General features: G+C 40.7%; 4 protein-coding genes across 11 annotated transcripts; 2 read left to right on the top strand and 2 right to left on the bottom strand.

Annotated features, from left to right (window-relative positions):
• Nucleotides 1-1939: 1939 nt before the first annotated feature.
• NDUFAF5 (NADH:ubiquinone oxidoreductase complex assembly factor 5) lies at nt 1940-11012 on the bottom strand. Its single transcript, XM_063153360.1, has 12 exons — nt 10657-11012; nt 9422-10166; nt 8168-8208; nt 7886-7949; nt 7187-7234; nt 6982-7085; nt 6148-6187; nt 5023-5220; nt 3944-4004; nt 2616-2699; nt 2195-2277; nt 1940-2080 (listed from the first exon to the last, which is right to left on the bottom strand). The coding sequence occupies exons 1-12, from the start codon at nt 11010-11012 to the stop codon at nt 1994-1996; spliced, it is 1911 nt and encodes a 636-aa protein (XP_063009430.1). The 3' UTR covers nt 1940-1993.
• Nucleotides 9747-40767, top strand: ESF1 (ESF1 nucleolar pre-rRNA processing protein homolog). 5 transcript variants are annotated; one of them, XM_063152540.1, is made up of 14 exons: nt 9747-9819; nt 12728-13406; nt 14144-14472; nt 15336-15449; nt 16119-16219; nt 17330-17482; nt 18884-18998; nt 20223-20361; nt 26002-26163; nt 32746-32867; nt 34039-34129; nt 38832-38899; nt 39567-39713; nt 39862-40767. In XM_063152540.1, exons 2-14 carry the CDS (start codon nt 12728-12730, stop codon nt 40159-40161), a joined length of 2520 nt encoding a protein of 839 aa, XP_063008610.1. In that variant the 5' UTR covers nt 9747-9819; the 3' UTR covers nt 40162-40767. The 5 variants fall into 5 exon arrangements, with proteins under 5 accessions (XP_063008610.1, XP_063008612.1, XP_063008611.1 ...); XM_063152542.1 differs by having other exon boundaries at nt 9778-9814; XM_063152541.1 differs by lacking the exon at nt 9747-9819 and adding an exon at nt 9860-9923.
• A 7678-nt stretch (nt 40768-48445) lies between these two features.
• On the top strand, nt 48446-127867 carry TASP1 (taspase 1). 3 transcript variants are annotated; one of them, XM_063152538.1, is made up of 14 exons: nt 48446-48515; nt 51050-51267; nt 52944-53011; nt 54475-54543; nt 63057-63177; nt 64381-64465; nt 70056-70135; nt 80512-80618; nt 87418-87537; nt 88512-88590; nt 103013-103123; nt 112598-112708; nt 116264-116337; nt 126383-127867. In XM_063152538.1, the coding sequence occupies exons 2-14, from the start codon at nt 51129-51131 to the stop codon at nt 126476-126478; spliced, it is 1260 nt and encodes a 419-aa protein (XP_063008608.1). In that variant the 5' UTR covers nt 48446-48515; nt 51050-51128; the 3' UTR covers nt 126479-127867. The 3 variants fall into 3 exon arrangements, with proteins under 3 accessions (XP_063008608.1, XP_063008609.1, XP_063008607.1); XM_063152539.1 differs by lacking the exon at nt 48446-48515 and adding an exon at nt 48836-48955 and having other exon boundaries at nt 70056-70120; XM_063152537.1 differs by lacking the exon at nt 48446-48515 and adding an exon at nt 48837-48955.
• Nucleotides 127868-154802: 26935 nt separating this feature from the next.
• Nucleotides 154803-196935, bottom strand: ISM1 (isthmin 1). 2 transcript variants are annotated; one of them, XM_063152536.1, is made up of 6 exons: nt 196789-196935; nt 174530-174766; nt 164524-164791; nt 161450-161593; nt 158920-159009; nt 154803-156981 (listed from the first exon to the last, which is right to left on the bottom strand). In XM_063152536.1, the coding sequence occupies exons 1-6, from the start codon at nt 196918-196920 to the stop codon at nt 156464-156466; spliced, it is 1389 nt and encodes a 462-aa protein (XP_063008606.1). In that variant the 5' UTR covers nt 196921-196935; the 3' UTR covers nt 154803-156463. The 2 variants fall into 2 exon arrangements, with proteins under 2 accessions (XP_063008606.1, XP_063008605.1); XM_063152535.1 differs by having other exon boundaries at nt 154803-157005; nt 196789-196920.
• Between the last annotated feature and the right edge of the window lie 29790 nt (nt 196936-226725).

Below are 226725 nucleotides of genomic sequence, written 5' to 3'. Positions count from 1 at the left end.
AAAGGAAACAGAAGCCTTGTGACAAAAATATCTCTTCATAGTAAATCAAGTGTTTGCAAAGTTACTTATTCAAGCAACTAGTAGAAACCACAAGTAACCTAGACCTCCAAGAAAAACCCCATAAATGCAGTTAACAAGCCCCACAAAAGGTAGGTATTCAAACACAGACAGGGAAATGAACACCTTGCCTGCCTGTTACATGTTCCCTAATTCCAACCCACATTCCACCAATGCCATATTTAATACTCCTTACTTGTATTACTCCCCAGTTTTTCAAATTAATAGGATATCTACACCTTTTTTCCCCCCAAAGTGCTAGGAGGAAAGCTACTTATCTTTTCTCCCTGTTCAGAAGATGTTCCCCCACTACCAAAACACTTTACTATTTATGTATGCCATCTATGAAACATGAAATCAAAGAACTGGAAATCCTTTCTTTTCACCATAACTCGAATACTTCAAAGGAGCACAGTAGGAGCACTTCTCCAATTAACATTTACCCAGCACATTCCACCTCCTCATTCCCTTAACACTTCTGAGTCACAACCACCAGCTCAAGTGACTGGAAATTAACCTACTAAAGCAATGATTTATAAAGTTACATTAATTTGGCACATAACTCCACAGAAACCTCTATCTGGGAAAACAGAGATTCCTCCAGAAACAAGGGGACTTTATTTAAGCCAGAGAGGACCTGTAGAGTGATGCAGTATCTTGTACTGAGCCCACTGATGGAGTATTAAAGAACAGAAGATTTCACAGAAACAAGCTCTTGTATTAGATTTCGTCTCTAGAGAGCTTTAAAGGTTATCAGACCATTTAGAGTCTCTCTCCCCCTTTTTTCAGCAGAATTATTGTTCTTTTCTAGGAAAAAAAAATGAACTCATTTCCCTCAAATACTTAGGGGTTAGGCTTGCAAGCAAAGACAGGACAGAATATTGCTGCCCTCTTTCTCATGATTTGTACCTTCTCTGCCCATTTCTTCTTCAAAGTCAAAGCTTGGTCAATAAAATCAACCCCCAAACCAAGACTTGGCAGATGGGAAGAGTTCTCACTACCTGGATGTTGGGTTTGTGCTACACAGAAGTTGCGTCAAACTCCACCTGGTGGATAATCTTAAAAAAGCCTAGGAAATAAAAAGGCTTTAGCTCCACCAGGATTGATACACCACTCAGATACTAGGATAAAACTTGTGGAACTCCATATTTGGTTGTATAGACTTCATCCTTTCCATTTCTCCCCAACGCCATGAGTGCTACAATCGAACAAAATCTCTGGGCAGGGATTTTTTCTAAATCTCTCATATTAATGGGTCATAGTTGCAATTAATATCAATTTCTGGCAACGCAGTTAAAGACAGGAAAAGTCATAGCTCCATGCACAGCTAAAGAGAAAATTACTCTTCTTGCTCTTTGCCTCTGACACAGAAAACTGGAAAGTGATGTGTAAATGTCATTTTCAACTAGCATTTAGATCAAGTATCACTTACTTCAAATTTCTTAAAGTAACTTTTTACCCATACTTCTCCAACACATAAAAACCATAATAATTAGTATATTTGTATTTGCTGATAGTTTCTCTTATAGGATGTCTCATAAATACACTTTTACAATACACTATTATTTATTATGATCTACTATCCTGGGGAAATAATTCAAAAACGCATTCAAGACATGTAAACCATACCTGGAGCAGCCTGTGATACTGAAAGGCTAAAAGAGGCATTATGTTTGAAAATAGTAAATTTAATAAAAAGTTGAGAGTTGAAAAGTCCTCTCAAAGACTTGAGAAAGCAAAATGCTCAGCTATTTACCTAGAAATAAAAAATTAACACCATTTCACACAGATAATGCTGTGGCACAGTACAAAAAGCTCTATAGTGGATACTTTATTATCATTTCAGGATGTCATCACTAAATAAGCACAAGTGAAGACTGTCTGCAATTAAAACTTTTACAGAAGTTTCAAGACCATTATTATTTCTGAAGAACAATTATTTTTTTCCTCTTTTAAGAAGTCCTTCTATTTTTGCCAGATCTCCAAATGAAACTGTTGCAGAACCTCGCTGGGCTGGTTTTGCCTAAGGGAAAAAAAATATAGGGCTAATTTTAAACAAAAATATTGTGTAAAAACCTTTTAAAACATCACTTACTTATATAGTACCTTCAAAGAGAAAATAAGAGCTTCACATTACCTGTGACTCGTGGTATTTCCAGCCAATCATGTAGTAGATCTGAAAGGTGGCAGGTACAGAGCCATTGCTGTTCCCATACATTTCTGTTAGGGCAGGAAGGGAGAGAGAGAAGGTACAGGATGTCAGCCCTAGGAAACACTCAGCTCTCAGAACATCATACTCATCATAATGACTCCTGGTGAAAGATTTGGGACAATAAAAATATCTCACACTGGTGCATCAATACAGTTCAAATCCTGGCATTATAATTAAGGTTAAAAATAGCTTATGATAATGGCATTTTTTCTCAAGTATTTGGGGTTTTTGGTTTTGCTTTGGGCTTGGTTAGATTTTTGGGTTTTTTTTACAAAAAGGTCATTAAAAAAGACAAAAAATGTTCTTAAAGTCATTTTAGATGAACTCATTAGTCTCAAATACTGACCTTGGTATATTGCAGCAGCTGCCAGCATTGTCTCCCTGTGCAGCAGAGGCTTTCTATTCCAAGAGCAATTACTCTCCCCCATACCTAAAAATATGTTTTAGCTTTAAGGAAAAGAAGATATTGCACATGCCATGAGTTAAGTGCCATGCACTAAGGACACATTCTTATAAAACCAAAGTACAGATTCCTCTGCTATTCACTGTAAGAGAGAACATACCACAGATCATTACATGAGTTTCTTATGTGTAAGAATCCAAAATTTTTAATTCCTATGCTTTGCAATTTACAGTTTGCATTGCTAGGAATCATTTCAAATTATTCCTTCATCAGCCTGAGTCTTGGAGCATTTAGGTTTTTAAGTATAACTGATTTTAGGAATGAGTACAAAGGGTTTATTCAGACACGACTATACTGTTTTAACAGATAATAATTAAAATTACTAGTCCAAGAAATTTAAAAAACAAAGTAAAGTAACCACAATTCTAATATTTTTAATCATTTAATGCATCTGAATGTTTCTGCCCCATAAAAGTTGCCTTTCCATTAAGGAATGGCTCCATACAGCAGTGGATCCAGATAAGAAATGCCCTGAGCTGCTGTCAGTAACAACAGACTGCATGTGAATGACTGCTTTACAATCCATGGCAAATGCAATCAGAGTATTAACAAAACCATTACTCAATTGTTGGCTGCTCCTCAGCATATTCCAAATTAAGGATGTATTTACTCTCATTCCAAAGCAGTTTGCTGATTGCCCTGCTAATTAGAAAGGCTCACAGGAAAAGTCAGTGTGTGGGATATGGACTTCTGTCTCTCTTTTAGGGCTTTTCTGCACCTGACACTGAACAGGCTCATGCAGAACAGAACTCCAGGGAAGCAGAACATTCACAGCAGAGCATGAAGTAGCAAATCTTTGACTTGTGCTTCCCAACACCAACCTCCTGACAGGCATAATCTTCTGACTCACTAGACAGCAGGAAAAAACCTTAATGCTTCCCCTACTGCATATAAAGTAAGATTTATTTTTTTAAGAAAGAAATTCTTTGTGATGAAGATGGTGAAACACTGGCTCAGGTTGCCAAGGGAAATGGTGGATGACCCACACCTGGAAACATCCAAGACCAGGTCAGATGGAGCTCTGAGCAGCCTGATCTAGTTCAAAATGTCCCTGCTCACTGCAGAGAGTTGGACTAGATGGCCTTTAAAGGTTCTTTCCAACCCACACTAGTTAGTCTATGATTTGGAGTTAAGAAACACACAGTAAAATAGTTCTGTGTCTGGTGCACTGACACAGAAAACATCTATGTTTCCACAAAGAATATACTTGCCTTGTAAGTCTTCCATAACCTCAAATAACCCTGGGTAGTTCACTTGGATTTCATCAGTATCCTGGAAGAATTGAGAAACTCAATTTTAGAGCACATCAAACTAAACCAACAGCATTATTTCAGCCTTGCTGTACTCCCAAACTATTCCCTGCCCATTATTGTACCTGCAGGGTTCCCAGACAAAGGAAGGAATGATGAATCTGACTTTATGTTCTCAGAAGGCTAATTTTATGATTTATATTTTATGATACTATATTATATTAAAAAATATTAAACTAAACTATACAGAAAGGATACTTATAGAAGGCTTAAAAGATACTAAAGAAAACTTGTGTCTCTTTCCAGAGCCCCGACACAGCCTGACTGTGATTGGTCAATAAGTCAAATAATTCACATGAAACGAATGAAACAACCACCTGTTGGCAAACAATGTCCAAACACATTCTAAACACAGCAAAACACAGGGGAAGCAAATCAGATCATTATTGTTTTCCTTTTTCTTTGAGGCTTCTCAGCTTCCCAGGAGAAGAATCCTGGGCAAAGGGATTTCTCTAGAAAATATGACTGACAGCCCATGGCAGGAGGGTTGGAACTGGATGATTTCTAACCCAAACCATTCTATAATTCTGTTCATCTGCCTCTTCTGCTCAAATCATATATTTCTAGGAAGCATGTACTATTTCAACATTTTTAAAAAGTTTTGCTTAGTAGCTCAAATGCAATCAAATTTTAATTTAAATGCCATTATTTTCTTCTTGTTTTTAGAAGAAAGAGCAAGTGTCTATAATTTTTTCAAGCAGGTCTAATACTCTCTGACATTTCTTCAAGAAAACCATCCAAATTCTACCGGGCTACGAGCCAAAGATACACTTCAGTGTACGCTACAGTTGGTTCCATTAATTACCACATAGCCAAAACCAGTGGCAGTCCAGGCTATTTCTGCAGCCTGTTCAGTGAGGTGCACCACATCCAGAAGGAAGCAGTTTGTCATTACTACATTAGCAAACAGTGATTTTCATACTCCAGCACCTCTGACGTTCCGGATTGTCCTCCCTGATGGCTCTCTTACTTATAATTACCACAGTGAGGGTGTTAAAGCCAGCCCTGGAGAGGAGATGTCCCAGATCAGCAACAGCAGTGAAGGGTGACACGTGAGGAGAGAAGCCCCCTTCCCTCTCCAGCTCAGCCAGCTGCAGGGAGCAGCGCAGCTCGTACAGGGTGTCCCCCCCAAACATGGCTCCAATGAACACTCCATCGGGCTTCAGCACCTGGTGGATCTGCAACACACAAACACACACAGGGCATGGCTGGGAGATCACATTCTCTGAGCCTGGGAGAAGCAAAGAGTGATGAAAACAATTCTTACTGCATTTACTGCTCCTGCATTGTTCACAAGTGGAATGGATCATGGAAGAAGACCTGAAGGGAATTGGCAATTGGATTCTGGTGTGTTTTGATTAATTGACCAATGGAATCCATTTTTTGTGTGTGTGTTTTGGGACTGTTGGCCAACAGTCACAAGATTCACATGCTCTGAACCTGGGAGAAGCAGTGAGAGAGGCAAAGAATCGTCAAAACAATTCCTATCTCATTTGCTGCTCCTATGTCATTCACAAGTGGAATGCATTCTGGAAGATTGTTTACCTGAAAGAAATTGGTAATTGGATTCTGGTGTGTTTTGATTCATTGACCAATTGAATCCATGTGTGTGTCTGCGTGTATATGTGTGTTTTTGTGTCAGGACTGTCAGCTGACAGTCACGAGATTCACATTCTCTGAACCTGGGAGAAGCAGAGAATGATCAAAACAATTCCTATCTAATTTATTGCTCCTGTGCTGTTCACAAGTGAAATGCATTGTGGAAGACTGTTTACCTGAAGGGAATTGGTAATTGGATTCTGGTGTGTTTTGATTCACTGACCAACTGAATCAATGTGTGTGTGTGTTGGGACTGTTGGCCAACAATCATGAGATTCTGTGCAGTTGAGTGCTTGGCAGATTCTATATTATATTACTTCCAAACTTGGCAATTTAGATGTAATATAGTAAAAAAAAAAATAGTTAAAAAATTTAGTTAGCTAAAAAAAATTTAGTTAGTGAAAAAAAAAAAAAATTCTGTCTTAAACAAGTATTTGCTTTATTCCAATACCAAAAAGTCTTCTTGGTCAATGCAAGTAATGGCAAGTGTTAACCTAGATTCTTACCTCTTTGAAAGCTTTAGGAAGGTCATTCACCCAATGCAAACTGAAATAAGAGAAGTGTACATTTTACAATTTCAGATTAAATCAAAATTAGGCAATGCTACCTAATTAGCTAAGTAAGTTTCAGGAGCCAAAGCCACAAACTGATTTCTGAAGGTGCAACCATGCTGAAACGCCTTGAAACTGATACCAAACAAGAAGAAAAGTTTAGCTACATAGCACTTCTTTTAGGTGAGAAAACACAAACCCTGGACACTAGTTTGCCACAAAGCAGGAAAGAGAGAAGCTGCAAGTGTTTTAAGGAAATCAAACAAACAAAACAGGAAGAACCACCAGGACAGCAGTTTTTTCTAGTGCATGCTTGCTGTTGTTATATTTCTAGAGTCCCAGCTCTCAGGTTGCCACAGCTCTCAGCTGTCCTATCTTCTTGCTATCATATTTCTAGAGTCCCATACCTTCTGGATGGTTTTCTCACAAGCAGCTCTTCACAGCAGTGCTGCTCCTGCTTCTTCATCAGAGCTCCTCCAAGGCTCTCCCTGACCAGCCAACCCACCCCCTTTTATCCCAGTTATCTTCATTAGCCACAGCTGCTGCCCAATTAAGGACAGCACAGCTGCAGCCCATTTAGAACAACTAGGATTGGGGCAAGGCCACTTATACAATAGATAGATTTTACTAGGACTCCTACTATACATGCTCATATTAACTATGCAAGTACTTTTCTTATTCCTTTTAACAGACTAGTAAACTTCGTTGGATTTATTTTCTTAAAGCTACTCTGAAAAGAACATTATTAACAACTTAACCAAACAAAATAAATAAATTATTAGTACATACCTTAAGCTGCTGACAACAAGATCAAATGTATCTTCTTTGAAAGGAAGGAATTCCTCATCAGCTACAACCTTGATCGTTGGGATTTCAGATTCTATAGCATTTTTCTAATGTTGGGTTGGAAGAAAAAGAGCTCATTAAAACCTCACTTCTTTTGCTTCCCTGTATTACAGAACTGAAGCACTTTAGCATTCAATAAGCTACTTACTAAAGCATTCTCTGCAATATCAACTTGAATAAGTTTTTCAACTGTTTCCTGAAATAAAAATTTAAAAGCCTATTAAGTATGTGAATCATTTTGTAAATGGACACGAGTTATTTTTTGGCACACCTATATGAATAAATTAGAAAGAATCCGTCCCACTCTTGATAGAAGCTTTATATAAAACACAAGGCCCTTTTCCCACCCAATGTGGCACCTGCTCCCAGGGAGACCAGCTGAGGCAGAAGTGGTTACAGAAAACACATTCTGTAGTTTTAGGCATAAGTTTAGTTAAACATAAACCATGGATTAAGGAAGCCAAGGAATCACTTTAACTTACGAAGTGGTTCATGAATGGTAAACTGTTAATGGCTTCAAAGCCTCCACAACGACACTAATCTTTAGCAACTAACTGTGGCCAAGAGTCACCAAAAAACCAGGCATATTCCTACCCAAAACTAAAAGTTCACTGTATCATAACAGGTAACTTCCCTCGCACGTTTGTCCAGTTTTCAGCAGCAATAAAGAACAACCTGTGCAACATTCAGCTTTGAGCTATAACTACAGGTATAGGGGTGGGGGAGAGGGGAACATTTACCAAATCAAGACTCAGACGATTGTTTTAAGTTGTGACAGAGCCCTAGTTGAAAGGGAGGCACACATATGAACTTCCTTTAAACACCTGTAAGTATGAAGACACAGTACCTTGGTTAAGTGCTGAGCTATGTAACCTCTTCCAGAGCCAACATCCAAAGCCAGAGGAAATGTTCTAAAAGATAAGATCAGCAACACAGAACAGAACCAAGTCTTAAAATACTTTTTAGACTGTATTAAGTTTCACCTGCTAATCTCTAAGGGCCTTATTGAACTCAGCCCACCAAGCATCCTTCAGTGGTACCTCGGGGAAAGGGCTCAGCATCCAGCAATATCCCCAGGGCTCCCGTCCCCTGGGGATGAGGGGAGGGCTGAGGACGAGGCGGGGCTCACCTGGTGATGTCAAACACCCGGTCCGCGATCCTGCCGCCGACCTGCGGGGAGAGGCGGGGTCAGAACCACAGGATCAATGAGGCTGGAAAAGACCTCTGAGACCACCAAGTACAATCTATTAGTAACCAGCACCTTGTCAGCTGTGAGAAATGATTACTTGCTTTTCATAATTTAGAAAGGTTCATTCAACCTTATCAAAAATACAACAGAAGACTGAATAGAGAAAAGGGTTACAGCGCTGGGAGCAAGGGATTTTCACCTCCATGTACTCACCCACACAATGGGGGTTTTGCCTTTTAACCCTTTAACCCCTCCTAAAGTTCTGTCCACCAAACCCTTCTTCGCTGCCCAGGGGTGGAGATCTTTTCCTCAAATCCTGATTGGAGCTCAGGTGTCGCCATAGTGACAAGCCAGCAATAGCAGATGTCCCAACCCGAGCTGTCTCTTGATAACCACGTGAGGGGTTCAAACGTAACTATAAACCTATAAAACTTTTCTTAACCTTTATGCATGCTGTTTGTCTGTTATTGTGTATAGTAGGAGTCCCAGTAAAATCTATCTATTGTATAAGTGGCTTTGGCCCAATCCTAATTGTTCTAAATGGGCTGCAGCTGTGCTGTCCTTAATTGGGCAGCAGCTGTGGCTAATGAAGATAACTGGGATAAAAGGGGGTGGGTTGGCTGGTCAGGGAGAGCCCTGATGAAGCAGGAGCAGCACTGCTGTGAAGGGCTGCTGTGAGAACACCACCCAGAAGGTATGGGACTCCAGAAATACGATAATACCAATATAACAATAATAATTGTGAGGGTCAATCATCGCATTACTCATCTATTACATCAACTAAACCACGGTACTGAGTGCCACGTCCAGCCTTTCCTTAAACACCTCCAGGGACCACCACCTCCCTAGGCAGCCCATTCCAATGTCTGATCACTGTTTTCTGTGAAGAAATTCCTTAAGTTCAACCGAAACTCCCCCTGAGAAAGCTTAAGACGATGTCTTCTTATCCTGCCGCTGGCAGCCTAGGAAAAGAGACCGACCTCCACCTGGCTACAAGCTCCATCCAGGGAGTTACAGAGATTGATAAGGTGACCCCTGATTCTTCTTTTCTCCAGGCTGAACACCCCAGCTCTCTCAGGGCCCTGTGCTCCAGCCCTGCTGCCCTCCTCTGGCCCCGCTCCAGCCTCTCAATATGGTCCCTGAGCTGCGGGCCCAGACCCGGCCCCAGCACTCGGGGTGACCCCGGCCCCGCACCTCCTCCCGCAGGTAATCGCACTTGGCGGGCTCGGCCTGCAGCGCCGCCCAGTTCTTTTGCTTCCGCTTCAGCCGCCGGTCGAACGGGTTCAACGCGCCCGGCGAGGCTCCGGCGAGAGGAGGAGGAGGCGAAGAAGCGGCGTTGGCGGCGGCCCTTGCCGGCAGCGCCCAGAGCGAGCGGCACCATCGCGCCCGCAGCGCCGGCCGCGCCAGGCCCCGCATCGGCCCGGCCTCCGCGCCCCTCCGCGCCTGCGCCCGGGGAGCCCCGTGTGTCCCGCCGCGGCCGCCGTAGCGCCGCCGGAAGGGGCCGTGCGGTGAGGGCGGCGTGCGAGCAGCGCCGGGCACGGCCGGTGTGAGCGGGGCGGCATCGGGGCTCCTCCCTGCGGGCGCCGGGCACGGTGGGTGTGAGCGGAGCGGACCCGGGGCTCCTCCCTGCCGGCGCCGGGCACGGTCGGTGTGAGCGGAGCGGACCCGGGGCTCCTCCCTGCGGGCGCCGGGCACGGTGGGTGTGAGCGGAGCGGACCCGGGGCTCCTCCCTGCCGGCGCCGGGCACGGTCGGTGTGAGACGAGCGAAGCCGGGGCTGCGTCGCTGGGATCGGGCACGGAGCGGGTGTGGGGGCCGAAGGCGTCCTGGCGGGTTGTAGCTGCGGTGCGCGCTTGGTTAATCTCGTGGAAGGTCTGGTGAGGAGTCACGGGGCGGGGGATGTGTCCGCACCGCAGGTGTATCGTAGGATCATAGAATAGCCTGGGCTGAAAGGGATTTTAAACATAGTTCGAAATTCCCTCCCATGGCTTGGGGCGCCTTTCACCAGGCCGGGTTGCTCAGAGTCCCATCCACCGTGGCCTTGAACACTTCCAGGGATAAGGTATCCGCAGCTTCTCCGAGCAGCCTGTGCCATTGCCTCGCCACCCTCACAGGGAAGAATTTTTTTTCCTGTCTAATCTAAACCTACCTTCTATTGGGTTGAAGCCATTCCCCTTTGTTCTGTTACTCCAGCCCCTTGTAAATAGGCTTTCTCCATCTTTCTTGTAGGCTCTCTTCAGATGGAAGGCCACAGTTAGGTGTCCTGAAGCCTTCTCTTCTCCAGGCTGAACTATGCTAAATTCTCTCAGTCTTTTCTCATAGGAGAGGAACTCCTGTTATCTTGGTGGTCTCTGCACTTGCTCCAACACCTCCATGTCCTTCCTGTGTTGGGATCTCAGGTTTGGATACAGCACTTTAGGTGGGCTCTCACCTGAGCAGAGGGGCAGAATTCCCTTCCTCACCTGCTGTTCCTGGAGCTTTGGACAGAGCCCAGGGCACAGGGGATTTCTGAGCTCCCGGTGCAGCTGGCAAAGCCAAGATTTGTGCCTGAGACCGTGGTAGGTACAGGATTATTTGTGGCTTGTTTAAATCTGCTGCTGTGTCAAAGCCAACAGGTTCCATCAGCCAGACATCACCAGCAGGGATAAAGAAGTCATTGTGCCAAATCGAGCTTGTCAGGTCACATCTGTGTTCAATTTCAGTTCCTGCTGTACAGAGAAGATGGACAGGCTGGAGAGGGTCTAGTGAAATGCCATGAGGATGGCCAAAGGACTGGGAAGCTGCCATGTGAGCAAAGGCAGAGAGAGCTGGGTGTGTTCCACCTTGAGGAAATAAGGCTCAGGGGAGACCTCATCCTCACCTTCCAGGGTTTAAAAGGTGGCTATAGAGAAGCTGAAGACTGTTTTTCTAAGAAGTCAAAAGCAAAAGATAAGGGGTAATAAGTACAGGTTATTGCTGGAGAGATTCCATTTAGATGGAAAATTTTCCTGAAGGAGAACATTCAACCGCTGGAAAAATCTCCCCAGAGAAGTGGTGGATTGTTGTATTTCATATTGTGGTTATCATATTTCTAGAGTCTCATACCTTCTGGGTGGTTTTCTCACACACAGCTCTTCCCAGCAGTGTTGTTTCTGCTTCTTCATCAGGGCTCCTCCAAGGCTCTCCCTGACCAGCCAACCCACCCCCTTTTACCCCAGTTATCTTCACTAGCCACAGCTGCTGCCCAATTAAGGCCATCACAGCTGCAGCCCATTTAGAACAACTAGGATTGGGGCAAGGCCACTTATACAGATATTTTACTAGGACTCCTACTGCAGTGGATTCCTGTGGAAACCCAGGGCACTGGGAATATTTCTCTGTCTGCTCTGGGGTGCCCTTGCTCTCAGGGGAGCACTGACTTTGACCCTCACTCATAGAGAAAGTTTCCCTGACTTCAAGGTAGACTGGAACCCACTAAGGTGTGAAATAGATTATAGAGAGCAGTGTAGGTGGATCACTTGGTGAGAAATTTAGGTTTGGGGATTTTTACTATGTTGTGGATGGAAGCCACAGGGTGTCTTCCTGAGTTTCTCCTTTGTGCTTTTTCTTCTTCCGTCTTCTTGGGTTTGGGTGGCATTTTGTAATTGGGCAGAAAAGTCCCCATTGCAGCTCTTTGGGATCAGTTATTGGGTTAAAAGGGAAAATAATCTGGGTGTCCTTTCTTAATAGGATAGTTTAGCTTTAAAAGACCTTGCAACAAGAGATTGTTGCCATTTTGTGCCTTGCTAATGAACTCATGGTTGTGAGACTGTGTTTCTGATAACAAATAATAAACACCTGAGTTTGAACACGAACTACCATCTCAAATGCCTTCAATCCAGACCCAGAGAAACCAACAGATTCCCATTTGCAAGATTTGGCAGGACAGGGTGCTGGGCCATCTTGTATACTCAATGCTTTTGCCAGGAAATGTTGGGCCAGGGAGTCCTTGAGGTCCCTTCCAACCAGGTGGCATGTTGTGGTGTTGTGAAGGGTCTTTAGGATGAGGTGAGAGATCAGAATTTGACTTGAAGTTTTCAGAAGGCTGATTTATTATTTTATGATCTCATACTAGAAGAAAATGATATATTGAATCTATACTAAAGAAGGAGAAAGGAGATATCAGAAGGCTAGATAAGAATGATAATAAAAACCTGTGACAAATCAGTCTTGACACAGCTGGACTGGAATTGGTCATTAAGTAAAAACAATTCACAGGGAACTAATCAAAGATGCTCTTGTTGGTAAACAACTTCTAAACCACATTCTAAGCAATCAGATAATTGTTTACATTTTTTTCTGAGGCTTTTCAGGAGAAAAATTCTGGCAAAGGGATTTTTCATAAAATATCACAGTAACAGTGGCGTGTGATGCCATGAAGTTGCCATACATGCTTTTGGTCAGAACTTCTTAGGTGTAGGTTAGAAATCCAGTTTTGTGAAGGTTTTTTTAAATCAGGAATGTTTGGTTTTTCCATACTGTAGATGTCCAAGTCTTCAAAAATGGCATCGAAGATGGAGGAGATCCTGAGCGATGGCCGCTTCAGCTGCGTCGCGAGGGACCCCAGGTTTTGGGAGATGCCTGAGAAGGAGCGCAAAGTCAAGATCGACAAGAGATTCCGAGCCATGTTCCATGACAAGAAGTTCAAGCTGAGGTACACAGTGGATAAAAGAGGGCGCCCTGTTAACTACAGCTCTGCAGAGAACCTCAGGAAGTTTTATGCCTTGTCAGAATCTGACTCTGACCTTTCAGAAAGGGAGAGTAAAGAAATTGCGGTAAAGAAAAAAAAGAAAAAGAAAGTTAAAGGTAAAGGAGAAGGAGATTCTGCAAAGGCCCCTGCTGGTGGCCTCCCAAAGGAGGAGAGCAAGAAAACTCAACAAGAGGTGGACCAAACATGTGAAGCAGTGACTAAACTAAATGACCTTAAAAAAGAAGGACAAAAAAGTAAATCTAAGTTCAGCTTGAAAGAGGACTCACAGAAACCTATTGTGGAAGGTGATCCCTCTCAGGGAAGCAAGGGCCTTCCACCCAAAGGGGAAAACAAGCAAGGAGGAAAACCCATTTCCATTCAAAACAAGGAAAAGTCTTCACAAAAAAGTGCTACCAAGTCAGTCAAAGCTCCCAGGAGGGACCACTCCCCAGGAGGGAAAATAAAAGAATCAGGTTAGTTGTTCAAATAACAAGGAGAATTCAGTTGTGTTCATTTGCACATTGATGCTTTTGTTTTATCCATGGAAGATATTTTGCAAGATTAGTTATAAAATAGCTGGCTGACTCAGATTCAGTGCTGCTGAAGGATTGGAGTTGGTCAGCTCTGTATAGAATCAGTTCTGATTCTTCAGTAAGATTGTGAACATCCCAGTCCTTTTAATTGTTGGAGCTGAAATTGTTGGTTAGTTAGGAAAGTAAAATTTGTAACAGCGTATACACTGCTGTGTTTATCAAACTGAACAGCAGATATATGAGCTGATACCATGAAGGCACATCACAGCTTGTGGACTGAAATTGTAAACATGGCAGCACTGAGCCATTAATATTAGGGGGATTAGAAAGAGCAGGCTTTAGAAGAAAAACTATTTATATTGCTTGTGCGTGTGTATAGTCTCCATTATTAAATTATTTCTAAATGTTGGTTCTGTAATATAAATAAAATAGCAGAATATTTAATTGCAGTGGTGATTGATAGTACGATTCTGGGCCTAAAGAGTAATTAAATTAGATTAGACCAGACAAACAAAAGAGGAAATGCTGATATTTTCCTCTTACTTGCTGCTGCATCATTACACCTTTCAGGAGTCCTCTAAAGAGGTATGAAAAAGCCCTGAAGTTTTCCTTTTTGTAAAGGGTCATGTGTAATTGTAATAAAAAAAGGTATCTAATGTTTATCTTTCTGTGCTCAGACATTTGTGACCAAAGTATAAAATGTAAAAGCCAGTTAGAGGAAGAAGCTTCTTCAAGTGAAGATGCAGAATTGGAAGAAGAGGAATCAGAAGATGGTGGAGAAACGGGCGAGGAAGAGGAGCCAGAAGATGATGAGGAAATGGGTGAAGATGACAGTGAATCAGAAGATGATGAAGAAAGTGACAGTGGGCCTGATCTAGCCAGAGGCATAGGGAACATTGACACGAGCTCAGAGGATGATGAGGATTTAAATGAGCTCTTTCCAAAGGAGCCAGAGATTGAGCACTCGTGGCGTGAGCTGGATAAAGATGCCCCTCGTGGAGATGAGGTATGTGGAAAGCAACTTTCAGAGTTACTTTTTACACACTTAGCATGTAAAAACCATACTTTGAGGTGTGTAGCAACTTTCCACTTTGCCTTGATAGGTTGCTCCATGACAAACTCAGAAATGTTATGAGTTCATTATAGACCATCATATATAGAACAGTTTGTGGAAGTATTTTTCATAAAGATTTTTCAGCCTTTTAGTGACAGAATGGAAGTGGTAATGAAATTATCTGACAATGAGAGACTTGCAGTTTTCACTGCTATCTCCTCTTCCCTAAACACACTTACCTACAGCTATGGGTAAGCTGTCTACTGGTAAAAGGACAAACAAAATGGAACCTTTCAGTAATTGCAGAATTTAAATACTACTGCTCATTACTTTTGCTCATTACTGATTTTTTTTCAGTTTTCAAAAATTTAGTTACTTAACTCACACTTAAAAAATTAGGCATCATGAGACAGTGAAATAGGAATTTGCAACTAGCACAGTCAGTGTGTAAAGAAATCACAGCACTCTAGTGCTGTCACAACAGTGGCAGTGGTTACTCCTGAGACTAACAATGTTCCATGTTAACAAAATCCTAAATGATGTTGTCACTGCAGTTTTAAATCTGTGATTGGTGCAGTCCATTCTATGGTGCTTCACTATTTGTCATTTTTATGTGCTCTGGTTATTGATGCTTCTCATCTTTGCTTCTTTAAGTGATAAAAAGTCACGATGACAATGCTGCTTTTAGTTTTTTCAGCAAAGTTTACTGCTGACTTTGATTTTTACCACTGAGTTCTGCTAGAGAATTGTGTATTCCCCACAACAGTCAACAACTAAACCTATAATTTTATGTTCTGAATTTTATGTTCTTTCAGATTACAAGTAGATTGGCTGTTTGTAATATGGATTGGGATAGGTTGAAGGCTAAGGATTTGCTGGCTCTATTCAATTCTTTCACACCCAAAGGAGGAACAGTGTTTTCTGTTAAGGTAAGAACTGGTTTCTGAAAGGAGTGCTGACTTTTACTGTTAAAACAAAAATAGACTACAAAATAAGCAGGACAGTACTGTGGAGAACCAGAAGAAATATTAATGTGTTTAAAGAGAAACTGTATTGCAGTTTAACTTGCTGTAACAGGCATGTGTTTGGCAGAGTTAGAGGTCAAAGCCATTGACTTCTTGTGTTTATGAGATTAGCCCTCAGTGCTGGTTTTCTCTAGTTGGAGGAGACTACATTTCCTTTAGTTTAATATTCAGTGCTCTGTATGGCAGATAACCCAACCTTAAACCCAGCCTTAAACCTTATTAATAAATTACTTGTATTCTGGCCAGTTAAGTTATATTTTTCCATTATTAGTGTCTGCCTCAGCTCTCTGAGGAAGATAATCAGATACCTCTTTCTGAAAAGGGCCACAATGTACAATGAACAAAGTCAGTTGTTCTTCATCTGCCTCAAAATTCCTAGCAGGCAGTTTGGTTATTCTGTTGCCTTTTCCATAAGTTAAAATTAGGAAGCAATAAAGTTTATGGAATTGATCCCTTTGCTGATCCTAATTAAAAACTGTGAAATGTAAAAGCCTGGAGAGATTTTTTTTTTTTTTTAGCTTGTGTACATTACACCACAGTTAAAAATTTAGTTTTGTGTGGTTGTATCTGTAGATTTATCCTTCAGAGTTTGGAAAAGAGAGATTGAAAGAGGAAGAACAAAAAGGACCTGTGGAGCTGTTTGATCTTCCAGAGAATACCACAGAGGATGATGGGTATTAAAATTAATTTTTGTCTTCAAATGAGAAATATAATATGTTTAATTCCTAGTGGAAATCCATATCAACTCCTGTTTCCAGGAGTTCTTATGTGGTAGTATCCTGTGGACACCTTATTTTGTAGTTTTTTTCAAAGGTTCTTTTACAACAGGCACTGGTTCATTATCAGTGCATTTAATAAATGCATGATGATGAAGCTTGAGAAGAACTGCGTTTTGATGTGAGTTCAAAATTTTATGATGTACCTCATTGGAATAATCAATGGAAAAAATACATGAGTAGGTTAAAAACCAGCATATCTCCTCTACAATTTGTCATTTGTGCAGTAAACTCCCTTTAGCCCTCACTGCCAAAATCCTTACCTGTGAATCAACAGGGACTTTAGTCCAAGAATTCCCAGACTGAGATTTCTTGTGTGGCATCAGCAGCAGCCCTGCCCTCCTAGGCTGAGTTCCTCACTCCTACCATTGGCCTGGCTTCTTCAGGCATGTCTTTTTTGCCTTTTTTTAGCTTTTGTTCAAGGTTTTGCTTTAATATTTTTCCAGAATTTCTAGATGTTTGGCAGCCTGGCTGGGGCCATATTTGAATAATCCATCCTGCTGGACTGCCCTGTTTTTAGAAAATGTAGATGCTTCTAAAATAAGGGCAGATCCCTTTGAAGACTTTCTGTGGTGCATCAGGAGAGTGTAAGGTGGATGTAGAGCATGTTCTGAGGTCACCTGCATTGTGGTCATCAAGGTGCATCCTGAAGCATTGGATTTACTACTCAGTGGGCTTGAGAGCATCTGGAATCCAACAGACAGAAGTTCAGGTATCCCAGAGGTACCTGAGTGATACCTGTGCCCCTCATATTCACTGAACCTCATCCCTGTGACCTTTCAGTGGAGTCATGTACAAATTTGACACTTAACAAAACTGTCTGAAATGTTCTTTTTTACTTGAAGAAAACTCAGTACTGGTGGAACTTTGTGCTGTTCAACATTTAATCTTACAAAATTAGGAGAGTTGTTTTTTGGTGCATATTTTGATGAGTTGAACTAAAAGATATTGTGAATGAAAAGCTGTTGAAGCCAGCTCACCTGCCTGGTGTTTTCTCCACTTTTGCAGGATTTATAGGGAAAAGCTGCGGGAGTACCAGTTCAAGCGACTGAAATACTTCTATGCAGTTGTGGAATGTGATTCTCCTGAAACAGCCAATAAAATTTATGAGGAATGTGATGGACTGGAATTTGAAAGTAGCTGTTCTTTCATAGACCTGAGGTAACTCCACTGATGATATTTTTGCACATTGGGCCAAGGAGGGTGAATTAAAGGCAGTTGATAATAATTCAGAGTAAATATTACTTTATTCTGTAACCAAAACAAGATATGAAGATAAATTTGGCATCCAGTGAGTTGTTGATTTCCCTTTGATTCCTCTTTCTTCTTTATAACCATTTTTATTGTAGTATGGCAAGTTGAAGAGGATCTCTGCATAGAGAGTCTGTTTTCAGAGAAGCCAGATAAAAAGTTCTGGTTCAAGCTTTTGGTACAATTAAGTAAAGTGATAGGATTCAGAAAACCAAACCTTTTTGTTTTTCTCTCCCCAAAGGTCCAGAAGTGGATCTTGTTCATGATTCCTTACCACAGGGCAAGATTATTGCTGCTGCTGTCACAAAGCTGCAATAGATATGTTAGTCCTTGTGAATGAGCTGGATGCTCTGACATTTCAAAAGTCACGTTTGGGAAAGAAAGGATTTAAAATTATGGTTTGGTTTATTGTTAGTATTTCCTTTTGTTGCAAAAGCCCCCTTTTATTCTAAGCAGAAAAGTTACTAAATCACAAAAAGTTGTGACAAAAGCCCTGTTGGTCTGCTGGGGCCTCTGTTATGGGCACCCGTGGAAGTCAGTGAAAGTTAAAGGTTTTTTGCTTTGAATCATATTCTAGAGAAACTCAGTTAATTTGCTTTGAACCATTTTGGAGGAGACGTCTTTGCTGAGGGAACATGTAATGTTTCATCATTTTAAACACTGGTAATATTTTACAACAAACTCAATTGTTTGAAAATCTCCAATGATTTTCCTGATCTTCTGCTTTGTTAAATTTTTATGTTGAATACTATTTCTCAGATTACATTTGCAAAGATTTAAATAAAATCACAAGTAATTTCTCAAGTAGTATAACAAAGGTTTTGGGATTTTTTAAGCTAAGTTCTTCCATTTTTACTTGTTAATTTTTTTTCCTTTCTAATTATAATTTTCAAGATGTACCAAGCTTTCCTAAAAGATTTGGAATTTCTTATTCATCTGTTTCCAAATCCTATTTTATTCACTTTTTTCTTTCTAATTTTTAATATTAAACTTTCTGAAAAGATTGATCATAAAACAAAACCGTCCAAAAAGGCACCTGTGACCCTTTTTATACCAGACTGAGAATTTAAATACTTCCCAAAGAGGGTGTTATACACTGAAAACCTGTGAAACAGATCTGCAGAAGCCAGGCAATAAATCTTACATGTGGGGAGTAGTTGTCCGTATCTTTTGTACCCTTTTCAGGCTTACCCCCTTTTATTTTAGTTAATTCTTTCATGCTGATGTACTGTACTCAGGAAAGCTTAGGCTGTTTATACTATGCAATTTCCCAGTGTATTTGAAGAATAACATGTTTTCTTTGCCTTCAAGATTTATTCCAGATAATGTTACATTTGATGATAAGCCAAAAGATGTAGCCTCAGAAGTGAACATAGCTGCTTATAAGCCAAAGTACTTCACATCTGCTGCTATGGGAACATCAAAGGTATCTTTACCATGTTTTTGTAATGCTTTTCTTACTTATTTAGTTTTGCTGTCAGCTTATGAATGATATATGTGCTGGGGAAAAGATTCCTGTTTATCTCCACCATTTCAAAATAAAGACATCAAACATATTAAAAGGTTTAAGCATGCTATGGACCTACAAGTTGCAACCCTGGTTTGGATTTTAAAGGGGGTTGTGCTGCTCTTTTACAAATTATATCCTGAATTTTGACCTCATTGTATCTCTGTGACAAGTTGCACATAAAATTAGTTTGTTATTTACAATCAAATCCTTTAATTTGCCTAAAATGGATGTTAGTGTATAAATCAATAAGAGCTTTTTTGGTAGTAGTGCCAGGCTTCAACAGTGGCTTCCCTTTCTTGTAGCAATTTATTCCTACCCTGTCCTGTTGAGAGCCAGAATTTCCATCTGGCCACGAAGTGGAGCAGATTGGAGAAGTGATTAGTTGGGAAAGGAGCACTTTGTGCTGGATCATGTTTGAGTCAGATCAGTTCCACGTTCTGCTCCAGGGCGCAGTTGCGCAAACGCTTCCATTGTGTCCATCACAATCCCTGTGTGATTCCATGTGTGATTCCTGCAGTCAATTGCTGCTGGAAGAGCAAAAGAGAGGGCTTGGTGGCTGCTTCAAATCCAGGATCTGTTGCCACAAAGGAAATTTGGCTCACAGAGCCAAATTTTTGTGTTGTGGGACCTGCTGTTACAGAACCTGCAGGTCTGTGGAATAAATTCCAAAATTTATAATTAAATTCGGGTTACTAAATGGTTATTATAGTGAGTTACTGTAGAGAGAATTTCTGTCACTATAGGACATGAAGGAACACGAGCACACCACCGTTCTCAAGGTGAAGGAAAAAAAGGGAAGCTTAATTCTCTGACTCCAATATTTATAGTTTTACAAAAGTGACAGTGGATTGGAAGGTGACAGTGACACCTCTCCAATGACACTGGTCAAACCAAGAGTCCATCAACTCTCTCCTCCTCCATAAATAAATGCAAAACAATGAGTTATTTACAGAAAGTGTGTGAGAAAGTTCACTACAAGAGTGTCAACATCAGAAGGCTTAGAAAATCTTAAAAAACCAGGGTGACAAATAACTAACATGTAATTGAATGAAAAGTATAAAATCATTTTCCCTGAAAGGACAGTGTTACAGTGTTTAGTTTCAGTGTTCAGCTTCTACAACTTGCATTCTTTCTTTTAAGGTAGATATCACATGGGATGAGACAGATCATGAGCGAGTAACATCCCTCAGCAGAACTTTTAACAAAGAGGAGCTGCTTGACATGGATTTTCAAGCTTATTTGGCTTCATCAAGTGAAGAAGAGGAGGAACAGCAGCAAGGTACTTTAGGAATAAGTATTGTGCACAAAGTCATTAGCTGCAGGGCTTTGAATGCAAATTATTTATGTATTTAAATGTCATATCTATAGAAAATGCTTTGAATATCATCTTTTACAAGGACAATATTTTATTTGTTGTATAATGATTGTGCCCTGAGCAGAATCTTTAAATAGTTCAGACTGGAAGGGACCTTAAAGACCATCCAGCTCCAACACCCTGCCAGCAGCAGGGACGCTTCCACTGGACCACAGTAGCTGCTTTCTGAATAGGAGCTTGCACCTCTGAGTGGAAAATAATTTTCTTGCTTTTTGTTTCTCCTCCTACTCCCTTTTTTCTCTTTTCAGCGTATTTTGACGTCTCTTTGTCAAGTTTGGCAATATCTGCTTTTAATCTGTTCATTTCTGAGATAAATTATAGGCCCATAGAACTTGAAGTGTTTCCTTTTCAGAGGAAAAGTCCTAGTTTGAAATGCAAGGTGGATAATGACTAAATGAACAGGAACATCTTTAAAGTACTTTTTGATTCACAGACTTCTTAAGAATGTAAAGATTATTTCATCTAACTTTGTAAGGTATATGAATCTTCTGCATATGGTGCAGCAATGTTGAAATTCCTGATTTAAATTGCTTGTTTTCATTCTAAAATTCATCCTGCTCTTAGTAACATATACAGCCTAGATCACAAGGCAAATAAAATTTCATTAAACCTTAATTAGGTCTTTCAAACAGATGTTAAAATTGATTTATACCGCATTAAAGCACGTTGCTGCAATCAGAGATGAGCTTGGAGCATGCAAAAAAATTTACAGATCCTTCTGGTTATAGAATTGGGAAATCTTGTGGCAGCAAACTCCTCTTGGCAGTGATAATGTCCTCTTGTTTTTCACCTTACGTGAAAACTCACAAACTGCACTGTAATGCACTTTAGTTTCTCTAGCAATACTTAGTGAAATCTGTAAAGGGGACCAAGGGATGCAGAATGAAGCACTTAAATCTTCTCTCAGGTACAAGGCTATCAATTTGCTAAAGATAAGCATCTGTGATAGGGTGGTGATGAAAGCAAATATTCATGTGAACAACACTTCAGGAATTTTAAAGATTAAAATTTCCATTGCTGGGAAGGAAAAAAAAATGACCTTAAATAATCTTACCACACTAATAAATTTTAAATCTGGAAATATCTAGGTTCAAATGATGTTTTGAAAAGTAAGTTGCTAATAGAGGAATTATGTTGTCATGTCTTTAATATGTTCCTGACATTTTATCCATTCAGTTATGTGATATAAAACAGGATTCCATCTGTCAGGGTTCCATCCAGCAGAATTATGTGGTGCTATGCACAAATGGGAAAAATCAATGTCAGCTGCTTGAATGGAAATGTAGGAGTCTGATAAGGAGGAAAAAATGTCCTGGAGTTCTATTTGTACTTTTCAAACTTATTAAAATGTTTTATTTTTAAAAGAGTTTTTGTTGGCCTGTTCTAACATGTTTTTCCATGGAATTTTTCAACTTAAAATATGTGCATCATGAATGTTAGTATTACTGTTAAACAACAGCTCTGTAACATCAAGGATTTCAGTGACCTGGAATGTTGTGGTTCATAGCACAAAATTTCTCCTTTACATTGCTCCTGAATTTTCTGTTACTTGGGTACATTTACCCCAGTTAGGAAGTGTTTGTGGCATTCATCAAATCCAGCCCATAATTGCTATTTTGACAATGTGGACCAGTGATTTAGTGTATGACACTTTAAATATGCTTCAAATTAAGCATTATGGGGTTTATGTCTAAGCTTTTAATCTGTTTTTTTTTTTTTTAATCTTTACAAGAGCAACATCTTTTCTGCTCTTCTGCTTTGCACAGCACACAAATAGTGAAACAGACTCTATGATAAATACTTTTACAGGACTTTTTAAAATTAGCTGGTCTTGATAGAATCATGTAATATCCTGAGTTGGAAGGGACCTATGAGGATCACTGGATCCAATGTGTGACTCCACAAAGGGAAACCTAAAAGTTAAACCCAAGAGTTGTCCAAACACTGAACCCCACCAGGCTTGTAGGAGCTCCATGTGGATCCCTTCTCTCCTCAGTGGGAATCTGAGCAGGAAGCCCAGTCTCCTGTGGTATTTCACTTCCAGTAAAAGACTCCACAGAGCCACAGGGTCTTTTGTTTTGTGCTGCTGTCCTGACACCAGAGGTGCACAAGTGCAGTGAAAGAAGGGAGAGAGGAGTTTTTGTTTAAATAATGCTGCTAAATCTTATTTTCAATAATTAAGGTTAGATAGAATCAGACTAGTTATCAAATCTTTTTACAGCTCTGAAATCTATTTGTTGCAATAACTCATGACTACGTATATAAATTTAAATGCATGTATAGCATTTTATTAGGTAAGGTACAGCTTTTTCTCTTAAAAATGAACAGTATCCACATGTCTTTATATTTGCTAAAGCTATTACAGAAGGCTAACAAATGGAGGGTGACAGATGTAGATCATGTGATTGTTTATTATTGTCTGTGGAAAGAAGCAGCAAGAGGGTTTAGCAGTTTGAGTTGGCCAAGCCTAGGTGGAATTTCATGAGAATTTCAGAATGCAAATACCACAACCTGGTTATTTTCTTTCTGTGAAACATCATAAACATGATACAACTGATGCAGATGTTGGATACTTTTCCAAAGCATGTTTGCAAGAGCTGTTGGGGTTGGTTTGTAATTAAAGGTGCTTGTAAGGCCAAGAAGGGTCATGTCAGCCTTCCCCCTGGGAAGTTGATATCAGCTGTTGGAGTGTCCAGTAACATGAAGAACACATCTCCCTGTGCCTTTGCAGGCCAGTGAGTCCCTGCTCAGGACTGACCCTGATTGCCAGAGTGTGTTAACCCTGCCTGAGGTCTGGCTGGCTCAGAGCTGTGTCTGCAGTGGTGCCAGCTCACCTCTGCACAGACAGCTCCTGGAAACAGCAGCTACCAAAACCTGGTTTGCAAGGGCACGTTTAAAAACTGCACCCAGTGCACGCCCCTCAGTAGTTAGACTACTCAGACCTGAAGGAAAATGCAACAAATTCTTTAAAAATGCCAGAATTCAATGTTTACCATTCATTTACTATTATCTGTTTGCATTCTCTTTTTCCATATCTTTTTCTCCCTGAAAAATCTTACAAAAAGGCACCAACTTTGGTAGGCTTTGAATAAACTTCTTCTTGTATTCTAAATTTTTCACTTTTTTTATTATCACTGGGATGAACTAATGGGATTTGCACAAATCCTTGTTAAACTCCAGTGTTTTCTTTCACATTATTTTCTGGCTCACAACTGACATCAACACATCTAATTTTTCATAGTATGCTCTAGTGCAAAAACCTCTACCTCAGACTTGATTCTTGAACACTGGAGTATAAAGTTTTTTGGTTTTAATTCTCTGGGTCTACATGCATTGTATGTATTTTGATTTTTATCGATCTGAATTTGAGTAACTACCCTGAATAAAATTGAGACGTTTAGGACAATTTTTATGGTATGGCCATCAGCATCCAAGTCAGTAGCTGAGTTTTCTGCTTTGCCATTACATCATGGAAAGAAAATTCCCTTCCACCTTTAAAATAATTCAGCTTTGCTGCAGACCTCTTGTCAGATGTTATATCTGCTAAAAGTTTTGTACTGTCTTTAGTTTCTAAGGCTGAGTTAAAAAAAAAAAGTCATCTACTCAGCTATTGCAAGATAATCTTCTTAAACCAAGAACATGATCTCTTCACAACCCTGTGATTACAACAACATGATCTCAGCTAACTCAGCTGCTGGTCTCTGATTTAATTTATTGAACCTCTGCATTTGGTTATATTTGGTATTAATGTCATCTTTTAAAAACAAATTGTTGTATTGGAATATTTCTGACCAGCCTTGCTATTTGAACCTTCTTATTTTTAAATATTTTAGTACTTCTATGACTACTTTCTTTTGAAAACAATAAGAATGTGTTTGTATTTTATACTCTAAATTTCATCAGTTTTTGCCTTTTTTCTCCTTCCCAGGTTGATTGTATTTCTCTTGCAGTGCAGCAGTTAATGCCCCAGAACTTTTTGGTTTGTGTTTTGTTCAGAAAGCCTTTGAACAAGCTGTTGGCAGAAAGCATTGCTCCCTTAATATCCATCAGAAAGTGGTTCCTGATGTTGTGCAATACAGCTTGATACTTGAAAGCCACTGACAAGGTTATTTGAACTCTGAACAAACTTTGAGAGCAAACTCAGCTCACTTTCATTTCTTGCAGCTGTTGTCAAATGTGCTTTATTTGCTTACAGAATTAAAAGCCCCTACAGTTCTTCTGAAGGCAATGTTGAACATTTGTTTTAAAACTGTCAGTTTTGACAGAAGAAATACAAGTTGTATCTAAATGAGAAAGAATGACAATATGCATTGCCACTTAAATTTCTCCTAGCAAAACAAGTGATAAATACAAACTGGTAGCCCCTTGCCTATCCAGGTTTTAGGGATCCTCTTTTAGCTTAAGGATTTTTTCAGTTCCCATGCAGTGCAGCCTCTTCTTTCTCAGGGCACTAGGAATAAGAAACAAGCAAATGTCTTCTTTTTCTACTTGTCTTCAAAACAGAGTTGCCTTTTGCTTTCTGGATGAGCAGATGGTTCCCTCTTAGATCTCAGCTTCTGATGAGAAAGTAGAAAAGCAGCTGCAGCTGACTTGTCCCCATGTGCCATGTGAAAGATGAGCCAGCAGGGAATGAGCCTGGCCTGGCTGAACAGAGCTTTGGCTGCAACTTAGGAAAGAAAGGAGGGTTTTATGAACTTTGGGAGAAGGGGCAGGCAATTCAGAGGGACTACAGAGGTGTTGGGAGGTTGTGCAGGGAGAAAATAAGAGTCACAGCCGAACTAGAACTTAACCTGATTGCTGCTGTGGAAGACAAAAATTGTCTGTATAAATACATTTGTACTAAGAGGAGAGCTAAGGAGGATCTCCATCCTTTACTGGATGTAGAGGGAAGCACTGTGACAAGGAATGAGTGAAAAACTGCAGTACTAATGCCTCCTTTGCTTCAGTCTTTAACAGTAATGCCCCTGTCTGGGTACCTGAGCTGGGAGCAGGAACAGGGAGCAGAAAGGAACCCCCTTAATCCCACGGGAAATGGTCAGTGATCTGCTACACCACATAGAGACACAAAGGTCTGTGGGGCCAGATGGGATCCACCCAAGGGTACTGAGGGAGCTGGCAGATACCACATGCTCTCAGCCACTTTCCATCATTTTTGAGCAGTCCTGGATAATCAGGGAACTCCCAGCTCACTGGAATTTAGCAGAGGTAGTGCCCATCTACACAAAGGGCTGGTTTTAGAGATTTACATTCTACTCTGCTGGAAGGGACTCTAAACGTAATAATTCTAAAATCCACTGAAGGATATGTGTCCTGTGAATGATTTCCTTTGCAGGACAAATTGTATTTTGTCTTTTCAGATCCTATTTTATTTCATCTAAATAAGGGAATTCTTAAACTGGCTGCTCTGTGGGGTAATAATAGATGAAAATATTTTGTATTATCTTCTGGAAATAATCTCTGTATTTTAGGTTCATTTCATAAAGATTAACTTCAGTTGCTCATTTTCTTGAGGCTCTCTGTGATATCTTTGCTCTCTCCTCCTAGATGGTGATGTAGCTCATGAAATGGAAGATGACAAACCAAAGAAAAGCCAAAAAGATGATGAAGAGCAAATTGCCAAGTACAGAGAACTTTTGCAAAGCATCCAAGAAAAAGAGAAAAAACAGGAAGAAAAGGATATAGGAATGGAGATTAAATGGGTTCCAGGTAGGGTTTATTTTTTGTTTTCTTTTCCTGCCTTGGCAGATATGCAGTATTGGTCTGCTCACAGGGATATAGTCCCTTTTTTCCCCATAAATTGCAATCCATATTGTTTACAGTGAGGGAAATAGAAGAAATAACATGACTAGACTCAGTTCCTCAGCTGTAAGTTTCTCTTCATAGATCATTTTTTGCCAGGATTTTTTGTACTTGCTTTTTCAGTTATCACTTCATAGATGTTTTTTAAGTAGAATTCAGGTGTTTGCTATAGAGTCATAAAACATACTTACATTTTTAAAAATGAAAATCAGTATGATTTGGATACATAGTGTATAATTAGACGAGAGTGGTTTGGAAGTGTTGCTTGCTTAATGCTCAAGATTTGGGGAGCAAAGAGGAAGAAATCTGACCTTCCAGTGAAACTGCTCTGGGAGAAAGCAAGGTACCAGGAATGGCTGAGGAACAGTGACATCCAGATTGACATCTGGAAATGAGTGAAAGGTGACTTAGCCATGTAGCATCCCAGCACAGCTCATCTGGAGAGCCCCACATGAGTGTTTAGTTCTCTTTTTGCTTTGTGACAAAAAGCCACTCAGACTGAATGCTTTCTGTGAGGTGCAGTGAGCCAGTTTAACAGCTCACTGCATCCACAGAGGGAAAGGTTTGCACTGGGGCATCACCTTGATCGTGGCCCAGAGCTCATTCTGACTGCCTGTACCAGCCCTGGCACTTGGTACATCTCTCTAAGCCTAATTTTGTTTGCTAAAGTAACAGAACTACTCTGGAAAAGAAGAAGTCTTGATATTTTCCACTGAGTTAGCTTTTCAGATAGGCAAATGTTCAGAGGGTTAAATGTGCAGCTGAAAGAGTAGGAAATGACATTCCCTTCTTGGGAGCAGCTGTGGCACTGCAGCCTCTGTCAGGACACAGCCCTGTTCTGTTCCTGCATGGATCAAGACCAGACACATGCCAGGGTCCAGGCCCTTCACTGCTGATGGGTTAATCCCAGCCAGGAATGCATATCTAATGATATGATTTATACACATATTATTCTGAGTTGTAACTCAGGTAACTGCTGCTGAATAGAAGTTCTGCTTGGTTTGAAATATTCTGGTTTCTGATGGTTCACTGAAATGGACTAAACTGTGCAGAACAATTTTATTCCTGTTTCTTTATCAGACCTGTGTTCAAAAGGATACATGGGCATTAAAAATTGTGTGCTTTCAAGCATGCTTCTATAATTCCAACAATTTCTGGCATGAATTCTGTCAAAACCTTTTTGGAAAAGCACGTATCATGCAGCCAGGACAAAAGCTCACTGACACAGTGTTGTACTCCATCTGTCCACAGCATGTCAGTACTTGCATTCACAATGTTGCTCACTCAGTAAATAATTCATTGTGTCACTGAGCATTCAAGGCCAAGGAGTTTTCATAGATAGACAGCTTTATAAGACTTCTACAGAGGTTGGTTGTAGCCACCTTTCAGAGTGAAGGTGGAAACCACAGGTGAATCAATTGCTGCTAGGAGTGTGTTTTGTATTTATATATGCTTGTATTTAGGTGTTGTTAAAGTAAACTATTTTTTTTGTGTTGGTTTTGGAAAACACGTTTGGAGGATATTTTGTTTATTATTCTTTCTGGTTTTTGAAGAATTTTGCGAATTGTATGAAAGAAATCCTGTAAACGTAAAAAAGTTTGAGCAACTTAATGTGGTAACATATTCAGGAATCTAGAGCAAACCATTCATTTTAGGAGATGGAAAATTGTTTTAAGGGAGATCAAAGGAAACTCTTCAGCCTTGCTTGCCTGAGAGAGCAAGAAGTTTTTTAAGAGGCTGTCCTTAAAGACTGTACCTTGCATGTTCTGAGGAAATTGCATTCACATTTAGTGGCAATGGAGTATTAACTGTAGTGGAGATGGAATCCAGTTCTGTGTTGCAAGGGCTCTTGTTTCTTTGCAATGGAACTTGATTTTAGAAAATTGGATTTGTTACATCCTTACACCTAGAGTAACCCCTTCCCTACTGCAGCTTCTTGTAGAACTCCTAGGACTTTTGCTATGTCCTTATCTCTTTTGAGGGAGAGATGGTAAAAAAACCCAAAAAACCAAACAAAACCCCCAATCTTGATAAATTTGACTGATTTTGTCTAAATTTAGCTGCATGTCCATGCACAGGGTCAGATTTGTTCATACAATTTTAGGTTCAATGTGCATGTGTGCACAATGAACTTTACATGGCTAGTTTATAGTATTTGATGTTAATGTAGCAACTATGATTTTACAGTATATGTTAACATTTACTCATTTCTTACCCTGAAAAATGAGTGGTTTATTGAAGAGCAGAGGTTCTGGAAATCACAGAAGTCACTTGCCTTTGTTAGATACTGTTCCCCTCCACAAGGGCAGCAGTGCCACTTCTGGCTGTTGACCCCTGCAATACAGTTTTGTCCAAAACACAAATAATAAAAGTGAAAATGGGTGTCTTAAATTTGCTTTTCAGTCAAAAATTCAGCCATTACTTATTTCAGGCAGCATTTGATGAAGAGGTCCTGCACACCTGAAGGGGTTACTCTTTTATATATTTATTTTTGTGTTGTGGGGCATAGGCTGCACATGCTGCACAGTAGTTTATAGCTCTGGCAATTTATACATGCTTGAGGCTGTGCTTCCTTATGGGAGGGAGGATAGTTAGTTATGTTATTTTTTCTTGAACAAATGTGCTCTTTTAAATTTCAAACTCATTTATGTTTAGTTGGAGCATTCTGGGCATTCACAAATAGTTTTTGTTGTATTCTCTGAAGACTCCTTAATTTTTTTCAGACCTAGTTTATGTCTGTTGAAATATTTTTATTATCAAGTTCTGCTTTAATGTGCTTGACTTATTGCAAAATCTTTTTCCTGTCCAAATGTTTAGTACATGGAAGAATTACAACAGTTAAATCTAGGAAGTTTTTCAGTTGAAAGGCAGATATTTGAATTCATTTAAAATTTTGAGTTTTGGCTGAGTTATTTACACATGGTTATAGAAAGCATACTTTGTCATTGATTCAGTTATTCTTGAATCATAATAGTTTTAAATAAACCACCGTGCCAGCAAAAATAAATTAGATGTGATTCCAACTCTCTTTGGTCTGTTTCTTCTAGGCACAAAATCAGTGTTATATTCAAGCATCCATCTGTTTTCTTAATCATATCTGATTTAAGTAACAATTACTATGAATCCTTATCCAGCTCCCAAAGCTCCCCTTAGAAAGTGAAAAGAGAGAAGACCACAACTGCATTTTCTTGATGATACTCAGCCAAGTTTTTGGGGGCATTTTTTGAACTTCAAAACTTTTCCTTTGGGAAGAACAAGATGTAAATATTTAGCTAGGCTTAGAGCAAAATTTCAAATTTGTTCTGGTCAGAAGTAGAACTGAAGGCTGTGGTGTCCTTAAAGTGCAGAGTAAAGTCCAAGTGTACAGTTAGAGATGATGTTGAGCCCAGAAAGGCTCGTAGGAAATATTTATTTAGACTCCATAGGAAATATTTCCATAGGAAATATTTATTAGACTCCATCTGGGTCACTGCTGAGTGTGTCCCTTCCTGGAGAGGCCTCAGCCCCTGCAGCACGTGCTGAGCTGTGAGGGGGCTCACACCTGACAGCTGCTACCTGTGGTGGGTTCTCACAGGCACTTTTACTGCTTAGGAAAATTTGGCTGACTTTAAATATTTAATCTTTGGAGGTGACAAAGTCTCATGTTATCAGAGTACTTCTGTTTGCTCTTCCTTTCAGCTCCCTGCAACAAGGTGTTTCATTTTTTGGTGAGGTATTACACACAAGATGAACTTGCTGTATAGATTTCCTGAGAACAGAAATGTGTCTTTCTAGCCTCTAATAGCAGTGACAGTTGCAGGCTGTTAAAGTTCCATAAGTTTTCACAACTGAGTTTTTTGGAGAAGTAAAAATTCTGCCTGCACCCATCCCTTGCTGTCCCACCAGTGTGAACAGAAGTAAGTTTAGGTTTGCTGTAGTATTTACCACACATTTAATCCTTTACCTGAAGTATGATTTTGTTGCATGCTAATACAGATGACCTTTTCCCCATCTTTTCTTGCCCTCTTTTGTGAAGATTAAATAAAACTATTGATTCATTAATTCTAAAAAAAAAAAGTATATCAATAAGGGTATATAAGTTAGACCTTTCTATGGCCAGCTAGTATTTCTACCTAAAGTAGGCAATTCCTTTCCCCTTCTGGAATCAAAATCCTGTTGACCACTTAAATACACTCTTATGCTCGGGAAGTGGTCTGGACAGTAGTTTCTAAGCCATTCTAATCTGTGGAGAAACTCTGATGCCTTTCATGAGACTGCCAAATACCACAACAAAGGGCTGGATTTTCCTCCAAGTTCTTCAGTGCCAGATGGATCAAATGATTCAATTTTCCAGGCAAATAAATCAGAAATATTGTAACTGCCTTTCAGATTTTGGGTCTCTCTTTTGCTGGAGTTGTGACACATATTTTTTTTAATTCTGTATTTACTATCTTCAAAGAGAATCTGCAAGGTTGTTACCTGACCAGTAATTTTTTCTATAAAAGTACTACAAAGTATTCAAAGTTACAGTGGTGGAGTTTCAAGGAAGCTGATGACTCTGCTTTCATGGGTTTTGAAGATAACTAAATATTTTTTCTTGTTGTATGAGAGTTTCTTACTGGCATGTTTTTAGTCAATCTATGCAAAATCTTTCCTTTATCATGGCTCTGATTTGTTTGCTGGTGAAGTACCCAGTTTTTGTGGTTGCGACAGTTTGCCGCTTACTGTTCATTCTGGCACCTTTCCAGAGTAGTAGAAGGATCCTTTATCTTGTTTTTGCTCCACTGTTTTCCTCCTACAATCCTATGGCTTAATATGATTTTAGATCTTGTCCACACTTCATATTTCAGACAAGGTGTAACCAGCTCCCCAGCTTTGGAATGATTTTTGGAGTGTCAATGAACTCAAAAACAGAGATTAGTGTTTGCAGTTTTTCAGAAGAAATGTTCAGCCTGCTCTTCTGGGGATGACTAGAGCTGTCCATGAAAGCTGCCCTGTTGATTCCACCACAGTCATTGCTTTCAGTGCCTCCATACTGAGGAGAGCTGTAAGGAATGATGAGGAATGGGGACTTGGCAACTGAGAAATCTGGGAGAAAGAATGGGATCTAGTCTAGTGATCTGGAGAGGTCTGAGTATGGTTTCCAAGCAATAAAACTGGGATGAGGTAAGTCAGGGCTGGACTGGTGTGGCAGAAGAGGATGCTGAAGGGAGACCACTGGAAGCAGGACTAGGGAAGAGACAACAAATATCAGGCTCGGAGAGTGAAACAGAAACAGGATTCCTACAACTCCCAAGAAAATTCAGTCACTCTGTGGGAGACAGTGTTACCTGTAGGATATCTGACTGATTTGTTACCAAAGCTTAAAAAAAAAATTTAGTGAATGAAACAAGGAATTGCAGGTAGGAGAAAAATACTTCATTGCCCAGGCTGTTACCTCCTACCTCCAATGAAGTCAATTTCATTTCTTCCAATGAATTGTGCTCCAGTGTATTGCAATTAAGTCACTTAATCTCCTTAGATCATGAGGTTTTGTTTTTGCAAGTGCCCATCTTCTGAAGAGTGGGCTGAATGTTCATGAGGTGCATCTGAAATATCTGAAATCAGTTTTCATCCTCATAACATCCAAGTGCTCTGTGATGCAATGAATTTTACAAAAGTATTCTTGATATGTATGGAACTTTTTGCCAAAACTACAAGATTGCTTTTAAATGAAGTGCATATTCTGGATTTAAGTGTTCTGCATGGGAATGCTTCAGATATTTAATGGATTTATTTTTAAGGTGATGTTCTTACATCAGTGAATACTCTAAATATGCATTCTTATAGAAAACTTCATTCTCTTCTGTTTACAAAAAGCTTAAAGGTTAGGACACACTTGTTTATGCAGATGAAAGTGTTGGGCAGGGAAACAGTGGATGTCTGTGCTAAATTACAGAATTTAATGTAAACCTAATTCACACATCCAGACTTAACTGTCTGATCCTGTTAGGCCAGAATTATGTGTTGCACTTCTATGGGGTTTACTTTTCTAGAATGAAAAATACCATGTTCAGCAGAGATCCTACAGCATTGTCAGAGCATTGTCACAGAGGCAAAGCTTCAGCAACGTTACTAATTCAGGATTTTAACTAATGATGGGGTGGTGCATTAAACACAAGGGCTCTGTGTATGTCTGTTGGTTTTGTTGTGCATCTGTAGGCTGCACAGCTGAATGTCTGGAGAAGAGACCTTTCTGAGGAGCAGCAGGAGTGTTGGGGATCAGATACCACATAGCAAACACTTCTTCTGACTCTTGTACAGTTCTTAATGAAGGAATGTTTTATTTGGAAAAATACATCCTGTAAAGCAGTCTTCTTTATGAAGATGGGCTTTTAAGCAATACTTATGTTGTTTGCAGAGACTTGTTGAATAAAAGCTAGATAGCTCTTTTGCAAAGGAGAAAACAGTTTATTAAAAAAAATTGAGATTCATCACATTTTTTAAAATTTACTGTGGCATTTTTCCTAGGGCTCAAAGAAAGTGCTGAAGAAATGGTCAAAAACAAGTTGGAGGGAAAAGATAACCTGACTCCATGGCAAAAATATCTAGAGAAGAAGAAAGAAAAAAGAATTCTTAAGAAAAAGAGAAAGGTAATGTTTATATTGGCCATTTGAGAGGGTGTTGTTGTTTGTTTTTTGTTGGTAATATTTGATTCAGATAAACAAAATAAATTTTTCAGCTGCCAGTGCTATTTTAAGGTTAGAATATGCAGTGGTCATTCATGTGGAAGTACTGGGAGTACTTCGTCAAACCTACAGATGAAAAGGATATTCAGCATACTGCTGATCATACATATGCTTACACAAAACATCTTTTATCTACTTATGTTGCTGTAAAGATAAGTTAGTCCTAATAATAATTGGCTTTAATTTGCATTTTTAATGCATTAAAGTGGTCTTTTTGTTACTGTGTGCATATCAATTCAAAGTTGTTATGACAATGATAATTGTAGTTGTTATGACAATAATTTGGAAATTTTGAGGCTAAAATAATTCAGACTTGTTTCCCAAACCTGTAATAACAAAGAATTAATAGCTGCAAAGAACTATTCGAATTTCAAATTGCAAGAGAAAAAAAAAAGCATGTGGCATGCAGAGTCTAGATTTTCTAAAGTCTCAAATTACTCCCACTGTAACTCCCATTGCTGAATGACACTTCTAAGAGTAAACTCTACACCTTGAGTTACTCTGTGCCTGTCAGTTAATTTTAATTGGCACTTGATTAGTAACTTCTTTAAGTTAATAAGTGCTCAAAATGGAGCAAGCAGCAATGCTCAGTAGCAGAGCAACTTTCTCTACTTTAACATGCTTGTACAGTTTGATAAATTAAGTCAAGGAGCAAGGTGTATGACACGCTACTGCCAATAAAAAAATTTGTTCTTTTACATCTGAATTCCAGCTTTTTGAAATCTGCAGCACAAAGTGAACTTTCTTACTCAAATTTGTCTCCATGCATAGCATTGGTGAAACACAAAGTAAGGACATAACAGTGCTGATCCAATTTTGTTGGAATGGTTGTCTGATATACAGTTTGGGGATGTGCCTAATAAAATGTATGAAAGAGGGTTGAAATTGTCAATTTGTCTTTACTATCAATTTTTACTGTGCTCTGGTTTTCTGATGTTCCATGTACAGTATTTTAGTTTTCATCTTCATAGCTACTAAAAACATCTCATTCCAGCTAAACTTAAATAGTTGATTGACTGAAATAGTGTTGAAATAATCAAATGTTGATTGAAATAATGTTTGTGCTTTGTTACAGGCTGCTGCTGAGAAGGAAGAGAGTGAAGATGAACTTCCACCTGATGTTGATCTCAATGACCCCTATTTTGCTGAAGAATTTGAGAAAACAGGTCAGTCAAGACAGGCAACTTCTAGAGTAAATCTGCCCTTTTGTTAAATATTGAATTTCCAAAACAAAGTCAGGCTGGACTGAACACAGAGATGGAATGTTCAGAATTAAATGAAGTAGGTGTTATTTGCCTAAAATTGTTATTCCTATAAAATGATGAGTATTGTAATACATGGAATGGTAAGGAATATTCTCTTGGTTTTCAACAGAGACCATGAGTGATCCAGTTTGTGGGTATGGTTAAAAACAAGCTGCTCCCCTAAGTATTCCAGAGAAGAGAACTCCATTGCTTTTGAAGTCCTTCTATTTAGGAAGAGCCATATATATATAGGGTCCTTTTGAAGCTCGGGTCAATTACAAAAATGTCAAATGTTTTTGCATCATAAACAAAGTTGTCTTTGAGAAGAAATCACTTTTCTGTTAGTCTGATACACGTTTTTACTGGAGTACTCTTGGCTGCTTAGAAACCCCAATAGTGAAATGTGATATTTTAAAAAATAACTTGCCCAGTTTAGATTTTTAGGATACCTTTTTTTACAAGCTTTTTATTCTGATGTTTAAATTAGCTTTTGCCATGGTAACAGCTAATTTATTTTGAGTGGTTTTACTGAGTAAAATCAATAAGGGTAAATTTCTGATGTTCCATACTTTTGGGAGCCAGATCCTAAGGGTGGCTCATATTACTGTATATTAAAAGAAGAAAAATGACATAAAAACAAAAGAAGAAAACAAACATAAAGAAGGTAGCAACTGGTTTACTCATTGCCAGTCTATTGTTTGGTTGGGGGTTTTTTGAGCATAGTAGTGCAGATCCAAGTTCCATTTGGAAAAGGTAAGTTACTTTTAATTTTATACTTGCCAGCACAGGCTTCTGTCCTGAATATTAAAATCTATCCTAAGACAAAATAAATAACCAACCCTCCCAACTCTGGATGATTTTGTACTTAATAATCTGAAATACAGAACTGTAGAGTGAGTCCTGTCTATGTTTTAGAAAAAAGCACCACAGTTGAAAGTGTCATGCAGTGCTGTTTTCTGCCATGCTTTCTGAGTGGCTTGTGTATAGGCTGAAGGAATTAATTGTAAAGATAACCATTCCTTCCACCAAATTGTTTAATTGTTCTTTAATGCCAAGATTACCTAGGTACTCTTATATGATATGTGATGTTCTCTGTGAAATATCTGAAAAAATATTTTGAGAAATTGAGAAAGTGAAGAGTTGTGTCCTAAAGGGGCTCAGCAGAGAATAAGCTTATCTGCACATAGGCAAACCTTGTCCATGATATGGAGAAGGGACTTTAAAGTTTGTGGAGTCTTTGAGGATAGTTAAATACACATAAAAGTTAAGAAAGTGAAGCTTTTGTCTTCAAGATTGCTGATAATTACTGAGATACAGGAGAAAAGCAGGACGTGGTTAGCCCTGGGGAAGTTCTAAAGGGGCAGTACAGTGGCTGGCTGGGAGCCAGTTTACATTTTAATGGTAATTACACAGCACAACTTTGGCATTCACCAAGTTTACCCAGAACAGCCTCTGTCTCATAGCTGGGGTTGCTTTTAAGCACAACTTATCCAGTGAGGGAAAATGAGTTACAGTCATCTTTGAACTTGGCTGTAATTCTGCCAACTTTGTACTTAGGGTACAGGCAACTTAAATGGCCATCATTTTTCACAAGCCTTCCACAATTCCCCTGGAAGACTGAAATTTCACCCTTAAATTGACTGTCAGATTATTTTAGATGATGCTGAAAAAGCATATGACAGGATTTATTTGCAGACTTATGTGGACCAGTGCAGAAACTGATGATGCAGTAGTGCTGGATTCTTTTGTTGACTGTAATATGCATGGGTCTTCTGTAGCTTGGTTTCTGTCAAGAGCTGAGGCAATTGCAGGGATGCAAGAGGTTAAGGAGATGCTAAACCAAGGGCCTAAAAGCTCTGAGTGCTGTGCAAGGAAAACTGGAATTTATGGGAAGTCCACTGAAGGATATGTTCCTCAGATATGTCTTTGTTCCTGATGAGCAGGAAATGATTCTTACACTCTGGGTGCTTCACTTGGGAGAGGCAAGGAAGAACAAATTCTTTGTGCCTGCTCTGCCCAAAAGCTGTGTGGGCTTCATGCTAGTACTTGCTTTGCACAGTTTTCATGTTACTTTTTAATAGTACCACAAAGTGAAATGTCAGATGCTGCAGGCACATGAGCCTTGATGATCCATTCTAGAAGCTTGACTTGAGTTTCATATTGTCAAGGAAAAAAAATTGTCACTTTCATTTTACACTGATGCCCATACTGTTTCAGAAAGCCTTCTAAGACTTGGGTTTTGCTTGGCCAGTTTCACTGTTACTGCATGAGCTTCTGTGGGGTCTTAGAAAAGGGAGACAAAATGACCCTTGTAGCTTAAACTGTTGAAAAATTAACGCCTAAATAGAATAATTGCTTATTAACATGAGAGCAAGGCCCTGTTTTTGGGGATCACTGAACAGTTTCAGAACACATTAGACCATTAAGCATAGTTTCTGTTGAACCTTTGAGGAATTCTCCATGCATTATTGTAACTCCTATTAGTTCCAAACCATTAGAGGCATTCTCATGATCTAATTTATGATGTATGTAGGAACTGATGGCTCTTTAAGGGAGCAGTATCAGTGCAAGGACCTAAGGGCTTAACAACAAAATCAGAGTATAGTTGTAGAACCTGTACTTGAAATATCAAGTAGATGAAAAGATTCATTTACCATGTGTCTTTGCAAGGCTTTTGAGACTGACTCAAGTTTCTGAATGAGGCAGAGGTCTTGTGAGAGGAGTTTTTGATTTGGGGTCAGTTTCTGTGTCTCAAGTCCCAAAGGTAAGGTTAGCTTTTACTGCCAGCTGGAAGTTGTTGATGTGCAAAGTTAATGTTGCAAACAAAATTCTTGAGCTGAGAAAGAGTCAAATGGCAGCTTGAGTGGGAATTAGAGCAGAAATTGGACACTCCTTACACTGCCTGGTGGCAGCTACCAATTTAGTTCTGTGTCACACTGAAGTATCTTCTGCTGTAGGTGGGACAAATCTGATTAAAAGATGGCAGTGGGGATGAAGTGTTAGGAAAAATCTGAGGGATTGCAGTCAGTTTGCCATAAGTGTGCAACAAGTGTGTGTGGTGGGACTACAGACTGTGTGTGGGAAGAGGAGGGACTGTAGCAGGAGTAAGTTAATAATACAAAAAAGGATGCATTTGTGAATTTTCAAGCAGAACCATTTTCAGTATGATGATACAGATTTTTGAATCCCAAGGGTGATTTTTAGGTCCCAAGCTGGTTTTACTAGCTGCAGAGTGTCAAAGTAAGAAATAAAGGGTTTACTAATTTATTTATTTTCATGGAGATGAGCTCAGATTGATACCAACTCCTTGTTCAGCCCCATCTGCGGCCACAGAATGCTCTGAAGGCATAAGGATCACTTCTGTGATTCCCCATAGAATGAAAGAGGAGGGAAGGTGACTTGAATGACTTTGCTTTGGGAGTTGTGTACAAAGAAAAGAAATTTATTGATCTAACTTCTCATATAATTGTCTCAAATTTTATCTCTGTGCTCCTTTTCTGTAGTTTAGCTATTTCTGAAAGTTAGAAAGCTTCCATAGTTGTTGGAGGCCTACAGAAGACATTTACTTCTCCCTTCTACACATCAACCTAAATAGTGTAGTTTAGGTAACAATATCATATCTGAATCTGCTTTTCCTGCACATTTTCTGGAACTACTGAACTAAATCAATAGTTCAGTTGTTCAGCTGATGACTTTGTGCATCAGGATAGTTTATTTTTTTTTGTGGTGGTGGTTTGTTTCTTCTGGAAATCCATTTCCAGTTTGGAATCCATGTAGAAATAGTCAAGGGAATAGTCAAGGCAGAAAAAAACCTTTCTCAAGAAATACATCCTCTTCCAGAGTATCCTTAGTGATGTAACTTGACATGTGTCTGGCATGTCTGTATTTCTAGTCTGAGTACAAACCTGTCCTAACAAAATGAACCCAAATATCTTCCCTAAGAGTACCCCCAGTGGACTGCAGAAAACTGCCTGGGAATGTCATTCCAAGCTTAAAGGTCAGAGTGTGTGGTTCAGGTCAGGAAACCTTCTGCTTTTCCTTGATCAAGATCTACAGGCATTCCAAAGAGAATAATTTGATATTGTAGGATTTCTAAACAAGTCTGTTTTCATTAGAAGTGAGGTTTGGCTAATGTCTTATGCTGTTACTGTTCATTATGTCTGTCATTATCAGCACTGTGTATCTGAATGCTAAGGGAGCGGGGGAGCTTCCTCAGAACAATATTCAGTCTAAGCAGAGTCAATCATATTTTAATTTCCACTAGAAAATGCCCTGGGAGTGGTGTGATGTCATGGGTTTGCCTGCACTATTGTGATACTTCTCTCTACTGCTGTATGAAAAAGACAGAAAGTATTTTTAAAACCATGGTTTTACTGTATTGAATGTTGCTGCCTCCTTAAACTGAACAACTATTCAAACCATTCAACGACTGAACAACTATTCAAACTATTTTATTGCTTTAAGTCTTCTTTGTTTTTCTTAACTTTGCAGCCTTTTTCCACATCTGACATTCAAATACTGAGTGCAAGAAAATGAGATTTACTTAGCAGCTCTAGCTATAGGTAAATGATGCCCTCATGCATAAGCTTGGATAAATCTGTTCATGCTCTGTATTTGCACTTAGGTTTAAAGAAGAAGCCAGAGTCAGTAGAAAGTACCTCAGAAGATGAAGATGAAGTTGAAAAACAGAAGGTAAAGTGATGTAAAATGTTGCATTGCATGAATTCTGCAAGTATTTGGTGTGTGTTTGTGAGTGGAACTGCAGAATTTCATAGGATTGCAGTAGAATAAAACTATACAATTTTAATAGTGAGAGCTTTTGGAACAAAAGCTTCCAAGAAGTTTGTGTGTTGGGCAGTGCCAAGTTTTTATTTTAACATCAGTATTCTATGAAACACTGGTGAGTTCAAACCTTGTCCCGTCTATTTTTGTCCTTGAAGATTGACTTATTTGCTAATTTGTTTCTTTTCATCCTTTCTCAGCACAAGTTAACTAAAGGAATTACTTAAATCCAGATTTGTTAATTTTTATTTTGCTATATGAATACCAGTATTAAATTGTATCCATTAGTTATTTCTAAGTACGGGTGTACAATTTTCAGATGAGATTATTACTGTGTTTCAAAATTGAATGTGCATATTTGCATTCATTTTATGTCTACTAAGAAGGAAATCAAATTATATTAATACTAAACCTCAAAATGTTAAAAGAATGTTTTTGGATGAAATAATACTGCCCTGATGACCCTATTTAAGCTTATTTAAATTAATGTAGACTCATACAGGCTTTATTAATGAGATAGTGAATTTTTTCACAGAAAAGCTTCATTGTATACATGGAGTTTTTTATTTTGTAACAGGCTGAAATGGCCCTACTGATGATGGATGATGAGGATGACACCAGAAAACATTTTAATTATAAAAAGATTGTAGAACAACACAATCTGAGCAAGAAGAAAAAGAAACTTCTTATGAAAAGGAAAGAATTACTAGAAGATGACTTCCAGGTAATTGTGTACTTCTTGACTTTGTGACTGGAGCAGTTCCTGGAATCTCATGAGCTGTGAATTCTGAAGTTCATGTTTTATTAGGTTTAAAAGCTTTGCTGTCATGGCAAAAGTTGACCTAAAATAAATGCTGCTTTATTCCCTTCAGGTGAATGTTGCTGATACAAGATTCCAAGCCATGTTTACTTCTCCCCTGTTTAATTTGGATCCTTCAGATCCAAATTTCAAAAAGACAAAAGCAGTAGAAAAGATCCTGGAAGAGAAAGCTCGCCGAAGAGAAGAAAAGGAGCAAGATCTGAAGGAGGCAAACAAGGGCCTGGAGAAGAAGGTGGCAAAGAAAGGAGAGGTTGCCAAGAAAGCCATAGATCCTGCCCTGTCAATGCTAATCAAGTCTGTCAAACATAAAACTGAGGAGTTTCAGGCACGGAAAAAGCAGAAATTCAAATAACTGAACTTTGATTTTCCTCAGCCTTTACTTTAGTCCCAAGCCCTGCTAACTGGAGACATCTGTTAAAGTTACTGTGAGCTGCTCTAATTCCTGTCCACCTAAAATGTCCTGAAAATTCATTAACTATGTTGGTGAATTGTGAAGTGTTCATAGTAATAATCATTCTTTTCCTATGCCACAACAAATACTGTTTTGCACATATGTAAGGAAATGATGGTTTTGGGCTGGTTTGGTTTGTATCATGTCATCTCTTACAAATAATGGAAGTGCTGAAAATGGCTAAAAACATCATAATTATGGGTTTATCTATAAATAATAAAACCAGTTCTGCAGAGGTTTATTGCTGAAACTAAGTGGTTTTCAAGTTTTTAATCCCACAGAAGTCTGTAAAACATACCTGTCTTGATAAAGAAGGTAATAATATAACTACAAATGGAAGAAATTTTGTATACAAATTTTTTGTAGATTTTTAAAATATTGCATAAATGCTTTATTCATTTCTCCTTTAAATACTTGAAGGTCATAGAACTAATTCATGGAAATATTTGCATTTAGAAGTATTTCATTAACATCTTTTTGAAATAAATATTTTAAATTGGCCCAAAAGAGTTTTGTGTACTGGTTGTGTTTTTTTTCTTTCACACCTAAATGACATTAGATCAGAATAAACTTTTTGCTATTGTTATTACATTCCCATCAATATAATACTTACACCAAGTCTTCCAGCGTTGCAAGTGTTAAAAAAGGGGAGGTGGGGAGGGGGAAAGGAAAAAAATCAAAGGCAGATCTAGATGATACAATTTTAGAAAACATGTTGTTTCACCCCACTACTATTTCTATAAACTATGCATTATGTACTTAAACTTAAAGATTTTGTTATACTGACAAACAGCTAAATAAAGATTATATCTGAATACTTATGGTCAGTGCAAAAACTAATATATATAATGCAAAAGCCAATATCCTGTTGCAGTCCTCTTTTTTTTTAACAACACCCTCCTTTTCTCTCAAATCAGTGTGTCCTATTTCAAATTGCCATCTGAGAAGAAAAGTACTTTGAGGAATCTCCTTGGTTCAGTTCAGTGCTGTCAAGAATATCAAGGGCTTGAAATAAATAAAAAAAAAAAAAAAAAACTTGGATTTGGACCTCAGGTTAAAATCTGTGAAAGAAAGCCAAAGATTTCCAGAGGGTTTGTGGAGTGCATGTTATTTCCTTGTAGTTTTGTCCAACAAAATAGGAAGCACCTGGTAATGTGGAAGACAAAAGCTGCTGTCCAAAAGCCACGTAGTTTTGCATGCCAAAAACTTGTGTTAAAAAGACTTGCATTTGTTCCTGACATATTTTGTGTTGTTAAAAAAATGTGAGGCTGATCTTTGAAAAAAGAAGTCAATGATGCAAAAGTGGAAGCACATTTTTATTGGGAAGAAAGCCATAGAAAGTTTTTCCGTGACTATTAGGCAGGAGCCTCCTGAGTTCCTGGGGGAGATCCTGTGTAGGGCAATGAGGATGTGGTGGAGATGGAATAAAGTCTGGGGGTGAAAAAGTTTAGTTTCCAGATGTCCCTATCCACAGCAGGAGGGTTTGGATTAGATGTTCTGTAAAAGCTCTATCCTGCACAAACCATTCCATGGTTCTATGATCCTTTAGTGGCTCTCAGCAGTGCCGTGCAAGTTCTTGCTAATGTTTAATACACAGTATAACCTGAGTTCACCACCAACAGGAAAGCAAATGACACTTCTCTTGGTGAAAGCAATCTGTTAAGAGTTATTATTTGCTACGAAATGGAATTTGGCTAGTGGATGAAACTAAGTGTTATTAGGAAGACCTATAAAAGCGCTGCATGTGAAAAAGGTGTATTTTATGATTGGCTTTTTGCAAATATTAAAATGAATATTATATGTGTTTTGTTATAAAGTTATTTTGTATTAATTTTATTAAGTAGTGTGTTAAATACAGTTTTAGATTATAACATAATGTTAAAAAAAAAGCTATGCTATGTAAGATACTTTTTTGAAAGAGAGGACTCGCAGTGAGATAGCAGCCACAGGATGCCTAAATCTTTCAGAGAAAAAAAATTTATTGCCCTCTTATCAGAAGAAATGAACTTCTTCCTGCCTCACTCAGCCCTGAGGACGCAGTCGGGACTCAGAGGAAGAAGCTGACCAGATGGAATCCTGTGTTTGAATGGAATTTATGCATCATGGATGAGGTGTATGAATATGCAACAGGCTGTTGCTTTTAAGGGCTGATCTTCTGTTAACGTGTGTCCCTGTATCCGTTTTTGGTCTTATTTTGCCCAGAAAGAGGTACCCAGACTGTCCACAACTCTTTGTTTTTATTGTCTGATTCTATTACTATTTTTTAACTTTTTTTTTTTTTGCTATTAAACTTTTAAAATTTTAAAAACAAGTTATTAGCGTTTTTCACACTCCAGAAATAGAATTTGTCAAAATTCCTTTTAAATTCTTAAGTCTGGTGGACGAGCTCCCGCTGGCTGCCGACTGGCAATGAAGCCGACAGCCCACGTGGCAGCTCAGTGCCCTGATGGCAGCACCATGAGGCAGTCACAGGGCACAGCAGGTGACATCATGGATCAGAATGAAACTGGTGCTACTAGAAAGTCCTATGGTAAGTGCTGCAGAAGTACATTTTGTCAAAATTCCCTTTAAAATCTTAAGTCTGGTGGGTGAGATCTTGCCAGCTGCCGGCTGGGAGCGAAGCCTAGGGCCCATGGGGCTGTTCAGTGCTCTGAGGGCAGCGCCATGAGACGGCCTCACACAGGCTCTCTGCGTGACGTCACAGGCTGCTGCGGGTGACATCACGGGCCAGAATGAGATTGCTGTTATTAGGAAGTCCTATTTAAATGCTGCAGAAATATAATTTGTCAAAATTCCCTTTGAAAACTCAAGTCTGGCCGGTGAGCTTTTGCTGGCTGGGAACGAAGCCCAGGGCCCACAGGGCAGCTCAGGGCCCTGAAGGCAGCACCATGAGGTGGCTGCAAGCAGGCTCTCCATGTGACCTCATGGAGCACTGCGGGTGACATCACGGGCTAGAATGAAATTGTTTTTATTAGGAAGTCCTATAGTAAGTGCTGCAGAAATATAATTTGTCAAAATTCTCTTAAAAAACTTAAATCTGGCAGGCAAGGTCCCGCTGGCTGCCGGCTGGGAAGGAAGCCCAGTGCCCACAGAGTAGCTCAGGGCCCTGACGGAAGCACCATGAGGCGGCTGCGTGCAAGCTCTTCAAGTGACGGGGCTCAGCAGGTGACGTCACGGGTCAGAATGAAACTGGTGTTATTAGGAAGTCCTATAGTAAGTGCTGCAGAAATATAATTTGTCAAAATTCCCTTTAAAATCTTGAGTCTGGTGAGTGAGCTCCCGCCAGCTGCCAGCTGGCAACAAAGCTGACAGCCCACAGGGCAGCTCAGGGCCCTGAGGGCAGCGCCATGAGGCGGCTGCACACAAGCTCTCTGCGTGACGTCATGGGCCACTGAGAGTGACGTCATGGGCCAATATGGAATTGGTGTTATTAGCAAGTCCTATAGTAAGTGCTGCAGAAATATAATTTTTCAAAATTTCCTTTAAAATCTTAAGTCTAGCAGGCAAGATCCTGACAGCTGCTGGCTGGGAATGAAGCCTGTGGCCCACGGCGCAGTGCCATGAGGCTGCCTAGGTGCAGGCTCTCCGCGTGACGTCACCGGCTGCTGCGGATGACGTCACGGGCCAGAATGAAACCAGCGTTATTAGGAAGTCCTATAGTAAGTGCTGCAGAAATATAATTTGTCAAAATTCCCTATAAAATCTTAAGCCTGGCGGGTGAGCTCCTGCTGGCTGCTGGCTGGGAACGAAACTGACATCCCACGGAGCAGCTCAAGGCCCTGGGCAGCGCCATGAGGCGGCCGCGCGCACGCTCTCCACGTGACGTCACGGAGCGCTGAGGGTGACGTCACGGTCCAGGCGGCGCCGCGGGGCTGCTCGGTCCGCCCGGGTCAGGGCTCGCTGTGGAACCTGAACCCGCTCGGGAGCAAACTGTGCCTTACTGCTGCTGCCATACGGACACCGGAGCGTCGGCGCTGTCCGCCCCTGCGTTCCGATCGCTCTGTGGCCGCGCCCTGCGGGGTCCCTCGAGCTGGAGCGGGCTGCGGGCGGCTGAGCGGCTCCTGCTGCCTCCGTGTGATCCTCGCGTGTGTTTGTGTTTCTCCCGGCGCCTGCCGAGCATTCAGATTTACTTTTGCAGTGCAGTCAGTGCTTCGGGCAGCTTCCAGGTTGAAGGAGACCAGGTTGCTCAGAGCTCCATCCAGCCTGGCCTTGAACGCTTCCAGGGATGGGGCATCCACAGCTTCGCTGGGCAACCTGTGCCAGTGCCTCCCCACCTTCACAGCTTGGAACGTTTTCCTAACATCTAATCTGAACTTATCCTCTTTCAGTTTGAAGCCATTCCCCCTTGTTCTGTCACTCCAGGCCCTTGTGAATAGTCCTTCTCCATCTTTCTTGTAGGCTCCCTTCAGGTACTGGAAGGCCACAGTTAGGTCACCCCTAAGCCTTCTGTTCTCCAGGCTGAGCAACACCAAATCTCTCAGCCTTTCCTCAAGGAAAGCTGCTCCATCCCTCTGATCATCTGCGTGGCTTCTTCTGGCCTCACTCCAACAGCTCCATGTCCTTCCTGTGCTAGATCCCAGATCTGCATGCAGCCCTGCAGGTGGGGTCACGCCAGAGGGGGGGCACAGGGGCAGAATCCCCTCCCTCCCCTGCTGCCCACAGGGCTTTGGATGCAGCCCAGAACCAGGTTGCCTTCTGGGCTGCCAGAGCACATTGCCACGTCACGTCCAGCCTCTCATACACCAGCACCCCCAAGTCCTTAAATAATTTTTGTTCATGTTCTTCAGGAGTCACATTACTGTGTATTCCTTCAATACTGTTTCATTAGCTACACAGATGTAGGGCACCAACCTGCATGACCTCCTTGACCCAAGGAGGGTCAATATCAGGATTGATGGAAGTATGATAGACAGGAAGGAGAACTGAGAAATACTAGAAGTTTGAAAGTGAAAGGATGGGTCCAATGGGATCTTCCAAAGTGGAAGCAGCAGTTTTCTAAGTGAAATGTAAGTGGACACTAATAATATTTTGAGATGGAAGTGGTTTGAGCAAATTAACCTGATGAGAAGGAAGTGTTATAAAACTATTAAGTCAACCATATGTAAAAATAAATATATTCTGTGACAAAATATGCAAAGGCCTAATTAGGATTCTCAGTCTGAAGTAACGCTCCCAATTAGTGTTTAACTGGCACCTCTATCTTAATTTTCATATACAAGGGCAGAGTGAGACAAAGCAGCCGCTCAGACCCTCTGGCCTGGCCTGGCCTTGACATTCCCAGCCTCTGGCTGCCAGGCAACAGCTCTGTGACATCGCAGCCGGTGCCAGCACCTGGCACGGAGCCCGTGGGCACAGCTCAGCTCGGGGTCAGGCCCAGCAGCTCCCGGGGCAGCTGTGCCATGCTCTGCCCGGGGCCCTCCCTGCTCCTGGGGCTCTGCGCGGCCTCGCTGCTCCCCAGCACGCCCAGAGCTCTCAGCCTTGCCCCCAGCAGCGCGGCCCGGCTGCCCGTGCCGGCCCAGGGAGCGCAGCTGCCGCGCCCTGGCACGGGCAGTGCCAGCCTGGGGCCCCTGCAGCGGCACTGCTGCACCCTGCTGGCCCTGGCCCTGCTGCTGGCCGCGCTCGGCCTCGGCTGCAGCCTGCGGAGAAAAGCCCGGAGGCAGCGGAGAGAGGTGAGGGATGGGCACCGGGCAGCTGGGATGGTGCCAGGGCAGCTGCAGCTGTAGGGTGAGGAGCAGTGCCAGCCCCTGGGCAGGCGAAAGCCTGGGCAGGCACCAAGGCTCCTCTGCCTCTTCCCCAGCCCCGTGCCCGAGCCCAGAAGCAGAGGTTGGGCTCAGCCCGCTCCCTCCCAGGAGGAAACAAGGACAGGCTGAGCCCCCAGAGCAAGACAGAACTTTCCTGACATCCTCCCCACCCAGCCTGCAGCCGGGGGCAGCCCAGCCAGGCCCCAGGAGAGCCCAAGGGGGCCCAGCCCCTGCAGCCCCTCTGCCCCCATCATCGTGCTCCCTGCCCCGTGTCTCCCAGGAGAAGAGCTGGACACGCTCAGCCTGGCCAAGGACCTGCTGCCTGGCTGAGCGCTCCCCCCTCCATGAGGAGCCCATCGGCCGCCAGAAGGAGAACTCCGCCTCCATCAAGGGCTTCCTGAGGCACCTGCGGCAGCGCTGCCTGCGGGGGGACGCGCTCCAGAGGGGAAGGAGCAACCACGTGTGGAAGGACTTGGACGAGGAGGCAGCGCTTTTCTCTGACTGAGAAACCAACACCTGCTAGGAACATGGAGCGATATACTGCAACGTTACTCATACAGATTTCATTGTTATTAAAATGGTTTATTTAGAAAGACACCCTTTATTAGAAATGAATGAGTTCATTGTCAGAGAGTACCATAGAAATTTTATTTTCAAAAATTGTAGTTTGGCTGAAGCAGGTGATTTTCTGACAGCTTGTTTGCAGAGAGTGAATGATATTGTTCACTGTTGCAAGAGCCAGTGTAATATAGTTAATATTACAAGCTACATACTGGGCTTACTCCTAGGAAAAAAAAACTGAGGAGTTAAAATCTACTTCATCTAGAGGGGTCAGGATAAGCTTTTGTATAATATATATCCTTCCACTTCTCATGTGCAACTTGAGCAAGAGGTTAAGTGAATTCTGCAAACAGAACAGCCTTGTCTTGATGTAATAAAAGCTTTAGAGTTTCGACTTCAAAAGGCTGAGCTTTTCAAAAGAGAATTTGAGGTGTCAGCTAAAATAAATTTACAATATAAGTAAATCTGTAAGGACATCTGGACTCATTTCATGGTTCTACAAAGAAGAGGAGCAACAGGCTGGAAGTGTGGAGGCACTTTGGGAACAGTGGACAGCATGGACTGGGATAATGAAGTGTCTCACACACACACAGCTAGTTCCCAGGACTGATGACAGTGACCATCAGAGAAGGTGTCATGGACATGGGATTCATGTACAGCTGTCCTTGATCCTGGGAAGGCAGCTTCAGTAAACAACATGTTCTCTACACCACCTCTGCAACAAAGTGGACAGAAATGAATAAAAACTCTCTAGCAGAACACAGTAGTTTAATGGTCATTGAAGCAGAATGATGTAAAATATCTGATTGCTGTGAGAATTTCCTAACAAGTCTATTATGAAATATAAGTATTTTTAATCAATGAGGTGAGTTTTGAGCAGCTGTCAGAAGTCACATGTGTAGCTATATATATCAATATGTGTATATTGTATATTGTATTATATAGTGCATACTGTGTTACATATATATGTAGTGATATAATACATATGTATATTGCAGATTAATATATGTATATTGCATATTGCATGATATATATCTACACTGATATAGAGATGTATTGCATATTGGATGATATATCAATATCTGTATATTGATAAACTGTATATGCATATTGATAGCAATATGTGTCTTGATATTATAGATGGATTTGTAGCATATTTATATATTTGTATATTAATATGATATATATATCATACATATATTGCATAATGTATGATGTATATCTACATTCTATGTTGATCTATAGATGTATTTCATATTGGATGATATATATGTATATTGATAAACTATATCTGCATATGGATAGAAATATGTATATTGATATATGGGTATGTAGCATGTTTTATATTTGTATATTTGTATGATATATATATCATACATATATTGCATATTGTATGATTTATAGATAATATATATATGATATATATATTGCATAGATATAGAGATACATTACATATTCTATGACATGTATATTGATTATATATCGATACGATATATGCGCACGTTGATATTATATATACATATATATGCACACATATATATACACACATACATACATACATACATATATATATACACAGATATATATGTATATACACACACACACACATATATATATGTATATATTGCCCTGGGGCTCACGGTAACAATACCGGAGGCTACTATCCCCGCCCTGAGACACAGATGGCCTCTGTGGGGCCGCGCTGCTTTGCCCGGAGCCGTGCCTGGCACCGATCGCACAGCGGCACCGGAGCGGGAGAGCTGTCCCGGCCCGGGACCCGCCATGCCCGCCCCGGGCAACGCCATTGGCCCTGCGGGACGCCAATCAACAGCGCCGCCACTTCCGGCCGCGGGGCGCGGCCCGGCCAATGGGCGCGGGCCGGGGGCGGGACGCCTCACGCTCACCGAGGCAACGGGCGGTCGAGCGGGCGGTCCCGGATGGCGGCGGTGCAGGGTGAGTGCGGCGCCGCCGCGGGGCTGCCCCGGCCCGCCTCTCCCGCCTCCCCCGGTACGGCCTCTGTGCCTGCGGGGCTGCGCGGGCCGGGAGCGGGCCTGGGCCGGGCCGCGCGTCCGCCGGTGGGGCTGCCCGCGTGACGTCACGGTCCCGCGTGACGTCACGGGCTGGGCGGCGGGAGCGGGATCGGGCTGGAGGCGCGGGAGGGGAGGATGCCCCGACCCGACCCCACCGGACCCTCGCGCGTGTCTGTGTTCTCCCAGCGCCCGTGCCGCAGTCCGAGTGCCTTCTGCAGTGCGCTCGGGGCTCTTGGGGTCAAATGGTTTCGGTTGCTGTTCTCCAGCAGTCACGCTGTTGTGTGTTCTCCCACCGATCCTGGCGCTGCACGGATGGGGAGCAGGAAATGGTAGCAGGGACGGATGGAGTCAAGAGTGATGGAAGTATGACAGCCCAGGACGGAGAGCTGATAAATCCTAGAGGAGGCTTGAAAGGGAAAAGTTGGGTCCAGTGGGAGCTTAACACGTGGAAGCAGCGGGTTTGTGAATGGAATGTGAAAGGAGTTGAAGATTGAGATCCCAGTTTGAGATGGGCGGTGTTGGAGAAAATTGAGTTGGTGTGGAGGAAGTGTTACAAACGGAAGCAAACGAGAGAGACGGGTTGTCTGCATGTTCTCTGTAGAAATAAACACATCCTTAGACCCAGCTCTGTGCAAAGGCCTAGTGAGGATTTTCAGCCTGCAGCTATACTGTTAGCAAGTCTTCAAGTGATATTTCCATCTTAATTTTAAAAAGCTATTTTGTCGTCATTATTGCTTTCCCTACTACCACGCTATTTCTTCCATTCCTGGAGAGTTTAAATTCCTTACTTGCTCCTCTTTCTCTTTACTGAAGTCTGTGCTGTGCCCTTGTTGTAGGAGTGACTTTCTGTAGGGTGTAGCAAAGAGGACCAATGGTTGCTGGAGCCATCTTTACTATTATTGATAAAAAGGAAGTAAATGCAGTGATGAGTGCTTTAATCTTAGCTCTGAAATTTTTTCAAGTGACAATTACAATTGGATGCAATCCATAAACACTTTCTGTGGACCCTATGTATTATAGTAGCCTTTCATTTTTTGTCAGGACATATATAATTATAACATTAAGTTAATATTTAATTTTGAAAAGTAAATTTATAATTGTATGCAGATTACTAGGTATGTTTAGTATTTGGGAAGAAATTATGGTGAATAACTTCCTCCAGAGCTGTGCTGATTTTTCTTATCAAAGGAATAGTTATGGCAAACCAGCTGGTTTGTTCTGTGGCAGTGCTGAATCTTGGTAAACATCATTTACATTGTTTGGGCCATTTAAATGGGGTGGTATTTAATTGCTGGAGTCAGCCATATAGCATTTCAAGAGTTAGTGGTTTAAGTCTTATGCATTAAACATCTCATTTTCCCACTTCTGGTCACCTTCCAGTGTTCCTGGGTTACAAAGTCCTTTTTGAGATGGTAGGAGTGATAGATGTTACATTGGAATATAGAGGTGGAGAGTCAGAGAATGGTTTGGATTGGAAGGGACCTTAAAATTAATCTAGTTCTTAATATATAAGCTATCTTAATATATTAGAGAGGTTTTCTCCATTAACATTACATGCTTTTCGCTTTCTTAAGTAATTCAGTGTGTGGAATACCTCTGTTTTATCTTCTGAAGTAGACAAATGTTTTTGTGTCAGGATTAATATGTAGTAAGCTGTGGATAAGAGCAGCAGTAAATACAGGCAGTTTGTTTGGCAACTCCTGATAAATACATCATTCTGCACTGTTGTTTTTGTTTCACATACTAGACAATACTGACAATATTTCCATTAGCTTTCTATAAACATTAATTTCCTTAGCATCTGAAGGGTAACCATCAAAACCAATAGTTACTAAATTATTTGAGCTTGACTTTAGCATGTTGAGGTTTACTAGTAATCATGGTAGCTCTCTTTACCCAGATAAACATTATTTGACTGTTTTAGGCTGGGTTTTGTTCTAGAAATAATTTGTCATTAAATAAAAGTTAATCTATTTTTTCTTTTCCTGCTGCAAATTAATGGGGAATTATAAGGAGATGGGATGAAACAATATAGAAGACTAGGAGTTCATTATAGGATCTTAAACAGGTGTTCCCTGCATAGAAAGGCAAAGGTGTTTTAAAAGGTTAGTCATGTGCCAGTTAGATGTGATGGCTGGAGAAATTAGTTGTATTGTTGGAAAACAGGCCACCATGGAAAGCAAAACTTATATTAACAGTTCCTTCCAGTGTCTGGCAAGATCATTACGTTCAAGTTATGTTGGAGTGAAAAGGCTGCTTTCAGCTTGCAGCATGAACTTTGATTATTTCAGGTCTCATTAATTCTAGGGAAGAGGCAGAACTTGGAAACCCTGCTTTGGAGAGGTGTGTTCCCCTTGGTTCAAACTTCTCTCCCAAAAATTCTTTGGGATTTGGTTCTTTGTGTGAAATTCATCTCTTGAAGTCAGTGTCTAACATATATATCTGATCTGGTTTTAGGATGATTTCTCTCCAGAGTTTATTTTTGAATGGAAGTGTGCTCCTTCCCAGTAGAAGATGGTGATCCCAATGTGTGACCATGGAGAAGGGGATAAGTTCAGTAGAAGTGTTACCTTCCAAATCATCTCAGGTTACAGCTGTAAAAGTGGTGGTCAAAGAGCCCGAAACAAAGCAAACCCAAAGAGGGAAACGAGTGGGATTTGTGCTTGTCCATGCAGGTAAGGTGTGGAAGCAGAACAGCTGCAATGGAAATAATGAATAGTTTGGTATCAAACTAGATAGCAACAAAAATTTTATAGTGGCTCTGGACTACTAGTGTGCTAATAAAGTGACATTAACTGTATGTTCAAATCTCAGAATGAGGAGTTTGATTGGAGGTTGCGCTGGAAACTCTTAATCAAAATGTAGCTCTTTGGTTGTTCTGGATGGTGTTTTTGTTCTCCTTGACAAAGAAAACCCCTAAATGTAAATGATTATAAAATGTGGTATTCTGTACTTGTCTGCTAAGCTTGGCAAACCTACAAAATGAGGGAGATATTTCAGTCTGTTTCTTTACCTATGGAAAGATCAAATACAGTCCTTTCACTGCTGATGGTTCCTTGTCAAGCTTGTCCATGAGGACAGTCCAGCTAAGACCTTCTGAAATCTGCTAGGGCTGTTTGTTGCAGAAATCTTTTTACCCTTCTGACATTTCTTCTGAGTCTGTTTTTCTGATCTTGTTCATATTTAAGTGAGTTACTCTTTTTTCTTTCCACATGTAATGAAGGACTTCTCTACTCAGATCTAATACAGAAATTATGTGTTTTGTGTGTCTTGCTCATAAATTATTTTTTCATAGATTCTTTATTAAATACTATGAATCATGAAGTAAACAATGCTTATATCTGGGTGTATATTTGTTTTGAGCATCTGTATGAGTACATGAGGTAAAATGGAGCAAAGTGGCCTGGTCATGCCTAAAATATTTGAAAAGCCAACATGTTACTTGCTTTATAAAATCATTAAGGTCAAAAAACCAGCTCCAAACCTTAAACAATTTATTCTGGATTGATGTTTGATGACCCTGGTATTCTATTTTAAGGGCAAATGAAATTGCTCAAGATAGTGTCATTTACTGGGTCACTTTGGTATTGGTGTTAAAGCTTATTTTATTAGAGTTCCTCAAAACTAATATTTCTAGAGGTGAGCAGAGGGAAGTTGAGATAAATGCAAGCATGTTTTTAAGTGCAAAACCTGGTAAAACGGAAGTAGATTTTAAATATATGCTCCACTCTTGTTTTTCTGAATCTGTATTTAGTGGAATGGTGGCATTAATAAACTTTTCAGCTATGCAAGTAGGGGCAGTGGCTTCAAAGTAGGGCAGAATGGTTCAATACAATGGGATAGATACAAAAGCTGAGAATAAGAAAAAGGTGAAAAATCTGAATGATCTTCATTTGAAGGAACTCCTTTTTCTAAGTCAAGAGTAACAAGCTCTAAAAACATAGCATAAACATGAGAAAATGAGCAGAATTGTGGAAAAAAGAAAATCAAGAGTTTGACTTAAAAATGAGGGTTTTGCCCAATAATGGACAGTAAAGAAAAAAGCTGTGCTGGAAATCCTCCAAGAATGAGTGAAACTGGAATCTCTTGGAAAGTTTTTATAGGAAAAGATTGATGCTGATATTTATACCTGCATGCTTCTGGATATATGATCTGTATCCTGTATTTTACTGAGTGTGTTTGATTCTGTGTTGGGAATGCATAAAGTTGTCAATCACTGATAGAAAAAGGAAATGCCAGTGTAATCCAGAATAAGGAACACTATATCTGCCTGTGTCTTAAATCTCTATGTGAAGTACAGGCTGGAGTTTGCCAGCTACTATAATAGATTTTCCTGTTGTTTCAATTGCAGGTGCAGGTTATCATTCTGAATCCAAAGCTAAAGAGTACAAGCATGTGTGCAAAAGAGCCTGCCAGAAGGTATGTGTAACCAGCTCTGCTGTCCTGTACTGGGGACACAGGAAATATCTGCACTTAGCTGCTTGGGCTCTGTGTGTTTATTGAGGGAAATGAGGGAAAACAGAGCAGAAACAGTTAAGATGATACAGAGCAGGACAGTGAGTGGCCATGAGATGCAGCAACATTCTCTTCAGTGCTGGCAAATAGCAGACACCAAATGAACAGTGGGAGAGCAAGAGAAGGTCACAGTGGTACCTTCAAGGAGTATTCCTACAGCTTTCTGTTTTCTGGAGCTAAGTATGGTGTCTGTATATTGATTTCTTCCATGTCCACTCTGGAGTTTAAATAAACTCTAGCATCCAGTTTGCTCTGTGAATGTAGGAGTTTCTATAATTATTTTATTCTTGATAGCTCTTACCCTCTTAATAGGAAGGGAGGTAGAAACAGGAAAAACAACAAAAAAATCAAATTTGGAAACAGAGAAATGGCAAGACTTTCATTTCCATTGAAATTAATATGTTTTCATCTCTTCCAAGAACTTTGCTTTGGAACTGGCAAGTCTTGTCTTTTAAGTATTGAATGAGTAGCTGGAAGACCTCTCTCTAAAATTGTTAATGTCGTTTTCTTTCTCCAGGGAGAAGGAGCTTGGGAGCTTGGCAGGATTTTTAGAGGAGCCTCAGAGTTGGTCTCTGATAATTATCACTTTGTGTTACAGTTTGTTGCTCAATCCTAATACCAATCTAATTTTGTAATGAGAGGCCTCACAAATCATCCAAACTTAGCACTGGCTTTTTTAGCCTTGGTGAAAGTCATTTTGCAGCTAGTTATGTGAGATCTGCTGTTGCATTGAAGTCCAATTTGAGATTCTGTGTAGCTACTCTTGAGCTCAGTAGCCAACATCAATAACTTCTGTGAAGAACAAACAATTTCAGGTTTGTCTTGCAGCCAGAGTTGTTTTCTGGGGTTCCCTGAGAAAGCTTGACTGTAAGGTCTTGTTCAGTATGAATCTAATAAATACTATTAGGCTCTACAATTTCACTGTTGTATATAATTTGAAGGTAACATTATTTTACATGATTTGTGTTGGCTTTAAATGAGTTTGTGAAGTTCTCTTCAATTTTATGGTAATTGCTATATGTGGTACTAGAAATTTTTGTTGAGTCTTGGAAGGAAAAATTGAAACTTGTTGACTGAAACATTTGGTGTTTGAGGATATAAAGTATAAAAAGTTATTTTGACAGAAATTTGACTATGCAGAAATCTGCTACTAAATGCAGTGTCACAATGTCATAGCAGTAAAATCATATCTTCAGATCTGCCCTCATATGGGTCATACTGACTTTTTCCAGTGCCTCTTGTTCTTACACCCTCTTATATTTTAAACTAATTTGGTGAAGATTTTATTTTATACAGGAATAGGAAAATGTAGGCCTCAGTCACTGAATAATAGAATTTCCTAATCAGCTAAAACTTGTGTTTTCCAGGCAATTGAAAAGCTACAGGCTGGTGCTCTTGCAACAGATGCAGTGACTGCAGCACTTATAGAATTAGAGGTACGAATTTCTGACTTGTAGTAAGTACACCTCTTGGGTAAATCTTGCCAAAACTTTCTGTAGGGGGATATTAAATGGGCAATCTCAGTGGAATTTTGTTTTTGTGGTACACTAATTTTATCTTTGCTTTTCCACTGTATTTTGGTGTAAATGTGTTTAAGTACTTTATAAAAATGCAAACTGAATAAAAGTTTCCTAGTTGGTGCAATTTGGTTGTCATTTTAGGTATGCCTTATCAGATAGTCTTTAACCTTTAAGAATAAATGCAGTGATTAAAGACTTATTGAACACTTTGTAAGGAACTTAATTTCTGGCTTGCTGAGTACAGACAGGTTGTTCTGGCTCTGCTTCTTGGAGAGGGAAAATATATCCTACTGGGTGTGATTATTATGACAAAATATATGCAGAGGAATGGGCCAGTAATGTTTTTATTTCAAAACAGTACTTGTTAATTAAGGTAGAACATCTTGATGAGCAGCTGCTGGTGAGGTTTTTGGAAAAGTGTCTTTAGAGTGATGAGATTTTTATAGCATCTGCCACAGTGAAGGTCCCCATGAAATAATGTAGAAGCGAGTAAAGCTAAATATTTCTGGGTGGTAAATGAAGCAGTTTGGTCATTATCCCAGATCCACTAATCACTCATGACAGTGATGATGGAAACAGGTATTCTTCTTCTCCTGTAAGTAGTAATTGCTTTTTCCCCTCCAACTTTATTAGTAAAAAAAAAAAAGGAAAGCAAGGTAAGTGTTGTGCTGTAAAAATAATTTCCTGCACTTGGAATTTATGGTAGTATTCCAAGAGGATTAGCAGTGGATTTTCTTATCCAGATGTTGGGAAAGTGTTCATTAATGTACGTGGTGGGGCTGGCGTAAGGCAGGCAGTCAGTGCATACTTCAGTGTGTGTTAGACATGCTGACTGGGAGCCAAGGCTTCAGTCACACTGTGAACTTGGCAAGTGCCTTGGCTTTCAGCCCTCCTGTGGGTCTCCCTGAGCTGTTCAAATATGCTTTCATGTGCTATCTTACACATTAGAGTATAGCTCACAGAAAGCAACAAGCATCTCTCTAATGGGATTATTTACCATGCACTTCCCTAAGCACATTGAGGCTGCTCTCACTCCATGAGACTGGTTTGTGTGTCAGCTCCCTCCTCAGCGGAAAACAAAAATAAAAATCTACTTTGGGTTGTGATTTTTATTGTGTTCCTGAGCTACAGAGAAAAACATACTTTGAGAAGCTTAACCGAACAGTTGCAGATCTCTTTGCAGCTGTGTCTGGACTAAATAGTCTGTATGTTTTTGTTATCCCCAAGAGACTTTTCTTTTTCTTTAGTAGATTTGAATACTCAGAAGTAGCTTCTGTAGAACAAGTTATGTCTTATAGTAGAGGTGGCCTTTGAGCCATAGTAAAATCTATGTATTGTATAAGTGGCCTTGCCCCAATCCTAGTTGTTCTAAATGGGCTGCAGCTGTGATGGCCTTAACTGGGCAGCAGCTGTGGCTAATGAAGATAACTGGGGTAAAAGGGGGTGGGTTGGCTAGTCAAGGTGAGCCTTGGAGGAGCCCTGATGAACTAGCAGGAGCAGCACTGCTGTGAAGAGCTGCTTGTGAGAAAACCATCCAGAAGGTATGGGACTCTAGAAATATGATAACAAGTGGTGACCCCGATGTGATAGAAGATAGGACAGCCAAGGGCTGTGGCAGCCTGAGAGCTGGGGCTCTAGAAATGTAACAAAAACAATGGAGGATAGGACAGCTGAGAGCTGTAGAAGAGCATGGCCTTTGAGTTGAGGAGCTGTGACAGCCAGGAGCTTTGAGAATATGGCCTTTGAGCAAGGAGCTGTGTGTGTTGTAAATGGCCTTTGAGTTATGGGAAAATGTATGTATTGTAATATGAGTTGTAAATGGCCTTTGAGTCATAAGCAAAATATATGTGTTGTGTTGGGGAAATACAGGTGGCCTTTGAGTCACAGTGAAAGGTATGTATTGTAGAATATGTAAATATGTCTATGTAAAATCTGTTCTTGTAAGTAAACGAAAAGGGGGAAATATAGTAGAGGTGGCCTTTGAGCCATAGTAAAATCTATGTATTGTATAAGTGGCCTTGCCCCAATCCTAGTTGTTCTAAATGGGCTGCAGCTGTGATGGCCTTAATTGGGCAGCAGCTGTGGCTGATGAAGATAACTGGGATAAAAGGGGGTGGGCTGGCTGGTCAGGGAGAGCCTTGGAGGAGCCCTGATGAAGAAGCAGGAACAACACTGCTGGGAAGAGATGCTCATGAGAATACTACCTAGAAGGTATGGGACTCTAGCAGTATAATAACAACAATGTCTCTAAGATGAAAAAGTTTTTTCCAATTACTCCAATCAGAAACCTTTTTCTCCTTATCTGTCTTGCTACTACTGTGCTGATGCCTGCCATCATTCCCCTTTCTGGTTTGGCAATTGTCTTAGGTAGTATTTTTATGTGTTCTGTTGCACAAAACCTTTTTTTTCCTTTTTCCTGTTTTTAATATAAAATGTTATTTTGCTCAGGTTGTAGTGCAGTCAATGTAATTAATGTAATTAAGTTAATGCAATTATTTGCTTTCATTTATTCATTAAGTGGTTTCTATAATCTCTTAGTTGAAGGTTCTGTCTGTTACTGGAAGTACTGAGTTTGGGATTTGGCCTTCTTGTAGTTTAAAGTAGTTATACAGTTACATTGTGGGAAAGTCAAATTTATACCCAAACCAGAAAACAATGTGGTTTGCAGTTTTTTGAATCTGGTATTAGAAACTCTCAAGTGTCAAACTGTCAGCTTCCAAAATATGGAACAGTTTGTGTCTGCTCATACCTCGTTCTGCGCACTACCTTCTGACATCTCTCTCATTGCTGGAGCTGTGTTTTCTGCTTTGGTACTGGTAGTTTTTCTGTTGCTCTGTGGAAAACAAACTGCATGTGGCAAGTTGACAAAGCAATCAGAATAGTTTTTCTCATTACTTGCATGATTTTATGAGTAAAAATATAGGTTTGTGTTGATGGTGTCTCTAGTGAGCTGTCACTCCCTTTTGTTTAAGGTTTAGCATGAACATTGTGTTTTAGCATTTGAAGTTGGCAAATAAATAACAAAAATCTTTGTGAAACTGTTTGTGTTCTTGTCTCCCTGTAACACAACTGAAGATACAGAACAACAGAATATTGTATTAAATGATAACAGATTTCATTGTAAAGTATACTGACCGTAACTTCTTGATATTTTGGGTTCTGTAGGAATCATTGCCATGAGTTTATCTGAAATATTTAATCACTTTTACTGTTCTCTCAGACTTTTAATGCTGTATTCCAAACATTTGTAATCTTTGCAAGGCACAAATCTTTTCATGGAAATCTCACAAAAGATTAATTTTTTCCTCAGTTCTGCTCAATTACAGAACTCCTGTTCAGAGGATTGCAGCTCATCCAAAAGGCATCACTTCAAAGAGTAGTTGAGGCACAAGAGTTGCTCTTGATCTTTTATGAGCAAGCTGACAGTTTGCTTGTGGTATGCTGTCTGTGTTTTATTTTTCCAGGCTCTAAGTGCAGAAAGAATATCCTTTCTTTGTTGGACTGTGCAACTCTCAAGTGAAATGCTGTTCTGTGAATACAATAATAATGGTAGTATTAACTAGAGGAAAAGGTGGATTTCTTTTGCAAAGGAACAAGACTGACACAGAATATATTGGTAAAACAGCTGTGCTGGTCTTCATATGCATCAGCTATATTTGATAAGGTCATTAAGGCAGGTATGTTTTGTAGTTTGAGAACTCTGGTATTGCAGAGAAACAAGTGCATGTGTTACCTCTGTCAGCCTTTGGTAATTAAATGCTCTGGACAAGGTATTTCATAAGACTCATTATTTGCTCTGTTTACTTTCACAGAGACATTATTGCAGTACTGTTAGTTTTTGCACTCTTGCTATCAGCCACCATGTGATGCCTGGATGTTTCTTGAAACACGATGAAATTATTAAACAGGTTTTTTTTGTTGGGTGAGGAGACCCCATACAACCCACTTAAAACGTGCTGTTGTCAGCAAAACCACATGTTGATTTGCATTTTTGTGTGGCTGTGAGAAAATTAGCAATTTCAAGCTTTTCTTTGACTAAAGAGCACTTAATGAAATCTACTGATCAGGTGCTAGGAATACACAGTGGATGTAAAGAATGATGAAGATTTCAAATTGTTTCTAAGTTTAGTGTAATCCTTTACTAATATGTATGTAGATTACTTGTTTCTTTATCTGACTTTAGTAGAACATTCTTTATGAACATCATTTGAATTGGGAGTCAATATGATTGATGGGGAAGCAGATGTCACATTTTGGGTTCCAATCTCCTTGCTACTGAAGTTGCTCAGTTTATTTTGCATGTTGTTATTGTGGATCCACGCAAAGAATGTTTTGGACCTATTACACTCAAGCAGTGTGCTTCTATGGTTGTCAGCAAAGTTTTGTAGTGAAAGAGCCTTTTTCTTGAAGAATTGTTTTATGTTTTTTTTTTTATTATTATTTTCCTAGTAGTTAGGACTTTTGAATATACAGTCTTAGTCCCAAGGATTTCTCTTTCAAGGAGAAGCATCCTTGTTGTATTAAGGCAGTCACCATAGATGAACTTCTAATGGGTAATGAACTGGAAGTTGTTAATTCCAATTAAAAGCATGACTAAGATGCTTTGCTGCAGAGTGAGCAACAGTAATTTGTGACAGAAGTGTTGTCTAACAACATTTTTGCTCATGTAATTGAAAGGGATGTGACTCATTCTCATAGATTATTGATTGTCATGAAATTCTCACGGAAAAATAACTTCTAAAATTACAGTCTGTGGAAAGAAGTGCCTGTAGACTTTGTGTTTGTTTTAGAAGTTGCAAATAAGCCATGGCCAAAACTGTATCAAAGATGGATGGAATGTTCTTTCATGTTCATTGAAAACCAAGCATTTTAACTGTTTGTCTAGATGTGTTACAGAGCTGAGTAACATCTTCAAGCATTTCAACTTTGACCACAGCTAGAAATTTCAGCATGCCTGTATTTTCTGCCAGAACATTTATAAATACATTTTGAAGTAAAAAGGATTCTGTAAATAAAAATGATGCCCTCAGAAGCTTGAGAGTTTTTGCAAGATGGGTAACTTGGGAAAACAAAACTCTTATTTCACGTCTTAAAGCTTTCTTACCTCTTTTGCTACAGGTTTGCATGGTAAGTTAGAGACACTTTGTGGAGTCCTTGCCATGAAGTCTAGTGTTTTGCACGTGACTGAAGAGTTACATTTTGTTAAAATGCTTTGAATAGCCATTTGTTTGTCTTTTCTCTCTTCTTCCTTAGTGTTCTATGGTGGCAATGCTTGTGTTAACTTGCAAAGCTCAGGCTTGGTTTGCTTACTTGTCTTTTTCAGTTTCCTTAGAAACACAAAGGCTGATGGCTGCTGTGGTTTTAAATAAAAGTATATTCCTGAAGATGCCTTTTTCTCTTTTCCTGTTCTCCCTTTTCCTGGGCACATTCTTTGGCTGGGTTCTTCCCCATTTTATGCTAGTCAGGTCTTGCAGTGCTGCACTTTTCTGTCTGAGGGTATGAAGAGACTTTCACTTAGGTCAGTTTGTTTCTTGCCTCTTTAAAGGCATTCATGCTTCTTCATGTTTAAATGTTTCTGCATTCCTTGTAAGTTTTGAATTTTCATTTCAAAATACACCTTAATGTTCATACATTATATTCTTCCACTTGCATATCAGACTCTTGAAATCTTCTGGTCAAACTTTGCAGAGATGCATGTTTTCAAGTAGAGATTGTATTTGTGTGGTGTATTTCATGTCTTTGCCTATTTATAGAAGTAGGTGTGAAGGTCTTGTTTCCATTTTTTTATAAATGGAAACAAGACCCCATATTGTTTCAAAGGCTTTTATCTCACCTCAGAGAAACTTAAGTAGATATCAAAAATTCCATGGGTTCACACCCAGTTTCTCTAAAGCTGTTTTTAGCTTGCCTTTCAGATGTGTGAAGTTAAACCATCTTCCTCTTAGGAATTCTAAGCCCGTTTTCTTAATTGAATGCAATCTGATTCTACAGCTAATTGAAACTCCACAGAAAGTTTGAACAGATGCTTGGAATTTGGTCTTTATTTCTTTTTACTGGAGAAGTTACTTGTGTGAGATTCCTTCTGTGTCCTAATGTGAGAGTTACCCCACCAAAAAAGACACCTGCAATTTTGTGTGGAGTTCTTATTTATCAAAATTTCTGTAGTATTCTAATAGATATTCTGTAGGGGGGAATAGGTGACATTCTCTTTGTTCTTAGATCCTCTGAGTAAATTATTATCTTGGTGCATCCTTGAGGTGGTGGCAGTGAAGGTGCTATGCCAAAGCATGTAGCACATACAGCTCCTTAGAAATAAAGTGAACTCTGTATCCTGTATTTTTTCCCTGGCCTCTTTTGATTATTACCTTTACCAGATAGCAGAGACCTTTGTACCTTGAGTGCAGAGGGATTCTGCACAGTGCTACCAGGACTTCTTTCTGGTGGATCCTTCTGACTCCCTGGATTTGGCCATGACATCTACTCTTAGGAAAACAGCTGCCTCTGCTTTGGCAGTGACAAATCTGTGGAGCACAACATTCTTGCTCTTTGCTAATTCTTTTAAGTGTAATGCCCTGAGTTTGGAACAGAACATGAGAGATTTGTCTCCACTCATATGTCTTTGCACTCTGATGACCCAGGGGCAGAGGGCTTGGACAGCACTAGGAGCAAGCATTGGTCATCCTAAGCATTCCTGGTTTTACTTCCAAGTACCTTTGTGTCCAAGTACCTTTGGTGTCTTCCAAGTACCTTTCACTGTTTGCTTTCAATTCCTTCCACTACTTATCTGCTCTCTTTTTTCCTAAACTTCACTGACTTAATTTTCTTCATATTTGTAGTGCCTGGGGAGCAATGAAGCCAGCTAAGCCAGCAGCTACTCTGAGTTTTCTGCCTTTTCAAGGCCGTCATCTGTTTCTAAACATATTTTCCCCCACCCATCCCCTTTCTACAGAAAATTGTTTGTGCACTCTAAACTCTAAAGGTTTCATTATCCTAAAATCTTTTCAAATTTACTTACTTGCTGTGAGGTTTTTCTGTCAAAATAAACAACAAAATGAATATACACCGTGAATTGCAAGTGTTGTGATATGGGATAAAATGGGATAAAATCTTGTGCTGCTTCAGAAGGAAAAAGCAGAAGATAAAGGCCAGTTTCATGATAGTGTATTATTCAGAAAGATAGTGTTTTGGTGGCTCAAACGCTGAGAACTCTTTGCGTGTCTCTGTAAATTTGAATCAACATCTTGCAGAACAGATTTTGAATTTACTCACTGCTTGCTGATTTGAAAGTTAATAAAAGCTAACTGACATCAGATTTGTTTTTCATTTCTATGTGCTCGCCTCTTTTATTTCTTCAAATTCATTGCAAATTTGAATGTTCAAAACCCATCCAGTTAATTTTAAATGTACGACAGAACTTTGAGCTGTTTCCAATAATTTGTTTCCTGGTTCAGCTTTTACTATTCATCAGTGAAATGAGATCTCATATTTCTACAGTACACAGGTGATTTAGACAAACATTGTTCTTTGTCACATCAGGTTGTTACACTGTTGTAATTTAAACATAGGAAACCCTAAAATCATGCAGCATCTCTCTGAAATTGGATTTAGCTATTATTTCTTTGTCCTATATTGCTTGGATATAGAAGAGGGATTGTATTGAGCTGGCAGTGAGACTGCTGAACTGTGCTACTTTGAAATTTTGTGGTTTTAAAGTGGGGATGGGGATGCTCTGATGAAATGGAAGGGTAAAAATGGGCTTCAGTTTTAGCATGCAGAACTTACTTTTGGGCAGACTTGGGTTTGTTAAAAGCCACAGAAGGTGTTAACAAAAAAACTTTATGATGTTGTTAAAATGTTGTTCCATGGTTTCTATGAAATAGGAATTGGTTTTTAGTCAAGAAGCTTCCAGACCACAGTCCCTGTGCTAATGGTCAGATGGGAATTTTACAAAGTGAGTTTTTAGTCATGGGCTTAGAATGTTCAGAAAAAGGACAGTTCTGTTTTGCTGTAGTGTCATACTTAGGAGTTCCAAAGGGAGACTGGTCTGTGCAGTGATTAGAAAATGTTATTTAAATGATACTTGATGGGTTAAATACCAAGCCAAGTGTACTTTGGGGGAGGGAGAGATTTCCACTTGTATTGTGAGACTTTTGCTTGCATAGAAGTGATCATCTTTAATTATGTGATTGGTTTTTATAGTAGTGCATTATTACAATTAAGATATATCACACCCTACAGAGGTGACAGCTGTCCATTGTAGTAATTTTAGATGTTCTGTTCAAATTTCCCTTGTCTTTGTTATGGAAGATTAAATTACTAAAATAAGAAATTGCATTGCACCAAGATCAGTGCCATCAGATCAGTTACACAGAGATTTAAATCTAGTCTCTTATGGATGTGGCCTTATAGTGTTCTATTCTTATTTTTAGGATTCTCCTTTTACAAATGCAGGATTGGGATCTAACCTAAACCTTCTGGGTGAGATAGAATGTGATGCCAGTATAATGGATGGAAAGTCATTGAATTTTGGAGCTGTTGGAGCACTGAGTGGTATGTTCATTATGTATTATAAAGCTAACTGCTGATTTAAGTGCCAAGATCAATTTTGGGGTTTTTGTTACTGATTTTAAGGGGGACACATTGTAAATTCTGCTGTGTTTAAATAAATTTTGCTCCTTTAAAAAAGGGGGGAGGCATTCCTGCTCCCTGAAATGCTGCTTTGTGTTAATTTCTTTGTGGAACATGTTGTCTTATTAGTTCACTGATAATCCTTTGATGTAGCACAATTGTGTGATACCACACCGTATTCACAGTGGGACTCAGTTTGCTGAGATGAATTTGAAGAATGGTAATTTTGTAATAAAATGCAGTTGTTAAAAAGTATTGCAAGTGTTTAAATTAGGTTTTTTATTTGGTTTTTTTTTTTTGCTCAGGCAATTTATTTGCATATGGGACTTGTTTAATATGAGAACTAATGTGTTTCTCTCTTTTTTCTAGTTTTAACTTTCACTGTAAAACAAATATAGATATAAAGTCCCAAAGAGGGATTGTTGAGGCTTCATTCTAAGTATATGAACAGCCTTAGCTGTTACTATTGAACAGCTTTTCTGACAAGATTTCAAGTTTTGTTCTTTATCCTACAGTAGTTCTAAACTGTAGTAATAGCTTCCTCATGTAGATATAAATCTAAAATAAATAGTAAAATTAAGTGTTTCAAGCCTTGTTTGTTACAAATGTATCCTTCCAACCATGGGGAAGGAGGAAATTGAGAATGAGAGACAGGTAAACCTGAGTCCTGTGATTTCTGTTCTGGCCAGATAGATCCGAATGAGAATTTCACCTGGAAAAATTAATGCTTATAAACATCTTTGACCCTTAGATACAATAGATTTTACATGAGATTTCTGTGGTAGGAGATCATTCCTCCTATTTCAATATGGTTTGTTCTTTCTTTTCAATAAAAAGTGGGGGAGCTGTTGACTGGAAGGATTTGTCACTACCAACAGCATGTGAAGGGAAAACTGAAAATGTTGTTGCTACATTGAAACATAAGGTGTCTCTTAATTACTTGACAAACCCTTGGAAATTAAAGGGATCTGAGAAATTAAAGGAATCCACTGCCAAAATGAACTCTATAGTGCTATGAGGGAAAATATTTTAATTTTAAATTTAACAAATTTAAATTTAGCATATTTAAATTTAACGTATTTAAAATGTTTTGTTCCCATTTTTTTGCTAATTTTTCTTTTTTAGGAATCAAGAATCCAGTTTCGGTTGCAAATAGGTTGTTGTGTGAAGGGCAGAAGGGGAAACTCTCTGCTGGCAGAATTCCACCTTGGTAATTGCTTTGTTCTGCTTGACTTTCCTTTGGTCTTTCATGTCTACTGCATATATGCAATGTTTGAAGGTTTTATCTCACCCAGGAAGGCTGGTGCTGTTTTACATACCAGTGATAGTGTGTCTTTAAAAAGAAGTTAAGCTTTGTTCTCTCATCTTGAGACTTCTTATGCACTGAGTGGAAAGAAGTATTAGATATAGATGGCAACATCATTTTGTGATAGTTTCTGTCTGTCTGATTATTTCCAGTTGTCATATTTAATGCTTATGTTTGTTACTGTAGCCTTTTGAAAAATACCCACAAACATCAAGATGAAATGGAAATCTACTGCCATTGCCTCTGTCTACCTTTAACTAAAAGCAACAGTTTTTAGTAACTACAGAAAAAAATTTCCTATTTTACTGCCTTTGTGGCTTTGTGGAAATGTGCAGCGTTTAGTAACTTCCTCTTATTTTAAGGATAAATTTAATAGTATTTACAACAAAATGAAAACAAGCAGTCCCTAAAACTTAAATGCAAGAGGTAAGTATTAAACACAGAATAACTCCAAATATTACTGCCTCACTTTGGAAAGAATCCAAGACATGTGTCAGAGTTGATTGCTCTTAAAACACCTTATTTTCATTAGCAGTTTAAATTGGCAGGTAGAGAACTTGAATAATTTATTCCTATTCATTGACTGCCATCATCAGTTGTCATACCTGTGGCAGAATTTGCTGCCCTTTGCCAACTAGTCGTCAGTATTTGCAAAAGTATTAAACCAGCATTTATGTAGTTTAAAAAGATGTAAGTATTAGATTTACACACTTTACTTTCCTGACTGTAGTGTTCTGTAAAGTCAGCCAAGCAGCCTATAGCTGGGTGGTGCAGTATTCCAATGCAAACAGTGAGGATTTCAGTGTTCTGTCATGTGCAAAAAAAGCTATAGATCAAAAAAAGCCACCTTGAAATCAAACCATCAACAGGCAGATTTTGCATTTTAAATACTTTTCTTTAATGGATAAAGAACAGAGTAATTGTGGAGAGGTTTACTAAAGAATAGGAATTTTATGTTCAATAGCTGTTAGCTGCTCATTTCTTTAGCTGTCAGGAGAAAATGAGCTACATTAGAATGTGAAATGAGTGTGAAATGTGTTTTTTGGTGTTCCAGAAGTTTTATTGAAGTCAGCTACAGGAGCAAGCTCTTGGGATTGCTTTACTTGTATCATCACTGTTGTTTAGAATTATTGTAAGGAAGAGCACTTGGATGTTATGCTGTGACTTTATGACCTAGTTTATGATGCTATTATTTTAAAAATACTGAGTGGAAAAGGAACTATATCCTCTTGCCCCCAAGGGCAAAACTAAATCTTTTGAGGACTGTGCAGGATTAGCAGATGCTTTTAAAGGCAGGGTAGCTCAGATCTCAAGGTGAGAGATGAGCTGTCTTTGGAACCAAGGCATGCAGTTTATTGTGCAAATATTGTGCACTTGGGTTACCTGACAAATTTTTTTTACTTTAATTTCCTCTTTTCCCCCTTCTGAATTTTGAATGCACATTTTATTATGGCAATTTTTTTACCCTGGAAACAGTCTGTACTAGTGGGATATGATGGTTTAGGCTTTGGGCTTGCTGTGGTGGATGCTTCTATACACACAGGGTGTGCCAAGGTCAGAATGATAAATTTCATGTGCATTGAAGGTGATGGAATGGAGGATTTCATGTCTTGCCTTTCTGGCTGGGGTTGGCATGACACATTGTTTTGGGACTGAAATGTATTCCTGCCAAAGCTGGGAATACTTAGAGTCAAATGAGAAGAGATCAACCATATTTTGGCATTCCTAGGAAGTGATTTTTAATTGTGAAGATCCACGATTTTCATCTTGGTTCTCATTGGCATGTAGTGTGTTGGGGCATCTTCCAGATACTGCTTGGCCTAAGAACCTGCTTAAAGAAACCTATGGAACAGACTGTTTCTATAGCATGATCTAAGCTAGCTTAATGTTTTCTGCCAAAAATGCTTGGCACATGACCAAACAGGAAAAATTCGGGAGCTGTGAGGTTAGTAAAAGTGGCATTAGGGAGAGTTCTTTCACTATAAAAGAAGAGTGGGGATAGTTTGCTTGGCCTGTTTACCCCTGTGCAGCATTTTCATAGTGGCAGTTCAAAACCAATTCAAAGTGGTATATTTCTGATTTTCCATAGGAGAAGTTTCAATGAGTATGAATTAAGTTATTCAGAGATGGTAAGCTTTTTGGGATGGAGGGATCAGGTGCCTGAACTGATGTATCTAAAGTGCTGTAAATTGCTCTGTAGAGTGTGTCCTTCTGGATCAATCTCTTGTTGTGTTATTTAAAACACAGAATCCCACTATCCAAATAGAATTTATAAAGTTTAGAGAAACCCTGAATGCATGGTGCAGTTGTTAAAACCTCTGAGGTCCTGACATCTTTCTGTCATACTTTATTCAGCTTGGTGTTGTCAGGACTTGCTCTGATGAAGGGACAGAAAATATTTAACTAATTGCATATTTAACTATGCAATATTATGTAATATTGCATAATCTCCTGTAACATATTCCTGTTCCTTGTGTAACTTTTACAAAAGAAAGTACTTTTGTAATTGCATGGTTACAAACTGGATGAACCTTTGGAAGTGGTGTTTGAGCACAGAGTAATGGATTAGATGTTTTGTAGTAAGAAGCTTGAAGATTTTCTGTTTACCACTGTGAAATCTTGACCTAAGGGAAAGAGGCTTCTTTACATCTGTCTGCTCTTAAATGTAAGATTTGCAGTACAGCACAAATGCACCTAAATATCTCCTTTCTTAGAACTCATTAGTAGTACTGCCATTAACTCCGTGTTCATATCCCTTTCTCAGTAATAACTACATGGGAAAGAATTCCTTCTTAAGTTTCCCCTTGGGATATACAAAGATTTGTAGTTTCTGCACAGCTTTACCCTGTTTATGTACAGGGTACAAACATTGTGTAACTAGTAGGGCAGTGCCTAGTCAGAGTTCCCAGGAGGAATGAAGGCACACCACCTTTTATCCCTGCTCTGTATTTCTTAACAATTTCTTCTTTGTAGCACTGATTTCAGAGTGATTGCTACATTTTATGATAAAATGTTACAAAGTGTATTTATTACCATGCAGATCACCTTGACCATCACCCAAACCTTCTGACATTTCTGTTTAGCTTGGAGCAGCCTGTTTCCCTACAGCCATATTAAATGGCCCTGTTTGGAGTATTCAGCACCAGCATAATCATGTTTTTGGAGAAAATTGCCTAAAAAGACTATTTTAGAGGCCTTTACTTATATTTTCTATTAATATGGCCTAGTGTGCCTGGAACTGGGAAGCACATTGAGCAGCACCTCCTTGCTGGGAGGGTGTTTTCATCTTCTGTTCTGAGCCTGTAAGAACTACAGAGTACTTTGTCTGATATATTTGCATGAAAGATCTTTATGTCCTGTTTATGCAGACCCAGCTTTCAGAATAGCAGAGAATAAACTCATTCATCCTTTGTTTATGTATTTGTTTTTCCCCTCCCTTTGGAAGGTTGTATTTTGAATTAGCCTGAAGGCTTTTGAAACTTGGGGTGGTTTTGACTGCTTTCTATAGTGCACTGGCTTTATTCCTTCTTCCCTCTCCCCCAATAAATCAAGCTTGGTGGTAGTTTGGTTTTTATGTGCAGACAACAAAGCATTGAGATCCTGATGCTGTTTGTCTTGTAAACAGTTTATTTCAACTTTTCTGTGGTTATGGTGTCCTTTAAAGATCCAAACTGAACTGCTTAAAAAAGGTGGATGATATGGAGCCTCAATTGGTTTTCTGCTCTGATTTAAAGACTCTTTGGAACTAAAACTGTATGTGTTCTGGGAGGGAAAGGAATCTAAGGATTAAGGAAATGTGAACAAACTAAAAGTCACATCACATGAGTTAGGAGACACTCTTGAGTGCTTTTTTTCACTCTTCATGAAATATTAGTGACATTCTCTGGTACTAAGTATTTAAAAAGGCAGCTGTGAAGCTCCTTGTAAAACACAGTATTTGTGACTGACCTATGCTTGAGTTACCATAAATCAACTCCCAGTGTTGAATTTGATGTTCTCCCATTTAACCTTTCTCTCTGTGTAAATTATTTTATTGAAAAGTACTTATTTACTTCCCAAAAATAAACACCAAACCCACATTCTTTTAGAAAATGAAGAATACTACTAAACTAGGTTTGGCTGCAGTTGGCATACCTTTTTCTGGTAATATTGAAAGTTTTTTTATGTTATGTGTCAGTGCCAGGTTGTTTCTTGAGCACTAACTTACGTAACAGTAGATGCTTGAGTTCTGCCAAAGTCCCCAACAACTTATCCTGCAGTATCTTGCAATGTTAACAATTCTTACCTGAAGCTGCACTAACAATGGTAAGAAATATGTATTTAACAATTCAAATTCTCATTTAAATCAACCTTTTTTGAGACTTCAGTAAAGAAAGACTGGGCATGCCTCTTGGATTGGTTAAATCATATAGAAGATAGAAAATACCACCACAAAATACTATATAATGAAAGCTTGATGTTGGATATAGCACTCTTAAGAAAACTTGCAGCAGCATTAATGCCAACAAATTTGCTATATCAGTAGTATTCTCAGAAACTGAGAACTGCATAGCCCCAGGGACCAGTTTGTAACTGGAATAGCTTCTTTAGACTCATCTTCTTAACTCTGGCATTTCAATTTGCTGAGAATTCTTAGTCTTTGCTTTTGGTCTCCATTAGGCAGTTGTGTTGTTCTTAACTTCATTGTCCAATTTGGAAATAAGATTGGAAGTAGTTGTCCTTTATTGTCTTGCACAGCAGCTTTATTAAAGTGTCTCATTTCTAGCTACTATATACACTTTTTGTTGGCAATAAGACTAATTTCTCTAAGGGGAAACAACATGAGGTTTGCTTTTTCTTCTATCCCCAGAAGTTCCATGTGTGTGTATATTTTTTGTTCTTGTTTGTTGTCACAGCAGTGTGTACTGTCTCACTATGGTGTAAAGTGTTCAGTACTGACTAGAAAACAACTTCTCAGATGGATGGAGTCTTTTTACAAGTCTATTTAATATTTAGTGGGCTAATCTCATTTGCAAATGATTGATAAAACTCCATGAAATAGACCTTAATCCTTCTAAATAAAGTTAGTTTTTAGCTTGTTTTGCTTCTCAAAATACTGCTTGGTATTCCTTTGGCACTGACTGGCTTTACTAGAAATACCATTCTCACCTTTCTCATCCCATGCTTTTGGTCTTCAGGATCTTGCTAAGTTGTTATAGACAGCAAGATTTGAGACAGCTGTGTCCTGTTTTAGCTGCAGTTGAAAGCTGATTTTGTATTGAATTTCAAATTTATTAGCACTTGGTTTTGTCCAGTAATAAATTTAATGTCAGAGCTGCATAATCTTTTAATGAAACTACATAAGCTTGCCAAATGTAATTAATAGCAGACAGTCCTGTGAAATATAGACAGCTTATGATTTAAAATTGACCAAACCAGGTAGAAAAAAATAATTGCAAGCAAAGGGGGATTTGTTATATGGTTTTGTTTAAACTCCCTCTTCTGTGTCTCCTAGCTTTTTAGTTGGTGAAGGAGCTTACAGATGGGCAGTTGATCACGGGATACCAGCATGTCCTCCAGGTATCATGGCTACAAGTGAGTAAACTGGTGGTGTCAGTAGGAAGAACAGGACAGAGTAACTTTAAATGGTGCCTCATCTTTTGAGGTGTGCATCATTTCATTGTTCTTAACGTTCAGCTAGCTTGTGGTGTTATGGTCTATAAGGGTTGTTTAAGTTTACTAATTTTCTGATAAGTATCTAAATAGAAAAAATTGTCAACTATTACTTTAGCTGCATTTTAGCAACATCTCATTTAAGTGATTCTGTGATTCTAGGACTAAATCCAATGATGGACTTCTTTTTAACTAAAATGTAGGCTCTTTAAAAGCTTAGTCCTGCAAGTCTCCAGTTGTGATCCATCTTGGATCCTAACAGCACCAACTAGCTGTGTATCAAAATTCAGCAGGTGCCAGTTTGTCTCTGAGATTGTGCAGTTACACCCATCTCTGGGTCTTTGTTCAGAACTGCTCTTGTCTAAAAAAGCTGTCAAAGTAATTTGCCTTTTATTTTAACCTGGGACTTCACCTGATCTGATAGAATAACCCAGTCTGGAAAACAGACTTGAACTATACTGTATATTAACCCTAGTTTCTTAGAAAAGCTTCTTGTCTTTAAAAAAAAGTGCTTGTTATATTGATACATCATCTATGAACTAGGCTAAAAATGAATGCACTTACCCATGGAAAGGAGGATGTGGTTCTCTTCCTTCTCTTCTTCAGCACTCTTCCCTTTTGCAAAGTGCCAAAACTACCAGTCTGTAGTTTGTTTTAGGTGAGAACATGCCCTGTGCTGCCTGTTGAGGTTGTGCAGGAAAAAAATCAGAAATTAGTGTCCAAAGAAGGAGAACACAGAAGATTAGGAATGTTTATTTTATGGTAAACTGTACTGCTCCTTCAAATACCTGACCCGTCCCTAGATCAGAGGTTGAAACCCAGGGCTCCCATTATTTATTGGGCCTTTTATTGGATCTAATTTTAAATGTAGATAAATAGCTAGCAACTGCAGCTCAGAATTGTTGATGCTCAGTGCTGAAGTGTAACCCCAGAAACAGTGGCAGTGTTTTATTTGATTGTACTGATTTTCACATGTATTCATGACACATTTAATTTCGAACAGAAAGTTTTGATCTCTAGCTCCACGTGACAAACTTTTGCTCTAGCTGCTTTCCAAAGCAGCATTTGCAGAACTACTCTAGTGTTGAGTTGAGCAGAACACCTTTATTTCTGTGGCTCTAGAAAGAGTAAAACCACTAAATGCTTTAAAGTTTTTTTGGGGGGGAGGAAGGTTGCCTTTTTTTTTTTTTTTTTTTTTTTCTTTCTTTTTTTTTTTTCTTTTTAGGGAAGCAGTTGCTACTTACATGCAGGAGATACTTCACAAAGAAGGTGCCTTGATTAATTCTGTTTGCATGCACAGATTTCAAGTGTTTCTAGTACCAGTGTGTTTTGATTGTGACATTAATTGCCAGATGATACATTTGCTAGCTACAATGTACCCAAGTCAGAACAAATATGCACATTACAGTTTAAAAATAAGGATGGCCACTGCTAGTTTGGTTGGCCTAATCCATACTATGAATTTATATTGGAAAAACATCAGAAAAATAATCCCAGCCAATGGATTTTCACAATCCTGCTCCAATAGACCACTACTTGCATTTTGTCTCTGCAGTATATTCAGCATACTTCTATTTAGTAAAACAATTTGCAATAAAACAGTTGAAGCAACCAGAACTGACAAGAGAATTTTGCAGTATAGTTATTAATGCTAGTACATCTGGGGTTTTTTTCCCTTTGTAAAAAACAATGCAAGAGTAAACAAGAACCTGAAGAATCAGTTCCAGAAAATGTTAAACTGATTGCTGTCCCAGTCCTTAGCTAAGTAAATCTTGTACTTCATTGACCTCTGGTCAGTGGGATTGGAAAATGGGATTGTTACAAGTGAAAAGAAATTGGCAACTCACAGGTAACATTTAAGAATCCAAAATAAATTTATCCAATGTTACCATGGAAAGGAAAGTTAGATATGCTTAAGAAACAATCAAATAGATGTTGTTTCCAAGCAGCCACAAAGAGATCTCATCTGAAGTCACCTGTTTTGTTAAATAATGTGCCAATCTTCAAAAAAAGAGAGACTTTTTTGATTGTGCTTGCTACCATTGCTTTGTGAAGTTTGCATGGAGAACTGGGGGTAAATTAAGTAAACATCACATATCTTCTGAATAGCTCTGTAAAAGAAAGAACTGCACTAATTGCCAAACATCAGGAAAATATCTTTAGTAACTTATTTCCAAAAAACCAAATCTCCTCCAAAAGCCTCTAATCCAAATTTAGATGTGTACTTGCAGTAAATATTGGCAGGGAGAACTGTGTGCATGTTTTGGCTTCTCTGTGCTGCACATGGAAAATATATTTTTGAAGTTGTCTTATTCTGTCTCCTTTTTCTTGGACCTGAGATGAGATGAGAATGTTCTAGCTGGTGTCAGTAAGGCTGGGGGATTGGTTTGCAGGGATGGAGCTGCCCTGGGATCAGTATCAAAGAAAGAGTCACAATCTGCTTTGTGGTCATACTCCAGATTTCTCTCAGAACTATCAAAGTGTCTAAGCACCAAACTGGAAGCATGTTCTAAACCATGTTACTTGCTGAATTACATTAAGGTTTTGTCAAGGCTCACATGCTTTGTCTTCTTTGGTTTGTCGAGTGTGTGAGGAAATGGGATTTGTACCATTTGTAGAAATCTGGTGACTTTGCAGTGTACGAAGTAGGTGCTTTTAAAAAAAACCAAACACCTGAAATGTGATCTGTCTGTATTGCCCACAGTCTGCAAGGAATCTGGATTTGTTAATCCCTGCCCAAACTAGAGGCTGCCAGTACAGAGCCCATGCAGGCTTATCCTAGAGAGACTGCTTTGACAGTGTAATCCAAGAGTTTAGGGGTAATTACAGTTTAGAAGTGCTGAATTACTGTACATTGGAGTCTCTTAAAAATATCCAAAGTACACTTAAAATATGCAACGTAAGTTTGAGGTCCATCCTCAACTGCCAATATCTGTGCCTGCACTAGGAATAACCAAACTTCTATTTGAAATTATCAAATCAGCCTATAATAGATGTAAATTATCTTTGACAAAGATAACATGGTGTAAGATGAGACAGCATCTTGCATTTGCTTGCAATGTTAAGTCTTCCAAGGGAAAGAGATGGAAGGCACCTCCTCATGCAGCAAACTTGTAACTCTGACCATGTGGAAGTGACTGTAAGCACCTCAGGGAATAATATAAGAACAAAAATATAATTTTGTTCTTATAAAAGAACAAAAATAGCAGCAGTGGATCCACATTACTTGTGAACTGCAGTTCAAGAGTAGCCATAAAGAAGATGCTTAAGGAAGAATGCAAGAAGAGAGCAAGTATTTGCTTTCCTTCCCCTATCCCTTACATTATTCCAGACTCTAAATTCTGGATATTTTAGTGACTCCTGCATACATGGAAAGTAAACAGTGACATTTTCTGACATGAAATGTTTGTTTCCTTTTGAACCCATATTAGTTTCCAGCACCTGCAAAAACCTTTACAACTATGAGTTACCTCATTGTCATTATTTTGAGACTTGCTGAATAAAAACTGCTACTTCATTGTCAGAATCCTACTCAGAATCCTTCTTCAGTCAAATTCTCAAATTACCTTGAATAACTTCATGTTATCAGTAAAATCACATCTTGTTCAATAGACTCAGGGCTGCTATGGGTTGGTTTGAAATTCTACTTGTAACAGACCATTTCTTTACTTGTACTTTATTTTTTTCAAACTGTATGCATGCATGGAAATTCCTGTTTTAGCTTATGGCTGCTTGGATTCTTTAATGAGGGAGAGTCTTTTCTGGATGAGTGTAAGGCAGACTGTTCTAGTGACACTGTGTGTCTCCCTGACCACCAGTATTGCCTGCCTCTCCTCCAAAACCCCAAATCTCACTCCCAGTTCTCTCATTACTTCATTATTATTGTATTGAGAAAAACACTTGCTGTATTGCTGGAACTGTGCTATGAATTTCAGGCAGTGGCTCAGGTCAGTGGCTCAGACCATGTTTCCTTTGTTTTTAAGGGGAGGATGAAAGATTTGGAGATCAACTCAAGTGTTCTGGACATTTGGTTAGGAAGCTTGGTAATCTGAATACATGATGTAAATCTTCCCTGGATTTGGAGACAGTAGGGTCACTTTTTGTTCTGAAATCTGAACAGCTGAGTGCAGCCAGGAGAATGGCTGTAAGTTACCCAGGAAAAAGATTGAGCCGAAGTGCCCAGAAGACACTTTGAATGAAAGTCTTCCAAAGCTGCTTGATGAAAAACAAGAATTCTTGCAGGAGGCAGTAAGAAATGCTGTGTCCAGCAGCAGTTTACCCTGAGTTTGTGTTGTAAAGAGCAGATCTATAGAGTAGTGCTCTGAGAGATAGGTGAATTTTAAATATGCTTTTAAATGCCTTTTCCCCCCCCATTCATTTTTCTGTTTCTGTCAGAGTATGGCAACATGGAAGTTATCTCTAGTAGTCTTTTAGTCCCAACACAAGCCTAAGTGGTGTTAATCTGTCATTTAAAATAGCTTTGTTAAGAAGAATTTTTCATCTTCCTGTTGGAATTTGTCATTTATTTTAGCAACTGCTCAACAGAATTCTTCACAAGATCATTTGAATTTCTGTGGGTTAACTCATTTGTTAATATAGTCCTTTTTAATTCTCTTCTTCAATAGTTGCATTCTCTTTTAATATGGAATAGAAAGATAAATTGCAGAGTTTCTGCCAGCTGACTCTAAGCACTGTCTGCCAGGGGGTGCTATATGATTGGTCAGAGCTCTATCTCTCCTTCAAAGATTTGAAAATATTCTTGGGGTTTTTGTAGTATTTTCAGTTTATAGTTTGATTTTAAGCAAGGATTGCTGAACACTTCCAGGTTGTGTAATATTTAGTTGCAGAATAATTTGCAATGTGTGTGATTGCAGGTTGGTATTTGGAGTTTGTGTTCCCAGCTTGCTGTTCCACCACTGTAACCAGGAAGGTTTGAATATTGTCCTGAACTTGATTTGTCATTTAGTGGTGCTAAAAATATGTATTTCCTTCCTCTGTTTGAAAATGTAGTTATTCACATAGCCATTTTCCAAATTTTCAGCCTTGCTGAAAATAAATAAGGGAATATACGTGGCTTATAAAAGCATGGGGATTTTAAGGAAACACGGACTTTGTAGTGAAAATGTTTTGCGTTAACTTTGGGCAAGAAATTAATTGTATTCTGATAAACAGCCTGTCATCTGAGGGCCTGTTTAGGGTACATAAGGGCTAGGATTAACATCTAGATAGAGGTGTATCAATTGTACCAATATTAAACAAATGAAAAGGTGCCCTTAGTGTTATATTTAAGTCTGTATGTACAATTCAGTAGTTTCAAGGACTCCATGTGTAGGACAACTCTGCTTTTCATATGCCTGTGTTCTCTGAACCATTTCTAATGGGCTGTGAAAGGTGACTAAGAGTAACTTCTGAAGAGCTGTGTAGAATGGGAAATACAGTTGTGTTTCATTTACTTAGTCATAGTATCGTTACCTTATAGAACTGCCAATATTTTTGATGAAATTTTTACCTGTACATAGTATAATGGTTAAAGGAGTTAAGGGAATGATCAGAGTACAGGATGTGGGTAAAGAATGTGGAAATCTTATGGCAAACAAGTGGCACAGATGAATGTCTTCATCATTAGCCAGAGATTAATAATCTCTTCCACTGACCTGCTTGCTGAAAATTACTTTCTCATCTCCTTGTTAGGTGGTGATAATGATGAAAAAAGTATGTAAAAAAGGTGTATTTGTTGTCTAGCAGTAATAGTTTAGGAGATTAATCTTGGGCTAATTAACTATGTAATGGAGATCCTGTGGCCTTTTCTCAGTGGGGTATCCAGGAACATCAGAACCTGTTGAACATCCACAGCAGTCTTAGCTTTGAGCAAATGAGCCTGTCAGACTTTTCTGCTGCACTTACAGATAAATATTATCAAGTGCATGTTCTGATACCACATCCACTAATGCCAACCTCTCCTGCAGGCCTGTGGTGTTGAGCAGGAGCTTCTTCTACTGTTCTGTGCTCAGCCACTGAACCTTGTCCCAGGCTAAGCCTCACTGAACCTTGTCCCAGGCCAACCCCCACACTTGTCTCAGCTCTGCTGTGACCAAATATTCTACCAGAGCTTCCCCTGTCTGGCACAGTTGCACCAAATTGCAGAGTCCATGTGGGCTGCTCATGTTGGTACCTTGGGGGCTGAAGGGAGAATGTGGATGATTAGGATGGTGTCTCCAGGTCCTTGAAGATCATTTGTTCCAGAAGAGCAGAGATGTGTGGTAAATGCTGTAAATGAGGTTGGATTTATTTATAATACTTTGGTACTGATGTGCTACAGTTGTCACTCATTGAGTCTTTAGTCTGGATGAGACCTGCTAAAATGACTTTTAAACAAGAACAGTAATTTTGTAAGCAGTGGGGCTTTAAATTTTTTTTTTTTTCCTTCCTCTCCCAGCAGCTCAGAGGCAGTTCTATTTATGCCAGTAGGTGCATAAATGAGGGAGCAGAAGAGATGGGCTGGTTGTACTCCCAAGACTCAATTCTTCTAGGCATGATGTGGAGTGCCCATGCTGTTACTGGGTAGGGTATTAATTGCCAGGGATTTTATCTGAAAGTACATTTTTGAATTACATCTAAACTTTTAAGTTCTTGAGCGAAATCAAAGGACATTTTACTAAATACCTTTCCATAGATTTCAACAACAGTACCAACAACCACCACCAAAACTTATTCAAGCTAATTCAGCTCCCTTACCCCTCTTCCTAGCTTTCTCCCCAGTCAGTAAACTTTGCTTCTCTTGCTCTTCTCTTCCTCCTTGACCCAGGCAACATCAGGCTGATGTAGCTATATTGCATTTGTTTTAGGAAAACATTCCTGTCTTCATCACTGTGTTGTGACCCTTTCCTTTTCTCAAGCTTGGAATGCACTGTCTGGTTGGAGAAGGTGAGAGTGGTTTTTATACTGTCATTAAGGACAAATGAAATTTTGTAGTGTCCTTGCACCACAAAGTTGAGGTTTTGTTTTAGATTTAATGTGAATTATGAACTCAAATTGTGTGTAGGTGTTTTCTTTCTGTCTGTAGCACTTATTTGCAAAAAAAATTTTTTGTGGGTTGTTTTTCCATGTTGTGTGTGTTGTTAACCAAGCATGCTTGAATCCTGGATTGTATTTTAGTTCATGGAATGTTTTAATTTGATGTTTTAGTGTGTTCTTTGTCAAGGACCAAACTTTGAGGGTGTTTTCAGGAAACTCTGGTTTCATCTTTCATGTGTGTAGTTTGGAGCTCGCTTGTGTTCCTCAGTTTCTTTTGTCCCTAGCAGACCAAGATGAAGCAGTGAGAGTACTGTTCATTTTAACGGCATTTGTAGTGGTTTTACATAGATAGAACATCATGAAGGCAGGAATAAACTGAGGGCAGGCAGCCTGTCACTTGCTTATTCTTTATTCCCTTATTCTGGGGAGAAAAAAAACCCCTAAATTTAAGATTAAAGTAAGAGTCAAGACTTCTTTTAAAATGAAGTTGGACATAAAACTATCAGAGGAAAAAATTGCCAGGTTTTGAGTTGTAACCTGGTCCTTTATTTCATGGCTATTTGGTCACTTTGGAGGTATTAGCTGGCTTGTCCTGCTAAGAAGAATTGATAATTACTGCTAGTAATTATTTTCCTTAAATAATGAAAGGCTGTTATTCATGAATCCTTGCTAAAACAAAACCTTCACCTTTGATGTAAAAATTAATCCTAATAACTGTTTTGAAGTTCAATGTAGCCTGAGCACAAGAATTTCCCTTCTTTGGATGTCTGACTAGACTGACTTTCCCTCACAGGTATGAAAGGTATGAGATTTCATGGTAAACTGAACAAAACTGAAGAGTATGAATTAATACCTTATTTATTTAAACCTGAGGTTGATCAAATAATGATGCAGAGGCCCAGAGGAGTTGTGAAATCTCCATTGTTGAAAATACTCAGAATCTGACAAATCCTTTTAAACTGGATTTGAGTTTTTTGGAGATTGGACTCCACAACCTCCTAATATCTCTTCCAAGCTACATCATTAAGTGCTGCTAGAAAGGTGTCTTCATCTGTCTGTCTGACATGGCCCAAGAGATGTATACTTTGTTCATAATGATGTTTTTTCTACCCCATATTTCTCAACTTACTGATACCACTTTGAATTAACAATGCAGATGAGAAGTTAGTGTTAACATTCAGATCACTCAGAATAAATCTTCAGATTTTTTTCCTGTTTTGAAAAGACAAACTATCTTAAGGCACAGGGTAACCTCTGAAAATTAGTTGCTTAGCTAGACATTGCAGTCTTAAGTGAATGAAACATCTCTCAAGCTTGGAGAATTTTGTGTGTTGTGGAAAAATGGCAGGATAAATATGCTACCAAGGTGGAGATCCTGAGAGGCCGTATAGCAGCACTCTGTGCAGCTGGCAGGGCAGCTTGGACCTAGTCCATGTGTTGTGTGAATTTGATGAGATTTTTGTGCCTGTGTTTGAGCTGGTGAAGATGCAAATACTGCAGGAGGTTTCAGGACACTGCTGGCATTGGGCTCTGAGGTACAAGGAACCTGTTCAAGTTTGCATGTGTGGGCTCCTGCACCCTTTTGCCTCTCTAGGTCCATGTTTTTCTAGCTTGGCAGGAGGCAGTGGCAGCAGCAGGTAACAGGTTTAGGCATATTTATCCTGCTTTTGAGGAATACCAAGGCCAGCACCATTCTTACTCACCCCAAATGGCTCTGCCCATAGGTATTTGCTGTGCTTGGTGAACTTGTGTCAACTTCCAAGTTCTCCTGTTTAAAAATTCTCTTTAAGAACAATCTGCTGGCTTAATTTCTTTTGGGGCACTTCTGTTTTCAAAGTTCTTGATCTGTGAGAGATTTTTAGTTTGTTTCTTCCTACTGCCAATTAGTATTTGACTAAAATGGTTCTTTGTCTGCTCCCTCTTATCAAGTATTCAGGTTTTACCTCTTTATCCTCATTTCAAACATAGAAATGTGTTGTCTGCATTAATCAGCCCTGTATAGTGGAATGAATTACTTTCTTGGTGATGGCTGATTAATATGAGTTTACATCTTTAAAGAACTGGTATTCATTAGGTTTTTGGGGAGAAATGCCAGCTTTCTCACTACTTTCTGAGTTATATACTTGAACTAACTATAACTAGCTGTGTGTACATTAAGGTCCAGTTTTATATACTTAAAATCATGATTAAAAGAGAGTTCACTAGGTGAATTTGACACCTGTGTGGAGAAGTTTCAAAGTAAAATGCTCACTGTCTGTGTACTTTGTGAGAATTGTAAATGAAAGCTCTGGGTTCCATTGGCTCTGCAATATTGAGCTTATTACTAGACTTCATGTAACTGTTCCAGTCTTCTGAATAATAGTGTTGTAACTAGGTTCAGAATTTCATTTAAAATGAAGTTTATAAAAAAAAAAAAAACCTGTGCTTTTTAGTTTTCATTGAATTTGTGACGTACTTGTATAAGTAAGATTCAAATTGCTCTGTTCTCCCAATAGCTTGATTTTGTGTGGTTAAACAAGTGACAAAAGACATTTTCTCCACACCTCTTCACATTTTACAGAGGATGTTAAAACAGCCTGGGGATGATATTGAGTCAAAACTAATTTAAACTAAATATGTCAATATCTGCAATTTTTTCATGAAATGAAACTTCTAAAATGGGAACATGTAATTTTGGTCTCTTAAGCATAACAATTTTATTTTTTAGTCCACTTTAGAGAGCACTTCCTTTCTGAATGTAGGGCTTAGATGAGGAAAGTAGATGTTTGTCTTCTTGAGACCTAGGTGGTCTTTAGACTGTGTTGGATTATGTAGCATAAACTACTGCTAGACTTGTGTGTGGCTTGAAATATGTGGGTAAACATACAGATATGTGATTAAGGTAATAAAATAGTAACCTAATTTCATGGCTATCAGAATGAGCTCACATGGTATCTATTTACTTGTCAGCAGTCAAAAACAATTTTAACACAAGGCACTTACTCTGTTCTCTTCTGTGCAGTGCTGCTTCATTGCCAAAGATATTTAGACCAGCTTCCATGTGTTCATGCTGTGTTTCTACCAGATATTTTACTCATCACTTTTGCTGAACAGTAGTAGAACTTCTAGGAAAAGATGTGAACAACTTGTACTGAAACTTGAATACTTAGTTTTTGGCTTTTTATTGATGCATTTTTGCATCAGTAAAGAAGTGGGGGATGTATCCTTCAAAATGTCAACTTATCAATATTTGCTTCAAATAAGTAAATTTTACTTAGTTACATGCTTTTGAACTATTTTTATAGGGTTTAGTTTAGCAGCTTTTAAGAGGAACAAGAGGAAGCTGGAGTTGGCCGAAAAGGTGGAAACAGATCTCATTCAACTAAAGAAAAGAAGACAATCAAATGAAAAGGTTAGCTCTTGTTTCAAATTCTTGTGTTGTCCTAAACTTACAGCTGACTGCTAATAAACTTGATGTCTTACAAGACTGATGTAGCCTCAGAAGCCTGTTCTCCTTGTCCATCCTAGTGTTTAGATGATATAATGAAAACTTAGTGCAGTTAAAACTTTCTGCCTTGCTATTTGGAAACCAAACCCTCACTTTATATCTTGCTTGTGCTAAGAAAAATATTTTGCTCATTTTGAACTGGAAATACAACAAATGTAAATACAAACAGATAATTATTTACCAAAACATTTTCTTTAGCTTGCGATCTCTGTCACTGTTTCCCACTTTTTAATGTCTCCTGAGCACACTGCATTATGGAACTGGAATTGGTGAAATTTGAAATATCAGGTAGGTAAACATGTGCATCTGTGCATGCATCTGGCATTGACCTGGCCCATATTACCTGTGCTACAAAACTACCAGGGATTCCCTCTGTTCCCCTCATTCTTAGTTTAAATGTAGAGCTTTGGTAAACTGTGAGAATGTCATTCACAGTATTTGTGTTTGATGTTGAGTATCAAAGTATGGGTCATTAAATTGAATGCCTGTGCTTTATTTGGGGCCTGTGGGCATTGCTGTCTGATCACTGCATAGTTACATATATTGATCTAAATAAGGTATAAATCCCAGAGAATTATTAGAAGAAGTGTATTCTCTGTAGTCTGCAAAGGCAAATAGTGATAAATTAGGCAATTTGCATCTGTGTTCGTAGATAAGATGTTTTCTTTAGCAAGGTGCTAATTTTAATTTTTTTTAAGAATTTAAGATTTGTGAAGAAACTAAGGATGGGGGAGCCATGGAAGTTAGTTATTCATTCTGGAACTTTTCCTGTTGCCAGGATTTCAGTTCCCTCCTTGAGAGCCTGGGAGTGTGAAAGTGTACCTGGGGAGAGGAGGGGTCCCTGTGCAGTTTTGCTGTTTATGTAATAAGGGGCGAGTCAATGCTTGAAACATATGCCAATGCATGAGCTTACCAACCTGCAGTTTGAAATTTCAAGGGCTCCAAAGTTCTGTGCAGAGCTTGTGGGAGATTCCCAGTGGTGGTAGGTAAAGGAGGTGATCACATAGAGCTCTTCTCCCTGGTGAGTAATCCAGTAACAACAGGTTTTGTCAGCTATCTGGGCACATCCTGTCCATGGAGCAGGGATGAAAACCAACCCATGCTCTCAATATGGGATTCTCCTGCTATCCAAGGAGTGTAGGGCAATTGCAGCCTTACAGGCAGAAGTAAGGTTTTCTAAGCAGTTTTTCCAAATGAAATAGAAATGAAAAATCAAATTCTAAAAGAAAAATAAAAGTAGAATATATCTCCCCAAACTAGTAGAAAAAAGTTATTTATCAAGGATGAGGCTTGTGATTTGTTGCCCTACAACTCACGCTGTCAAAGCTGTGCTCTCATCAATGGTTTTAAAATAACTGGTTTAAAACCCTTTAAATACTTGAGTAATTAGAAGTTAATGTTGTCAAAGTTATTTTAATTGATAAATACCCCTGTCACTTTTTTATCAGTTATGCTTCTCTGGAGTTGCAGACCATTCATTTCAGCAGGATTTCAGAGCTGGTTTATTTTCTGGTTTGACTCACCCACTTCAACTCTGTGCTGCACCTGAGCCTGTGTGCCTCTGTCAGTGCTGCAGGCTGTGGGGAGAGCAAGGTAGAAAAGATGTTCTAACCAGGGTGCAGTTGAATGGGATCAGAACTAATAGGCCAGTGTGAAGAGATAGTATTGTGACCAAAACAGACTGAAATTACTTGGAAGTTTGAGCTACTGATAAATATCACCAGCTAAAAAGAAAAATACAGGTTTAAAAATTAGTTTTCAATAAAAATGTGATGATGCCAACCTTAAAAAGAATGAGGCTGTTTAAATTTGTCCAAGTTTGTATGGAAAAACTTGGCAGTGTAACTTACTAAAGGAGTTTTTTTTTCCTGATAAATGGACTTTTTTCTGTGTTTCTTTGTTCACCCAGTGTAGCATTTGCAGAGGGTTATGCATTTGCATACAGGAAGATCCATTTATATAACTTCACCAAATTTCGAAGGTGTAAAACTTTTCTCTTTTTCAAGTTGCAGAATCTTACTGATTTACTTAGCTAAGAAATAACTCACACACAAACAAAAATTAACTAAACATTCTCATGGGGGGTGTCTATGATGTGTTCTTTCAGCCAGATGCCATTCTCAAATTCTTCCCTCAAGCACCAGTAAATATCAGAAGTAAATATTTGTCAGCTTACTGTTAGTCTGTCTTTTACCAGAGGAAATTGTTGTTGAAAATAGCTTAGAGTTATGCTAGAAACCCTAATTTTATTTGTCTTTTGCTATTGAAAAGAAAAATACAGGTTTAAAAATAAAAATACATGTTTAAAATTAGATCACTTTTACAAGTGATCTCAGCTTATCTGTAAAAAGTTGTCCTCTTCTTGGATTAAGTGACACTAAGAACCCCTAATAAACGTGATTTTTTTGGAACAAATAGGTGTTTGTAAGTTATTATTTTATAGCCTAGTTATTTAACTCTAGAAATGACATTATTTAGGTTGAGTTTTAATAAAACTGGCTTGGTTTTTATCTAGTTCAACATAGGTACTGACATATGTGTACACCAGTTGGAATTATGCAATACGCATGGAATCAACAGTTCCATGTGCTTCTGTTACTCTATTAAGACTGAACAGATTTAGAAAATATTTTTGTCTATGTGCAGGTAATTCTAAGTGTAGCAGTCAACTATGCCAATCCTAGTGTCTGTCTTATTTAGTCTGCAAGTTTGGGAATTTCCTTAAAAAAAAAGAAATGTTCCATCTCACATTTGTATGCAAATGATCGTTGATCATAAAACCTTACAGTTTTCAAAGGTATGCTTCAAAATCCATTTAATATGGCAAAAGGAACCTAAATAATTTTCACCCATTCTAGTTTAGTTTTTTTGTTTAGTTTTGGGTTTATCTGTGGAAATACAGTATAGTTTAATTTCCTTATCTTGCACATGAGAATCAAACAAAATGCTCTTTTTTTACACACCAAATAAGTGTTAAACTGGGAAGGCTGGGATTGTTCATCAGGCTTTGCATAATTAGATAGTTGGGTAATAGCATATAAATGTTAGTTGCTTCAATGTGGTTAATTTTGTGTTTTGTCAGTTTTACTCGGAGATGAGATTTAGTGGTAATTACTTTCCATGGCATTTCAAAACTAACTCAGGTGGAGAGGGAAAAGGCCTTGTCTGCAGAATCTTTCAGTGGGCACTGGGTAGAGCTCTCCTAATCTGCTAATTGCTTCCTTAGGGGCTTGTAGTGATGAATATTTAAAATTTTTTAATGTGCAGGAGGGAAGGAGGGTATTTTAAAAATGCTTGCTAGGACTCTGCATTTGTGCAGATGAGCATGTTTCAGTTTTGTGTGCATGTTCTTAGCAAATTCTGAGTATTTGGACCATGGTTTAATACATTAATTTCCTTTCCTGTTGGCAAGGTGCAAATTAAGTAATGTGAGGTTTGACTTCTAACACTGACTTTCAGTTTTTTCCATGCAAAATATTAACTACATAATAGATTATATTTAGGTTGCAATACTGCATTGTTAAAATCCCAAACCACTTTTGCAGCAGACAAGTATAATTTAGTACCTGAACTCAGATACAGAATTTGGTAACAGATATCACCAAGTTTCCTTTGGAACCTGCAAAATTTTAAAATTTAGGTGGCTAAGTAAATCAATCAATAGAAAGGTAAGGACAAGCAGGCTGGATCTTGTTTAGTCCCTATTGGACCTGTATAAAGTTTGGTCTTATTTTAGACTTTGTGAATTGTAGTATTTATCATACTTTTCTAAATCATTCTTTCTAATATTTTCTGAATATGTTTTTATTGTCCTGACCCTAGCTTGACAGGATTCTCTGCTTTTCAACATTGATGTGATGTGGAGAGATGAAATGTGTGACGCTGAAAGGCTTCTCAGCAGGTGCAGCCTTGCAGTGACTCCTCAGGCACACAATGCTTTTCCACAGGGACATGTACAGAAAGTTCCTTTGCTAAATTGTGATGAACTCTTAATTTTACTCCAGAAATCAGGGTTGCCAATACAGTTCATGAATGTAGAAGATGCTGACAATGTTTTTTCCCCATTGGATGGGGAATAGAACATGGCTGATTTTCAGTTTGCTGAATAAGGAAAATACAGCATCACCTATATATCAGTGACTTTTTTAAAATCACAAACCAGTCCTGTTCCCCCCCACCCCAAACCTATATTACTGAGAAGAAAAATACAGTATTCATTTGCTTCAGAGATACAGATTTCCTTCAGAAGGATATGTGGGCCAACTCAACCTTCCCTTAGCAATGCTTCCCTTAGAAAAGATGTCCAGCCTCAAAATTGCCTCATTTAAACAAACTTTGATAAGCTAGGTTTTTATATCTGTAGCTGTCTATTAATTAAGTTTTTTGTTGTGGGTATAATTTTATTTGACAAAAGAGGAAATTTTTTATGGATATATATATATTTTATAGAATATATACCAAATATACATCAAATATATATTTGGTATGTATTGTAACATATATAAACGTATATAATAGATAAATATTATATATATATATAAAATGTATAAACATATAATAGATAAATATGTTATAATATATAATCAATTATATGTATATTATGATATATAACAATAAATTATGTGTATATTATCAATCAATTATTATATATAATAAATTGTCTATAGAATTTATATATATAATTTATAATCAATGATATGCATATTATTAATATACATATATAATATAATATTTATATATATATAATGAATTATATGTATATTATTATCAAATTCTCTAATGTAAGAGGGCAGGGATGTAGATAGCAGCACCTGTATCATAGTACTGTACAGAGAAATCATAAGAGAATTCATGTTGGGAAGAGTTTTATGTGGTCTGGTCGTGGAGACCTCCAAGGATGGGAATCTGCACTTCCCATGAGCAGCCTGCTCTGCTGGTTAAGGACTTTTCAATCCCCTGAGTAGTATTGTTTGAGCTGGGTTTGTTTTAGCTCAGGCTGTGTCTGGGAGTCCTGGGAGCTGGAAAATACACTTGCACATGAGATGTTAAAAAAGGGTTCCTTAATTTTCTTTCATCTTTAGAACTTGGAAGGGAGCTGGCTCTTTTCTTATCCTCTTTGCTCCCATAATCCTTTTGTTTGTACTTTTCCTACCCTTCCTGATCCTTCCTTCCTCTGTTTTTCAGCTTACCCTTCTTCCCACTATCAGCTGCAACTGTGGATCTCTAGCTTCTCACCTCTGTCAGTCTTTAAGCAGTTACTGTGTTTTGTTGTTGGGACATAATTTGTTTTAATATTGAGTGTGGTCAATACCAGCATCTGAGTGCAGAACTTGCCAGGGAAGATCCAGGTGTAGGTGCAGAGAAGAATCTTCTTGTTTCTCTGGGTGAAATCCAAGGATGAAACTTCTGCCTATGAGTTCCAGTTGCTTGAAAAGTACTGTAGAACATATTTTTCCTTTTGAGACTGACTGTACTGCATATTTTCCTTTTGAGACTGACACAGAATTAACCCAAGTGTTTTCTCTTAAATTAAGTGTGGCCAGGGTATCATCAGCACTGCAGTACTAGAAACTATGCTTAAGTGACATAGTATGCCCAAGGGAATTTTAATTGATGATGGGAACTTGATAATTTGAAGTTGACTGGTGGGTTTTTTTTTCTTAACTCCTCCTTCTGCATTCTAGTCCAGAAAATTCATATTTATATGAAAAACTTAATAATCTTTGGCATTATTTCCCTGGGTAAGTCTGTGTAAGAGGCTTGAGGCTTGTGCAGCACCAATGTGCATCTTTGGAGTACATGATGGATGATGGATCAATTCTGTTTATTTGGTTTAATTTTTGTAGACTGCATGCTCTGTGTGTGGTGGAGCATGAGGTGTGAGTGCCTTGCCCTGGGTTCTGCAGAGAGGGGAAAACTGTTCCTTGTGTAAGAGGGACTTAGTGTGGTGCATTAAGGAGTGGGGGAAGGATATAAAGGAAAACCCCTGCTCCTGGGGGGAGTAAATCTACCTCAGGAGTCATGGAAGTAACTTTTCTAGTTACAGGAACAAAGGGTAAAATTGCTTTATTCACCGAAGATTCCTGAGCTGAGAACAAGTCTGGCAGAAGGAATCTGGCCTAGGGGAGATATTTTTCTTGAGGCTTCTTCCATTTATTGTCTTGCTCAGAACATCAGTATTTTCTCTTCACAGGGTAAACAGCTGCTTGGTTTTTTCTGGTGATGGTTTGGAGGTTTTTTGGGGGAGGGAGGTTGGTTGTTGTTGTTTTGATTTTTTTTTTTTTTTAATTGCATTTTTTTTTTGAAATCACACATCTTCAAAGATCAGAGCCTCTGAAAATGCTTTTTCAGGCCTTTTAGGAGAGGCCTTTTGATGTGGCATTAGTTGCTGAATCATTTCTTAGTGGACAAGTGGCAACCACTAAGAAAAAATGACTTCTGGCACTTCTGTGAGTAAAAGCAGGTGATCTAAGCATTGGATCAGTTCTGAGATGTGTATTACCTTCTTGCTACTGGAGAAATTTTATTAAGGTCCTGTCTGAGGCAAAGCAGCATTTTGGGAAGATTTTTGGCAGTGGGTACAGGCGCATGATAACAAATCCATTTGGTTGCTAGGCTCTCACTTGCACACTCCTAAGGAGTAAGATCTGACTTTAATATACTATTTTTGCTAGATTTTTTTTCCTGTTTGTGTGCCCTGCAGGAGAATGACTCAGGAACCTTGGATACAGTTGGTGCAGTTGTTGTTGACCAAGAAGGAAATGTGGCTGCTGCTGTCTCCAGTGGGGGTTTAGCACTGAAGCACCCTGGAAGAGTTGGTCAGGTGATCATTGTACATTTTTAAATTAATTTTTTTTGATTGGGAATGATTGTTCAGTGTCACAAACAGGTGTAGTGTAAAGCAAGAGCTGTGACAGCAAATTTCTGTTCTCTCTTCCTTCCTGTTAAATGCTGAAGGCATTTTCACTGCATTGATTTGCAAGTGGTTTTAGTGTCCTTCATCAGTGTAATAAAACTGTGATCGGGAAGATGTTCTGTAGTTAGTTACAATTTGACAGAGATATCACTAAGTTAATTTCTTGGGCGTAAATATATCCTTAAGTGGTCTCTTAAATGCTTAGAGTCTTGAAAAAAGATTTCTCTCAGTATTTAGGGAAGCTGTCCCAATTAATTTTTAAATTATCTTGTGAATTGGAGAAAATAACAAAAGTAATAAAAGAACATATCAGATATTTATGATGTGTTATATATAATTACGATTATAAATTATGTGTAGTTGTATTTATTGTTAATGTTAATAATAACAATAATAATAACAACAATGTTTCACCTTATTGTTGTTAGGGGGTTTTGAGGTGCGCCAGAAATTTTGTATTCCATTGCTGTACAGCTGTATTTTTTTGTTGACATTTTCCACTGTCCAAAAAGTAGTTCTCTATTGAAATGTAGTGAAGATTTTTTGTTTGTTTGTTTTTTGAATAGCAGAGTGAAAGAGACTTTATATGACCAGGGTTATATCTTTACCCTCATTTTCTGTTAAGCCAGGCTAGAATTTTGTATCTATGACAAACACTCAGATCTCAAGAACAGTAAAAGGATGTAGCAAAATGGAGTGGAATGACAATATGGTTATGATATTCTTATTAATCTTTTGTACTAATACTTGCATTTTTCTTGGGTTTCTTTTTTTGTTATTGTTGTTGGTTTGAGGTTATTTTTGTATTTTTTTTAAGGAAAGGGAATAAAGGAAAAATCTCACACACTTAAATTTTATGCACAATGTGCTTCTTTCCTTAGGCAGCTCTTTATGGTTGTGGCTGCTGGGCTGAAAACACAGGAGCTCATAACCCTTATTCCACTGCTGTGAGTACTTCAGGTATTTACTACTTTTATAAATATTTAATGAAGTTACTATCTTCCTCTGTAACTGGTTTGTAAATTCAAAATACCAACATAATTTCCAGACTATATTCTAAATTTGTATCATTTATTTGCTTCATTTAATTTGAATAATTTATTACTGTCAGTATTGTATTTAAATCTCTTGTTGGTTGCTTATATTGCCCTTTTTATTTAATTAGCAATCATGGGAATTTTTATCCTATTTTGTGTTGCACTGAAAGGATGTGCTGGATTTGTTAAGTATTAGGGAACCTGTTCTCCTGTGTAAAAGTGCTTATTAGCCCAATATTGTATTAAATGCAGAATACCTCTGGGAATGGAAGCCTTGTGTAAAGGACTGAGATAATCAGAGGGTCCTTTGATACAGAAATGCTACATGCAGCATTTTTTCCTCAAAAATATTTAATTACTATTTCAGATGAGTATTTAAGTGAATTTTTTCTTCATCTCTCTTTTCCTTCTGAAAGGAAAGGGAAAAGGCAAAACCAAAATACTGGAATAAGTGTATCAGGAAATATTTATTCAGCAATTGTCAAAGTGATGTAAGAATTAGGAGAACTTCTGTTGTCTTTGGAAAGCTCAGGGTCCTTGATACACAAAAATATTGTGTCTATTTGATGCCTTGCACAACACTAAAGTGTTTAGGTGAAATTATGTAGGAGTTGTTTTTACTTTTTTGTTCCTTCCACTTGTTTTGTCAACAGCCTCAATCAGAAAAACTACTTGTAACACTTGTTCATAAGTGCTTATGTCAGCTTGCAAAATTCGTGGTATTGCCGCTGCTCAGGGGTCAGAGTTATCAGCATCCAGTGTAGGGGCAGGTGAAGAAAATCTACAGAGTTCAGATTTGGGTAATGCCAGCTGTATCCCATGGGCAGTGCAGAGCTAGAGTCCTGCTACAGAAACAGTGGGGGGAGCAAGGTGACAGATTTAAAATTTGATAGAGGCATCAGGAATATCCTGTATTGCTTTTATTTCCTCTGTATTCATGTCTGCCTTGCACTGTTGAAAACTGGTGTAGATGCTCAGCCTTAAGTTTGATGTCAGTAAAAGCAGATGTCCTTTTTGGTGCCTACTCAGGGGATGGTTTTACTGAACCCAGCAATGTCAGAAGACATTTTTACTCAAGGGACACCACACTGATTTTAGTTTAATAGATGCTTACTGAGTAACCAAATATATTTAAGTATTTGGGGACCATGTTTTAATTAAGAAGTGAGCACAAGTCCAATACTGAGATTGTTTGTGGAAGAGCTGAAGTGGACAGCTTTATTAACTTTTTTAATGCTGTTCTTTACAAAGTCAGCTGGATTTGAAGTCCATGTGAGCACTGACAAGCATCCTGGTGCCCTCACAGGAGATGATTAGATTTAATGCTGGTCTGAAATATTAGCTTCCTCTTTTTTTGCTGGTACAACTTTTGTATAATCCTAAATAGTTCAATGTTATACTGTTTACAACTGTCACAAATACACATATATGGATTTATTTTGGTTCAAAACTTCTGGCTTCCATGACATTACCCTGATCCCAGTCCCAGTTAATTGGAGTGGCCTGCTGCTGGATTGTGAAGTGTGGCCATCTGTTCGTTCATGGATTTGAAATTCAGACTAGTGGTGTTGAATTAAACTCTTGTTTCTGGTTTTCCTTTAAAGTATGTGTATGTCTGTGAGAGAGAGTGAGATAGGAATGTTTACAGGAAGTGAGAACTCCTCTGTAATCAATACCATTCTTTTTTCCATTTCAGAAGCTCATAATGTTTTATTTTATAATGTACTTTATGTTTAGTGCAGTTCTAAAATGTATTGATGCCTGACTCTTGTTTAAAATATGAACATCCAACGATGTGAACCATGAATTTAATTAAGGAGTAAAGGGATGGAAAATTAAGTTGTAGGAAAAGTTGAAAGAATGAAACTTGCAGCTTGGCTGGATCTCAACAAGACATGGGAATGGGGGCATGAACATCTGCAGATATTCAGGTGAAACTGCCATGGCCAAGGAAGAGAATAATGCATTAAGATACATCATTGTTAAATATTTAGAAAATAAATGTACTGTCTGAATTCTAGAAGATGCCTTGGTTTAGAAAGCTCCAAAATTATATTCTTAACAGTATATCACCACTGTCCCTAAATGTAGATGTAACTAAACTCAGACTAGACTGCATTTGTGATAGTGATTTTACCCCCTTCTTGGAGGTTTCCAAACAGGTTTTGTCTTAACATGTTTTTTTTAAATCAGCAACAAATACAACTTTCATGTTATATATAAACTGTGTACATGGACATTCATTTTATGTTTCATTTTACATTCAGACGTTTACACCTGTACATAAAGGTATTTAAAAGATGTACATAAGAGAAACCTACAATCAGTTTAAATTTCTGTGGTTTTCCCAATATAGCATTTTGCTGTTTTAATTTCACGTGTCTATTTATTTTAATTTTTCTTTGAGTCATGAATTTGGCACAAATCTAATAGTTTTTACAGGGAATTTTTTCTGTTTTGTGGGGAGAAGAAAAAAAAGAATAAAATTAGACAGTGGTTGCTGTGGGCATTGAGTAATGTTTAATGTTTATTGTTACATGACTTCAGAAAATAGCTGACTCATCAAATCACATTTGGAATTAAAATAAAATTTGAATAAAAAGTTAAACTCTAATTCCCCACAAGCTTTATCAAAAGTATCCTCAAAATTATTTGGTATAAGTGTGTGTTAAACCAGGTAATTTTAGCTGAGTAATTCTTCGGGAAAGAAAAGGTTTCTCTTTTGTGCTGGTTTACACTTTTAAACTTCTTTTTAGTGATCACTGAGAATAGAATATTTTATATTTTATTTTAATAATATTTTAGTTTTGCTGGGAATAGTTTTATTCTGTGATTACCTTTGTAGAAACTTCCTTGGAAAAAGTTTTAGTTTAAGTTCCACAGTTAATAACGCAGCAGGCTTTATTCTTCAATTTTTATTAATTTTGTTCTAAAATCCTCCAATTGAAGCTTCAGTGTCTTGAAGTACCTGCCTCATTAGAAAAAAAGCAGGCTGGGGGAAGATGTCACCACACAAGTACTCAAAAGTAATCCCAAGTTCCTGCAGCTTTTTCTCAATGCTTGTGTATTATTTGAAGAAATTTTGGATCTTCTATTGGTCCTGTAGCTGCTGGGAGGCTTCCTGCTTTTGCCTCTTGAGGAAGCATTTGGTATTAGCTCTTATGCCTTTTAGCAAGTTGTTTCTTAATTATTTTTGGCTATTTTTGTCATCTTTTTATGCTGAGTGTGCCAAAGGTGGTGGTTCTGTTCTTGTTTGGGCATGACTTCAACTTTTTGCACGGTAATTTCATACCTCTAACAGTCACTTGACCATGTTGTTTGAACACAGTGTCTTTGGTGGTTTTGGGGTTTTTGGTTTTGTTTTTTTTTTTGGCTTTTCAAAAGTTACTTCAAGGTTTACAAAATACAGCATATTGTAAAACTCATATTTTATGGTTATAGTTTAACAGGGCCTGGGACAACTAAATCAAAAGATGGAGACTTTCTAAAAACACAGTGGGGGAGATGGGGAAACTTAGGAACGACTGTGAGTTTAATGGGCCCTAAATCCAAGGTTTATTCTGCAACTCTCAGTCTAAAATTCAGTTTCTGTGTAAACAAGTAAAGCCTTTCTGATTTTTTTTTCCCCATCAACTTTTTGAGACATTTTGATGTATAAACTCAATTATATTAAAATTAATATTTTGGTTGGGAAAAAATTGTTGTGGGACTTTATTGGCTGCTAAAGGATAAACATTGCAGGAATTTAAGTATCTCCAAAGCAGTATTAAAATTCAAAGAATGTTGCAGTTGTGTTGGAGACACACCCAGGATACCTGGGCAGTAACAGTGCAAGGGCCATTCTGTGCAGGAATGATGGTGGAGGTGGAGTGAAATTAAATGAGATGTTAAATGAGATGAGCATGACCAATGGCCTTTATTTAGTATAAATGTAATTAACAGCTGAACTTGGTTTTGGATCAGTGTAGAAGAAGCCAAATCTGTAGTGTTTAAAAGCTTTTCCATGCATGTGTGCACACAGACACAAACAAAACAGGCTCCCCTTTAAGCACCCCCACCACCTCCCCACAAAAAGAGGCCAGAACACTTTGTAAGGCTGCTTGGAACTCTTTAGTGGGTGTTTTTTGCTGGTATACAAATGTGAACACAGGAAGATGGGTATTATTTGGAGGGAAAACATTTGTGAACAAAACCCAGCCACAGAAGAAGCAATAGTCCATTTTTTGGCTGTACTTTAAGAAAAAACTTCCTGTTTTTCCTGAGCATAATAAGAATCAAAGACTTCTTGCATATTCTCATTCAAAGTAATGTCAAGTGTGACACTGAATTTCCTATTCAGTTGGAATATCTGTGATGATTGTGAATGTTCATTCACTAACTGTGCCAAAAGTAAAACTGCTGGTGTAAGGGGCAGGCTGTATCTTTCCTGGGAGAGAAATAGAGAAATACTAATTCTCTTTGGATTTGCAGAACCTTAACAATAAATATAAAGATAAATATAAAATTACAGTAACAGCTAATGCAGGACACGTTGAAAATTAAACGCAAGTGGAATTTTTGAGTGAAAGTGTAGAGACTGAAAATGTCTCACATTTCTTTCATCTTAACAAGAGCAGGAAATAGAAAGCATACAAAGGATGGGTGTGTGCTGTGTCTAGGTACCAGCCATTGAAGCCAGCAAACCTTTAATATTGCATTTCTGAAGATAGAAGGTCTTGCATTGTTTACAAAATGCAGGAATTCTGTGACAAAAAGTTGCAAAATCTCCAGCTTTTACTAAAATTTATTTGAAGGGACTATTTGATACAAGAAAGGCACATAGGTTATCCAAGGGAGATTTAAAATACAACCTAATTTATGATCCCAGAGAAGGGGTAGAAGCTTGACATATGTTGAAGTCATTCAGAAAATTTAAGGATGCTAACAAACAATTTGGTTTCAGGGCTGAGCCAGAGCTGTGTTTTGTTGAGAAGGTACAAGGAATGTCAGATTTCTGGAAATACCGCATTTATTTACGAGGTGTAGTTGAGGCTTTTGTCTGGGAGAAGTCTCCTGGTGATGTCTTGCTCTTGTCTCCTGCACAGAATCTTTTCTTGAATGGAATGAAAATCAGATTGGGAAAACAGCAGTGTTTTAGGGATGCATGTACAAACTGTATTTATTCTGTGTAAACTTCCTTGCCAGTTTCTTCTGTTGGTGAATTCACCAAGATCTAGAAAACTGCTAAGGTCTCATGACAAAAGCAGTGGCCTCTGTTCTTATAAAGGCATTTTAGAGATTAGATCACAATACTTTAAAAGCTGTGTTGGATATATATTTGTACCCATAATGCATCATTCCATGAAGGATAAATAGCACACTGTGTTTTGAAGAATCACAGAATTGTTTAATTTGAAAAGAACCTCAGGAAGTTTTGTCCAGCCAGGTTTCTCTTGTTTTTGAAATCAACATCAGTAAGGGAATTAATATATTCACTTTTCCTTGCCCCACCTTTTCCTGCTCAAATTGTGTTCACATCAGTCATTCTTTGCAGTCCATTGTGTCTCTTATGGCTGCTTTTGCAGGCAATGTGGGATAGGATGGAATAGGAACGACACCTGTGCAGAGATGGGCTGTGGTTGTTAAATTATTTGTTGAGTTATGCCCTCAGCCAGCATTTTGGTCTCCTTATGGCAGCCACTGGTCTGTAGATTCCTACTTGAAAACTCCTTTTGCAAACAAACCACAGTGATGTGCATATCTACAGAGTAAATGCTTTTCAGGGAAGCTTTAATAAATAAATTGACTTGTAGTGCATAACTTTGGCTTTGTGATTCCTTTCTGTTGAGGGCAGCATGGCTGTGTTAGGATCCTGTGGATGAATACCCGGCCAGCGCTGTTTTGTAGAATCATGGAGTAGTTTGGTTGGAAGGACCTTAATGGATGGAACCCCTCTGCCCTGGGTAGGGATTCCTTCTCCTCTAGACCAGAGCTCCATCCAGCCTGGCCTTGAACACTTGCAGCAATGGGGCATCCACAGTTTCTCTGAGCAGCTTGTGCCACTGAATTACATTTATAATGTGATAATAAAGCTTGCTTCAAACTTGCATGTGTTGTTAGCCCTTACATAACACACAAGTGCAGCATTGTCTGTCTGGCCAGTCCTTCTGAGTCCCAATGCCCAGAGGAATTTCACATGCAGATCTTGTATCCTGCACAGATTGTTTGAGCTACATTGTGTGGAATAGATATTGTGATACAATTAATCTCTTTGTAGACACATGTATTATCTCTCAAAATCAGTCTGGTCCTGTAAGATTTGGGGAATAAGAGGTCATTTAGTGCATCACAGATGAAGCAAATGGAGAAGAGTTCTGTTCATTGTTACTGTGAACCAGAGGGTGGGAAGGGGAGCTTTATCTCCAGACAGATCAGTATTTATCTATGAAGTGAATGTTTCTGTCAAGAGTTCATCCAGCCTGTGTGTCCAGATGCAGTTGGGAGGATTCAGTGCTGTATCAGGTGCTGTGTGAGCTGACTCAGCATCACCAAAGTCTGGGAGAAGAGAGAGGAAGCCCAAGGCAGAAATTATTCGTGGGGATGGTAGCATGGAGAATCTAATCAACTAAACACAGTTCTGCAGTGTTCACAGCTGAGGGGTTTGACCCCACAATGATCAGAATGATTGTTTGAATTGCCTTTGGAAGGCTTGCTGGGAAGCAGAAGTGGATGGATACAATAATCAGAGGGCTTATTAAAATTTTAATTGGGCTTGATGTTATAATATCTATGAGGCTTGAAGGATCACAGGCATGTGGAAGTTGTAGCTTCCTGCAGAAGGCTCAGTGCTTGCTGAGCAGCACTTTTGAAACCAGGGCCAGCAGCTGTGCAACACCAGCTTCTGCTTTGGACGCTTGATCCTGTCCCTGCTGCTGAGCCTTGTGCCAGTGCCTTGAAATAGGTGCAAGGATAGAAAGTGACTTGAAGATGGTGGCAGACTGAACTCTCTTTCTATGTCTTAAACACTTTTCTGGGATTTGAGAGTAAGTGGTTTTGTACCTTTAGTTAACAAACACATAAGCTACTGTCATACTTTCTTCCCTGTAAGTTTTATATGACAGAAGTGTAGTTTAGAGAGGTGTAGGGTTTTTACAGAGATGAGTAACAGCAAAACTTCTGAGGAAGGCCTGGGTAAAAGTGTTTGCTTCTTTCTTTACAGCTTAACTGAAATTAATCTTTAAAAATGTATTAAATGTAATGAAGAATGTAAAAAGCACATCCTCTTTAAGGGACCTACATTTTTTCTTCATTCTAACCTCTCTTAGAGACACATCTGAAATTTTTTTTGTTCATAGTAACTCAAACAAAAAGCTTTTAAGATAAATTATCTGCCATTTACCACTGTTTAGAACTTACAGTGCCAAATGAATGAATCCTTATCTCTCTAACCATTTTTTTCTTATCTGTAAAATTGTAGAAAAGCTGAACGAGTTGTTTTTTTTGGAGTGATTTTAGTTTATTTTTCCCATATTAAAAATGCAGAGATGTGTTTTCCTACCTTTCCTTAGGGAAGGTGCTTTAGACATGAGTGTGTCTGCATGTTGAATTTCTTTTGTTATCTTTGAAACCTGCCCAAATTTACTAAAGTTTCAACCTTTTGGAAAATTTCCATTGCATTTTCTTAGTAGGTAAATCACCTAAGGATATTCTGTCTGCAGCAGGAATGTGCTCCATTGAGCCCTCTAGGCTCAATGCTTTAGGAATTGGACAGGACTTTGTTTGCAGGTGTTTTTTCTGGCAGTTGGTCAGTAATTTAAAAACTTGCCCTGCTAGAATGAAGACAAGATACAGCAGCTGATAGGAGGAAGAAACCTAAAATTATGTCACTTTAATATAATACTGTAGTATTCATTTATTACATTCTATGTAGTGCATTCTGCTAGACTGCAGCATTTTGTCTTTTGAGAATTATGCATTATTTTTTTTCAATATGTATATACCTGTATCAGTGCCTTGCCAACTAAATATTTATATTGTACTGTATTTTGTTTTTGTAAAATCCCTGCCATGCAAGGTTTTACTCAAATCTTTCTAGAGATGCTGGAAATGATGAGCAGAGCTTACTGAAATACAGGTTTCACAGTGTTTCCATGAGGCATAACTAGGAGTTATCCAGGAAATAGAGCAGAAATAGGAGTTCTTTAGCTTGTTAGCTGATACTTCAGGGACTACTGTTGAACTGAAAATAACATCAAAGCTTGGCAGGACAGAAACAACAGGGCCAGGTTCAGACTCTGCTGCGTAGAATAGATGATAAAATACAGATAACCTGTAACTTCTGTCTTCAGCTTCTGTAAAGCAAAGAGTCATACTTTGGCAGTGGAGTAAACTAGATGAATTTTTCCATTCTTGACTGTACATGAGTAATGCAAGTTTCCATTCTGTACTCCTTTAAAACAAGTTCCAACACTTTTTGTTGAGGTACTGTGTGTTTCAGAGCTAGACAGGCTCCTGCAGCCTGTCAAAGCTGCACAAGCTCTCTGCTTGTGGCTCACAGAAAGCAAACTCGATTTTCATTTCTCCTTCCATTCAACAGGAGCCTCTTTCATGTCTGAAAATTGGAAACGCGTGTTTTTCAGTGTGCTGCATGGATGTGTGTGTGTGTATGTGTGTGCCCTCTGGCACACCTGTTTCTAATTTCCTGACTTGAAAGCATCTCCCATCAAAAGGAGCAGAAAAACAATTTCTCTCTGACATGCTGCTCCTTTCCTTTGCCATCTTGGTTCCATTGGAGGAGCCTTAAAAGATGCAGAGCACGCATTGAATGGGATGTTCAGCTTATATTGTGCTGGGTTCTTTCTCCTCTTGTTGTGGTTATTTCAAGCATTAGAAATTTTCTTGAGAAGTCACTGTGCTGAGGAAAAAACCCAGTGATTTAATCCTTATTTTCTTGCATGAAGCTCAAATGAAAGATCCAAGTCTGTAGCAAGTTAAAGTTTGTATAAGCTGTGAATCGTATGTTAGTTACTCTTTGGTACAGAAAGATTAGCATTTAAAATTTATTATATATTTTATATTATAAAATTATAAGCTTAGATTTCTTACCTTTTTCAGAATTGTATGCAGTGTAAGATAGTGTCTAATATAATACCTAAAAGTTAAACATGTTAACAATCTTAAAAAAATAAAAACAAAAACATAACAACCTCTCCTTCCCCCTAGTTGTTATGGAAGTTGTGCATAGGCTAACTAGCAAATTACTGCTGAAGTAGTAACTCCAGGGGACTACTGATACATCCAGAACAGGTAAATTATAGTAGGATAGCTTAAGAAAAAGAGACAAAGAAAAAAAAAGGTTGTAGATTCCTACACTGTTCTTGTGCAATTCTTGTAGTAATCAATGAGGAGTATTTGGATTGGAGGTAAAAGTGTATTATTATCAGAAATTACACATAGCCACAGAAAAGGGAAGTTCTGTTTCACTGTTGGTCTGCCTGGCACTTTGAAAGAAACACTGCATTGTGGCATAATCCAAGATACGTGTCTCTCAAAATCAGTGTTGGCGTTTCTGTATGATCTTCAAGTGATTTTGTAGATAATATTCAAGTAATTTTCAGGCAGGAATAGAAACTTCTGGTTGAAGACAGCTTTTCTGGGATCTTTTTGGATTTTGTTTAGGTTTGTAGTTTGTTTACAAAATAAAGGTGTTGTGGCTATTAAGCCTCATTCTTCTTTTCTTCCCTTGTCATACGAATCTGTTGCCATCAATGCCTGGAGCCTTTAGGAGTCTGTATATTCTCTCCCCTTAATCTAGGAGGCTAGAAACTTGCATCAAAATGTCTCTCTGTTTCTGTTTATTTTTTGTAGGATCTTCAAGTGGTTTGGGTTGGGAAGGACCTTAAATATCAGACTTTAAAGTTCCTGCAGTGGGCAGGAACACCTTCCAGTAGAACTGATTCCTCAGAGCTCCTTCCAGCTTGGCCATGAACACTTCCAGGGATGGCACATTCAGAACTTCCCTGGGCAGTTCCAGTATCTCACCACCCTCATAGTAATGCTGTAACCTCATTGTAGAGGTCACCAAATTTGTCAGGCACGATTTATCAAAATAGTCTCTATAAACTCTGTTTTCTGTAGAAGTGTTTTTGCCTTTGCCAGAAGCAATCCTAGAGGAAGGCAGTTAATTGTACTTAGCCCTGCAAACATGGACAACAGCAGTTCCAACAGGAGCTTTTTGTCAGCAGAGGAGTTACAAGTAGGCAACATGATGTTTGCAGAATATTACTGTGTTAGGAAAGTAATTTGTTTACTATATAAAAGTTATTTCAATGTGAAGCTGTAATTTAACCCAGTAAATTTTTCCAGCTAGTCGTCTGCATTTGAGTCACTCATGTGTGAAATCTTAGGGAAGCATTTGTCTGTCATTGCAAAATACTTATCTCTGAAAAGTAATGAGCTTCAGGATACTGAAGAAGTCATCATCATAACTAGGGAAGGATAATAGAATGATTTTAACTCTGTTTACAGGAAAGTTACTAAAACAAATGTATGTGAGACTTTAATATAGAATTGGGAAATTCTTAGTGGGAGTCCCTGTTGGTTTGGTTGTGCTTGGTAGTACTATTCAGTGAAAGAAATGCCAAATGTATTAACACTCCCAGTTAAATGTAGTATAGTGGGAGATAGTTATGCACATTAATCAGATTTACATTTTCATCAGCTTGTGTGCATGATTTGGAAATGAGTTGAAACAGCTTTCACTGGAGTTGCTCTCTCGAGTCATGTTAATACAACTTTCTTGGAAGTTGGCTGATGCTGGTGGTTAGACTAAAGTGACTGGAACTATAAATTTGAACCCTCAACTTTATATTGTGAGTTACAAATCAGTTTTGATTGCTCTAGTAATGTATACATTAATTTTGTGCCTAGTCCTAGTATTACCTACAGTCTGTCCCCAGCTTGAGGCTATACAGACATACAGATCTGCTAAACCTGCAAGAAATTTGGTTTGGATAATAGAAAGTGCAATTCTTTTTCTTAGCCTGTATCTGGTCAAAGTATGTGACATACTGCTTAGATTTTTTTTTCTTCTTCAAAAATAGATGTTCCTACATCAAAAACTACAGTAACAAATTTTTCTTTTGTAAATGGGGAAATTGTTTTCCTTAGTTATCTGTCCCTGCAGACTGCCAGCGAGTGATGTGCTGAAAGATTTTTACATACACTGCCAGCAGCAGGCTGTAAGTTTGTTGCCTTATAGGTTGACATAAATATGACAAAAAGAAATGACTCTGTCTGTGGGGATGTAGAGATGTGTGATGTGTTAGTAGAATTTCAAAGCTGCTTTCCTTGTGGTTGATCCTGGATGGGGATGTGGGCTGCAGCTGTTCTTTAGCTATATTAAGTTTTCTCTCTCTGAATTTTTTTTGGAGCAGACTTGATGTTATGGGAACTCTTCAATAAAGTCTTTCTCCTGGGGGGGGAAATAACATTATACGTCATGCTAAAAAATGGCCATTGTTGTTTTTTTTTTTAATTCCAGTTTAGGAAATTCTTGAAAATTGTGAAGTAGTAACATCTGGTTTTATTACTTGATGCACTGAAGGTACATAGGCTCACTCTGATTTCTGTGTCTCATTTGTTTGATTCCTCTTCTAAGTCCCCTGCTTCTTATATATATAGTTATATTTAAAGGTGTTACATGTTATACTTTAATGGTACTAACAGGTTTTTTCAAGAAAAAAACAGCTTTCTCAGGTTTTGCCAGAACATCTGCCTGTTTAATTTTATTTTTATTCTTTACAGCAAAACTTCATAGTGATTAAAGTTTCCTAGTTTTAAAAAAGTCCATGTTGTGATCTATGGGTAAAATGCATCTTGTGGGGTTTTTTTCATGTTCTTCATCCATCACTTTGGAATAAATAGTAGGTAACTCACAGTTCTATTGTGGACAGAAGCTTCAGAGTGTGAATATAATGAGGCAAATGAATAGATAGACCCTTCTGTAAGAAGATGATGAGATTGCTGTATTCCATGAGCCTCTTGAAGATTATCTCCTAACCAGGACACTTCTTTCATTAACTTGAGAACTTGTCAGTCTCAATGAAAACACTTTCTCCCTTGTGCTTTCAAGAACAACTTCCCTTGGCTGTGTAGTTGTTGTAGTATTTTGGCTCTTTCATTTTCCTCTAAATTTGTAACTGGATTTTACTCAGTCTGTTTGCTATGCAAAACATTTTTTGTGTTTCTCTTGTGCCAGTTGTATGTAGATTCAATGCCAAAGTGTCCCACTTCAAAGAACTCAGTTTAGCTGAATTGCATTAATTAGGAGACACTTCCCATTAGCAGGGACACAGAACTGAAGACCAAGGTATTTTTGTGAAGATTGAACATAGCAGGATTTTGGGACATGTGTACACAATTTTTGAGCAATCTGGTCTCTAGGCTGATTTTCTGACATCTAATCATCTAATGCATCCATAGTGTTCCAGAGGGTGTTGTTTGGTGTTTTTTCTTCGGTTTGGTTTTTGGTTGGTGGTTTTTTTTTTTTTTTTTTTTTGGGGGGGGGGTGGTGGGGTGGGGTTGAGGTTTTTCTCAATCGTGAAAATGAGGGGGGGTAATTTTTTTTCCCTTCTGTATTAGCAATCTTTGAAGAACAGTGGAAACTCGCTGTGCATTTAAGGGGAAGGGTATAATTGTGTGTCAAGCAGCCAGAGAGGGAGATTCTTTGAGTAGGTTGCCATGTTAGGGTTTAAAATGATGAGAAGAACTAGGAACCAGTCTGTGAGTCACTGCAACACACAGTGCCAGACCTGCCAACGTGTTTGTGCCCTGCTGTACCCACAGCAGCCAGTGCTCTAAACTCAGCATAGGCACAGGGATGAGAGACTCAGCAGGCTGCTCTGGAGCCACTTGGGGTTGGGTTTAATTATTAAACTTTCCTTTATGCCACATCTAGGCTGGCTTCAGCCAGTGTCTCTGTTCTGGGCTTGTCAGTGCTTCCAGTAAAGTGTGAGTTACTTGTGGAGACTGAGCTGCCTTTGTGTGAAGCCAGCCTAGGTCTGATGGCTTACCAGCTCCAGCTCCCTGCTACTTGGAAGCAACTAGTTTGTTTCCAGCCATAAATTTTTTTCAGGAGGCTGTGTAGGTGTATTTATGTAGCTCTGTACCTGAGCTAATAAGTCCAACTGTATTATAGCAGATTTTTTTTTTATTATTCCAGTGCTTGCATCATCTTGTATTTAATGAGAAATATGCTAAAAATATTTATATATAATTGTGAACAGATTGTGTTTGACTTCTCTCTATATATTCTGGTTCAAATGTAGTTTTAGGTCCTGATAAGTCACAAATCTGATCAAAATGCAGTCACTTAGATTTAGGTAATTTGAGATCGTTGTTATTTCACAACTCTCCATTAGTTGTGGTTTTTCCTTTCCTAACTGGATAACACAGTTCACCTGGCTCTTGGTTAAACCTCTTCTGGCTGCTTTGTCTGCTCCCCTGCCATTAAGGAAAAATGTCAAAAACAGGAGGCATAAGTAGTGTAATGACCTTGGCCTATATGGAGAAGGTATCAGCAGTGAATTTTCTGCCCAACAACCCCAGCTGGTCCAGTAAACATCCATGGTGCCATTTGGCTGCAGCTCTATGTCCCAAAGCACAGCACACAAAGGGCAAAGGGTGTAGGAGACAAAATAGCAGGTGTGAAAGTGTTCCTACAGAGCAAGAGTAGCAGTAATGACCTGCTTGTCTTCACCAAAAAGAGGTTCCAGGGGATAGGTACAGAAAACACTGAGGCAATAAGTGATTGTTTGCAGAAACTTTTTAATTTCTTAAGGACACACCTTTAAAAATTACAGGAATCTGTATTAGGAGTCCAGTGACCAGCCACTTTGGCAAAAAAAATGCCTGAATTTTTGTATTCCTTTGTTGATAAAGGCTGAATCAGATGGACTAAGGAGAATATTCTGTCATGCAAAAGGAGAGAGTTGCATGCAAGGATCGTTCCCAAGAGAATGATTAGTAAGAGGATTTTATCTGGATAGAGATGCTAAGTCAGAGACAGTGTTGCTGTTTCTTCTTTCTGTAATTTTTGTTTATTTTTTGTTTGGTTTATGACTTTGTGGAGTCAAAATTTCAGGAAAGTTGTGAGAAAACCACTGACTTACTTGAATTTTTGAGTGACTTCCTGTCAACCTTTTCAAAAAATAAAAATGTATGGCAGACACTTGTCATTTGCATCACTGTGAAGAAACTGTCATTATTTTGCATAATCACAGCCAAATTAATGTGATGATATAAATTAATTACAGGGTTTCTTCAAAGTCATATCTGTATTTTGACTATTCTTGATATTTCTTTAGGTTGTGGAGAGCACCTTGTGAGGACCATACTGGCCAGAGAATGTTCATGTGCTTTGCAAACAGAGGATGCCCACCAAGCTCTCCTAGAGACTATGCAAAACAAGTTTATTGGTGAGTATATGGCCCACATTGCCTAAGTGCAAGTAACTTTATCAGAGATATTTATTCTTGTGATTTCTGTTTAAGCCTTGTGTTGCAGTTGGCTTCAGATTTAGTCTTGTGTTACATCTGAAAAATGTTAAACTACAGAAGAATATATTAGGATATTTAAAGGAAAACCCTTGGAAATACCTCAATTGTTCTGTGAGTCATAGAATACCCAGAGAGGTTTGAAGAAAGAATTTCCTGTCTGAATCACGAGCTGTGGTGTACAATTGCATATTTTAGAATTGATGAGTTAGGAGCATTAGTAAAAATTATTCATCATGTTAACTCTTTTAAAAATAGTAGACTTCAAAACCATTTCTTGTTCTAATTAAATGCTTTGGACAGACAGATTCTGGTTTGCTATTTACATAGTAAAATTAATTTCTTGGAGAAGTGAAATATACTTTGTTAAAAAAACAATTTTTTATTTGATTTAAGAGAATTGTATAATATATCTTCAATTTCTTATAAATATATATATATTTTCTTTCCTCAAATCATAACCCAAAATATGAAGGTGGATTTTTAAATAACCATAAAATCTGCTTTTTTGAAAATTCCAGTGGAGCTTCTAGTGTATATGTTGACTTGCAGTGTTTTCATAACCCCTTAAAATTTTTCAAGCTTTAGAATCCACAGACAATTTTCATCTTGAAAATTCCTTATGGACAGCATAATACTTGTACACTGTGCTGCCAAAGCTTGTTGTGTGATACTTTAATTAGAACTGAAAGAGGGGCATTACACAGCTTTTGGGGTCCCAGGGACTAATGCACTTGGTCTTGGCAAGCAGTGCATTGCAGCTTCTTGATTTCTTTTTCTAGTGTTGAATCCATGTTAGATTTTGCTTCTGATATTTGACTGTTTGAAGGGAAGTCACCTTTCCATTGGAGACTGCACTTGATAATCTGCTGCTGTACTGTGGTCACTTCTAGGTATTGTAAGAGTGCAGAACACTCTTATGTGTTCCTCAAAAAGATTCTAATCTAAGCAGGAAAAATGTAGCTTTTTATATTTAATTGCTCATTCCAGTGCATGGTGGCACAAAATTAGGAGTTTGTGTACCCAAAAGAAGCCTTTAGGAAGGATGTTTGTGATAGCTTTGCTAATTTCTAACCTGCTTTGTAGATGTTGTATGGAAGTGACCTAACTTTAGGAAAGTCAAATTTTATTCCATGCTCTTAAAATTTATTCTGCTGTTTGTTCTAAGAGTGCTAAAAACAAGCCCAAATTGTACGTAGCCTTGTGCCATTTCATATTAGTGCATGTACATACACAAGATGGAAAGCTACTGATGAAGTAATTCATAGAGACTGGCTGATAAAAGCCCAAAATTTAAATTGTTTTAGTTCAAGGTGCCTTCTTTGAATTGCGTTGAGTTTTCTGGATTTTCTTAGGTTTGGTAATGGTTAGCTAAAAACACAATTCTCATTTTGCTGTTTAAAGCAAATGTATTTTGCCACCACTTTGCATATAAAATGTTTACTGGCTCCTCTCTGATACATCCATTGCGTTCTTTAGTGGAAATGTGAAAATGTTTCTGTTGGAGATAAGAGCCTATTAAATGTTGCTGAAGAATTTGTTACACCTGAGCTATCAATTGTAGAGAAAGAGGAGCTGCATAGATAGAGGTACCAGGATATCAGTGTAGTGTGTTATTGCCTTGGGAAAACACTAAACCCAGCTAAACAGCAGAAAGTGAAAAGAGTGAGAGACAGGATTAAATTGAAAAGAAGATTTGAAAAAAATTGTAGTATCTGCTCAGTTATACTCAGTAGTATCTCAGTTATATTCTGGGCAGTGCTGACATGGGGAAAAAAGATAACGCCACCTTTCTTTTTTGTAAAGATGAAGTGCTTGGATTAGAAAACGTAAAATCTAGTTTGTGCTCATCTGTCTTGTGAATGAAGACTGATGGAGGAAAACACCAAAATCCAGATACATCTTGCTGGTTACCTGTGACATAGTATTGAGGTTGTAGCTGGTAGAGAAATTTTGGCCATCTTGGCAATTCTGCAGATGGAATGTCAAGTTACACGTGGCAAATACAGTGCAACAGTTAAAAACATGCATGAAAAACAGTAGGTTTCTACTAATTAGGTTTTTTGCTGTGGCTTTTTATAAGTGATGTGCAAGTTGATAGCCCAGGATGTGTGCTATGGTGCAGAATTTCTTACAGTGAAACATGAGGATAAATGGGGTAATAGACTGCTTGCTGATGGCTTGGATGCTTCCCTTGCCTTCCTTAGAGCCCTGCTTTGTGGTCTTGTCAAACTGTCACCAGAATTATAATGGACCCAGGCATTATAAAGGACCCTGCATTTGACAAAGCTGAGCTAGAATGTTTTATCAGACGTCAAAATGTGTGTTAGTTGTATCACAGGGATGAACAGCTGATTTTGGCAGTTGCCATCAGATTGTTGCTTCCTGTTTACAGGACTCTGAGTCTCTGCAGAGCCCTGGGAATCCTTCCAGCTAGGGAATGCCTGGCTTAGACAGTGAGTGCTGTTTAAACAGCAGGTGATGAGCAAACTCGTGTCAGATGTGCTTCTCTCATCCTTTCTCAGAGCCAGCTTACTGTGGAGAATGCACAACTGCTGGTTGAGTCAGAGGTGAGAGAAATGAAATACAGACTTTCTGTAGATGGAATGGGCGCCATATCTTTAGTCAAAGAGTGCAGAAGGCTTGGTTCACAGTTAAAGAATGGTGTTCTGTAAACACAAATACCTTCCAGACAGAAGAAGGGAGGATTTTGTTACTCATCATTCCTTTCAAATACAGCCAACTTTGTGTTTGTAGACTCTAATGTAGACTTAGAGTAAATATTTGTGTCATCTCATTGGCTGGAAATCTGGGCTTTTAACAGTGGCAGCATTACCAATGGTACTTTAGAACTTCTTATGAAGTATTAGAAAATAATGAGCTGAAAGACATAGTTGGAATGTGATATTTGTTCTTTCCTTAGCAGAGATCTGTTTGTCTATTCTTGCATTTTTAAACTGCACTTCAGTTGAGCCAAGTCTGCAGCAAGGTAATAGCAGAAGAATAATGCTGACACTTTCCCTTCTAAAAATGTAGTGTCAAAATCCTCTCTTCTGAGCAAGACTTTGGACAGCTAAGAATCATAGAAAATTAATTTCCTGATTATTAGTTATGCTTGTAGGGGAGGAAAAAGCCTCATACTTCAACAGTTACAAGACTGTGACTGGCACTGCACAGTGTTGTAGTTACTTTATAGTAGATTAGTTTCCTTTGGTGCTGGATCGCTCTAAGTGTTGTAGTATCCTTTGTGGTTTTCTAGCAGAGGAAACAAACTATGGAAGCATTATTATGCTTCTCCATGACACAGAGAAAAGGATTTCAGAAGAGAATGAAGTGATCCTGAAGTTTCATAAACACAATGTGGTGATGTTCCACAAGGATTTTTTTATAGGTCCTCTCTATGCTTCTTCATGTCAAAAGCATTGGGATTTTATTAGTCTGTTGTATCCTCAGTTATTTAATTTCTTAAAACCTTATCTGTAAGTTTTAAAGTGCAAATGTTTTCTCTTGCAGCTTCTTTAAAAATTCAATATAGATGTTGTAACTTGATGTATCATGAAATATAAAGACCTCTGATTGAGACAGCTTGTGCTTAAACATTCACCAAATAATGGTGCATGAAATTAAAAGCAGGCTTCATTTAGTGCTTGTTATATTTGGAGTTTACTGGGATACACAGCAGAAATGGCGGCAAACAGCTTCACTTCCACCACACTCTGTGCACAAGCTGACAGTCCAGTGGCCAAGGTGATCTGTACCTGTTGATCTGAAAGAGCCAGAATTTCCCTCACACAGTGCCCAAGAAGGTTTAGAATTGTTTAACTGCCCTCTGTTAAAACTGGGGGATGCTGAAGCACTTAATTGATTACATCACACCACAGCCAGTGTTTAGACCCAAGTTCTAAGCCTTTGAAAGCTGATGTAAACAATGAAGCTGGTAATGGTTTCTCTGCAATGGAAGAGTGTGAATGTAGCACATCTGATGAGCAGCTGGGTAAGTGTAAATAAAACACTTCATTTACAGCTTGGTGTTGAATCTGTGCTAGAGTGGTTCTGTGCAGTAACTACAAAGGGGGAAAAAGGTGCAATATGAGAAGTGAACAGCTTCATTCCCATGATCTGGAGGGACCAATCTTCATCACAGCAGAGCTTTAATTTACAAAAGATGCTAAAGACAAAGTGTTCTTCACCTGTAACTGTAGCTCCTGCAGAGCAAGGCTGAATGCTGAGGCCATTATTTGCTTTAACACTTGCAAAACTCTCAGTTCTGTTCCTGATCAGCAGCTGAACCTGGGTCATGGTGTTCAGTTCTGGCTGCTCTTGCAGAACTTGATGGGATCGGGGAATGTGGAGTAGCTGTGATGACCTGCTTGCTTGTTTTTGAGAGACCATTGCTACAGATTAATAACCTACAAAAATACATAAATAAAAATGTAGTGATGCTTTCTCTATGTCACATAGTAATAACAGAGTAGTTGAGCTTTGAAGGAAAGAAAAGTGTTTTGTAAAATATAATTTTGTGACTAGGGAAGGTAAGGATTTGACCAAAACTAATGAAATACAGGGTTTGTTTGGTTTTGTCTTACCCCTTTTCTCTGCTGTGGCCAGTCAGTGTTAACATTATTAGTTAATGCTGCAGTTGGAATTTTACTTTGGATCTTTCATCCCACATTCCTCAGTGGTTCTGCCAGCGTAACTGGGAAAGGAACACTGGGCTTCATGAGACTTAAAATGGTATTTAAAGTCCCAGCTTTTTGTAATTTTGTCATTAGCAAGCTATTAGATCAAAGATTTATCCAGCAATTCTGTTTTATTGCAGTGGAAAACAATATTTTTGGTGTATTTTAACTAAATTTTGAATTTCTACAGGAAAACCTATTTTTCTGAAAAGTACAGAGTGGCTAGGTTCCAAATAAGGAAATGTGGGCATGGCTGAATCCCAGATAAGGACATGTGGGTGGAGCTATGCCAAATAAGGACATGTGGGAGGGGTTTAATTCCAAATAAGGAAATGTGGGCATGGCTAAATGCAAATAAGGAAATGTGGGCAGGGCTGTGCCAAATAAGGAGATGTGGGTGTGGCTAAATACAAATAAGGACATGTGGGCGGGGCTAAGACCAAATAAGGACACGTGGGTGTGGCTAAATTCCAAATAAGGAAATGTGCATGTGGCTGAATTTCAAATAAGGACTTGTGCATGGGCTATGACCAAATAAGGACTTGTGGGAGGGGCTATGCCCAAATAAGGAACTATGGGAGTGGCTGAAGTCCAAATATGGTCATGTGGGCTGGGTTATGCCCAAATAAGGAAATATGGAAGTGGCTGAATTCCAAATATGGGCATGTGGGCGGGGCTGTGCCCAAAGAAGGAAATGTGGGTGTGGCTGAATTCCAAAAATTGTGTAGGAGGTGGGAGCCAGATCACTGTTTCTTTCTGATGAGAAACCATTCTGCCTCTAATGTACATGGCAGTATTTCAGTTCCACTTTTTCTCCTCCTCTTGAAATACTAATTAAATGTGTATAGAAAAAAGTCATTAGCTATATTGTTATTTTTTACAAAAGTCTGCTCTGTTATTGTTTTTCTCAATGGATTGGCTGTAATGAATGAATTTCAGAACTAAATTAATGAAATATGTTCCTAACCTTTGAATTCAGTGTTTTGAGAACAGTCAAATTAACTTGTGTGTATGGTACATGGATTCTCATTAGAAATAAAGTATAATAATGTACCAAAAAAAGTATAATAGTTTTCTACCATTATTTTTACAGATCCAGTGATGGATGCATAGCATTCAGCTGTGTGGAATTTTGCTTGCTGTAGACCTACTCATTTGCACTGTCTAGTTTGATAAAATACACTCTTTAGCATAATTATAATCATCAGTAGGTCCACATATCTAGAAAGATCTTTGTTTTAAAAAAGTATTATATTTTAATCCCTCTTTTAACATTTTTGAAAAATTGCTTTAATTGAAAAATAAGTAACTTTTAAACAATATGCATTTCAGCATGTATTTAATTTGGCTTAGGGTCTGGTTTTTAAGAGCAGAGGAACAGCCTGAATTTACTGTAACATAGAATATTGTAATGTTATTGTAGGCAGCTCATTTTTGACGCTTCTTAGAGATTGATTCTTTACAACTTAGGCAGTGAATTGGAGACATAAACTGTATTGTCGCTGATTTTGCAGAGATGATTTAGCTGAACTTGCTGCTGAAGGTATCTGGGACGGGAGAGGGTGGAGTCACTCAATTTCCTTCTGATGTCTGGGAATGGAGGCCTTGAACAGAAACAGGGAGGCAGGGTGGCCGTGGGTGGGAAGATCCTGGATCTTTGCAGGGTAGTAGTGCAAGTGACTGTGTCCTCATTTGCTGCTTGTGTTTGGAGATGGAAACAAGGGGGATGTTCTTTTTTAGACTTCTGCCACCATTCCAGGATAATGTTCATTCTGCAGGTAATGATGAAATGGTGTAGAAGATCAAAAAGGCAAGCAAGGCTATGTTTTTGTGTGTAGGAGAGATAATGTCTCCCGCCATTCTTGCTTTGTTTGCATAACACAATTTTTAAAGACATTTGGTTCAGTGTTTCATTCAAATTACCTGCTAAAAATCACTTTAAGTAATTTTATTCATCTCACACCAGTAGACCTTACAAAGTTAGTGCAGTGTGACCTGGTTTCATGTGGCATAAATAACATTTCTTCTTAGTCCAAGGGCCCAACCTGTGTTATTCTTAAAGAAGTCAATGTCTTGCCCATCTATTGTGTTTTGTGGGTGCTGAAATTAAGACTTTTATCACACTTTTATCAGGAGCACTGCTGTTAAGTAAATCCTCTTCTGGAGTTTTCTAGTTGCAGTAGGGTGGCAGTGTACTTCAGCAAAGGCTGAATTAATACAGTCAGTTTTCCAACTTTTGAGTGGTCTTCAAAGCCTTTGAGTTTTGTGGACTGGTAATAAAGTTTCCATGGTGCATTATCATTGAAGGAAGTAATTTGTTCAGAAAACAATTGTGTGCATACTTAGGGCGGTATAATGGACACCATGTTGAATGTCAATAAATAAATGCTATTTATGCTGACAGAATTGGGGCTCTCAGTTCTTCATGTAGAGGTTAAGCATCTTTTTGGATTAAGTTGTAAGCTGAAGACTGTCTTATGTGCTTGAAGCTCCAATTTAAATTACTTATTTAAACCCTTTTTCAAAAAAAACCACTTACTTTGAGTGATTTGTTTTTTTTATTCTGTGTTTCACTGAAGATGAATATTTTGTTCCTGCAAAGAAATCCCTGTAAAAATGGAAGTTTTTTGATGGAAGTGCAGTGTTACTGTTCTGCTGCAGAGTCTCTGCAATGAAAGAAATATACCGCTAAGCCTTGTGAAATTTCAGAAGACCATATCCAAGTTACTCAGATTGCTGACAGTTTGGTCAGTCATGATGGCACATTTGACAAAAATACTGGGAAAATGATGAAATATATAATTAGCTTATTTACAGACTGCTCTTTCATCTCTTTTTTTCAGAGTGCGGGAGAAACAAAATCCCTAAAATAAGTGATTAAACTAATGGAAGCATTTCTAGAACAAGACTTCAGTGGAACCAACTCTATAAACTATAATCAGTAGTTGCTGTCTGGTATTATGTGCTCTCATACAGTCCCAGTGTTTTACTGTGTGTGCCCTTGAACACGCTGTCTGCTGTGAATGCTGTTTGCTGGCTGTGTTCTGATGAAGTAGAACATTTTTAGCCATTCTAATTAAAGAAATAATTAATATTTTTCACTAGAACCGTGGAAGAATCTTTCACAGCTCTTGAAAGGGAAGGAGAAACTGCTTATTAAAAAAAGAAACCCGAGCTTCTCTGTCTCTTTGCAATGACTTTTCACCACAGCTTAGAGAGCTTGGACTTTTCACCATGGCTTAGAGCCTAAATAATTTGTGCAGTTTAGTGTAAGATTAGGTCTGCAGACCGAGTTCAGGTAGAAGCCTTGTCTTTGAAGTGCCTCATTTTGACTTGGGTGGTAAAACCCTTCACAACTTTCCAAGCCTTGTGTTTCTATTTTAACCAAACATATTTTCCTGTTTTATCTTCTACCTTATCATGGGCTGGATTCTTGTTTCACAGGGACTTGGTCACAGTCAGTGAGTAATACAGGAGGTGTATTACTAGGTGTAAGTAGTAATAGTTCTTTTACAAAGCAAGTGGCACTTTAAAGATAATAATCTGTTTGCATTAAATTAACTAAGATATTATTGTTTATTAAGCACACTGCATTTATTATCTTCCTGCAATGTGGGCTTCTATTGCAGTGGCCACCTTGTATCATTTTTCAAGGTGGCTGCTCTAATGTTTAGAGAAAACACAATGAAGCTTTTAGTTTTCCTTATGGTAATGCTCAAAGTTGTTTTTTATTGGGCAGTTTTGTTGTTATTTGCATTAAAGGAGTAATTTTAATCATACAGATAGTTGTGGGCAAGTTAAAGGAGACTAATGAATAGATCTGCTCTTAAGTTCTAGTGGCTGGCAAATTACAGTGCCCGTACACTAATTTATTTAAAAGAAAGAATTGAAAAGAATTACATTATATGGCTGTTGCAATTGTATGTTCAGTTTTAAAAGGCATTATAATGCAGATGTGTAACTAGCATGTCCATGGGCCTAAGTGCAAGAACTTGATTAATTTTGTGGCTCAAGACATTTTAAATTGTACGTAAATTATACCATTGTTTCTACATTTAAAGCAATAGGAATCTTATTTCAAATTGCAAACCAGAGAAAAAATACTTAGACTTGGTTCAGCTACCTTTAAAGCTTTTCCAGCTTCTGATAGAAGACTCTTGTGTCCTATGTTGTAAATTAACAACACAGGAGCCACTGTAAAAAGGACAGCAAGGCAGACAGTATAGCAGTTCCATGATGCCTCTGTACAAAGGGCTTGAAGTTGGCAAAAAGGAATAAACTGTAAAAATCACCTAAATTTGCTTGATTTTTTTTAGATCTGTCTTTATATAATCTATAGAACAGAAAGAGCTAAATATTGAGCCACAACTGTTTTTCAACTTGACACACCGTTTTTCATTATTATATTTTCCTTGGTCCATCCAAATTACATTTGAGGTTTGCACTCACAAATATAATTTTTAATGTTTTTGTTGTGTTCCATGTAGCTCTTCATTTTTTTGATTGCTGGTGAATTAGTAGATTAACATTCCAGAAAATTATTCTTTTGAAACAGTAGGAAAAAGAGAACTGATGCTTTTGTAAAAGCACTGTTTGAGCTGTCATTTTCAACCCTTAGTGACAAGATTAAAGGGAAAAGGCAGAAAGTCAAATTAAGAAAAAAATGCCCAAGAAATTGTTTCTCTTGCAAGTAATTCTCCCCCATGATTTTGGCCAGGTTCACCTTTCCTAGCCAATGAAGATGGTGTGCTCGGAGGTGTGATCGTTCTCCGCTCCTGCAGGTGTTCAGCAGAGCCTGAATCCTCACAGGAAAAGCCAACTTTACTAGGTAAGGAATTATTGCTCATTTTAATTTAAAATGAAGGGTGAAGTGAAATCTCTGTGTGTGTTTGAAAGCCACAGAGAAAACAAAATGGAATTGACATTGAAATAATAAAAATCTATAAAGTGAAAGAGGGAACAAACAAGGCTAATATTAACAAAACTCCAGAAAAGAGCATTCTTTCTGACTCATCATTTCTAAGCAGAATTGCCATTCAGAGGATTGTGTGGGATCCTTCTAAACCTATGGCATAGATACAACAGTTGCTTGTGGTGAGGTGGGATGTGTTCCTCATAGGAAAAATTGCATTTATAGCTGGGAGTAATGCATGTAGCTGTTTGCTGCTTCTCAGTAGCTTAATTTTAAAAAATGCTTTCTAAAAAGTTCTTTATCCCTCCTTTTTGCATAAGAAAATATGTGAATTTGGAGAATGCACTGAGAATTTATAAGGAAAGTTGTTTATTCTTGGTAATTGCCAGGAAAATCAGTTTAAATAAATCACAGTTACTATTTGCATTTGCACCAAACAGAACTTTCTGCTGCTCATACTGAAATCACCTGGACTTTGCCTCTCCCAGTAGCTGTCTGGTTCCAAAAAGGTTTTACAACCCTTCATCCCTCTTTCTGTCGTGGAAACACAATCCCTCTTGCTGCTTTATGGCAAAAAAGTGTATTATGGAAAACTGTCCTGTGGTTTGTGTGGGAGGAACAGATGGGAACTGAAGGCTGTAGATATGAGCAGAACAAGGTGGAAATACAGCCCTGAGACAGTAAGGTCTCTCTAAGGGAAGGAATTTGGGATTGGGGGCATATGAATTACTTCAGGATGACACTTGTGCCATCTCCTTTCCTGTGGTGCTCCTCAGATGTGCAGCTATGTGTGCATTTATTGGGTCACATTGACCTATCTAATGTTACCAGAGTTAAAGTGTTTTTCCTTTGTGTAATACTCTGCTTTATTATTATTTACCCATTTGTGACATTACCTAGTGCAACAGCATCCTGCAACATAAATTTTATCCTTAAAAAAAGAGTTAAGAAAATGAAAATATAAGTCTGATTAAGTAAGAACAAACAAGATCAATCTAACCTCCAATTCCTGAGATCTGGAAGTGAGAGAATTTTTTTCTATTCATGTAATGCTTGTCACTCATGTAAGAGAACATATTCTATTCATGAAGATTTGGCACATTTTCCTCAAAAATTAATTTATAAAATCCCCACATAATGTACATCATAAGTAAAGACTATTTGTCCATTGATTTTTGGTTTTCTTTCCACTGAACTAGCAGAGATTAATTGTAATACAGTGCTTTTTCTGTACCATGGAAATTTCCTATCTTATAATGAATGCAGAGATAATACACGATTAAACATATGTAGTATTTTTGTTTGTTTGGACTGAAAATAAATTGGTTAATACTGAAAAACTTCATGTATAGAATAAAGAACTCATGTCTTTGTTACAGGAATAATCTTTATTTATTTTTAATATTGAAAAAATGGCAAGGAAGTGACTTATTAAATGGTTGAAAATATACTTATCTGAAGATATTTCATATGTAATTTAGAATTTTCAGTATAGTTCACTACCTATAATGGCTAACAATAAGGTTTCTGCTAGTACAAGCTGCTTTTGGTAGTTTTCAAAGGCAAAGATACAATATTTTGAGGGTATTTATTCTGAACTGTTTCTCAGCTTCTCAAAATTGAAAGATAGGAATTAAAATGAAATTAAATTAAAAATTAATTTAAATTAAATTTAAATTTATTAAATCTAAATACAAATTTTAAATTTGTCTTTAAAAAATATGCTTTCACTGGCAGTGGAGCATTTGAGGTGCCATGGAGAGGTTGGGCACCTCCAACACACATTGATTGTGCTGGATATGTTTCACTCTGTGAAAGCTTTTGATTCACCTGTGGTGGTATCTGTCACAAATCTGTTGTGGGGGAGCAGAGTACACACCTCCATGAAGTTAATTTTTCTTTTATGATTATATCTGCATATCTGTCAGAATCTTCAAGTCTTGCTGGGATCACCTAACATTTGATCTCCTGCTCTGGTTTAATTGCAATGCAAGGAGATGTGGTTCAAAGGATAAGTGTGCTCAGCAGGCTGTGACCTTCATCCTAAAGGAATGTGAGGAATAGGAATGAGTAAAAGTTTTAAACCCATCCAGGGATGCTTTTTTTGCAATATGTGAAAATCACTCTCAAAAGAAATCTGTGGAAATGTCTGTTCAAGGCATCTTGTGTAATTCATGTAAGACACCTCCCATAATCCAGAGAAAGAATTTGTGCCTCAGTGCATTTTTTTAAAGCCTTTTACAAAATTCTGTGAAATGCCTTAAATTCTGATCAGCTGGTTTTTTTCTTTCTCCCCTTCCAAATTATGGACTTCATGAATACAAAGAAAAATGACCATGACAGAGAGCAGGAAGAAAACAGTGTGGCAATTTATAAAGCTCCACTAAGAGAGAACTGAACATTTGAATGCTGTGCTCTTTGTCTGAATTTTGTGTTGCAGCTGAGTAGGAGTGTGTTTGTGTACATAAAGATACCTGCATATGTATCAGGCAATTAGAGATTACTGGAACAGGCTGTTAAACAGCTGATAAATCAGAACACTTTCGGACTTCAGGACAGCTCCTTACTGGATTAACAGGCATTAATAAAACTTGTGAGCACTGATTAGTTTTCTTAATCATTATCCCTGCAATCCATGGCAGTGCTTTAGGATATCTAACCCTGATATCCTAAATTAGCTGTGAGTGCAGTACCAGAGAGCTGCTGTTGTTTATCTGGTGCTGGAAGTCCAGGTAATCAGACCTGGGAGTGCTTTGCTAGGGGTTTCTTCTTCATCTTTCTTTCCTCTCTCACCTTTAGTGCTCCTTACACTCTCCACGAAGAAAGGGTGTGTAATTCAGCATACTATTGAATCCAGGACTTCCTCTGATTTTGCTAGAAATCTCTCTTACTGTGCATGTTACTCTGTTTCCATCATACTTCTCTCCTTTTTCTGCTGGATAATTTTGCTTTTACCAGATGTCTTTCCTGCCTGATCCATATCTTCAATTCCCCTATTGCAGATTTGAATTGTTTTGCATGTGTGCCTGTGTCCTGCTTGGGATACAGGCTAACAGCTGAGTCTTTACCTGCTGATACTGGGTCACCTGGCTTTATGCTTTTGTCTGGGTTTGAGGCAGGCAAATAGAAATTCTGTCAGCTTTTTCTGATGGGTGGAAAAGGCCACTGCATTAGAAGCTGGTCCATTTTTTAACTGCAATTGGAGTTGATGTATTTTTCATCTTGGATGCTCCATGTCATCCAAGTAACATTCTCATTGTGGTTCATAGTTCTGCAGTGTGTGACTGTGAATACTCAGGAAAATTTTGTTTGGTAGCTGTTTCTTTTGAGATTTAATTGCTCTGTTAAGTAGTTTTTGGTCTTTGTTTTTTATCCTTGCTGTATTTGTTCCTCAAGTCACAGTCTGGTTCAATTGCATCTTGTATGTTAAACCAATGCCTTTTTTGTAACTTCTTGCATTTTCCTTTCTAGTGGAATTTCTGTGGAGCCATACAACAGAGAGCATGTGTGTTGGATATATGTCTGCACAGGATGGCAAAGCTAAGGTAAGCCATGAGGAACAGGCTGTAATACAGTAGGATGACTGCAGAAGCTAAGGAGAATTTGAATTAATGATAATGAAATATATAAGAAATTTCTTTCTCTAAGAGAACAGAAGTAATGGTTGCATAAGCAATTAAATGTGTCAATTGATTAGGCATTTCTAATTTCTTTTTTTAATTGCAGCAATTGGCAACCTTATACTAACATATGTTCTATGTCAGGCTAAGGTGCCGCAAACACGTCCATTCCCTCTGCTGACAGTATTTGTACTTAAATAGCTTTATTCATCTTGATTCAGTTATGCTGGTACCATATTTTTCTGAGGGCATGTCTTCCTTTGGATAAAGTAATCGCATCACCCAGGAAGATATAAAACAAACTTCAAGCAAGTTCCTAGAGTACCCTCTGTGATAAATAATTACAACATTACCATCCATGTTTTCAGTTTCTTGGGGCCTTATAATTGATTTTTAATGAGAGAAATATTACAATAAATTTGAGTTTAACAGTGAAAACTGGAGAATTCTGTCATATCATGATCAAGGAGTAGGGATTAATCAAGTGGATGAACCATCCATTCTTAGGAAAAGAGCATGCAAGGGAGAAAGAGTATTTGGAGAACAGGAATGAACATGGGAGAAGCTACAAGCAGAGACTGCAATGGTTTCTTGTAGACATTCATGCAGAGGGGATGTGACCAAGGTAATACAAGAATATATATATATATATAAGAATATGCATATATAAAGAAGAAAATCAACGTCAGGTATTTTACCCAGCAACACTGATAAAACACTCTGTTTAAAGTACTGGAATGGATGAGTTCATCTTCAGCATGTAAAATGGGCAGGAAAAAAAAGACAAGAATGCCCCAGAAAGACAAGATAACAAGCAGCTGATGAAGGAAGTGCTGGTAGAGGTGTAAGTGAAGTATTTGCTTCATTTTTGAATAACTTAGGTACAGTTCTTCCCAGATATCTATATATGGATGAAAGTGTGGTTTTACTTCTTTTCTTAATATTTGTTTCAGATTTAGTTGAAAAAAAGTCCAAACTGAAGTTAAAAGCTCAGATTGAACTGAGTGGAACTAAAGCAAGTTCAGGCACAGATGTTCTAGTATTTGCTAGTTAGCTTTAAAATTGTTGTCTTGTGTTTGCAGTGAAAGAATAACTGAGAATAAAGGATGTTAAATGTTTCCAGTGTGCACACCTGCCTGTGACTTACAATGTGAAGCTCAAAATGTTATTGTTTCTTCCTGGTAGTGTCTAATTAATAAATAAATGCTAAATATGAAATCTGTCTGGCAATGAGTATTAGCATGACAGTGCCGTGCCCAGAGTTGCTTTCCTACTCACAGTTGCAATGTTTGACATCTGGTGTGCATTGTTTTCATACTGCTGGTAAATTCTCCAGCTGGTAATCCTGATTGTGCTGACAGACACAGCTGCTCTTCTTGGATCACTTTTAAATTATGTTTTTGACCTTCGCTGAAGAGTTAATCCCCCTCCCTTTCTTCCTTCTTTGAGTCTGTGGCCACAAATGCTTTCCAGAGAAAAACCACAAACGCTTTTGCTGCTGACTTCTATTGATCAAAAAAAGTCTTCTGTCATAAAAGCTGGAATTTTGTTCTGCTACAACTAGGACTAAGTTATAGATGGAAAACTGGGCTTGAAATAGAACACAATGTATTGCAAGTGAAAAAAAAAATCTCTGTTCTTTAATAGAGTGACTGTTTTGCTACAGTTAATTTTGAGTGCTTGCCATGAAAGAATAATGGGATAAGAGTTCATAAAAGTATAAAATATCACTTGTTTATGAGGACCATAGCAAAATGATTAGGCAGCAGCTTGTAAGGAAATATTTGCTTTCCTGTTTTTCTAGGGTGGTAAAGACATTCAGGTTTTATTTCTTTCATCAGTCTAAGACTTGAGTTTTGTTCTTAAACTGAGGGGTTGTCACAGTGCCTGATTTTGAACTGGTTCAGTTTTTTACTAGACTAATATTAGAATCATAATGGGGTAGATACTAAAGATAAAAGGAACCTGCTTTACTATCTTAGTGTGATTCTTTGGGCATGGGAGATTAATACAGTTCATAGTAGGAACTAACAAATGGTGGTTCTGAACACCAGCTGGAAACTGTGGAGGTACAGGATGTCTTTATGACAAAGGCAAACAGGGTTGGTGCAGCTCACCTGCAGACGCTGGTGTGCTCAAGACAGAGCACAGTTATCTGTCAGCAGCTCCTTAAAAGAGGAGTGGGACAGAAAAGTGGAATCAGAGACTTGAAATGGTTTGTACACTCTGACCTGCTGGTGCTTCTGGCTTCTACAGCATGAGCTCTCCAAGCACTGTTTTGGAAGTACCCTGGCACCAGGGGTTTGTTTGCTCCCTGTTTAGTCAGGACTGGGTTCTGCAGCTGGCCTCTCACCTTGCCTGAATGTTGGCTCACCAGCACCAAATGGCTGAGCCTGCAAGAGCTGTGCAGTAATAGTGGCTTGATTTTAACATACTTTCTGGAAAGGTGTCCAGATTTTTTTTTTTTTTTTTTTTGCCTAGAAAAGTCATAATTTCCTGTTGGATTAAAGTGTTTGGGTGAATGTTGCTTTAAGAATCCTGCACAGTCTTGCCAGATGAACTAAGTTCACACCTCATTGCTGACACAATCACCTCTGTTTGTGTGTCCTATCAGCTCTTTCTGGATGCTGGAACTATTTCAGCTCCTCCACTGCTTGTAACTCTGGAAGTGTCATCTCCAGCACCTGCACAGTGGGTGTCCCAGTGGCTTCCCTCAGATTCTGAGGCTACAAACAGCTAGTCAAGGCACATCTTAGCGGGTTCAGCTGTGCTTTTCTTTTTTTCTTGTCATCCTTCTAAACACAAGAAGCTTCAAAATCACTTGGTGCCAGCATTTGTCATAAATTGGATGTGACAGATCTTTTCATCTCAGTATTTTGGCTCTTTCCTATACTTCTTGAACTACCCTGCACCAGCCTACTAACCCAAGCTGGTGCTTGGGAGCCTCAGTTATCATGAGCTTAAGGGGCAGACACACTCTGTTTTAGGAGTTTCTGGAACCAAACCTTCCTGAGAAAATACTGTGACAGGTTGTTTCAACATCAGCCCTGTTCTTTGGAAGATGAATGGGCGTCCCAAAATCTCTTGAAGCAGAGGTCTTGTATTGCCACCTCTGTGATGGTAGAATTGTCACAGTAGCTGATGCTCAACTCTTTCTATCCATTCCTGAGGCTGTTGGAATATTCTGGGCTGCAGCAGAAGTTTCTGGCTGCAGCTATGAGAATGCATAGAAGCAGATAGAAAATATTAGTTTGTGGGTTCCCTCTGTGTTCACACAGCTCCTCTTGTAGCAGTAACTGCTGCATCCAAAAGGTTCTGACTTCCAGAGTGAAGGACTGGGGGGTTAAATAACTGCAAGAACTGAGGAGATTTTTTTTTTTGTGATTGTGTTGTTGACTCATGGATTACTTGATATGAATTTAAGCAGTTATTTTTTTTTTTTCCCTGTCCAAATTTTCTTCTCTTTCTGAGATGCTAGTTGGTCTTCAGAACAACCTTCCAGATGCTTTGGTTTTTTTGCAGATCCATAACAGATCTAACAACTGTTCATAGCATCAGCTAAAAAGGTCACACTCTTACCAGGGCTCTCCCTTCTCTAACATTATTCTGGAGGGTTCAGTTATCATTTCCTATTCTCCTGAACTGACTGGGTTATGTTCTGAGAGCTGATGCATTTTTGTTGTCACCACTGGGGTGGTAGCTCTCCTCTAAGGTGTTGCTTCTTGCAGCTCTGTCCATCCTGTCATGGATGATGTGCAGTACTTTAGGTCTTAACAGTTTATGTAGCAGTTGGTAGAGCAATTTGAGTGTCAGTTTGCACAAAGGGCTTGCAGACCCTCTCCCATGTAATCTGGGGTGGGAAGAAATAATTCCTCAATTCACCCATAATGTGATTTTAGATTAAAATGATGAATGGGAAGGAAGGGTGATAATGGTTCGGTTGCACAAGTTAATTGACTCTTCTTGGTTACAAAGACTTCATATCTTCTTGTTCCATGTCTGCTTGCTCAATGGAGGATGCTTCAAAGGAAAATAAATTAATTCTTCAATCTCAAATGAGAGTGCAGTGTATGCCTGCAATGTGAGTTCTCATACAGCGACATCTCTTGAAGGTTCTGGCTATGGGTAGGCAGCCTTTCCTTGATTCCATGTTGTGTATCTGTGCAAAGTCAGACAGGGACCCTTTCATCTCAGTCAGGGTCTGCAGAGTATTTGTTTACTCAAGCCCTGCAGCATTCTGTATGCAGAAAGTGTAAGTGGCTGAGATACTTTTTCCTGAATCTGAGCAGTGTCTTGTCGTGGTGATTGAGAGTAGTTGCTGGTGGCTGATTTTTCTGCTTGAAGATAGGTAATTCCTCACTTTGTTGTCAATAGTATTTGAAGTCAAAGTCCTTTTTTCCTAGTGCAGGATCCAGTCTCAATACCACCAAAATGCACTTCTGGTAATTTATTTAAGTATTTAAAATCACTTATCAGCTTACTATGTTTCTTAGTATTTATAAATCAGCTATATGATCTTTATAAGCATTGCAGACTGTAAATGTTGCAATATTTTTGAGTAGTAGTTCAGACTCATAGATTTTAGTTCTTCTAACAGCTGGATGACTAAGACAGCAAATTTAAAAAGCCCAGTTGCAATATTGAATATAATCCAATTCAGTTGCCAGTTTAAATCTCTTTTTGGCAGCTGTTCAGTTAGTATAACATGAACTGCTAAGCTTTATGTTATGGCAGGTTTTAATAATGCAAAGCTACATAGGCTGTTCTTTCCATTCTAAAATGAACCAAATTCCCAAAGCTTTGCAAGACACAGTGCAGCATTAGAGGGGAGTGTTGCATATTGCTGTGTTTGCAGCAGCTCCTGTCCACACCAAATGTTGTGGTTGCAATGTTCAAACAGAAATTTTTATCTTGACAGTTAATTTCATCTGTCACTATGAGCAAACATAAACATGGTGGACAGGGAGACCATCTCCAGTTCACTTTTCCTGTGGAGCTGTAAGCTGTCATCATCAGATTTACTCGCCTTTACTGATGTTGTAAAATGTAGCAAAAGTCCTTCCCTCTGTGTTTGAAGTGATACATGTGACAAACACTGATTGTAGTGATTGCTGTTGGTTTTCTCAGGGTGAGCTTCTGTATTTGACTTTGTGAGTGAAAGGTCTGTGAAAGCCCTTTGTCAGGAGAAGGGCAGCTTTCCAGTGCTCATGGGGTGAAGAAACATATCTTGGAAGAATCCTAATTCTAATTTGAAAATTAGTGGAAAAATTTACCAAGCCTGTTTAGTGAGCAGAAATATAAAGTCCAATAATTCAGTCATTCATTTCAGACTACAGAGACACTCTTGTAACTTCATGAGGCAGGAGAAGTATATGTCACTGTTCTTATTCCTTTAATCTTCATGCTTGTCTGGAGACTGGGGAAATCAGTCAGAAATTTTCATTTGAAAACTACTCTTTGCATCCAGTTCTCTCATAAAAAGGTTTTTCTGTTTGTTGGAAACAAATAGAAACCTATTTGTGCTAAGATACCAGTTAAAATGTTTGGATCATAGACCTTCATGGAAGTTAACTGGCTGTGATATGAGAAGAGAAATTCACTTTTTGGGTTGGGTTCTTGCATAAAGCCAGCAGTTCTGGAACTCTCCCTGGATTTGGCTGAGAGAGGGAAAAAGGGAAGATGGGACTGTGTGTGCAGCTATGCAGATATAAATGCAATAACCTTAGCCCTGCAATTCACAGTGATACAAATCACATTTGAAGATTCATGACAGAGTTTTAGAATACCTCTACAAAACTCTGGCATGCTGAGCTGATTAGATGATTTGTTGGTATGTGTCTTTAGGCTGTCTTGATATAGGTATGATTTAATTAAATACATAAATAGTTAATAGTGATATACTTACCCACAGAATGAATTTGAGCTTGGAAAACTCTTAACTTCCTGATCAACCTGTATGTAAAATAATTCTTTTCAGTGTAGTGAGACCAGAATTACCCCATCACTGTGTCTTTCTGTTGTTTCCCAGCAAGGACAATATTCTGGATCCTCTCTTTCTATTTGTTCCCCATTTTTTTCTTTTTTATGATTTCACCAAACAAGATTCACATGGATTTTCTGATAACAGCAGTTGCCAGTATTTAGTGGGGCACCTTCCCCTGCTGTACTACAGGTGTGCATACAAGCCATGGTGGAGGAGAGATTACCGGGAGACAGAGCAGCAGAGTTGCTGCCAAAATGGGCTCTTAACTGCTTAGAAAATAAATTCAGAATGTGTGGTCAGATGGTTCTCATGGTGGAAGTGTGTACCCAGCTAGAAGGCTCCAAATTTCCAAAGAATATGTGAGTTTGGTGGTACTTTTTTTTTCAGGGAGCAAAGCTGTAGAAAGCAATTTCCTTAAGGATATTGTACCTTTGGTCTTTCATTATATTTCATCTCTATAGTGTAATGAATGGAAAAAAATTGTTTTATAAATTATTCTGTCTAAAGCACATCCTGAGTGTGTAATAAGAGTGCTAAACACATGAAGTACTCTCTAGATTTGCTTAAGAACTGAATGTGCTGCCATCTGGTAGTTGTACTCTGTCCTCTTGGCAGTGTTTGATTTCAGCTTTCTCATGCAGCACTGTCTCTTGGCTGAAATTTTATATATTCATTTTATATTGTATTTATGTTTTTAATGACAGAAAAAATCTCTAAGTGGTTGTGACAAACTGATACTTTTATGTGAATAGATGGAGGAGACTAATTCTTTAAAAGAAAATAGTTTTCATATTCCTTGGTCTCAAGGTTGTTTCAGAATCCTTGTCTACAAGACGTGAAGTAATAGAAGTCAAAAAGATGAAACCATATATTGTTCCTGTGGTGTTGTATTCCATGAATTCCAGAAAGAGCTATTAGTTTTTTAGGCAGGGAACTTTGCAGTGTGCATCAGAAAGCACTGGGGGAGAGTAACATTCCAGTGTCTGCAGCACTGGGGTTGGGGTCAGTAGTTTCATGAAGTTGATTTGGTTAGGAGGGAAAGAGGGAAACACTGAGTGTTTGGGTAGCAAGAACACAGAGAATCAGCATCAGAAGGTTGGTTGGCTCTTTTGGGCTTTATAGAGGATTAGGAAGCAAAAGATCAAATGTTTCTTCTAGCATTTACCTTTTTTCCTGTGGAACTGTGGACAAGAGGTTCCTCCTCAAAGCTGCAGTGAAAATCTCTGGTGACTGACTGGTGTCCCAGATGTTGGTACCTCATCTCCTGCTGGACCCTCACCAACCTTGCTTTTCTCTGGGAAGGCAAAGCAAATCAGAATATTCTTGGGACTGTAAAATGCCTATATATGAAGCTGAACATGTGGATAACTCATCATTTCTAATCTACCATTCTTTGACATGCACTTTCCTCAAAGAGAGTCTTCTGTGGAGTTAAGTGGAGGATTAATTCAGGAAAAATATTTCTTTTCTTTTTTTTTTTGTGGTCCCAGGCACAATTTCTTCCAGGTGTGGGTTCATTCAACTTGTAAAGCTCACAGACTGATTGAGTTCAATTAAAACCTTGCCCGTGTTCTTCTTTTTTGTTTGCTTTTTTATTTTTAAGTTTCTAGACTCTCAACCTAATTGACTATACAATCTGGACTTAATGTAAAATATGATGTTGGGATATAAAAATGTAACGAATTTACAAATAAGTACTGTGGTTAATTTAAAAATATTCTGTGTTCTTTGATGTTTCTTTTTATTTACTGGAGTTTGTTCTTATGGTTAAGAACAAGGGAGATACAAATGTAAGAATTCATTTGGGAGTTTTCTACAGTTGTCTTGACGTGGCAATGTTACCCTTTCAAATTATTTATTAAGGAACATCTTAAACATTATCATCTTAGATCTGTCTCAGTTTTGTTCTACACAAGGCAGCCATTGGTGAAAGTAATAACAAGTAGTCAGTGTGAACCAGATCTGTATTTACTCCATCATAGAAAGTATGCAAATAAACAGGATGCAAGTAAAGGCTTTAAGAAATGCTTTGTTATAAGTGGTTTCAGTCTTTCTGCAAATGGAAATCTTCAGATGATGGTGTACAGTGGTTTGGGGTCTTGTGTATGGGAAGTGTGTTCCTCCTGACATAGGAAATGAGGTTTTCTATAGGAAATGTGGTTTGGGTGGCTATTTAAGCATGGATACTTGCTAATGTATTAATAGATAGTGACCACCTGCTTATCCTCTCTTGTACATTTTCCTTCCCTTGCTCAAAAACTCATTAGGATTAATTTACTGGTTTGCTCTGATTGCAGTACCTCACTTAACCAATGGCATTCTTCCTATGAGGAAGCAAATTTGCTACCAAGCCCATCAAACAATGCTTCTTTTTATACTGTCATCCTTTTCATTTAGAAATTTTTACAGACCCGGGAAAATATCATTGATCTGTCAGTCATAGAATAAAAAAATATCTTTTTTCCACTTGATTTTGTTACTTTAATTTTTTTTAATTTATGAAATGACATCTACAGAAAAATTGCCAGTTACATTTTGAGGGAAACTGTAACAGATTTGAACAGATTATTTTGTTCTTGGAGTGGTAAATCACAGTTGTAACTGAAATTGTTCTGAAAGCAGGAACATGTTCATATATCAAGCACAGAATATGTTCATATATCAAGCAGGAAAGACAGAGATCAAGTTTTAGCAATAAAATGAAAACATTGAAATGTTGTAAATTTAATCTTATTCTGTGGTTTAACTGAAAATAAGGCCACCTAAGTGCAGGCAGCAGGATGCCCACCCCCCGCCCTTATCAATAAAGGAATTTTTAAAAGCTGCTCAAGACACAAAATGTTTCTTCAATGTAATGAGCTGAGTTTAGAGTCTCAAATCACTTTCTGCTCAATTGATGCAAATTTTTCTTACTGAACTTTTACATTTGGACTTTTGTGACAGCCCCTTAACAGTGTTAACAAACATTGCCTTATTGCAAGTTATACATTTTGCAACTGATCAATCTTTTAAATGAGATAATGTAAGTACAATCAAATATGTGCTGGGCTGCACTTAGAGGAAGCTGTAGTTTCTAAATGCCAGCAATGTTATGTTGTGAGCTTTTTACCATAGTAGGAATAATTTCTAGTTCCTAATTTAATACAACATGAGCAGTTTTCACAGTGTAAAAACATGTGCAAAGGGAAATAAAATGTCATTGCTCTTAACAGTAAGTCAGAATATCTTTTCATAAGCAGATGCTTTTGCCCATCAGTAATAAAACATACCCCAGTATATAAAGGATCATTAACAGATTTTTAGGGTCACTGAGTTACAATTCAGTTATAAACTGGAGTCTTGTGTACACAGACAAATGTACCCACTTCCTGGCTGAAATGTTCCAGTGCCTTCTCAAAGGCTTTTCAAATTTTCTGTGAAAAAGATGCCTATTGGCAGAAACACAATTGTGTTTTGGGTTGATTTTTTTTTTGGTAGGTGGCAACAGGAAGTCATTGGAGTTTTTAGGTGGATGTGTAGGTATTTTATGCAGCAAAATTGCTTATTTGCATCCTGATCACTGCAGTTGCCTTATCCTCTGAAGTGTTAGTTTGTCAAGTATTTAATTCTGTCTGAGGTTTCTCAAAGGTGTATTTCTGTATGTGGTAGTAAAGACTTCTGAATCACCCTAAGAAATAGATCTATAAACCATGAAATGCCATAAGTATTTTCTTTTTCTCTTCACTCTGGATATTTCTTTCTACTTTCAGTACATTGATTCATCCAGTTTGCCTTTTCTATGCATCTGTCCTGGTCTTTCTCTTCATGTGTTAAACATTAATGCAAACAAAATAGAAACAGAATCTCAGTTGCTTTTCAAGTTGCTTTGTAGTTTGTCCTCAGACTTCAGTGAGGGAAGAGCTTAATTGTTCAATACTTAAAAGCTTACACTGTCCTGCATAATTTTGCCTTTTCTCAGTCCATAATATTCTCTTGACTTCTCCACAGACTCACATTTCAAGACTTCCTCCTGGAGCTGTGGCAGGACAGTCCGTGGCAATAGAAGGAGGGGTTTGCAGGCTGGAGAGTCCAGAAAGCAGCTGATTCTTCACTTCATTGCAGAGAATGTGAATGACTTTGTACAATAAGGGTTTTTTTTGTGTTTTAACAGATGTTGGAAATTCTGCTTTGGTTTTATACTCCGTATTGCAACCATGTGCATCACAACTTGAGACAAGTGCTGCTGTAGTTTATGTTCTCACTCTGTGAATGGGGGTTGTGTGCATGTTCATTTTGTCCCACAAATAAAATAGGAACACTCCCCAGTTGTGCAAAGATCATGTATAATTAATGATTGCATTTTCATTTTTCTGTGTTGAAAGATAACCAAAAGTTAAGAAAAAATAATTTAAAGATACGGTCACAATTGTCATTCATATTCTAAATTTAAAAGTAACAGGCCTTTGAAGTGGCTTTATAATTATGCAAAAAATTATTATGGTTTTTAAGTTTCTTAGTGGTTTAAGGAAATCCAGAGGTGATTTAAACATGAGTTGTTTTTTTTCCTCTCCAGTAAGGAGGATTCTTTTTTTGTTCAAAGAATGGTTTCAGTGAAACAAACTAGAGCAAAATTAAGGCTCAATTTTTTTAAAATAGTCTTATAGGTCATATCTGTGTTCCCAAACCAAGATGTTAATAGCTCCAAGCTGTATGTATTGCAAAAAGCTATATGAAGATAATGTATCGTTCCGCAGTCTTTATGTATAATGGAATATTACAGTGTAAATAAGAAAACAAAGTTTATGGAAAGATTCAATATTATTCTTCACTTCTGCTTTAAATCTATTTTTAAGAGAGGTACAGAAATGAACATATTACTGGATGGGAAGTGCAATGTGTATCAAGTGGCTGGTGGGAGGTCTGATACTGAGCTTTGGTGTTGATAAAGCAACTTCCTGGTGTCCAGCTGCAGCATGGGTATTTATAACTGTGTGTAATATGTATGTACTGTGCAGAAATTTACTGTAACTCTTTTGATACCTTGAACAAACCTGCAGTGTAAAACAATGTAATCCTTGTCTGCCTCGTGAAGCGTTGGCAGATGAACTGCCATTTGTCACCAGTTTGGCTATGTGAGCCAGGTTGCCCAAGTCCTAAAAGCGAGTTCTGACGTGAAACCTTCCACTCAGTCCTTTTTCCTTCACAGCACTGGCAGCAATAGAAGACTTTTGTAATTGATTCATTGTCCTGATAAGTATGCCAAAGAGAAACTAAAATAGTTCATCCTTTTCCCTGGTGGATATTTGATAATTCTGTTTTCAGAAATAGTGGATGAATAGATATTCAGACTGTATTTGCTTAATCAGGCATTGTACTTGCCTGTTTTGTAATATTGTGCCTGCCTATAACAGACATACTTGACTGATGAAATGGTTATATTGATTGTAGTACCAATCTTTCATTGAAAAGAATAAAAATTTTTTAATGGCCTCAGTTAATTTTCACTATTACACTACAGCATACATTGAAAAGTTGTCATCTTTATATGGTTTTTTAATTGTGACCTCAGCGTAGCCCTGTAGTTGAAGATATTTCAATACAGTTCTGTAAAAAATATAAATCAGCAGCTTTCCAGATTGCACAACAACAGCATGGAATGTGCCTGTCCTGAAATAGTTTGTGCTGAAATACAATGCTTGAGGTTGGATCCTCAGTGGTGCTTTCATGGTCTGAGGAAGTGAAGGACCCTTCACTGTGTAGTGAGTGAAAAATTGAAGATCAAGTATATGGGTTTGTAATAGCCAGATTTGAAAATGGTCTTGTTGTTAAAAAAGCTAAAGGAACAGTATTAGCCTGCTTTTATTCTAAAAGTGCTTTTCTCTACTGACATCATATAGAAATTTTGGCATAAATTCACTCTTTCATGCCATTGTAAAATGTAAATTCATAAATGCTTTATTCCTCTTACGTGCTTAATCTTTTTTTTTTGGAGGTTTGGATTCCAGCATAGGATTTCTGTAGTTTGTTTTTATTTGTTTTTGTATCTATACAAGACTCCAGTCAATTTCTTTTCTTCTTTTTGGTGCAGAGTTTTCTACCTAAGGTACATATGAGAAGAAAACCATCTTATGTATGAATTTGGTACCAGTAATTATGAAGACTGATAGGAGCAGAATTTACTATCAAACTCCACTTAAACCAATGTAATATCTTATACAACTTTAATTATGATCTACTTGTGCTACTAGTTCTATTTTGAGCTTAAAAGAAGCTTATGGAATATAAGTGGTGAGGAGGGACACTGCAATGATGTGTTCTGTAAACCCTGTGTGTGGTGAGTAACCATTGCCACTGGCACAAGCAGGTACAGCCCAAGAGGAAATGACACAGTGGACAGCAATAGCTGCTGAAATTATAAAGGAAGGGTGAGCAAGTGAAATACACAGAAATAAAATTTGAATGCTGTCAATTTTATACTCAAAGACACAATTACATGTCCTAAAGGATCAGCAGACAGGTAGGTGCCAGAGTAGTCCTGTTCAGTCTTCAGCCATAATAAATTTTCTTGCCTAAAGTTTCTAATAGGCTAAACCAAACCTGACAGATAACCCATTTTTGTCTTACTTTGCTCCTGAGCCTTAACAGCACAAGCCTGCAATGAGCGATTTCAAAGGGCTCCACCTGAACAAGTTATGGAAGACAGGCTTGTTACACTAAAAAAAACAAGAGGTGATTTGAATTCGAGTTGTGGGGATTTTTTGTTTTGGTTGATTGGTTGGGTTGGGTTTTTTTAATTAAAAACTCTTTACAGTTCTGTAGAAATGAACACTATGCTTTTCTGCTTGTGAATTGACCTCTGGAAATGCTGTGGCATTTGAGAGATTTGACTGAGGTGGAGGCTGAGAGGACTTGGTTTAGGGGAACTGCAGCCATTCACCTGTGAAGGACAATACAGAAAGTGCTGTGAAAAGAAAGAAGCCTAAAAGAAAACAAAGCTGGTAACAAATCTAGGGTTACTAGCAAGGTTGGGGTAACTGCTGTTGTTGCTTAAAATGTAAATTAAAAGCAGAATATAGAAAAAGTAGCCAAAGGAATTGGTGGTTATGGCATTACAGGTACAATGTTTCACAGTGGTAATTGTGCAGCTGGACAGTCTTTGCAACCCAGTTTTGAGCAGAATGATGCAGGATTAGATGGGAAGCTCTCAAGTGTTATGAGACTTTAACATGCTTGTTAATGCAATTTAATGATTTCTTTTTCTTCCAGTTGTTATGTGAATCGTTTACTTTGAGTCAGTGAGATATATCAAGAGTTCTGTCCTTCAGTGGTAACAGGATTTATCTGTTGATTGGCCAGTTACAGCTTTATGTGCACAAATAACTAAGCACCATCTCCTCAGTTTTTACAGTGTTATGTGTACAAATAACTGAGCACCATCTCCTCAGTTTTTACAGTGTTATGTGTACAAATAACTGAGCACCATCTCCTCAGTTTTTACAGTGCTGTGTGTGCAAATAACTGAGCACCATCTCCTCAGTTTTTGGAGCTTTGTGTGTGCAAATAACTGAACACCATCTCCTCATTCTCAGAAGGTTTGCCACTCTAACAGAATTGGGGTAAGTGTAATTCTGGGTGGCTGACATCCATCCTCTTAGTAGAGAGTCACTTTTTCATATTAAAATATGACTTAGGTATAGAACCTGGTTATCAGCTTGGTTGATAAGAGAAGGTTTAGGAGAAAATTGAAAAGTTGAAGGGAAGGTTTATACTGTAGCTGGGTAGGGAAATAAAGGCTCTGTTAGCAGAGTATATAAAATAAATTTGCCAACAGGGGAGAGAAGAAATCAGTGAAAAGTGGTAGGGGGAAAACAAAATTATTTTGAAGGAAAAAAAGAATAAGAGACAGTAACCAGGAAAACTGGGTTTTCAAAGAATTTGTATATCCTTCACATGCTATTAGGGCTTGTCTTCCTAGGGATATTTGAAGAAACAAAGTATGAACTGCTGCCTTACACTTGGTTTTCCTGTGAAAGATTTGTTTTGGTTTACAGCAAAGGGAAGGCAAACAGAATTTCCGTGGCTTTTAGCCTCCATGTAGCGTCAGCAGAGGTTTTGTAGATTCCTTGCAGGAGGGTTGGGACAGGGCCAGTGCCTCATACCAGAGCCAGATCAGCCAAGAAATGCTGAGAACCTGTAACTTGCAGGAAATTGTGCTGAGATTTTATATGGAAGCTTGTGGCAAAGGACTCAGGTAGTGGCTCTAAGGACAGATTTTTATTACTGATTAATTAAACTTACTTCTTTTCTTTTTGCTCATTTTTTATAGGAAAGCTTGTGGGAGATTTTGCTACTGTAAGAGCCCCCTGCTTGATTATTTACTCTGTTGGGTGATAACACAGAGATAAGAAGGACTTGTACAGTGACTTTTACTGGTTTAGATTTTACAGTGACACAGATTAGATTGTACACATTCCACATAACCTGGGGCATAAATCCCCATAAAGACCATTAGCATCACTTGACAGGGATTTAAACACAACAGATGTGTCTTGTTACCCACTCCTGTGTGCCTAATGAAGCAAATAAATTGTGTTAGCATGAGTGGCAGGTAAGGTGGGACCTGCTTTCCCTTGGCCTTGTGCCTAAACCATCCTACCCTCCCTTACCTCTGAGGTCTCAGTGATAATATTGTATTGCTGCAAATAGCCACTGAGGCATAGGGATAGAGACCAGCAAATTTCATCTTTCTGAAACAAAACGCCTTTCAAAGTGAAATGCCATTTTCAGAAAGTGTCACTTTGGAGTTCAGCCATCAGCTTCAGTGGAGCCAGGATGTCATGCTTGAAGGTATTTGTCTTAGAGGACTCCAACTTTATGAGTCCCTTAATGCCAATGCTGAAGGCTTCAAAAATGAGGTTGTGTGAGATGTTTTTTATGACTCATTTTTTGGATTATCTGGGAATATCTATTTGGGTGTGTAGGGCTCCAGCAAGCCAAATGGAAGAACCAAAGCACAGGCTCCTCTGGGCTAATAATCTGCTCTAGCTGAGCAATGACTGCACACACAGTGCTCTCAGCACTGTTTCATAATTTACAAGTTTTTCTAAAGATGATAATTTCTGCAGCCCTGGTTTCATTTCAGGTACGTGTGTGTGAGTGGTATCAACAACCACCTATTAGAGCACAGCCTTGGGCAAGGATTCCCATGGTACAACTCACCTGTGGCAAAGCAGTGTCCCAGGTAAGTGTGATAAGGCAGGAAACTAGCCTGGATTGGAACATCTTCTGTATGTACTGGACCTGTGACAGAAATCCTACTGAAAATAGCTTTTAGAATTTTTTTCCTTAAAATGTGAGTTGTGACTGATAACAGCCACACAATGCAATTCTGTGTTGGAGATCTCCCAGTCCTGCTCCCTGTCAGCTTGAGATTTGACATCAAATTGTCCGTGCTTGAAAATACTGCTGCTTTTTGCAGCTAAGAGTAAACTCTTTTGTCCCTGGTAGTCTACTGTGGACAACTGTAAAGGCCCTGGTGAGAAGCAGGATGGGTAGCAAGGAGTGAGAAAAAAATATAAGAAACAGCCCCACAAGCCCTTCTTGCAGGAGAGGGTACAGGATTTATGGATGAGGGAGTAACATTGAGCCTGGGAAAGAGACTATGAGGGAAGGTGGTGTTTTAATTTGTCTGTTGCTATCCAAACCTATTTTAATTAGCCGTGCATAAATTGATTTCCCCCTAGTTGAGTTTGTTTTACCCATGATGGCACCAATATCAATTATATCTGCAGCCATGATTCTCTTCAGGATTATATCCAAAGGGTAAAATTTTGCAGGAAATATTCTTGTGGTAGGTTAATTTTTGCTTGGGCCAGGGGCTGATGTTTTTGGGCCCTGCAGCTTCATGACTTTATAAAGGAAACACAGGAATGCATGGCTGGAAGAGGGATGGGGAAGACAAACAGACTTGCCTTTTGCTGATGTTAAATTGGGTATAAAATGAAACTGCTCCCATCATCCCACTCACTGTTGATTCTTCTTTGTGTTGGATGTTGCTCTTACTGCTTCCAGTCCATCCCGGGAAGTAACTGCTACAATGCACCATGGATCTTGTTGGGAAAATATTGCCATGTTTATAAAAATTGAATTTGTGGCTGATTTTGTGGGAATCAATCCTAGTGAAGTACAATTGTTGATCCGATGAAGAAACAGTTTCTAAAATTTGGAGGCAGTGAACTCCTCTGGGGAGATAAGAACAGGCTGAGGCTTGAGGTAATTAATGATCAGTGTTGTGCCATGAGGGCCTTTGAAACTAATTGTGTGTCTGTGGAGGGGAGGGATATTGTTTCAAACCCCATTTTATTGTATAACATGTCACCTAATGTCCATGAAAGGAAATGTATCCAACCAAAAGACAATGCCATGGCACAGCAGAGAATGCTGTATGATAAATGATTTGCAATCTGTTGCAATTAGATGATTGCAGTTCCATTAATTCCTCAGGAAAAAGGTTTAATGGATAGAAAAAACATTATTTAGAGTATTCTATTTGCACATCAAAAGAACAGTTATTTCCAGATAAGTTTCAAGAATCTTAACCAGCATTAGGGAGGTACCTGAATTATGAAAGAACTCACAAATAAGGAAACACCCAACTAAAAATGAGGAACAGAAACTAGGCAAAAAGTTCACTGTTAATACACAAGGGGCAGAAGGCAAACTGTTTTCCAAAGTGTGACAGAGTTTTAAGTTCAGGCATGAGCTAATGCTGTTTTCTTCTTTTGGTACTTTTCTGTTTTACTTGTTTTCAGTTTTGAAACTAAGATGCCTTTGCTTTTACCTTGCTAAAGCATTTTCACTTTAGGTATCTCTAAAGTCATACAATAAATTTAAAACAAAGATGCTTTTACTTTTATGGGGATGCCAAGCCCAGGTCAGGTAGTCAATAGGAGCTAACCCTGCAGAGAATGGCACCCAAAGGCATTCAGGTGTCTGAAGAAATGGGTAAGCCTTCAACACTCCCCTGTGCTTTGGCTTCAAACTAGTTCCAATTCCAGCCCTCCATCCATTTCCCTGCAGTAGAACCAGCCCATGTTAGCTGATCTCACAAATGGCACACACAGGGTTTTAAAAACCTTCCTTTGACCCCTGCTGGAGAGGTCATGAAAAAAACAAGACCTGTTGATTTTGTTTTCCTCCCAGACTGAGCTGTACCTCTCACCTTGCCCAAGCCCTGCCCCCAGGACATGTCACACTGTCTTTGGGATGCTCCCTGAGTGCCACAGTTTGGAGATTTGCTCTCAGGGCACTGGGAGTGCTAAAGCCTGTGTCCATCACTCTGATGCTATTGTCCCTTCTGCATCGCTGCCAAGAATCAGCAGAATAATTTGCTGGGAAAATTCTTGAAGTCTCCACTTAAAAAAAGTCAGAGGCTCCAAAAACTACATTTTAATGGTTTTTTTAGTAATAATGGTGGCCAGGCTGGCTAGTGAGCATGATTAACTATTCATTTGGAAATGCTAGGTGCCGGTTCTTTCAGGCCAGTGGTGTCCTGAATTGTATGTGCATGTGTCATCTTTATTCATGTCCACTTTGTCCTGTTCTCTCCACTTTTCTCATCTTTATTTTCTCTTTCTCCAGCACCATCACTTGTTTCACTTGAGTACTATGCTGGTGAGCTCTGGATTCTTGTTGTGCTTGTGGCCTCGGGTTAGGCAAGAGGGCTCAGCTGGGAACTTTGATCCATCTCCAAGGAGATGATGGGTGGAAGCTCTGTGCCATGCCCTTGTGTCCAGGCTTTGAAGTCTGGGATTAGGCTGGGGAAGGAAGAAGTCCTGCATGATATATCCTTTTGATGTGAAGTTCTGGTGGGTGATGCTGTGAGTTCAGCTCAGGACTTCGAGGCTGCAGCTGAAGGGCTGTGATGAGCCTTTCCTCTCTCCTGGGACAGAACATCCTCACATGAAGGGATGGAGAAATCCTGGGATTCCCCCATTCTGGGCTATAGCTTTGTTGACAGACTTATTTTTCACTTGAGCATAGTAAATAAAGCTTGTCTCTTGCTTGGAGATGATTCATCTCTCATTATGTTCAATAATTCGAATTCCATGCTCGGCTGCTGCTTCCCCTGTGCTCTGCCAAAGTGAGCTGTCTCTGCTTTGCACAGCTCCATCTGTTGGCACTGCTTTGCCATATCAGAAAAAGGCTAAAACATAATAATCCTTCCCGTCCTTCCCCCACTTCAGCAGGAAGAGCAGCCTTTTTGCTGGGAATGTGAAGGAGATGATAGACAGGGGGCATGGGGCACTATTTGCTGGGATCAGGAAAGTTCCTGCATCTCTGGGCTCCCCTGCATCTTCAGCATCCTTCAAAATCAGGAGTCCCCAGTGTCTGCTGAGCATGCTGCAGATCTGGGCAGTCGTGAGGTGCCCCACACCATTTCCTTTGGTTTTCCAGCCCAAACTTGCCACAGGAGACTCAGCAGCAGCTGCTTGCCAAGGGCTGACAGGGGCTGTGCTTGCTGGGAGCAGAGACAGTGGTGGTGGCTGGTGGTGTGGAATGGCTGGGGGAGCTCTGAGCCCTGCCCATGCACACAGACCATAAGTTCATAAGAGAAAAGAGGCAGGAGCCATCCCTACACAGTGCCTGGCTGGGAGCTATGGAAAGGACAGCTCCAGTCCTCTGGGCAGCCTCCAGTGAGCAGCAGAGGCAGGAGCTGCTGAGCCTTGTGCCAGACCCTTGGGTGCTCCCTGCTCACAGAGGACTCTGCTCCAAAACCAGGGGCCAAAAGCCAAGCTGGTGTGGGGATTGTTGGGGAGGAGGCAGAGCTGTGGGTGGCTTGGATGAACACAAGGGATGGTGGTCACCAGGGGTGAGGTATTGCAGGGCAGTCATGTGGATGAAGGTTTGTGCTGAAACACTGGCACAGGTTGCCCAGGCAGGTGGTGGGTTCCCCATCCCTGGAAACACTCGTGGTGAGGCTGGATGGGGCTCTGAGCAGCCTGGTCTGGTTGAGATGTCCCTGGTCATTGCAGGGGGCTTGGATCAGACCTTCCTGAAGGGTGGTTGTAGTCAGGTGGGATTGGTTTCTTTCTCCAGGCAGCAGTGACAGAATGAGAGGATACAGTCTAAAGGGAAATAGAGGCTGGATATTAGGAAAAAGTTTTTTACAGAAGGGGTGATAAAGTTCTGGAATGGTTTGCCCAGGGAGGTGGTGGAGTCACCATCCCTGGATGTGTTTAACAAAGCCTGGATGTGGCACTCAGTGCCATGGTTTAGTTGAGGTGTCAGGAAACGGGTTGGACTCGATGATCTTGAAGGTCTCTCCCAACCTTGTGATTCTGACCTGTAAAGCTCCCTTCCAAGCCATTCCCGATTCCCCGGTCGGAGCGCAGGTGTCCGGCTGCTGCTATGTCAGACCTGGCCACAGGAGGGTACCACAGGCAGGGACACGCTTCCTGCAGTGCCATGACACGCGTAGCGTGTTAGTAACTAACACGTAGTGCGTTAACATCGCATCCTGCCGCTCCATCCCTCTCCTGCCCTCCGCTGCACCTTTGGGAGCGAAGCTGTGAGCAGGGCTCCTGTCCTGGGCAGAGCATCAGCCTGATGTGTCTCCATACATGAATCCCAAAAGAGTTTTCTCCCAGAGGTTTTGGGAATCTGCCAGATTAAGCCATCAGTTTTGGGGTGCTGGAGCTGGGACTGCCTGACTTCTTCCCACCTTGCTCTGGCTGGGAAGAACGGAGAGTAAGGTGGGCTATGCAAAACCCGTGTTGCTCGGGGAGGGTGAAATTCAGCACATCCTCCTTTCTGTTTTCCAGCACCTAGAGTCCAATGTTGGGTGCCAGCACATTCAGTGCCCTCTCCGGTAGCTGGGCGTGAGCACGTGCACGGATGGCACCAGGCAGGATTGAGACTGGCATCAACCAGGGCGGCTTCAGTTGCCTGAAATTGTCCAAAAGCTGGAGCAATTTAAAAAATGAGGGTTACAAGGATGCTCACAAGCAAATAGTTTTGTCTTGTATGGTTTATATGAATTTCTGCTTAAAAAAAAAAATATATATCTACCTTCCTGGAAGTGTTGTCCTCTTCCAGCTACCAGTGATGTAGGTATGAAGTTGACATCAAATACTGAATGTTTTCAATATTGATGCCTAATATGTGGCAGGTCTCACATATATATCATAATATAGAAATAAGAATGGGGCTTTATTAATTTTATTATACATATTTGTATGTATAATATATAAAAAATATATATTATATCTAATATCGTATATATATTTGTATGTATAATATGTATAACATATTATATATAACATAGATATTTATTATATATATTTATATACATGCATATTATATATATGTATATAAAGTATGTGTGTTTTATATCTATTCTCTCTATATTTTATGTAAATATTCATTTATCCTTTAATGATGCTTGTTATTTGATTTTATAAGGATCATCTTCTTTAAAGTGCATCAGATGTTTGGAATAGCAGAAATCAGTATTCTTTATGATGAGAGTAAATATTCTGATTTTTTGATAGAGGCTTTTTTCCCTTCCATAAAAGGAGAAAGAAATCTACCAGCTAAATAAATGCAAATATTTTGTTTCTCATGCTATCAAAATCAGCATGCAATATGATCCAGCCTCATTTGTGAAGGAACCTCTTTTACACAGAGAAGGGAGGGAGAGAAACCTCAGAATGTCAACAGAAAATTGGTAGGTCATTGCTTTTTTCCTACCTTTAGATCATAACTTAAAAAACCTAAAATGCATGGCATACTCTTTGTCCTTGTTGCCTGTGTGAGAATGTCAGTTCTGTAGGTCATTCAGAGAGGTTTTTTGGTAACAATAGGCAAGTGAAAGCAGTTATTGCTTTTGACAGATATGTTTAACACAATGATGTTTTTGCGCTTTAAAAAATGAGAAGAAAACTTTAAGTAAGCACAAAAAGCAAAGTGAAAGCATGTTTAAGGTGTTACCTTTTCTTAACAGAACTATCTTAGCCAAGGAGAGGAAGCAGGACTTGAGTCAGTAAGGCTTCAAAGTAAATCGACAGCTTTGGATTCATGGTGAAGATGGAGTAAGAATATGTGGAGTACTGTGTAAATGTGAAAACAAAATTGTAGCAGAAGCACAACTACCATAAATCTATCTGTAAGATTGCCCAGAGAGGAACTTACCCTGGCTGGGCTGTACTAATCCCACACAGAAACCAAGGGTGGTGTTTGCCAAGTCTGTGTACATCGTGTTTTTCTCAGTCTCCTTTCTTTTCCTCCTCTATGCATGAGTAAGATTTTAATTTTAGCAGAAACTCTGCTTGGCTTTTGTGGGCAGGTTGGGGAAAGGAAGTGAAGGATGATATTTTTATTTCTTCACATGAATGCAGGGAAGTTCATCTGAGCTCAGCTGGCAAGGCCACCATCAGAGAGGTGTCACAAGGCTGGTTAGCATTGGATTTCCCAGGGAAGTTATTGAGAAGAGAATATTTGGGAATGTTTGAAGTCACTATGCAGGGGCAGGCACCGAGGACAGAGCTCAAACCATTCATACAGAGTGGTCTGCATGTCAATTTTTACACTCACCCAGGTTTGTCTGACCATGCACAGGAGGGTTCCCAGGCCCAGCTCCTGCTGGGGTGCTGCTCCATGCAAGCAATGCATGTTAAGAAATATAAAACTCAGCCCATACATTCTGCAGCTCTCATGGGCTGGCATCTGCCTGGTTTGTAAAGCAATCTCACTGACCAGATTCATTCATCCAGAGGCTGAATTTCCTCCATGTTGTGCTTCTCCAACAGCAAGGGGCTCCTCCTTGAGTGGAATGATGCTTCAATGGGTTTAACCACAGGGAAACAGGAAACTGAGCTGATCTCACCAATCCAGATGGGGACCCCAGGCACCCCTACCAGTGTCTGGTGTGGAAGCAGAGAGAAAATAGCTCAGGGTTTCTCTTCACTCCCACTCCACTGACCTGTGCTGGAGGCCAAAAAGCCACCCTTGCCTGCTCTGTTTATTTGTTTGTTCAGCCCTTGTTTATTCACCAGCACAGGGGACACTGGCTCATTTGGCAGCCTCTAATGACAGCTTAGGGTTCACCACCCTGCACTAATTCTGTGTTGTTAAAAATACACTTCTTTTCCAAATGAGTAAGGCAGCAAGCAAACACAGGGGATGGCTCTTCTCTAGCTCACAGTGTGTTTGTTTTGTCCCACACCTTTGTTTTGGGGGATGCTGTTTTTTGTAGAAAATGAGTGCAGAGCTGGGTAAGTCTAACTCAGCTCTTTCTAAGCATGTTTTCTGGGGATTATCATGCTGGCTGAAACGCAAGCTACTTCTCACAGCCAAAAATGTGAACTGAAAATGAGCTCAAGAGCCATTGATTGTGAGATAAGCAGAAGCCTTTCAACTGAGACTGGCTGCAGGATTGCTCTAGGATGACTGTTACTGGTTGGACACTTCCTGAAATGTAGTGGTGTCAGGAGCAACCAACAAACCAAGATTTCTGTGGGGTTTTGAAAGTATTTCTTATTCTGTTCCACCAGTCACTGGTGGGGGAATATTTTTCCCTACATATATTGGTCACAATAGTGGTGACCAATTTTTTTCCCTACAGTAGTACAAGGGGAAATAACCAGAAGAACAGTCAACAAGTTATTTATAAAGATGTAATGCAGTGCACACTCATCTGCTTCTGATGAGTAGGTCTGGCCATCAGCAAATCCATGAGGGATTAGAGGATAAAGGGATTTTGTGTTTCTTCCTGTACTTTTTACTGTTCATCTGCAGCATTTGATGTGATGCTGTTCCAACATCTGAGCCTCAAAGCATTTGTGAGGTGAGACTCTCCTTGGTGGCTCTCACCTGACTGCTGAGCTGGAATGAATGGATGGAAAGGTCCTGCATGACACATTGAATAATCACATTCCCCATGTCCATTCACAAGCAAAATATCTTTTATTTAACAAAGGATTTTGTGTGCCATTCCCTTTATCATCCCTGCAACTGAACAGGATTGATTTTCTGTGGGCTGCTGAAATTGTGATCATTAATCAGTAATCTCACATTTTCAGTCAAGGTCTGCTCTATTGGTTTGGTGGTCTTGAAAAAGCTTGGGGATATTTAGTAAGTTTTTGTAAAAAATGGAAATAAGTGTTGACTTCAGTGGGAATAGACAACAAAAGATGATAACCCTTTTCTTTGCTAAACAGTATTTGAACTCTTCTCTCTGGTTTATCTAAGACCGTAATTTCATATTGTATCCATGTTAGATAGTTCAATCTGCATCCATCTGTAAAAGGAACTCTTTTATCCATTCAGGTAGTAATTGGTTAAACCAGGTAGATGTTGGTGATAAAGAAGCAGTGGAGATTTGCCTCGTGAGGGCCCTGCTGTGCTCTCATGTTTATGCACACTCAGATTTATCAAAGAACAAATCAAAGTGTCCCTTGGCCTTCATGTAGAGCCTTTCTCATGTTGAGATGGAGAGGCCTGGATGATGACCATAATCGTCACTGTATGTAGAACAAAGAATAATCTTGTGTCTGTAACCAGGGCACAACCAGGACTGCCTGTTACCTCTGTTCTTAGGGAATGCAGGCTCACCCAAAGCAGCTGTGACTGACACCCTAAAGTAGAGTGAACCCTAAACTGACACCCTAAACCTCTGTCTCACTCCCTCTTCCTCAGCTGGGACATGGGGCTTTCCACAGCCCAGCGTGAGCACAAACTGCTGCTCTGTGAGGCCACTGAGCCTCATGTATGCACACATGTCAATTCTCTGGTGATCCAGATGCCCTCCTCCAGACAGCTTTCTGAAAAAAATGACTTCATATAGGAAAGATGTGTTTTTCACGTCTGGCTCTTGAACATTGTTTGTCAGTTACGTGGTATTTTCTGTAATTAGCAACAAAAATTCAGGCACAGGAATATAGTGTGTGTTTGTTCCATGAAGAGCTGGGCCCATTTTGATATTTTGCAACCAGAAAAAAAAAAAAAAAAAAAAAAAAGCTCATTTAATACCAGCCCAGCTATTTATACCTCTTGCACAAACTTAAACATAACAAAAAGTGCAACATAACTCATGAAGCAAAAGAGTGTCTCTGCCAAGTGTAATATTTGTATTTGGAAACATGGTCTATATTGTACGAAGCAGTAGCCTTCTAACTGCCTCCAAGGTTTCTTTTGGCTGATATTTGTCCAAACAGTCTTGCTCTTCACTCATTTTAATGGCTGAAAGGGAGCTGAGTGTTTTTACTTGGTGGGACTGGCACGGCTCAGCCTCTGCTCCCTCTGGTGCCCCCTCTGAGCCCCTGTGCTGCCCCTGCTCCTTCACACATCAGCAAAGTCTCTTCTCCTGCCTTTGGTTTAGCCCTGTGTTTCCTGCAGATCTGTCAGGATGGGAATGAGTCAGGAGCATCCCTGTTTAAAGGAGACACTGCCCTTTGCTGTCATGGCCATGGGGGACTTGGGCAAACCCACTGCATGTGGGACAAGCTCTTGCACCGGCGCCATCGGGGAGTCTGGAACTGGGGAGTATCCATGGGGTCCTGCTCTGGAGATGACAGTGCTCAGGTAGAAAGTAGGAGCTGTGTTCTCCTTGTGTTTTAAGTACCCTCCTTGTGTTTTAAATGTGTTTTGTGAAATGTGGGTGCTGCCTTATCTCACATGCAAGGCTGATGTCCTTGTCATTCTTTCCCCTTTGGAAGAGGTTCACAGATTCACAAAATTTTCTGAGTTGGAAGGGACCCACAAGGATCATCAGGTTCTTAAGTGGGATTGAACTCACAACCCTGGTGTGATGAGCACCATGCTCCAACCAACTGAGCTAATCTCAGGCTAAGAAATAGTCCTGAGCTCTTTATTCCCCCCTTTGAGCTCTCTTTCAAAAAAATAAGAACAATAAAAATAAAAACAACAACAATAGTAGTAATACCAATAACAATAATAATTCATCATTATCATCATCATTACAATACAATTGTCTGGACTACCAGGCTGCACTTAAGCCATACCCTTTGGGTAAGCTGAATTAATTTAGGGACATATAGATTAAGTTTATACCTAAATGATTTGGAAAGCATGAGCTTTAAAAATCCATGCCCTGAAGAGCCCAAGACATCAGCATTCATTAGAGGAATATTCTTAAACACAAAGTAATAAAACTCCTTAGAATGGTAGGAGTTTAAGGAGTAGGATAGGAATAAGGTACAGTTGCTCCACAAAGCAGCAGGAGCAGGGAGTAGGGAAGATGCAGTCATTTAAATGTGAGTCCAAGGGGCATATTAATAATGGAATATTAGGACTAAACAAAGACCAAGCCTTGTTTTTCCCTCTACTTTTCCCATCTGTCAGTTATGTAGCACATTACCATTGCCTCTGTTCAGGACACTATCACAGCAGCCATTTTTTCATGTGGATGAGTTGTTCCTGAAAAATGCAGTTGGCACAGACCACTCTTATTTTTCACGCAAGGAATGTAGGTCTTCCTGTTCCACATATTTTTCTTCAATGAGCGTAGTTATTGTTGTCACTGGGAGGAAAATCCTCTGTCTGTCTGCTAAAACACTTGAGAGGGGGAGATAAAGCATGAAACCTCTTTGTTGTGGCTGAGGATTTCCTCTGCAAGGCTCCACTTCAGTGATTCACAGCTCTTCTCCAAAAGAAATGCAAAGCTGGGATAGGTATGAATTATGATTTGCAGTCTGGGGCTACATCCATGGTGCCACTCAAATATCCACTGGCACCCATGGAGGAGATTTAGGCTGGGTTGGTGATCACAGCTGGAGTAAGTGTCACCTCCTTACTCTGCTCTGGCTCAGGGATGTGCCCTCATGGTGCCTTCGGAGCACTACTGGATGCTGTTGGTGCCCAGGGGCATTGCCAGGTATGGGGCACACTTTGGAACTTCCCTTTCAGGGTTTCCAGGGCAAAGCTCAAGCCATTACCTGGAAAATTCTCTTCAAAAGTCACCCCCCAATCCATATCACAGCATGGAGTCTGCAAGAAAAGATGCACTTTTTCCTCTGATGGAATAACAACAACAACAACAATAATAATAATAGATTTTGGCAGTTTTGAAACAAAACAAAAAAAAAAAAAACAAAGGGCACACATTCTGATTTTTCTCTCAAGTTAGAGCTATTGTTCGTCTGGGCAATTTTTGTGTATGAAATGAGGGCAGAGATCTGTGTTTTGGGGGAGAGCCACACTGTGGATAAGTGCAAAGGAATTCTGCCACAGCTTTGCCATGAATTATATGTTGTCTGAGGGATTTAACAATATCATGAAGTTCATTGAGAACAGGAACAATCATTTTCCTATCTTTTCCTGCCAGCAAAATGAACAAGTGATTGAGCTTCCTTAAAGAAATTCCACCCAGTAGCTGTGCCAGCTCTGTCATCCTCATGTTAGTGTGCTTTTGCTTTGTTCCTGAGTCCCAGATGGGTTTCTGAAAATGGCATGGGGTTGCCAAAAGGCATCTGAAGACACATATTATCAGTATGCACAAACTGTAAAGAATGCAGCCCCTGGAGCGATGGGTGATTTCATTAAAAGTGACTTTCCAGCTACGCTGAAACCTTTCATGTCTCTTGTGCAACCTGCAGTGCTAAAGCAAACAATTCCAGTGCCAGATTGTCATAAGGATATGAATGCTTCAGCTTATTAAAGGGCCACAGTCTTATCAAATCAGAGAGTAAATGACCTCTCAAAGGAGGTTAAGCTGCTATAAATACTACCAGGTAGATGTAATTGATTTCTCTCCCTGCAGATAAAATTCCCAAACCCACTTTTAAACCTCTTAAGGATTTTTAGTCAAAGCACCAAGACCTATTTGCAAAACCTTTGGTTGTCTGGATCCCTTGAGCCACATTTTTGGTGCAGTGCTGTGCTTATCATCAGGGGAGTTTTCAGGGTCTTACCTGGGAAAGAGTGGGGAGATTTGGGATTTTTGAGAGACCAGTATTGTGTTTGATTTTTTAAAAATATTTTTATTGGTTTTGGATATTTTAAAAATGTTTTTTGAATATTTTTGTTGGTTTTTGGATATGTAAGTCTGTATAGTTTTTAGGTTATGACAATAATAACAGAGGCAAATGGATTCTGAGTGAGTTGTGGATAGTTTTCCAAAGCTGACATGAACTGAACCTGAAACACGTGCAGGGGTGTGTTGGGCCTGTGATGCACTGGGACAAAAACTTGTCCACAAAACTGTACCCTGGCAGAGAAAGCCCCAATGGGTTTGGGCTCCACATTTTGTGGAAAGGGAATAAAAATGGGGAAGTGAGAAGAGAGCAGGAGAGAAAGTGCAAGGAACTATAAGGTTAAGGGTGTGGGACAGTGACAGACTCCAGCAGGGCATGGAGAGAGGGAAGGTGCTGCTCACTGCGTCTGTCACCTGCAGAAAAGGGTGGAGGTTTCTGCAAAAAACTTAGTGGTGTGGAAGATGGCTTGCTCACGTGTGGAGTAAAATCTCCATCAGTGGAGGCTTCTCAAGATATATGTAACAAATCTCTGCTAGAACAGCTTTAAGTTAGGATGATGACTGGATCCCCTTGTGAGGGCCACTGGAGCCCAGTTTTCCCCTCCCAAGCAGCATTGCTGCTGCAGCCACTGACTCCTGCAGTGTCTGAAAGAAGGCAGCATCTCAGCTCAGGGGTTTGGATATAGTGCCTGCACTCCCCCCTTCTCTCATTTTCCAGGCTTTGGGAACAAATTTTAAATGCTCATCAACTTTCAGGACAACAAATTAAGTAGGTCACGTCACAACTTTGCCAGCTGATTTATTTTAAAAGAGTGAACCAGTGATGAATTCCATACAGCCTCTTTTGGTAAAGGCATCATCTCCTCTACAACTCAATTTATGGTGTTAGAAGGTTGGTATTTTTATGGCACTTCTCTTCAACATAAAAGGAAATTTTTATGAAGACACTTCAATCACTTTCTTCTATTTTTTTAAAAACAAATTAGGAAGGTTTTCTTGTGTGTGTGTTCAAAGGCAGTGCTTATATTCTGGTTGGAAGCTTCTTTTTCTTTCCTCGCTGAGGATTTCAGCTGGATCAGCTTCCTGAATTGAATTGCTGAATGAACACCAGGGTGAAGGCAAAAGCTGGCAGGAGAGAGGCACTGAGCACATCTGGCTGGAGGCAGGGGGTAAGGAAAAGAGACAGTCTGAGTGAGGAGAACAAAGGGGATCCAACCCCTGGCTGGTTTTCTGAGGGTCTACCTCCATCGTGAAAGGCAGTCACAGCTGTGGGATGGAAAACTGCGAGCAAAGGTGATGTAAGGGAACAGCTGGCCCTGGAAGCTGATTTTAAGGTTTTATTCCCTTCCAGACCCTGTGGGGATAAAGCAGGTTTCTCTCTGAGGTCAAGACACCTCTGCCACAGCAGCAGAAGCAGCACCTGCAGGTGTTTGCTCCTCCTTTTCTCTGCCCTGTGCTGCTCCATGGGTATTGTGAAATGCAGGAACCAAGGAAATGACTGGCATCTGACTCCATTGATTCAGGAGGCTGAACAATTTCTTTAATAAACTATAATTTATTACATTATTGAAGAGATACTACACTGTACTATAACAAATTACATACTGAAGAAAACGTGACTGTCTCCAGACAGCCAGGACACAGCTTTGACCCAATTGGCCAAGGAATCAAAACAATCCTCAGCAGAATCCAACTGACAAATCACTTCAGGTAAACAATCTTCCTAACACATTCCACATGTGCAAAACGAAGGAGTAGAGAATACAGATAAGAATTGTTTTCTCTTTCTTCTCCCGGTGCTTCTCCAGGAAAAAATCCCTGAGACAGAGAATTATGTCTCTCTCTGTCCAGAGAATGTGACTGCCACACATGGCCATCCTTGTTTTTCCCAAGCACAAGCCAGCGGATCAGCCCAGTGCAGGGGAGAGGCAGGAACCTGTCCTGGCCAGGAGCCCCCTGTCCTGCTGTGGCTCCCATGGTCAGGCAGGTGTTCAATCCCAGGGAAGGCTTTGCAGCCTGCTGAGCAGAGGGGTCAGGAGAACACTGCCCAGCTGGAGCCAGGACGTGCTGCAGCCCTTGCTGCTGTGAGCTCTGCATCCCACAGACAGCACTGTTTGCAGGCTGTGCGCTGCAAGGTGTCCTGTGCCTGCAGCTGCTCTTGAGGGAGCTTCACAAGCACTCATCCCCCTTCCCCTCTCTTTCCCATTTCCTAATTTATCTTTTAGAAGGGGCTGGAGGACAGACTGACTGCCTGAGCGCTGCCTGGCACCAGGGGGGAGGTGATGGCTGTGTCCCAACGTGTGCCCATCCAAAGGGACCCAAGCAATCCCCTGTGAGGGAATTCATGTCCGGTGTGCTTCCATCATGTGTGTGCTCACACAACTGGCTTTGTGCCTCACCCTTTCAGCTTCTGCAATTGCATTGAACAAATTGAAGGCTGAGGTTTCACCCCAGAGAGAACAAAGCCCTCCTGGATGCAGGACAAGGTGTCATCAGTGAGTGGCACATTGCAAGGAGGCAAACCCTGCACCGTGTGCACTGCCTGCAACCACCCATTCCCAGTTCTTTGAAGGACTTGTCTGTGTGCTGCTTTGAGGTGTGGACAGTGTTCAACGTTGCACAAATTGGATTTTGCCTGGCACGCCCTGGTGGTGCTCAGTTTCTGTCTAAACCACTGGTGGACATGAGACTCAGTTACTGGAATCTTCAGAAATGTCAGCATTAATATAATTTGTGTTTCAGTGATATTTCATAGTAGTGCTTATGCTTTTGGAAGTAAATATGGACCTCTATGGGAAAAGGGATTTGCAATCAGGTCCCAGTTTTGCCACAGCCCTTCCTCTCTGACTTCAGCAAGGTTCATTCTCTTGACATCTTGAATTTTCCTAATATTACTATCATGCTTTAAAAGCTATGGGGACATTAGGTAATGAATATTTGTTGGGTTGAGATTCCCAAGAGGGACTTAAAGATGTTTTTTAATAGTGGCATAGAAACATAAGTAGGGAGAAGCACACCAAGGTATGGTTGTGATCCTGCTGCTTAAGCCCGGCGTATCCCCCTGTGTAGGGGCTGACTGTGGCTCATAAAAAGCCTTGGTACATCACTGATTCTGGCTTTAACATACTGAGAAAGTCTGTGTCAGTAGAAAGGCCTCAACTCCTTCCCCATTTTGACCAGAGATTGTGCCAATGGTGGAGGATATGGTTTGGTGGACACAGAGATATTCAGTTGAAGATTGGACTTGATAATCTTGGAGGTCTTTTCCAACCTTAACAATTCCAGGATTCTGTGAATTATCTCAAGAAAGGCTCTGCACTAGGCATATAGTTAAGCTTACAGCTTAACCCTGAAAATATTTGGTTATGTGCTGATAATCTAAAGAATCTGAGAAACCATGGCCTATGGCTACAAGCAATTTCCTCTGCATGGAGGTACAAAAATACTCCCCCATATGTGTGTGGGATCCCCCAAACCAGCCCAGTCTCCTGTCTGCTCAGGCTTTGAGCCCTTTGTCCGCAGTGCTGGTTACAATTGGCTTTTGCATCTTATCCAGAGGAATTGAACTGGGACCCTCAAATGGTTCCACTGAGCTGTGGCCTGCTCAGGAGGCAGTGGACACTGTTTTCTTCCCAGGAAGAATCTGGAATACTGCAAAATGTGCAGTGTTTCACTTCCTATGTTTTCCTCCCTCCATGAACCCATCTCACCCTTCTTTCCTCATTTCTTCCATTGCTGGGATGCAGTGCAGCCAGGACATGCATGTGAGGAGCTCCAGCTCCAGGTGAGGAGGTCTGGGATGCTGTCAGCAGACACCTGCCCAAGGAGGGCATGAGATCAGGGAGCCCAAATATTGGGATGAAGCTTTGTTTTTGTTTTTCCTTTTTTTTTTTAAGGCTCCTCTGTGACCACCAACAGCTCTGGAAACTGCCCTTTATTTCCAGTTCACTGCTTCCTAAACCATTGGTTTTGCAAAAGTATTGCAGAGGTTGATTCACAAAAGTGCTCTGAGACCTTGGGTGTGAAATATTGTGACAAAAGAAGGCATTCCAGCCCTTTATTGCATCGCACATTTTAAATCATGGAAAATTGGACTAAAATACAGTAAATTTAGCATAAAAAGGACTGTTTTCCAATTGCCTGTCAGGATCCCTTCAGCCTCATAATTGTTTTCGTGTGAAGCAATGAGTGTAATGCCTGTTGAAAGTTGTTTGTTCCCTTGTTGTCTCGAAGTTGCTGGAAGCAATTTACAAGTTACTCTTGCTTAATGTCTAGGAAGAGAAGAGGATGGAAAATGTTTACTTGTTTCTTCTTGGTAAAGAGTTGATTCCTGAAAAAACAGACTGGGCTAGGGATGGTTTGGGCCTTGCTGTTGGCTTTGGGGGTCAAAGGCTCTGCCCTTTGTGTGCCCACTGCTTCTGCCATGAGCAGAAACGTGGGTGTCAGGCTCGAGTTCCCTTCGCCGTGCCTGTGTGTTTCAATGCCATTTGTGCCACTCCCACTACATAAAAAGGTTGTTGTTGAAAGAAACATTACCTGAAGGACAGAATCACTTACTCTTTGATGCTATATGTCAGTACAGAGTGTTTTCCCTCCAGTGTTTGGTACAGTCCCACTCACTGGATCTGCTCTCCTGCTGGTTGTGCCGCTGTCCCTTTAGTGCCAAACACAAATGCTCACCTTGTGCAAATTTGAAGATGATGTTCAAACACTCTTTGACTAGTCAGGGTTTGTTCTCACACCTTGTCTTCCTGCATTGATTGGCCAGGGTGGATGGCTCTCTCGGGTTGCTGTTGTTAATTGCTGCCCTGAGATGTGCAGGATGTCTCTGCTTCGGCCTGAGCAACTGAGGAACGAGTCTGGACTCTTCACTTTTCAGTCTTGAGGTTGTTTATTAATTCTTATCTATAAAATTTTCTTTCTGCCCAGCGGAGATCTGCTCAGCAAAGCAGCCACAGGCACTCTGACCACCCCTGAGGTGGTGTTGCCCTTTTATACTACAAACTACATATAACATATTTACACTTAATTCCTAATATCTATCACCTATGTTAGACAGTGCACTTCTACTCTAAACCAAGCCCAAAGTGCCAACATCACTGCAGAAAATGGAGACCAAGAAGAAGAAGAAGAAAGGCTAGACATGCCAAATTTCCTCCACCTTGTCTCCATAACCCCCATACCAAAAATCCTAAAATCTACATTTTCACCCTATGATAATTTTATTATTATACTATTCAAACCTGTGTGACTTTCATGTCCTCATACAAAGCTGGTAACTTGCTCCAAGGGTGAAAATCAAATCCCCAGGTGCTCTGGGCTGTGTGCCAGGGTCTCCAAGCCCCCTGACAGGGTCCTCGGCAACTCTGGACACCTGGAGGGATGTGCTGAGTTCCAACAGATGGGGGCCAGAGCAACCTGTTCTGGGGGTGATATTCCTGCCCATGGCAGAGGGAGTGGAACTGGGTCATCTCTAATTCCCTTCCAATCCCAATCACTCTGGGATTCTGTGACTGAGGAATGGCATTTGGAACTGCAATGCAGTTCAAGACCTTCTGAGGGTCTTCTAAACCACAGCCTCCCTTCACAACCTGTTCAGGGATGACAGCTAATGCTGTGGGGAAGGTGTGACCATCTCCTGGGGACTGCACGGCTCCCACAACACTGAAACATCGCCATTTGCTTTGTTTGACTACCAGCAGACAGTCTAATTATAAAAAGCATTGCTCTCCATTTGGTCAGAAGATGTATTCTGAGCTAAGACTACCTAATGCTTTCCTGATTTGTGTGGTTTTTTCTCTTTTTTCTCCCTCCCTTGAGCTGGACAACAATGTGGTCTTAGTCCAACAGTCAAACATGAAAGCGAGCCCATATGTATAAAGTACACTCCTCTTGTTGGAACTCACCCAGAAGAGACAAATTGTCTTCATACAGGGGGTCTGGATTTGTCTCTCTTCCCATTAAAAAAAGATAAAAATCTGGCATGAGAAGTATCTTGGAATAGGGGCCATGCAGTGGCCAGTGGTGGGCAATGCCAGTGGTGCTGCCAGACCTGAGAGCTCAGGGATGCAGTGAGGCCTTTGGAAAGCCAGCACAGGGCAAGTTTGTGCTAGGAGAGGGGCTGTCACTTGTCCCCTGTGCCCCAGGGTTGGCAGCAAGCATATTGGATGAGTGTCTCCCAGAGAAGGCCTTCAAGCCTTTATTTGAAGACCACACCTGGCCTGACCTGAAAACCTCAGCCAGTGAGCAGGAAAGCTGGGATGGATGGTTCAGAAGGGGCTGCTGCTGTTTCCTTCTAGGTTTTGCTGCCAATGAACCTTTCAAGGCTGGGTTAGATGGAGCTGTGAGCAATCTGGTGCAGTGGAAGCTGTGGGTGGGCAGAACTAGATGAGCTTTAAGCTCCCTTCCAACCCAAACCATGATTCTCTCTGGAGGACTCTGGGTTTGAAGATGTTGGAGAGCAGCTCTACATCTGCTGGAAGAATTGGGAAGTTTTGCAGAAGGCAATCTGTGGGAGAAATAGGTGGATCTTCATGGGAAGAAAAAAACCTCACAGTTTTATTCAATTTGGTCTACCCTATTCAAACTTTGTTCAAGAGCTCATGGTAGAATTGCCAGCCTGGAAGTGTCAGATGGAGCAGATAATCCTGTGGGATTCCCTGGCATTGCAGATTCCTCTTCTAAAGCTGGAATTGTCTGGCCTCACCTCCTTTCAAATGCAGACCAAACACATCCTGACAATGACTTAGACATCAAAGCTGGGCTCTCCTTCCATATGTTCCTTTGGGCCCAGCTCCCTGTGCGGCTCTCTGGGTGCTGCCTCCACACCAGGACTGAGATTCAGACTGGCAGTGCTGGCTCTGGCACACAGCTGGATCTAAAAGTGCACAGCTCTGGGGCTCCCCACCAGTGCTGCACACTCAGCTCCCTGCCTTTCCTCTGGCTCACAGAGGGAATCCATGGGGCAATCCTGGCCTTTCCAGCCAGGCCACCCACCCTAGCAGGGATGGATGCGGTTGTGTTTGAGGTTGAGTCAGCTTCCTCCCCACCTCCAGCCTGTGCTGCTCCAGTGGCTGGGAGCCTCCTGTCTGTGTGCTGGGAAGAGGAGGCCAGGTCCCCCTTTTCCTGTGGGAAGGGAGACCCAAGCCAGTGCCCCCTTGTGCTGCCAGTGGTGCTGGGAGGGGGCAAACCCCCCGGCCTGGGGGTCAGAGCGAGGGGCTTGGCCTTGTGAGCAAAGCCACACTAAATTACAGGAGTACTGAGAGCTGTGCCGCTATGGGCAAGGGCAAAACACAGTTATGTGTCAAGGTTAACCACTGCCATGGGGCTGCAGCGGGCAGCTGGGAGCTGTGGTGCAGCCACCACTGACACCGCGGCCTCTCTGAGTGTGTGATCATGGGCATTGTCACTCAGGAAAACAGCTCAGGAATGTTTCCTTCCCCCACACCTACCAGCTGCACCTTCTATTGGGCTTTTCTGGGATTGTGTACCTAGTGGTGATTTAACACATGGTGAAATATTTGGGGAATGGCTCCATTGTGGACAGCCAGGCAAGGGAAATCCTGCTTTGGACATAGACGCTGAGTTTTCTTTGCTCAGCTCCTTTTCAAGTCTTGCTTTGTTCCTTTTGACTTGCCCCTCTCTGAGAGCAACCTCCTTCAGGATATCATCATCCACAGGCTGATTTAAATTGGGATCACCCTTAATGAGGCCATGCTGTAATTCAATGCACTGTTCTTTCCTCCCCACACTGGCCAGAGGTTCTTCCCATTCCTGTCACTGCATCCTCTCAACCCAGAGACTCCTCCTGTTTCCACACTCTTTCTTGGTTTTTCCCAGGCAGGCTGTAAGAGGAGAGATGTGTAGGTCAACTGATGCACTGAATTCAGGATATTCAGATGTGGTTACTGCTGCAGGGCAGTAGTGGCAGACCTTGCTGTTTCTCCAAGTTGTCATTTGCTGGTTGTACTGGAATAGCTGGGACATTTGCACATGAGATGGAGCTGTGCTTCTGCTTCCTGGTGGGAGCTGGCTCCTGGATGGAGATATCATGCCAGGCTGGATCCCCTGTCCTTTTTGGGGTAACAGGAGCTGCAGCAGTGCTGCAAGGCTGCTCAAGGTTTGCCCTCATTTTTGGCAGGCAGGAGGTGTATTAATCCTGGCTGCACTGTGATTAGAAGGTGCTCCCCTTTGAGTGCTTGATGGTAAGCTCTGCCAGAAGCAGCGGGATACAGGAATCCCTGTGTCTGCATGGCGCAGCTCATTTGCACTTCTCCCATTTCCCTGCCCGGCTCAGGGAGCCCTACCAGGCAGATGGGGCTTTTCCAAGTCCAGCTGTGTCCCAGTTCTGTGTTTCATGGCTCAGCAGCGTCCCCTCAAGAGCTGCCCCTGGGAAGTGTGGAAAGGGGAATGGCTGCAGCTTGGATTTGGGGACAAGGGAATGGGCTAAGCACAGCAAATGGGTTAAGCACAGCTGTGCAGAGGCAGGAACCAGCCTGGAATATGGTGCCTGGGCTGGGAACTGGTTCCTAAGCCTTCTCTGGTCCCCAAACCTTCTGACTCACATCCTGTATCCACCACCATGGTGTGCACATGCTGTCTCTTGCTCCAGGCATGTTTCAGAGTCTTACCAGAGTCCTCCTGAAATCCATAAGTGAAGCACTGTTCCACTGTAAGCAAAGCATTGGTCAGACCCATAATAAACAGCAAGCTCTGACATTTAACACATGTAATGCTGTTTGCCCAGTTTTAAAAAGGAAATATTATCTAAGCACTTCTCTGAAGACCAGAGCCACCCACGCTTAGCTGTGCTGTTTGGCCACTCTGACCTGTGCAATACTGCTATCACTTCCAGAATATAACATTCTGAACCCCTTGTAAAATGTGCAATGTACTGAATGAAAAGTTTCTCTGTATGCTTAAAAATCCCCCTCCACTCCCAGATCCTTTTTGTGATAGAGAATAAATAAAGAAAAACTTTATAACTCCCTGAACTGATAGAAAATTAGCACGGTCGTAAAAGGCCTCTGTGGCTTTAGCAGAGCAGCTGAAAAGGAAAAATGAATAAACCTGCCACTCGTAAGGGGCAGAGCTGAAGAATGACTGCTGCCATTTTAGCCTCCTGGCCCTTCTACCCCCTGTGCAAGTGCAAAAATAGCCTCATGCCCTGTGCAGGAGGCAAGGAAGTGCTCTGCTCTGGGACCCTTCCTGCAGGCACTGCTGCACAGCACATGACTAGAGGATATCCTAAATTAATTTACATAGACATATAAATATAAGCATGTGTGTGTTTTCTGTATGAAATATGAAACCAGCGATTTCTTAGCCAACCCCTTAATTTGTCTGAAACAGCACAGGCGTAATGGAAACTGCCCACACATTTTTCCATTGCAAGTTACAAAGGTAAAGAAGCGGGAAATTGGTGACAGAAAAACACACGCTCCTTCAGCTGGCACAGAAATGCCACGGGGCCAGGTGGCAACACACACTCCCTCCAGTTTGCTGGGAAAAGTGTCATGTTCATTTTGGTGGTCTTCCTGCTGATGCTCTCCCTCCTCACTGCCTTCCCTCCTGACCACAAATGAGACACCGTGGCATCAAGGCCCTGCCATTCAAGCAGGGCAGATTCCTCAAGAGGAAAAGGTAGATTTCCCCCTTTCCTGCCTTCAGCTGGCTCCACTCAGATGTGTCAGGTGCATCAGCAGCTCATTGCAGCCAGCCCCACAACCTCAGTGTGATGGCTGTATCTGGAACAGCCCCACGAGCTCACCAGCATTTTTCCAAAGAATGTCTTGTGTTGACAGTGCTAACCAGTCTGCACAGCAGGAGGGGGGAAAAGCAGCTGGTAACTAATGCAGGGCTGTGGGGATTCATCGATGTGTGCATGGTTCTGGTTTTCTCTATATTGTCCTATAACCCATATGCATCACTGTGGGTTATGTTAGTGGAATTTTGCTGCTCAGCAGCTGTCCGGGCAATGTGAAGCCAGGCCCACTCATCCTTTTAACCATCAAAGGTACAATTCAATCCATTTATGGCTGCCTCGGGGCACTGCTCCACACATCTTTCACAGCAGCTGTGCCAGCTTGATTCATTCCCACCAACTTGACTCAGAAGCCATGCTCTAATCTGTATCTGCTGATTGATCGGGGGTTAAAAATAAGTTGGATGACTTGACTGGTTCCTTGTTTCAGTTTCCCTGCTCAGTTATGCTTGTTTCAATCCCCCCCCCCCATGTCTTTGGTTGAGTGTTCCAATATGTCTTTTCTGTGGCAACGTAAGAAACATAACAACATCTTCTCCTCACCACCGCCCTGTGCCTGGGAATGGGAGCCACAATCCCTTCCTTGGGCCTTGCTCTAATAGGAAGAGTTCTGTACTTAAAAGATGGAGCTGAATTTGGCCATGGTACCCTCCATCTCCTAGCTAAAGTCTACTACACAAAGGTTTTTGATGTACAGTTTTGGTCACTGGAAAGGAGATAAAGAAAACAGAAAATAAAATGGATCATAATTTATTATGAAGTAGGACAGACTTTGCTTTTAATAAAGACTGTTACTTATCTCAATCTGCTCTCCAGGACTCATCCTATGAAACACCTGGTAGGTCCTATCAGAAGCTATTTGGCTCCCTCAGAGTTTCCAGCCTTGGCAAATTACGAGCGAAACTTTGTGCGTCATTTCATTTATTAGAATAATTTTTCCTCTTCCCCAACACTTTATGTGCTATGTTCTGTATTAATAGTGTAGTAGCATTTCTCAATAGCACCATAATTTACTAATCCAACAAAGGGCAGGGATGTGTTTTATATTTCATGAATTGTGACCAATGCTCTCATCTCTCTCCCAGAGAAACCTGAGAATATTGTTCCCTCCCCACATTGTGAAGTAAGAAGCAGAGCTTTCTCCCTGAAAATACCTGTCTTCCCTGTGAAATGATCCTGGAGTTCCTTGTGCCTTTCATCCATCTGCTGTCAATTTAACTGGCTCCACGAGCTAGTGGCGCCTTCATATGACCTTGCAAGCATTTACAAAATCTGGTTTCTATAAAAAAAATAAGGGGTGATCCCTCTGTTTACCCTCTTTCTCAACTAACCATGTTTTGTTACTACCAGCTTGTGCTAGAACACATCCACATCCTCCCCACCAGCTCAGGCCTGGATGTGGGATGCTCGGATGCCTTGGCCAAGTTCTCCAGCTGCCGAGGTGACCTCAGCGGAGCCGTCGCTGGCGCAGATGTGCGGTGGCTCTGCCCGGACCGCCGCGTTCCTGGAGACCTGGAGCAGCCCAGCAGAGCTGGCAGAGCCTCCAGCAGGGCCCAGACTGGGTGTGCACGGCCCAGACTGGCTCTGAACCCCCGGCTGGCACCACCTGAGCCGGCCAACACAGAGCTGGCCCTGCCCGGGGGCACCACGCGCGTGTCCGTCTGTGAGCTCGCAATCAACCTCACCCCAGAGGCCAACAGAGACACAGAAAGGATTTACAGGAAGCCATAGAAGGGTTTGGGTTGGAAGGGACCTTAAATGTCATCTATGTGTGCCTGTATATAAGCAGAGGGAATTGCCTTTTATGTCTGTCTTGAATCTTTGAGCTCAGGCTGACGGCGATGCCGGTCGGCTGTAACTCTGTGTGAGGTTCCATAAATGTGTGTCAGACCACATAACCCCAAAATAGGCATTTCTCTAGTGACATTTAGCCTTGGTTTTCCAAATGAACACACCGACTTGCAGCAAGGCTGTCTTTCAAAGGATGGAACTGTAAGTATTTATTTACCCAGGGTGTAACTTTAATCTTTCGTCAGAATGCAGATATGAGCTGCTTTATGACAGTTTGTAAACTTGCACTTTATAAAAATTTGGAAATAAAATCTTTGCCTAACAACAGTTGTGTTCTTGGAAATCAAGTTCCATCTACAGAAAACTTTTATGTTAGAGATACATCCCACATGTGAGTCATTCTTACAATTCAATAAATACTTTACAAAAATAATGCTAGCTTTTTTTAAAAAATTAAGACACTTTAAGACACCAGTAGTTCCTCCCAGGAAGCTTCCCTTAAAGAACAGCTTCTGCTGTAGGACACTGCATTCAGCATGAGAAAAATGGGGAAAAAGGGCTTGTTGCATCTTTCATCCCAGGGAACTTGTGGATTCCAGTTTTACTGTTCTCTAAAATAATAAACTTCCTTTTCTTAAAAGAAAGAAACAAGCAGATCCAAACATTCTCCATATTAAAAAACTGGGAAGGAACTGTGATCTTTTTGGTCCTTTGATATGGATTCCTTCTCTGCCCTCACTCCTCCAAAGACTTAAATGCTCAGTTCACAGGTTCACAGCTGCTCTGGAAGCCCCAGCAGCTGCAGCTCTGTATCAGAGTTGTCTCCAGGAGGGGGCTGCTTGGAACTCTTGCAGAACCACTGCACCAGGACATTTTCTGGCCCATAGGAAAACCACAGCTGCATCTTCCTGCAAGCCTACACCAGGTGGACTGCAAATACCTGATCTAGAAGGTAACAGGAAGAATTCCAAGAGGAAAAATCGGTAGGGATTTTCTATATTCACTTTTGACTATTACCCTTCCAAAAAAAAATTCTTCCCTCCTTAGATATGACTGGTCATGAAACCAATTATAGAGAAAACTGATGCTGTAGGTGCATTAATCTTGTAAACCATTCCCATATGGAAGAGTACATTCTTCAATCCTATTGTTTATAACAACTTTTAAGTATGTGCCTCCTCAGCTGGGGCCTTGGGGCCTGATGGTGATGGCAGCTACCCCCCACCCCCTTCATTAGGTTACAGATGGGAAATAAAATGAAATGCACATTATTACACGAACGTTACTGCAGTATAAAATCCTATCAGGACAAGACTTACGTATGTCTGTATGCAAAAATAGGTGTGTGTGAGACAGAGAGATATGTGCTTATAAATTACACACACTGTGAAAAATACTCATGTATTATTATATTACAGCTATATACATTCATTAGAAAGGAACTGACCGGCCCCTGTCGAGGAGCCAGTGCAGCAGCCACCACCAGTTCTTTGGCATCCAGGAAACGAATGCTATTTAGCATCTGAAGAAAAGGAAAATCTTCTCAGTATTCCCTTGCTTCTTGAAACTGCTTGTAGAAGTCCTCGTCTGAGGGGTTTTCCGTACACTTCTGCCCGTTGTTGGGAGGCCGCGCTTCATTGTAGCGGCTCCAGTCCCCCTTGCATATGATCCAAGGCAGGATGTCCACTTTGTAGTGCAGCTCTGCTGAGAATTCGATGCTGATCAGGTTGGGTGTCCCTGCCCCTTTGCCCCTGGTGATCAGCTGCATGTTGTCGTCGTAGCAGCAGTGCTGCGCCGCCAGCGTGGTGCTCTCCAGGGACAGCATGGAGCGGATGCAGTACCGCGCCGTGGGCTTGTAGATCTCCAGCTTCTCCTTCGGACCACTCGCATCCTTCCAGCGGAAGTTCTTCCTCTTGAGCCGGTCAAAGATCTCAGCAGTGCTGTAGGCAACTTCTCTGGGGTAGGAGCAAGGGCAGCTGGGCAGGTCGTTGACCACTTTGTGCATGTATTTCTTCAGGAACTCGCTCTTGCAGCTCATCCATCTCTCACAGCTATCAGTATCTGTTTCAGGGCAGGAAATGGAAACTTAAGATGCATTAAGCAGCATCCCAGTTGGTGTGATCAGTGATAGCAGCTGAGTCAAGTGGAGCTGTTCAGCACTGTTGCCCTGATTTTTAAAGTTTTTCTGAGCCTTCTGATGTTTACGTTCTTGTAATGAACTTTCTCACACAATTTACGTAAATAACTTACTGTTTTGCATTCTTTTATGGAAGGAGAGAAATTTAATAGATTGTTGGTTTGTCCAGTGTCATTGGAGAGGTGGCACTGTCACCCTCCAATCCACTGTCACTTTTAGAAATCTATAAGAAATAAAAGTTCTCTTTTTACCATCAGAAAGATGCGTGTCTAAGTTGTGTTATTTCGTGTCCTATGGCGACACAGCATCAGTGCTCTGCTGCAGAAAGAAAGGGCAGTCACAGTTTGCTGCCCTGCCCACAGTGTACCACTGTGCTGTCCTGTCAGATAAAGAAATCACCTGTGACTGACTTCAGGGCTAGTCTGAGTTACAGGGCAGAACCGAGCCAGTAAGAATCTGTGACACTTTTTCTACCTGGCAAATTCTCACTAAGCTACTGATATCCCCATGAGGCACAAGAGACACTACCATGGGCTGGTAAGCAGCAGAAAAAGGGGAAATCACAGTGATTTGGTGCCAGTCTCCAGTTAGAAACCTTAGTCAGAACACACTCAACAGGAAAAATGGCAGTCAGATGATGAAGGATTAAGTTTCAAATGATGCTAGAGATTCCAAGATGGCAAGCAAGGCCTGTATTACTCTTTCTGAAGTACATTTTAGACCCTAATTCAGTCTTTCTTTAAAGAACAAATACTTTTTTCTATTTGATATTCACTTTTCAAGCATCAGTATCTCAAACATGGAGACTGACATCTTATCAGGCAAATGCAGCCAAAAGTGACTCAGGATCTTAAAGGACATATGTGACAAAAGATCAGAGGGGCTGTACATCAGCAGGAGTTTATGGTGCCAGAGGCAAGACGTATAGCCAGGATTAAAGAGATTTGTAGACCAGCAGCAAATTTAATACCAGCACTTCATTATTTTGCAAGACTCTTGGGAGAATCCAGGTAAACATCTCCTGCCTAAAACATTATTTAAGGTGTCTATATCATCCTGTGGGCTGTCAAAAACCACCTGCATATCTTGCTCCACTCTTACTTGAAGATGACTATGCAGGAGAGAAACTAACTGGGACCTAAAACTCTTACAGCACACATTCTTGCAGAATATTTACTTAGTGATCTGTTTCCTGTTTTTCTATCTCCTTAAAGAGTGTCATCCTGGCTGTCATTAACTATTGTGCTCTGCTCTCCCACAGTAGGGAGGTGCTGGGTTACACTGTTTATTCAATTAATCCAGCATCCAGTGTCTATGAGTGGCCACACTGTGGTTTCATTGAAGGGACGAAATCAGGACATTGCAGATGTTGGACTGAATTTGAGATAGTTCAGAATCAAGCCATGCCCTATAAATTTGCTTTGGCTACTACCACTGCAGCACACAGAGCTATAAAAGCAATGCATGCTCATAAAAGTCATTGTCTTTTTTTTTTCAATTTTTCTGATGTGACAGCTGTACTCTTTTACATGAAATGAAAATGCTTTTATAGGGTCTTCCATTCGAGGCTATTTAATCAAAATAATAAAGAGTGTTTGATTTTCCTCCCCATCCATTACTGTGGAGTCTTACAGCTCTTTTCTGAATTAGGACAACAAATAACCCTTTTATGATGAAACAAGCACAGAACTTAAGAGGAGAAAGATTCTTTGACCAAAGCAAATTTTCAAATCACAAATGTGAGCAAGATAACAAATGGCTGTTACTAAATGCTAAAACTCAGTGTCTTGATCCCACTAAGGACTAAGAAAATCCTAAGGAAGTCTCTTATCTGTTACTGAAGGATTGATGAGGCTGCTTACCAACTTCAAACAGTTTGGTTGCATTGAAGTCTTCGCTCCCTGCCAGCAAGCTCACTTCTGTGGCAGCGGTCCGGAAGGTGTCTTCGATCCCTAGGACAAACACGAGTTAGTGCTGCTGCTGCTTCCCCACTCAAACACAATGGAACCAGCTGCCAACTCACCTCCCCTTCCTCCCCAGCCTCTGCAAGGTGCGTTGTTTGGGCAGAAAACCATTCTGAAGCTGCTGCTGGACTGTTCTTTTAAAACCATAATGACCAAGGGAACCTGTGACGTTTGTGACGGTGTTCACGGGGGTTTTCAGGTGAGGGAAGAGACGAGAATGTTGGTTTCATGTTCAGAAGGTTTGATTTGTTGTGTTATGATATATATTACATTAAAACTATACTAAAAAGAATAGAAGGAAAAGTTTCATCTTAGAAGGCCAGCTAAGCTAAGAATAGAAAGGAATGAATAATAAAGGTTTGTGTCTCAGACAGAGTCCAAGATAACTGGGCTGTCATTGGCCATTAATTACAAACATCCAACATGGGCCAATCACAGATGCACCTGTTGCATTCCACAGCAGCAGATAAACAATGTTTACATTTTGTTCCTGAAGCCTCTCAGCTTCTCAGCAGGAAAAAATCCTGATGAAAAGATTTTCATGAAAAGATGTCTGTGACAGATGTTAATAAGGTAAAACAGGGTGACAGGGCTGAAGTCAGGTGAGGAAGCTCATCCCTGCATGTGGGCAATCATTTCTCAAGGAAGAATGATGCTGGTACAATAAGACTGATGCCTGTTGGTCTCTCCCAGTGCCAGGCAGTTAAAAGGTGTGAGTAGGTAAGAGATAAGCAACCTCTCCAAGCAATTCCATCCCCATCACCTACAGCTGCCAAAACAAAATATCAGGATCTCAACATATCAGGATTTACCAGCAGCCTCCAGTCAATTGCTTGCTACCAGCTGAGAGACACAGGCATTGCCAGAAAAATGATCTTGCCAAAGTAAACATCCTTTTGTTGCTGCTTTAGTTCAGCCTATTGAGGTGCCTAGCATTTTTAGGCCTAGCATTGTGCAGGCCTAACACAAGTAGGTTTTTTTTTCCTTCCTCTCCATTGAATTAAAGGCCTTTAAAGAGAACTGAAAGATCTTTAGTATGTGATAACTATATGGTTAATAATGAAGTCTATTCACCACCCATCTTCTTGCCAATGAACTTTCTCCTGATCTCCTGAACTGGGGCATAATAGTGGCTTGCAAAGCTTCAAAACAGCCTCAGGCCAATTTTCAACAAAATTATCATAGAGTTTTGCCTTAACTCCAGCACTAGATGTAGAATAATAGATACCCAAGAACCCATTACAAGGCAGTAATTCACTGCTGGAATTATAAACAGCAGAAGCTGAGCTTTGACCTTGTAATTTCGAAAATGTCAGCACAGCATCAAAGAGTGAATATATTTTGCTTGCTGATCATTGGAGGTCTGTTGTATGACATAATATACTCTTTCAAGTTTGCCACTTTTTGGTGCTAGCTGGTAATAAATACTAGAGAATATAACTGGGGGTTACTTGCTTTCTTCTGGAATTACTCCTTATTATTGAGGTTTTAGGATGCATGAGAGCATGCAGAAACATTTTCCCCTCAACTGCCTTGCAGTTGTTGCTTTGCAATGGAGACATGGATCTATCTGCTAGTCAGAAACTTCTCTCCAACTCTTTCACCAAGTCTTCTAAGTCTCCTCTCCAGCACTGCTGACATTTTATTTCCCATTAAAAAAAGCCTGACCTCTAGCTTAGAAATTTCTGCCTTTCTGAGTCATTAAGTAAACTGAGAGTAATGCATACCACCACGACTTGTGTTTTCACTTCTCTCTGATCTTGGGAAGTAATGAACTTGCACCTATCCCCTGCATTGTGGCAGCTTCTGCATGACAAATTGGTCTAAATTTGAACACACAGCAACATTTAAAAACCAGTTTTCCATAGCAGCTTCAAATTTTCATGATGTAGGCTTGAGTGCTCAGCCCTGATTTTGCCAAAGTGAAGATGGTAAGTGAGTGATGGTGAGGACACTTCAAAATGTCAAATCCTGTGAATGGGTAGGAGCTAAGGCAAGGCTCCTTGGCCATATTTTCTGAATATATTCAAGCCAAAACTATACATCTCTTCATCCCTGTTCACAATGCAAGCAATGCCATCCCCTTCACAGCAAAACAGGAGCTCACTGAGGTAACAGCACAGCCAGTTGGAAATCCTAAAACAGCTCAAAATTTGTTTCAAGGGAGTAGATCACACCCTTTAGAATATAAAACACCCGTGCACAAAAATGACTGCCACGACCTAGAGAAAGCCTGTACTTGTCTTTTAAGTCCCAGGGGATGGAGGACTGCATCTAGCAGTGCATCATTACTACGAATAAACGGCGTTGAAAATCTCTTACCTTGCCACGGCGCACACAGCCCCCAGGCTCAGTGTGCAGAGAGCCCTCTCCACCCCTGCCCACCCATCCCTGCTCCCCTGGCAGCAGTTCCAGGGGCAATTCCCACCTGGGCAGCTGGGCCTGTCGCAGGTGCGGGACTCGGTGGCGGTGCAGGCGTAGCCGCAGGAGCGGGTGCGCTTCTGGCTGCCGCTGCCGCAGGTGACGCTGCACGGGGACCAGGGGCTCCACTCGCCCTCACCGTCCATGTAATCTGCTCACAGGACAAATGAGAGGGAGGAAATGAGGAAACAAAACTCCTGCTGCCCAAAAACTACTGTGTGGTGGTTTCTATTTAGCAGGCAAAGCACGAATGGAATCCAGATGTCTCTACCTGGAGCCGGGGCCGAGTGCCAGGCGCGAGGCTGCTGCTTAAATGGTTTTCACACTTGGTGCTCCTCAGGGAAATGCACGCAACATTATTTGAAAAAATATTTCCTTTCTCTTTTGACCTTTTGGCTGCTGAGGATCCTCAGCTGCAAAGCTCGGTCGTGAACTAACAGCACACATCTATTCACGTCATTTCCCTGCATACAGGAATGTGTTTGCGGACCACAGACTCATCAGGCAAAGAATAAACTGAGTTTTCTTTTTCATCTTTTCAAAGCACACAACAGTACTCAGTTTTTGGGCAAGATGCGTGTTGTGGGAAGCTAAGGGTCATGAGTGAAAATCACAATTTTGTTTTTCAGTCCCTTGAACAGGGAATATTGCTATGAGAGCAGGGAAGTGCATGCTTTTCTTGCACCAAGAACAACATGCAGTATTTAGTGTTTTATGTGAATTATTAAATAACATCAAATCTGACTATTTACTAGAAGGAAATGAAGGAAAAAGAAACATGATTTTGTTTTCTTCTGGCAGACTGCCAAAGGCACTGGACACCAAAACAAAAAGCTGATGCGCTGTGAGTACCTAAACCCTTCAGAACCAGCTTCCTTTGTGTGCTGTGTAAACTATTGCACATCCCACCATGTGAAGGCCACCAAACAAAGCCCATGAACCTGTCCCAGCTTTCTTGCCTCCCCACTGGCCTCCCTAGCTGAGGGAACATTTGTCTTAATGGTTTTCCCTGCAACCTACAGGAGATATTTTACTGTGATCACAACTTGCAGCTGCAGCTCCTTTGGGTTACACCACCACTGACAGCAAAGCAAAATCTGGTTCAGTGGCTCAGAGACAGCCCTGCTCTATAGCTCTAGGGGAGAGTACCTGAGCTAGAGCAGAGCCAGGGAGGATCCCTGCCTTGCCTGGCCTCTGTGCTACACACTTTCCCCCAGGGCCATGCTGTCTGTGGGCTTCCTGAGCTGGTTAGCAGAACACGTAACTTGATTTGTTCCATATGCAGCGACTGACAACAGCTCTGTGGGGTGCTATTAAACATTTATTGCCAGGAGTATGGGGAGGTTATAGATCTCACTCAGAGCAAGCTTCCTAGATGTGAGTTCCTCGTGCAAGGACCTTATGTGTTCCTCCTCCTTTTCTGACAGGGCTGATGATGGGGAAGCCACCACACTGGAATCAGGTATCTGTGGTGGGATGTGGGTGTGAACATGGCTAATGTCAGTGTGCAAGACCTGTGGTTCTGGGATTTGCCAGCAGGCAGGCACCACAACAGCACAAAAAAGGCATCAGATGTCTCAGGAAAATGTGATCTGCCCACTGTGCCTGGTCCTGCTCTTCTTCCCAGCTCCTTTCCAGCTCTTTTATCTCCATACAGCTGGTGAGGAGGAAGGGCAGGTGAGCAGGCACAATGCCAGTCTAACAGATGCCCAGGAAGGGCAGGGAGAGCCCTTGGCAGTGGCAGGAGGGGAGAGAGACACCCACAGGAAAGGTAAGAACATGTCAGTGGGTGGAACATCTACACCCTTCATGGGCAGGATCTGCTGCTGCATCCTCCTGGAGAGCATTTCAGGTTAGACAAGAGGCCAGGAGTTGCTTCCAGCTAGCTGGATGCTCTGCTGTGCAGCAGGGAGCTCTAGGATAATTTTTAGACCTACCTACCTCATGTTTACAGTGCACTATGAAGCACAGTATTGAAAATACCATGTTGGATTTTCAGCTGCAGCTCAACCTGTTCTTCCTATATTCATACTTGTAATTCTTACTATGATTTTTCTATCACAATTAACTTATATGAATAACTACCTAAGATATGAATTCTTGGCAATAAACCCTGCCCACAAATAAATATAGGTGCAAAAAGAAGGGATAGATTTAATCTTCTGGCTGAAAAATTTAATACATATGTATGTGTTTAAACACACTTTTATTCCACAGCTTTTATTCCATAAAAAACTCTCTCTTGATTTTTAAGGTTCTAGTACTTCAAGTCAGTCAAACCATGGAAGAATAAGTTTGTTTTACTTTGTTTTACTGCACTCTGCAGCATCTGGGGAATAACAACAGAAATGCCAGGGTAAAAGTAGCATGACACCTTGTTCTGACTAAAAGTAATCTGTATTTACACACAAGTTCAAGGGGCTTTTTCTGTGAGCACAGTTTAGCTCACCTCCCTTGGGCCATTCCCATGTGGATAGTCACAGCCTGCCAGGGCAGTGAAGAGCTGTAGCTCTGTTTCTAGTTTCTGCAACTATTTCATACAACAAGCTGAAAACAATTGTATTCCCCATGACACATCTGGAAGAATATTACACACAAAAATACACAATGTTCCTGCTGCACACGCCACTCCCCACACATGCACCAACATAACTCATCTTATTTGTGTATCCACCAAACGCTACCACGTTTCAGATCTTGCTTATTTATCCAATAATTATATTCTGGTCCCCAAACCACCGCACGATTCTAAATTTGTACTTACCCTTACTCTAAAAATAAATATGAAACCTTGTTTCCTCCACTTTTTTTAAAAAAAGCACACGTTGGACTAAAAAAGGCCCTCTTCTGGGATAACTGGTATGATTTTCAAGATTATAGACTTACTAGTGGAATGCAGCTACCACAGTGCAAGCTTGTCCATTTGCACAGATTTGTATTTGAAAGCTGATGAACAAAAGCCACATGTTGAAAAACTCTATTTTGCTTGAATCTCAGCCATGCCTCACCATTCTCCTTCTCCCCCACGCTTGTTTTTGAGAATCCCAGGATGCCCGCGGGAGGCCTGGAACGCAAACCCACCGTACTCTGGCTGCTCCTTGGACTGGAACGCCCGGTGACTGGGTGCATGGCTCTCCCACCCGCCCAGGGGATTCAGGAAGTTGCTGTCCTCGGTGGTGCTGTCGTATTTGTAGTCCTGGTCACCACTGCTCATGCGAGTCAGCGTGGAGGACCTGTGCCACCAGCTCCTCCAGTCGGGCGACGGGGCTGGCCAGCTGGGCCTGCTGCCCTCCTTCTGCAGCTCCTTGTCTGGCTCTGGGTCAGGGCTGTCCACCACCTCAATGGTAACCTGTGGGATTCAGAGCAGAGCAGCCTGTCAGTGCCTCCTCTCTGTCAGGGGGAAAACTTCCCACACAGCAAAGACAACGTGTGGTGTTGGTGAGGGTCCCCAGGATGAGGGAAGAGATGAATCTGACTCCATGTTCTCAGAAGGCTGATATATTATATTGTATTGTATTGTATTGTATTGTATTGTATTGTGTTGTATTGTATCGTATTGTACTGTATTGTATTATATTGCATGGTATTGCATTATATATATTATATTATATTATATTATATTATATTATATTATATTATATTATATTATATTATATTATATTATATTATATTATATTATATTATATTATATTATATTATATTATATTATATTATATTATATTATATTATATTATATTATATTATATTATATTATATTATATTATATTATATTATATCATATCATATCATATCATATCACATCATATCATATCATATTATATCATATCATATATCATATGGTATCACATTACATTACGTTACATTATATTATATTATACTATATCATATCATATCATATTAAGAATACTATACTAAAACTATTCTAAATAAATAGAGAAAGGATGCAGACAGGAGCTTTAACAAGAATGAATAACAAAAACTCGTGACTCCTCAGAGTCTGACACAGCTGGATCGTGACTGGCCATTAAGTTAAAACAATTCACAAGAAACCAATCAAACATGCACCTGTTGGTAAACAGTGTCTAAGCCACATTCCAAAGCAGCAAAGACAGGGAGAAGCTGAGACTTCTCAGCTTCCCAGGAGAAAATCCTGGGCAAAGAGGAATTTTCAGAAAATATCATGGTGACAGACAAGGTGCTGCCTGGCAAGGGGGCTGTGCAATACCATGGGTTTGGCATGTTGTAATCCATATGTGGATTACTGAGCCCAGAGACATGCAGAGGCTGAGGGATTCCTTCTGCTACCTCTGCTGAATCAGACCTCAGAACCAAGGCTAGGAAAATTCCTGCACAAAATAATAACCCACGCTGTGCCTAAAACCCTTGCAGCAGAATTCTCTGCCCTATGGGGAAAATGTGTTCAGAGCCTAACATATATGACCAGGAAAAAGAAAACCAAAGCTGTGCTCTATGCTGAGGCTGAATTCGAGGCAAGCACGGAGCACACCAGTGTGCAGATGCTGTTCCAAGGACTTGGGCTGACTCAGGATAAGCAAGGCCATATGTGAGAAGGTCAAGGTGCAGAGCCCAGGTATTGCTGGGTTTGCATCTGTCTCGCCCCTCTGGCAGCAGCTCAGCTGTTCCTGCTGCATGAAACCACACTTTGTGGCAGTGATGGGAGCCAGCAGCTCCTCTGACCATTGCTGAGTGAGCCACTTGCTGCAAAGCCCTTTAAAGTTGGTTCTTTTGTCGTGCTGGGAGAGCATAATGACCTGTTATGGTCAACCTGTTTATGGTTTCTAACAGAAGCCCAGAACCAAAATTCAGAGTTTGCTGCCCAGTTCCCTCTCAGACATCATAAATGCAGTATCATTCTGCATAGGAGCAACCTTTGATTATTGCTTTCTGTGCTGAACAATGTGTAATTGTAAAACTCTTGGATAAATACTGTGTGTGCATATAGGTGGCCATTTAGGTAGAAGCAGAGACTCTCCACCAGAAACCTTGGCTCTGTGAGTCATGCAAGCATTGCCTGGCCACAGATAGATCATAAAATGCTCTGATGTTTCAGGGTAATATGGTTCAGTGATTACACTGGACTGGCTAAACAACCACAAGTGATTGTCAGATGTATCTATAATGTTTAATAGGTACAGAGGCATTTTCAGCCTTTCAAGATGGTACACAATGAAAATCAGGTTGCATAAAACAGAAACAATACACTGTTATGCTAAAAGTAATTTACACAGCTCTGTGGATGTGCATTGTACATAAAAGATTAGTTTTATACAATTGGTATTAGTAAAATCACAAGACACATACAAGGAAAAGAAAGAAAAGGTCACAGCTATCTGTGATCCAGGCTGTGACATGGGAAGCAAAGCAGAACTGTTGTATCTTCAGAGCTGCAAACACAAACAGTGCCCACACATCCTTTCTTTGGAGACAGGAGATTTTGGATCTATTATTTCATGCTTTGCATTTTACCATAGACCAGGCCATTGAAATGAAAAAACTTGGAGGCTACTAGGAAGCTCCACTGGGAAAAGAGCAAGAGCAAGGGAAAGTACAGCTGTCAGCCTAATGGCTCCTTTATACAAAGGGTATTTCACTCCCAGCCTAAATATGGAATTGGAATGGGTACTTCATTAAACCTCAGTTTCTACAGACCGAGAATGAAAATGGATTTCATAAGCTTGAAAACATCAGAGTCAGTTCAGGGATTCAAAATTGTTACCTCTGTCCAAGCAAAACAAGTTTTCACAATAAATGAAAGGAATTGGCCTTACTGAGCAGCAGACACTGCCAGTGGTGGGGCTTTAGTACTCCCCACCTGGAAGTCAGTACAATTCTAGTACTTCAGCAGCAAGTATTTTTAGGACCACACTAACTCTCTGAGCAATGACTCAGCAAAGTGGAAAAAAAAACCCCCTCTGATTTAAAAAAATGATAATTGCTCCATATGCTTTGATAATCTGTAGCTGTATGAAAGTCAATCAGCATGAACTGGCATTATTTCAGCCAAGGACAATCTGAAGAACCACAAGGACTTGATTTTAAATAATGATTGATGATGCCAAGTCATCTTAAGGAAAAGAAGGTTTGCAGGGACAGAGAAACGTCTGCTGAGCTTGGTGAGGAAAGGCAGGTGGAACACACACACTTCCAGTGGAACACACACACTTTCATACAGCTACTTACTTCCAAGACTGGAATATCTGTGCAACCAGCCACTTCAGTCTGTTTTTATCTCTGAGGAACCTTATTAGAAAGGCCTCTAAAATGAGTTTCCCGACACACAGCCAATTTAAAAACCAAAAACACCAAAAGCAAAATCCAGTGTGGTAGTCTGATACATATCTATGTTCCCCTCCGCACTGCTTTAAGATTTAATTACCAAGGTGTTTATTGTTGAATAAAAATCATACAGTGAAAGAAATTCTGTAAAGAATCCTGGGATTGTCTGAACTGCCACTCTTGGAAATCAGAAGCCAACTTCAATTGACTTTGGTGTTTTCAGGGACTTGGCTTAATGGACCTTCCAGAGGCACAATCCTAGTAATCCTTCCTCCACTCTATGACCCAGAAGTTAGGGCAGAATTGTGAGAAGAATTGTGTGCTGTTTCAGTGAGAAATTGCTCCCTTATTCCATTCTAAAATTTTGAAAAATGAGCTTTCACTGTGTTCTTCCCAGTGCTCACAGATAGACTTACAGTGTTAGCCCATGACTGCACTTACACATATGCTTGTACACATACATGGCACTGAAATATGTCACTTGTGTGATCAGTTTCTATATTGGGGGCTGTTTATAAAAAGGAATAAAGGAATCAGGAATTAGAGAATAAAGATCAAGAACTAGAGTAATACAAACCAGGCGTTTAGAGAAGCTCTGGAAAAGTTTTCATACTGTGTAAGTATTCCAACAAAAACATGTTCTCTTAAAAATTAAAAAACAGATCTGGTTTAGCAGTTCTATCTTGGAGCCCATTTTAGAGGCTGATTTCTTCTTCCAGTGATTATCAAAACTGTAAAGATTTTTCTCAAACTTCCCAAAATGTCTGTGGTAACATAGTCCTTGTATAAATCCACAGTCATCCCCAGAAGTATTCAAACCTAAAATAAAGCCACTTCTTTTATGGTTGTATGAGCTAGGAATAAGGGCATTCATCTGAAAACTGTTAAAAACAATTGGCGTAGGCACATTAAAACAACAGATTTGCAGGCAATTTCTAATGAAACAAGTGTATCATGCACAGATGTCTCCAGACACCAACATCCAATTTTCTCCTGGCCAAAAATATACAGAAGATAAATATTATCCCAGCCTGCTAGAGTGCACAAAAAGTTCTGTGTTCTTTGTCCTGTTTACTGAGACAATGTTTCTGAATTCACTTTACTGGTGTAAACATTGCCCTAAGTGACCAGAAGATTATGTTTCAGGAAGAAGTATGTTTGCGATGTTGTGCAAGCAGCAGATCCTACAGCCTTTCTATCCTGTTTTTTTTCAAGCAATCGATGCAAATTTTCAATAGAGAACTTGCCATTCTGGGTAAGACAGCAATGAGGTAAATATATCAGGAGAACAGGAACAAGTTCAGTACGAGATTGAAATGGTACATCTGGCTTTACATCACATAATTTTAATTAAAATGCTATCAGCAGTGGCAATAATTTAGTTCTGGTTGTGTCATGTCACTTAGAACAGTTTTCTGGACTTGAAAAGTGAGGGTCCCTGAAGATTTGTTGGGAGCAAAGAAGACAATGTGCCTTGAGACCTGAAACTTCTATTTGATGTTGTAAATCCAATTTGGAATCTCTGATGAACCCCAGATATAAAAATGTGTTCCAGCCCTGAATTCTGCATTCTGCAGTGAGCTCTTGTTACAGCATGACACAAGGAAACCTGCACAGTTCTGGTGTTGGCAGGGGTTTAACCTTGGCACCCTGGACTTTCTGCCCACACAAGGCTCTGCAGCTGGAACACCCTGCAAGCTCCTGCAAGGCTCCACTGTGCTTCCAGGGCTGCACCTGGCAGCAAATGCTTTGCTACTACCTCAAGGCCTTAAACCTTACAGGCATTACAAGAAACAAGCACTACTGGAGCCCTCTGCCTCTTCCTGTGCTAAATTGGAGATGAGACTGGTAGGGCTGGTCAGACACTGTTGAGTCTTTTGTGACAACACCAAAAGGGTGCTGCTTTCCAATGCACTGAAACCAGCAGCTTCAAAGGATAAATATAAATGATAGCTAAAAAGTTCATCTAATAAAATACATGAAAAGTGACATTGTGATGCAGGTGGAGGTGAGGGAAATGGCCATGGGTGAACCTGGAGAGGAGCTGAGGCCTGCAGCTCTTTTTTCAAAGCAGATCACACAGCCTTGTTTCTCTGTAGTTGTGTATGTTTGTGTAGATGTGTTTCTAAGAGAAGGCAGTAACCCAGTAGGTATCAAAGAGAGAAAATAGGTAACGAGTAGATAACACAGCAAACACAGCAGCACAGGAGTGGTGTGGCTGGTGAATATGGCCACAGGCCTCATGGCAAATGGCAAAGACCAAGCAGGCACTAACTTTTTCTGCTTTAAAACCACTCCTGTCAATTAACATGGTTATCAACATGGTTTTAAACAGGAATCCTACCTGTTTCTGTGCAGTGTTCATCTAGAACACATCACCTCATCAAAAGTTTGACACATACATTACAACTGGAGCTCACTCAACTGGGCTTCAGCTCTATTGGTCATGAAGCTTGACCAAGACCTAAGTTCAGTGAGGAACATTATTATTAACAAAATGCCCTTATTGCCCTGCAGCTGTGACAAGGCTGGATAGGGCTCTGAACAACCTGATCTAGTGGAAGGTGTCCCTGCCCATGGCAGGGGGACTTAAAATGACTGGATGATCTTGAAGGTTCTACCCAACCCACACTTCATGGTTCTGTGAGTTTTCCCTTTTCTGCTCATTTTTCATGGTGTCAAGCACTGCTGGGGAAGCAGCAAAGCAGTGCCACAACAGAGGAGAACACTCCCTGACCCTGTTTCAGCACACAAACCTGGGAAGCCACTAATAAAAAGAAAAGGTGAGGGACAAGAGCAAGAGTTCAACTGCAGGTTGAAACATCTGGCTCCAAACAGAGGGTTGGCTGCTGAGAGGTTGTAGAGGCTGTTTGGAACAGACAAGAAAAACCCATCAGAAATGGAAAACAGACAGGTTCCTGTACACCTCCCATGTGACTTCATTCTGCTGCTCAGGGGAAAGAACAATTCTGACTTTGAGTAACCTGACCAATTACAGGGTCTGCATAGGCATCCCTTGGCTGGTCTGTCAGACAAGTGCAAACCTAGACAGCAGGGATTTTCCATTTGTGAAAGGAACTAAAAAATAGTGTAATCAGTTTTTGTAATCACCTTCTCATCTAGAAGTCTTCCAGGCATTGACAGAATCGTTAAAATGACAAAAAAGAAAACAAAATACCCCAAACCAAGCAGCCATTCTGTGCCCACTGTGGTTACTCTCAACAACTAGTGTGGAAGCACAGCTGAAGCATAAAATGCCACTTTAAATGACGGGAAATTTTACAAGGCTACAACACCACAGGAAGGCCAGCAAGGGTTGTCCTGGTCATGTATGCAAAGAGTCACTTGGATTACTGCAGCTCTGCCTGTTGGTTCTGAGGGTTTTCTAGAGACAGTCTGCTGTACTTACATTAGCATCTAATAAATATGGCAGTACCTGGGGTAGTCTGAATTCCTCTGATGGTGTTCTGATACTCATTTTTAGTTCATCATTAAAACAACACATACCAGGGCATGATACAGCAAGCACCACCTTACAGGACCCAGAGAAGAAATGGCCCTAAAGAGAACTCACTCTTTCCACCTCCATTTTTCAAAGAATTTTATGCCTCTTTCTTGGATTTCTAATTCCCAGGTATAATTTCCATTAAAAAATGTTATTTTTGGTTTATGCAGTAGAAGGAAAAAGAGGTTTTGAGTCTTTGAGAAGAAAATGTGGCCATTGTGCTATCTTAAAACAGAGGCTGTTTTCTCCTATCAAGCCTCTCAGTCCTAGGCGGACTCTTTAAATCAACACTCCCAGAATTGTAACTTACAGATCTGGGAGGCATTGTGCAAAAAGAAAAATAAGCATCAATTCTGTTTTCACCTGCCAAACAGCCGATGAGAAATTTACAAGTCAACAAGTGTCTCTATTTCTGTTCAGGTCAGTATAGTACTGTTTAACAAGGAAGAATTCACTATAATCCTGTTTTTTCATAAAAGAGTAGGCCAACTTTTACAACCTTTAGGCAAAAAAATAAACTTTCTCTGACTCTGTAAGGAATTAATGGGAGTTTTATGTCCATGAGGCTTGACCAGCTGTAAGGGTGTCAAACAAGAACTTAAAGAAGCTTTGTGTACTCACTATTTACTCACCTAAATAAGCAGAGTAAATTCAGAGCAAATAAAATGCAGAACTTAGGGAGCCTCTTTCTGAAAGGGCTCAACCTTGTGCATAGGGATCTGGGATCAGTGTTGCCCCTTTCCAGTTTACAGGACCAGTCTTCCCAGTTCTCAGAGTCCAGCAAAACTGCTGACAGAGCTGCTGACATATTTCCAAGATTGGATGGTGGAAAAAGAGGTCTTAGCAGCACCAGCAGTTACCATGAAAACAAGCCAGGGAACTGTTTCCATCTCTTTTATCCCTGTGTCTGAACTTTGTATGCTGTCACTGCTCAGGAAAGGTTTTTGTTTCCTCCTGTCCTCCTCTGCAGTTTACATACTGTTCAAATAGTGATGTTGCATCATTTGCCTCACGCCACAATCTGGGGTCCCTTCAGCTTCCAATCTTCCCTTCTGTCTTAGGTCACAAGATGTGAGTGGGGGTGTGTATTCTACTGCCATCTGTTAGGGGTGGGGCAGTTCTCTTCTGTTCATTGGGCAGTTTTCTTTATCTCTCCCACAGCCAATCCTCCCACCTGTTGTTAATGGGCCATTGAGTGTCACTGCATGGCTGATAAAATCCCATCATCCCATTGGGAGATGCTCCGCCCAGAGGGAGGAGCCAAGCATTCCTACCTGGATATAATCTGAGGTTTGGAACACCACACCAGCCTTTTCCACTGCATTCCCAGAGGAGCAGCCCTTTCCCACTGCATTCCCAGAGGAAGACCAGGCCTACCTACACCTCCACTGGACCTTCAGAGGAAAACTCCACCCTTCTCCAGGATCCCTACTCCAACAGAACCACACCTGGAACATTAGGAGGGCTGCAGCCACCATTTAATGGGACTGCTAACACCACCCTGACCCATAAGCTGTCAGGTCATATTCTGACTCTGTCAGTGTTGATTTTTTTTTGTACTATTGCACTTGTATTTTAATTTCCCTAGTAAACAATTGTTATTCCTATTCCCCTATCTTTGCCTGAGAGCCCCTTAATTTCAAAATGATAATAACTTGGAGGAAAGGGATTTACATTTTCCATTTCAAGGAAGGTTCCTGCCTTCATTAGCAGACTTCTGACTTTTCAAGCCAAGATACTTTCCTAAAGCTTTCTGGAATGGTTCTCCTAGCACAAGAGATATGTTCCATCACCACATGTTGAACATGTTTACTCCCTCAGCCTGTCAAGTATTAGACCTGCCTTTGAACCCAAATCTGTGAGACTTCTTAATGGCCCAACTCATCTATGGTGAATGCAAGGGAGTGATGCTGTGGAGGCAGATTCTCCTCACCCAGTTATGGGTAAGAATCATGCACTGGTTTGGGTTGGAAGGGGTATTAAGGATCATCTAATTCCACCCCCCTGCCATGGTCAGGGATACCTTCCACCAGACCAGGTTGTTCAGAGCCCCATCCAGCCTAGCCCTGAACATTTTCGGAGATGGGGCAGCCCAGCTTCTCTGAGCCAGGGCCCCACCACCCTGAGAGTAAAGAATTTCTTCCTGAAACTACTAGCTAAAACTACTAAACTTATCCTCTGCCAGTTTAAAGCCATTCTCTCCTGCCCTATCACTCCATGCCCTTGTGAAAAGTCCCTCTCCAGCCTTCTTGGAGGCCCTTTAGCACTCGAAGGTGCTCTAAGGTCTCCCTTGAGCCTTCTTTTCTCCAGGGTGAACATCCCCAGCCCTTTCAGCCTGTCTCTAGAGCAGAGGTGCTCCAGCCCTCTGGAGCATGCTGGCCTCTCACCAGCAGATCTATTACATCTTTATATACATACTTCTTAGACATATCAAAAGGATGGTAATTTTGTGGGCTGGGGGACTCTAAGAAGCCAGGAATTAATTTAACCAGAAAACCAGATCTATTAGGGCATTGTTTTTATAAGCACATCTTAGGCAGAAGAACATTTGAATTTATTGTTTTGGTTAAAAAAGACTGCTTATTAATGCCAATTTTGCTTTAATGCTCTGAATTAAAAACAAATCACTCATTTTTTCCTCTTTCCAATCCTTGAAGTTTCAAGATGCAAGTGGCTTGTAAGAGACCGTTCCAAACCCAAGAACTGTTTGAGGAATAACATATAACAAAGTTTTTTGCAGACAACTTTTTTTATACTACAAGCAGCTGCTACGGAAATTAAGTCTCACTTCCATACAGAAGAATGCATTTTGAGCTGAAACTGAAATACTTGTTCTCTGTTAGCCTTTGGTGACAGTTGCATTTTATAATAGTATACAAAATGCAAATCTGTTCAAAAATTTTACAACAGTAAATTGAAGGCAGAAATTAAAACACCCATTTATTTTCAGTGAAGGCAATATGCTCCAAAATGGCAATCACAAAGATGGGTTTAGTATCACAAGCAGGTCTACATTGATCTCCATACTTATGCAATCAACAGTATCCAAGAAGAAATTCAGAAAAAAATTGCAATATGTGCATTAACTTAGAGAGAAAAAGTATGCATTATATATATTTAATATATAATACTGTATTACATTATATTGTACTATATAGATTCTCTGTTGGTAGAGACGGATTGTTCTGGCTGTGCATCATGGAAACCAGGCTGAAAGTTGTCTTGGCTCAGTAAAATAACTTTGTGTAAGTTATAAAATGGTCAGATATTAACATAAATTTGTACCTGAATGTTGGGATTCTGCCCATTGATATCTGCTTTGGACAGGTCAGGGAAGTTTGGGAGGTCCAGGAGAAAAGATCTGGGTCCATCTCTCTGCAAGGCCGTATGCCCGCTCTCCTGCCGGAACTGCTCCTTGGGAAAGGGCCGGTGGGCAGCCTGGAGATTGGGGTATTCTCCTTGCTCCGCGGGGTTCAGGGTGAAACTGTCTTCAGGAGAATGGTCCTCTGCACTCAGTGTGCTCTGGGGAAGAAAAGCAAGGCCCAATAATGACAACTGAGAGTGTGCAGTCCTGCCAGAGCCCCCATCCCTCCAGCCTTACAGCACCCAGACCCACAGCTCACTTCTGAAACACAGATCTGTAACCAGCTGACACAAGATAAAACTGAGTCACACTTGGAGACTTCAGTTCTTCCAGGCTCCTGAACCGTTCCAGCCTTGTGATGAGCACCTACACGTGGACACAAGCATCAGACTTAAACCTAGAAACATGAGGCTCTGAAGTAACCTCTGGGAAATCAAATTGTACCACATTAAACATGTCCCTAAAAATGCTGAAAGGCATCCATCTTAAATCATTTGAGTTTGCTTTGTTCCAAAGCTAAGCAAAAACACTGACTGTTAAGGCCATGTTGAAATTTATGGTATTAAAAGATCCTACCGCTGAGCTGGCAACATCCCCTTCTCTCCCCTCAGTCTGCAACAACTTCCATCTCGTCTCTGTGTTCCTCACCCAATTCCTCTGGTCTTGAACATCTGAACCTTCCTTCCTCTGGGATCTCATTTTCATGTTTGCCTAATGGTGGGATTGAATTTCACCAAGCTGTGGGTCAGCGGTTAATGCCTTTGTTATTGTTGAGCGTACTTCTGGGTTTTGTAGTACATTGCAGCAGGCTGCCTCTGAACCAGTAGCACTGCTGCCACTGCCTTTGACCTCACCAAGGAGACACATTTAGTACCAAAACACTGGCTCCCTGGGTTAGGACTGGCCTGGGGGACTTGGGGGAAAAAACAGCACAGCAGTCCAATCTTCTTATGGCTACAAAAAAAAAAAAAAAAAAAAAGAAAAAGAAAAAAAAAAATCATGGGGTAGATTCCGCACAGGTTTTGGGTTTGACTCAGCTGAAAAAATTTTAGCTTGAGGTCTTAGTATGACTGCCTGGGGAGTTTTTATTTTCAGTTCATAAAGAGACAGCAAGCATGGAGAGGGTAAATGTTAAAGACCTATCTTTTAAAACAAGCACAATTAAAGTGGAATGGCCACATGTGGTTCTGGCTCTACTGAAGCATATTTTTGCCAGCGTTTCTGGTTAAACGCAATCTCTATCCAGCTCCCCTGGTTCAAATTAAGCCCCAGCATACCTTTAGCTGAGCTTTCAGATAGATAACAGCTCCAATGCTTTTTCTTTTATTTTGTGTTTATTTGCTTAGAATGTTCTAAATTGACCTTTAAAGGGATGTTAGAATAAAACCTGTGCACATTACAGAAAATTGTTCACTGAGTTAAACTAAGCTTGAAGAATTAATCTTGGACTAAGTGAAATTGCCTCAAGTAAAAATGAAGGTAGTTCTCCTCTACCCTCCTCACTGCACGCTATTTGTAAAGAGCAAAAGCAATTTATCAGAATTAATATTGTTGTTGTATTGTCATTCCCAGAATAGTTACACTCTGAAAGTGCCAAGAGAGTAATTTTATACATTTATCTACAGCACAGATGTAGAAAAATTCTAATCTGTGAGATGTAGATAAATTCTAATTCACCAAATTCTGAATTTAGTGTATGTGTGCAGTGCTAAAAATGTGTGTGCTCCTGACAGTCTGCTCTGCTTGAAGGCTAAATCAGGCTCTTCTCTTTGCTGGAGACCAGGAAGGACTCTCAGATGCCTTTGGTGGCCCACCCATTATTCAATACAAAGTAGAAAGCAGATCACACAGCAGGAAGCTCTAGGAAATTAAACTGACGGCCACTTAGCTAACTTTAGGTTCCTCACTCATATGCTGCTGCTTTAACTTAACACTTTTCAGTTAGAATTTAACATGCTTGGTGCATGAGGATTAAATGGCTTTTCAGTTATGTCTGACTAACAACAGGGCGTAATAGTGCTGTGATTAAATTGCTTCAGTTAGGAGGAACAGGAAAAATGTGGTACTCAACTATTTTTAGTGGGGTATCATGCCCATAATCTTACCTTTATTAAAAATAAAGTAAGATTTTATTAAAAACTTAAAAAAATCTCACATAGAATTCCATCCTTTCCCTATCTGCCTGCTCCTTCAGGAGCATCCTGCTTCTCTCCACATTAACATACCACGCAGCTAGAGCTGGCCAAGGCCTTTGGAGACCCAGATTTAAGTCTCTGGCCAGACTTGGTGTGTGATCCTGACAGGTCACGCTCTGCTGGTGCCTTGGTGGGGATAACAGCACTTCCCCTCCTCACTGTGATGTTTGCGGGGAGCTCAGCAACTACAATAATAAGGGCCATATAAAAAGTTTTTAATAGTGTCAAGCAGATGGAATATCACATGGAGTTGGTTAGGAAATTGTCATGGTGAAGTAATGACATCAGGCTGATCGGGCCCACTACCAAGCTGCTTGGGGCAGGGGCTGTCCTTAATTACAGACCCAGCAAGATGGAGCTGCTCCACATTGCAAAGGGAAACAGAGAGGGGACAAGATAACTGCTCCATCTCAGGGGTTGCTGCAGGCAAGGGAGCAGGATGGACCCCTCTGCTTGCCCAGGGCAGACCCAGAGACCCCAGTGGCACATCAGGGACACATTTCTGATGGCAGCGACTGCTGAGCCCCCAAGGTGGGATGTGGAGCTTGACTTCAAGGGCAGGGCTGGATAATGCCTGGCAGGAATTACCCAGGTTAAACAGTGCTCTGCCCAGAGGCAGGGCTGTCCCTCACAGCCCCTTCTGCACTGGGAAAGGACTTTAGGAGCTCTTGGGCCTCTGTGTTGTACTGCAAGTGGAAATGCTCAGTGTGTGTGATCGTTCCAGTTATCTGCTCGTGGTACGATGAGTGAGCGGACATTTGTTTCCAGTTAATAAAATGAAGAGATTGTCCATTTTTTTAGGAAGATACTTCTTGGTGTCATGTCTCAGCTGACCTGCAGTATTATTAGAAATGTGCATTTCTGGTAAAAAGATCAAAGAGGCTGCCAAAAATAAAAGTGAGCTTGAACTGCATGTGAAGAGAAGACTGTGCTCACCCTGTGCTACTGCATTAGCTCTGCTAAGGCTCTTCCAAGACCCATCTAGCAGGAAAAAGTTTGTCCTTATTGCAATGCCAGCATCCTTTCTGAAGAAAGTAGGGTTTGTGTTCCAAAGCTAATAGATGAAATTTGATTTTTTTTTCAAGGGGGATATTCTTCTTTCCTTACTTTTACGTTATTTCCCATGTTTATATTTCACACTGTTTATTTTTAGGTGTACACAATTTTATTAGTGATGCTTTTGGGAAAGCAGTGTTGTTTGCCTTCCTTTAAAAGCTATGTCACTTCATTCAGAACTACTGACTCAGTTTCTCTGAAGTTATGACATTTCTAATTCAGGCACACTGGTTTCTTACTCAAATGATGCATCTGCTCTAAATATTTTAAGATAAAACACTTTTACCCTCTTAATTTAAAAGGATTATTCACAATGTTTGGACTTTCCATTAAGATGATTTTGAGAGGTTACTCATACTGTCTGTAAGCTACAGTTCTGCAGGCCCCATGGGATCACATAATTATAAAAATTCCTAATACAAAAACAGCTTAGGATTTTTGAGGGTTCCAAGTGTGGACAGTATATGAAGGCAGGAAGATATAGCCCATTCTTATGGGTTGTGTGACAAAGCAATGAAATAAACCCTTGAGAGAGGATCTGACACATTTTTTGCATTACAGAATAACACACCTTGCAATACCCATCTCTGAAAAAGGGAGGGCAATAGGTCAGCATATATCAAAATGTTTGTGTCCATCTATAAACCACAAAAGAAGAGCAATTCACAGGATTTTGTGAGGATAATTTTCAGTGATCTATGTGGGACTTGCACTATGGCAGGGTTTAAGGCTCCAAGGGAAAGCCCTGCACACAGGAAAAATGTTCTGCCTGATATTGCAGGTTAACTCTCCAATAATCAGAGTTGTATTTTAACACCCTCCTAGGCCTTCCCATCATGTTTCTCCCTCTGTCAGAACAGACATGAGAGCAGGGAAATGTACTGTTTCTCTTCCCCACAGAGAAGCTAAATAGAAATGGGAACTTGTAAAAATACCAAACTAGGGGAAAAGGGAATTTCTCTGCAATTTTGGCAAGTAAGGAGTCCATCTCTCTCCCCTCTTCCTTATTTTAATACCATTTCCAGTTCTGGAAAAAACAACCAAGACAGAGAGTAAGTGAGGAATGACTGTAAATATAGAAAATATTCTGAAGCAGTTGCTCTTTCTCTGCCCTTCATATTTATTACTTTCCTTCACTCCCTGCTTGCCAAAGCATAAGCACACTTGCAAGCACTGCTAATTATGGAGTTGAGAGGATTTTAGAAAACTGATACAATTTATATTCTAATAGCTCCCAGCCAGTAAGGGAATCTCTTACTAAATCCCTGCTGCAGCTACATTGCTTTCTTATTTCTTGTATACTCCTTTGAAATATCTTGTAAAATGATCTTGACAAGAGGTCCTGAATTGAAAACCGAGGGTCTGTCACTGCACTTTCATGATGCACCTGTACAGCATCTTCAATCACCAGCAACAAAGAACTTTTATTTATTAGGAAACTTCACAGATGCTGTATTGCTATCAGAGACAAAATGAGGCCTGAGGCCTTCACAGAAAACCATTATGGCCATTAGGAGTGGTTTCATTTCCCACCTGCCCAAACAGATTGTTTTCATTTTGAAGGCTGTTGTGGGTTTTCAGGTTAGTGCTAAATGATCACTTTAAAATTAACCAGTCTTGGGAGGCTGAGTAACACACCAGGATACTACATGAGACTCTTACAGGCACAGATCCAAGATGTGTAACAAACCTGGGTGATCTAATTCCTGGAGTTTATTTATGTTTTTCATCTATCAAGAGTACAAACAGCACCTATTCAGGCACGTTAAAGGAGCAGGCAGTGAGGGTAACAGCTGAGAAACATTATCAGAGACACACAGAGAAAGATTTCTTTTATGATTAATGCCACATACAGTCCAGGCAGTCAGACAGGAAGTCAGAGCAGAGGGGTGTTACATCAACCACTCTAAGACATTTTAATTTTTCCTTAAAATGAGCTAGCCCCTCACTCACATATACCAGTAAAGGGAAAAACTTTATCTTGAGAAAACTGCACAAACTAATTGTTCCAATAACAGAGTGCATTTTAGATAATCACTGCTAATAAATAACTTGAAACAGATGGTATTGGCTTGTATATACACAATTGTTTTCACTAAGCAGGTCCAAAATACAGAATCTGCTTTAAACATCATGCAAATAAAAGATGAATCACTGATAACAGTTATAATAGAAGGATAATAACACTGATAATAGAAGAATAATGACAACAATAATAAAGTTCTGTTAATCATGGTCTGTGTTTTAACAGTTCTCTATTATTCTCCAGGAAAATTGGTAAAATGACAGTGTAAGCAGTTCTAACTTGCACTACACCTGCCTGTGTGACTATGAGGCCGTGGACAGACTAAATCCAGCCACCACACAGTGCTTTGCTCTGAGACACTGGAACTTCAGGGGCTGTATGGCTCTGGAAGAGATTCTGTCTCTGTGGAGAACAGGATGGAGTCACAAATACTGCTGCAAGTCAGAGGCTCAGGGCAGACATCAATCCACAGTCACTGTTGAAGGAATGGTCTTTGTACATGCTGGCGCCAGTGGCAAAGTGAGGTGCTTGGGGTGCCCCAGCACACACCCAGCCCATCCCAGCTGGTTGTCTGCCTTATGCTGAAACAGCTCTCAGGAGCATCTCAAAGCATCTGGGCACATTCATCACAGAACCACAGCTTTTGAATTTTAGGCTTTCTACACTATAAACTTGTCTGCGCAGCCCTCATGGCTACACAGAAAGTCCTGATGACTGAATGTGAGGCCAGGACATGTGTTATGGCTGCAGAGATCCTCAGGCTGCAGGGTTGAGGGCCCCTTCACATCTAGGAGGTACCAGAGAGCTCTTTTGAGGCACATGGCTAACACTACATCAGTACCCTCTGCAGTGGAGGAAAAGTCTGTTGTTGCCTTGTTGAACCTTGTGAACTGAAACCTCCTGAGTGCCAGAGCAGCTCTAACACCATTCCTTCCCTACTGAGGCAGTTTATTCACTTATAATCATGAAGCTTTGGTCCATCCTAACACCATTCCTCCCCTACTGAACCAGTTTATTCACTTGCAGTTATGAAGCTTTGGTCCATCCTTCACTCAGATTCTGCTTGGGAGTTTTTCTGTCCCCTCCACACCACTGGCAAACAGTGGCTCCACATCTGAATGGCTGTGGCAGACAAGATTTTTAACTCTGGGCTTAAGGAGAAAACCAACCATGTTATACTCAGATCTTTTTGCTACATGTTGTGGACACACATTTCACATCACAGCTATTTTTTGTGCTCTGTTGTTTGGTTGTGTTTCATGCTTTCATTCAGCTGGAAAATACAAACAGCATGGTTCAGCTTGGAGGTGAAGAACTGCCAGTTTGTATAAACACTTTGATAATAGAAACTTGGTGGTGATTACAGCTCAATGTCTGCTGGAAAAAAAACCAGAGGCCCTTCAGCAAATTTTCTAATGTAGTGCAACACTGGTGCTTTGTTCTTCAGCATATCTGCTCAGCCATCCAGGGGACAGCCAAGCACACAGAATTGAATTGTGTAGGGTTTTGACAGATGCTCAGTGCCAAATTTTGCTTCTAGTTAACAGGTATTTTCAGTTGCCTAAGCTGCTGATGAACATTAAGCTATTCTTCATGACTCTAAAGATCTTCCCTGTAATCCCTGCCTGGCTGAGCTCTCCACACAGGACTAAATCAGGGTTTAGTGGCTGAAGAGGCAAAGGTACAGCTGAAGAGTGGCCCAAGTATTCTACACGAATGACCTGTGGTGCCAAAATGCAAATTCTTTGAAATTTCTAATTCTTTTTAGGCCTTATTAAAGACTTGCATCAAATCAGCAGTGAAATAAAGCTATAAAATAGAATTTACTTATACCTTTGCTAAATTCAATTAAACTAGTTTAATCTCACCCATCATCTGAAATCTGCATCATAATTTACACATTAGGTTCCAACAGAATGGGAAAAGTTGCCTTAAGCTGCAATTAAAACTGCAAAGGAAATTCAGAATATTAATACTTTTTGTACACAACCCTTTTTTCAGGCTTTGCAGGTCAGCACACAAAACATCAGTGTAAATGAAAGAGAACAAACATACATCTTAAGTTATTTTCCTGGGTTTTAAACTATGTCCTTTTGCAAGTTTATTCTACTAAATCCCTATGGCTAGGATTTCACTAGGTGAACCAGCTTTAATAAGTGAAGTTTTTATCTCTCCCTAGCTAAAAGAGTAACCTTGCTTGAAGCCTTTTCAATTTCCAAAGTTGCCTTCAGCTGTTAGTGTCCAAGAAACAGCTATTCCCAGCCTCCATGTCTCCCTCTCTTCTGCCACTGAATATACACCCTATGCTTTCAAAAGTGTCTCTGACTCTGGCTGTGTTAACTGGCAGATGTTTTTAGAGACTAGAAAGTGTTTAGTCCCTGTGGACTGAAAGTTACATGATGACTTCATCACATAAGCAAAAGCTAATAACGGGAAAGCAAGAAAGCAGACGAGTGTTATATTCCAAAAACATGATGTTTCCTGTGCTTCTGGCAAAGCTACTCCTGTGCCTGAAAAAAGGCAAATCACTTTAGTCTTGGTGCTCAAAACACACACACACACACCATCAAATGGCTGCTAGATAATTTATGTGCCTCTCCTTTAGCTGCCTTCCCCGCTAATGCTCACTTTCCTTTGGGTGGAAGTGAGAGGGTGGAGGCAGAGGAAAGGCAGGATTTGTTCACCTTCAATACCTCACAACACTCTCTGGAAGGGGTTACTGCGCCCAGGAGTTTACAGCAAAACAGCAGCAGAAATCTGAGCAGCTGCCTCAGGACCAGCACCTCAGCTCCTGCAGGGAAATGCTCTTTCAAGCGCACAGCTTAGAAAACTCTGGAGACTGATACAGGAGCAACTGCAAGTCATTAGCATCCATGGCATTTGCACACAGAGGCAACACTTGCTGTGGTTTCCTATCAAGCCATCAGCAGTGGACATCTGTGGAAACCCAGGGCACAGGGAATATTTCTCTGTCTGCTCTGGGGTGCCCTGACCCCCAGGGCAGCACTGACTTTGACCCTCATTCATGGAGAAAGTTTCCCAGACTTCAAGATAGACCAGAATCCACAAAAGTGTGAAATAGGTTATAGAGAGCAGTGTAGGTGTATCATGACTTGGTGAGAAATTTAGATTTTGGGATTTTTAGTCTGTTGTGGATGGAAGCAAGATGGAGGGCACAGGGTGTCATCCAGGGTTTCTTCTTCATGCTTCTTCGTCCTTCTTCTTCAGGGGTTTGGGTGGCATTTCGTAATTGGGCAGAAAAGTCCACATTGCAGCTCTTTGGGATCAGTTATTGGGTTAAAAAGGGAAACTAATCTACATGTCAGTTCTTAATTGGACAATTTAGCTTTAAAAGACCTTGTAACAAGAGATTGTTGGCCATTTTTGTGGTGCTTTTCCAGTACACTGAGCCTGATATGGACAGCGTGCAAAACTCTAGATAAGATAACAATAAACAAGAACTTGAAGACTGAAAACATCCAGTGAGTGTCTCTTTCCTGACACAAGACCACTCCAGGAGGGTCTCCCCTGACAGGGGAGGGCCCAGCCAGAGTCCCAGAATTTGGGAAATCGGCAGCAGGTACCTGACAGACATCCTGCTCTCTCTCTGCACCTCCCTGAGCTGCCTGAGTGACAGATCAAGAAACCAGGGGATGTGGATTCACAGGAGAAAGGCCTCCCTGCAGTGCCACGATGGGGAAGAAGAGCCAGTGAGTGGATAGGTGGCACACCATGGCAAGACACTGAGAAGACCCTGCTCTGTCTAAGAGGGGAGAAAGGATGCGCCCTGGAGAGAAGGGCAGGTTTTCTGCATCATAAATTCAGTGCGTGTATATATAAATTTTCCTAGAACAGTTAGGGATGGGGGCTATTTCCTAGAGCTGATTAAAGAAGCATGACTTGATTTTCAATTTCTAACGACTCGGGGGGCATTCCAATCGACTGCAGACAGGAAATGAATTCCATACATGCACTGAGCAAGGCAGATGCTTTTGAATCTGACACTTACATGAAATGAAAATATCTTCATTTCTGTCTCCCTCCCACCCCACGATCACTAGTTAGTTCTGAGCTATTTTTAGGGTAAATGGTTTTATTTTTTAAAGTTGTTATAGCCTTAGCATGTGCCTGAAGCCACCCAGACGCCACTAACAATAAAGTGTAAGGGAGCAGGCAAAAGGCATCTTTAGATTAGTCCCAGCAGCCCAACACAGCACAAAGGTAAGAGAGGAAAGATAAGAAGCTCAGTTTTGTGTGTCCTCACCTCCTCTGGCAAGGAACAGAGATGGGACCCTTGTGGAGAAGCCACAGCTCTATACAAAGAGAGATCCCAAAGCAAAACCAGCAGAGACACTGAAGGCTATGGCTCAGAACTCACTTCCAGCTACTTAACTCTGCTAAAGAAATAAATATATATATTTTCTCCTCATCCAGCTCTCCCAAGCAAACTGCAATAATTGTCATGGTAGTATTATGGGGTTTATAACCCAATATAACAATGTAATTGCTGCTCCTTTTATCAATGGCAGCAGTGCATTTCAGAGAATTGGCACATGCATCTCTTTTCCCCCACTCAGTCCATATGTGTGCAAACACATGATTTCAGCTGCACACCCCCCTTGTATTTTATTATACGAATAGCACAAAGGAAGAAAAAAAGAAATCAGAGAGGTGGTATTAATCTGGCCCTTACTCTGATGTTATGCAAATAATGAGTTTGTTTTATCTTGATGTTCAGACAGCCAAAGCTGTATTCCTAAGAACATGAAAAAATGATCCTCACAGGAGACAGAAGAAGAAAAAGGGATGGGTAGGTGAGAAAGGCAGCTTTGATTTACATTATTCAAAGGGCCATGAATGCCAGATCAAAGAAGAGCAGGGATCAAATTCACATCCACTGGAGGATTTCAGCAGCTTTTTCAGAGCTATTGATCTCTCAAGGGCCAACCCTTTCAAACACTAGTGATGCCTCTAACTAGCCAGAACTCACCCTATACTGGCTGAGCCTCATGTAGTTTGCTCTCAGCAGCTGAGGAAAACAGCAACAGCCAAGACAACACTATATCTGGGCTGGATGTAGGACACACAGAACTGAGCACAGAAATGGACGGTGAGCATTTTCTGCACCTGATGCTGCCTGGCTACATCTGCTGCAGAAAATGGCCATCATGGTAGATGTTCACTAAAAATCAGATTCCCCACTGACAAGCCATGTCCTTGGTCTGAGGACAGGCTGCTGTCACCCTGATGAGAGTTCTGAGCCGGTTTTGTTTGCTCAGTGCTGATTCACTAAAAATTTAAATTCACCTTCTATTTTGTGCAGGATGAAGGGGGAATAAGACATCTAAGGAGCTACTGCAGCTCAGCTGGCAAGCAGTAGCTTGTTCATGAATTTGGACTCACAGGTCTAATCTGAACCCATAGAAGGCACAGGATTCATCACTAAATCAAGTGCTGAACTGTCAAATGCATCACGGATCGGCATCTTCCCCTCACCCCTTCCCTTCCTTGGGACAGGTGTCTTTGCAGTCTGGCAGACAAACTTCTTGGTGTTTTGCCTTGTCAGTGGGCTTCAGGATCATGCCTTGAGCAGGAGCCACTGGGATTTGGTGCAGCAAAGCAATTTAACCTGATCTAGCCCCAGATCATTTCCTAAGAGCTGCCTTTGGATGCCCTTGCCGCAGGCTCATTGCTGCTGCCATCATCACAGCCCTGGAACACTCCCTTCATGCTGCCTTCCACTTTATTTGTCTCTCTCCAAGCTCTGCTCACATTTTGAGGCCTATCTGCTCCCACCAGCACTCTTGGTACCTTGAACAGTTTCAGGCAGTGGATGACCCTGTTCCTCCTGCATGTTTGGACTGAGAGCTGGTGCTGCTACCATTCCAACACATCAAAATTCTCCAGGACTCTACCAGGCTAAACAGCTCATTTAAAACCTCTGCCACTATTCTTTTGATACACCTGAAGTTACAGGCAGCATGCCTCAGAAATATCCCCTCTGAGATACAAATTCACAAATGTTAGACACACACATATCAAGTCCCCCATTCTTTCCCAATAAAAGCCTGGACTTTAAAGCACAAGGTGAGGAATAGATACTCTACTGGCCAGCTGCAGTGAGCCTTTCATAAATCATGTGACTCTCAACCCCCAAAATGGAAAATGATACTCCAGAAGCTCTGTCCTGCCTGACAAACATCTGCTTTCCTCTTGTAGAAAGGAATAACATGATAGAAAAAGTCAAATGCTGAATGCCTAAACAAACTGAATTAAGAAGAGATGGTAGGAGTAATGATGGATGAATTGTAAACCACCTGCAAATGTTAAAGTTGCTGTACTCTTCTGCAGAACATTAAGCCTATAGTGCAAACCTCCAATAGACAGGGACTGTGCTCCATAAAAATCATGATGAATGCAGGCTTGTTTTTATATTATGGAGGTCCTAATCCTCCTCCTCCTCTGCCTTTGCTCTATTGTTACAACATCAAAGACCAACTGCTGGCCAAGATACAGTCAATATGAAAAGGGCGACCAGCAAATTTACTGCTTGACTTCATTCCCTTTAAATGGAATAGGCACCATGGCCCTTTTTCAAAGTCCAATCACAGACATATATCTTTTTTATTGGACATCATGTACAATAAAGTGAAGCTGTAACTTGGAAAAAAAATAGAACACCTTTAAAAAATCCCATGAGGTGAACATTCCTTTATAAAAATATCACTGTGGTTACATGTTTTGAAAAAACTCCGGGCACTCCACAGGGCAAAAGGCATGGGCTGGCTGGGTTGTAGTTTAGCTAAGATGCATACCCAGGCCTGATATTGAGTTGGTTTCAAAAAAATACCTCAACCAACTAATAAAAAGTGATATATTTAAGATAGAATGCCAGCATCATTCAAATAAACTGTAATGGCAGCATTCATGCCATGAGAATCATTAACTGCTTTGTTATAGCCTGCTCTGTGCAGCGAGCCTTTACAGACTGCTTCTGACCAGAGAATCTTAAAATCAGGAGCACAAAATGCTGATATACAGATTGCATCTTAAACAACTCCAGTCTGATTACTGAGGTAACTTCCAGAGGCACTTTCAGATGAGAGTTGAATCAGCAGACATTAAAGACAGAGGCAGTTTTATTGCTCTCATGTTGCTAAATAGAGAGAAGTAATTTCTGGCCATGAAATTAAATAGTGCATAAACAATTTACATGATGTAGGAGGCAAGCAGAGGGGGGTGTTACAGAATCTATGTTGGACAGCTACGGTTCTCATTTTCTGTTTGAAACGATTAATCATGTTTGTTTCTTTGGGTAGCTTGTGCAAACAGACATTAGTAAATATCTGGTTATTAATGTTATATTGAGACCAATCTCATTCTAAAATCCTGCACTGATGCATATGGCAGGTAAAACTAAGCAAATTTATATTTTATCTTTATGAACTTCAGCAGCTGCTTCCAGTGGAGTAATGATGGTTTCTTCTGAGGCTGCTGGGTTACTTCTAAGGCAATAAAGATACTAAAGCTGTGTAAATAATTTTTGAAGCACTAGCTTAAAAAATAGCTGTATTATCACTCGGTCCTCTTGCCTGTTATTTCTGTTACTCTTTCTCTGCTGTCAACTCCTGCCATCACAGCCTGCAGCACATCTCTCTCAGTGCAAGGACTTCACCTCCTGCTTGTCACAGACATCTTTTCATGAAAATCCTTTCCTTAGGATTTTTCTTCCTGAGAAGCTGAGAAGCCTCAGAAACAAAATGTAAACATTGATTATCTGCTGCTGTGGAATGCAACAGGTGCATCTGTGATTGGCCCATGTTGGATGTTTGTAATTAATGGCCAATCACAACCCAGCTGGCTCAGATAGAGAGCCGACCCACAAACCTTTGTTATCATTCCTTCCTACTCTATTCTTAGCCGGCCTTCTGAGAAAATCCTTTCTTCTATTCTTTTAGTATAGTCTTAATGTAATATATATAATAAAATAAATCAAATCTTCTGAAACACGGAGTCAGATCCTCATCTCTTCCCTCATCCTAAGACCCCTGTGAACACGGTCACACCTGCTCAGCATTCCTGGGCATTCCTCTATTTGAGGAAGTGTTTTGACTGAGTGCCCAACCCAGTACCTGAGCACCCAACTCAATGAGAATGCAAAGGCAAGATGCCTGAAAGGAGCATTCAGGAAGTTGTACCTGTCCCATGGATGACATGGACCCAGTGACAGCTCCTTAGAAGAGGAGAAATCCACTTTTCTTAGAGTGGCTCCAGTGGCAGAAACAGATGGGCCCTATCTGGCTTTTATAGGTACTTACAGAGAACTCACTGGTTCTGTCATGAGAACTGATCTCAACAGCCATGCTGGCAAAGAGGAAATGTTCATTTTCCCAAGGATGAAGAACTACTGTGGAACAAACAAACACCTGGATTTTTCACTGCACAAAAACACAACAGATGGAAATGAATTCATGTAACATGAAGAAAGCCACACTCCAGGGCCCAGCTCATCCTTATGGGTCCTGATGACATTTGCTGTGTGCTTATCAGCTCTGTGGGAAAACTGAGCTATGAAAGATTCATATTCAAGAGGATCTTGGCTCTGCAGCTGACACAAACCATTGACTTGCCTTGCTTTGTGGAAGTCAGTGGAAGGAGGTCAATTTAAACACACTGAGAAGGCAGATCTAGCACAGAAGTATAAAAGCCAAGGGATGTTTGCACTCCTCCTGCCTTTCAATGTGCACTGACTCCACCAAGAGTGTGAGAGAAAGTTTTCATTCCCTGATTTCCCCCTCTCATCTTCAGGAGTACTTCCCTACATTAAAGGCTTAGAGATGAACAACTCCAGGCCTGCTTTTGTCCAGCCAGACTGCTGGAAGAGAGGAATAAAAAAGATATGACCCATGGCTATGAGTTCTCTGAGCACTTGAAAAACAAGGACAAAAGGATAAAGGAGCTGCTTACCAGTAACGCCCACACCAGCTCCTCTAACCAAGCATTCTGGTGCCACAGAAGTGACCGCTGTGGCAAGCCATCCCTTATTACAATAATAAGTTACATTTCACTTTGTTTTCTTTCTTCTTCTGGTATTTCAAATCAAAAGTTCATGGAAATACCAACACTGGAAATATTCTGCTCTTGCTGATGTACCAGTGAGCTCACTACGCTGTTTCTTGGAAATGTTATTCATCTCTATGCTTTGGACTATGAATTTAGCCTGGCATTTACTGTCTTTAAAACTTGTAAAATATACACAATGGTCTTAAAGTGCAGCAGTAACCACTGCATCACTGAGTGCTGCCTTCTGCCTTTTACTGAAGCACTTTGTATTTTTCACTTTAAAGTTAACACTTCATTATTAATCTCTGACAGTGTCTCTATTCAGGCTGGAGACCCACTGCACTGCACGTTGCTCACAAGCTGCACCACAATGCTGAAACCTCAACCTCCACAAGCTTGGGTTGACATTTGAAAAGTAAAATAAGGGGGGGAAAAAAGACACCACTGAGAAATAATACCTTTAAAAAGTCAGCTTTCTGATAACTGAACATTATTCAGCCACATCAAAGGGCTTTTATGTAGTGTCGTCTTAGAGCAGACAGCAAGGTAAGAGTGGTATTAAAAAAAGGACCAAATAAGCACTAACCAACACCATGAAGAGAACAAATGAGGCACAACTGGGTACTACCACATCTGTTTGTAAGGAACACTGGCAAAACACCCAGAAGAGCATAAAACAACCAGTGCTCACAGTTAAACCTGCCAAAGCTGCTAAGTCAGGATGTAAGCACCAAGTAAAATTACATGGCTTCAATATTTTAGGTTTACACTTGTGTAAGGAAACATCTCAATTGTCTATCTATATATTCAAAATAGGAGTGTATTTCAAGATTTTAAAGTAATGCAGAAGAATGTAAGCATAAGAGAAGGATGGCAAAACAATTTCCTAGCATTACTTGCACTCTGTGCACTTTTACATAATAAAGCCAAACAGAGGGAAAATTCTTAAGCATGAATGTGCACAAACCAGTGCATCTTAGAAAACATTAGATATCTGCAAACTGATCTTTTCTTCCCACTAGAATACCTACCAATGACTGGGGTTTCAGAAGTCACACTGATTTCAGAAAGTTTTCAAACATACACATTATGTTGGCAGGCCAATCTTGCACTGTCTGCATCATTATCAATACTACTATCAATGAAGCCTTCTGGATTTCACTTTCTGTGAAGTTCTGAGATACTGTGACATAACACAGCATCTGAGAGCTTAACACAAGTGTTTCCACCTTATCAACAATTCTTTCATTGTTTTCTTTGACGGAGTTTCCCACCACTTTGGAACAATTCAGCATTGATTACTGACACAGAGATGTTGCAGATATGAGCAGAGACAAAAGAACAGTGCTGGATTCAAGCCACAGTTCCCAATTTACATCCAGCAGAACCTGTACTGGTTAAGCAGATGTCTCCTCAGCAAAGGAATTCCACAGCAGAGCCAGGTGTCGAACAGCTCAGTGCGCTGAACCTCTGAGTACTGGGAACCTCTGAGTACCTGCAGGCCATAGCAGTGATGTTACAAACCACAGGGCACTACACACTGAGCAGCACCACACAGCACAGTGATGAAGAAATTGCTGAGGCCACCAGCAGAGCTGCAGCCTCCTCTTTCTGTGGGCAGCTGGCACTGGGAAAGGACAGAACAGGGAAATGTGACTGAACCTAAGGGCTGGCAACCAAAGCAGGAGAAGCAAAGGAGAGAGTTTTGTACCAGTCAGGCAAGAGCAAAGGGTCAGGAGCAGAGTGGTTGTATCACTGTTATAGCTGCCGTGACCAAAATTAGCAAACTATGCCTCTTCCAAACATCTTGGTAAAATTTAACTCAGGAAGTTACATTTCCACCTGCCTAACATTGCTCCTTGCAGCCATAACTAAAATATTCTTGGATAACTGTTCTGAATGATTGCAGTAGTCTAAGATACTAAAAACCTTGCCACATCCTACCCTGAAGGGGCAGTAGCACTTTTCCACCAAGGATCCTTTGGTTTGCCATGAAATTAATCCAAGTGATAGGTATGGAGAAAAGTTTAATTAATGCTTTCTTAAGATTACTGGAGTTTGGTCTTCCTGTGTAGAACAAACTTCTCTACACAACCAACAGGAGTTAAAAATAAAAGCTACTCCAGAATTTGTGCTGGCTGTCCAGGTAAGATGAGACAAAGTGGAAAGCACCAATGCAGCTGCACCATGTCACTGCACCTCTCCCTGTAGTAGCCACTGTGTTTTTTGTTTGGCTCCAGGACCATGGGAATGAACATGAGAACACTGTGATGGCCCAGGATGAATTCAGAACACACACTCTGCTTTTTTCTTACAAATAGCCCAATACTATAAAGAACTGGAAAAAATCCTAAATCTGGCTATAAACAGAAATAAATAACTCAAAGAGATTCTTCAGCATGAGGCACTCGGAAAAACTGCTCTGATCTGTAGTTACAGAGACAAAATAGAGAGGCACCTTGTGATTTAATGCCAGGTACTTATCAGTGATGATCCAAGATAAGCTGTACAGTAACTGTTAGCTGTTGGGCTTAAGAGATGTTTGCAAAATATGCCTCATCCAAACATCCTGGTAAAATTTAACTCAGGAAGTTACATTCACACTTGCCTAACATTGATCCTTGCAGCCAGAACTAAAATATTCTTGGATAACTGTTCTGAATTATTGCAGCAGTCTAAGATACTAAAAACCTTGCCACATCCTACCCTGAAGGTGCAGTAGCACTTTTCCACCAAGGATACTTTAGTTTGCTGTGAAATTAGTCAAAGTGATAGGTATGAAGAGAAGTTTAATTAATGCTTTCTGGAGATTTCTGGGAGCCGGGTTTGAAAGGAGAAAGGATGCCAGAAAATGGTCCTCTGCTCAGTGCAGCAACCTTATTCCTTCACTTTGTTTCCCATTTTACCCTTTGCTTCCTTGCCTGCAGCAGCATCACACGTAAAGCTGATGACCCTTCCTTCCCCCTGGATCCTGGAACAAGCCACAGCCCCAGAGCCAAACCACTAAAGAGCACACACAGTTCCCTCCCTTGGGAGAGGAGAGAATGAGCTGCACATGGCCTAAGCCATTGCTGAATCTCAGTACATGGCTGTGGGAACACATGGCAAAGGTGAGCCCTTGGCTAAGAATCTACACAGCAAAGCTGAGAACAGGTTCCACTGTCACTGCCAAAAAGCACAAAAACCAGCATCCCCTGTGATGAGGAACCTCCTCACCAGAAGAGATTCTGGGTTACATAGAATCAGCCTGCCCAGTTCACAAGCCACGTGCTCTGGAAGCTGTTCATGTAATGTATAGACATCTCTTAAGGCAGGGAAGGATTTAGGGTCCACATTAAATGTACATCCACTTACTGGCACCTTATACAGGCTAAAGGCAGTCTGGAAAACAAGAAGGCAGAATGTGGAATGGACAGGTTTTCAAAGATGATGTAGACATCATTTCCTAACAGAGCAAACCAAATGTAAAGCTCCACAGCTCAAATTTACTTTAAAAAAATGAGTCTAAAACGCTCCCAAAGTAAACAGTTTGAGTCCTTCTTAGCTGAAGAAGCCTGAAAGCTGAAAACTGGAGATAGTTTTACAAATTGCCTGAATGCAGTACGAGGGTCAGCAAGAACTCACAAGCCCTGAAGAGACTGAAATGCACCCCACCAAAGGTAGCAGACAGCAGACCACTGCTAAACCACTCATGGCACTGAACTGGGGATCCTGGGAGAAAATTACAAGCTCATCCCTGTAAAGGGATACTCACACAGCTTGGAGAGTGACTCTTGTGCAACCATGTATAAGGAGCAGAATTATGGAAACCCAGAGCACTGGGAATATTCCTCTGTCTGCTCTGGGGTGCCCTGACCGCCAGGGGAGCACTGACTTTGACCCTCACTTATGGAGAAAGTTTCCTAAACTCCAGAATGGACCAGAATCCACAAAAGTGTGAAATGGATTATATAACATAGTGTAGGTGTATCACTTGGGGAGAAATTTAGATTTGGGGATTTTTAGTGTGTTGTGGATGGAAGCAAGATGGAGGGCACAGGGTGCTGTCCTGGGTTTCTTCTTCACGCTTCTTCTTCCTCCATCTCCATGGGTTTGGGTGGCATTTTGTAATTGGACAGAAAAATCCACATTGCAGCTCTTTGGGATCAATTATTGGGTTAAAAAGGGAAAATAATCTCGGTGTCAGCTCTTAATTGGATAGTTTATTCTTGAAAGACCTTGGAACAAGAGATTGTTGGCCATTTTGTGCCTTCTAATGAAAAGTTGCTGAACCTAAAGTAATAAGACTGCTTTACTCATAAGAAATAATAAAAATTTGAGTCCAAACATGAAACACCATCTCAAGTGCCTTCAATGCAGACCCAGAGAAACCCACAACTGGTAGCCCCACAGAGAATGCGTTTTTTCTGGTAGGGCTCAGAGAGCATTTCCAACAGGGTGCAATTGCTTTGCATGCTTATTGAAGGGGGGGACAAGGGCAGGAGCAGGGGAATTAAAAGGAAAAAAAAAAATCTGTTTACAGCATTGTGCTGCTTTTCAAATGATGTTTTCTTACTCGGCTCCAGTTTTAGGCACAACCACCGAGTTTCAGGCTAATGTAATACGGCTGCAAGTATTGCAGTGGAGAATCTGACTTCATGTGCTATGGCATATATTGTTGGTGGCTCTGCTACTGCATTTTACAAGGTCATTTTTCTTGGTGTGGGAACACTGTTATTCTTGGTGTGCAAGGCTTGCTATGGAAAAATTAGAAGGGAAGAGGATAAACTTCATGATGAAATATTTTCTCTCAGAATGAAAGCACAGATTTTAGAGCATCGTAAAGTATTAAAAATGTCTTCCAAAATTTATGTTCAAGCCTTCCCTTGGTTTTAGAACTATGTAAAAAGATAGAAACATACCCAAGCTGCTTTTTTCCATCTCTTAATATAGCTTCATTTGCTCTTCTTCAGAAAAGAAAGTGTGTAGTTCTTTATTTCATAAATATGCTCCAGAACAGCTTCTGGATGATAATTAAATTAGACCTAGTAGAATTCTCAGCAGAAAAAAATCTCCTCCTTCCTCAATTATCCATTTTTTTCCCATTTGGAAGAGATGGAAGGAAGGGAATGAAATCTGACTGAGAAACACAAGGCTGATTCCCTCTCATAACTCAAGACTGTGAGCTGCTTTACAACTCCAGCATGGATTTCCCATTTTGTGCTCATTTGCCCTGCCACAGCCCAGTTCTAACAGCAGCAAGAGCAAGGAAAACATAACTTACTTAATTTTAGGATGGAAGGGTATTTTTTTGTATATTTCTTTCATCTCTCAGTCCAATTAATTGCAGGGCTTAACCCAACTGAAAGACCAAAGGAAATCAAAACCTACCCTGCAAAATCCTTCCTTCATTTGAAGGACCAAGGATGGGAGAAAGAGAAGCTCTTCCTTCTCTTACTGAATCAGACTTCAAATGCTTACAGGTGTTTTAGACTATTTAAATCTCCAACAATATTTTAAGATTACGAAGGATTCTTTCTGAATTCATTTTAAGTAAAAAGGACCCAATTCTGACTACCTCATTTGTGCAAACAGACTGCCTAAGCCCTAATAGACCACATCCTCTATTTGATAATTGCCAGGGACTTTTGATACAAATTTGCCATGTTGAAAGACATCTATAAACATCTTTGTTGCAAAGATTACTCTTTCCTGGATTTGCAACACTTCTTCAAGAGAAATTTCACCAAATGCAACACCGATCTCACTCACTTCTCACAATCACTCCTCTCCACAGATGTACCAGGACAGAAAAGCCCTGAGAGATATCTAAGTGCTCATATCAACAAGTCTGGGTTTGTGCAGTATTTTCCACACTGATTCTCTGCCTGTGAGTGCAGTGCACTAAGATTTTGCATTTACTTCAGCACGTGCCATGATACAGCCCAAAATCTGCCAAAATGAGAAGACCCTAGTGCAAACTTCTCATTGAGCATCTGCCTGCTTAAGTGCAACTTTCTAAAGCCAGCAATAGGATCCCTGGAAGTTATAAAACCAGAAAATTGATAGATTTCCATGTTTAACCAATTGCTCTAATCAATATCCTTTCCCCCAGTAATGTTTTGTACAGACACTGTCTCTCAAATACATAACTGCAGAATCAATGGAGTTGGGAAGTATGTAAGGATTTCAACTCTACAAATGGCAAAACATTATGAAAATATGAACTGCTAAAACTATCACGGTGCTTAAAGGCACAGAGTTTATTAAGGTAATCTGTAAAACATCACTGCAGAAAAAATTCTTGAAGCCAACAATCTACAGGTTTTCGTGAGATAGCCAACTGCAATGATAATAATCCAAGATAGTTATCTGAAGATGATTTTCCTCGTTTCACCCTAACCTTACAAGAGTGCTCTAAAAGGAGCTCCTCAGGGAAATGGCATCACCCAGAGTTCCCACTTGCCCAGATGTTTCTCTCATTATGTTACAAGCCTGTCAAGAAAAGGCAAATTCAGGGTTATTCTAATGATAGCAAACACCTCATAAAAAACCTCTCCAAATTTACTTTTCCAAGGAATATCATTTAAAAAAGCATTCCCAGTGCCCATGAGAAAAGAAAGCATCATTTATAAAACACTATTACCAAAAATCTTGCAGATATTAAAAAAAATCATCCTGGAGTGTCAAGCCGGTGATAAAAGAGCAGCGAGAGCTTGGTGGGGCCTGACCCACAGTGCAGGGCTCAGCACTCCCCAGCAGCACTCCCACCAAGTCCAGCAGGAGGTTTTCTGAGCTAGGGGGGACCTGGCTCCAGGCTGTGCTGGGATGTTGAGCCTGCAGCTCTGGGTTCCCTCCCGTGGCCAGGGGGTTCATTTTGTGGACCACCAGCATGGAGTGACCAGCACAGCCTGCACTCTCCTGACTTCTCCTTGGCTTCTATCCTCTGCTGGTGCTGTGATTCTTACCCAGATGATGGATGGTTTACATAAATTTATGGTGATAATAATTATGACCTTTTTTTGTCAGTTTATCCCACGACTTGGTAGCTGATTTTATTTTACCACTTGGATGGAGAAGAGAGCTGGCCAGGGCACACGCAACTGACCAGAGATTTACAAGTTTTGTCTGCAGATGTTGGTGATGCTGCAGCTTTGATCACTGTCTCCAACCATTATAAATGAATGGCAACATGAATAAAAAGAACGACCTGAAAGAATACCGAAACAGAACAAAAAAATTCCTTCACTTCTGTTGGACATAATACACAGTGGAGTTTCATGGGAGAAGTCTTTTAAAAGCCTGGAATGGGCTAGCTGGGTCACAAGCACTGTCCTTCACATCACAAGCACTTTAGACCCTAAGTTTGCTGCCTGTTTCAGGACTGAATGTCAGCCCGTCTCTTGGAGCTCTCCAAGGAAAGCCATACACTTAGTTCCAGCTCTTCCCGAGACCATACACCCATCAGTTCCCCCTCACTCCGTGGAACCCTGTGCCCCACGAAGGGAGGATGCCCTGGGTGGGACACGCCGTGCCTGACACGGCTGCTTCCATCCCTTCCCTGCCCCACAGGCTGCCCAGGTGCCCTGCGGGAACACGCGTGGGAGCCGCCCCGACGCCTCTGCCTTTGCCACCGCTGCCCCGACAGCCTAAAGCCGAGGAGGGCGGGGGACACCCCGTAAAAAAAGCCCCGGGGGAAGCCCTCGGGCGGGGGAGCCCTCGGGGCCGGGCCGGGCGTGAGGAGGAGGAGGAGGAGGAGGATGCGGCCGGGGCAGGTGCAGGGCGCCGGCTCCCCCGGCTCGGCCAGCCCCGCGCTGCCCCGCGGGCCGCGGGAGGGTGCGGGGGAGGCGGCGGCACTCACCTGCCGCTGGCTGTGGTTGCCGGCAGCCGAGGGGGCGTGCGGCTCCCCGCCGCCGCCGCGCAGCACGGTGATGTGCAAGGTGAGCAGGAGCAGCCCCAGCAGCAGCAGCAGCTCGGCCGCCAGCCGCACCATCCTCTTGAGCCGGGCGGCTTTAGGGCCCCGCGGCGGCGGCGGCGGGCGCGGAGGAGGCGGAGGAGGAGGAGGAGCCGCGGCGGCCGCCGCCACCGGGACCGCCACCGGAGCGGCCCCGGCCCCGGCCCCGGGAGCCGCAGGACGGGCGGCGGGGAGCGCGGCGCTCTCGGCGTCGGCGGGGCGGGCGGCGGGCGCGGGGCAGCGGCGGCAGCAGCAGCAGCAGCAGCAGCGGGGGCCGCCGCACCACGGCGGAGCCACGTCGGGGCGGGATGCGGCCAGAGTCCCGGCGCTGCCCGGCGGCGGGCGGCAGGTACCCGAGGCCGGCGGCGTCTCTGCGGGCAGCCCTGCAAGCCAGAGGCACCGCGGGCCGTCGGAAGGAGGGAGCGGGCGGCCGAAGCTCCTCGGGGAGCCGCGGCCGGCGGAGAGCAGCGGCTTTCGGCGGCCGGCGGGGACACGCTGCGAGCACGGGGGGAGCCGGCAGTGCGTGTGCGAGGGAGAGGGAGGAGGGAGGAGAGCCAGGCGGGGGGGGCCGGGGACGAGTCTCACATGGCGGGGAAGCCGGGACGCTCCGAGGGGAGGAGAGAGCTCGGGGCTATCGCCTCCCTCCGTGCGCGGGGATGGGGGTGGCCCCCGCACCAGCTTCCCCCGCCGCCGCCGTGTCCTCGCCCGCCCCGCCGCTCCCCCCTCCCCTCCCGACGGCCGTCGAGGCGTCTCCCTGCCCTGCCCGGCCCTGCCCTGCTCTGCCCGGCCCCCGCTGTCCCGGCCCCTCGCCGTGCGGGGAGAACGGAGCGGGGCACGCCGCCACCCCCGCCGGCTCCCAGCTCCCCTCGAGCTGCGACCTCCCCGGGGAAAAAGAGGGGCAGATTGCAGCTTCCCTCTCCCGTGCCCCTTCCTCTTCCTCCCCTGGCTCAGCCGTGGGCAATGGGATAGGGGGCAGATCTGGGTGGAGGGGATGCGCAAAGCTTCAGCTGCCCGCTGCCCTCCTGGGGAGCTGGATACCTGGCTCCATCTCTCCTCTCTGTTCCCTCCAGTGCCCTGGGGCTGGCAGGGGTAGCGCCGCACTCGCTCCTGCCACCGTGCGTGCGTGTTTGCGAGCGGCTGCCGCTGCTGCTGCTGCTGCTGCTGCTGCTGCTGCTGCTGCTGCTTCCAGCCCCACTTTCTCGCCCCCTCGCTCTGTGTCGGGAGAGGTACGTGTCGGATGCTTTTATACCGCCCTGCCTCCTTCCCCTGCTCCCCCCCTTTTCCTTCGCCCTCTCTGCAGCTCCTGCTCCAGCCTGGCGTGTCCCCCCCCTCCTCCCCGTGCCGAGCTGCTCCTCTCCGTGCCCTGCTTTGCCAGGACACCCCAGTGCTGCTCCCGCACCCCTCCCCACACACACACGGCTGCACCTTGCGTCCCCACTGCCATCCCTGCTCGGCTGGGATGGATCTGCCCTGCAGGGACACGTCCCTGTCAGCCGGTCTGTGTGGCCCCAGTGGGACTCCACCAGGGTTTGACACTCCTTACTCTTCCTCTGGGTAGCTGACCTGTGTCAGTGCTGTGGAAAAACCTTTCTCTCTCAGATGGGAGGCCCTCAAACTTAAAAGTAGCGTGGGCTTGAGAGTATGTGAAAATGAGGGTCGGATTATCACTTGCTGTAAGTCAATATCTCAGCGCCCAGTCTGAGGGAGCTGGGCTGCTTTGTGGGTGCTCAAGGTGCAGCTCAGTGTAACAAGAACAAATACAGCTCAAATCAACTTGAAGCATAAATAAAGCCTCCTAACAAAAAATGGGAGTTTTGGAATCTTTGTTGTCGTTCTTGCGCAATTGGGAATGTTGTGTGTAAAAACGAGGATACGAACAATCTGTGAGTATGTGACAGCTGAGAGGCTGAATTGGTCTAAAACGTCTAAATTGGGGAAAAAGTATCCCCCAATCTGAAACATTTTCATCTGGAGACCAGTGTCCTCAGCAGGGTTTCCTGCAAGGTAAAGGTGAGATGTTCTTCCAGTGTGTGGTGCCAGCTGGGACAAGGCACATCGTGGGAACCTTAGCCCTCACTGTGCCCTGGAAAAGTGGCACTTTTGGGGCATGAGGAGAATCAGAGCTCCCCAGAGGTTCCTTGCAGGTCTTGGAGCATCTGAAAGCTTTGGCCATGAGTGAGTCAGGATGATGTCCAGTGATAACCACTGTCAATGACTGCGCAGGAATCAGGCAAGAATATAGTTAATATGATTGCACTGGGGTATCATTAAAGATGTGACCAAAAGCCACAAACCCCAAACCTTCAGATTTAAGGATTTTTAAATCCACAAACATGCTCCATGTTAGCACTGCAGTAGGAATGATCAGCACAGATGACTGTGCAGGGCAGGGACTGCCATGGGTCTGCCCTGAGTGTGTCAGAGGTGCAGCTCCCATCCCGTGACAGCACTTGTTGAAAATTACCCGGTATGGCACCGATGCTCTTGGATCATCCAGAGCTATTCAATACTGCATAAAGCCATAACAGCCTGTGGGACTGTCACATGGGACTGTCACATGGCTTTTAAAATATGTGATGCCTTTTTTTTTTTTTTTAACCCAAACATTCCTTGGGCTAATCAAGAAGATAAAAACACTGATTATACTTTGGATGTCATCGCTCGGCCTTGGCTCTCCTCCTGCCACCCTTGCTGCCATCCTGGTGGCAGTGAGCAGAAGCAGGGCAGCTACAGGAGGCAGGCTTGGCAGCCAAGAGGCACAAATGTCCTCCAAGTTTGCCAAAGTCTGACCATACCTAGTGGCTGTTGAAGAAAAGTGGAAACTTGGCGCATGAGTTCTGCATTTCAGAGCTCCATAGCACCAGTCGACAGCCCTCAGAGCAAGGCTGAAGGCTCCTAATGCGAAACAGTCTGAGTGACAGCCTGGTTTAAAACACACATGGATCTGCCCCAGCCAAGCTCTGGGTAATGCAAGCTCTCCATTGCCTTATGAAACTGAACCCAAAGACATCTTTAATCCAGATGAGATGGGCCCTGGTGAGCATCTCCTCGTGGCACATCAACGCTCTGAGCTGTTGTGCAAAGCGAGGCAGGGACAGAGCAGGGCTGCTTGCAGCAGCAGGCGGGTGGCAGTGAGGAAACAAAGCCTCTTCCCACTGGAAAAAGTTGGTGTAGAGGTGGCACTTGGGAATGGCACTGCTGCCTGTGAGGCTGTCTGGGGCAGCGAGGCAGGAGTGGGCACACACATGCTCTGGAGATCCCCCTCTAAATTCACAAACGCTCTTCAGTCAGCGGATGACTTCATCGATGAGTCCAGATGGCTAAATCAAGACCTGCAGGGGAGATGGATTTAAAAGCAGAGGGGAAAGTTCTCTTTTCCCAGCTGGGTGGACACTTGCTCAAGCAGCCACCGTTTAGTCCCTGGAAGATGAAGTTCACCAGGAGGAGGAGACCATAGCTAGCCTGGGGGGGATGCTGCTCCGGGGATGTGGTTATGGGCACTCCACAGGGAGCTGGATCAGCAAGTGGGTCTGGCAGTGGTGCTGGGATAAGAGAGGTGTGTTCCTGTGATAGCTCCCTGTAAATGTTCACAGCTCACACCTCACCCCTCCACCTCCAGCTTTTACCTTTCATTTCTCTTCCCTCCAGTGATAAAGGCAGGCTCAGCTCCTGTGTGCTCCCAGCTTCTTGCCAGTGCCAGGGAAGTAGCAAGAGCCATTGGGAAAAGAGCCCAGGCTCTTTGATGAGCGCCACAGTGTCCAGTCAGGTGGTGCAGCCCAGCTCAGGTATGGCAGTCAGGAAGCTGTGGGAGGTCCTTGACACCCTGCCTGTCACACACCTCACATGTTCCTTCTTGTGCAGCTTCAAGAGTGAGTAGTGGCTGCCCACGTTGCAGAGTGAGGGCTCTTTCCTGGGAGGTGTTTCAGGAGCCTGCTGGCTGCAGCTGTGACACTGCCAGAGGAAGGGGCCAGGGTCTCCCTTACACCAGCCTGCCAACAAAAATGTCACTGTGCCACCTTCAGTGCTCCAAGCCAGCAAACTTTGTCCGGGGCTGAATTTGTCGTGTCCTTGCTGACATGTCCTGATGGGAATGCTCCTGTCTCCTGCTGTAGCCATCACAGGTTATCACCCATGTACTGTCCCCCACACTGCCTGGGGCCAGCCCCTCTGCATCACTGTGCACTTGGTGTTGAGTCCTGGAAACCAAAGTATTGCCTGAGACACAGCACACTGCAGAGGCTGGGTGCTCCTAGGGACTGAAATGAGCATTTTGCTTTGTTTAATTGATTGTACCTGGTCAAGTGTGAAAAATCCTCACTTTGGATGAGTGCCACCAGGTGAAAACCTTCAAGGCCAACATGAAAATCACTGAATAAGAAGGGGAGAGAAAAAAAATCAGTATGATATAATATAAACCAACATAACTCACTTTATATGGTTTATCTCAGAAGTGAGAAGGACCACTGCGCTTTATGTCACAGTATCGAGACTTCCTATAATGAAGCAGTCCCAGCAGTTAAAAGTTATTGGTGTTTACCTGATTGTCCACTTTACCCCTTCCCTGTCCACCCTGGCATTGCTCCAGGACTGTGAAGGCATCCTGTCTGTGAGATCTGACAGCTTTTCAGAGCAGCATTGCTGCTCCTCAGCCTGCACCCACTCCCAGGATGCCGTCGTTTCATCTTTAAGCCTGGGGGTTGCTTTAAATTTATCAGGGATGAAAACCTGGCTCCACTGAAGTCGTTGGCAAAGCTCCCATTGACTTCAGAGGAGCCAGGATTTCACCCTAAGATGCTTTGTAGATTATTGGTGAATAGAAAGCATACGTCTGACTTCTCCAGGGTTATTATTGTTGGTGGTGACCTCTGCTCTGGCAAGCATTGAGCAAGGCTGGGTTGAGACAGATGCTCAAAGCTTTCCCTACCTCTTCCCCTGCTTCCTCACAGGGGCTTTGCTTTATGGCTCATCATCTTGGATGCTGCTTATCAAGGAATACCTTCCCGTCGCCTGCCAGTGGAATTTAATGCCTGTTTGCCCACATTCCCCTTCCCCCAAGGCCAGCAGATCAGCAGATAGGAGACAGAATGGCTGATTAGCTTTCTAGCCCCAACCTCTTAGCTATAAGCTGCAAATGCACACACAAGTGTCTTCTCTCAGAAAAAAAAAAAAAAAAAAAAAAAAAAAAAAAAAAAAAAAAAAAGAAAGAAAAAAGAATAACATTCCCTTGCAGGCAAACTAAGTCTTTCTGTGACTCATGGCTCCTTTATCTCAATAAATTACTACTTGAATAGTAACCACCCTCTTTTAAAAGAGCTGATTAGCTTAGGGTTCTCAGTTTTCCTGCTTCTCCTAGACTGGTGCTTTTCTTCCCATCTACATGTTTTGCCACCAGCTGGGGTCAAGATTTCTGAGTTCTGCAGTGCCTGTGTGACAGGCTGGAAATTCAGCAGCCACTTTATTAAAACTTGAAGCCAAACCGGAAATGTATAACAAGTCTGGATTATGGAATATGGAAATGGAGAAAACAGAAACAACAGTCCAGTCCACTTTCCCAACAGCTAGGCTGGGGTTTTTTAATACCAAATTCTCTTTATTTTATGCCCTGCCACATTTTCACTTTTCAATATGCTGCACATTTTTGTGCTGTGGCAGTATGGGGCTGTGGGAACCAGCACGCCAGGCTGGGCTTTCCAGAAGTGCCCAAAGACTCTAAATTCTGCTGACTTTCATGAGAGCTTGCCACAAGAAAAATTTGCCTCTTTGGAGAAATGCAGTGAAACCAGCAAATGCCTTTCCTCTAAAGAGAGTTTTAGCACTGCAGAAGTGCCTGGGTTGGTGCAGTGGAGCTGAGTGTTTCAAACAGAGTAAAGGCTCCCACTCTGGATTGATTTACCCTCATTCCCAATGGTTTTCTGGCAGCAGTGAGCCTTTAGATTGGCTCATCCACTAACTTGACTCAGCCAAATTTATCACTAAATTCAAATTATTACATGAAATAAATCAGGCTGCAGCTCACCCTGTGTATACATAGGCTGTCTGTGGGTGCACAGCAGCACCCAAACAGGTCTGGTGGGTGCTAAATACAGAGCAAGGAGGTGATCCTGGCATAGCTGACGGCTAAAAAAGATGTAAATTACCCTAAGGTAGTGTTTGACTAAGGCTTGAATTTCTTGATTGTTTCTGACAGGTCTTATCCTATGTCCAGCAGTGTAGCTGCCAACATTTTTGAGAGTTAAAAAAATAGAAATAAACAGAGCAATTTATACCTTCTGCACCTATGGTTTTCAACTCTTCACTTCTGCAGGAAAAATACCACATTATTGTCTTGCAATTGGCTTTTTTCAAGACTACTTTTGTGACTGGAGATCAGAAACATAATAACAATAACATTATATTATATTATATTATATTATATTATATTATATTATATTATATTATATTATATTATATTATATTATATTATATTATATTATATTATATTATATTATATCATATTATATCATATTATATCATATTATATCATATTATATCATATATTACTATAATATAATATAATATAATATAATATAATATAATATAATATAATATAATATAATATAATATAATATAATATAATATAATATAATATAATATAATATAATATAATATAATATAATATAATATAATATAATATAATATATAATAATAGTAATAGTAGTAGTAGTAGTAGTAATAATAATAATAATAATAATAATAATAATAATAATAATAATAATAGTAGTAGCATAAGGCCAATTCAGGCTGAAGGACAGCAGGACAGCTCTGCAGCAGGAAAGGGAAAGGAGGATTTCACAGCGAATCCTGTGGTGGTGGGTGAGATGAAAGCCTGTCTCCTAAAAGAAGTGTTTACCTGTGTCCATTGCAGGAAGGCCTTCATTCCCAGAGGTGAAGAAAATGGAGCTCATTTCTGAATGACTTCATGTTTAAAGTGCCACCTGGCCTCATCTGGGTGATTTAACACTCCTGTGGCACAGCCTGTACAGAGGGACTTGAACTCCTCTTGGTGAGTTGCAGCACTGGCACAGGTAAGGATCTGCCTGGTCTAGTTACAGGTCCTGGAAAGGAAATCAGGGGGGTTCATTTTATTGGTTTTGCTCAGTCAGTTCCTCTGCTTGGTAGCCAACACTTGTGTTTCCCAATGTCTTTGTGCAGTGCTTTGTCAAGTCAAAATGATGCCACATCAGTGAAACGTTTGGTTTTGAAACCTGCATATTTTAATACTCCATTAATTAAATACTGAAGTGCTGAATTTACAGTAAAGTTTCTCAGCCCAATTTTGAGCCAGTGCTTTAGCAGTGCTAATGATAAACACTCTCTTCTGTAAAGCAAAGGTTTCCAGATAAGCACTGCACACCACAAGCTGATGTAGTAGGAAAAATGCCACAATCCTGTTTCAACAAATGTGGCAGAACCATGGAGAGTGAGGGCAGGTTCTTTCCCTGCTATTTGCCTCTTTCTCTGAGGGCCATTGGGGCACCAAATCAGAGCCTGATAAGAAATGCTGTATTCCCTGCAGAGACATCTGAATGATCTGTGACTGGTCCTTTAAAACACACATTTTTCTGAAATGCAAGGAAAAAGCTTTTATGGGAAGTAAATCTTTGTTCTGTAGAGATTGTGACAAGGTGCCCAGTAAAGGTGTTTGGCTGTAAGGAAACACCAAGGACAGGCTCAGATTTACTACAGCAGGTGAAGAAATAATTTAAACTAGTAAATGTGTTTAATGCTTTTTATTAAGTTGCTGAGGTGCCAAATGAATTCTTCTTGGACAAAGGATGGGCATTTGGGTTAGATGCTCCTCCTAGCAGGGTTGAAGTGCAGCTGTCTCTGTGCCCTCCCTTAGTGCAGTGTTGCTCACAGCAGTGCCCATGTCTGTGACACCTCAGTACCCAAAATAATAACCCCATTACTAAACAGTGAGGGATTCCCTGGGGAATGTCCCAGCTGGCACAGGACAGGAATAACTGGGGAATGTGGAGGATGACTTTATGTCAAATAAGGCAACAGAGAAAGAAAACAGAGTCTGGGACCTCTCCTGTAAAGTATTTAATTCTAAGAAAACCATTCTCTGCTACCCAGCTTCCAGTGTGCTGTCTGGCAAACAAATGTGCACATTGCTGGTGCTCTCAGGCCCAGTTTGGATAGCAACAGCTTCACCTGCTGTCCACAGTGCAATGCTGGGAGTCTGTGTGGGTCTGGATGAGATGGTCAGAGCACAGAGAGAAGCTGCAGAAAGCTCCAGGGAGCCAAACCTGATTGCTGCATGCCAGTAAACAGCAGGCAGGGAGCACAGACACTCACCAGGCACTGGGGAAATCACACAAACATCTCACCTGGTCCTGCCAGAGCAGATGTTCTTGGATGGAGACGCCGCTGTGGGCTGGCTGGAGGCTCCTTGGAGAGACAGAGGGAAAATGGTTTGAATGTGCAGCACTTTGGTACCTGCACTGAGGCAATCACTGCAGATCAAAGCAGGTGTTTATTCAAGGCAGCTGCCCTGTCTGTAGGAGATTTTCACTCCTCTGGTGCCCTGAAGACAGCAGCAAATGTGAAACACAGCATGGGAGAAGCAATACCTGGAGCTCCACCTTGCTGACAGAGACAGGCACTTGCTGCTAATGAGCAACCAAGATTTTTCTTCTCTATGCATTAGTGACATCCTTGTGCAGTTGGAATTGGCTTCAGCAGGTGATGCAATGCTACACAAATCCTCATGGGAGGATTTGGTACAGAAAAGGGGCACACATCACTGCAAACAGCACAGCCCCCTCTGATCAGGCCTTTATAAAGTTGCTCATTTTGTGCAGTTATATCAGATAACACTTTATGCATTTTCTTATACATAATCTCATTCTTTCACAATGTGACATGTGTGGGTTTGTTGTTGCTGCTGAAGCTGCTGGTGTTTTTTTTTCTGGATAGCCAACCAGTCTGTCCAGCTGGCAGGGCAGCTGGGCCAGCTTCTTGCAGTTTTAGTTCCAGAGTCACCTTTTCACAAGATTGAAAACTCCGAGGCAGTTTCTAGCCCTCGATCCACAAAGCAGGTTGTTGATAAGATTGTTGGCTCAAGAAAATAGGAAATTTGTAGCTGGGCCCACTAAAAAAAGAAATTCTTTTCCATGATTTACAAATAAATGAACTTCAGTGCAGGCAGGATCAGACCCTGTGTATGAAGAATCTTTTTACTTTATATGGAGATAAATACAGTATGAGACATATAAGTAGAGAGATCTTTTTTAAACAAGAAACTACTTGAAACAGAATGAGAAAGGGAAAGCAAATTAACCCTTTTTTGACTTCTGGTTCTTAAACTCAAGTAGCTTTTTTAGTAGATCCCTGGGGGAGTTCTTCTGTAAAATGCTCCAATTTACAAGTGGGTTTAACTACAACGTGTTGCTTTTCAAGCACAGACAGACAGGAAAAGATCCAATTGACACCTGCATCAGAGAACAAATGGGACACAAAAGATGAAACTCATTTCAAAGGGTCTATTTGTCATGGATTAAACCAGGGGGGCTACTATTTCAGGATGGATTCTGCTCCCATTCCAGTCAATGGGGAAAAAAGACCCTATTTGAGTGAATAATGCAGAACCAGCCCCTTGGCAAAGAAAAGAGTTGGTCTTTGCTGAAGTTTTACTGACAATTCTGCAGTAAGGGGGATACAGTACTTCTGAAATGCTCGATTTTGAAGCCAGATGTTTGAAATCTGAATATTCACACTTGCAGAACTTTCAACAGACCGATGAAAGTTTACTGAAAAACAATTGGGAATACAAGAATTTTTTTTTAAGAATGCAAAGTACCACAGTGATTTTTAAAAATAGGTTTTCAATTATTTGATTCAAGTCTAACTCAATTTAGAAAATTCTTCCTGTCTAAAGCAATTTCTTCCTGTCTAAAGCAATTTGTGTGTGTGTGTAAGAACAGAGAAAAATTGCTGAAATTATGCTTTTTAGAGATTCAAACCAAAGGGAAAAAAACCGACTACCTCATTGCCAGTAGTTTCATTAAAGGACATAGAGAGACGCCAAAGCAAAAACTCCAAATCCTGAATATGCTTAACAGTTTGTGTGCAGGGTTTGTGTTTACAGAGCTCCCCTAAACACACACCCCCACTTTTGCACTTTCTGTTTTGGTCCCTGGGTGCCAGTGAGGTCCTGAGCTGCTTGGCTGCAACCCAGCTCTGCCTGCCCAAAGCAAGAGAAAAAAAACAAACCAAAATTCCTGACACGAACATTTTGGCAGCTCTTTGTTTCAAAGAGAGCAGAACTTTTTCTCCTCCTTGCTGTCCTTTGATTTCTGTGGATGTGGTGGTGGCCTGGGTTTCCAAATCCCTGTCCCAGCCAAGCAGCAAGCCAGGGTTCATCCTCACATCCCTACCTGCCTCTAATCCCCAGTTTGGTCCACACTTAAACTTTTGGCTGTGTGTTTAATTACTGGGGGGGCTGTGGGAGTTAGAGCCTGGACTGAAATCTGCTGTTCTGCTCTCACCATGAACCTCACAACTGCTTTTATTTTCTTTTTTTTCCCCCTTAAAACCTTCAAGCTTTGAGCCACTTAAGTGTACTGAATGAGTGGGATATTTTTTAAACTGGCATTGCTAAGGATGCCATGTATAGAGGAAATCATGAAGTCAAAGGGGCTCCAAAGCAGAAGGCAAACTCTGGTGGCTGGAGATTTTAACTCCCAGCTCTTCAGGACTCCAGCTTCAACCAGGAGGCCTGAAAGATGCATTTAGGAGTGTCTGGTGGCATTTGCTGCTGCAGACCGCTCAGAGTGTGGAGGCTGCAGAATCTGGGCTGTGTAAACCCCAAAGGTGTCCCAGATCAGCAACTCCAGCACACAGAAGGTGATGGTGCACAGGTGCTAACTCTGAATTTCCTGCCTTTTGTAGCCAGTATTGTGCCCCTTCCAACCACATTAAGAAATAATTTCATGTTAAAGGCTGGGTTTTGGCATGCATTTACTCACATGCTTGAAATCTGATTTCTGCCTTTTTAACACCCAGTTGCTCCTCGAGGCTAAAGGACACAGGGTTTTACATCAGTTTAACTCTTCCAGTTTGAAACTGGTGTGACTGGGGTGTAGGTGCCCCCTCCTTCAGGTAGGGAGGATGCAAAACATGTGCTTTCCAATCTGCAGGAATAATCAATACTATTATAAAGCACTTTTTGATGTTAACCTCCCTTTCTTTAGGGATTTCAACTAAAAAAATCCCATACCCTCCAACTGAAATAGAGAATGTACGTGCAGGATGTGAAAGGACTGGAAGGCACGGTCACTCCTGCTTAAAAATGCAGACATTTAGAGACATTAGGTGTGAAGAGATCAGTTGGATATGTGTGAAATTCAAGCTGCTGATTGTAGACTCATAAACAAAAATAGCAATGGTTAAAGGTGCTGAGCCTGCAACCTGCCCCAAGAATCCCAAGCAAACTCACCTATGTTTATGTGACTGCCTGAAAAACTGATTATAACTGGACACCATCTTGGAGGAAAAATGAATCTGTAAATGTTTAAATTGCTCTGGTTTTATTCCTTCTTGTGGTTATCAAATCTATTTGCAAATGAGTTAAGTATGGCAGCTTTAATTCTGTCTCAAGTAAACCCATGGCAATCCTCTCAGAAGCACAAGGACTACAGTCCTGGTTTGAGTAGAGCAGTGGTTATATCTGTCCTGGCATCTACTTATTGTAGGAACCAGCATCAGATCAAATAGTTGATACAGTCCTTGAAGAAATAGAGGACTTGCAAGGATAACATAAAAAGATATTTCATACCTCTCCAGTCCACTGACATTCTTTGATTGTTTCAGCAAAATACCAGACAAGGGTCACCTGGGCTTGCAGAGAGACTCCTGCTAGAGCTGATGACATGAACTGAACAATCAGGGCTGAAAATTCTGCCACTGACTGAAAATTATTTAAATAGTACATTAAAAAAAAAAGTAGACTAATCACACACATCTATGTAAATATAAACCTAAGAAGTGATTGCTAAATTTAGCAGGCAACCCAAAAGTGACAAAGCTAAACAAAGCTGAAGCAAAGGAGGAATTTCCCATGTGAGGAGGGACCTAGGGAAAAAAGGAAGGAAGGGAGCAGATGTACAAGTGGATTGAAAAGTAAAACAGCAACTGGTTTGCACAAAGGGGAATTGCCTCTTCCATCCTATTGGACAAAGGGAATGCAGCATCATTAATTGACATGAATTCTGGAAGCAAAAAGGACCATGCTTTTAAATAAATAAGGTCTAACACTGTAGAAATGAGTAGTGGGATTCAGACAGAAAAGTGTTGAAACCAGAAGAACAAAAAATTTCTCAGCAAATCTAGTAATTCCTGTGTGACCAAAATCTCTACCTTGTATAGCATAATAAGAAAATCAGTGGTGCTCCATCTGGTTTTTAATGAGGAATGCTGCCTTTGCTTCACAGGTATCCCTGTGCAGTTCCTGAGCCTGCTGATTTTACTTTTGCTTTCTTCAGCTGCCTGTTGCTGCCCCACAGATTCATAAACTACAGGCTGGAAATCTCTTTTCTAGAGGATTTCAACTCTTGGAGCTCAGGACACAGTCATCTCAAGATCAATTAAAAAAAAAAAAACAAACCAAACTAACTACTGATGGGAATGGAAAGATTCTGCATTGGACTTAATGATCTAGGGCAAGGAGAAAACATCCCTTTCATCCAGGAATTGTGTAATTGTCTATTATGGGCTACAGTCTCTGCTTTAAAATGAGTGACAAAACTCATATTGAAATAAACAGAAGGATTTGACCCATGAGGGTTCAGACATTTTGAAGCATCTCATTTGCTGATTGCTGACAAAAAAGAACATAGGAAAAACAAATTAGTCCTTAGACAATACTCTTGCAATGACTGATAAGGCTCTCTCTCCCCCAAAAAACCCAAACCAAGCAAGAAACCTGAGCTGATGTCTCCACAGTGCATATGTGTATTTTTGAGAGTAAGTTTCTTTTTGCCCAAGTGGAAGTCCAGACCATGCAGAGAAAATCAATTTTGTATGTAATTTGGGGGTTTCCTTGAGCTCAGGAATGTGTTTATTTAAATATTATTTAATAGAGGAACAGCATAGGAAATAAGCAGCACTCAAAAGACTGGTCAAGGCTATCATTACAAATGAAGAAACCAGGCTAAAAGACCAATGTGTTAGGCTGACAAACTGGATTTTAAATTAAGTTTTAGCTGGAATGAGTTTCTAAAGCTATTTTTAGCCTCAACCATGTGAGAAGCACATGGCTCCATAAATACATTCCCCTCAAGAATAAGTTAATGGGGGTGGGGTGTGTGGAAGGAAACAACCTAAACAGTTCATTTAAAGTTAATAACTGAGTCAAGAACTTTATAGCTTTGTTTTGGAAGCATTTGTCATTAAAGTGTGATTCACTTTTGCAATTACATCCATTCACAGACCAGCAGTGCATGGGACAGTGGGCTGAAGGGAGGGTTCCAATGGGGCTCTCTCAGCCTCCCTGCAGCTCAGCAAGAGGGGAATTGCTCAGCATTTTGGTGCAGCCTCTGGCTCTGAAACACCTCACAAAGGTGCCTTTTCCTCTGCTCTTACAGAGAGGGCCCTGGGAGAATGAGCCTGCATGAAACCCTCCAGGCATCGTTTGGGAAAACTGCACATAGGAACAGTAAAGAAAAGAACAGTCACGAAATAATGCCCAGACATTTTCACCAAATATACATATTTGACATTTTCACCAATATTTCCCCATACAGGGAGGGACACACTAGATGCCCTAAACACATTTGATCTCACAGCAGAAGAGAGCACTTCCCAGAGAAAGGATTTGTGCAACAGAGTGTGTTTTCCCAGCTACATCAGCAGACCTCACATAAAGGCCAAAGCTCCTCTACAAACCTCCTCTCCTCTGGGCAGAGATAAAGATGACAAAGGACTTGTGCAATTAAAGAGTATCATTATGTTCTCAGTCTTCAAGCATTTCAGTCAGGAGATGCTCCTTAGCTTTAGAAAACAAAATAAAGAGGCAAAAAGTAGAGAGAGATAATTGGGACTCTTGGCCTTGTTTATTCTGGTTCATCCCCTGACCCAAGAGGTCACAGGCCAGTTGCTTTGGTGCTGCAGCTCCCTGGGTCTGTGGATGAGTAAATCCAGTCCTGGTATGAGAGCAGACATGGAGGACTTGGCTGCTTCTTCATTTTGCTTGTTTTGTTAAGTCACTGTAGACATCAAATTGCTGTTGTGGTGAATTTGGCTCCCAGTCTGGAGGTGACACTCTGAGGGATCTCCATGTCCATCTGTGACCAACAGGGTCGTGGACCAAAAGCAGCTGGACCTCTGTGCTAATGAAGGATCTGGAGGAGTTAGCTGTCTGTTCCAGCTTTGCAGATTTATTATTTATTTTTGTCATGTTGGGTGGGAGATGTAGAGGTTTCTCCCTCACTTTGACTGCTTTGTTACGTGGGATTTTCTCTGGTACATGATCCACATAAAGGTTTAAGTAAATACAGAAATCCAGAAAAGAGACTCCATTAGCTGAAATGGCAATGAACTGTAGTTTTTGGCATGCTGAAGCCTGGGTTTCACCTCCCTGTCCTATATGTTCATGTGTGTATCTCTGACTATGGACTTCATTTTCTGAAACTGTACAGAGAAGTTTATCTTTGGTTACTTCTACTGTGGATTACTGGCTTTGCCTCTTTTCAACCTACAGATCAAAGACATTATGTAAAAACAGTGCAATTATGACTAAAATAAACACTTTAAACTCTGTTACTGTGATTTCATCCAGATTTATTCCCCCTTAGGTTTGTACTAACACTCATGTGACTCAATCAGCATTGGTAGCAATCCCCTGCTGATCCATCATTTGTACCAGGAAGACTTAACTGGTGCAACTTGTATTTTATTTCCTTTTTCCAGCCTGTCAAAAGTACATGCCCTTATGAAATGTACATATGATACTCAGAAATCAAAAGAACAGCTAATTAATTACATCCCACCTCCTCATATGGAAAATGGATCTAAACTAGCATCTAAAACACAATGTGTTTGCTTTAAATAGCCAAATGCTGAGGGACCAGAGAGATCTGTGGGGAATTTTTGGCACCATATGAAGATTCTTTCAACCCTTGAATCCCCCACCCTTGAATTCTGTGGTGGGTTGGTAGGGAAAGGATATAAAAATGTGGAATTTTTTTAAAAGGCTTTTCTCTTTGTTTTCTATTCTCTTTGGCTGCACTCTTATATTTTAATACCGTATAATAGTAAGGAACAAGGAGGGTCGTTCAAAAATATTTTTTAATCTTTATTAGAAACAGAGCTGCCTTTTGATGCTGCTGGACCACATTTACCTACAAAGCCCTAAGATGGCTGAAAGAACTGCAACCATAGCTGCTACTTAGGGGTTTTGAGGGGTGCCCACACAGTCTGAGTGACTGCTGGCAGTGGGGAATACCAGGCTCTCACTAAGTTTGTACGTGGGGCTGACCACTTCAGTATTGAGGCATTTCCCTGGGGTCCAAAATTAGATACCAGCATTGCTCTTTCGCTCTGGAAACAAAAAAGATGCTTTGCTCAGGCCTGATTTTTTTCCACTTAACCCCCTCTGTCATTAAGGCATGTTTGACTTTAATTTGCCCTGATGAGACAGTGTGATGAATTTAAGGGTTTTGGTGAATGAGGAGGGGATTGCTCATGTATTAATAGCTATGAGAAAATAGTGAGAAATGGAGGGAACTTTGGTCTCAGCTGTGATGTGAGTTAGTTTTCTTTCCTCCAAGAGCACATGTACATTTGGGCTTCTTTATGGCTCCATACCTTGCCCTTTCAGACTTCATCCTACAGCCTGCACCAGAAAAGGAAATCCGAAAAAAGCTTCTGGAAAGAATAAGAAAGGTACAGGGAATATGAGGGTTTACAATAGAAGGTTTCATAATTCAAATGATGAAGGCTGCCCCATCCTATTCCAGCGGTGGAGGTGGAAGCCTGTTTGCTCTTCCTTCCTCCCACATGCCTAACAATTCCAGCATCTATTGCCATTTGCACAGATGAACAACAGAGCCTCCTATCACTGGAATTTACACATTTCTTCCACCTGCAGTCATTTCTATTTCTTTCCCAGTTTGTAAAGCATAATCCAGCCCCCAATTTCCATGTCATGGACAAGATCTCACATTTCCATAAAAAAGAAGTCAAACTTGCTGCTAATACTTATTCAAATGGATCAGAAGATCCCAGTGCCTCACTTGGGCACACAGGCACAGCTCCTGTGAATTGAGCTGCTGGCATCACTTCATATCCCATATGGAATGGAACATCAGCCTATTAGGAACATTAATGTAAACTAGCAGTCATATTTAAAAACAAGTAAACAAGAATTAAAGAAAACTATAACAATTAGACATTTGCAATTTTACAAGGAGGAGAATGTGAATGTTGACATACAAAAAAAAAAAAGCAGTATGAAAAAAATGGTAATTTGCCTTGTATAATGCGTGAAAATGTCTGGGCTTCTCCATTCTTATTTTTGATCTTGAAAAAACATTCTCAGATGATTAGAGAGAAAAAAAAAATCACTAATATAGAGTAAAAATGCCATTTAAAAATCTCATTAAACATATGCATGCTACCTTACGCTCTTTGGTGAAGTTACAATAGAATTTTATTTCTCCTTAAGAATGAGGAAAATGCAACTCCAGTAAATACTATGTTCCTCCCAAAATAAATGGATCAACAGCATGTCACCCTGAATTATCTTGAGAAAAGTATCCAGCAGAAGTTACAGAAACATCACAGATATACAGACCAAGTATCTTAAGCTAGGCAAAGTATCTCTTATTGCTCGTTTTTATCTTTCTCTAAAGGGAAGCTATGTTTGACCCCTAAGGAAGGTCAACAACTTAATTATTGTACTCAAGACAAAGCTACTCTGTGCACAGGAAATGAAAGCTAAAGAGAAGCACTTTGAGAAGAAAGACGTTTTACTCTCTTAAATAAATGAGACCTCAAAAATTCAATATTGTTTTCATCCTGACCAAGCCTTCTGGCTGGATGCTAAGTGATGTTCATTGGGTAAAGACAGGAAATCCAGGAGCCTTCCTGCCTTTGCAAGACAAGAGTCATAGCAGGGCAAATCTGCTTGGAAGACGAAGGAAAAAAGAAAAAAAAGTCCATACAGGGAGGGCTCTCACAATCACAGTCTTTCGTTAGAAAGCCAAATCCACTTGCTTGAGAAATGAAGACATTGAGGCATTTTGATTAAAAAACCCCTTCACTTCCAGTTCCTGGACACCACTTAGAAGTGGATAGCTTGGCTGTCCCAGAAGGTTGGAACTGGAGGAACAAGAAGCAGGAAGGAACAGTCAGGCTCTGTGACTTGTCCCTTTCTGACAGGGCCCATAACATTAATCTAAGCACATCAAAACAGAAAGAAATCCAACCAGCCAGGCAAAAAGGGACGTGTCACCATCACACACAATAAGCGCTGTGCCCTGGTCCTGAGCTCTCTAACCAGCACTGCTCTGCCACTTTGTGCCTCTGTCCTCACTTTTGCTGCCACACACAGGAGCTATGAGAGGTCTGCTTGACCTTGGAGGTCCCTTCAGTAAAAATGCTGTGCTTTTATTCAGGTCTGATTGTGCTCATCAGGCCAGAAGGAAGGACAGAGCTTTCTGTAGCTCACAGAAAGCAAGGAAAGGTACAGCAGGAATGTGCAGCTTTAGGGCTACAGGGGGAATCCAGCTTCATCAAAAAGCTCAGAAAAGGGATGCTATTCACCAGTCCTGGAAAGACATGCATTTTTAACAAGGAAGGGCTGGCAAATGCTGTAAATTACCAGCCACAAGCATTTTCCAGAGAGGAAAATTTTGCATATGATTAATGCAAAGGCTGCAGCCCTGCTCTGGGTATGGTGTCTGCTTTTTAATCACATGAACATTCAGATAAAAACCATCTTGGAGTGCTCCTAGTGAGAGGAATGTGGGCAAGTGTGTAAGTGTGCACTGCCTCTTTCTAGAGCTTGACAGCGCATCTTCCAGTATTTGTACCAACAAGCAAGAACCTCCATAGAAATGGCTGGATTGTCAGCAGTGCAGTGTTGCAGCTTCTCCTGTGGTTAATGTGCTCCTGGAAAAGTCCAAGAGGGTAAGGAAATACCTCTGACCTGTCCTATATCCCCAGTTGTGAGGCTGGCTGATGTTCATTTTTGGCATTTTACCTGCTCAGTGATGACTGAATGGGATTCTTTCCAAGAGCATCCTAGTGATTTACAGATTGTGCTGCATTTTTAGATGTCACATAGAACTTGGGAGTCTGTATTAATTAGTAATGCAAATGGCAAATAATTAAGGTAGGGGACCTGTGGGAAAATGGAGCAGTCATGTGATGAGAAGCTATCCTAATTCCTATTCACAAGGAAAAATAGTTTAGTTTGCACAGATAACTTAATCCTGGCATTTTTTACCATCTGAATACCTGAGAAATACTTTCTTACATAGAAGGAGGAACCATATCAACTGCTCAGCCTTGCAGGGTTCATGAGCTTCAAGAATGCAAGAGTGAACCTTTCCAATCAAACATCACCATTTATCCATTGGATCTTTAGTGATGTTTTGACTTTGATTTCCACAGGGCCCCTTGATTCTTCTCTCAAAATTGGCAGAGGTGCCCTAAAACTTGGTCTCTTGTCAGGTAATTGGTGTGATAAGTAGCAACCTTCAGGATATTCACTACAGATGATAAGGCATTTCAGAGGGAGAAGAAACATTTAAGTTCCAAGTTCAAAGTCAGATACTTCTGCCTTTTACAGCTTGTGGGAAAATTTGTCCTAAGCAGGCAAATTTTCACTAAAGTCTACACAGTGGTTGAGAACAGAGTGGTCTGGCTAATGAGAACAGCTGATTACAGGGATTTAACACAAACAGATTTTAGGAGGTCTGAGATTGGGTTTAATCTGTTCTCGTGCATGCACTGATGAATCCCACAGCCTGTACCTGGGCCAAGCTGTCACAGTCCCTGCTGCCAGGATGTAAATGTCATCTGCACTCTTTGTTCTCAGATCTATGACCTTGCATTTTGCTGGTTTAAAACACATGTTCAGAGGAGTCCACTTTGCCAAGTGTTGCAGTTTGCCTCACAGACCTGGCCTGTTTTGTTTATTTACCACTGTGGCATATCTGCAACTTTTCCAGCAGCTGATTTATTTATTTTGTCCTTCTAAATCCTTTATAACACTAATGAACATCTTGGGGGAAAGAACAAATCATTGCAGGACCTTGATAAAAACATCCTCCTGATACCTTTTATATCAATTTACTCACTTAATGTGCACTGCACCTTGGGTAGTGACATTATTTTGTACCACTATAGTGTATAGTGTCACTAATAGTGACACTATTTTGTACCACTATTTTAATGATCAAAACTATAATGACCGGTGTAATTTATGCCACAATCTCTTGAACTTAATGTTAGCTCCTTTGTGCACCTGATTTTCTTGCAGTTGTCAGAAGTGACATCAGGTTCACTGGCCTGTATTTTCTTGGGGATAGAGGTCACCTCCTTCATCCTTCTAAAATAGTGAAGCATTTGCTCAGTTCTAGTTCTCTGGAATTTCCCATATACCTTATGAGGTAAGAGAGTCCCCAAAAAATGTTGAAATAAAGTAGAGCATGCTATAAACAAGAGACAAAAATCTCATCCTTGAGGCTTGGACACAATGTTGTAACACTTGGCTTCAGCCAGATCAGGATGGAAATGGATAATATTTGTTCCTGTGCATTAGTAACCTGTCCTGGTTTTGAATCTGATGTACTCAGCTTCCTAAAAGGTACACTCAATTTCTTCAATTCCACTTGATTCTTCATCTGAAGTCTCCAAAGGCAAATTGCTGAGTGGTGCTGACTTCAGCAGCAGCACAATTGCCCAGCACTGCCTGGTTACAGTAAATTTCCTGCACTTCCACTAAACTCTGCCCCAGCTTGCACACAGCAGCACAACTGACCTGAATTGCAGAAATTTATGAAACCTCCTAGAGCAGGCAGTTTTACCTGGTTTTGAGGTTCATTAAGAAAGCTTTGCTCCAGCTTCAACCATTTGTAAGGATACCAGGGCCTCACCTGGAGACAATGATCCATCGTTTAGAAGAACAGATCTTTAGGAGACCCAGACCTTTAGGAGAACTCCACTGCATGGAGACATCACTAGGAGAAAGCCTTTAACAGCAGACGTTTATCTAACTTTCCGTCAACCCAAATTTAAAGGCCAACCTTTAAAATTATTTTACCTAATTTTACCACAGAAAAGGATTTGCCCCCTGTTTTGCACTTGTGTATTTTAAGGCTGTGCATACATGGAACCATTTTAATGGGACAGGAGAGTGGCACAGAAGTCACAGAGTGCAGATAAACAGATAGCAAAAAAGGGAGTTCCTAGGCAGTGAGGAGCAGCAGTCAGTAGATAGAGCTCTGAAAAACAGCATTAAGTACATGCAGCTCTGTCCAGCTGACATTTCTCCCATAAACACCAGAGAGAAATTTATGCTACTGAAAATTGAGCCTGTCTTTGACATTAAAATTATCTGCAATAAAATCCCAAATTGTGAAGAAAAAGGGTACTTAAATATTTATATCAAATTAGGACAAATCCAGCAAGACAGAGCTTTTTGGCTAATGATCCATCTTGAGGAGACTCTCCATAAATTTTCAGAACACACATAGATTCAGCTGCTTTAGCTCATTCTTCTGGTGGGGAGGAAGAAAAGAAATAAATACTTTGCTAGGAGTTCGAGATCTCTCTTGTCTTTTTTTGTTTTCTTTTTGTTAGGGTACCTCCTATCCGTTTGCTCAGGATATTATTTTCCTTTCATCAAGAAGTATGGTTTTCACAGATACTCCGTTTACATGGGCACAGGGTCAATCTCTGCATTTTCTTCCACCACTACTCACAACAGAAACAGAAGAAAATTGCATAATCAGGGAAGAGCTTTCACCACTACTTTTAGGGCTGATCCAATATCAGCAATCCTCTTTCAAGAATAACTCCCATTCTCAACACCACTGATGTAGAACTGGTCTTGATTGTTCATTAAACATCCAGAGGGCCAGATATGCTGCAGGAGTTTGTTAGGGTAGAGGAGGCTGAGCTCAGAGAGCAAGATCTCCTTTTGATCCATAGTTCCTTGCAGTTCTTGTGAACTCTTAGTGTTGGTTGCCCCAGATTAAGCCTCAAAAGCACCCACAGAGACAGATTCCTAAGCTGGAGAGGCAGTACCACGTCCACATCTTCATTTTCACATCTATTTCTTTAAAGATTTATTCAGGAGGTTAAGGTCTTTGATTGATCCCTTTGTGTAAATCAGGGGTACTCCCATTCAGTTATTATCCATTGCAATGTCAAATTGACCAAAAGGTTTGGTGAACAAGAGTTTGTGAGGCATCCCAGTGGTTTAGAGAGGGTTGGAGAGCTCCAGCTGTTACAATTTGCTATAAATAAAATTATTATTTAAAAGCTTCCTTCTAATCCTTATATGGCATTTCAGGACATATCCTATATCCACGTCAACTTTTTCATTGATATTCCTCAAAACTGGACTGAACAGTGATGCAATAATTCAACCAGACCACTCTGATTCTTGGCATTTCATACAGTACAAATTTGGGAGCACCAGATATGACACCCAGCAAGTGCAATCCAGCAGTGGCCAGGCAGGGAGAGCCAGCCTCCCTCTCCAAAATGACAGCAGTGGTGTCCCAAATGCACTTTCCCTCAGGTATGTTATTAGATCAGGAATAGGAAACATCTCTGGTTCAGCTAATTTTACTGTAATCACACCCCACATCTTCTCTGACCTAATTTGGTGCAGTGCAAGCTGTCAGCAAAAATGTGCTGGCTCTCTCTGGCAGCATTAATTCTGTAAGTCATTCAGATATTATTTCAAAAAGATGGAAACCAGTTAAAAAGAACATGTCTTTTGTCTCCATTAATAACAAAGGGTGGAATTTAATGTTATCTTGATGCATTTGCTGCCAGGAGAGTTTCTTCTAAAGTACAAAAGGCCACTGAAAATCAATCAATGTGTTTCATTGACATAGGCCAGAGAACTTTAGGAGGCTTTGACATGTCCATAGAGACGTGGGCAAATGCATCAATTTCTGTCCTTAGCCCATGTCTTGGGCTGCAGCAAACAAGCACTGCAATTTCCACCAGACATTGGAGAATATGGATATTTTCTCCACTACTCAGCTCTGGGAAAGGATGATTATTATAAGCAAAACCAGATGAAAATCCAAGAATATTTTATGATCCACTTTCATTAAACCCTCCCCCCCCCCCCCCCCAAAAAAAAAAAAAAATCTCTATTAGCCTTAGAACAATGGGGCCAAATTCACACTTGTGGTAACAGGACTGACATCAGTAGAGCAGTACAATTAATTTGGCCCATGGGACATACTTGAAAATATAACATACTGTCACAAGGATGACAGCCAGAGTCTGTGGAGAACATCTTTCTATACCGACTAATTTGGCTTTAAAAAGACAGTGCAGCTGTACAAGCAGCAATCCAGTGGGCTGGATCTTCAAGTGCAACTCTGCTCACATCTGTACAACAAAGTTCAGTTATAACCATATGAGAATTCAGCCAAGTGCCTTTTCCAGACCAAATGGGAGATCAGAATATAAGTATTATTAGGCACCAAAGTGATACTTACATGACATTCATAAAAAAAAAGACACTGGGAGGTAGAATTCAAGAATGACCAGGTAGCCAAAGATCTAAGTGAAATGCTGATATCCCTTGCTAATCCTTTCTTATCCTGTCTCCTTTCTCTGCCACCAAGTAGTCTCCTGAAGCATGTTAAGCTGCAGGGAGGATCAGAAAAAAAAACTAGCAGAAGGCTCTTTGGCTGTTTCTGTCGTCATTTATTTATTTTTAAACAAAAAATTCTTGTCCCTTGCAGTGATGACGTTTTAATGAATCCATCAATCACTGCAAACTCCAAACTAGAATCCTACATAAAAGAGACCTATTTGTAATACGTGACCTAAGCCCATACCTAGCAAAATTAGTTCTCAGGGGGACAATGGAGGTCTTTCACTGCTGTCTCCATGGAATCGTAGATGATTAAGCTGGACAGGGCCTTGTGGGTCCTCAAATCCAGCCCTGAACACCTAGTATCACTTTATCCCTGCCTTGTTCCCCTGAGTGTGTTATCTAATCCTCTGCTGACTGATTGTGACCCACCCTACAACTTCTCTTCCATGGGAAAATGTCCATTGTGTGTTGCTTAAGCAAGCTGTTGATTACTCCTCTAGGTCTTCAGTTCCCCTGTATCAATTAGTTTTAGGGTGTTAGGATCCAGGCTATCTCCCCTGCCCTCAATTATTTTAAGTCTATCCAAAACTGCCTTTTATTTTTCCTGGTTTCTCACCCATATGCTGTGTACATCTCAGTGTTGCAGGCTGTGTTTCATCACACCTCTGCCACCACGTTGGGCTCCTCAGGGCACATTCATAATCAAATCTTTGACTTTATTTTGTTGCTGCCATAGGCAGTAAACTTCACTTAGTCATGACTCAATTTTTTGCCTCTCTTTTTATGGCTAGCAGACCCATTATAATGTGCTTTCATCTCACTTGCACCATTTCTCTCAGGTAGATGTTTCAGAGCTCTCACTTGGTGCTTTCTTACCACAGCATTGTTTTTCCTTGCCACTTGTCCTGTGCCTACAAGAGCTTACTTCTTATTGAAGTAAGATTGAGGGACTACATAAATTGTGAGGTCAAGAAGATTCTCCCTGGCCACTCTTCTTCGCCAGGACTCTCCCCAGACCATAGATTTATGCAAATCCATAAGACGATCATGAAATTAAAATCTGATTTAGAGAAGACCCCTGACTCCACATTCAAAACTTCTGAGCTCTCCACTCTTCACTGACTGTTGTTTTGCCTGCTGGTGATTTAACTGTGGGTAGATGAGAAACGTACTCAGTGTGCTGCATCCATGGGCAACTCCCAGGATGAATATTCCTGCTGGCTTCAGAAGTATCAAAGAAAGCAGTTGCTGCTCCCTCGTGGTCATCAGCATCATCCCTGTTTTGAAAGTTGCCATCACCTAAACTCTGTAGCAATTTATGGTCTTCCATCACCTGTCTGCCTGCTGAGGTGCTTTTATCCATTGCTTGGTGAAGTCAAAGCCAACCAAGGTAATGAAGATTTATTATTGAAATGGCTTAAGCCAAGCCATGTCTGCAGCCTTATGGGATAACTCAGCAAGACTCAGACCAGGAGATTGTTACAAACAGTGGTTTCCAAAGCAACTGGGCAATCCTGGACTCAGTGATTCCTCTTTGTCCTTTGGCACTTTCTTTTTCACCACTTGGTAAAGTGTTTTCACTGCCTACATCTCCTGTCAGTACTGTCTAGCATGACTGTGCAGTGCAGCCATTTCAAAACTTAGGTAGCCTCTTAATTTTTAAAGAACAGATAGAGACCAGGACATTTATATTGTACACAAAGCTTAGATGTCATCACACAGCTGAACTCCTTCTGTGCTCACCATGGATGGCATCACACAGCAATTTTAAAGTGAATGGCAATTCCAAAACCTTTAGGGAAAAACCCATATTCACGTATTGGGACCAGCACAGAATGAATACTTTGTTGCCAGTATTCCTTTTTTTCTTTTGAGGTCCCTTGTCCCTTGCTCTATTCACCACCAGGATATTCCTTTACCCATCTGTTAAAACCCAGCATGAAAATCAGACAGGGCTCTTGTGCTCGTTTCTCACTGTTTTACATTTGAAAGCTGGCTTTGCTCACTGCAATTTTCAGTCCTGGAAGGCAAGTATCACGAGTAGCCAAATGGAGCCTGCCCTCAGAGGAATCTGCTGTAGCTGCTTACCTCTCAGCAGCTTCCTTCACAGGGCTAGTTCTGAGGAAATACAACTTTTTTATTAGCTTATCATTTTCCATTGGGACTGGAAGAGTTTTGTGGAAGAAAATCCCAGAGCATCTGTAATTTAAAGCACTGTCCTCTCTCTGTTGGGGCTGTTTTTCACCTGTTTCCACAGTATCACTTGTCCTGAATAGAAGACAATCCTTAGTTCCACCAGTTTTCCTTATTTTCTTTGCCCTTGGTTGACATCTAACATTCCTATTCATGGAAGAACAAGGCATCTCTCTGCTTTTTGGCTCCACATTGTTCCTCCCATGTTCCAAACCACCAAGGAACCTGTCTGCTGCCATGGACACCCCCGTCCATGGACACCACTGGCGTGGTGGGATCTTTTTCCCCTCTAGTGTGAAAATGTCTGTCTTTTATTTCTCCCTTCATTCTCTGCTGTGGAGTCTCAGTCCTGGCTGTCTCCACTGTCTTGTCATTTGGTCTTTGGGGGGTAGTTTCCCTTTCTTTCTTCTTTGCCTCTGAATTATCTTCCTCCTCTAGCTGAATAAATTTGTTGCTCAGCTTCATCTCTCCCACAGTAGCTGATTTCATCCTTCTCCTGCCCTTGGCTAGAGTCGTCCCATGGATATCCCTTTCCATCTTTTTGCTCTCTAGGCCACCTTCTTATTGAAGAGTTGAGTGCTAGTGTTGCTTCTGCTCTCTCCTCAGGGTGTTCCTCAATCACAGCTTTGAGTTTCTCTCTGAATTTCAAGTTATGTCCACTTATCTTTTTTGCACTGACATCATTTTGTCCATGAGTGGTCAATTTATGTTCTATATTTATATACCTTCCATCTTGTGCCTTGATGTGAAACTGGGAGATTCTGCAGCCATCCATCATCCTGTGAACCCTTTTCTCTTTTGTCCCTTTCAAATTATTCTTCAGAAGAGCATAACTGAATTAGGTACCAAAATTCCATGGATTCTTGCTAGGTGCACTGGTTTATAATAAATGTTACAGAAACAGAAGACTATCACAAGCTGTTAGACAATAAAAATCCCTGCAACATAATCTGTTGTGGTTGGACATTTTATTAAAATCCTGGATAGTAATTTACAAAAAAAAAGCTGACATGCAGGGTTTGGATTTAATCTTCACATTTCCACTGAAACTGTGGCATTGTTTGAGCACAACAGCTTCAGGATCCTGGCAAAAAAAGAGTAAAACTGTCCGAGCTGTTCCACTCTGGTTTGAATTATCCCTCTTTTTATTTATTTGTTTCTAGCTTTGAAGTCTGTGTACTTTAAAAATCAATGAACATTATATTAACAAGCAGACACTAATTACATTTTAACAAACTGGAAAGGCTTGGCTACAAATCTTTGAAAAGATAGATTCACATTTTAAAAAGCTTTCTAATCCAACTGGCATCATTGTCATAAGACACTGACAAAGCCTGCACAGAATGGAAATGCTAAAGGAATCTGTTTACCAGAATTTTTTTTCCTATGATTTATAATTAGTCTTCATCATTGTACTGGTTCATACTCTAGGTCTCGTAAACAGAGTACTTGTGACTTTTACAGGATTAATGGAGACATTCTAAGATATAGAAATTAAAAGATCACTCAGATAATAGCAACATTTCACTCTTGTAGCTCTTCTCATCAGTTCAACTTCTTGTTTTACAAACAAATTAGGATTGCTATCAGAGTCCTATAGAGGGATAGAAATGAGGCAAGGAACACTAATGTTTCTCATCTGCAATTGCTTAGCAGAACAGAGGCACACCAGAACTGGGTCTCTTGTATGCAGTTTAGAGCTCTAATTCTTAGGCTACAGTGGTTCATTGAGCAGATTCTAAAATATGGGCATTGAAGTAAGCAGTGGGAGTCAAAGAGTTTGTATCAGGATTTTCAGCATATCAGGAAATGCCAAAAATAAATAGATGGTCCTGGAACAATAAAAAATATCATGCCTCTTCTGGCCACTCTGAGAGTAGCTGTGTCCTTGGCGTGAGGGTCGCTGGAAAAGCAGCTCCCACATGAAACTAGAATCCCCAGCAATGCACTCTGCACAGATGCCCTGGGATGACTTTATGATGCTTGTATCCCCAATTGTCTGTTCTGTTCATGCTGGACAATAAGTTTTGCACCTTTAAGACTGGTTCCAAGAGCGAAGTGGGAGGAGAAGAAGCATGTAGTTTGTTATCAGAACCTGCACTTGCTCCCTGTACACAACTGGACCCAGTCCAAGTCTCCAGGTCTACCACATCTCTCCAGATCCTGTAATGGCACTACACTTAGGCTTTCCATTTGGTTAACGTGTGATATAAGTGCATTTATCTTTGGTTCTTTATGCCACTTGTTAGTGACATGCTACATATGTGGAAACACACTCCCCTCTACTAAGTGCTGAGCAACCAGCCTAACTCAGACCCTGGACTCCTGTTCCAATGGTGCTGAACTATGATTTTGTGTGGTTTGGGGACCAGCTTGACAAGCCTGAAGTTCTACCTCTGAAATGGATAAAGTGAGTCCTCATTATCTTGTGACTGATCTGCAGGGAGCACAAACCACCCTGGATGCGTGAGTAAATGAAGGAAACACCTTGATGCTGTTTTTAAAGGCATCTAATGTTCAGCTTCCAATCATGGCATGAAATCTGCCCTTTCTCAGCTGGTGGTGAGGTTTCTTTAAAATTTGGTCCTGATCTATGTTTTAAATTGAAGAGCAGTTAAACCTCATGAACAAATAAAAAGCAGATCATGTATTAGAGAGTCTCCATTGGATTTTGAAGTAGGCTAGAAAGCACATAAACACCTTTAGTACAGACTGCTTTTCTTACACCACTACTTTGTTCCCTGTCACAGCAGAACAGGGAAATATGCAACACACCTTCAACCAAACATTTTCCAAAAAAATAAAAAGAAAATAAAACCCAGCTGAAATCCTACCTTAAACAGATCCACTTCATATCTTGGTCCCCTGTGAAGAGCAGCAGCTGTGAAACAGTCCAGAGACACCAGTGTTCAAACCCCTCTGAAACAAATGCAGGCAGCTCACCTCACACTGACAGGTTCTCTCACAGTTGTACTATTTTTAAATAGTACTAGTTGTAAATTGCACTAGTAATTAATTGTGCTAGTTTTAAACCAACAGTATTGACTTCAAAGCAAGACTTAACCTGATCTACACTTGTATAAATGACACAACAAGCCCATTCTTGGTTCAACGGCTTGGGTAGTTCAGATTTGGTTCGTCATAGGAATTTATCAACATCATGCTGAATTTATCAAGGAAAAAAAAACCAAAACTTTTTTACTTGAAAAGGAAGGATTAAGTTTGCAAGAGCTGATGAGAATACCAGGAAAAGCAGGCAGTGAGGCTTTGCCCAGAAAACCAACTGTTGCGCTCAGGTCCACTTCAGCTGCCTGTGTGTTTCCTTCAACAGAGAACAGCAGAACAGAGAGAACAATAGAAAAAGACAGAAGTGGAGGGGGGAAACACCTTGACAAGTTTGATAAGTTCAGGAGATGAAGACTTTCTAAAAGATGAGGAAGGGTAAAAGTGCAGGAAAGGGCAAACAATTCAGTTTCTCTGTCAAACAGAAACCCTAGATATATGATATTTTCCCATATCATAAAGGTCAATCAAGGCTTTACATAGGATAACAGGATGCAGTTTGCCCACAAAAAGTTGGTGTAGTTATACTTAATCCACTGGATTAAAATATGACAACTTGAGCATTTTTTTAAATTTATGGAAGGCAGCTCTTCAAATCCTTCTGAAGCAATTAGAGGGAGCTATATTTTCCAAGAACACACGTGCCTGAAGAGGGAGCACATTCTAGGAAATACATGATCCTGTGCTAGAGGTGCAAATTCCCTAATGGGTACTCCATCAGATTTTTTCAGACTCCTGCTAAAATAGAGTCTTCAAATGCTGACCAACTCTAAATCTATAAAAATTGAAGCAAGCCAGGAAAAACTCCACACTGTTAGAAAAGCAAATGCCAGATTACAAACCTCATGGGGAAAATCTAGAAGACTGAAGTTCCTGGGAGTTTTATTATTGTACCAGTGGAGCAGAGATTTCTCCCTAACTGTTCCCCAAGCCCAGGGGTAGTCAGTCTGTACTTCCTCCAGTGTGTAAGGGATGGAAGAAATCAAAGAGAGCACATAATAAATCAACTGACAGTCTCTAAAAAATAGCTGTCCTGTCTCCTTAATATGAGTGAGAGTAATGTTCTCAGGGCAGGAAGAATTCGGCTTTAGACTGAAAACATTCCCCTATTGGGGTACAGAAAGTGATCACTCTGTACTTTAATCAATCTCAGGCCTCTCTTTGAGGGAAATAGTGTGTTGCCTGCAACAGTACATGTAATAATGTTTGCTGAAATATAAACTGTGGCTGTATACCCCAAAATGGAAGGTCAGAAGTCAACTGAGGATCTGGCCGCAGAAGTTCAGCAATAGAGATCAAAAAGGAATATATCAAATCCAGTACTTTTCCTCAAGGAACAGGTTGCAGAAATTTCTCAACCCATCTCCTTTCATAGTAAGTGCACTCACCCTGTAACAAAACTATGCACTACAAACTGCCAGAGTACTCAAAGATGAAGTTTCCTAATTTCTCCTTGTCCTGTGCTTGAGTATTTAAATATTTATACAGTGAGTTTGCTCTTATCCACAAACACAACTCCCCTGAACCTCTGCAATGCTTTTCCAGTCCATCTACCACAGTGAAGAATCACGACACTTAGTCCTCCCCCAGCCCTTGATAAATATTTCCTAAAGCCGACATTTGGGATTACGGAATGTGTTGTAATCAATTCTTAAAGTTATAGCACCACTGGATTTTTATTAACTTGCACAACAACAACAACAAAAATCCAACAAAAAAATGGGCCCTCATAATCAGTCAGCCTT

Source organism: Melospiza melodia, chromosome 3 (assembly GCF_035770615.1).
Source record: "Melospiza melodia melodia isolate bMelMel2 chromosome 3, bMelMel2.pri, whole genome shotgun sequence".
Taxonomy (NCBI): domain Eukaryota; kingdom Metazoa; phylum Chordata; class Aves; order Passeriformes; family Passerellidae; genus Melospiza; species Melospiza melodia.
This window is presented reverse-complemented; position numbering and strand designations above follow the sequence as displayed.

Bases quoted from the DNA above. Each gene is read 5' to 3' on its own strand.
- ESF1 (XM_063152540.1), top strand. From the start codon at position 12,728: ATGTCCAAGTCTTCAAAAATGGCATCGAAGATGGAGGAGATCCTGAGC. The intron at 15,450-16,118 runs GTAAGAACTGGT...TTGTATCTGTAG, and splicing joins GAACAGTGTTTTCTGTTAAG to ATTTATCCTTCAGAGTTTGG. The intron at 17,483-18,883 runs GTAACTCCACTG...TTTGCCTTCAAG, and splicing joins TGTTCTTTCATAGACCTGAG to ATTTATTCCAGATAATGTTA.
- ISM1 (XM_063152535.1), bottom strand. From the start codon at position 196,920: ATGGTGCGGCTGGCGGCCGAGCTGCTGCTGCTGCTGGGGCTGCTCCTG. The intron at 161,594-164,523 runs GTGGGTTTGCGT...TCCTGTGAGCAG, and splicing joins CAAGGAGCAGCCAGAGTACG to ATTACATGGACGGTGAGGGC. The intron at 157,006-158,919 runs GTAAGCAGCCTC...ATGCATCTTAAG, and splicing joins AACCAAACTGTTTGAAGTTG to TTTCCATTTCCTGCCCTGAA.
- TASP1 (XM_063152538.1), top strand. From the start codon at position 51,129: ATGGAGAAGGGGATAAGTTCAGTAGAAGTGTTACCTTCCAAATCATCT. The intron at 88,591-103,012 runs GTATTTACTACT...ATATTTCTTTAG, and splicing joins CACTGCTGTGAGTACTTCAG to GTTGTGGAGAGCACCTTGTG. The intron at 112,709-116,263 runs GTAAGGAATTAT...TTTCCTTTCTAG, and splicing joins GGAAAAGCCAACTTTACTAG to TGGAATTTCTGTGGAGCCAT.
- NDUFAF5 (XM_063153360.1), bottom strand. From the start codon at position 11,012: ATGGCAGCTTCCCAGTCCTTTGGCCATCCTCATGGCATTTCACTAGAC. The intron at 10,167-10,656 runs GTGAGAGCCCAC...CTTTCAGCCCAG, and splicing joins AATTCTGCCCCTCTGCTCAG to GCTATTCTATGATCCTACGA. The intron at 2,278-2,615 runs GTCAGTATTTGA...CTGCCCTAACAG, and splicing joins AGCTGCTGCAATATACCAAG to AAATGTATGGGAACAGCAAT.